This window comes from Colias eurytheme, chromosome 11 (assembly GCF_061535395.1).
Source record: "Colias eurytheme isolate Ceu_HAF_F1 chromosome 11, ilColEury1 Martin Lab GWU primary, whole genome shotgun sequence".
NCBI classification, from domain to species: Eukaryota; Metazoa; Arthropoda; class Insecta; order Lepidoptera; family Pieridae; genus Colias; species Colias eurytheme.
In genome coordinates this window covers 11,724,878-12,013,235 of record NC_142990.1, presented here as the reverse complement: position 1 = coordinate 12,013,235, position 288,358 = coordinate 11,724,878, and the positions used below count along the sequence as shown (strand labels likewise).

The window sequence follows — 288,358 nt, the reverse complement described above, 5'->3', positions numbered from 1 at the left end:
CTTGCTCCTTATCTCAGGCCGCTTGGGTACTTTAATTAAATTAAGTTCATCTATGTACATCAGAATAAACATTATTAAAATATGTTCAGCCCTTTTTGAGTTAAAAGTTGTTTAGGTAGTTAACTAACAGAACTTTATTTTAAATCTTAATATATATCAATCTCGTGTCACAATGTTTGTCCTCAATGGACTCCTGAACCACTTAACCGATTATAATAAAATTCTCACACCATGTGCAGTTCGATCCAACTTGAGAGATAGGATAGTTTAAACATGTAGGTACCACGGGCGAAGCCGGGGCGGACCGCTAGTATTAAATATAAAAAAGGACAACTCACCATGGTTGATAAGAAATTCTTAAATTTAGTTCTGACTGATGGTAAATGTTTGAATACACTTAATACCATTACATTGATTATATAAGACACAGAATTACTCTAATAAATGGATAGAATAGTTTTTACTGATAATGTTTTTTCTTACATATTAGGAATAGTTATATCTCATATACATATTTAAAATAATATTCGGTCGGAAAACGTTTTTCAAAATAACTTAGAACTTAAACTTAATACTAACTATATGCTTTTATTTTAAATATAAATTTAATAACTACACATTAATTAGTGATAATAAGAGTCAAAATAAAATTAAATTGATAAAAAGTTATGCAAAATAAAAGTTTTGGATATCATTGACAAATGACAAGGATTTGTATTTAAAGGCTAACGTCATATAAGTCTGCGTTCATGTTGATAAACATTAAAACAAATAAATGCCTTATATTTTAAATTACAATTTGTATTTTTATATACTATTTATTTATGCTTCATTTCTTTATAGATATAAATTACAAATTACGAATTAGTGAAGAGTAGAGAGTTACATCTATATGGAATAAAATATTGTGCGGTTCTTCACCAACCTCCAAAAACAGTCAAAGCAAGGTCAAAGCGGAGGTTCGTCTTATAAGTACTTAGGTATTTCTTGCTGAAGTAGTAGATACTTTTACTTATATTAATTTGAAAAGTGTATACTCCGGTTGTGGACAAAATCTGATAATGGAATCTCAAGGAAATACGAGGAAAGCCATATTTTGTATTGGAAAAATTAACTGCCTAATAGGTATAATAAAACAGGTCAATTTTATCCACTTCCCAGGGTTTCGGATTGAGCCAAAAAATTTCATTCAACTTATGTTTTATTTTTTAAGAGATGACTTCCAAGAACATGCAATTTAAGATTATTACAATTTGTTGCAATAAAAACTTAAAAGGATAAATTAATAAATACATTTAAAACAACAATAAAACCGACTTCAAACCCATAAATAGGCATCCAATAGGCAACCAATAACGAAAAAAAAAATTTTAGGCGCTGCTATCCAGTAGTTATATTTTAATTTTGGAACCGATTCCAGCCGATTATCGTAGCCAGTTTAAAACACGATGCTAGGACTTTACTGCAATATTTTTATTGGGATGTCATTAATTATTATTTCCCAGCATTATTTATTTATTTATTTATTTATTTATTTATATTTTAGGAGAATCTACAGCTGTATCCTATACATATAGATAGTCACATAATATAATACTTACAATAAGCCATTTACAGATTCTCATGAATGGCAAATGAAATTCAACATCGAGAATTTAACATAAAATGTAAAAAACAATTTTCATTCACTAAGAAAACCTTTGCCTTTTCAATAGTTTAACAAAAAAAACTTAGAATCGAAGGATTGCCGGGTAAGTCAACTTTTTAAAAATAGAGACTAGAAAAAAATCATTAGTCAGTAGGTACCATCAGTACCTATCTAAATCTTATAAATTAGAATCTATGATATATAAAAAAGCTAGATACGTTACCCGCTCTCTATTTTGGCAAGAAAAAACTCAGGTAAGTGCCCGAGTTTCACTTAGTCACGCACCATTCAGCGTCGTGGCTGGACGTTCTTTTTATATTATTTTGTTATTACGAAGTACATGAGTGAGACAAGTATTATGTCTCGTGCGTGAGAGTGAAAGAGAGAACAACTGTATTGGTGATTGGAGTGAATTACGCTGTTTTTTAGTGCAATGATGTTGGCGTATGCCGCGTCTACTAGTATAATAGAGTCATTGATTAGAATGCTGCAGCCTGTAATACGAGCTTAATAAAAATAAGTCGGGTTTTCCTTCCTGACGCTATAACTCCAGAACGCACGAACCGATTTCCACGGTTTTGCATTCGTTGGAAAGGTCTCGGGCTCCGTGAGGTTTATAGCTAAGAAAACGTGTCTCTGGTGGCGAAACGGAGTTCGCCCGGTTTGCTAGTTATTTATAAGAAAGAAAACCTCTAGATCTTTTTATGAGTTCAGACTTCAAAGGAAATCCTAAAAACGTTCTTGCTTCTGAATAATAAATTAAGTAGTTACAAAACCAATAAATATGTAAGTTATTTTATGAAATAGAATTTTGCTATTTATGATTTATACTATATCTAAACGTCGATTACATCGAAAATTTTCAGCGTAAAAGCACAGTTCCAAAGGTTACGAGTGAAGTCGCGCCGCGCGCCGCGCGGAAAAAATTAAGACATTAAAATAAGTTTACTTACATTTTTTTACGGTTTAGCTTTAAATCTCTTTTCATTTAAATATTGAATGAAAATTATAATAAATATAATAAAATAATAGTTAATTCGAAGGATCAACGCCGCTGACCGTACCTCGTATAAACAAAAATTTTGAACCAATGAAAATCCAGGATTTGTTCTACCTGTTTCCTTATCTATCCACCCACTTCAAACATTCAATGTAAATATGGATTAGTTCGATTATCAATTTTATTGTGACTAGAAATTGTTTTTTTAGCGATCACAACGCGATATCTGCACGAAATTGAACATTTGTGCAAATAAATGCGAATATTATTTTTATTTTGTAATTGTTTGTTCTATTTTGTTTGCATATGGTTTTGCACGTGTGATTTTGATATTTTCGTGAATTTATTTTGTTTCGCGCGCAGGGTTTTTCGCGCGCACGCACGCTTTCTGTTCATACGCACTGCGCTTTATAAGTAACTACATGTTGTACTTAATCAGAGAGTAGGATGATTTGTCTGTTAGTATTATTTTAATAGTAAATCCACAAGTAATAATTATTGTAAAAATTGTGTCTTTTGGAAAATTTCCAAAATATGTGAAATGTTCTTTTTCACACTATAGAAGCGAGAGCTTTTAAATTGTAGCAAACAGCAAGGTGAGTAACAAGGTCAACTTATAGTAATTATTTCCCATGTTGTTATACGATTTTTAAAAACATAATTATTATTGAATAACATTTTGGACACGTAAAAGAATTTAATGTAGAAACATGCTCACGTTCACGATTAGCTTTCATTAATAGGCTTTTAGATTGTATCTCATCATAATATGATAGCAAATCACAGTTTTTCGAAGCATATAGGTACCCTCTACCGGCAGTATTAAACACAAAAATACGAATCCCTATCAATTAATTATTATTTGAGCCATTATTTACAAAGCAATTCAATATCGGAATAAATCAGACCTCAAACGATTAATAAAAATCAAAACGACTGATAATCTAATAGATATTGCAAAAATTAATAACGTACTATCACAAGCATGTGTTTCTGTTGATATTTTTCTCACGAAAGCGTAAAATGTACTTAATTGCTTCGATAAATAGTCCACTACTGTAGAGATTGCAGTGCAGTGGCAGTGTGCAATGAATGACATGTTATTGACATGTCATAGATAACGTCAGGTGCATTTTGTTTGAAGACAAGTTATTAAAACGGCTGCACATTTGTTGATAATATCGAAAATATTTGTAATAATGTGATGTGTAGTTGATTTCATGAAGAAAATTTGTTTCTGAATTTAAACCATCATTAAAAAGTCAGATTACAAGGAATTAAATAAAAAACTGTACTCAGTAATTAAAACTATTTTATTATCTTCATGATGAGCCCTCTATTTCGATAGTCAATAAATCAGTGTTCAAGAAACCTATAGTACCTTCGTAAAAATATACGCGCGAAAAACTTAACCCTTCTTCACAGACTGACTGTTATACTAATCGTAGATAAACAAACTTTTTTTTGAGGAAATAAGTTCAGAAAGTTTAATCTGTTACAAGAAAGAAAATAAGCATAATATTATAATCACTTTTCAATAAATTTTCACATTTTTATTCTAGTTTACATTGTTTGCCTAATTTAAACGTAGTTACGCTAATTCTATTACTTCTTAAACCAAATTTTTGAACAGATTTTACTAGCGTGCATCGTTCTTCAAATACTTTTTAGTTTTTATGTTCTTAACACCAGAATAATCCGTCTCCCTAAGAATAATATCAACGGAACACTAAGTCCCAACAATATACGGGTATTTTTCGTCCTAATCGATTCCAGCATTGCTTTTAACCCCTTTCACCGTTTAGTTTTCTATAGCCTTGCATCGTCATTATTTATACCCCTTTGCCCAAGCCCTTAACAACAAAACTTAACATTTTAAAACTACGAACCATAAAGGATGATGTATTGAACTTTTTGAAGTAAAACTTCTTTAGGCGCGACTAGGGAGTAACTCAGATTTTTTTTCTGACGGAAGTAACGCTGTGTAGTTTCCGCCATTTAAAAATAATAATTCTGATTGGTTGTAAGTATATGTCATATACTACACGCTTCTTGACTTATACGCCAGCTAGTGGCAAATATCATAATCAATTAGGATTATTTATTTTCAAATTTTCAAACGGATCAATTGTGAATAGCAAAGTGAATGAAAAATTCAACAGTTTTAAAAACATTATTTTAAATTGCAAAATTTTTTGAAAATCTCTAAATATACTTGTTTATTTATTACTTTTAAAATAAGTAAATTAAAAATAAAAATAAACATGTTGCGGATTATAATCAATCTATTTTAAATATTGCTGAAGACAAAGTAGTATCCATAGCAACAGATATGTATATAGGTTGTCATTCAGTTGAACAAGAAGCATATGTATAAATAAAATGTCAGTTATTGATACAGGAGGATCGCCTTATGAAATCATATTAGTTCTTAACAAATTTTACATTATTACAACCAATATTGATGTATCTGATGGCTTAGCCAACGGTTGTGTTGGAAAGTTAGTGTATATTGAACGTGATGACAGTGATAACATCATACGCTTATGGCTTGAGTTTCCTGGGAAGATAGGAGAGAAAATTAGGAAAAAAGCTGCCCATCATATTCAAACTCTAAACATTAGTAGAACAGCAGTCCCAATTTTACGAAGATCGTCATCTGTACCAATGAATAGAAATAAGACAATATTTGCAAAGAGAAATCACTTTCCATTAGTATCTGCTTGTGCGCTTACAATACATAAGTCTCAAGGTGGTACTTTTGATCAAATCGTTTATGAATACAATAAAAGTCACAGTCAGCAGTTGTTATATGTAGCATTATCACGAGTAACTGATATAAATGGATTGTTCATTGTCTCAAACACCGATGACAACAAATTTTATCATGGAAGAAAGCGTCCAGGGGGAATAGTTGATTTACAGTGTGAATTTGAAAGACTTTCAAATTCTCGCCTAATAACACAACAGGAAGAATTATATAACCTTGTAAATGAGAGTAACATTACACTATTTTCCTTCAACTGCCAAAGTTTACGTGCTCATGTTTCTGATCTGAATGATAAAGTATTAAAAAGGTCCACATTGCTGTTATTTTCCGAAACTTGGATGAAAAATGACGAACAAATTCTTATTGAAAATTTTTATTGCGTTACCCAATACAAACGACCCAACTCAACTGCTGGTGGAGTAGCTGTATATCATTCATCTACAGATACACTGAACAATGTAACACCAATTCAAAATATTTCACCAACTATATTATCACAAATTTCCGATGAGGTTTCACAAATTGGTGACATCGCCTTGGTTCGATGTGTTAATACGAATGACCAACCTGTGATTATCGTTGTTATTTATATTTCTACAAATACTAGCCTGACAAATATCATAAAATTTATTCATCAGCAATTACTTCACTTCACAATTGAAGGTTCTCGACTTTTAACCCTTAGCAGGTATCGTGGGTCAAATTTGACCCAGAAGCGAACATTTTCGGTTATAATTCTTTTAATATTTATGCAACGACTGTGCGCTTCTACGTATTCTCAGTGCTTCACTAGCTGCGGCGGGGGGTGGAAGTGCAGCGCTGGGACTATCTTAGGAGCGGAGGTAAGTAGCTGTCTGGGTCACTTTTGACCCACGACACCAAATAAGTAACTTTTTTCACTGGCTGTAATTACGTACTTTTTTTGTTTTAGTGTTTATTTGTACTACAATGGAGGCTTTTTGAACGATAGACAAATCGAGGAGTTGATATAGACGACTTAAGTGATGATTTGGAATCGGAAAATGAAAGGACACCAAATATAACCCAACTTTGTGACGACGAAATCATCGACGACGATCGAGACAGTCCCTAACCTGTTAGTTGCTCAGAAGACAGTATTTTGGAGTAAGTTCTGACGACAGTGAAAAAGAAAGAGGAGAATACGAGAATAAGAGAAAATACGAGAGATGAGAGCGAAGAAGATGAGGATGATGGTTGATGGTAGAAGTCATTTTGGTTTTGGTTGTCATTTTTTTTATTTTATGCTGATCTCAGAAGTAATATATTTTTTTGTTATTATAAAGATATGAGAAGTGCCATAAATATCTTTTAGTTAAATTTTTTCTTACATTTCTATTTTTTTTTATGTTTTAAGTTCACACTAACCAAAAAGTGCCAAAGAATAAGGTTAGTTACAAATGCGTGTAAAACATGATATTTTTTTATATATTCTAAAATTAAACAAAGTTAGTTTGGAAAAAAATATTTGTTTATTTCATAACTAACCATATTTTATACAAATTATAAAAAATCAATGTTCTACAACAGATTGTTTGGTATGGGTAAAATTTGACCCACGATACCGGTAGTGTTGCCAAAAAAGGCGATACCAGCTAAGGGTTAAATAGTAATTATCATGAATTACCGATGATTCTAACTGGAGATTTTAATGTTAATTTTCGCTCTCAGGAATCTCAGCCGTTAATTGATTTTTTAGAAGAAAAATTTGATTTATCTATGAATACTTCTCGACTTCATTCAACAACGCGTTTCGGTACAACAATAGATGCTGTATTTTCAAGAAAAGTAGCAAATTTAGAGAGTAAAATTTATGTTTCACATTATAGTTACCACAAACCTATAATTTCGTACGTAAGAAATTATGATGACATTCAATTACCTGTTTCGAATGAATAATATTAATATAACATTTAAATAATCTTTGTAAAGCACATGAATAATAAATATAATTAAATTATAATATAATATTTATTTATTTAAGTTAATATTTAATCATTTCAGTGATATATGTCGTCAACGCCAAAGAAGTTTTACTTCAATCGCGCGTAAAGGTTACACGCACACACTTTTTTTTTTTTTGACCTCGGGATTAAATGTGAGTTGGTATAAATGTTTTAATATTTAAAGGATTAGCGTCATGTTAGTTACAAGTATAGGTAAATATTTTTTTACATTACACATATTTGTTTGAATACATTATTATAATTTTAAATGCGATAATTCGTGGTTTAGTTTTATTGTTTTCTATATTTGATGTCATGTTCCTTAAAAACCGATCTTTAATAAATAATTCAGTACCTATTGATACATTAGTTTATTTATATTTCTTTACTTTATCAATCCATATAAGATTAATATTCTTCAGCATTATTTCTAAAAAAGAAAGTTAGCATTTTCAAATAAACTACTTTTAAACTTGCATAAGTAATACCCTTAGAGTGTAGCAAAGATGTTAACAAATCGGCAATTAGCACCTTAACATGTTTCTTACATCGTATATCTTTATAAGATAATCAAACATAAATTGAATTAATTCATTAAAACGAAACAAGCAAATAATGATCCGGTCTTCTAGCTCCTAAGTCCGCAAAATTATGCTCGGTGGCGAGTTGTTTGCGCCATGCTAGGGGCGCGCAGTAAAGGGTTACTAGTGATGTGATAGTATCGATATTTTTAATTTGAAAAATATCTTGCTATGAGTTGATCATTTTTAGTATCCAATGAAATATTTAATTTCAAATGTACTCTTACCGATGTAATATACATATTTAGTAAATTCACAAAAACAATCACAATTTTTTTTACTAGGTATAGTTTCCTAGCATTTTTGATTTTTTTTATAATTATTATTAACATACCTTATTCTAAATGCAAAAATCTATTGCCAACATTAATCAGCAGTAGCGATTGAACCTTCCTCCAAAATGCAGTACAATTTCAGAGCTCTCTTGCAACGGTTGAAAAGCGTGTGGGTATTATCGATATAATATTTGCACCCTTACATCACTATTATATCCAACCCTTCAACACGTATAGAAGCATTATAATGCATTCATGGCCTCTCAAGCGTGGTGACTGCAAAGTAACTAAACTGCCCTACCCTGTTCGCATTTTATTTATTATTTTAAACGGCACAGTTATAATTTTGAGATTTGTGCGAGGGTTACTGCGTCATTACCAAAATGAAACACCTGTTTTGTTAGTTTAGACTGTTCTTTAGTATAAAATGCGTTATAAAATAAGATTAATGAGATTATTTTCTTTTAATGTAAGCAAATTTAAATAATATTTCAACCGACTCCAAATTTTCAACGTCGTTGCAATATACAAAAGCGTCGCTAAACCTTAACTGCAACACAAAATTAAAAAGAGTTGAAAGTCACGCTCTAGAAAGCAGAAAATAGATCTAAAATATTTTTGACGTGACAACGTCTTATAATTCGATAGAGCCGGATGCACACACGAAAAAACATGACTCATGCGGCGTTACCTTGCTCTGAGGCGTTCCGTGCAAGCGAGGGCGCGGAACGAGCGACAAAGAAGCACAATCGGCCGTTGTCACGTTCAACTATCGTCAGTAAACCGACTTTACAGACAACCAATTTTTTGTTATCACAGTATTTTATTTAGTAAACACTAACATAAAATATAATACCTTACTCATCTTATCACTGATACAATCAAGCATATATCCGAAACACTAAAATTATAAGTAGAAAATTCCACTTTGGATAGAAGATTCCGATTATTTCACATGTAACCATTCTATGTCTCTTCTCCTATCTAAGTATTCAGTCTATATTATTTATATTTTCTGTTATTAAAGACATTAGTCTTTTAGCTACTCAGTCATATAACCTGACGTGACTAATTACCAATTGGCACGGCATTTTTAAACGTCCCTGCGTTTACACCCTTTACATTTATTGGCGTGACGCACTTTGTCAATATTTGCAAGAAATCGCCATTCATCCGTATCGGTAGCATTGGTATAAAACGGTACAATGTGTTTGTTAATCAATCAAGTGGAAACTCGAATGTGACGGGTTAAACTGGGAAGCAAGCTGTTCTTTATGTGGTGATTATTCATAACTATGCCTAGCCAAAATTTAAGCCTTACCTTCATCTAGAAAAGAAGGCATATCTTTTCAGAATTTTTATCATTGAGTATAAACTTCCTTCGTTTATATTCTCTTTTTCCATCAACAGAAATTGAATTACTTATCTGATAATTGATAAAATGATAACTTGAAGTCCGAATTATAGCTTGAGATGCTATCAATCCTACCTAATTAATAAAATAAGGACGTAAGTTGTAATTAAGCTTACTAAGTTATGAAATAACTTTTATAATACCGATGTTAGTTATATAGAATCATAGATTTTATTCGAAAATATATTTTTTTTTGTAACACACGATTTTTATATATAACTTTCCATAAAATCTTTTTACAACCCTTCCCTTGGAGCCATTACCTCCAAACGGCGTGTCTGATCAAATATTTATATAATTTATGGCCCGTCGATATCGACAAAGGATTGTCGATAAAAAACGACACTTTCACGCACTATTAACCCATTACACAAATTCGGGCGTTGCAAGGTGCTGTTATTGAATTAGTTACATCTGTTAGTCTGTTGGTTTGTTCTAGTTATTCATAGTAAAATTGAACTGAAGATTTAGGATTATCGAACATCGTACATACTCCATTGAAATGTTACATTTTTTAGGCCTAACCTTGCATTTTTTAGAGGACGCAATTTTATGTTTTTGATGTGTAGGGGGGGTCAGTGAGTAGCTAAAACCAAGTTTGTGGGGTTGCCACCCTTGTCCCACGGCCGCCATCTTGAAAATAGCGGTTGAAATGGTTTTTACGATATATCTCTTAAACTATTTATCTGATAAAAAAAATTGTTAGCATTATTTGTTGCAAATTATATTTTCTACAACTTTTGTCCAGTAACTTTTTGTCGTAGAACTATAAATAAAAAAGTTATAAGCGAAAACGTTCAGAAATTAGAGCTTTTTATATTTTTCAATAAAACTTTTTTTTATCATTTTACGAAGAAATGATATCAGACCATTTTTGTAGATTGTTTTTCGAGGAACAACTTTTATATACAACATTTTTTCATTACGTCAATAGCTAAGGTTTTACAGCGCTCTGAAGTGAGTACTATTTTTCAGTACTCTTAACTATACAGTAGATACCTATATCTACTATATTGATATTAAGTTCTCAAATCCCAATGCAGTTATTTTACTACTTACCGTTCAGAGCTTTGCTGCTGTAGTTGCTGCCTAAATAAGTTAATGTTACTATGGATATTATATTCGTTACCTATAATCGAACTTTAGCAAAATTGGTTCAGTAGTAGACTAAAAACCAACCTACATCTTACCATGACACACATCCATTCTAAGTTTTGGGGTGTAGACAGTAGGTATCACATTCGTTGCGTAGATTTCAATACTACTTCACTTTTCCATAAAGTTTAAAACAATATCTTCAAAGGTCTCAATCCCTAAAGGGGCGTGTCTCCACCCACTATAGTGCGATTGGGTTACAAAATGATAAAATAAGGGTTCGTGCACACAGCCCCGCAGTGCGCGTGTAGACACCGCGCGAGAGTCAGGTTGCTGGACATAGTGCAAATATGTGGTTGTAATTAATGTGCATTTAGTGTTGTGATTTTAGGTTGTGAAGATTTTTTTATACGTAAGTTGGATAGTTTTGTTCTACACATCGAACCTAGTATGGAGTTGTTTTTGAATCAGATCAAACTGCGGCCTACAATTTTAAATTTAGATGTATTTTTAATTGTTGTTTTGATAAAAGTATTCTATACAAAAGCAAGTTGTTTAAAAAAGCTAATATTTTAATAGGTAGTTTTCAAAGGAAAAGGGAAAGTCATAGAAGGTTATAAAAGGAGGTTTATACAATACCTACTGTTATTTTGATTTTAAAAACATTAACGTATGCAGTAACAGGAAACGGAACAATAGAAATCATGTTTAAATTCTGATATATTTTGTTTTTATTCTATCTGGACGGAATGGCTGTTCAATATTCGATTAAATTGAAGGAAAATAATGTTTCAATATAGTAAGTAGGCTATTTCGTGCAGTTGCCATGCTTACGAAGGCACGCGTCGATTTTAATAATTGTAGGTACGTAACTTTATATATTGGGACAATGATAAAAAATATACAGGGTGTCCCGCTTTCGGTATACTAAGCGCGAAGGGACTTGTAGTTTTGCATACACTGATCACATAAAAAATACTTAAATAACAAAATTACGCGAAAAATTTTTTGCTAAATTTTTCCTTAAAATCCATGTATTTGTCTCTAGCTTCGCGCAGCCAGCATATACCGCTCCGCTAATGTGAGTATTTTGTCTATGAAAACATAATCTTAAACAATAGCTCACATGCGGGTGGCAAAGTTGGGCGGTTTGCTTGTTGGGGGTGTACACATGGAATTTTAAGAATTCCTCTATTTTTTTAAAAAATGCGTCTGGAATTTTATAATTATTTTTTACGTACTCAGCGTATGCAAAACTACAAGTCCCTTTGCGCTTAGTATACCGAAAGTGGGACACCCTGTATAGTTACTAGCGGTCCGCCCCGGCTTCGCCCGTGGTACATATGAAAAATAGATGTTGGCCGATTCTCAGACTTACCCGATATGCACAGAAAATTTCATGAGAATCGGTCCACCCGTTTCGGAGGATTATGCAGACTAACATTGTGACACGAGAATTTTATATATAAGATATATTATAGTGTACAACATAATATACAAGTTTTCACCGGAAGTTACTGTGTGGGTTTGGATGAAAATAAAAATCTACTTTACAATAGAATGTGGAATACTTTAATCTTTGTAGCAATGTACAATATATAGATATTATAAGTAATATACATCTACCTACTTTCTAGCTTCCTATAAATTGTAAAACCCACTGCTGTAAATCTGGTCCAACCATTCACGCATAAACTGAATTCAGAAGTTAGGGTACACTAAGAAAACTTATATTCCGTAGCAGCCTCGTTCATCCAGTGAACTACATACCAGTTTAAGTTTCCTTCCCTTAATTTTGCAATTATGATAAAAGTTGTCCTATTCGTTTAACATTTCTCGTGTATTTATAACATTTCACTAAACTACATGATAATTTTAAACTCAACTATAGAAAATCCATATTCTGTATTTACACCGCTTCCGTATAGTAATTCACTGTAGCTTCACCGCTACGCCGTAGCGTCGTCTAGTTCGGTACAGCTTTCTCTACGTCATACTATAAAAAACTCAAACTCAAACTCAAACATTTATTTATTCAATAAGACTTCTTATAGAAGCACTTTTGAAACGTCATTACATATTTTAACATTTACCACCGATTCGGAAAGCAGTATCTACGGAGTAGAACCGGCAAGAAACTGCATAGTTGCTCTTTTAAATCATGTCAGTTTTACAATTTTACAAAATACATATGTAACATCAGTGTAACATCATATATTATAATAACATGCCAAAGAACTGTCCTGTGGTTTTTACGCGACAACCCTCCATGGGTTTTTACCGTCCATATATTCCTGAATACTGTAGTACGCTCTCTGAACTAGTACATTTTTTATATAAGTTTTAAATTTAGAACTACTAAACTCTTTAATATTATGAGGAATTCTAATGTAAAAGCGTGTACCGTATAAACCGTATACCGTATAAACCGTAGACCCATAAATGAATTTTTAACTTTAGCTAATCGGAAAAATGGCATTTCAATTCTATTTCATATTCTATTTCTTAAAAATATGGAGATATCTCGCCTGATGGAAAGCTAAGTTGTGGTCTAAGATGGTACGCGCTTCCCTTGTGGGTATCCGTTCAATCTACGCTTGAAGACCCCCATATTGTACTCGTCGGGGAACACAGATTTAAAAAGCATATTCCAGTCCCTTGCGGTTCGATTGAAGAATGTAAAAACCTCCTTAAATAAATCAACTATTTTAAACACGGTCTTCCGCAAAAAGATCATACATTTACAAATTTCTAGTTACCTCTTTACCGCCTTCACGCAACAAATTTTCCTAAATCGAATAAAATAACAATATTTGTATTGTTTCCCCTAATAGTGTTCGTATGAAGTGATCGCGTGCTGGTCGCGTGCCGGTGAACAGGTGGTCAGAGGGTGGCTGTTACAGTCAATAGGCCTCGGTATTCTAATTATTATTTAGGTACCTATACCTATAGGCTATAGAATATAGTACATAATTATTTAGGTGTAGATATATTTAGACATAGACATGATATGGCGACACACGATGAAAATTCACTCGTGGAAGAAACGAAACTATACTGTAATCTACTATATAAAAATAAGTCGGGTTTTCCTTCCTGACGCTATAACTCCAGAACGCACGAACCGATTTCCATGGTTTTGCATTCGTTGGAAAGGTATTGGGCTCCGTGAGGTTTATAGCAAAGAAAAGGTGTCTCAGGTGGCGAAACGGAGTTCGCCAGGTTTGCTAGTTAATATAAAATATTAGACATGATGCCGTCCATTACAAGGCCACAGATAAAATCAATAATAATTGATCCATTGAATTCGGGTTCGTTGATAATCAATAGATTTAAAACTCTGTCTGTTTAGGTAGTATGTATCCGACACTGCTTGCAATGTCGAAACAAATTAATCTATGATTTTGAATTTATTTAAACATTCATATAGAAGTTAAAAATTAAATTACCTTTAGCGGTTGTATAAAGTGAACAATTAACTTTTAAAGCACCCTTGCCGGAAATCACGCACCGGAAATCGGAAGCGATAAAGTTCAACTGACTTTCCATAACGTATTTGTCAGTTTGTCACGCGATGTAGATTGGAATCAAGGGTCAAAAGTGAGCCACACATACATGCATGCATATTGAACTAAAATACTAGAAGCCAGACTAGAATATTTTAATGTAATCAGAAAATCACTTTAATTGATATTCATGTTAACGAAATTATTTTAATGATAACTAACTAATAAATCACAAGTTAGTAAAACATATTCGGTAGTAACGATTTAGTAAATAGTCCTGTAGAATATACAATTACATGTTTGACCAATTATAAATTCTAAATATTGTTTCTTTTGTTACAGATCTCAGCAACGATGTTCGGCACAAGTTTCGACGAATTCTGTGACTTCAACGACAGCATCTGCAGCAACGACTCCGGCTTCGATAGGTCCTACGCTGACTCCTTTGCTTCTTCAAATAACACACCAAAGAAAAATGATTCAATGGACCTTGGAATATCGCTCACACCAACAAAAGACAGTAGTGTACGACGAAGGCTATTCCCAGAAGAATTTGAATACCCATTTCAACAACCCGCTGAAGTTGAAGATATGAAGGCATTCGAAAATTTCCAACCAATCAATAACACATCAACACCTATAAAGGCTAAAGACAAAAAACCCAAAGATCCTAACAAACCGAAAAGGAAATACGCGAATGGAAAGAACAGAGTATCCAGATCCAAAAGTCCTACACAAATTATGCGGATCAAAAGAAATAGGAGAATCAAAGCGAATGATAGAGAAAGAAATAGGATGCATATGTTAAATGAAGCATTAGATAGACTACGTTGTGTCTTACCAACCTTCCCAGAAGATACAAAATTAACGAAGATAGAGACATTACGGTTTGCTCACAACTATATTTTCGCATTGAGTCAAACACTAGACGCTTTAGATAATATAAACTCTGGCCAAGCACCTGAAGGATACAATACCAACTGCGACATGTTACAAACATACTCTACACCTGGAGATAAAATAAACAAAGACGCTTTTCGAGAAATATTCATGTTACCTAATAAGACTGAAGACAAAGGAGATGGAAGCTACAGAGAATTTCAAGGTTTCAGTAAACCTTTTCCGAATGGATCAAATTTTCTACAAACATCTGAAGGGGTTTTGATAAACGTTGGAAATGTTACCGTATCAGTAAACAATAAAGGTGGTAATTGCATTACGTCCACTACAGGAAGTGGCTTCTTCACAAATCCATCAAGCTATGGAGACGATTTAACACAACAAAACTATTTTAATCAGCGACCACAAACATTTTATAATTGTTATAATAACAACTATGATGGTGCTCAGACAGAAACAAAGGAATACTTTAACGAAAAAAATTATGAGCTCTTCAAAAATGCATTTGAAAGCGCTGCTAAAAATGGGAAGTACGTAAACAATGAAGCTTTTTCAAATAATTATAGTAATTACAATCAAACTTACGGCTACAATCAAAGATACAACTATTGTAACGAAACGAATTTTCCTCAAACGAATTTGTACGACGACCAAAGATATTATAGGGATTTTTATAGGAACCAAAGAGTTGTGAACGCTAAAATTTAAGAATTATTTTGAAATGTATAATATAATTATTGTTTAATTTGCCTAGTCATATAGTACAAACGTATATTTTGTAAATTAATTTTATCCAAAGATTGTACAGTTTATTCTTATGAACGACAATAAAGACTGTAATTAGATTTAAAGAGATCAAAGTATCTAGTCATTTTAAAGTGAAATATACATTCTATTTTTATAAATATTTTTGTATTTTATTTACCACTATCTATCCTATAATATACATATTTTAATTGTAATGTGTTAGTTCGTATTGTAAAATTAAAAAGTTGAATTGATTTTAAAAGAAGAAAGAACTCTCTGATCAATCTCTATAATATAAAAATGAATCACAAAATGTGTTGGTAAGCGCATAACTCGAGAACGGCTGAACCGATTTCGATAATTCTTTTTTTATTATATTCCTTGAAGTACGAGGATGGTTTTTATGTAGAGAAAACGTAAATATGTACCACAGGCGAAGCCGGGGCGGACCGCTAGTTTCAGTATATAAATACAGTAGCTATGAGAGATGTTTAATTGTTCCTTTAGGTATACTTTTAGGACCAGTAAACCTAATTTAATAAGATTGCAGATTCTATAGGTCCATTAATTGGACTATCCGTCACCTATAACTTATGGTAGAGCAGTTGCAGTTAACGATAGATTCAAACTGACATTAATGAAATCAAAAGCGAACTTACACTTGATTTGCTCCATAATACAAGAGCCATGAATATAAATCAAATACGAACAATGGTCGTTAAAGAGCGAAAAGTTGTGAATGCACCCCTGCGCAAACGCATTGTACTCAACCCATTATGAAATTGTGCGAAAATAGCTCTTAAGTCTTGGTAATAGGGGTGAAGGTTCAATTAAACGGTTGGTTAAAATAGGGGCACCCGTTGACTCACGTTACTCTAATGTTTGGTTTGGAAATTCGTTATGGCCTATTTTGTTGGAACTGTATTTGCTTCTGATTTTGGACACGTTTCTCTTTGTGCGTTTGTATTATTATTTCGTATGATGTTAACAATGACTTACAGTCACTGAGTTTGATAAAAGAATGACAGATCTTTAACAATAACAGTAAAACTACATTTAAAATTTCGATCACAATAATTGGACATATAAGATTCTACATGCTACAATTTATGTACTTACAAATAATTGAAAAACCTACACATAAACTTTCTTATCTTCTTGTATAAAATAAAAGAGGAATCGCAAAATATGTTGGTAAGCGCATAACTCGAGAACGGCTGAACCTATTTCTTTAAATCTTTTTTTATAGTATTCCTTGAAGTACGAAGATGGTTATGGTGAGAAAATGTAAATATGTAGGTACAAAGCCGGGGCGGACCGCTAGTAGTTTGTAAAATCTAAACTTCAAAATATTTTTATAAATTAAGGAGTCATGACGTAACCTGAATACAAAATAAAACTATAACCTCGAATTTGAACCTCAATTTTGAAGTCTTTTAAAAAGGGAATGAAATAAAATATTATTTATAGAAATCCCACCTGTCCTTCACGCACAATATGTAATTAAACAAATCTTTTCATTCGATGTGGGTATTATTTTACAACACACGCAGGAAATTCATTTCCGAATCAATTTCAAAACGAAACGGAAATTAGAAACGATCATATTGTAAAAACATTGAAAACTCTTAGATATTCTCTTTATTGTTTGTTTTGTTTTTATATTTTGAAAATCAATAGAACTTTTATTTAAATATCGAATCTCAGACTAAAATTCGAGCTTTATTTCTACCCCGTTTCATTTTTTTTTAATCTCATCTGGTTCGTTTATAGTCCTAGTCCCAATAAGAATGAATGATGTTTCCTCTCTATAACCAATAAAAGAGACAACAAAACAAAATTTATATTCATCCATCAGCTTTAAAGATTAGTTCCCAATAAGTAAACATGGTATTGGAAGCCAATGTTCGATTCGATACGGCTGCCACTATCCCCACGGTTATTGGCAGAATATTTAATGTCATACTTAAATAGGTACTCCCCACAAATACTTCTTGATAAATTTCACCACTAATCCTACACATTTTGGCGAAACCATTTAGTCCCCTTGCTTTCCCCGTGATTATGTCGAATTTTGATCAACGTGGTTCCTAGATTGGATAGTGGAAATATATTTTTTTGAATCGATCTTTGTAGCTATCAATGCTTAACTCTTGCTGGTCATTAACATGGTCTTTATCAAATCCTAGCTGTGAATTATTTTCATCAAATTAAGGAGACAGGTAGATAAGTAAAAATGTTGTCATAAATCATCATCGATAAAAAAATAATTACATAGGTACATTTCCTCTGAATATATAACCAGATAATTACAGATTTGAACATTATTAATGAAGTAAACTATAAATTTTTGAGCCATTCCAGCCTTTCAAGACGTCCACTGCAGGACATATTTATTATTAGCCTTTGTTCGGACTTTACATATGTATGTAGTTATATATGCTCGGTTTGACCCATTTTTGCGTGTCCGTTTGCCAGTTGGCAAAGGCCTCCTCCAATCTCTTCCATTCGGGTCTCACTAAGGCCACTCTACCCCAGGTTGTACCCGCTACCTGTCTGATGTCGTCATCCCATCTTTTTTGGGGTCTCCCTCTCTTTCTCTTTCCTTCTCTTGGGTACCACTGTGTAGTAATTTTGCTCCATTTTTCTTTACCCCTGATCATGTGCCCCGCCCATTTCCACTTTTGCCTTCTTATCTTCAGTGTTATGTCCTGGACCTTAGTCTTGTATCTGATGCTGCTTTGCTTTATTTTGTCTTTTCTTTTGATGCCAGTCATGCTTCTTTCCATGGAATTTTGACAGATGCGGAGTTTATTTGTTATGTTTTTTGGTAGGGCCCACGTTTCACTTCCATACGTCAGCACAGGTAGGATGCATGTGTTGAATAATTTAGTTTTAGTTGAAATGTGTAGGTTATTGTCTTTCATTACTTCTTTAAGAGACCAGTACTTTTTCCAGCTATTTATAACTCTTCGATCGACTTCCTTGCTTTCGTTGTCCTCTGGGGATATTAGTTGGCCGAGGTAGATGTAATCTTCAACATATGACATTTGTTTTTGTTCCACTGTTACCGGGTATTTTTTGCCATTGGTCATAATTTTTGTTTTGTCCGGATTTAGCTTTAATCCTGCCTTCGCACTTTCAGACGCTAGGTCATTTATCATCTTGCTTAAGTCCTCTGGTGTTTTTGCAAATAATACAATATCATCCGCGAATCTAAGGTGCGTCAGCGTGCGGCCATTTATCATTATGCCCATGTCTTTCCATTTCATATTCCTGAAAATCATTTCCAGTACTGCCAGGAAGAGCGTTGGTGATAGGGGGTCGCCCTGTCTCACACCTTTTTGTATTTGAAACCTATTTCCTTCCCTTTCTAGTTGAATGCAAGCAGAACTGTCTTTGTATATGTTTCTGATAATTCTAATATAGTTGTGCTCTATTCCTAGTTCCTTTAATGCTTCCCAGATTTTTGAGTGTATCAGAGAATCGAATGCTTTGCTGTAGTCTATGAAAGCTATGTAGTATGTAAGCTGATATTCTGTATATTTTCCTATGATTTGTCTTACAGTATGGATGTGGTCTAGTACCGAGAAGTCTTTGCGGAAACCTGCCTGTTCTATTGGTTGTTGCTCATCTAGTTTCCTTCCTATTCTTCCTAAAATAACCTTTGCAAAGATCTTATAAATGTTAGACATTAGGCTGATGGGCACGGTAGTTTCTTATGTCGCAATGATTTCCTTTTTTGAATATAAGGATAATGGTGGATTCAGTCCATTGTTTTGGGATCATTTCAGTGTTAATTACATTGTTGAAGATATCGGTTAAAATTGGTGTCATGATTGCTTTGGTCAGCTTAAGTATTTCATTTGTTATGCCATCTGGCCCTGGAGCTTTATCAAGTTTCTGTGTGTCAATAGCTTTTTCAGTCTCTTCCCACATGATGTAAGGTATCGATTCATTATCTGGGAGTTCAATTTCTCTTTCATTTGTTTTATATTTGTATAGTTCTGTGTAATAATCAGTAGCAATCTTAAGGATTTCATTTCTATCAAACTTTCCCGCTCCACTGGTTTCCACCATTTTTACAATCCATTCCTTCTTATTAGTTAATTCTTTGTATGCCTTTTTTATTCCTCCTGTGCGTCTAATATGTCTCTCTATTGTTTCCATTTGACGTTGTCTCCTGTCTTTCCTTATATTCTCTTTTATTTCTTTACTAACTCGGGCAATTTCTTTCCTGTTTTTTTCTGTGCTTTTTGCTTTTATTAGGTCTGCTCTTTGTTCAAGGAGGTTGACAGTTTTGTTGGACATCCACTCAGGGGTATCTTTCTTGTTTCTAAATTCTATGGTACTTGTGGTTATTGCTCTTTCTAGCCAAGTATATTTCTCTTGCATTTCAGCGCCTTTTGTTTCTGTACTGTATTCCTTAAGTTTCGAGTTGAGCGAGTTGGCTACTTCTCCTATATTGTTTTTATTGATTTTTAGAATCCCTGGGCTTGTTTTTGGTCTGAAATTCTTTGGTTGGGATGAATTCAGTTCAGCCCTGACCATACGGTGATTAGTGTTGAAGTTAAGGTTGTTGATGACATTTATGTCAAGGAAAAATTTTTGTTTATTAGTCATTATAAAGTCGATTTGGTTTTTTGATTTGCCATCGGGTGACAGCCAGGTCCACATTCTATTTTTCTTTTTCTTGAAGACAGTATTTAATATGGTAAGGTTATTTTCCATTGCAAAGTCTAAGAGCATTTTTCCGTTTCTGCTTCTATTTTTTGAGTTGTATGTGTAGGGGCCTAAAATCTTGTCCTCTTCTTGCTGGCGTTCACCAATTTGTCCATTGAAATCGCCCATCACAATTATGTTTTTGTGGGCGTGTGTCTGTAAAGTTTTGTTCAAATTGTGATAAAACTGGTTAATTTTTTCAATATCTGCTTGTTCTGTGGGTGAGTATACTTGAATAATTGTCCATGGGTCCCTGTAGTCTGGCAGTTCTAAGTTCAATAATGCTATGCGTTCTGATACACCATAAAAACCTTGTATGTGCTTTGTTAGATGTTTCTTTACTAAAAATCCCACACCATATTGTCCTGGGGTCTCTCCTATATGATATAGCAAGTAATCTGGGTGTGCTACAATGTGTTCTCCCATTCTTCTCACTTCACTCATCCCGAGAATATCCCAGTTTGTGTTTTTTAGTGCTAATGATAGTTCTGATAGGTTTTCTTCTAGTCTTAGTGTCAAAACATTGAGAGTAGCAATGCATATTCTTGTGCGCTTAGTTGTTGGAATCTCCATTTTGTATTTTTGATTGGGTAGAGTGCTTTTGATGTTGTTTGCTTCTTTTTGGTGTTGTTGATTTTGTATTGGAGGGTTTTGGTCTAATTCCCCACGGGGACCAACCGGATTGGGGAATGCAAGTGTTTTTTGTTTCTGTTGATGTTGAATATATGTTTGATTCCGGTTAGTACAGATAGGTATTTTTGTCGGACATAGAGTAGGCTCGCTCGCGCATGCGTTGAAAAGCATCTGTCCGCTGGATTTTCTTGCTAGTGTTGTTGGCTTTTTCCTTGGGGCTTGGTGTCTCCGGCGTTCTTTTCCTTTTTTCATTGTCACGAAAAATATTGGCTTGTGCTTTGCGTTTCTCTATGGTTTCCTTAGAATAGTCGTTTGTAATATAAGTGTTTTCTTTCATTTTTTTCTTGTTTCTTAGGATCTGGATTTTTTTCTGCATAGTCGTTAGTGTTAGCAAGATCGGTCTTATTTTTCCATTTTCCTTTATTTTACCCAGGCGATGCACTTTGTTAATTTCACTGTTTTCGAGAGGCACCTCCAAGTCCGTGATTGTTTTAGTTACCAGAGCGCTTAAATCTTCGTATCTCTCTGTGCTAGGTTCGGCGATTCCATGTAGAATGATGTTATTTTTCCTAGCGGTTAAATCTAATGTTTGTATCCTCTTGTTCAGTGTTTCGACTTCCCGCGAAAGTCTTACATTTTCCGCAATTATGGGCTGTATTTTTTCATCTACCATTTTAAGAACGTTTTCTGTTATTTGAATTGTTTGTTTGGTGAGCTCTTCCTTCATTTTTTCCAGAAGTAACATCATCTCGCCTGACATTTGTGAACTCATAATGGCGGCGGATAAAATTTTATTTCAACTGAACAATGCGAGCCCACGTTTTGAAGACGGCGTTTATGTAGTTGTTACGTTGTTTGCCGTTTTTGTTTTTAACTTCTTGGGTTGGTAGTTTGGTACTTTAATTACGATGAAAAGTTAGTTTGATAAATTTCAAATGACAATCGACTTTTTAGGTTAAGTTCGTGTTCGTGCTATTTTTGATACACTTTTTTATTATAAAACGTGTTTTCCGCACTGAATTTATTTGCACTTGATGAAGTTCGACACTTGAATCAACTGGTTTATTCTCGCAATACACTGAACAACGACTTTTACACAGTTATTTTAATGATTTTCGCGGAGCTCGTTATCTGACTTGCTTACGACGCCATACCTGCAGGACATAGGCCTCCCCCAAAGATTTCCAAAACGACCGATCACCAGCGGCCGGCACCCCGCCACTACACAATTTTTGAGCCACTTCTACAATATTTTCTTGAAGTTCTGAAGAAAAAAAACTATTAACATAATTCTATAAATGATTAACTTTTTAATAATACCTAATTATAATTTGTTCTATCTACAGATGTTACGCTCAAAATAATAATTACAATATTTTGTAGTCATGGCGTTGGAACAAGGCCGAAAATTCGTTTAAAAGGACATTATTAAAATATTATTTTAATGTCCTTATTATTCATCGTCTACATTATTTGCTAATGACCCTTTCAAACAAAATCTAGGCTTAAAAAACTAAACAGAGCCAATATTTGATAACTCCTGTCCGTTAGTGGCTTGAGGCTAATTGGTTCATCCCTCGTAGTTTTAAATTCAGCCCCGGGCAGTGGTATTTACTTAACGAACTGAACAAATATTAACTTGTTTTTATTAGTTTTTTAAATGGATTGAGTTGTAGGGTCCTTTTATTTGATTTTAAAAGGCGTCTTGTTGAACTTATCCCTGATGTGAAATTAGATTCTCACACCAAAATTACATAATGTTGTACGTAAATTCGACAAAAATCTGTTGATAACTTAACCATTAATTAGTATTAAAATATAAAAAGATGAGATAAAAGATGGCATAGACATTAGAATCTTACGTGCACTCAATTTTCTTTAAACATAACACTTGAAAATTACGTACCTAGCTAATTGCAGTTTTCCTAAAATTAAGTTTTTTTGAGATTTTTTTTATCCTGGATACAAGGAATAAAAAAATAAATCGTACTATAAATTTGTATAATTAATGAAACAAAAGTTATTTAATACAAAATATATAAATTTACTCTTTACAATAAATAATTCGCCACTGAATAGAACATTTCTATTCATAAATTCATTGTATTGCATGTGCAAACACTATATTATTATTATTACTTCACTAAGTCCAGCCCGCGGCGTCGACCGCATTTATATTTGCAGGTACTTATTCCCTTGAAAAAGAGGGTGTAAGTTTGTGTAGGTATATCTTTGGCATTGTAGGTCCTAAAATATAGTAATATAATTTTTTTTTGTAGTTCTAGGTTCAGCTGTTTCAGTTCAGATTTACAAGAATAAATAGTTCCGAGTATAATTTATGCTCTACTATGAAATTTTTACCTTCTCTATCCATCTTAAATATGACCTTAAAATGCTAGAAACATTAATACTACGTACTGTAACAAAATATTATAATATTCCTTCATAACAATGCTCTAAACGCAATAAGGGTAAAATTATACCCTAGTCGCTGGCTAAACATTTGGTCCCCACTTGAGATTGATTGAAAACCAACTGTATCTTTGTATGTTTGTTTGTAAAGATAATAAGTGACCTCATTGAAGTTGAGAGCGCATCTGTACGTTGGAACAAGTATGGTTTGTAAAAAAATAATAGTAAAGAATTTTAGATAATAGGTGGGTACTGCAGACTGTTTTGTATTAGGAATTTCAATTTAGTAGTATTTTTTTATTTAATTAATATCCGAAAACAAATCGAATTGTAACAATTTCTCTGTGGTAGTACTTATAACAGTATGCGCTACATACTACTAAATAATAGATCAGTCCTACTATGTTTATAACGCTAACTAGTTAATTTGTAAAAAATCTAATCCCGAGGTTGAGACTAGATCGTTTGTGCTGTCCCTAATATAATAAACTAGAGGTCCGCCCCGGCTTCGCCCGTGGTACATATTTCGCAATAAAAGGTAGCCTATGTCCTTTCTCGGGTATCAAAATAACTCCATACCAAATTTCATGCAAATTGGTTCAGTAGTTTAGGCGTGATTGAGTAACAGACAGACAGACAGAGTTACTTTCGCATTTATAATATTAGTACGGATTTGATTTGTATCATATACTAAGTACAATATGAGATCAACTACAATAATTTCACTGGTTCTTCACTGTAGATATTGCAGCTTTGCCGGTCGCGGTGGTAAACTGTAATCTTCCTGATCTGTTTTTGACGATTAAAAAGTGCATCTTAAAGAGATTTAATTAAATTACTAAATAGCTTAGTTTGAGAGGAAAAGGATTATTATGTCTCATTGATACAGCCATGATATTTAAGTAAGTAATTTTTTAACACTTGGCCAAATGTCTGTCATGCGTCGGTCACGCGACTGCCGCGCGACGGTCACGTGTTGGCGGTTACTAACACCTATCCTTAAAGCTTCCCTAAATATTATTGTTGTACCCTAATTGGGAACACGTGTTAAGATTTCTATCATGTAATTATAAGTAGTAAGCATGCTTTTAGGAAGCTTGTAGCATTAAAGTAATAATGCAAATTATAGAGATTACTTTTCCGACCCAAATATCGACCAATAGAATTGCACCATTCGACGTCACGTGGTACAACCTACATGGTATTATACTGATATTTTTTTGAAAATTTTCTCTGGTCGTTGACGTCAAAGTGACAGGTTCAATTCAATTGTGAAATTATTGGCCGACATTTGGGACGGAAAAATAATCTCCCGAATACCACACGAGCTTCAAAATTATCTGGCATTTCCCTCAAGGTTCCCTGCAAACAAATAAAGTCGTCAAGTTTTTCAGGAAAAATCACTCGCGCTTCGCGCTCGTGATTTTTTAACCTTGACTAAAAACTTGACTCCTTCATTTGTTTGCAACGAACCTATCGGAAAATACCCGATAATTTTGAAGCTCTTGTGGTATTTATTATAAGTGAAAATTTCTTCAGTTCATTTATACTTATAAAGTTTTACTTTAAAATTTAAATTTTAAATCAAAACAGTAAAATTCTACCTAGTTATTTATGTATACTTATTTTATAGCAGAGTTAGAGTGTAGTATTAAAAAAATATTTTAATTACGTGCGCCTTTGAAGAAAGTTTAAATTGCTGTAGGCTATATAGAGCTTTGTTAATTTTCTTCAATTTTTAAATTACTATATTTAAATGTTATAAATGTAGAAAGTAATATAAATTTAACATATTGTATTTAATCCCAATCAATAATTAAACTACATATATTATACTGAAATAGCAAAGCGCATCAGAAAATTATTCAAAAAACCATACTTACTCTTTATTTCTACTGAAACTTTACCTAAGGGCTAATATTATATTCAAATGAATATTATAAATCTCAAAAAATTCCCACGACACAAACTGGTGTCATCAGGATGATAATAGGTCCTTAAACGAAGTGGATATCACTGTGATATTTAGTTATTATCCCACTTGAACTTACGCGTGTCATATTAGACCCATTAATAGAGATATTAAATACTTTTAAGTGTTATGTAAAAAGTATTAAATAAATATTCACACGCAATATAATACTTCAGTGATTTAACAAACTCCTATTGAAAAGTAGAGTTTTTGTAGTTACCAAAACTGTAAAGATAACATTTTATTCCCGTTCTTTTATGTAAAACATTTATACCGATCTTATGATGAATGTATAATGTAAGCAGTTCTTGATTATTTCCCCAGATGAAATTGATGCTTAAATTTTCCTTATTCATAATAATCTTCATTAATTTTACAGAAAAATATGCATTGTCCTACTTCATTCTTAATAACGGTCCTAAAAGAAGGTGTTATTTTTATTAACAACTAGTGGTCCGCCCCGGCTTCGCCCGTGGTACATATTTACGTTTTCTCTACATAAGAACCATCCTCGTAATTCAAGGAATATAATAAAAAAAGAATTATCGAAATCGGTTCAGCCGTTCTCGAGTTATGCGCTTACCAACACATTTTGCGATTCATTTTTATATATCGCTCATTTGCGACAAGAACGTGTTAACGAGCATATGTATCGTTATGGAATAATAATACAGTAGAATCCGGCGCATCGCGCTCTACTTGCTGCTAAAACGCGATATTTCTAGCTCCAAAAATGACCGAGTTATGAGGGAAAAGGTCGGCGACTATCGGTTTAGCGAAATTTCTTTTCGCTCTTGAATTTAATGCAAGAACGGTTGTCGCTACTCCCTTTAGAAGGAAACTGCTGCCCGATTGCGGTAAAAACGTAACAGCTTATTGTATCACGGTTTTGCTGAAAGGTAAGTACAGCTTATTGTTTTTTTACTGATTTATATTTGCAGCTATAACGGGACATTTGTATGTGGGTCATTATTGTAGTAAAAATAGTATTCGCATGCTACGGTTTACATATGATTGTCCCGTTGTTGCTGAAATAAACAATGTTTTTTGTTGGTTAATTTAAGATGTTCCGTTACAGTTGATAATAAAAGTACAAAATGTTTGGTATTTATGTTGGTTATCTCAAGTTAACACATTCTTGATAAAAAATAATACATTTTTACAACGAATACGCTACAATGTTGCATTATAAATGATAAAAATGTTGTCTGATTACTTAATTTATTTTTCAGATGGAATCACGGTCTAGGAAGCTAGTAAATCTTGTACGAGAAAATATTCATTATTTTATTTTACATTCACTTAACCCTCCGTGCACCATGTGGGGTTTAATACACCCCAGCCATACAAAAAATCTTTGTATCTTTTCCAAACATTGTGCGAAAGTCTTGAAACCTCGTGTAGCTGGAGTTGCGACCTTGCCAGACCTCTTAGCGACATTGGTTTAGTAATAGCGTCGCAGACGCGGTAAACGGACGCCGTCAAAGTGCAGCTGGGTGTCAGAAACCCCACGTAGTTCGGGACGTCCACTAAAAGGTGAGCAGTATGGTGTGATAAAATACGACTATTTTTATATAAATGTTTATTTAGTTTTTTTTTTATTATTTAAAATTATCTGAAATTGTTTCTAGGGCTCATTATGGCTCATCACATCAATGAAAATGCAATAATATCCGCACTTATGGAAGAAAATGATAGCGATACGGATGAGCTGTTTCTACCTGGAAGTGAAGATGACTCGGATCACTTGAGCATTCAGTCTGAAAGTGAAAGTGAAGAGGATGTACAGGATATTAATTTTTAAGCTATTGCATAGCTTCTATCGCGGGCTTTGAGCGCGGGGACCGAATCCAGAAATTCCGTAACGAAAAACCTCACGCTCCCCACTCCGACAGGCACGGAGGTGTGGTTTGAAGGCATAGCATGCAATATCTTTATCGCGGCAGTCCCCGAGTGCCACACGTATTTTTTTTTCTTAAAGTCTTACCGAACCGAACATAGTCTTATTTTAGTTGGTAAAAAGTACTATTTCTGTTACATAGCCTAAAGATATAATAAATGTTTATAATATTTGATAAATTTATTTTATTTTTAACCTCTTATAGTCAAGGGATAATAATAATATACACATTACAAATTTACAATAAATACTAGCTATAAAAACGTGGAAAGATTATTGGGTCCAGGAAACCCCACGTAGTGCAGGACGTAACTTTTATCCACGTGGTTCACGGAGGGTTAAGTTAGAAAAACGAAAAGATCATACCGATTCTCAAAATACAAATGAATTAAACAATCAATTTATTTTATAGCATAAATGAGTAAAAAATACCGCTAATGAAAAAAAAATTACAAATCAGTTAAAAAATGCAAGACAGTCCTACGAATCGAAAGCATCACAAAAAAACTGTGCCGCCCCGTCAACTAAAATCCTGCAAGGAAACCTGCATTTTCAAGTGTCAATTTTTGAATAGTGAAATACTGAAAGATTACTGGAATTTAGGAGAGATCAAGAAGCTGTCTCGAGACAAGAACCTGTGATTTGTTTTGCTAATATGTTTATTTGATTTATGGATGACCGCGGGACCCGCAATAAAGATAAGTTTCCTAATACTACTGAGATAAGCAAAATATAAAACAAAGTCGTTTTCCCCGGCCGAATGCTTGGCGTTTTGCAATTTTGATGCAGTTTTTGTTAATTGATAAAGTGATTCAAGAGGAAGGTTTATATGTATATTGTATAATAGCTTCCATAAATAGGTGAATAAATACTGTTATTTTTGACGTTTCTAATGTGATGTCGTAAATAATTACATTATTTTCCGCCTGCATTGCAAACGCATTCTGGAAAAGTCTTCAGAAAAATCGATGGTATCAGGATTGCACCCGTGCGAGTTCGGGGCGGGTCGTAATATTATAATTGCCAACGGTTGTGAGTAAAAGTAAAACAAAAAATATTAATGTCTGGTTATAATTGTATATTTCTTTAATGTAGTATAATATTACTTGTATTTCAGAGAAAGTTACACAATAATTTCGCAAAAATATCTTTCATTTTGTAAAACAAAATACTTACAAAAATAAAAAGTTTCTACTACAGTAACACGTTTTAATTAAAATTTCCAATACATTTAGATTACTGATTATCAATAAAACGTAACAATACGACATAACTTGTAAAGTTTTAGATTTTTAATTAATTTTTTTTTTCAAGAAAAATGGTACATATCTGTTTGTAACGCAATACTGCACACTTTTTACAAGAAAAACGCAACAAGAAGGGCCCTTTCTGAAATAAATAATCATAATAAATTTAATAACCGACTTATTGTTCTGAATACAATTTGATTCAAAAAAACGAGAACGTTTTAATATGTTGTATTGAGCTGAATAGTCTAAGCATAATAATTAAAAAGTTACAGGAATTTTAAACTTTCAAATGCGTTTTCCCAACAATTGAGATTTTGACTTTGTCACGTTATAGAAGCAAATGAGCGATATAAGACTAGCGGTCCGCCCCGGCTTCGCCCGTGGTACATATTTACGTTTTCTCTATATAAAAACCATCCTCGTACTTCAAGGAATATAATAAAAAAAGAATTATCGAAATCGGTTCAGCCGTTCTCGAGTTATGCGCTTACCAACACATTTTGCGATTCATTTTTTATATATAAAGATTTAGAAGCTGTAAATGGCATTAAATGTTAATTAATATGTTATTATTAAAGTGTTAAACCGATATGGTTTGTATTTGCAACGAGCCACGCACAGGAGCCACGCGTCCTGTCGCGTGCCAAGCGCGTGCCGACACCAAATGATCTTGTTTTTATTGGCCACTTGATATAAACCACTTGTACTAATCCATACTAATATTATAAATGTGAAAGTAACTCTGTCTGTCTGTCTGTCTGTTACTCAATCACGCCTTAACTACTGAACCAATTTGCATGAAATTTGGTATAGAGATACTTTGATACTCGAGAAAGGACATAGGATAGGTTTTATCCCGGAAATCCTACGGGAACGGGTTTTTCTTTGAAAACGTGGGCGAAGCCGCGGGCGGAAAGCTAGTATTTTATATGGTATTTAAATATTGGGTAAATATGCAATGTAGTAATGTTTTATTACTAGGTAGTAGGGATGTAACGATACCGATACCGATACCGATATATCGGCCGATATATCGGCAAGCCGATATATCGGTATCGCCGATAATAAATCAACCGATACCGATATTTTTTTATTAAATTATTTCTTTTCTTTTATGTTTTTGCATTGTATTCATTCATATTGTTTTATTTCTGTTTCTGTAATAGTGTTAAGGAAGAGCGGAACCTCCTGACACAAGCATTTTATTTGCTTACTAGAAGTGTTCCAATCACAAATTTGTTTATGTAAAGGAAAGAAAGAAATAATTTTGAATTTTCTTAATTTTTAACGTGATAACGTTTTTAAAATCGTTTTAGTCGGGTGACATGTTCATAAACTTGTGTCACACCAAAACCTCACGAGCGCGATCGCAGGTATAACGAGAGAGAGACGGACCGATCTCCCGTTTCATCTCGAGCGCTGCCACTGCATTAAGTTATCACGTAAACATCTCGATCGTAAATCTACTTTACAAACAACCAATTTTTTTGATATCAAATAATTCAAAAATCCGCGCCCAATGAACGATGCGGGAGGCCGCCCGCGCGTGCGCACTTTGTTTTCTGAAAAAACTCTACCATTATAGTAAACTTTTATTAGGTACTGATTGTATGTGTATTACTTAAAGTTTAACTGACTTGGTAAAATAATAATACTAAAATAAATAGTTTTGTTGTTTTTTGATTTGGCATTTTTATTTAAAAGAATACGATTAACAGTTGTCTCTGTTAAATGTTGGTAACTTTTTATGCATAATTCACTATTTATTTTTCTACCAAGCCATCGATATCGGTATCGGTATCGGTATCGCCGATACATTACTACAAATATCGGTATCGGTATCGTATCGGCAAAATCATGTATCGTTACATCCCTACTAGGTAGGTACCTATTATGTATAGCTGAAATAAGCAATCAGATACAGATGCAAATTGATGACTTTGGGAATTACGAAAAAGTACCTATTAATACAGTTCTTACGAAAAATATACAAGTAGGTAGTGAAAACTTCATTTATCAGCCTTTTTGTCCGTTTTTGCCGAAGGCTTCGACATTACTGCAATCACGCTGATGGTTTAATTAAACCACCTTATAATATTGAAGGATCATTCACAAAAATCTTATTTCATGCACATTATTATATTTGTCAACTAATTATATAAATCGGGTTTTAACAAGCATTCAATTCACATGAACAGCATGGCAACTCCCACGCAGAACGAATTCACCAATACCACCCAATACCACGCTGATTTTACGCTTAGTTATACGTTAATTGGTTTGCTATTTAGAAAAATACCACCTTGGTTTGTTAGTATTTGGATGGTGTTGTAGAAAAAAAAATAAAAAACTTTAAATCGATCATTTGTGTATGTACTTACCTGTGTAGGTACTGTAAGAATCAATTGTAGGTAATTCCGATTCTTTTAAATAATGATATCACTAGAGATGTTTTTATACGTACAAAATGCAATAAGACACACACAAAAATATTTGCTAAACGGAATTGTGCATGAAAAATACAATTAAAAGGATAGCTAAATCATAGTATCATAAAAATACCTACGAATCAAAACAGAGAAAATTCTTAAATTTCTACTTTGCTAATCACTACATAGTATAAAACAAAGTCGCTTTCCCTGTCCCTATGTCCCTATGTCCCTTTGTACGCTTAAATCTTTGAAACTACGCAACGGATTTTGATGCAGTTTTTTTAATAGATAGAGTGATTCAAGAGGAAGGTTTATATGTATAATAACATCTATTAAATAGTGGAGAAGTACTGTTATTTTTGAGGTTTCTAATGTGATGTCGTAAAAAATTACATTTCTTCCGCTTACATTGCAAACGCAGGCTGAACCCTACGAGTTTTATCAAAATAATGTACTAAGTATTATACACATTAAAAAGTTCTACAGAAAAGTCCGCGATGGTATATGTCTATCTCTTATGGATAACCCACAATAACTTTTTTTGTCATTTACTTTTTACGACAAATAATGGCTAATTTTCGATGCGATTTTAACCAATACAGCATTAATCCTTAACCATTTAAATACCTTGAATACATTGTTCATTTAATTTAGATCTATATGGCCATTTACACCGTATGATTTAAGTGAATATTTTCGAAGATATTACAGATTTAAAAGTTGCGGGACGTAGCGTTTGCGGCGGTAACGGCCGGCCCGGCCGGCCCGGCTATCTATTTTATGCCCGTGCGAAGCCGGAGCGGGCCACTATGTTTTTATATACAACGTTCACAGTTTTTCTGTAGTGTATTTAGTATCAGCATTGCACCCGTGCGAAGCCGGGGCGGGTCGCTAGTAAGACTTATAAATTACACCTACTAAAATTATTAAAAGCTACTCCATCATCGATTATTACCAAAAAACTTTAACCCACAAAGTTCCCCACTTACAAGTAACACCCGCTGCAATTAAGCAAAGCATGTTTTTCGGTTGAAAATGCATTTTTTGATAAAAAAAATCTAATGAATAGATTCATTGTTCTCAATAACTGCACAGATGGGGTCGCGATAAGGGTAAACGGTCTGACACCGGGACAATCGGTCAAATATTATATGGTATTACGTGTTTATTAAATATTCTGTAATCAATTTTAGTTATTTTATAAAAGTACATATATATGAAGACCGCAGAATTCTAGAAAAATAAAAAAAATGGTAAGAAGTTAAATACTTAGAGAGAGTAATGCGGGTGAAACCGCGCGGCACAGTTAGTTATCAATAAAACTAAAAAATAATTATCTGTGTGCGAAACTTAGTAAGTTAATTTAAGTACATGTTTTTACCCATGAAGCAAACGAACGATACTATTAAAAACTAATTTATGGTACATGATACCTAAACCTAAACATCAATAATTTCACAAGTTTTGTGTCTATTTTTAAGAGCTTGTGAAATTTCATATTAATTTTTATTTATTTAACTTACAACGCACTTAAAACAGACGACTCATGATTTTAATTTCTTCTAGAAGCTATATCAAAAGCGAGATATCAAACAATCTCAGAACAAGAGAGAAAATGCAGCTGATAATACCTAAGGGACAAGAGGTCCCCTGCACCCTCGACTAAGATTTAATTACTGTACTTTAATTTATAGTGCCACTGCTAACAATATATCCCGCATCATATCGAAATATAGTTTATTGTGGTGAAGATAAAGTAATATTATGTTTAGAGCAATAAATAAATTAATTTAAACACTTGGAAAACTAAAATTTTAATAATTGAATGTCAAGAAAAAGATATAGAGTAAATCTATTCGGGATCGGGTGTGTATCTATATGGTATGTATAGCTTGCAACAAATCTTTCGAGTTTTGCATTTTTACGTGTTTGGATATATAATATGTACATCTATAAATAGAATAAAATATATAAATACTCTACCTACTCAAACACATCCTTAAATCATTTTTGGATACTTAATTTTATTTAAAGGTATGTTTTATTCTGTCGAGTGTTTTAGATTTATCTCTATATATTCATTAATTTATTCAATTGTATTAAAACCCTATCAATTACACACTCTTGTAGTTATTTTTTAATATGTCTTAATAGTTAATACACCATCCGAAACACGAAATAATAAATCCAAAAATTTCCTTTAAGTAACATGATATTGGTATATATTCCCAAAATCCCCGTTGGAGGCATCATGAATATCAAACGGGCATCGCATTAGGGGCCCGGTTATCTGATCCGGATTAAACCGGTAAAAAGCGGTTATTATTCCGCCTCCGTGAACTAAATGGGATTTTTTGTTTGGTCCACACCTCGGAACATTGTGGACGGATTGTCACTGGTTCGTGTGATTCGAATTTCTTTGTGTTTTACTATTAAATCTTATAATATTGTAAAAGTCTCGTATGTTTTCCAGAAAAATCTGAAAATACAAATCTAGATAGAGTATGAGCTCTACTCTTATAGATCTCGCCATATCTACTAATCTACTACTGAAAGAGCCACTTTCACGTAATATGTGTCGTAGCTAACTGGTTAAATCCGCCATTCCATTAATATCTATAATAGTATCCTACTCTTGATTAAACGGCGACATTGGATAAACTACCTGAATTAAATCCAGTACCCATAAGGATGATGTTCATATTATAAGAAAAATTAATTAAACAGAGCTGTTCAATTTATTAACTACTTTATGCCAAGAATATAAAACTTGTAAAATGTAAGCTTAGGTCACGGTATTTAGGTGTATTTAGGTTTCTTCCACCTTCTCAACCTTGTAAATCCATGTATATTCCTTCCAATACAAGAAACACTAACAATAATAAAGCGAGATGATAAACAGCTTTATAAAAGCCGATGCTATCTCCCAGCATTAGTGGTAATTGTGCTGATAAGATCTATCCGAGATCTACCCTCTGACGAATGACAGTTATTTGTCAAACTATACGCTGATCTGACGGGCTTTGTGTTGAAGGTATGAAATAAAAAAATAATAAGTACATAGTACATATTTTAATAAATTTAATACCATTTATTTACCTTTTCCGGTTATTAATAATTTAGAAAATTACCTTTATAAATATGCTTGCTAGAAAAATTGGCAATTATTTACATATACTTCATGAGAAACCTTAATAAATGACAAAAAACATGTGCGATTATAATAATATCATCTTTTCGTATCATATATGAAGTTTATGGTATCGGTAACAGTGGCCTTCCTATCATATCTGTACTAATATTATAAAGCTGAAGATTTTGTTTGTTTGAACGCGCTAATCTCAGGAACTACCGGTCCGATTTGAAAAATTATTTCGGTGTCAGATAGCCCATTTATTGAGTAAGGCTATAGGCTATATATCATCACGCTAAGACCAACAGGAGCGGAGCCACGCGGGTGAAACCGCGGAGTGAAGCTAGTATTTACTAAAAGCAATTGCAATATGGTGTATAAAATTTAGGCACTAAACCTAGAGCATACACAAAAAGCTCTACATACAATTATTCTTATTTAACACTCAAAATAATCAAACAAAACATAGTCTACCAACAAAAAACATACAAATTCGACCACTAATCACTGATACAACAGTTGTATATTATAATAACTATAACGAATCAATTGTCACCATTCTGTTACCAAATTAAATATTCAAAATACTTGAAGGGCTTGGATCCAATGCATGTTTGTATGACAATAATGGTTGAGCATGACCATGTTAATTAATGTTTACACGGACTCAAATTTGTGGGATTGTGTGCAATGTTTTTGGTTAATTTACAGCCGCTTGAATTTATTGATAAAAGTTTGTAATACTTCACCCTTTTTCATATTTTAAACAGAGAAATATAGAAAGCCTTTTATAAGACAATAAAAATAAATAATAAATAAATAAGCCATTTATTCGAAATCTCAATTATTATGTGTCTAATATACAATTTTGTTAGTAAGTAGTTACCTCAGGTAGTTACTTAAAATTAAGGTTACTTATAATAATTAGTGTTAGTATTATTTAAGAGATTCCGACCCCTTTTTGGGTAAAGGCCTCCTCCATCCTTTTCCATAATTCTCTGTCCTTGCCTGTCTTTATCCAATCTTTTCCTGCAACATGTATAATATCATCAGCCCACCATTTTAATAGTCGACCAACATTCCTTTTCCCTTTTGTTTCATTCCATCTTGTTGTATAAGACAATACAAATTAATAAATGAAATGGGGCTGAAATAAATATTATTTTATAAAGAATTTTTTATTTACTTACTTTGTAAGATAACTTGCACATTATTAATTTCTAGGTGCAGCCCGCGGTATCACGGGCATTTTAATAAGATAAAAACAATAAATTAAGTTATCTGATAATAAAATCGTTTCGGCAGTTTTTGCATAAAAGTTAGCTTAAAACTATTGTTGTTTGTGATATTATAATTGGGTTATTCATGTGAATGAATTATGGAGCAGATACTAAGTACATTGTTTCACTTTCAAAATTTGTTTGCTTTTTCTTACAGCTTATTAATATTTAAAAATTCGACTCATCATAATTTTCCTACATATTTACATTGAAAATTATAAGAGAAAAATAAATTCCTAAAATCTACCCCACTGCGAAAAATGCAAATTAACTTACATGTACAGTACCAGCATGTCAAAATTCTGGGGTACCCGATGGGGTGGCCATTGTTCTCTAATAGTTCGGACTTAGGGGTGCACCCTCCCCATAGTGACGTACTTGCCACCCTATACTATACAACACTTTTGAATGCATGTCTATAAAGTTTTAGGTCTATGGCAATAATTTTTTTTAGAAAATTTAATTTTTGTAAGATATATCTAAAATAGATGAAGGTTAATCTACTTTATTTTGTGGTAATTTATTAAATACACACACAAGCAGGGGAACTATGTAGTATAAAAATTCTACTCCCGCCTCTTGATCGAATTTCCTTATTTCATAAAAAAAATTAAACTACTATACAAGTTGAATTTACACACCAAAAATAAACATTTTACTATATATATTATTTCGTGGTTATTTCCATTTTTTTATTTCGCTTGTAATGAAACCTCTTTTGAAATCATTTTATATAAAACCTCTTTACGTATTTAGTTACTGGCCATTGACAAATTTGAATTATTTTTCATAAAAAAAAACGATCAAGGAATGGAACAATTTTGAAGTTTTTTACAATAGATCTGAGCGGCCCACCAGTCGGGCGCTGATTTGCAATTTTTTTTTCAAAATTTCAGTTCCACCAAAATTTTTGTAAAACTGTTTTAGTATACACGTTTTTTTATACTATTTTATACCGGATTTACCAAAATTACTAGTATTTATGATGGTGAGTACTTTTTACCCGACTACGGCAAAGCAAAAGGAGGGTTATGATTTTGACAGGCTATGTATGTATGTATGTATGTATGTATGTATGTATATATGTATGTATGTATGTATGTATGTATGTATGTATGTTCATCTGTTCCCTCGTAACTTCTAAACTACTTATCAGAATTCGACAAATGACATATCATTAGAAGCGTCTTAATTGTCCGCTGGTTATAGGCTATATAGGGTTTCACAAAATCTAATGTGGCGCCCTCTAGCGGACAAAACATACAGAGTAAAAAAATAAAGTTAAGATAAATATGCCGTGTTTGGTATCATTTGAAAGCTTTTTACTTGCACATTTTGAATATACATATATATATTACTAGCATTTGCTTGTGACTTTACCTGTATTCATGGGCTGATTGCATATAATTCACATCTTTTCGTTCATAGCTTCTTTATTAGTTCATCAATTTAACTTTTGTTTTATACTTTTTCAGCGTCGTTTTTTGTCGTAGTTGGGTTTTAGTTGTTTTACTTTTTATCTTGTAAGTTCTTTAAATAGTACACATCTTAGGTTCTCTACATTTTCTTTGTTACATTATAAGAACGAAAAACGATGTAAAATTATGTGTATTTTATTTTTGAAAGTAATTTATGTTTTAAATTTTGCATTTGATCTTCTAAATTATGCATGCAGTGCATCTACAAAGTTAGTTTTCCGGCGTGTTTATTTATAAACTGCATTGAAAATTGAAATGATTTACAATAATAAGTAAATTACATGCGTGCCATGAATTTATTTGGAACGGACATTACTTTAAAAACTATTGATAGTAGCATTATTTCTCAATTATGTCAACAGTTGTCATACTATAAGCAATGTAACAAAGCTCTATCTTGTTCCAATATGTAGCCTTTGGAAGTTACTTACCTACGGTTCATACGTCATGTGAATTAACTTTCGACTCATTATCATTTAGAGCAATAAAACCAAGTCCTAATTTTCCTTGAGCAGAGGGAGTGCATCTCAATCCACGTGGGGCAGGCGGGGGTGCAGATGGGCGTAGCATGCTGGCAGTTATACTGTCTCGAGCACGGCATCCGACCTGATGGCACACTGCCCCTCTGTGAGACTGAACCGAACGCTGCAGATTCCTGCTTTAATACATTCTTTTCTGAGGCGGATAGAGGCAAGATGGTGCCCAGGGTGGTGATGGTGGATCTGGAGGAAACTGTTATTGGTTAGTGCCGGCGATACAAAACAAAAATGACTCATCACTCTTAAATTGTAGAAGCAGTTCGTATATACATACCTACTGATAACTTAGAAGCAACGTGTCATACCTGATTTTATCTATTACGTATCTAAATTATTTTTCATCTACAAAATAAAGCGAATGCGTAATGAATTAATTTTTTTACCTTAAAACCCGAAATATACATCTTACGGTGCATTTACATTAAATGAGCGAATGCTCATTCTAACCCCACTACGTCACATTCTTTTAGTGTAAACAGGCGTAGAGCATAGATTCGTTCTTAGTGCGTAAGAAAAGATTATAGTGGTCTAGCCTCTAAGTTCGTTTGATGTAAATGCACCGTTTATATAATATTTTTAACCCTCCCCTATGCCTGGTACAACTGCGCATTCATAGTCACAACTTTTACATTATTCCTATACGTTTATTATATACTAGCGGTCCGCCCCGGCTTCGCCCGTGGTACATATTTCGCAGTAAAAGGTAGCCTATGTTCTTTCTCAGAGTCTAAAGATTATCTGTGCCAAATTTCATCAAAATCGGTCCAGTAGTTTATGCGTGAAAACCATACATACATACAAAACTTTCCTCTTTATAATATTAGTATAGATTCCACTTTCGCCAGACGAAGTCCGCTCAGGCGAGTACCGCCAACTCTACCACCCGGAACAACTGATCACGGGCAAGGAGGACGCGGCGAACAACTACGCGCGGGGACACTACTCCACCGGCCGGGAGGTGCTCGGGCCCGTCATGGAGCGCGTCAGGAAACTGGCTGACCAGTGCACGGGGCTGCAGGTGAGTTGGAAGATAAATCCTACTACTATTATAAAGGCGAAAGTTTGTAAGTATGGATGTATAGATGTTTGTTACTCTTTCACGTAAAAACTACTGAATGGATTTGAATGCAACTTTACCACAATATAGCTTATACATCAGAATAACACATAGGATAGGTTTTATCCCGGAAATCCCACGGGAACGGGAACTATGCGGGTTTTCCTTTGAAAACGCGGGCGAATCCGCGGGCGGAAATCTAGTGTTGAATATTGATCGTAGTACGTATCGATAACAACTATACGTGGGGACACTTAAACTTGACTGGCCGGGAGATACTAGGATCGGTTATGATGCGGGTCAGGAAGCTAGCTGACCAATACACGGGGCTACAGGTGAGGTTTTGGAAGATGACTGCTGAACATTGATCGTGGATAAAACTTCTCTAAAACTAGCTTTCCGCCCTCGGCTTCGCCCGCTTTGTTAAGAACCTAATAAAGGGCATTGAAACTTTCTGGCATATCAACCCGGCCGCCATTTTGATTTTTTTTCAAAATCGCGGCGCACGATTAAAGTTGTATGCATGGATAGAGGATACATAGACAAACAAAAAATGTCTAATAACATAGTACCCTAAAGCGTCACATTACCGAGATATTTGGAGATAAATATTCACTTATGAGTACAACGACAAACACTAAAAATTGACTTATTACGTGTCTATATGCATAATATTATCTCCAAATAATCACTCCCAGGTAGATTATTATTAATTAACAGTTTATTGGAAGAAAGTAGGTACATTCATTACATAAAAACATACATACATTACATAAAAATGTAAGTAATGTAATGAATACCTAATTTCTTCCTGTAATAATAATAATCTACCTGGGAGTGATTATTTGGAGATAATATTATGCATATAGACACGTAATAAGTCTATTTTTAGTGTTTGTCGTTGTACTCATAAGTGAATATTTACCTCCAAATATCTCGGTAATGTGACGCTTTAGGGTACTATGTTATGAGATATTTTTTGTTCGTCTATGTGTCCTCTATCCATACATACCACTTTAATCGTGCGCCGCGATTTTGAAAAAAAATCAAAATGGCGGCAGGTCGATATGCCAGCGTCCATACAAAAAGTTTCAAACCCCTTATATACATAAATCTTCGAGATTCACTAACTATAAAAAATCCGCATTCAAGTTTTTTGTGTAGTTTTAAAAATTTAAGCATACATGCGGATATCGTGTTATAGTGACAAAGAAAGTAGTGATTATCATTCCGTTTGGTCTATGATTTTTTCAGTATTTTAGGCAATTAACTAGAAAGTATCTATTGCTTCTTGGTAAGATTTAGGTAATTAAAAAAAAATATTGTACTCGTACAGAAGCTAGCATAATTGTTAAGACTGAAGGTATTCTACCTTTGACGCCATTAAGGGGATAAATAATACAACATGAATTTTAGTATAATTGTAATAATACATACCTATTTAATTACTTGTAGGGTTTCTTTGTGTTCCACTCGTTTGGAGGCGGCACGGGTTCAGGGTTCACGTCTCTGCTGATGGAGAAACTTTCTGAAGAGTTTGGCAAGAAGAGCAAGTTGGAGTTCGCTATTTATCCCGCGCCTCAGGTATGGAAATTGTCATAATTATTAGGTATATGAATTCAAAATTTAAAATATGTATTAGCATGAATTATTGTAACAGAAAAAAAACAAAGATAAAGTTTGTTTTCGAATTCGAATTACCAATTGATTGACATGCAAATATTAATTATTACAACACAATAGTTTAAATTCAATTTCAAATTACAATATGTATTTTAAAACATGTTTACATAATATGAAACTTTTGGCCCTAAAATTTTTTTTTATTTGTTTGATACAAGAAATAGTCGTCGGAGCGCTGGCTTTCTGTTTGGCGATTGCACGACACAATTCGGCATCTTAGCGCGGCGCAAAGAGTATAATGTATAATAGGGCGCGGCGTCAGCTTACCGCTCTGACGCGCGTTACATACGTGTTCTACCTGACAAACATTTTTTAGATGTTAAACATATCTAAGCTTGTATTTAGGTGTAGTCTGTGTACCTAAATCTATACTAATATTATAATTTTAAGAGTTTATTTGTTTGAACGCGCTAATCTCAGGAACTACTTGACCGATTTGAAAAATTCTTTCGGTGTTAGATAGCCCATTTATCGAGGAAGGCTATAGGCTATAGATCATCACGCTAAGACCAACAGGAGCGGAGAAATGCGGGTGAAACCGCGGGGCACAGTGTAATACGTCCAAATCTTACAGTAGACTATCTTGTATTCAGGTATCTACAGCGGTTGTAGAGCCATACAACGCGGTGCTCACAACGCACGCGACTATCGGCCACTCGGACTGCGCCTTCATGGTGGACAATGAGGCGATATACGATATTTGTAGGCGGAGACTGTCCATTGAGAGGCCGTCGTATGCCAACCTGAATAGACTTATTTCACAGGTAATTTTCAATAGTTTTTAACATGTAGGGTACGTATGTCTATTTTGATGATACAAAAGGAAATTTGATTTCCTCTTCATATATTTCTATAGTTTAACTTAAAGTTCTTATTAATGCTTGCTTGCTAGTTGCACATTCTACAATCTCCATACTTTGCTTTTGCGATAAATTATGATAATTTTTTAGCATCTTCTATAGATAATAATAGTTTATCAAACAACTGTCTGAAACCACACAGATTGTCTTTCAAAATAGTTTCTGACTAGTTTGGTTTTCAATTTAAATAGTCTTTTTTGGGCTAAGTAAACTAACATTAACCTTGGGATATATATTTTTTTTAAATACAACAACCGACAAAGGAGCGGGCGGTGTACTGATGAAAATAAACACCGCCGCCCATGAACAATTGCAACGTTAGGTAACTTTGCGATTGTATATACCTAATCTTCTATGTATGCACCTTCAGATAAACATATTAATTGAAATATACCACTATCTAGGTGGTATCATCGATAACCGCGTCGCTGCGGTTCGACGGCGCGCTGAACGTGGACCTGACGGAGTTCCAGACGAACCTGGTCCCGTACCCGCGGATACACTTCCCGCTCGCTGCGTACGCGCCCGTGGTCTCTGCTGATAAGGTGATACTGGTATTTGGCATTAAATTTCATTTTAAGAATAGAAAAATATTCTTAAAAGAAAGTTAACTATTGTGACGCCTGTTTGATATTTATTTTTTACTTATAAATATTTTTTATACTAGGCTAGCGGTTGAAAGTTAACTATTGTGAGGCCTGTTTGATAAATTATGTTTATACTGATAGCAATGTAGGGCGATACAATGTTTATAATTAATATGTTACAATATTCCAGAATGTTATTTTTCAAATGATCATTGTTATTTTTTTTACGTAGAATTTTGCATTAGACCGTCCTGATGAGTCTTATCTTTTAATATCGATCGATATCACTTACTAAATCATAATAATAAAGCTCGAACTATCCTACGACGACTAAATTTACTATTTAACAGTAGGCGTCCTACTGTTAATACATTTTTATTTGTTACTATATACTAGCTACTATTTTTAACGGAATTCAAAAATAGATCCTCAATTCGACCGCTACATTTTTTAGACGTGACAACGTCTTATAATTCGATAGAGCCGGCTGCACGCACGAAAAAACATGACTCATGTGGCGTTACCTCGCTCTGAGGCGTTCCATGTTAAGGCTTGAAGTGCAAGCGAGAGCGCGGAACGAGTGACAAAGAGGCACAATCGGTCTTAAGACGTTGTCACGTTCAACTATCGTCAATAAACCGACTTTACAGACACAATTTTCAAGCCCGAACTAATTCTGTGACAACAGGCGTACCACGAGGGCATGTCGGTCTCTGAGATCACCGCAGAACTGTTCGAGCCGCAGAACCAGATGGTGAAGTGCGACCCGCGCGACGGCAAGTACATGGCGTGCTGCCTGCTGTACCGCGGCGACGTCGTGCCCAAGGACGTGAACGCGGCCATCGCCGGCATGAAGGGACGCGCCGGGATCCGCTTTGTGGACTGGTGTCCCACGGGCTTTAAGGTGATGGATATCACACATTAAATAAATAAATAATAATAATAAATACACATTAAAGGACATTATTACACAAATCGACCTAGTCCCACAGTAAGCTCAATTAAGGCTTGTGTTGTGGGTACTAGGCGACGATAAATATAATCTATACATATAATAAAATCGTAGGAAAGTCAAAACTGTACATTGAATATTTTTTTAAAAGAATACATAATCCAAGATCTATAATCGATATAGAAGCCAAAAATATAGTTTTTAGAATTTTTGTCTGTTTGTCTGTTTGTCTGTTTGTCTGTATGTTTGACCGAGCTAATCTCGAAAAGTACTGCATAGATTTACTTCAAATTTTGCATGAATATTCCTTAGAGGTCGGGTGAGGATAGTTTAAACATATTATCATGATATCACCTTCGGGGGAGGACCTGTGAGCCTTTATTTTTCTTACATATTCTGTGTACTACGACAGCGTACAATCTAAAGACTCATGTTTAAATGTTGGTTTCGAGTAAGCCATGCTATTATTATCTAGCTTTACAAAATAAAAACTATGTCATTTACGTAATTTGGGCAGAGAAACAGTTAAATGAATCTTAGCAGTATAAAGACAAATTTGAAACAGCGCCATCTATGAAGTGTTATAAAAATCAAACACACGTTAACTATTGGAAATTAATAATCAAATGACGCATATATAAATGTTGTTTGACAATATCTAGATTGACACTATAAAAATTATGCCATTTAAGTAACTTGGGAAGAGAAACATAGTTTAAAGAATGTAAGTTGTATAATGTTAATTTTGTAACAGCGCCATCTATGAGATTTCGTAAAAATCAAATCAATTTAGATGTTAACACTACTGAATACACAGTTGGAAATTAATAATTTAAATATAATTATGTTATTTATTTAACTCTTTAGCCCATATCTTCCCTTCCCTATAAGGTATATTTCGTGTAAATAATAAATATACTACATTTTTTTAAAGTGAGGGTAGATGTTTATTATTTTAAGTAAAACTAGACACCATTATCTAAAGTTAATCTAATATTGATTGCGTTCATTAGTTACAATTTTAAAAATCTTCGTATTTTATAAATTTACTAGCTTACCGTCCGCGGGTTCGTCTTTGTCTAAAACCTAATAAATTATATTATACTAAAACCTTCCTCTTGAATCAGTCTTCATCTATTAAAAAAACCGCATCAAAATCCGTTGCGAAGTTTTAAAGATTTAAGCATACAAAGGGACATAGGGACAGAGAAAGCGACTTTTTTTATACTATGTAGTGATATTTATAAAGCAATTGAATGCCATAAAACCAAAAATATCAAATGCAATCGTCGTGTTTTGTGAATTTTCACCATCATGCGTTCCCACAAAAAGTAAGTTGTTACTTATAGGTATAATTATTTTTTATAATGATAGCAATTCATGTTTTTTGGTGGTAGGTATTATATTACACTTTTAGAATGAAATAATAAAATGATGAATTCTTTTATTATTTTGAGGTGCATTGGGAACAGTAGTTTTTGATAAAATTTTATTTGTAAGTAGCTTTTTTTATAGATTTACAACTTTTGATTTTGTTATTTACAGATTCAATGCTCATAAAATTATATCGCCTTTGGAAGACGATTTCTGCTGATATTTTTACAACACCACTTGAAAATTGATGATTTGATGGTAAAGATAGTAGCAGCGAGGATTAAGTGGAAATTAGTAATCATCCGCTTCGTCAATTTTTGACTGAAGTTAATGTCCAACGTCCAATGGTTCAATCATTGGAAGTATCTCGGGAAATTTTGGAGGATATTTTTCAGGAAGGAGAGGAGGGGCAGCCAACCACATATCAAACGACTACGTTTTAGTACCGAAAAAAATGTTATTCCAAATGAAACGTAAATTTTGCACTCACAACTGTACAAGTAATGTTTTTATTTTGACTTTGCGGTTATCTGATTAAAATATTTATCGTTATGGCTATCGAGGTACCGACCGTACTGGGATCAGAGTACATGATACAGTTCATCATCCAGGATTGCTAAGAGCATTTTAACACTGAAAAAGATGTTTTCTTTGAATCGTAGTTGCTTCATTTATTTATTTTTAATCATTTTACATAATATGTTTTATATTTTATAAATATAATATCATTTTCATTATTTAAGTAGATAAAATAAATTATGTAACGGTTTTATAAGAAAACACAGTATATATTTTATTAGGCGACGGTGATTTCTTCCAGGCAAAAGATATTCATCAGCTCAATAAAATTGAATAGTATGTTGTTAGTTATTCTTTAGATTCACAATTGTAATGAGCATTTCCGCAAGCAAGTTGTATCGTAGTTTAGATATATCATAGTTTTGACATATTAAAGTTCCAACAAAACCCTCAAATTTTTGAGCAGGTTTGAGCAAGATAATTTGAAAAATGTGCCGTGTTAAGTATTATAGAAAAGGTTAGTTCGTTGGTAATTATTATTTCTTCTTTATTTACATGTTGTTAGTAAAAATAAACTTTGACTAACAGTCAAAGTATATTTAAGGCGTAGTATGTTCTTTTTGTAATGCTTTAAAGTGTAGTAAGGAGTCGGCTTTCATTTGAAGATACAACGGAACGTTTGAAATCACTACTTTTAGAGGAACATACTGTGCAATGTAAACTGTTATTAGACAATATTCGCTCTTATGGTAGCGCGTTTCAAATGATCCTTTGGTGCTCAATAATTATCAGAAGGTCCGTTCATGCTTACTTTTAAGATACAAGGTCAAGTTTACCATTTGATAGGATCCCTTTTGCCTGTAGGCCAACCTAAGTTTGTTTAAATACCTATATTTTGTATTCGACTACAACGAATAGTGGAATACAAGAAATCAATATTTCTCAAATTTAAAACTGAACTCATTTCACAATTTTAGAACAGGTTAATTCGTATGTATGCAGTTTTAAATCGACATTAGAAGCTTTTCCTCAAGATGGTGATATCGGCACTCATGAACTCCCTGGACGTGTTATTTATAACGCCCAGGCCACAGTATTACAAATTTTTCCTAAAATAGAGCAACGAATGTATTTTCGCATAGCAACGGAGGGGAACTCGCGGGGGGTCAAGTGACGCGTCACGCGGGCCACTTACCACAAACATGTTTAGTTTGTGGTACCGAGCGCGAAAGAAAGTCATCGTGTTTTTAGTAAAGTTACTATGTTAACTAACGTAATTTAATACTTAAGTACATATTCTATAATGGTGTGCTCAAACTGTTAATCTAAATTTAATTTAGATTATTATATTTTGATACTAAGTAATGTAGAATTTAAATCACATTCATTCATGTTTTCTTCAGATTTTAAGATTTTCTTATCAGAGTGTTCAATTTTAATGTAAGTAGTAAAATTTTATAAGAGACAATAATTAAGAACTTAAGAACATTCAAAAATAAAGTGTCACGTATTTTTTTTAAACGACGAATGACGAAAAACGACCTAATCGCGGACGAAGTCGCGGGCAACAGCTAGTATTTTATAAATACATATACAGGGTGTCCCAAAAAGTAGTGATGAACGGAAGCTGGGAGGTAGAGGACCTAGAGGGCTATCCGAATCACCCCCATATATGTTATGCGATTTTTCGTATTTTCGGAGTTATGACATTTTTTTCAATTTTTCATCTATCGCTGAGTACGATGAGATTTTTATTTATGGTGACGTGAATTATTGCGCTAGATGCTTGATTTTTTTTCGTGTGCTAAGCTGAAAGATAGGCCAATGCAGTATGGTAACATTTACTATCGTTAGATCTTCGAATGGAATAAAAAAAAGAATTAAATGCCAAGAAAGATAAAATTACCCAGTATGTTCACAACTTCAAGGGCCCATAAAAAATAAAATCACATAAAAAAAGTTTTCCATTTGGCTTTTAAAAACTTGCTCTATCTATCAGGTAGCTACCCTAAAAATTTTATTTTATTATTCGGAAGGCTTCAATCGAAAAATTGAAATCTAAATATGGTAAGTGCAAAAATTTTATTAACATGATGATCATTAAAACCAAATTAAAACAAATAAATAGGTGTTTAATCACTAGAAATTTTTAAAATAACCCCGCTGTTGCTCAATGCAAGTGCGTCATCACCGTAAAAAGTTGTCTTTTAAATGTCTGAATGCCCTTTTATCATTTTTAATGGTTTCTTCTGCTACTATGAATTTCCGGGTTATTTCGTCCAAATTGTGGCATTCTCTCAAGTAGCCGAGGTCTTTTAGTATCCCCATTGAAACAAATCAATGGGGTTTAGGTCGAGGGACCGTGGAGGGCAGGCTTTAAGGCAGGCGTCACCGGCGCATGCGCAGGCTGCAACGACAAATCCATCTATCAGGGTATCTTTGCCCTTTAGCCTGGCCTGCACGGTCCCCGGACATAAACCCTATTGATTTTTTTCCGTGGGGATACCACAAAGACGAGAGACTGCCACAATTTGGACGAAATAACCCGGAAATTCATAGTAGCAAAAGAAACCATTAAAAATGATAAAATGGCATTCAGACATTTAAAAGACAACTTTTTACGGTGATGTCGCACTTGCACTGAGCAACAGTGGGGTCATTTTAAAAATTTCTGGTAATTAAACACCTTGTTATTGGTTTTAATTTGTTTTTATTAATCATCATGTTAATTCAATTTTTGCACTTACCACATTTAGATTTCAATTTTTCAATAGAAGCTTTCTGAATAATAAAATGAAATTTTAAGGGTAGCTACCTCATAGATAGAGCAAGTTTTTAAAAGCCAAACGGAAATCTTTTTTTATGTGATTTTATTTTTTTACGGACCCTTGAAGTGGTGAACATACTGGGTAATTTTATCTTTCTTGGCATTTAATTCTTTTTTTTATTCCATTCAAAGATCTAACGATAGTAAATGTTACCATACTGAATTGGCCTATCTTTCAGCTTAGCAAACAAAAAAAAAATCAAGCATCTAGCGAAATAATTGACGTCACCATGAGTGAAAATATCATCGTACACGGCGATAGGTGAAAAATTGAAAAAAACGTCATAACTCCGAAAATACGAAAAATCGCATAACATACATGGGGGTGATTCGGATCCCTTTAAGTCCTCTACCTCCCAGCTTCCGTTCATCACTACTTTTTGGGACACCCTGTATAGATAACACCCAGACCCAAGAACAAATAATTGAGTTCATCACACAAATATTTGCCCTGACCGGGGATCGAACCCGGGACCGTCGGCTCAGTAGGCAGTTACTTTACCACTGCGCCAACCGCGTCGTCAAACATTGAACATGTAGTAACACCACACACGACATTACACATCCGTCCCATATCACACCACATCGCATCGCATCATCACACGTCACACACGAAATCAAACGTCATAAGCGACATTACACATCACATCTTCGGTTACATTCCCGAACGGAAAATTAGAATATTTTTTGTGCCGTCCCATAAGCTAGCTAGGTTTCTTTATTGATTTCATTTGAAATATACACACACATGATTGTATAACATACTTCTTGCTCTAATTTCGATTACTGGACGAAATTGTATTTTCTATTCTTATTGCCGTGTCTTGTAATTTCCGTAGCGCTATACTATCGTAATTTATTTTATTGCTGATAAATAACTGCTGTTCTTTCCCAAACTCTCGTATAATTTATTTTTAGTGTTGTTCTGATAAGGGCCGATTTTTCAATCCTTGAATAAATCTTATCCGTCCAATAAAGTATAACACAAGATAATACAGATGTCACCTGTAAAATGTTAAAAATCTAGCAAATAACACATTTTTAAAATGGTTGTTTAATACGATATTCCACGAATAAGAATTAACCAAGGATTGAAAAATCAGCCCTTAATAACGTATTCTAATTGCCCGTATTTGACAGTGTGTGACATTTTAATATCGTGTAATACTTTATTGGACGGATAAGTTTTATCCAAGCATTGAAAAATCGGCCCTAAGAAAATAAATAATAAATAAATATTTCGGGACAATTTTCACACACGGCACGATCTGATCCCATACTAAGCTTTCGCTTGTGTTATGGATACCAGATGGTTGATAAACATACATATATAATTTTATATAAATACTAGATTTCCGCCCGCGGCTTCGCCCGCGTTTTCAAAGGAAAACCCGCATAGTTCCCGTTCCCGTGGGATTTCCGGGATAAAATCTATCCTATGTGTTAATCCAAGTTACCCTCTATATGTGTGCTAAATTTCATTGTAATCGGTTCAGTAGTATTTACGTGAAAGAGTAACAAACATCCATACATCCACACATCCCTACATCCATACATCCATACATCCTTACAAACTTTCGCCTTTATAATAGTATATTAAGAAAGATTAAGATTAAGATTAAGATTTATATAGATAATTAACACCCAGACACAGAGCAAACATCTATGTTCATCACACAAATATTTGCCGTTAATTTAATTTTTATCGTTTACAGGTGGGCATCAACTACCAGCCGCCGTCGGTAGTGGCGGGCGGCGACCTCGCGCAGGTGAAGCGCGCCGCGTCGATGCTGAGCAACACGACCGCCATCGCGGAGGCGTGGGGCAAGCTCGACCACAAGTTCGACCTCATGTACTCGAAGCGGGCCTTTGTGCACTGGTGGGTGTCATTTTTTAAACGGGTCGTCTAGAAGATTCCAACGCATATTTATTTAAACCACTTACCACCAGGTGACGCGTCTGCTCTGTTGCCTCCTATTGCATAAAAAAAAGACGGGTTGCACTCCGGGAGTGCCGGGAGAAGTGAAAACTTGATTATTAACGTTGAGCATGTTTGATATCCATCCGTCTTACGGTTTTTCGATCAGGTCACGTGTCCTGACGTGAGTTTAAGATTTTATACCCATTACAGAAAAAGTGCTCAACGCCGCTAAAGAAGTTTTCACTTCAAAAATTGTGCATACTAGATTTTCGCCCGCGTTTTCAACGAAAATGTTTTAAACGGGTCGTCTAGAAGGTTCCAACTCATTGTTATTAAATAATCCATACTAGATTTCCGCCCGCGACTTCGCCCCCGTTTTGAAAGGAAAAACCCGCATAGTTAATGTGGGATTTCCGGGACCAAAAGTAGCCTATGTCTTATTTTGGGTCTTCAGCTACCTAAATACTAAATTTCATTGTTATCGGTTGAGTAGTTTATACGTGAAAGAATAACGAACATCCATACTTACAATCTTTCGCGTTTATAATGTGTGATGGTGTGCGAATTTTATTATAATCGGTTAAGTGGTTTAGGAGTCCATTGAGGACAAACATTGTGACACGAGATTTATATATTATATTAAGAAGATTAGGATTTTTTCAGTGTTTTCATACTTTGAGTTATACTTAATCAGGTACGTCGGCGAGGGTATGGAGGAGGGCGAGTTTACAGAAGCGCGCGAGGACCTCGCGGCGCTGGAGCGGGACTACGACGAGGTGGCCATCGAGACGTGCGACATGCCGCCCGGCTGCGACGACGAGCTGTGACGCGTCTGACGCGCTGACGTCCTCGTCTGACGCACTGATGTCTGACGGGACGTGACGTCACTGCGCGCTCGCTGCTCGCCCGCTGTTACATACTGTCCGCGCTGTTGATTGCTTTGACTGGTAACGCTTTATAGTTCAATAACTTTGTCTAGTTGATGTTTAAAGCCGTATCGTGAATGTTGTACACTGTACAGGCTTATTGTTTTGTATGCATTTAATGCATTTTTAACCGACTTCAAAAAAAGGAGGTTATCAATTCGGCCGGTATATAATATACACAATTGCAATAAATATTGAACTTGAATAAATTGTATTCATAGATGTAAGATAATATTTTATACATTGGCGTTACCAGTCTAGAAAATGGATAATCCAGTAAAAAGCGTGGTGAAAGAGCGTCGACGCCAAAGCGGACGCAAGAAAACCGCGGCCCTATGGTTATAATGTTGATTATAGCAGAAATTGTTAAATTTTAATTAAAGGTATGAAAATGTCCGCAGAGGTCGGACGATGCTCAACTTGCCCAAAAATTATTTTTATATCATTAATCATGTCTGTAATATTTAGTTTTCTTTATGCCACTCCCTCTTTCTTTGTCGAGTAAACTTGCGATTAGTTTATATTTTTGGCTTTTTTTTCTAAATTCTCTAGCAAATACTAGACAGAGAAATTTGGATTTTAAATTTTTGAGTCAATTTTGGAAAATTGCGAGCCGTGGGTGTGCTTAATATTGTAAGCGTAATTGTTTTGTACGTCAGTATCGTTTATTGAAATGTTTAAAAAGTTTTGATAGTGTTGTCTGTTTTAATAAATGTATACTTTTTTCGAAATTTTGTTTTATTTAGTACCAAATTCATTTACAAACTTATTATATTGTTAATAACTAGCTTTTAACCAAGGATAAAAATTAAATACTATTTATCTTAGGGTCAGTTTGTGAACCCAACATTTCATTGACCGAATTTTTAAGGCTAACAATTAACCGAGGTCTTAATTGGATACGCGCCTGTCTTTAACCGCAGTAGGAAGGAACTTCACTATTATTAAATGCATAACTAATTAAGATCTACAATTTTCTTGTTATTCGTGTGAAATATTAATTCATATTGGAATTCAGAACATTTGTTTCCTTGAAAATATTACATACCCTGGATCATTAAAAGCATTTTGTATGAGTACCTACAGCTATTACCTAATAAGTTTTTCTTTTCATTTATAATATGAGGCTTTCATACACGAGATCTCTATGGTAATTATGAGATCTCTGATCATGTTTATTTTTATTTTTGAACTTAGTTCGAGGATTGATTTGATTCAATCGTCTCTACTCGAATAATAATAGGTATAGTGAAGAGCGTTTAAAAGTTTTGACCATGTCGCTGAATTTTCTATAGGAAACTTTTTTTAGCTTTTTTTACCCATATTTCAGTATTTTTATATTACTACATGCACCAGATTGTTAAAGGTGTTTCCCAATTTCAGCTTGGAACAGAAAAACGGTGTAAGGAACAAGTGAATAATATAAACCACAATATATTTTGTATTTCTTTATTACTGATAATAATTTATAATAATATCTTGACTTAATCTTCAAGCTACATTTTTAAATCTATAAATCATAACAATAAATAGGTAACTGTATTACATACATTATATTTTCTTAACTAACTTACAATAATTACAGAATCAAAATAGAAAATAAATGTTATGAATATGCCAAAACATAAGATTTAAGAGAACGGTGGGCTGTTCACATGCCTTTTTAGTTTTTTACGTTACTAGGAAAAGGTATAAAGAAATTAGTGGAAGCTTTTTTCTTTTATACAATGGATTAGGTAGTAAATTCTTCCAAAATAAATTTCTGTACATGAGTTCATTATGCTATTAAAGTAGTCTGTATTCAATTACGTATAAATTTACGGTCAATGACTCACAATTCTCATGAGATGCGATACATTATGCAAATGGGAATTAAAATTGGGTACCTATAATGAAAATTATTTACAGCATATTTAATGTTTAATTTTTCAGAATACATGTTTAATAATAATTTAATTCTTTACGTTTGTATTATTTTGATCATTTAACTAAATAGTTAACTAGCTGCTCCGCGCGGTTACACCCCCGTGGCTCCACCCCTGTTGGTCGTAGCGTGATGATATATAGCCTATAACCTTCCTCGATAAATGGGCTATCTAACACCGAAAGAATTTTTCAAATCGGACCAGTAGTTCCCGAGATTAGCGCGTTCAAACAAACAAACAAACAAACAAACTCCTCAGCTTTATAATATTAGTATAGATAATAATATAATTACTTTTTTAGTAATTATATCGAAAAGCCATCATGTGTATTTGCTCAACAAAGTTGTACAGGGACTTTTAAATTTGCTTTTACTTTTCAAATCGGATTATAAAAGGGAATTAAATAAATAAAAGATCAAATTTACAGTAGTGAGATGAAATAATACTATAAAATTATTCGCTATGCTTATAAGTTTAATTTATATTTGTTGTTTTCAAAAGTTTGACACGACATGAATTCGTTCATAAGGAAAATGAAATATTTTGCATACAAAGAGCACTTTAAAAGGAAAATTAATGCATGATTTTTATAATAAAAAAATGAAACAATGGTAAATAATTACAGAACTAAATTGAAATATCTTATTTTCTAACAAAAAAATGTACAACTAATAAATTTTGCATTTTTTTACGATGCTTCAATGACATCATAATATTGTAATATATTTCATAAAATTTAAATTTATAAATCTAAAAAGCAAACATCGTTCACACAGAGGCCGGTGACGACTATAGCGAAGAGCGAGCAGAATTGAAAGAATTGTACCTGTGATTGTACCTAAGAACTTTTCCTATTAGAGCCTACATTTTAGGCTATTGTTCTGTTTCCAAATAAACAAACAGGTAAAACAATGGAGATTCTGATAACAAATTTTCTCAACTTTCACAAAAATATAAATTTAAACAAACAAAAAAAAACTAACAACTGAAAAATGTCTACATAAAAATCCCCATAGCATATACTCGCACGCCAGCCGCTATACCCGACCCAGGAAACCTCAATCACACCATACACGAAGTAACTATTCTCTAATCTGTGACCATACACTTTACCAAACTCACACTACAGCCATAGTACTAACATACTACATCTTCCTCGGCAGCAGCGTCTCCTCATTCGGTATGACTAACAACCAGCACTGACCTCAATCACACCGTCTTTTAACAACTTTCTCCAATGCCAACTCCGCCACGGTGTGATAGCCAGCACTGACCACAATCACACCGCCTCCCCTACACACAACCCGAGACCTCTCTACAGCTTCCTGGGCGGTGGTGTCTCCGCAGTGTTCGGTGTGAGCGACAACCTGCGGATATTCGGCTTGTCGTATTCTTCCATAGATATAGCGCGAGACATGCGTCGTTCCACACCAGGTGGAGGTAGTGACGTCAGCAAGCCTTGCCCTTGGCAGAACAGCAGAAGGGATTGAGCTACTTTCGCGGGCTGGAAAATATTAAATGGAATTATTAATAAAAATAAATAATTTGTTAGTGTTAAAAAAGTGAACATATATTTTAAATTTTTAACCCAATAGTGAATAGAGAATCGCATAGTATAGGTATTATATAGAAAATATATTATTTGTATAGAAAGGGATTTGACTGGTTTTCTGAGCCTTTGTAAAAACAATAGACCAACACCAAACAATTTAACCAAAATAACACCTGACGGGGGACCGTGATAAGCCTTATAAATAACTAGTGGTCCACCCCGGCTTCGCCCGAGGTACATATTTCGCAATAAAAGGTAGCCTATGTCCTTTCTCGGGTATCAAAATATCTCCATACCAAATTTCATGACAATTGGTTCAGTAGTTTAGGCGTGATTGAGTTGTTAAGTACTCAATCACGCACAGACAGACAGAGTTACTTTCGCATTTATAATATTAGTACCTATGGATATTATGACAATAAAACATATTTTTTTGCATTGGCGATAACATAAAATTCGATTATCTGTTAATGTGTTGATGAATGCACGACTCAACATTAAATAAGTATGAAAAATCAAAAAATATTTATTTCCACCACTAGGGAAATCAAAGTCGAAAGAAGAAAAAAAATGTGTGCGTGTACTAGTGTACAAACGTAAGAAGTGAAACTTATTCTTCAAAAAATAATTAATTATATGCAACTTTACAGAAATACGGCGAATCACGCGTGGTAGGGATAAGAAAAGATGGCGCGTAACGGAAAAATGTTACACTAAATTTTTTTCCAACCCCGATAAAGAAGTTTCACTTCAAAAAAGTTTATGATGAAACTCTTAACAGAAAAATTACTACAAACAAGTGAGTGTATAAAGTATAGTTTAATATCTACAAGGTTTTTTGGATTTTTTTTGTTGTATAATATAACATCTCCTCATTTACGTAATGTGAGGTAATATGCGCTAATTTTTAACGCAAATAAAAAACATGAATTCTAAAAAAAAGTACGATATTCAATATGCTAATAGGATAATAAATAACCTTTGATTATTTGCACGGCTTGTTCAAAACAAATATTGTGCTAGTCGTGTCATAAATAAACAGTTTTATCCAATCACTACTTACTTACAAGCAAATATTTATATTAGGCTCAGTGTATACTGTATAGTTACGCGATAGACTTTAAATATCATTTTTTTATTTACCTAGATTATATCATTATCTACAAACTAACCCGTCAGACATTAGAAGCCTGGATTCGCGCGAATTATGAAAAAAATAATTTTAGCACAATCTTTTTTTTTCCTAAAATAGCGATTCAATTTAACCTTCGTTTCATATCAGTTGCTTATGACTAATCTTATGGTACGGCGTTGCGGAATAATGGATTAAAAGGAGTACAGAAATAGTATTGCACAGATGCCGTACAAAATCAAATGACCAAATTTACCCCGGCAATTGTCAGAAAATAAAAATAAATTCCGATTTTGTGGACCACCATTTTTGTACGGCATCTGTCTCATACTATTTTTAATCCGTTATTCCGCAACGCCGTACAAAAATCATGGAGATAAGGGGAAAAAATCTCTATCTGTACTTTCGAATTCTCATCTGCACTCAGTTGGATAGCTTACAACTACAAGTGACGGCATAGTGCTGAATCTTATTATTTTATGCTCTTATATCGTTCTAGTTCTAACCTGGTGGTTCAAATGACCCAAAATTTGATCAACATGGGCCTGTAGTCTATTAGTTACATATTCGTTTTTTATATAAAAAATTATGTCATTTTCGATAACATTTTTTATTTATGTAAGTATGTCATTTGGCAACAAATATAAAAGCTTTTAATGAAATATAAATGAAAATAATTATGCTGTTCATATTCGGAAAGATAAATAGCATAATCTATTCGTTAGATCACACGATCCATTGTTTCTTTTTAAACAAACCAATTAATAATAAAACACTTAAACTATTACATTGTAAATTTTCTTTAACAATGCAGTCATTATTGGTATTACACAAGGAAAGAATTTTATTTTATATTTTTAATAAATTTCAATTTTTATGATAATATAAAAATACGGTACAATCGTCAATGACCACAAAAGTTCATGATCCATATTATCAATGGATGATTATACATAATTATTTTTAATTTTTGTGTAGGATATTCATAATATTTTGCCTTAACCTACTGCAGAAATGGATAACATTAGCTTTGTAGAGATGAATCTATAGTCTATACGTAAACTGTAAATGTACAGATTTTTCAAATCTCATACAAACAAGAACTTTTTCACTTAGTTTACCAATTAATTTATTGTAGTGATACATAAGAATTAAGATGTACCTAAAATCTTAATATACAGGGTGTCCCACTGTTGGTATACCAAGCTCAAAGGAGGTTATAGTTTTGCATACGCTGAGTACGTAAAAAATACTTATAAAATTCCAGACGGATTTTTTTTTATAATAGATGAATTCTTAAAACTCTATGTGTACATCCATAACAAGCAACCCGCCCAACTTTGCCACCAGCACGTGAGCTATCGTTTAATATTATGTTTTCATAGACAAAATGCTCACATTAGATAAGCGGTATATGCCGGCTGCGCGAAGCTAGAGAAGAAAACATGAATTTTCAGGAAAAATTTTGCAAAAAATTTTTGACGTAATTTTGTTGTTTAAGTATTTTTTACGTGATCAGTGTATGCAAAACTACAAGACCCTTCGCGCTTAGTATACCAATAGTGGGACACCCTGTATATATAAATCTCGTGTCACAATGTTTGTCCTCAATGGACTCCTAAACCACTTAACCGATTACCTATAATAAAATTCGCACACCATGTGCAGTTCGATCCAACTTGAGAGATAGGATAGTTTAAACATGTAGGTACCACGGGCGAAGCCGGGGCGGACCACTAGTATAGGTATATGTATAACATTAATAATATTGATGTCATGTATTCAGGGCATTCCGATATCTAAAAATCATACAAAATCTGACCTAAATTCTTCGATCACAGTTCATCGTTCTTGATCCTTAATAATATTTTAAAGACCAATTACTTATATAAAAATATAGTGACGTAATAAAATATGTCTATGTTTATCACTAGCGAGCTCTGTGTATATTAATATTTATATATATGTATATAAGCACCCTTGGAAAAGTACAAAGGTTTTGTCCCGAAAAGAAAACCTTGGGCGTTAAAGTTCACGAACATAGTCTTGAACCAAAAGTAATTTTAGTACACAAGTAGATTATACATTATTATTTATTATCTATCGAAGTACATAAGTTACGGTTTCAGTAAGTATATATTCGTTATTTTATGTTATTTTTCAATTAAAAAACAACTATTGAATTTTATTAGGAAAATATTAGGAAAATATTAAGAAAATTATTAGGAAAATACTGATCAATCAATCAATACGCAGTGTAATTGCCACAGGTAATTGCAATGTAAATTATAACAGCAATAAGTATATTATTATTTAGTATCTACTATCTACATTCTACAGTATTAAATATTAATTATTATTATATTTTAAAATTATCTACAAATTAAGAAATCCCAATTTAATTTTAAATCATCATTTTTATTATGATCAAAAATAGTACCTGTGTTTTGGTTTTTCGTGGTAAATCTATTAGATTCGTTGGAGTGTAATAATTTTATAATAATAAGAAGGTAAACTATATCACGTTTTATAAATAAATCCCAGACACAATTAATAATACTAACTACATACGTTCAGACGTCACGTATACTTACACAATTAATATATTATGTTAACAAACAGGTTGAAAATCCGAGTCATCGATGTAAAAACAACAAAAAAAGGAGAAAAAAGTGCTACGAATGAGAAACTTCCTTCCTCATAGAATATAATATCTAAATAAATAATAAATATTTCAGGACAATTCTCACACACGGAACGACCTGATCCCATACTAAAGCTTACAGAGCAAACACTTATGTTCATCACACAAATATTTGCCCCGGGTGGGAATCGAACCCACGACCAGTGGCTTGGCAGGCAGGGTCACTATACCAACCAAGCCAACCGTATAGTATAAAATAAAGTCGTTAATTTTTTTTTTATTGAAAGGATAGGCACTAACCTAATTTACAACTCAAATGGAACCTAACCTAATGATTTTTCTCGTTTTAGTAATTTATATATTATGCTAAAACGTAAATATTATTAATGTTCGGTTTTCATGGGCACCACGATTCATTACATAATTATTAATTGGACATGATTCATTGACATTATAATATGAATATATATCATTATTTTGAGGCGTTTAAAAACGTATTATTGTATAATTTTGCATAAAACCAATACATTGTCTACATTCTTTCAAGGAACAGGAACTACTTCCACTATAAACAAAGCAGTCGTATTTATAGTGGAATTCGTGACCATTTTAACATACTTCATACCTAGTGGATTTGGAGCAACACAGGAATTATTAAAATTGATCGTCAATTCTGTATCACTGCACTAAATATTATGTGGGCCTTTCTAGAATTATTGTTATTAAAAAATAAACATTTATGTAAGATAGTCCTACCAATATTATAAATGCGAAAGTTTGTGAGGATGTGTGTGTGTGTTTGTTACTCTTTCACGCAAATACTACAGAACCGAACAATGAAATTTAGCACACATATAGAGGGTAACTTAGATTAACATAGGCTAGGTTTTATCCCGGAAATCCCACGGGAACGGGAGAAATAAGGGTTTTTCTTTAAAAACGCGGGCGAAGCCGCGGACGGAAAGCTAGTATCCTATAATTTGCGGCAGCCCTTATTGATACGTAATGTTCAAAGTATATGTGATTAGAAAAGTAAACAACGGAACAGTAAATTATTTACAGATAATCAACTCAGCAAAATTATGTATTGTGTATAATTTATAAATTTCTTAGCAGTCATTTAATAGTTGGATATTTATTAAATAATACATAATTTGATTTCGCTCACTTGAATCGTTTAATAAAGAGATATCGAATACAAGCATTTTATTATTATATTTACAGTTAGCACCCTTTTACAATAATAAAGTCGATACTCGATACTTAATATTACGCGGTCATGACCTGACTAAATATACCTATTACATAATATATTTTTCCAAACATTGGATTTACATACAATATTTTTTTTTGTTAAATTTCGATTACAAAAAATACTATTGTATGGTAATAATACTTTACATGACAATCATCTCAATCACAAGAAATACCATTAAACAGAAACGCAATCATAATATCACCGACATTAAATAGTTAATCACAGAAGCTTCCAAGGATATACTCAAACATACTTTACAATCAAAGTAAAGATTAACGTAAAACTGCACACCACAAGATCCCTAAATCACATAAAGTTACTGCAACGGCCTGAAACACTGTTCCACTTCATCCTTGCCCAGTCTTACGAGACGAACGGACTCTTCCCAGAGCTGTTCAGCTAACTTATCATTATAAGCCAAGCTCTTCGCACGAGATAGCCTACAATTCTTGAAGAACTCCCCGCTCACCTCTCCTGCTTTCTTATCCAGAGCCACGTGTATCGCGGTCTGCGCCCCCTCCCACGGAGTCTTGAAAAAGTTCTTGAAGAAAACCGTTATTATCGTCCCGAGAAAACTTCCGATACAATTGAATATCGTCGTCCCCACCGCCCCGGGGTCGACGCAGTTGATCACAACATTAGCGTTATCTAATTTCTTTGTTAGCTCTCGAGCGAACAATATTAAACACAACTTGCTGTTCCCGTACAACTGGATACCGTTCCAGTATTTCAGGCTGTTCATATGATCGAAGTTAACGACACCAATATTATGTAAAATAGACGATGTGTTAACTATTCTAGCGGGTTCTCCGCTCTTTCCCGTTTTTAATAATAAAGGCAACAGAAGTAAAGTGAGCAGGAATTGTCCAAAATAGTTCACTTGCATTATAAAGTGCATTCCATCTTTCGTCAAGAAGTCGAAACCGACTCCGATGCCGGCGTTGTTGATTAAAATATCCAAACGTTGTTCATTCTGTAATATGTCAGCGACAAATTTTCGAATCGACGAGAGGGAAGAAAGGTCTAATAATTTGAAGAAAACTTTCTCATTACCGGTGCGCTCGATAATTTGTTTTCGACCTTTAGTTCCTTCGTCGATGAAAGGGCAGGCGACTATAACTCGCGCGCCTCGGCTTGCGAAATCGGTCGCAATCCGCAGGCCCATACCGGACGTGCCTCCGGTGACGATGACCGTTTTCCCTTCGAGGTTCTTCTTGGATTTGCAGAGCGCATTTGTATTTTTCTGCCACAGTCCCACGAGGACCGCAACAATCGCGGTCAATAATAAAATGTAAGCCACAGCCAGCATTGTTACGCGCCGGGCGATCGAAACTTAAGTGCGGTATTCACTGTATAGTTTCATTTATATTCACGTGTCCTCATGAACTTCAAATAAAAACTCAGTGTAGCGTTTAAGCCCACCGGCTTTTCGTTTTCGTTTATCACAAATGGCAATTTTGAATCCACACTCCACGCGGAACTGTCCTTGCAAAATGTCGTTTTCACACTCGCGTCACTGATCGATTAAAAATTATATTCCACAAAATATATGCACTCTGTGTTCGATGTATTGTAAAGTATGTCAGGCGACGCAACGGCGAATAACTGGCAGTGTGAGGGCCTATTGCTTTCGCGTGTGATGCAAGCCACACTCGGCTGCATTATTGCATTATTGCATCGTTCACCCAAGAAGCCAATATGAAACTAACTAAAACTAACATTTTCTAAACTATAAGGACGGCGCGGGCGGACTAAAGCAATTATTGTAATGTACGTAAATTAATGCGAAAATAATACATAGATAGTTCGCATTGGTTTCCACAATTTTTGAAGTGAAACTTCTTTATCGGAGTTGGAAAAAAATTTAGTGTAACATTTTTTCTTTACGCGTGACATTTTTCCGTTACGCGCCATCTTTTTCTTATTATCATCATCTTTTTCTTATTATCATCTTTACAGAAATACGTCGAATCACGCGTGGTAGGGCCACGCGTGATTCGACGTATTTCTGTAAAGTTGCATATAGTAAATTATTTTTTGAAAAATATGGTCTTAAAGAAGTTTCACTTCTTACGTGTGTACACTAGTACACGCACACATTTTTGTTATATTTGCACTACTAATAACGTGTGACCTATGAGATAAGATAATATGACGAGTTCATAATAGGTAATTGGGATATATAATTTTGAAAAAAACGACTTAAAAACTTTCCTACCATAGTGACGTCAATTGTTATAGCAGTTTTTACGGCTGCCACACGCCTGGACAATAATATTGAAAATTTATTGCTTAAAAACGAGTTGTTTGGTTTTGATTAGCTATAAATGTGATAAATGATATAAGGACATAATTTAATCTAGTCAAATCCATAACTTAGAACGTTATTATTACAAATATGTACATCAAATTAAAACTCAATTATTAGGTAAGAAGGTACATAATTTTTTTTAATTAAACACTCGGGGCTTACTACCGGAATTGTCAGCGTGTTTTCGGTACCCACTGGATTCAAAAAATCAATTTTATTTTAAAAATAACTTTTGAATTATTGCGAAAAATTCCATTTTGCTATAAATTTTGTACCTACCTACATATATTATGATCTTTCCAATAACCACAAAAATAATAATTCAAAAACTCAATTGTGTGTGAACCGCATTTCCGCAACCTACTTCTTAACTAGGCAAGTGCCCCGATTCGATTGTATTTTTTGTTTATCTTCATAAATTCTTACTTACGTATTTTTTGTTATTGACGTATTTCTTGTGTAAACTGGAAATAGTACGCTTTATTCCATGAAGAGGAAATAAAGTATTATTTTATTTAAAAATACACAGCAAAAAATAAAAAATATATTCAGTGGTATCTTATTCTTGTTTTCCAAATAGGGAAAATTATTATTACGTAACTAAAATTAAAAAAACCACATCAAAATCCGTTGCGTAGTTTTAAAGATTTAAGCATACATAGGGACAAAGGGACAGAGAAAGCGACTTTGTTTTATACTATGTAGTGATTTAGAGCGGAATGAATAGAGCTCTCTATATTAAAAAATCTATGACCCATTTATATTATAATACCCAGACAAATAAATTTTACTATTAATTCATAATTATTATGTTATTAAAGATGTCTATCAGATAGACAAAAAGCAAAAAAATATGGCTAGGAAAATTGATTTGCGTCATACAATTTTTTGCATACTAGTTAAAATTGCTTTTAATATAAAATATAGAAATGTTTTGTATTCCGCATCTCAGGTTAATACATAGTTAATAATTATTATTATTTTTTATTCATTTCATTATTACTTAATATCTTTCGACATACTTTAAGTGTAAATCGAAAAAAGCATTGTTATTTTTTCAACTGATACTTACTATACTAATTAGAACATAATATTATGTTGGTATTATAATAATGTACGAAAGTAACATAATATCAGAATATGATCTAGACATTTTTAATAAAAAATGACTAACATAATTTTTTTTTTCTATTTGCGGTACTGATGCGAAACGAAAACCGTGCGTCAGAAATTTACTATACAGTGTATAAATATTTGCTTGTATTGTTATGGTGCATTTACATCAAACGAGCGAATGCTCATTCTAACCCTATGTCAAATTCTTTTAGTGTAAACGTAGAGCATTCTTTCGTTGTTCTTAGTGCGTTCGAAAAGATTCTATACAATGTTCTAATACTGAACAACGCTGAATGCGTGTTTTCGTTTGCACTAAAAGATCACGAAAGAATGCTCTTGCTCTAACTCTAGCCTTATGTTCGTTTGGTCCTTAGAGTATATATACAGTGGTCTAAATGCACCGTGACACGAGTTTTATTCAATTGACGTATCATAAGAACTTCATAATAAAATTCATAATTTCATGAATAAATTATGCATAATTATGTACTGATATAAATCTGCAATGTTTAAACAATGCATTAGTTTTTGTTTTTACAGTATGGATTTTATTCTATGATAATAACAATTGCAACGGCAAAACTTGTTTTCTATGCATATAAAAAATTAGCGGTAAATTTATTTTTAGTACAAAAGTTCTACGTTCAGTAAAACATCTTCACACATTATATTATGCAAATAATCATCGGTTAGACAACGTATTGAAAGTCAGTTGAAATTTATATAAAAATAATTTCGGCTGTAACATTTACTCTAACTATCATACTAATAAGACGATCAACAAGATGTAAGTGCAAAAATTGTCAATATAGTGCAATATTTACATTAAATGTGCGTGATATCGTTTAACGATATATTAGTATCCAATATTCCAGGAGACTAACAAGTTATTATGTATTTATCTAAAAGTAGCTATGTACCAAATGATTTAGTTCAAAATAGTGTATTATTGTATATCAAAGCAGTAACGTTTATGTTTAAAAGTGTATCGAGATTATGACAGTAAACATAATATACGAACAGTACGGAAACTACCTACAAAACGTTCGAAACGGATCACTCACGCAAACATTCACGTAATTATTGACTTGCGGTTCTTAGCGGTCGTTTCCTTTTGAGTTTCGTCGATGTGTATGTTTGTGTGAGTGAGCTGTTTCGAACGGTTTGTAGGGAGTTTCGCTACTGCATATTCTGTGTACTATGATTCTTGTGTATTGTGTTGTAGTGTAGTATAACTCACCGCTTCAGCCAGTACATCTCCCGCTCTATCCACTTTCAGTATGGTAACTTTGTCCTTATCCAGTTCCTTGTACATGCGCTCCACTACAGAAAGGTACGGGCTTTGGGTCCCCGTGATGAGGAGTATGTCTGGTCGACAGCCGCGTAGTACTAGGTCCTTGCGACTAGAGATATAATACATATATAACATGTTGATATACAATACTATATGTGCAACACGTCGACATACAACAATTATTCATACAATAAGTCTCATGTCCCCTAGTGGTACATGGGACAGATGCATTATGCATACAACTATGTAGTTCACTGATAGATTTTGTTTAAGGAGAAGTACCTACATGCACAAAATTTATTTCATCCAGAATCTTCTAAAAAGGTATTTTGATTTTATTTCAAGTTTTTTATGTCAATGGGTTATAAATATGTATTTTTGATTACAATTAACACCGTCATTCAAATAACAAATTTGATTAATGATAAACCTTGAATCATATGTAACGAATTATTTATATAATGATGAGGCCCTTCATAGCTTGTTAAAGTTTGTTTTGCTTTGTTAAATATTTAAAACACAAAAATGTTTTATAAATTAGATAACTAATTTACATGCTTATACAACTGTATACGTATTTTGACTTTCACCTTGAACTGTCGAATTAGTAACTGTATACTAAATTAAACAAATTAAAGGGTTAACCAAGTTAATAAACTACTGAATTAATGTCTCACTGACGATTAATGACTAAATAAATTGAAGGGTTCCGTAAACACGATTAAAAGTTATTAATTTTTATATTTTCGAACCGATTGATAATGAGATTAGCATGGATAAAACTTAAATATACATTTGCTTTGTCTGACTTCATTCTTTATTGTTTTTGTGTGTCTGTGTTTTGAAATAATTCTTTCTTACTTTCTTTCATACAAACTATAAAAGAAAGTCATCCGTACATGAGTAGTGATTGTTTGTGTGTGTGTGTGTGTGTGTGTAGTGCGTACTGCGTAGTGTGTTGTGTGACTGGTACCTATTGTTGTTGTACCACAGAATACATAATAGTAGCTAAACGCTACAGGACGGAACCTCTCCGCCTCCCGCCAAAATTAAACACTTACCTCACCCCGCGCGATCGTGATTAAAATGGGCCATATTTTTCTGCAAGGACGTTAAGCAACGAAGATTGACAACATTAATCAAATTGACTTAAAGTAATTTTATTATTTTGGATTTGTGATTATCGTTTTTCGTAGAAAATGGTTAGATATTGTGCTGTTACACACACATTGACATCAAAACGATAATTTTGTATGGAGTGTCCGGGGTGTGGTTGTACTCACTAGTGTATAGTGTGTGAGTGTGTATTGTGTGCGTGTGTAGTGTGAGTGTAGAGCGGTTGGTGTTGTACTCACTTGATGAACGCACGCACGTACTGCTTGATATTATGCGTGTTTAGGTTCCCACGCAGCCGAGAGCGGTACTCCGCGAGTGTGCGCTCGCGTTCCGCCGCTTCGCACGACTCGCTTGGAATTTTCTGTTAAAATATTTCTAATTGGCAGATTTTTTCTTTTTTGACATTATTTTCCTTGTTGAGAGCCGATTTTAACATCTTATAGCTTAACTTAGTATACGGTTAAAATATCTCGATGACGAGGTTATTGTAGTTTCTGTTACATATTATGTGTCAAAACGACAGACAAAGTTATATTATTTTTATACTGTATGTATAAATCGCTTTCAGTTATGGCGAAATCGGCTCTTAATCGCATAAGTAAAACAAATAACTCATAATAACGGCATAGTATTATTCATTTACTTCATGCACTCTATAAAGCTCATTAAAATCAGTAAAAACTTAAAAAAAATGCTCGACTATATTATGGTATCTACCCAATTATAAGAAAAAACATTTCAATGAGCGATTTCTTTTAAATAAGTTTTGTATTTTATATCGAGCAGACAGAAGTCAGAACAAAACAAGATTAGACTCAACAAAAACATATATTAAACACATAATATGAATTATATTAATAAGGAAGCTTTATTATTCAAATAAAATTCGTATTAACAGTTGTTATTATGAATTAAATCTAAGAAATCCATTAAGTTATGAATAAGTAAACCTAATGTCGCCATTTAATTAAAAGGAATGATCATATTTTACACTAATTTAAAATAAGCAAAGTCATTTTTTTGTACATAAAATCTAGATAATAAATTATATTGTGATGACTAACTACGTGTGAGAATTAGTTGTAATGAAAAAAAAAACAAACGCTAACTAGATCTAACTAATGACTAAAAGCAACAGTGTATAAAAGAAAAGAAATAAAAGAGATCGAAAAAAAATTAAGTAAGGAACAGGTTTTTGACATTCAAGAAAAAGATGTAAGAAAATTGTTAATAGGAAAAAAATGCTGCCATTTCAATCCACTACTTGCAATAAAGAATACTAAGAAATCGTAAAAAAACGCATTCCTTACCATGAAAATAAAGAAAAAAAAGCATGATTGGTGTTTGGACTTCCTACACTCATAAGTCCTTAACGGAATCGAAATAGTAAAATTCCCAAAAAACTAACTACAATTTAAAAAAGTTTTTTTCAAATTATGTCAAGTTCTTCTTATTATGCTAAACATAGAAAGAGAGAGAACATTAGGAAGCATAAATAATTAAAAACAAAATAATAACCCGTAAAAATAATAGTTCTATAACCCATGCCACTGACAAAATGACTTGAAAGGTAATTACTTTGCACTATTTTTTGCCCTTCTTGTAGTCAGTGTAGTAATGACAATTGACGACAAAAACTCACGTTTACGTTGATTGATTATTCTGCTTCGAATGACGTAAAATGATTTTTTTTTCGATGGAAAATGCCCATAAAATTAGTTAAGGTCAGAGCAGCGCGGTGGTGTCAACTGTCAAACTATTTTTTTCCTAAATTTGTGTAATATTATGTCATTCTAAAAATGTGAATTTAATTACAGTACAACGAAATGTATGTACCTTATTATGTAAATATTTATAATTATTTTTTCAATGAATGGCATGTCAATTTCATTGATTATTTCAATATAATGAGTCTGCTGTCGCCTACTAAGTATTTATAAATTTTTACATAAAACTTCAATGTCATGGTCTAATTACAATCTCATTATGATTTGCGGACGAATTTTGGGGGATGTACCTAATTATTTCAATCGCGATTAACTTTAACCTACAATTTTGAATCTAGGTCCATTGTGTTGTAATGACTGTTCTATAAAAACGGTTAGGACTTATTATGTGTATTAATTTTTTTGTTGATCACGCGATTGCAGATTACTATTGTATCATTTGGAAAAACATAAGTATTTAAATGTTAAAGCTAGTTTTTATTAGGTTTTGGGTACAGAATACTATGACGTACTTAACTTAAGCCAGATGGACAACAAAATGATACTTTAAGAGTTTTCCTGTGTGATTCGGAACCCCGAAATAATCCAAAAAACAGTTTCAGCTCTTTTTTAAACGCCCCTACTTGAACTATTTTCTCCCTTCTACTAAAAACCCTGTTTTTATCCCAATTAAACACATCATTTTTGCCCTACCTAGCCAAATCCAAACACCAAGCACTTAACAACAAGCCACTATTACCTGGTAGCGATAGTGCACGCAGGGCATGCGCATACAACTCACGTGTCCGAACTTGTGGTAGACGAGGAAGTCCTCCTCCGAGTGCGACATGTCGGCGCCGCGCCAGCGCGAGAAGCGCGAGCGGAACGCGTCCGCTACAGAGGACGCGGACGCCGTGCAGTTCACTAGTATCAGACCTGGCGCGAGACACTAGTGTTGTAGTATGTAGTGTATTAAGGAATATGTGGACGATAAAAACCCATGGAGGGTTGTCGCGTAAAAACCACAGGACAGTTCTTTGGCATATTACTATAATATATGATGTTGCATGTTATTTGTAAAATTGCAAAACTGACATGATTAAAAAGAGCAACTATGGAGTTTCTTGCCGATTTTTCTCCGTAGATACTGCTTTCCGAATCGGTGGTAAATGTTAAAAATAAGTAGGTACCTAATGACGTTTCTAGAAAAATTCTAATTGAATAAATAAATGTTTGACTTTGAGTACGACTAGCTGCACTTCAGGGTTTTACCCGCAGTGCTCCGCTCTTGTTGGCCTTAGCGAGATGATATATAGCCTATAGCCTTCCTCGATGAATGGGCTATCTAACACCGGAATAATTTTTCAAATCAGACTAGTAGTTGTATACGTAGTATATTATTATTAGTCTTTGCTAGTAGTTCTCGAGATTAGCGCATTCGAACATACAAACTCTTCAGAAAAAGATGGCGCGTAACGGAAAAATGTCACACGTGACGAAAAAATGTAACACTAAATTTTTTTACAACCCCGATAAAGAAGTTTCACTTCAACAAAATACAATTTTGGTATAAAATCTATATTTGGTCCTTCCATTTATCACATTTTTTTTCAAAACCCCATTTTCATTGCAAAGATATCGGGTAGGCTAGGCTACTCTTTAATTATTCTTTTGTTTTTGTGAAGAATTTATAGGCATTTGGCGGTTACTTTAACTTTCATAAATGAATTTGAATACTTACTTGTCTTACTGGATATATGGATTATGCACTATCGGACATAAAAAAATCCAACCATAGTAAATCTCGACTCTATCTAACTCTTTCAAATTAATTCTACCAAACTTCTGTTTTATGATATTGGTATAGATTAAAATCCCATTTTACACCGAATATAAAGATGATTATAAGGTTACTATCGCCTAGCAGCCGAATCAGTACAAAAAAGGGATATTATCTTTAATAACAAAAATATAAAATTCTTTACAGTTTGACTATAAATCGTCTTAATCACCGCATGGATTTTTTTTTAAATCATCATAATGAAAAAAAAATTATTTAACTTTATAACAATAAGGAAGTTTGCTCCAGTTAAGACAAAATTAAGAAATATATTATGTATTATGAATTTTAGAATGGATTATTAATTAAAAAAAAAATTTTTTTTGGCCCTAATATGGCCTCCTTTTGACAAAAAATTATTTTATGAACAACTTGTATCGTTTTTTATGTTAAATTAAATACTTAAAATTTTATTTTTACAAAAACCACAGTGTAAGACGATATTATACGATCTTCATTACAATGTTTTTTTTTTTTGCTTACAAGAAAAACATGTTAATGATGCCGTAATAGATTCTATTATCTAATTTTTACTACGTCAAATTTAATGAAATATGTTTCTATTTCTTATTATTTAAATTTATATGTATGTATGTGTGTGTGTGTGTGGGTGTGTGTACATACCGAGCAAGCGGCGCGGGTGCGCATGCCCGCAGCGCGCGAGCACGTTGGCCCCAGCGCCCTCCCCGAGCCCGACCGCGTAGCGCACGTGCAAAAAGTCCAGCACTGTCACCATGTCCTCGCCCAGTGTTTGTAGGGATGGGAATGGGTACCTGCAAGTGTAGTTCTCACGTGATTAAATGTTTGGGATTCAGCATGCGATGCATTATATGACTTGTATTACATACACTTTTGAAATATCAAATTCACTTATAGCTTTACATGATAAAAAACATGTAATTTCTAAAAATCATTAATGTAGGGCAGAAAATAAAATTGTACCATCCTCGATTCTATTTTTATTAAACGTATGCTATATTATTTCCTGTTAATATGTAAGTAATAACTTAAATAATAATATCCGAATATAATTATTTAAGAATGGTGAAATAGAGATAGTACCAAGATTCCACAAAATGTTTGACTGGGTAAGCATTTGGTACTTCTTAGCAATACTCTTAGGAGGAACAATTTCACACTTTAACCGCTATCAAGCACTAAAGTCAAATCAATTTATTTAATCTACACTTACGACTCAGGTAGATCTGGGGAGTTCTCCTCATGTCCTGGCACATCCACATGTATGAAACACGACCGCTCTTTGATTTCCGACATCGCAGGACTGTTCACGAAGTCCACCATTGATGTGTCTGGAGAAATAACTCAATGTAAACCTACATATTATTATATCTACTAACTAAAAAAAATATGTTCGTTTGTCCAACTAAAAAGTCCTAATACCTGGGAATTTTTATTTTAGTAGAAAATATATTATTGTAGATGATTTTGAATAAGGTAAGTCTTATTCATAACGAAAGGACTTTACAGTTATACAGAGTTTTATAGCTGAAAGAATTATAACAACACTGCATCCTTAATTTATGAAAAGTCCTTGAAGCCAATGTTAATTTTTTAATATCAATATCGTCTGAATTTTATACACGTAAAAACTTATTATGCGATTTAAAGATGTTAATAGTGTTCATTCATACAGTTAAAAAAAACTAAATAAAAAACTTAACACTGACGTTTTTTCCATACATAAAAACAGTAAAGTACATGTCGTTTTTGTATATGTATTATAAAATTTAATTTAAGAAATACTGTCGAATTATGTTAATTGTTTAAGATACAAAAACAATATTATGTAAATACATGTAGTAACAAAAGTTTTAGTAAAAAAAACGACCTTATTTTTTCGTTTTTCCGGTAAATAAAAAGTCTTGGTTAGATTTACAATATTATGTTAGATTAAAGTGTTAATGCTGAATTTTGTAATAAGCCAAAAAGGATATTGAATGCACATGCTTTTGCACTTTTGAGAACTTGAATATAACGATTTTATATGCCACAGTTAATAATATAATATCACAGATATAATAGGTACCTACTAAGTAGGTACCTATACGTTATACTTACGATTGGTTCCCAGATCGTGAACGGTGAGAAAAACGCATCTTTTGTCTTGTTGGCTTAAGTCACCCTGAAAGCATACAAATCATAAATTAATTCGCGTGTAAGGCCGCCATTCCATCTGCAAGAAAACTTCCGCAAGAAATGTCCGACAGTGTGTCTGACAGTAGCTTGCAAGTCTAATTCCGCGTTTCCACCTGCATGTAGACTAACTTTTTTAAACCAAGAAAGATAAAAAATCGGATGTATAGGGACAGATTGTCTATGATTAATAAAAATAATAATATACATATTGCCAAATTTTTACTGGCAACCTAGTCGATATATTATATTCTCCTAATTATAAATATACACAAAATTTTGGTTTTAGCAAAATAACGATGAACGCACTAATCCTGCTGTGAGATCTTATACTATAATGTTTCATTCATTTCATTCATTCATTCAATAAAATTAATGTTATTTATAAACTGTTAAATTATTACATCACTCTATCATACCATTGCTTACTAGCAGCTAGCTTATAAACTAGATCAGATTATAGAACTAGATACACTAACTTCAAAATAAAAGTGTTAAAGAAGAAGGAAATTAAATAGATCCTTCATCTTACGAATTCGTACAATTCAATTTGGATCATGTATTACAGATAGAAACAATGGCTGTTCCGACCTTTCTTATTACGTATGTAAATTTGTTCGCAAACGGTTTATCCTATTTCCAATTTATCAGAAAGGTCAAAGGGGTATTTCTTTTATTCGCTTGTGATATGAAAATGATACTGTTATTTGTCTATAAAAGAATGACAGGGGATTTAGAAATATACAATTTATAAATATATCAAAATATTAATAAAAAAAATAGTTACTTACAACATTTTTTTTTTGTAAATATTTTTGTTATCTTTTCCCTCAGGCCATTTCTATAATCTTAGTGTAATTATCGCTACCTGCTACCATCATTATAATTTGTAAAATTTCTGAAGTGTTTTTTTGAAAAGTCTTTTTTCTCAATAAATAAAAGTTAAACGTCTCTGTCTGCTCAATTAATTGGAACGGTTTAAACTTTGGAATAATAAAATTAATTTAGTAGTAGCTATAAATTATTTTAAGAAAATAATATTGTTGATCAAATTATGACGATAACATATTTTTTGTTTCCAGCTAAGGTTAGTTATGTCTTTATTGTAAGTATATCAGATTTGCATGCAAATGCACGTGAATAAATTAAATAAAATAGAGTTTAAATTTAAATATTGAAAGTGAAATAAAAAATAAGTTAGGTAGGTACTGATACAATGTTAAACAACACCTTCGTTATTCATATAAAACTACAATGTTTATGATAAAATTTATTATTATGGTATCTGTATACTTCTATTGTTTGTTGTTTTCTTCTTGTAACGTTATAATTATATTTTCTTGAAAACAAAATATCCATTCCAATGAAAAAATCTTTAATAGTTAATTTGCTGAACCGTGGCCTAAGGTTACAAGGACGGAGTTAAATTATTATAGTACGTGACAACTAGTAAAATTTTAAAAAGTAGTTTTTTTGGGATTATAATGTTTATCTTACTTACTTGTCCATTCTTCGGAATAACTCCCTTTTGTTTGCGTGAAAAATAATATAAAATTTAAAGCGCCTTTTCATTCGTAAAAGCAAAACACTATTTGAAATTGAAAGGAGTCAATAAATGAACAAAACAAAACTTCTACTATCTTAAAAGGCTGTAAAATATTTTATAAAAGGTAATACATATTTTTAATAGTAACACATAAGCAAAGTAGTCTTTTCATTACAGAAATTAATGTCAAGATGACATTTTAACCGTGATAATTTAGATCCGACATTTACGCAAATCTACCATTATTTTGTGTCCCATTTCACTTTTATTGCTCAAGTATTTAGTCTGCGTTTATTTCAGCTCCTTCATACATCAGTTTGCAAGTTAGCATCTCACCACCGAAAGATATTATACGATATCCCCAAGAATCGAACCAAAATAGATTTGTGTACTTATTAGGAAACATTGATATAGCCATATATCTCGATTCTCGATGGATATAGCCTGATTTTTTAAAAATTAATGAAGTATGTAATTTTATAATAATAGTTATGTTATTATGTATGGTTATATAATGTGTAATCTACGGAATGCTAATAATTTAAAATTAATCCAAATAAAAAACCCACCTGTACATGTACGTGAATATCACCACTTCGATCCGTGCTGACAACATATTTCTGCAACAAAAAAAGATTCTCTTCAGATAAATAGGTCAATGAACCTATTGACTTTCTTTCTTAATCACGGTATAAACAAAATCGTATTTTGTATTTTCAGGTAATAAGTAGTTACAACAGATTTATGATGTCGGGAATTGAATTTAAACATTTATTTTCAGAATAACAATGTTTTATAAAAAAGTGAAATTAAATGAGAAGCACAAATATCGTCATTGAATATACCTACATAATAATAGCTGAATAATAAATAAAACAAATTTTCTCCATGCAACAAACAGTTATCACAATACAAATAGCGAGAATAGCCAAGAAATAAATTAAATTTCATCATAAGTAAATTCCTCATGATTATCTTTAAACAGAGTATTTAATTTAGTAAAATTAGTAGCGGAAATTCAGTAGTCATAGTCTGAAAACGGCCGAAATAATATAAATACAATTATAATAACACTAGCAAACCCGGCAAACTCCGTTTCGCCACCAGAGACACCTTTTCTTTGCTATAAACCTCACGGAGCCTGAGACCTTTCCGGCTTTCCAACGAATGCAAAACCGTGGAAATCGGTTCGTGCGTTCTGGAGTTATAGTAGGTATAGCGTCAGGAAGGAAAACCCGACTTATTTTTATTATAATAGTGATTATTATCAGTTACAGCAATTCATCATCGAACTGAATAAAGGCACTTATATTCTATGCTTTTCCGATGTACGAATTCATTTTTCAGACAATATATATTAGATACAAGTTTCTTCGCGTCAATACATTTTCTGTTTTATTATTTTTGTAATCCATGAACACCACATTTTCGCAAAACATCAAAGCAAAGAACGATAATGAAATAAAGCTAGACTAGTTTTCATAAATATTAATAATGTGCACTTATGATAGTCATAAATTGTAAAAATAGCGAGTAATGAAACAAATTGAGTCGTCGTAAGTTAATCGCCACTATAACCCACATTTTTTGAGTTTTACGAGCTTCCATTCATTGCCTGGCAAGTGGCAATACAAACCCTAGTATATTAATTAAGAATGGCTGAATGTGACAGTAGCTTTATAATAATTTATAAAAAAATATAATTAATACAAGTAGCTATAACCGCAGCCCGCATAAAATCCGATTGGATCTCTACATTCGATGGTTAAAATCTGTGCTTCAAATGATATAAATAAGTATATTATAAGAGCTAAGATAAATAAAAGTAGTAATCCGTTCAATCCTATACATCATCATCACTACATAGTAAAAAACAAAGTCGCTTTCTCTGTCCCTATGTCCCTATGTATGCTTAAATCTTTCAAACTACGCAACGGATTTTGATGCGGTTTTTTTTAATAGATAGAGTGATACAAGAGGCAGGTTTAAGTATATAATTTATTATGTATTAGACAAAGCGGGCGAAGCCGCGGGCGGAAAGCTAGTATAGTTATACATATACAATACACATTTAATTAGAAAGAATCTATTGCCACCTTGTCACGGCGTTGTTATCATAACATTGCCGTATTCTGAATGCGTGCCAAATAAACGTAAGTAATGCATTAAAATCTTATCTAATTAGACAGTTGCTATATTTCAGAACTATTAAGAAAACGTTTGACGAGGTAGAAAACCGCGAGGTTGCATATAAAAGCCATGTTCATAGTAAAAATTTCTTTATTACAAAGTTGAATCAACGTGTTGAGGAATTGCTATCAATATGTTGCTGAACGCTGGCTACACTGCGTGTTTCACATTGATAACGCATATTAAAAAGTTAAAAACATACCGGCCGAATTGATAACCTCCTCCTTTTCTTTGAAGTCATTTAAAAATGATCACACCTGAAGAGCGTCAACATTTAAATAAAGTTTCCAGCAGCATTATTATATGATTATTGCTCAACTGTTGATCAACAAATATTTAGTATAAAATAATCGCCTGTCAAATGTCAACACAGTCAGCTAAAAAGTCGCAAAAGCAACAACGCATTCATAACATCTATTTCAGTCCATCAATATACGTTGCATTTCGAGATGTAAACAATGCATTGGAAGGTCACCCCGGTCTGTTTGTTTGCTAACAGCTTGTTGACTTTTTATTAAGGAATAGGCGGCTTTTTCCGTAAGCACGTGGTATCGCGCATGACAGTGTAATCCTTCTTATGCTATAGAGATTTGTATGTTATTCAATCACGCAAACAGTATTTACATAGGAGATTAACATACAAAGTTGCATTATTACCCAGGTCATTTTAAAAGCGCGGAGATGTGAATCTTAGGAGTTCATTTGTCTCTGGTGCTTTAATTCCCCTTATCAACGGTTAATCAAAAAATGTAGAGCTCACATAACGATAAAATATAAAAACGAAAAAATATAATCTGTTTGGATTTAAAACGTAAACATTGTTCAATTTAATGTGCATCGGAATATGCTGAAACAATTTATTGACGTAAGTAATTCATTGCTTGCTTTGACTGAAACCACACATCGCAATTCAATTATTTACTTGTTGTTTTGTAGCGGTCAAAAACCCGAAACAAAGTACGTTTACTAAGCTTTCAGTAGGATAAAGTCCACGTTTAATTGGTTCTACGACTCTTGAATGTTTTTTCAAATATCGAAATTATTAAAATTCCTCCCAATTTAGTATTTAATGTTCACCTTGTAATACAATAAAATTTATAAGAAAGCGGAATAATAGAAAATCGTTCAAAGTTCGTAGAACTAAAACGTTCAACGATATGTTACTCCCACGGCCCACCATGTCTATCGTCGTGGATATTCTTCTAAATTCCTATACTATAGTGAAAACTAAAAATTACAGATCACCTGATGATGACTAAAAACATTTTTACAATAAACATGTTACTGCCATTTTAATATGTGGTTCTACGGCTGCCACACATATTGTACCTCCACGAGAGAGGCTTCGAACGGAAAACTAATGTTGATCTCTATATACTCTATAGTCTATAGTTTACCTATGCATAGGTATAACTTTAGTAATCAGTCCCGAGTGGAGTAGGTTGCGAGCTATCCATGCCAATATAATCAACCTTCAATATATATCTATACGAATGCTCGTTCAATTAAAATGAAGGATCAAGCGAGTGAGTATAGGTACGTCATATTCATTGAAATATGGAAAATGCTGAAAATATAACGTTTTGAAACATTTGGCTTTTGCCTCGAAGAAATGTTATAAAAAGGGTAGTTAACTTATTTTGTTATATTTTCCACAAAAATGCAATTCGCTAAATTATGAATAATTCACAACGGATCAGAAAATGGAAAAAAAGGAAAATTTTCTGTATGCGCACAAATATTTTAAACAAAAAATAACCATGTTCTGAGTGCTGAAAGCTTAGAGGGAACCCTATACGCCCAATGAGACAAATAAATATAAGTACTTAAAAGGTGTTCTAAATTCATTATTTTCCCAGATCTCGAGGAATTTTTCTACGACAGTCGGATAAAAGAGCGACATAGCAAACACTAGGGGTCAATTGAAGTGGCGGGGACTGCAGGAATGTAATTGCAGCGCCATTTTTGTCAAGGTCAGTGCTATTATTAGATATTTTCCTTATTATACATCATGTAATTTGAAAATTTGAGATAAGTAAATTGCGAGTGAGAAAAAAAATGATATTTCTTTGTCGCTTGTTCATTCTTAAAATCTTTTGCAAATCAAATAACATTTTATTTGGGAACATTGAGTCTGTTACAAAAAAACATATTATTTATAATCAAAAATGTCCTTAGGTAGATATACCTTGACAGAACCTTTTTTACTTACCTCCTTAAAATCTACGTTTGTCGTCTCTGTTATTTACATCCGCACTAAAAACGCAGTTATTAAGAATACAAAGTCAAGTTAAATCTGAAAATTAGCTACCATCCAATTGAAAATCACTTATGAAAATAATGATTGCCAATTCAAACATATAGGTATAAAATGAAGGTCATGACCATTATATTGCAAACGTGCTTATAAATGTAAACATTTCAATTAGAATGGTGTTTTTAGTTTATTAGGTTAGGTTTGAGGTTTCCAATACATGAAAAACTTTAATTTTAGCCTTTTCTTGCAGTAGGTAGTCTTATGTATTTTTAGTACTTACTTAATGTAATATTGAGAGTTATTCCGTCAATATTATAATTAAAAAATCGAAATCAAAAAGTTATCTTGGTAAGTAAGTGCAATCAATGTTTGTTTTGCGGACAAACATAAATCATATACGTATCTATTATGAAAGTAGAAAAAACATTAAAATTTAAATTATTCATTATTTTACAACATTCGGTGTAAGGACGCTTCTAAACTGTTTTACGACTAAATACCTAACAACGACTGAACCGTGCCAAAAATAAGAACCGAGTAATTAAAATCGCAAAACTCAAAAATATAACCGTCAAAAATTTTTAAACACAGACCTATAATTATACAATACATATTATACTTAAAATAGAAATAGAAATAGAAAAAATCTAATGAAATAATAAATGTTAAACAGTAACCATTTTCAAATAATAAGGATTTCTAATAAATGCTTCCCCATTTCAGAAAATTCTTATTTATTGGATGTGGTAATATATAAGCACTTTACATAAGTTATTTAAATGAACTTTTCTAAAAAAAATCAGAGTATTAAATTTCAACAAACAATTTACAATTCATAACTACCGACTGCTGTACTAGAAACTGCGTCTCCGGGAAGTTCTTCCGTTTTACAAGACATTATTATAACTATAAAAGCAATATAAAAACATTTACCTGAGTACACTTATCGTCGGTGTCCATTATACACCAATACAAAACACGAGTGACGCGCGGGAACTCCAGAAATGCAATGGGATTGAAACCGATATATATTTTACATAGCGGTGTGTTGGACTATATAGTGCTGGGTTTACATTCTTCCCGAGGCATTTGAAGAAAACGCAAGTATATTGACGTTAGGACACAAATATTCTTACACTTTAACTAAGATATAAATAATGAGAAACAACTCAGCAATCTTTGAATGTCATAAAAAGGTATATTATAAACAAATAAATGTCGTTACTATTAATAAACCACGTTGCTATTGTATCGTTCTTATTCCCTGCTGATTTGGACAACCGCAAGTGAGTCCAAACTATTGGACCGATCGGGCTGAAATTCAACAGAATGAATGAAATCTATTATTGTTTTCTCCTACTTCTGAAGTTTATTCAAAAACGTTGAAATGCTAAAACAATAAATAACATTCAATATTTGCAAAATTCACAATGTATAATGCGTATCGATTAAGTATTGCTATAATTATTTACAATGTTGTTTCTTTGAGAGTGTAAGTGCGTCATAGTGCGAAATATAGTTAGCGAAGGCAGAGAGCTTCATAAATACGTTAGAAGTTAGAACGTATATTGTAGGTCTATAGAATATGGCTATAGTAAAAGAATGTTCTAGGCGGTTTAATTGATAAGAAAGGCTTGTTTGCTTTTACAAAGCACTATGGCAATGAATAAATATTAATAGTCTTGATCTAAATGAAGAATAGATGGGTTAGGAATGAATGTGATCATAGGAACACAAATAGGAGGTTAGTACGAAATAAGCTTAGCGTAAGTCGACGTGAAAATGGGAAAATGCAAATCATAAAAAAAATAAAATTTTACACTTATCGAATTAAAGCTTTTGGAAAAAACTTCAGAAGCGTGAAAGTGAAGTGTGTTTAAATTTATCCAAATTTAAAAAAAAAATTTCATCAACTTTATCCGCCCAATTATGTCTATTGCCTGTAACTTTCCGCCCGCGACATGTATTTTGGTAGCATAAATTTTAACCGTATTGTAAAATGTTTCTAATTTGTTCACTAACAAAACTAGGAATATGAAAGTGAATAGCTAGAAGAATAAAGTAAATTACTGAACAAATGTATTCAGCTCTTGTTCAATTACGTAATAGATAGAATTCTAGGTAGGGCTTTTACTGCGATCGAATTAATTAGTGTCGGTTATTGGCACTTTTACAAGTTTATAACTTAGTATTTAAAACGTTATAAGTACCCATATGATTAATTTGAACAAAAAAATTTATACATATATAGTTACTACTTACTATGCATATCGTTTTTATGTCAAAAGATGTTCGTATGTAATCATACAAAAAATTATGTGTGACTCAAAAAAAAGGATCTTTATAGATAATTGTCTAGTGTGTATTTTGAAAAACAACTGCTTCAATTGAAGCCGTCTAAACAAATTCCTAATTTATAGATAGATCTACGTTTGAATATTTAGACGCTTTTACTACTTTAACTACCTATAGTACATGGTGACAGATGGTAAGTTCAAGTTCAAATAGTTTTCAAAAACAAAGTTCTTCAATTTCTATAATAAATGTTTGTTGACAAGAGTTTTTTTATAGATCCTTACCATTAGAAGATGCTTTACAAAAAAATATACTAATTATAAGAGGCTTTTTTTAACAAGAGCCTCTGAAAGCGTGATGTTTGAGTTCCACCAATGCACGGCACTAGACGCATAGGTATTAGCATTTATATCCGTTCGAATGTTCCGGATATCGGAGCTCGACATCAATTGTCATGTAATTAGACTGACCTTCCTCCACATACGAGTGTCTACGAGCACAATAAACGCTGTGGGCAAACCACTTGAAAATATTCAGTGGTAGAATTAGGAACTATATTGGATAATTTTTATACATCGACAAATTAGGAAAAGCTTTATATTTCTGGAAAAACAAACGATTAAAAGGAAGTTTTATTAACTATATGAATACTGCTCTAGCCACATCTTCGTACTTATTGCATGTATATGAATTTAAAGCGCTATCGTCTGTCTGTATATTCCATGATCTCCTAAACTACGTAGGATCTGATGGAGTCATTTACAAATGCTTAGATTTTAGAAGATAGGTTTCAACATTGTCAGTTTCAATCTCTAAATTCTATCCCCTGTCAAATATAGGTATTAAGGCTGCAGTCTAGCAAAATTGCGTTTTCAACAAGTTATTTGACAATTTTTTCCCGGCTAATGAAATGATAAACTGAATTTTTTTTTCTTGTTTATCAATTAGTGTTATATACGCAATGCGCGTGAATTTTTTCACATTTATAAAGTTACTTTATGTTACCTTAATCAGGCCTTCAAGATAAGTCTCTTTCCCCCAAAGACATTTCGAGCTAAGTTTGTGCACTCACTACGTTGCAACCGATTACAATTTACACAATCTGATCAGCGCATTATTATCCTTATATAGTCGTTATTAAAAACTGCTGAATACAATTGCCGAAAAACTTATGATTTTCTTAATTAGAACGTTATAAATTCATTAAATTTCCCATTTTTTGCCTTACAAAATCTATTGATAAATACTGCTAAAAGTTATTTTTTCCATTAATTTATTCGAGTTGGTTGAAGACCAATGAGTATTAATCCTTTAAAAAATTTTTTTTTGAATTTTGATAATTCTTTAAATATTAAAAAAATATTTAAAATAATTAGGAAAAATCCTAGCGAATTTCTTTAGTCGCGCTCCTTGGGCCGGAGCGTTCTGACGTGTGCTCTACGCTCGATTTTCCTTCATACTGAAGTGAAAGTTGCTCTACTTCATTAAATTTAATATTTTTGTTAATTGATTATTTTTATCTTAGTTTTGTGCAAATATTCGTATTTTTAAACATTTGATTTCGATATGGAAAATAAACGAAAAAAATACGCGTGTAACTACTAGAAAAAAAATTATCTTCGAACATAAAGTTAATGAAACCAAATAGATTGCAAAGGTGATTGGCAACAATTTCTTTATTTTACGGGGTGTCAGTAAAGGGATGTATATTTCTTTAAAACTAAAGTAAGCTCATAAATTTTCTTATAATATAATTTTATTGAAGTTCCAAAAATGTTTATTTTTCGTTTGAGAAATACGAAATATAATATAAACTTGTATTGAGAACTTGAACTTCCCAAGTTCATCCGGGGAAATCCCCATACGGGGAAAATGATTTGTTTACTCCAAAATTGATCCAAGGTGTTTTAATTTTTTCTTCTAGTCATTTTCAACGTAGCGGCATTTTGTTTGATTATTAATTTTGTAACTTAAATACAGGATGTTGGTTTTATATTTTGATCTTACAGACGCGCTGACAAATTTAGTCCGCCATTTCTAGTTTAGTCTACCAACTCTAAGTACCAATATTAAAACGAATGGATTATCATCACATCATCAAAACTCAGATGTAATGGAAGATCACAATAACATAGAAAATTCAGTGGGTGTTGAGAACTGAACAAACAGAAGTAACAGAGACGCGAAGAATAAAAAAAGAGGACGAAAACGATAATTCGTTGATGCTTTCCCTTTTCGACGTATTGTTAGGGTACATCACCAATCTGCAAAAAACAAAACTGATGATTCCCAATTGCTGATTAAAAATGAAAAACAAATAATCGACAACAGTGGTGAAAATTTGCTGATCACAATGAAACATCCTTCAGTGGTAGCAGATTTACTCATTTAAAATGTATCGGTGAACAGCGTAAAGGAGAGGAGGACAGGAAAACATTATGAATGTGGATGGTGGATTGTATACAGGGTGTAATCGATAAGTATGTGCAGGCGATTATGACGTTATTATTGCAGGTATCAAAAAACTTAAAACTGATATCGAAATTACTTTACCTAATGAGCAAAATGACAATAATAACTTTTTAAAAGTATAACGAGAAATATCTAAAAAATTTACTTTATACACTCCCATATCAAAAAGGGAAAATGGGACTAGTAGAAGTTAAATGTATAATTCCGGCAAAAGACATGAATGCGGAAGATGCGGTTAAAAAAAAATTTAATATTTGAAATACAATGCAAAAAATAACACTTTTGTCATAGATAAGAATCATGACTATTTTTTCCAAATTCAGGGACAACTAAACGTTGCAGAAGCAGAAGTCTGCTTATTTACTGTTTGGACTGGAGTGAATCATTCGTTAAAAATAGAATATATAAAAAAGTATGTAACGTTTAGGCAAAATAAAATGATGGACCATTATCAAGATTTTACATAAATTGCCTACTGTCAGAATTGATTGATTCGAGACTTCAGCATTCGATGTCCATCAAGGACCCATCCTATATCATTCAAGCGATTGAAAAAAAAGAATAAATCCAGTGCAACCGATAAAGCATCAGAATGCTAGCAAAAGATTTATTAGGTTTATCAATAAAAATCTATATATTATACATAATATAATAAATCTGTAGAAGACGCGAAGACTGAAATCCGCGCGGACGGAGTCGCGGGCGGAAGCTAGTCAGAAATAAATATCTTTTGTTTTCATTTGCGTATTTTTCTATTTAATAATTTTTTAACACAAACATTACTTTTTTTTATTATATACAAAATTTGTTTATCCGTTTTATTAGTTAAACTGAACAACTTTCACTAAGAAACTTAGGTCGAAAAAAATGTATAGAGTAATGCATTTTGTATGGAAAGCTTATTTTTTTTTATATTTCGTCCAAAATTTCTTTGTAAAAGTTGATCAGTTATATATAAACATGAAGTTGAAGATATCAATAGAAAGTATTCGCAAATTTTGTGTACTGATAAAAAAAAATCACCCGGTGTAATTTTCACGAAAATTGTTTCAAATTGTCATTTTTGGTACTTATTACGAATATTAAATTATGCATACGAATGATTTAATTTTTAAAAATTAAGTGGAGCAACTTTCCCTTAGTACATTTGTATTATTTACATATAGGATGACAGGATGCATTTGTTTGCACTACTAGACCAAGCCCTTAACATCATGATGACCGGGCCGAGTGAGATTTCCACATCGATAGTACAAAAATAACTAAATTGCTCTCATAACACTGTTACAATTACATTAGACCACGGTTGTGTACAAGTACGAGGCGATTTTGTAAACAAATCCATTTTATTGAGACTCATAATGCACTATATAAATGTACTTTAACAGTACATATAACAGAAGGGAAAAGTGTAGATGAGTACAGCGCTGTCACCGTTCCACACATCTAAATTCTAAATGATTTAAAACTGTTTCAGATTGTAGAGCCTGGAGCTGTTTTTCTAATCTTACTATTTACCTACAACCAATCATTATTGACCGGAACAAAACTATAATGTGAAGTTCATCAAACAAAATTATGATTTATATCCAAAAAGAAGAAATTAGTTTTCACAAATAAACTTGAGTAGTTAGTGCTCACAAAGTACAAGAAGCATTGACAAGAGGCATTATTATACCTACTTTATGTCAATTTTTCACAAACATGCCTTTTATTATATACTAGATTTCCGTCCGCGGCTTCGCCCGCGTTTTCAAAGGAAAACCCGCATAGTTCCCGTTCCCGTGAGATTTCCGGGATAAAACCTATCCTATGTGTTATTCTGATGTATAAGCTATATTGTGGTAAAGTTTCATTCAAATCCATTCAGTAGTTTTTACGTGAAAGAGTAACAAACATCCATACAAACTTTCGCCTTTATAATATGTATTATTAGGATATTTCTTAAATAAAGAAAAGAATGCACATCTACGTGCATTTAAATAAATTGATCGGTTTCTAATGCGGTTTACACTTTATAAAAATAACTGTACAATCTAATTAGCACGCTTCGCTTATTGATGTGACGTACGTCTAGGTAAACAAAGCCTTAGTACAATACCTAGGTTTTAAGCTTGAACTACATGTTAATTATGTCGATATTTATTAATTAGGTAGGTATGTGACATGTAGTTTTAATATTTGGTAACAAAAAATTACAATTTACAATTTATTTTGATATAAAGGTCGTAGAAAATCGAAACATTTTCCATCTTTCAATCATTATCGAATACCTACTACTTCACATTTTTTGTGCAATTCTTTAATTCAATTGGGTTTATATTTTGTCTCAAATTCATTTAAAAAAGTATCAATTACATTTACAATATCTATAAATAAAGCATCATACGCATCTAAATTAACAGGATTCTCAAAATGGCGCAGTATTTTCCATTCGAATAAAAACACAATAGCATTGCAAAATAGCATCATGTTAGTCATACTTAAAACGTAAGTATATAAGCTAAAAATAACTACGATTTGTATTAATAGAGTCCTTGTGGGATCTTTAAATAGATGCAAAGTAGGTGTGTCTTTGAGATGAACCAAAATAAAATAATATGATTTATGAATGCAATAAATCAGCAATTTTTTAATACGAAAACCGAGAGTTTTTACTCTACTCTGAATTTCAGAGGCTTGTGATTTGGTGGAAAATTTGATATGCTAATGACATACCTACTATTTAATGCAACCTACGCATTAGCATTTACATGGCATAAACCTCCACCTATAAAATCTTTACCCCATAAAAAGTAATAGACAATAATTCTGAAATACAATAATTCTAATACTCAAAGATTGTTACTTTATGAAAACCTTCATGCTAAACTAACGTTACAATTTGTCACAAAGACAAATTATAATAATGTAGTTCCCGTTTAGACATTTAGTCCAGATCCGATTGAACTTAAGATTTACGGCTCATCCCGGGCATATTTAATTACGTATTTACAAACGTTTATAGAACAATGACCGATAAATATCTTTGTCGCTACTCGCTAGTCTGATGACTCTGAGACTGGTATTTTGGCAGCGAGCGCGGCGCTTTGACCGCGACGCGGACAATCTCCACATCAAACGTTTATTGCTTTATATATTTTTTTAGCCGGTTTTTCTTTTGTTGTTAATGTACAGTGATCTTTTTTATTGGAAAACATACAGCTGTGATTGCTGTTGTTCAATTGTCTTACCCTATATCTTCACCTATAATTTGTAATCCCTATGTCGTCGTAATTCTTTGGTTAAGTGCAAATCCTTATTAAATAAACTTCAAAAATACCACCACTGATGACGTGGATGTTAATTATTAAAATATTCATTCTAAAAATACATAAATTACTTACTTGATGTATAAAGTTCTAAAAACACGCTAACAAAAATGAAGTGAAAAGTTTAGTGAAAATTATCCACGTTTCAATGTTAGGTACGTTCAATGTTTCGGGGCATTGCAGATTTCAGGCTCGATGATTTTTCCAGACTACAGTCCGTAGGTAATAGGTAGATTTACAAAAATGAATAATCTTAGACCCCATATATACTACATAGGTACTTGAAAATCCTCTCTCTAATTGCTTAGTTCGCAGACATTGTCTATGTCTCGTCCAACCAGGCGAGACCGAGATGGGCGGTTTATTTTTCATACATTTTATTTATGCGCCTAGAACATTAAAATAAGTGTCAAATTTACAAAAACATAATAATTTTAAAATCATTCGCATGTCTCTATCAATCTCTAAATCACTTTAGATTTTCATTCGACTGATATGTTTTACATGTCATGCGAGAAAACTATTAAAATTTACCTTGTGTGTGTTTGCGACGAATTTTCTTTATCAAAGTAATCAATTTTTATCTTCGTAATGTCTCCTGCACTAAAACATAGGTTATATCTATTTTTACTGCACTGAAAGCGTTAGTTACAACTGTGAAAACAGTTTAAGAAGATTTATTGCGCCATTGTCTCACGTTTAGCGTATTTTAAGTCTGCTTTGACGATTTGTTTATTTTTGTGGCAAGTCCGTCTTTTATAAAAGTTCGTATACTTCAACCCGGTTTTACATTCAATTCCTTTTGACGGTTTGTTTTAGTTCCAACTGTCGTGATTGCAAAATAGAGATTAGAAAGGAATCCGTTCTTTTCGTTATTATTGTAGAAATTTCCTTTATTTCTTTGCTGCCTTTAAATCATCTATGCAATCCAACTAAAATCCATGTTTTCATAATAATATTTTTTATTGTTTACCCTGTACAAATAGACCATTAAAAATAATAAGATATTCCAGTTTATTTGGCAATATCAACCTCGTGATAAAAATTTTGGTAGAAAAATTAATTATCCTAGGAGTACAATATGTAGTTCGCTCTCTAACCATTGTTGTATTAATAAATTATTTCAGATTGCGGAAATTGCAAATTCTCATATCTGGATTCTGGAAGCAATATGTAAATATTGATAGTAAACTTCTTCCGTAATATTATGTATCACGATAATATACTCAAATATATTTTAAACGATATATACCTGTAGCTTATGTACATGATCGACCTATTATTTTTACTCAAATTCAAACTTATATCAGAAAAAACAAACAAACAGGATGTATCTTTTGTCTGTTACTTTATAATAATTATCATTCTGTAGATTCTCCTTTTCCATTAACGTTTCACTAGAATAATAAATTGTACTCTTGAAATTATGAATCCTAGAGCTATTATAGTATAATGTGAACTAAATACCAGTCGTGGTAGTGGTCACAGTATAACGATTATGCGCAGGTGTCGAACTATTACCGATTGCATTAACTTGGCGATAAAATGTTTAGTCTGGGTATTTGGGTTATACGTCAATGGCCATCCAACAGCCAGTCAATCATTGTTGTGGACAGGCTGAGAGCTTTATAGTTTGTTAGACAATATTGCAATGAATAGAGGTAGGATTAGTGGTCAATTCCTATTTATTCCCGCTTGACTTATTTCTGCGGTAAAATTTATAAATTTACATATTAATGTGCAGATAATTTTTCTTGGCAATTGATTAAGCTACTACTAGTTTATAAAAATGTAAAAAAATAAGAAACTAACTATCACGTATTTAAATGTATAACAGAAATAATAACGACATAAGAATATTTAAAACAAAATGTAGAGTTCGCGTTTATTTGCATACCTATGTTTCTAGGATTCTTCATTGTGACGTTTACAGACTTAAATAACGCATACGCATAGAGCACGTATAATTCAATAAAACCGTATTATGATATAATAATAAAAAGACAAGTATATTTACATTGTATAAATAAACCAAATGAACACTGACCCAGTCAATCAAGCTGATTAATATCACATAATACCCAGAAACCGTACAACCTCCCGTATAGGTACAAGGTCCCGTAGGTATCGGTAAATCCGATCATCCTCCAAATATAGTGAAACCATACAGGCATACAGGCATATTTACTACGAAATGTAGTAATGCTTCCACGGTCAAGTAATTAACCTAAAATATATGTTTTATGGTAAACAATATGAATATTTTCTGGCCAATTATGGCATTGTACTTGCGATGCGATTTGCTTGTGTAAGTAGATATAGGTAAGTATTGCCGTGTGTGGAAGTTAATAAAAACAAAAATTTTGACAATTTTGAATTTTTTTTTGAAAATTTTGATTTTTGAGGTTCATGGCTCGATTTGCTTTAAAAGCCAGATGAGTTAGAAGTTAGAAGCGGTCATCAATACTATATACTATAATATTATAAAGCTGAAGAGTATTTTGTTTGCGCGCTAATCTCAGGAACGACCTAGTCCGATTTGAGAAAATCTTTCGGTGTAGAGCCCATTTACGAGGAAGTACTCGTCAAGGAAGGCTTATAGGCTATATAGATAATATCATCACGAAGGAGCGGAGCAATGCGGGTAAAACCACGGGGCCCAGCTAGTTCTTTGATCCTAAGTATGACATTATTACACTGTTTCTATAATGTCTTAGATTCATGGATTCTTTAATAAATTAACATTCATATTTTAGCTAAAGTAGAAATCGACATCAAAAGCATTAATTAGCTTTGATAAATAATTATGTAATTCGCCACAAACCAAACTTTTATGTTTTTCTATTTAGTCTATATACGGTTTCGCGGAACTTCCATTCTTTCCACTAACGTGATTATTTTATTAAAATTCCCACAGACATGTATCAAGATCTATGTCTGTGAAAATTCCTCATACATAACTACATAGGTAACTAATATTTCTCATGTACTTATAAGAGTACTTATTTTATACAAAATGGATACACTCATTTAAATGAAATGTTTATATGACATAGTTATCATGAACAACGTTTGAAGTCGCTTCTATTTTGATAAAATTTTTTGATTGATGGCTAAAATAAAGTTCGCAATTTATGTAAGAGATGGTCTATTACGTAAAATTTATTGTATCTATACGTTTGTTTCAATGTTATCGTAATATTATTTCATAAAAAGTTCATGAAAATTGACTACCTACCTACAGTTAAAAGGCGACTAGCTCATGGATGCTCATGGTAAGTTTATTTTGCTAATACCTAAATACAATTACGTATATTATTTAATTACAACAGTTATATTAATTATATATTCTTATATAAATATATCATTTTTAAATTAAAAAAACATAACGTTGCCTGCCGTTGCTATGTGATTATCGCACCAAACCGAACACATTAAAAATAGTAAGATATTTTTGATCATAAATAAACACCTCGTTATGTATACACTATACATATAGGTACATACAAATTGTTTACATAGTACACGGAGTACGGACCCACGCGTCATCGCCTCAACACATTTAAAGTTAGGATTTTTGTTAAAATACGACAGAGTATATAGAAAAGTTATGGATATTATGACAACAACGTTTGTCGCAAGTACATATTATAATTATTGTACAGCACAGAAAACGTTAGAGCATATAACCAAAAGAACACTGTAAAGATCCATTTCTCGTTTCAAATTAATAAGTAACGAAAACTTGCCTTGACCAACAGGCCAGCGGTAGAAATGAGATTACGTACAGTTCTTTACAAGCACAGAAGCAGACACAAATCGTTCTCAGTAATTTTGAATGGTACCTGATTACAGCATTTTCTCGGGCAGACTAGCAAATGGTAAATGTGGCTCACCGATGACAGCGGCGTCGGTATGCTGGACGTCCTCAGCATGCTGAGCCGCCTGCGCTGCTCAGCGCTGAGCGACGCCCGCCGGCTCCTGTCGAGGTTGTATTCCCCAGAGTCAGCGGAGTCCACGCTAAGACCGCGGAAGAGGTTCGGACGGAACATTTTGATGACGCTATAGTTTGTTATAAGCTTGAAAATTAATTTCGCTTGCGATTGTGGTTAAGTGATTCGTGATCGTGATTAGATGCTGAAAGTGAAAAGTGAAATTCAGTCGCGCGCCATTGTTTTCCCGCGGAATGGTTTGCACTTTGCACAGATAACAAAAAGTGTTTTTTTTTTAAATATCAATGGCATAAACAATATGATGTCTTTATAAACATTTCGCTTCATTAAAATTTTGTTTTTATTATTATCAAAATAAAAGCTTTATTAAATTTAACTTTAATTTTAATATTTTCAAAAAGAAATAGATAGTACACTATACATCTAGTACTATAAAATAAAACATTATTTATAACGAGTGTGTTGAGTCTAGAGGACTGGTGTTCCATTTTATCGTCTACTAGCTTTCCGCCCGCGGCTTCTCCCGCGTTTTCAAAGAAAAACCTGTTCCCGTAGGATTTCCGGGATAAAACCTATCCTATGTCCTTTCTCGGGTATCAAAATATCTCTATACCAAATTTCATGCAAATTGGTTCAGTAGTTAAGGCGTGATTGAGTAACAGACAGACAGACAGAGTTACTTTCGCATTTATAATATTAGTATGGATTATTTAAAAAAGATTTTAGGTTTACTCTTATTATACAAATATATCTTGTCTCTCAGCATTCGTCGCGTAAGATCTCGCGGTGTGCCAAGTCGTTATCAATGTTTACGAAATATTAACATAATTAGTTTTTGTTTATAAACGGTACTTAAACTTCAATGTGAAAGTTTACCCTACACCTATGACCTAATTATAAGATAAACGATGAATGTTTTTATTGCTTATAAATTATACTAAATTGATATATTTTGAATAAAGTTAATTAGTGAATGCAAGATAGGTAAAAGCATTATACGTCCATGGGTAAAAGTTTATATTTTCAATTTGAATTTAGAATGAATGAATATGAAATAAAGTAGTTAAATGACGAGGAATTGAGAATAATGAAAAATCACTGAAAAATGATAATGAAACAGAATGAGTTTCCAAAATAACATGCCAATTAAAAAAAAATAATAATTTAAACAATACTGTTATAAGTACAAACCAATTACATAAGATTTATTTTAAAATCTTATAGGTAATTTTATCATTTAATTTTTATGTGAAAATGTGCATGACATTATCATAAATCACCTTTTCCTTTCCATTGTTTTTAATTATTAAAAAAAATCACTCAATCACATAAACTTCACAATTTCACGGTTCCTTTGCCAATTAAAACAACAATGCACAAATTAAAAAAAAACCGCGTAGGCACGCCGCGCGTGAGTTTTGGCGCCAATTGTGAAACGTGTTGGTTCCGTCAATAGGCGAGAACTGAATTAGTTTCTTCAAGAGACAGTCGCTAGAACTTTTGATCTGCAGCCAGTAGGTAGTTACGTTGCACAATTATCTATCTGACATTTAAAATTGGATCAGACGCGAAGATTAGCGAGGAGAAAATAGAGATATTATTTTCATAATTGCCTTTGTAACAGCTTACATATTTATAGAACAAGGTACGAGGTGGAATAAGATAATTTAACGATTATATAGTGCTATGAATGTGGTTCGGAAAGTGAGTGATATAATAAATAAGTAAAACTCTTTCAAATTCCAATATGTAATCATAAATTTTATTGATACTTAGATAGTTAGATTGATATATTTAGAAATTAATTGCTCATAAATATTGTTTTTTAATGCTTTTTAGTGGTCAATATTGCATTTATCTTTAAAGGATTGTTACCAATTGTTATAAAAGTACCTATTGCAATTTATTTCACTAACTAAATTACCTACTTTAAATATAGGTATTATCTTGTTTTTCAGTACTTACATAGTAACTAAGTTATTTATATTTTTTTGTATTTAAATGATATGTGTTAGACGTAAAGTTAGACGTAATATTTTATAAAGAAATCGTTCAGTGACGCCGCGGCCGATATCAATTAAAAATATTGCAGTAAATGTATCGATTTTTAAATATGTATAGGTAGGTTTACGAGCCAGAAGTCTCAAACATTTTTTGCATTTATTGTGCTGTATTTTGTTGAAATTTTTCTTTATTTATAGGTGTGAAGACACGTTGTTGCCAATTTTTAAAGGAAAGATGCTTCGAAAGATGAGACTTTTCTTCAAGGTCTCAAAATCGTATCCGTTTGGAAACGCCGCTTGAGGAAGTTGGTTTCAGATATCTATAATACGTGGGATCAAAGTATCTAAATAGGTAAGTGCTTATTCTAGTAATTTATAGATAATTAGCAGTGCTCCGCGGTTTTACCTGCAGTGCTCCGCTCCTGTTGGTCTTAGCATGATGATATGCCTATAGTCTTCCTCAATAAATGAGCTATCTAACACCGAAAGAATTTTTCAAATCGGATCAGTAGTTCAAACTCTTCAGCTTTATAATATTAGTATAGATATGTCATAGTGAATTAGCTTAATTAGCTGTTTCATTAATAGCCTAGGCCCTAGGGTCTTTAATATACGTCGTCGTTTAATTAGCTGCCTGAGTGATATCTAGCCGTTTAAGAACTTAGGCCACCACTTATTATTACGTGCTTGTAAGAACTGCAGTCTGCACAATTTATTTGAATTAATCATAAAAATATCGAATGTTTTAATTATAACAATATCATTTCGTTTTTAATTGTGAAATTATCTCTTATATTATAGGTTCACTGCACTCATAAATAATTAATGACCGTACTCATAAAACTTTTAATAATTCTCTTGATAGCTAATTTCATAATAATCTGGGTTGATCAATATAGAAATAAACGTAAAACTATATTTCCGTAACATTTTCACACAACAAGTGTTAATGTTCCCGAATCTAAAACAAGAGTCACTTATTATATTGAACGACTTGGCGCGCTGATTTAGACGACATTGTGGACAAAAATAAACATTCAAAATATGACGTATGAAGTCGTTATATTTTTTTAAATGTGCCAATTAGTTTCGGTATTGCCGCTATTGGTTTAATGCTCTAAGGCCGATATTGTTAAAGAACTGAATAATAGTAAATAATCAAAATTATCTACTTATATGAGAAAAACTCACATTTTCAATGGTGTATAAAACAATTCGATGTGGATTGCAATGGAAAGGATTTTTATTTTCTCTATATTATGATTTGACGAAAAAACGGTTTTTAAATTAAGAATGTTAAAGATACCTGCGACTATTGAACAAAATATTAAAAAAAAGTGGATTGAAATCGAAAGGGAAATATTTTGTCTATGATTCGACGACGACTATCTACTGAAAAAAAAAAATGAAATTGTTCGATTTAGTATGATCTAACCAGTAGCCACTAGTTTGTAGGATTTTAAGATTTTATTTAAGATTCAGTGATATATAAATTATGAAAAATTTGATCCTAACTACTAACCTAAAACCATAACTAATGGAGTTTAGAGTTTTAAAACTAGCAATAAGAAATGTGAAGGCTAGTCATCAAAAACCATGTAAGTAATTTTTAATGTTGATTTAGGATATGTTAAAGGAACACGATATGATATACCTATTCTATTCATTAATTTCTACAATAATTTACCAATATGAAGAAAAAAAACAAAACATGAAGTTTTACCTAACCTACCTATAATTTTCTATCACCGGAACAAAATACTTTGCAATGCAATGAATTATGTTTATAAATAATACTATAGTTACAATAAACATAATATTATGATGCATTATAATTTATACACTTATTTATTTGCTTATCATAACCTACCTATACTATCTTCAATTAGTGATCCAATGAACAAAACCATACCGTGATTAGCAAAAACCGACTTACCCTTTCAAGACATTCTCTATGGCGTGTAAAGAAATCGGCAATTCCGTTTAAATACATATTTCTCAACACTTCACTACCACACACCAACACTGTTTACATGCACTTAGAATGTCATTAATTGAGATTGTAATTATTCGTACTACAAAAGTGGGTAGGTAATTAACGCGTATACAGGTTGTTCAGATATTCATGTCTTATCATATTTAAAAAGTATTTTTTCTGTGATTTAGGATTATTAGGCTAAGTTCTATAAGAAACAGTAGTTATTATTATGCCTACTTAGTAATAAAATTATTGGAATTTTGCTTTGTCTAGTACACTAGTGTTAGGTAAAAATTAAAATTTGTTTTTATATAACTATCAGTTTATTTATTTATAATAGGTTAATATAACTTAAACTCAGATTAAACGGAAAAAAAAATAAAGAATATAAAATTATATTTTGACGATGATATACCTAGGTCTAGGCTAGGTGCTCATGTATTTTTTTATAAGTAGGTAACTAAGTCCGTTTAATTAGTAAAATAAATTAACAATACATTTATTAGAAAGTATGTCATACATAAACATTAAACACTCATTAATTAGTACAAAAAATGTATGACGTAAAGCGTTTAGATAATACAGTGTCACTAATATTTATCTATCAACACATTCTCAATACTTGGGCGTCTTTCCAAGTCAACTCAGACTCGAATGTATAGACATAATAAACACGGACATTGCAATCTAGTTTAAATGTTTTCAGTCTTCTATTAAGAACATTAATAGGCTAATTTGTTGCGGAAGTTTTTTGTCTTGACAATAATTGAAGTCCTGTGTCAGGGGCAGATGCATTGTGCATACAACTGTTTCACTGATCGATTTTATTTAGGGACAATAAGGCCTCCTGTGTCCTTACAGACCCAAAACCTTTATTTTTTCTTCTGAACTGTCCTGTGTGGAGCTGGAGCGTTATATTATTGTTTGCGTTTATAGACCCCCTTCCAGTGACTATAATATGTTTGAGACAGTCATGGAAGAAATATTAAAGCGTTTAAGTAGGAGTAAAAAAAAAGTTATAGTATGTGGTGATTTTAATATTGATATACTTTTACAAACACAAACGGCAACACGAATTGTTAATTTGTTTCAGTCATTTAATCTGTATAAACTTTTTAATGAACCCACACGAATTACACCTACTTCTGCAACCTGTATTGATAATATATACTGCGACTGCAACTGTTTAGAGAAAAATATTCTCAATACACTCACTTCGGATCACTGTGGCCAGAAAGTAGTTTTTGAATGGGATTGTTTACCTGAATTTAAAAGAATTAATGTTAGGCCTATAACTAAAAAAGGCATTAATAAATTTAGAGATAATATTAATAAAAGCCTGCCCGTACTGAATGATCAATCCTGTCATAATAATCCTTGTGAAATGTTTAAAAATCTTTTTAATTTAGTGCATAATGAATTTGAAAAAATATTTAAAGTTAAATCTTTAAATATTACCAAGGATTTACCATTTAGTAAATGGGCGACACCTAGCATACATAGGTGTAGGATCGTTCTTTATGAGTTATATGGTATGAAGCAATATAATAAAGACCCATCTTTTCTTAGTTATGTTAGAAATTACTCAAAAACTTTTAAAATTGTTTGTTTTACTGCGAAGCGTTTGTATATCAGAGATAAAATACGCGACTCCGATAATAAAGTTAAAACAGTTTGGTCTATTATTAATGGTGAAATGGGTAAAAGCAAATCAAGTAATACCATAAAACTTGTTAATAATGGCATGGTTATTGACAAAAATGCTGATGTTGCGCTTGCATTTGAAGATTTCTTTAGTAGTGTCCCTGCTAGCATTACTAATAATTTAAATTCGTCTTCAGCACTTGCAGAGACCTTTTTGAGGGACCATGTTGCGGGGTGCAGCACATTATTTGAATTGCGACACGTAACTGCTAATGATATTGTTACAGCCTTTAAGACACTAAATTTAAAAAATACTTGTGATCTTTGGGGAATGTCCGTCAATTTAGTTAATAATATAATAGAAAATATTGCGAACAATTTAGCTTTTATATTTAATAAGTGTTGTGACTATGGTACATTTCCTAATTTATTAAAGCTTAGTAAAGTTATACCTCTATTTAAGAAAGGCGATCAAGAAGACTGTAACAACTATAGACCTATCTCGATTTTACCAACATTAAGTAAGGTATTCGAAAAGTTAATATTAAACCAATTGACTAGTCACTTTGCATCTAATAATTTGCTGCACACCAAACAGTTTGGTTTCACAAAGGGGCGCTCAACCACAGATGCTGGAGTTGCACTACTAACACATATATATAAGGCATGGGAAAACTCAAAAAATGCTTTGGGGATATTTTGTGACCTCTCCAAGGCATTTGACTGCGTTGAACATTGTACCTTATTGCGTAAACTTAATCACTATGGGATTAAAGGACAAGCTCAGAACCTCATAGCCTCATACCTGCATGATAGGATACAAACTGTAGTTGTTAATGGAGAACGTTCTAGCGGTGCGTCAATTAACATTGGTGTTCCACAGGGATCTATTTTAGGACCCTTCTTGTTCTTGGTATATATCAATGATCTACCTTATTATTTACAGGATAGGTGTGAAATAGTTCTGTTTGCAGATGATACCTCATTAATATTTAATGTGGATAGGCATGACCCAAATGTTGACGAAGTGAACAGTGCTCTTTTACACATATCCGACTGGTTTACTGCTAATAATTTATTATTAAATGCCAAAAAAACAACTTGTGTTGAATTTTTACTACCAAACGTTAAAAAGTTAAGCAGAAATATTACCTTGAACGGGGAGGTATTACACCCTACAGAATCGACTGTATTTCTTGGGTTAACATTGGACGAGAAACTACAGTGGGGAGCCCATGTCAACACCGCTGCAGGTAAGCTCAGTTCAGCAGCATATGCAGTCCGAAAGGTAAGGCATCTCACCGATGAAGATACAGCTAGATTGGTTTATTTCAGCTACTTTCATAGTATTATGTCCTATGGAATTCTACTATGGGGCAGGGCAGCAGATATAGAAACTATATTTATCTTACAGAAAAGAGCCATTCGTTCTATATATAATTTACGTGCTCGGGACTCACTAAGAGATCTCTTTAAGAATACTGGTATCCTTACTGTACCATCACAGTATATATTTAATAATATTTTGCATGTACACAAAAACGCCGACTTACACACAAGAGTAGGAGATAGACACTGTTATGGCACAAGGAACAGAAATAGAATTGAAATGCCATTTTTCCGATTAGCTAAAGTTAAAAATTCATTTATGGGTCAAGGTATACGCTTTTACAATAGAATTCCTCATAATATTAAAGAGTTTAGTAGTTCTAAATTTAAAACTTATATAAAAAATGTACTAGTTCAGAGAGCGTACTACAGTATTCAGGAATATATGGACGATAAAAACCCATGGAGGGTTGTCGCGTAAAAACCACAGGACAGTTCTTTGGCATGTTATTACAATACTTATATGTTGTTACATATGTATTTTGTAAAATTGTAAAACTGACATGATTTAAAAGAGCAACTATGGAGTTTCTTGCCGGTTCTTCTCCGTAGATACTGCTTTCCGAATCGGTGGTAAATTTTAAAATATGTAATGACGTTTCAAAAGTGCTTCTTTAAGAAGTCTAATTGAATAAATAAATGTTTGAGTTTGAGTTTGAGTTTGAGTTTGAGTTTTCTCCAACGGGAATCGAACCCAGGACCCCTTGGTTCTACCACATCTACGCTCACGCGTTAACCACTGAACCAAAGAGGCGGGTCTTAACTTATAGGAGGGACAAATTTTTACCATACATATAGATTCTAGCGTCTTATAATATTATGTTCTTCTGACTTTGCCAACATACGAGGTTCTAACCTCTAAGAAGAGACGCGATTAAGAAGATAAGAGATGAACGATATCGCCATTTTTTTTTTATAAAATATTAATATTCTCTCTAGTCTAAATAGTAATTAAAGTACTAAGTACTTACTAAGTATTAAAATGATAAGAAAATATACGCACACGTACAATTACGAACATGATATATAGCATTACCACAGTATTACAATATTATTTCCTACAGTAAGTTAACTAACGCCTTTGATGTCGCGCGATGCCGTCGCCAGTTCGATGTAGATTTACATCCATACACAGAACAGTTTGTGCGCGCCATTAGAGAACATGTAAGTATAATAAAATTAATACACAAAAAATACGAATGCGTCGTCCTTTCGCGCTAGGTTCTGCATGATTGCAGTACGCGCTACGCGGCCCGCGTCGCCCGACCAGTTCAGCCAGTTCTCCTCCGTTTCTCTGTGCAAGTACATTCGTCGCCATACTGTAGGAAATATTGTAATACCTACTGTGGCATTACATTAACAAACACCCTATATAAGTAACTAAGTAGTTAAAACCGCTTCAATCCCACAGGAACTGAATGAGTTAATTGTTTCTAATTTTATAGTAAGACCTATAAAGACGTGTCTAAATGCCTTGTGTATAGCGATCTGTTACAGTCATCAATTAAATACGTACGACATACTTGAACGAATGTATTGCAATTTGTAGTAGGTACCTAATCATTAAAGGAACAAACCAATATGGGAAAAAATAAAAAAGACAGTTTCTTCTATAAAATTTAATTATACTCACATTCAACAGTAAAAGAAACGATTAATCGATTATAATCACTGAGCTTAATAAAAATAAATTTTACCTAATGCTATCTTCTTTTGACTTCTTAAAATAGTCAATAATATTATTGTTATTTATTAAAATAATTTAAGATCATACTGTATTAAAACATAAGCTACTTATCAATAATATTATGACCCCAAATAGATCTCGATATACCCTAAAACAAAACAGATGGGTCACAGACCACAGTCTCTTGTGTATGTTGCATAGCAATGTCTTTACTAACCTTTGATAATATTCATACGCTTATTTTCTTTTATTATGCTATAATATCACGTAATTGCTTATTGATAATGACAAAAATATAGTAAATTTCTTTTGGAAAATTTACAGTGGTTTTAAATATAGTATTTACTATTCGTTTTAGATTCGATTTGATTTTTCCCTTCGTAGATTCGTCGTAGGTCAAAGAGTAGCTATTCCATAACTTAGAAATTTCGTAACTAAAATAACTTCTATTTACATATCGAAAAATGTGGATTGCTTTATACACATAAATTAATATCTCTAAATTAGGTATTTTGTACAGATGAACAAGATCGGTTTATTTCCATATTTTTGAAGTGAAACATCTTTAGGTGCATGGAGAGTGATCGCGGAAGAATTCTAACAAATACCCGCGGCCCCATCATTAAAGCGGCTCGACGGAACACAGTGGGGTTTTAGTCAGAATCCAACATAACCCACGGCTCCTTCCCCGGGGGCCGCGGGTATCTTTGGAAGATTTCCCCACTATAAAAAAAAAGGTGCATGGAGAGTAAAATTTCATGGTCGCGTCATGGCAATACCGTCACTAAGGCGTCACTAAGAATAAGGCGACCATTTTGGTATGTTAAATGTTTGAATCTTGCCAAAGAAGTTTCACTTCTGACCACGTGTCGGTTCACACGTTCTTTTTTATGATCCATCGACATTTAAGGCGATGGGCAATACGCTCGAACTGTTCCAGAAAGTTCCTCCCCAGGGTACGCTTTGATCGCTACACTGAAGTACTTATATCCAACACCACCACGAAGAATTATTGGGATACTACCATTTGTTTCTATCGCCATGCGGGAAATCTAAAAAAAATAGTTAGGTTCTGCATTACTAGCAGCATAAGTTATGCATAACCTTTTCTTGTCGCTTGGGTATAAAAGTTTATTATTGACCTCTCTAATTTTTATGGAGCATTAGTCGCTTGTGTAGGTTCCTTGTATAATAATAAGACACACACGTAAGAAGTGAAACTTCTTTATGACCTTATTTTTAAAAAAATAATTTACTATAATTATGCAACTTTACAGAAATAAGTTGAATCACGCGTGGTAGGGATAAGGAAAGAAGCGCGCGATTTTTTTCCAACTCCGATAAAGAAGTTTCACTTCAAAAAATATAGCCTATGTCACCCGGGAATAATATTAAAGTTTTGAAAATGTATCAAAACTCACAAACAATTGGGTATCAAATTCTTGTAATTATTATTGATAGGTACTTACAATACAATCAAATACGCCTTCACAATACAAATGATGACCAATCGGCTTAGCTGCATATTTGAACTTTTTGTTGTACACACGTTTGTCCATATCACCTTTTAACCGCCTGTTAATACCCTGATAAATGTTTTTGTATGGTGATCTAATGTAACCAGACGTTGATGAAGGCAGAGGTTCAGGGTAAGGATAGCCTTTGAACATTCTTCGATAATTTAATCTGTGGAAACATATTTTAATTTTATGCAGGTAGGGTCCCGTGCAGTGCATCATGACAGTACGGAGAATCTTGGAGAATCTATACCTGTACCTACCTGTACCTATACCTACGTAAAACATCTTAAATTCGGAGGAATTGTCTTTACAAGAGAATTATCAAGAAAAATATTATGATAGCAGATACAAAGACTTACAGTACCTATGTCGTGATAATAGATTAGTCCGTAGTCGAAATATTATATACTTACATAATAGGTCTACCTAAGCCATAATTTTGCTTTTGTTCATATCTAAACGTCTGGTCGGAAGCTGCGGTTGCCGCAAATAAAAGGTAAGCGTAAAAAAGTTTCATGTTCTATTTTATACATTACTGTTCACATTTCATAAAATATATCCAAACAAAAAGTTTTCAAGAATATTTTTAACGATCCTGCGGTTACCGAAACTATATTTTTATTACTAAAACACCTACGCTCTAACCACATAAAAATGTAATATTTCACGCAAAGTTCCTAAAAATAATTGCATTGTTATGTAATGGTGTTGAATTTTTTACGATGTAGGTACATAATAATAATCGTAATTTTTTGTACATGAAATACACCTAGCCTGATTATGATTTGCAAAATTTTGTTCTACTGTGGTTCTACATATTTAGATATTCTGAAATATTGTTTGTACCTACCTACCTATAACATTTTTAGGAAGTCTAGAATAGATAAGTTCTACTACTACTACGTGACTACTACAGTCACTAGTAAATTTTAAAAGTTTATTAGATTTAAATAAACGTGAAATAAACAGAGATAGGTATTCAATGTAAATTTGAACTACCTATATGTACAGTTCGATTTTCAATAAAACGGAATGCATTCATTAATCTTTTGACAAGAATTTGACATCTCAATTGTTTTGACATCTGACGTTACAGCCAATTGGACATCGATTTGCTCAGTTTCATTTTCTGTGTAGAGCACAAAATTTAATGTATTCAAAATTAATAAGATGAAATCAGTTGAATATTTGGCAACGAAGAAAAATCCTTAAAAGCATCCAATTGAATTCATTCATTTCTTTACAATTGTAATTTCAGCATAGCAAAATGGACGGTAAAATATAGCATGTTACAGTTCAGCACAACAGTGAATAATTAATGTTATCCTTGTATATTAATATTTAACCATATATTCCAGGCCCGTCAGCAAAGAAATCTACTTCTTTCGAGACTCTTGTTATACAAAACATAAATAATGTGAACGATTTAAAAGCAAAATTAAACGAAATTATTGCTGCCGGTAAAAACTACGAATTCGATGTTTCATCATGTTTGAAATCCTTATTAAAGAGTAATGACGAATCTATCGTATTATTAAGTGTTCAAGCTGTATCAGAGGTTGCGAAATGTGAGAACAAACGTGAAACGTACGCACAAAAAGAAATTATCGAACCAATACTTAGTATTTTAACCAAAGAGTTGTGTATCAATAAGTTCGAACTCACGAAACAATGCCTTCGAGCGCTAGGTAATTTATGCTGTGACTGTGATGTTTCAAGGAAAATCATGCTTGAAAACAATGGAGTACAAATATTGAATAACTTGTTGACCAACACTTTAAAAGTGACTGAATTTGACGAGATCCAAATACTCATTTGTAAGACGCTGTTGAACTATGCAATCGGAGGGCAGGAATTCTCAGATTCGTTGGATAAATGTGGAGTTATAGACAATTGCAAAAATGTATTGATAGCTGAACTAAAGAAAGATGATATGAATGATGATCTGGTTTCTACAGTTCTGTTAATACTGAGTGTGATAAATGATAATGCACCTGAATTCCTGTATAGCGATGAAATAAATGTGGCCGTGTTGAAAGTGCTGAAGGAAACCACAAATGTGGAATTGTCAGAGCTGTGTTTAGAACACTTGCATTCACAAGTTCGGGAACATGGCATGTATTTTTTTATATTTAACATTATTTTCTATCTGTTGCTGTATTGTTATCCTTTGATAAAATTCTTTTTGTTGTAGTATTTTCTAGTGTTTGATTTTACGCGAGTATTATACATTTAGAAATTAAAGACTTTAACGGATTTTAAACGCGATTTATTCATTATATTATTTTCCCGACGTGACCACGCTCGCTGTAAAGTGTTCGAAACGTCGGGAAAATAATATAATGAATAAATCGCGTTCTTTTTGTTGTAATCTGTGCTCTTTATGGATATACGTGCACTGTTTATCATATTTAATTCCGAAATACTAATCTTTATTTATTTATTTATTTATAGCCTTTATTGCCAATACAGGTTACATTTTTACTTATTAACTAAAATTAAATTGCTTTGTGTGTGTTGGCGTGTCCTTGTGACACAAAGGCCTCTTCCAACTTCTTCCACTCGCCACGTTCTTTCGCCTTCCGTAGCCAGAGCGGCCCCGCCACTCTCCTTATCTCATCCGTCCACCTTTTTCTTTGTCTTCCTCTTTTTCTTTTAGCATCCACCCTGGGAGTCCATTCGGTTATCACCCTTGTCCATCGGTTTCCCTTTTCTCTGAGCATATGCCCTACCCACCTCCATTTAAGAATCCTTGTCTTTTTCACAACATCTTCTAGTTTTGTTATTTTTCTTATATCTAAAGCTCTTTTTCTATGTTTTTTTGTATAACCTAGTATACTCCTCTCCTAAATACTAATCTTATTTCACCACAAAGTTATTATGCAGCAATATTTTCATAGTAAAATGTCTTAGTAGGCAGATATGTGCATCCCTTTCATTTCAAGTTGTTGGACAAAATAATCCTCCATATTGGAACGAATTATACGAATTATTATTATATTATTAACGAATTATTATTATTCCTTATCGCGCGTGAAAGGGGACTAGACGGAAAAAATTCTTACGAAAAGTTGTCACAACACTTTGCTAGAGTTGTAAGCCGTGCGGCGTGCGCGCGGCGTCTGTCTCTCTCTAACTTAACACTTCGTTCCATCCGGATGTGCCTTGACATCGCTAAGTTTTTTTTTGAAGTGAAACTTCTTTATCGGGGTTGGACAAAAATTTAGTGTAACATTTTTGCGTTACGCTGTACGCGTGACATTTTTGCGTTACGCCGTACGCGTGACATTTTTGCGTTACGCCATACTCGTGACATTTTTAAGGTCATAAAGAAGTTTCACTTCTTACGTGTGTACTCTAGTACACGCATACATTTTTTTTGTATAAGACAACATTTAAACCATATATTCAGTATCTAATATTCATAAAAAATTACTCCCAGACACAGTAAAAACCTTACTAGCCAAAGAAGGCGGTGTACAACTAGTGTGTGTGCGTCTCAACCAGTTATTACAAAGACATGAGGCAGGAGAGCTGAGCGCTGACGACAAACAGGTGGAAGGGATCGTGAAACAAGCATGCTATTTGATTATACTTATATTGACAGGAGGTGAGATATTATTTTATGTTTTTTTTTTCAGTTTATTCATCAAAGTAAGTATATACATTTTAACATTGCAGTAAATGTTTTGTAAAAGGCATTGCAATTACAGATTGGAACTAAATATTTAATTGCATTCAAAATTGGGCTAGAGATAATTTAGTATTCACTGTATTTTTCACTTTTTACTATTTTTTCACACAAAAAAAACGTATCAATATGTTGTTGATATAATTAAATATTACAAGGAATTGCTGCTATAACTAGATTTAATAAATAATTCCATAATGCAAAAAAATGTTTACATCCACAAATAACACTCTTTATCTTTACTTATATATTCTGCAATATTATGTTCACAGATGAAGCAATGCAAATTCTATACAAAGATGGTGTAGGTGAAGTGTATTTAACAATGGTAAAATGGCTTGATTCACCAAACCATCACCTACTTGGTACTGCATTACTTGCTATTGGTAACTTTGCAAGGCAAGACGATTATTGCATACAGATGATGAACGATAAGATATTTGATAAGCTGTTGGGTAAGTTTTAAATGAATTATCTATACTAATATTATAAAGAGGAAAGGTTTGTATGTATGTATGTATGTATGGTTTTCACGCATAAACTATACTGGACCGATTTGGATGAAATTTGGCACAGACAATCTCTTAGATCTTGAGAAAGAACATAGACTACCTTTTATTGCGAAATATGTACCACGGGCGAAGCCGGAGCAGACCGCTAGTTATTTATAAAGTAGTATATAAGTGAAAGTTATTTTTATAAACTTGGTATTGTATGTATGTTTGTTTTCACATGAAAACCACAAATGTATTTTGATGATACATGGTAGTAATGTATTGTGTAGCTTATGTATTAGAAAATAACATAAAATATTGATTCTGCCAGATTTTGAAATTAAAAAAAAAATTACTCTGATGATGAAAATTTGGTTTCTTATTGCATCGTTTTTCATTTCCAGATATTTTCGAAGTGTACCACAACCTAAGTATAAAACAAAACTCCGGTGAAACAATCCCCCTAGAAAAGTCCACCCTTAACCAGATACAACACGCCTCTCTCTCCGCTATAAGGAACTTGAGCGTCCCGGTAGCTAATAAGAGAGTGTCTGCGGTACAAGGCAGGGCTGCGCCCTTGTTGATAAAATGCTTGCCAAATGTAGATGATCATCATGTTGCGTATAAACTCTTGGCCGCTTTGAGAATGCTGGTCGATGGACAGGGTGAGTCATTAAAAAAGAGTGTTTTGTGCCGATCACATGTGTCAAAAGTGAAACTTCTTTGGTAACATTCAAAGATACCAAAATCCCCGCCTTACTACATGATGTGACGGTAGTCCCATGTTTTAATAAGTTTTGCATTTTATAAAACATCTTTTAGGCATGTTTAATTATGAATTCTGATGATATCTTTTGTCGTCGTCTATACATTGACCTGTAGCGAGTGGTTGACTGGATGCGAGCACTGGCTACAGAAGTGTCTGCAATGTAGAATATTATGAAAAAATGTGTCGAGTGGCTGTTGCCACTATAAGCTGTGGTCGGTGGCCCGTTTGCGACGAACCTAAGTTGCTCTATTTTTTTTTTTATAATTCCAGAGGGCGTAGCGCGCTTGGTGTCCAGTAACAAAGCGGCGCTCGGTGCGATATCGCGTTGGGGCAGCGCGGGCGAGCACGCGGGCGCCGCGGGCGAGGCGCCGCGCCTGCTCGCCTGGACCGTGCGCCACGTGGCCAGCGAGCGGCACGGGGACATGCTGCAGGTGAGGGGGGGTGCAGCGGCACGGGGACATGCTGCAGGTGAGGGGGGGGCCAGCGAGCGGCACGGGGACATGCTGCAGGTGAGGGGGGGAGTGCAGCGGCACGGGGACATGCTGCAGGTGAGGGGGGGTGCAGCGGCACGGGGACATGCTGCAGGTGAGGGGGGGGCCAGCGAGCGGCACGGGGACATGCTGCAGGTGAGGGGGGGCCAGCGAGCGGCACGGGGACATGCTGCAGGTGAGGGGGGGTGCAGCGGCACGGGGACATGCTGCAGGTGAGGGGGGGGCCAGCGAGCGGCACGGGGACATGCTGCAGGTGAGGGGGGGCCAGCGAGCGGCACGGGGACATGCTGCAGGTGAGGGGGGAAGTGCAGCGGCACGGGGACATGCTGCAGGTGAGGGGGGGCGTGCACCAACATTTTTGAAATTTGAAATTGGAACGTTCGAACGCTTTTATGATTCAGCGGGGTTTCGAAAATAGAACGTTTTAGACGCGTAAGTATGAAGAGAACATGTTAGCGGCCGTCCACGCCACGCGTCTGTGCGACGCCGCGTAGGCGTCAACGCCCACCGCACATGTGCCTCTGCCTTCAGTAATCAGTGAGCGTACTAGTGTCGAGCCAAACGAATAATGGCTGCGTGTTCAATAAATGTGTTATGTATTTTTGTACGTCTGCACTCCGCATTGGTCAGCTCAATATTGAAACGTATAACATCTCGGTCAGCTCTAGACCCAGCCTAAATACTAGTAAAAAAGTAAATTAATTAAACTTTATTTTATTTTCAGGTTGAAGGATGCATACTCAATCTAGTGAACATGCTGATAGCCCCGCACTCGGTTATGCAAAATGAAGCTATCCTGGCCCTAACGTTACTCGCTATAGAAATCCTCAACTACAAACATACAGACGAATACGAAAAGAACTTTATCACCCACTTAATAGAGTCGGAAATCGGCAAGCACTTGTCCGTTCTAATCGAGACTAATTGCGCTAAAATGCCGGTAGAGGTCGCTGAGAATTTGCTTGCGTTTTTGGATGTGACGTCAAAATGTGAAACCATCTTACGCGATTATAATAAAACGAAAGTACATAACGGATTACAAAAGTTGGTCGATACTAGAAAAGATTTTAGCGAAGAATTGAGAACGTGTGCTTTTGATATTATTAAAAAGATATCTGAAGGGAGTGAATGATTACAAAAAAATGACATTAACTTGGGTCTATTGGAACCTAAGTACATAAAATTTGTTATGAAGCCCTTTGCTTCTTTGTGACGGTTGTCACTTTTCTTATAAATGTATTGTGTGATACCCAAAATGCACTAAGTTAAATTTTCTCTTAAATATTTTTACAAGCACTATTTCAAGAGTGTTATTTATATAAAATTTTGGCAATCTTTGATCAATGTTAACCCAAATATAGTAAAAATGTATCAACATGTTTCGAAGCAACTTAACTCTTAGATAAAAATTATATACAAAAACTTTTCCTAATCTTTTTTAATCCTGCTATTTCATTGACCGTACTTTTTAACAATTTTAATACATGTTAGAAATACTTACCTTCCTAAATAAAACATCGCACAAAACATGCTTGGTTGTCGAAATAGTCTGTTGATGCCAAAAATATTGATAATATGTCTACTCTTATTGAAGGAATTGACTCGCTGTTCATATTTATTAGAAGTTACTAGAAGATGTTAACTATTTAATATTGTCCTAGAATAATATAGATCTAAAATTTATTTATTTTTCTTAGTTTTTTCTTTATATTTGCAGTATTTTTTATTTTCTCATCATGTTTTTTTCACTCCATATTTTTCGAATTTGTATTTTTTGAAATATTAAAGTGATCATTAAAGTATATATAGTTCTAATTTTGGTGAATTTTATCCAATCATATTTTCGTCACTGCATTTTACGTGGCTTTAGTATTTTGTATTCGATGTATTTTTAAAGACATTTTGTTTATACTTTTTTTTTATTACAATACTAATATAATAAAATTATTCACCTCGAGCAATACTGATGAAATACTCCAAGTACAACATAAGATATACATATTTATATTTTATATAATAGTAATTTTAACATGTACTAACTACTAACACTAGTTTTATATACGTATTTGTTTTTGTGATTTCGTATTTAATTCTAAGCATATAAAGTTCAATTTTGCTTAGTTAATCTTTTAAGATAGTCTAGTTCATAATTGTTATGAATCCCATAGTGCACTTATTAAAGCTTAAATTAAGGATTATAGCACCGTTTCCGTATCTAGCACAAATTAAAGAGTAAGGTGCTTTTGTTACTTAATATAATTATGAAGAACCCAATTTTATTATATGTATTATGTATAAGAATTGTGGTAGTATTAAAAATAAATCGTATCCAGCTTCAATATTTATTAGTACAGTTTATTTGTATTCTCTCAAAACGAGGCTAGTTTAATTGTCAAACATTATAAAACTATACGACCTAACCAAAATTTCAGAACAAAAAAAGGATTTTATAGGGATTTGTTGTGTGTTTACTTTGGCAGTGTTTAAATTAAATTTGTGAAGTCTCGTGTTCATCGTAAACATAAGTTTAGTAACAAAGTTCATTCAACGTGATGCGGAGTTGCTAGCAACACTGTGTGTTGCAGAGTTGATGACGGCATGTTTTGAATATCTCAACCCGAGAAGCAATAATTAAAAAAAAACTTGCAAAATTCCTGCACTTCGTCAAAGATGTTGATCATCTGTTGCTCAACAAAATATTATGTTTACCATGAATTTGGAGCTACCATAAATGAAACCAAATTTAACTTTTCTATAAATTAAAATTGTCTATGAACTAGATTACCGTAGATTATGGACCAAATATTAGAATTTCAATTTAGATTTTCTTAATTAAGGTAAGCGTAATCCCTTTAAGTATTTTTAATATCCAGTAAATTCGTAAAAAAATAACAATAATTCTTCATATTATAAATGCACGTCATAAAAAAAACTAGTACAACACTTCTACGATATTTACATGACCCACTCGGGTTTAATATTTAATAGTTAAAAATCAATATTTTCTGCATATAATGCTTATATGCCTACAAACATAATATATTTTTGATAGCTTTCTTGGCCTAATAGAGATTAGAGCGTACCAGTGTGACTGCCAAAATAGGTCCTTTTTGGATAATCTGAAAATTAGTAATAATTACACCGGGCAAAGAAAGGTGGACTCTTTATAGATAAAATAGGAAGATGATCCACTGTATTCGTAGAATTACACATTTCTATATATTTTATTTGCCATATTTTTAGGCGTTATAATAATTAATTATTATAGCAAATAGTATTACGAGAAAATAATCGGTTCAATTATTGTTCCCAATGAAATTGTTTTAAATTTAAGAATTCTAGTATTTATATATGTTCTACTTTAATCACAACTTAATATTGCATTTATTAAAATTTACGCGTTGTTTTAAATGTGCTAAATTAAATCTTACTGCACTTTCCAGTTCTATTTTTGTTTTATTTCATATCCCTTTCTCCGATCCTCATCCTTCTACGAATAATTGAAGAGGGAGCCTGGTTAGAGCCAGGTCTTCTTTGGCATTCGTTTAAAGAAAAAAAATGCGTGATTGAGATGATTACATATGAAAAAAATTGGCATTTTTGTGGTAGGTCATATTATGGAAATCATTTTAGTATCAAACTCATATAAAATGCGTTTGGTGAAACTTGTAACATTAATAAATAAATGCAGGATTCAGAATAATGTAAAGAATAGGTTATAGAATCTGAAGTTAAATAAAACACATAAGTAAGAAACAAAAATATAGTTTATTATCACTAAGTAGTATCATCAAGATCCAATACAGATCTTTCTTGTATCATAGTAGAGTGCTGTGTGAGTGCCAAACGGAATTTCAGTTCTTCATCACTTATTAAGTGTTGCCTGATTATTGGCTCTCGATTTCCACAACCAGCAACTAAAAAAGAATAAGATAAATATGTTAAATCATATTTTTATATGATTTTTGAAGAGAACACAATAGTTGTTAAGAAAAATCTCCCATTTTTTTGCCAAATTTAAATCTCTTCAAAAAAGTAACAGTTTTTAATATGGCTTACTGTGTGTAAATTCATTATTTATAATATTTTAACTAAAAGAATTTATTTTTTTAGATTCCGAGAAAAACAGCTAAAATAATGATATGTCAAAATTTAAAAAAAAAACAGGAAAATCAGTTAATATGTACCTGGACATTTAAGTTTCTTCTTTTGTATGATTTTCATAATAACTTCCTCTTCATAAATGTGGCCACAGTTTGCATTCCTTACTGGGTTTACTATTGCCTTCTTTGTTATTGGATCAATCTGAAACAGTTGTTAAAATTAGTCATTAATAATGTTAATGTTAAGTTTTGCTACCTATCAAAAAATTTAATCAATAAGTTGGAACCATGAACACTATTGTATATGAATAAAATCAATAATTCTTCAAATGGAAACTTATTCTTTAAAACTTAAATACTTACAAGTCTATCTTGAGTTTCTGTAATTGCTAAGTCCGAGTCATCTAAATTATCTGAAAAAATGTTATCAAACACAAATTACAGTAAATAAATTTAACCAAAAGTAAACACACATTAATATATTATTGAGTCATGTCCATGTTAGAGAACATTAACAACCCATTCCTTTAATATGACATTGTAACTTTTTATTATATGTACCAAAAATCAACTTACTTCTAGCATTTTGTAGTCCCTTTTCAATATGTTTATTTAGTTCCACCATGTATGGATGCCTATTAACATCTAGACGTTTTCCAGCCATACTACTTAGATTTGCTTTAAATTTATTTTCTAATGTGTCTACGTTTGTTGCGTCTATTTCTTTCTGAAGTAGAAAATACACACAATATTATTAATAATTACAAGAACATTACTTCATAATATAAAATTATAATATGTCTGCATGATAGTAGGTACTATAATAGGTACAAAAATACATTTTTGCAACTTCAATATAATTATACCTTCGTTTTTTCCAGGGCTTGGATTGCTACATCTTGCTGAGCTTCCATGAGACAATATTCTTTTACAATCGACTGTAGTTTCTCATATTCATCATTTCTTCCTTCATCCAAATACTTCGAAATATTGTCTGAACACAAATACAAACTGTTCAAGCATTGTTTTCTTAGATCTGATAAGTCGGAATCTGCCATTATTTAAACAAATATTTTACAAGGATTGGAAAATTTTAAGTTGAACTGTTTAGTGTTTACTGTTTACAAATTAAAAACATTAAAAAACGGCCTCTTTAACCTATTATATGACATTGACATGGCCAATTTGTCATTTGACATTATCACTTAGACGTTTGATGTTCACTTTTTTAATCAGGGATATTAAGATGCAAAACCCTAGCTGTTGTGACACGCCAGATGAACCTCGGAGCAAAGTTCCAAAATATTTTTGTAAATGTGAATTGTGAAGTCTTCCAATAACGGTTACGTAGACTGTAGAGGCGCCAGATTATTTGATAAACATAGGATTCGTATGGCAATATTTTGACTTGATGTACGAATGTATAATATTACGAATTACAATTTTTCCGTTTTTGACTGTGGATTTTGATACCTGCCGAGTCTACTGGTTTAAAATTTAATTCTCTTATGTAATGGAATTTCTTTTTAATCCATGATGATTTTTGTATTTTTGCAGAACAAAACACAGTATTGATAATCGTAAGTCGTAACCAAATAGCCCTTCGTGATCGTGATATTCTTGATTAAAATATGATTATAATCTTAATATTATAATATTATTATGAAGTACAATCCGTGTTTTATTTCTCTTTGAGTTTTTGTACCTCCTTGTTAATTATTGTTATGTTGATAGTATACAGGGTGTCCCACTATTGGTATATTAAGCGCGAAAGGACTTGTAGTTTTACATACACTGATCACGTAAAAAATACTTATACAACAAAATTACGTCAAAAATTTTTTGCTAAATTTTTCCTGAAAATCCATGTTTTCTTCTCTGACTTCGCGCAGCCGGCATATACCGCTTCTCTAATATGAGCATTTTGTCTATAAAAACATAATCCACGTGCTGGTGGCAAAGTTGGGCGGGTTGCTTGTTAGGGGTGTACACAGAGTTTTAAGAATTCATATATTTGAAAAAAAAATGCGTCTGGAATTTTATAAGTATTTTTTACGTACTCAGCGTATGCAAAACTATAACCTCCTTTGAGCTTAGTATACCAACAGTGGGACACCCTGTATAATTGCTTTTAAAACCTTAATATTTCAAACTTTCTCTAATAGCACCACAATAGCACTTATATAAAATAGCACTTATATAAGTATTATGTAAAATTATAGTCTTTATGTTGTCGATGACTAATACATAAATAATTAAATCAAAATCTGTACTGTAGTTTTTTAGTAAGAGTTGCTGCAGTTATTTATATAATAACATGAAAGTTTTGTGTGTCGTATATGAAATCTGTTTCAGATAGGTAGGCAGTTGAGTAATAGGTAGATCCTACATAAAATTCTAGTATTGCAGCGTCTTTAACCAGTCATTGAAAATAATTTTACCTATTTTTATTTATCTATTCAAGTAGGTCCAAAATATGGTCGTAAAATATTTTCTAGATATTTGTATTGCAGCTGCTGAGACAGGCCAGTAGAAATCGACACTAAAAAACCCTAAATTCGCAAAGCACGATATAGATTTGAATTTTTGGTATGTTGTTTGGATCAGTTAGGGTGATGTAAATCCCAATTTGCAACTTCGAAAAAGTTGTGCTCGCTGCGTAGGTACCACGTGATAAACTGCGAAAATTTTGGACTTTTTTCACTTTTTGCTCTAAAAGTCATAAACTATGCGTTTCCGACAAGTATGATTCAGTACATAAATTAAGGTTATTAAATTTGCAACAATTTAAGCCTAACCGCAGCTCTCTAAACCTTATAACGACTATACTGTGGCCATTCGAAGATGGTTCATTTTTCCGGAAATATTGAAATTTTTAGTTTTGCTCCCGTTTGAAGCAAAAAATTGGCAAAAACCGCTCGTTCTATGAGAAGTTCGTATAATAAAGTTGTAGGGCATTTAATTTTCTTTCATAAGAGCATAGAACAAAGTCTGTGAGACAAATAGTTCACTCACAATATCTGAAAAACAAAAAGAAGGTAGAAATAGATTTTTAAAGAATTGAAACTGAGGGCATATAAAATCATAAAAAGGATAAGTAATACTTTTTCATTTGCAGGATAGGTAATTAACAAAATTACAAAGATAATTAAATTTGCAACAATTTAAGCCTAACCGCAGCTCTCTAAACCTTATAACAACTAAGCTGTGGCCTTTCAAAGATAGTCAGTTTTTCCCGAAATTTTCAAATTTTTAGTTTTGCTCCCGTTTGAACCAAAATATTGGCAAAACCGCTCGTTCTATGAGAAGGTCATAAAATAAAGTTGTAGAAAATTTAATTTTGTTAATTACCTATCCTGCAAATGAAAAAGTATTATCCTTTTTATGATTTTATATGCCCTCAGTTTCAATTCTTTAAAAATCTATTTCTACCTTCTTTTTGTTTTTCAGATATTGTGAGTGAACTATTTGTCTCACAGACTTTGTTCTATGCTCTAATGAAAGAAAATTAAATGCACTACAACTTTATTATACGACTTTTTCATAGAACGAGCGGTTTTTGCCAATATTTTGGTTCAAACGGGAGCAAAACGAAAAATTTGAAATTTTCGGGAAAAACTGACTATCTTTGAAAGGCCACAGCTTAGTTGTTATAAGGTTTAGAGAGCTGCGGTTTGGTTAAATTGTTGCAAATTTAATTAGCTTTGTAATTTTGTTAATTACCTATACTGCAAATGAAAAAGTATTATCCTTTTTATGATTTTATATGCCCTCAGTTTCAATTCTTTAAAAATCTATTTCTACCTTCTTTTTGTTTTTCAGATATTGTGAGTGAACTATTTGTCTCACAGACTTTGTTCTATGCTCTAATAAAAGAAAATCAAATGCACTACAACTTTATTATACGACCTTCTCATAGAACGAGCGGTTTTTGCCAATATTTTGCTTCAAACGGGAGCAAAACTAAAAATTTCAATATTTCGGGAAAAATGAACCATCTTCGAATGGCCACAGTTTAGTCGCTATAAGATTTAGAGAGCTTTAATTAGGCTTAAATTGTTGCAAATTTAATAACCTTCATTTATGTACTGAATGATACTTGTCGGAAACGCATAGTTTATGACTTTTAGAGCAAAAAGTGAAAAAAGTCCAAAATTTTCGCAGTTTATCACGTGGTGCGCAGCGAGCACAACTTTTTCGAAGTTGCAAATTGGGATTTACATCACCCTAACTGATCCAAACAACATACCAAAAATTCAAATCTACATCGTGCTTTGCGAATTTAATGTTAATTTCCACTGGCCTAACAGAACAATCACGTTTGCCGATTCAAATATTAAGTAGTAGTAGATCGGCTTCAAGGGAATGCATTTTTACAAAAAATAAAACAACAATGTAATTTTTATAATAAATTTATTAAATAAATAACTAATTAATTATTATAGTTAACAATGATATCATAATAATAAAATACAATAAGTCTGATTACAATGGGATCACCTTAATCTTTAACATACTTGATTAAATATCTTACGTTTTTTTTACAAAATAAAACAAAATTTAAGTCCGCAGGTGCAAAAAAAACATTTATTAATTATATTGGAATATCTAATATCCGTTAAATAGAACTAATAGAGATGTTAACAAAACTAGGACTATAAGAGAGTAAGGCCAAAGGTACTTCAACTGTTTTCTATATTTTATAGCCATGCACATGTATGTGGGGTAATAATTATTTACAGGGGAAATACCTTTCACCTTACTTTAGTGGTGGGCAACATTTTGCATGCCTATTAGCCCTCCTAACGCTCGAGTCGTTTCGAACGTTTTGTAGATAGTTGCTCTACTGTTTGCATCTGTTTACTGTGCTATCTTTTCGCGTGACCACATTTTCATAATTTCCCCCCTACCCACCCCCCCCCCTTTGACGTGACAACGTCTTATAATTCGATAGAGCCGGCTGCACGCACGAAAAAACATGACTCATGCGGCGTTACCTCGCTCTGAGGCGTTCCATGTAAGGCTTGAAGTGCGAGCGAGAGCGCGGAACGAGCGACAAAGAAGCACAATCGGACGTTGTCACGTTCAACTATCGTCAGTAAACCGACTTTACAGACAACCTAATTTTTTCCCCCCTTTTTAACATCCTCCTTCCCCCCTACACAGTGACGCCCACGACACGTGATAACTCTGCCATCACCCCCCTCCCCTTTTCAGTCCCCCCCCCCTCCCCCCTACACAGTGACCCCCACATGCCCGAGCGCGGCGGACAGCTGCTTGAGATGCGCGCGCATGTCGGCGGCGGGCAGCGAGCGACGGGCGCCAATCACCTTGAACGCGTTCAAGTACTCTAGCTCGGAGAACTGCGGGCCCTTCTCCCGGACAGACGCTATTATTTCCTGCACAAAAAAATAGAGATAAATGAATAATTTAACATAACACACAACTAAAAAGAAAATGCAGATCGAAAACGAAATATTATTTCCGGAATGGACATGAGAATCATAACAACCAGCAGAAATAATAGCCCTAACTATTCATACGGATAAAAATAAACGCATCTATACATCTAGCGCACGTGTACGTGGCAATTGTGCTAAAAATATAAAAACGTTTCTTGCGTAATGCTACACGTGCTAGTAACATAAAATCGTACCTTTCGTACTGACTCACGATTGAGCAACATAAAATCGTACCTTGCGTACCGCCTCACGTTTTAACAGCATAAAATCGTACCTTGCGTGCCGCCTCACGTGTTAGCAAAATAAAATCGTACCTTGCGTACTGACTCACGATTTAGCAACATAAAATCGTCCCTCGCGTACCGTCTCACGTGTTTGCAACATAAAATCGTACCTTGCGTGCGGCCTGACGTGTTAGCAAAATAAAATCGTACCTTGCGTGCGGCCTTACGTGTAGGCAACATAAAATCGTAGCTTGCGTACTGACTCATGATTTAGCAACATAAAATCGTACCCGCGTACCGTCTCACGTGTTAGCAGCATAAAATCGTACCTTGCGTACTGACTCACGTGTTAGCAACATAAAATCGTACCTTGCGTGCCGCCTCACGTGTAAGTAAAATAAAATCGTACCTTGCGTACTGACTCACGATTTAGCAACATAAAATCGTACCTTGCGTGCCGCCTCACGTGTTTGCAAAATAAAATCGTACCTTGCGTACTGACTCACGATTTAGCAACATAAAATCGTACCTCGCGTACCGTCTCACGTGTTAGCAGCATAAAATCGTACCTTGCGCACTAACTCACGATTTAGCAACATAAAATCGTACCTCGCGTACCGTCTCACGTGTTAGCAGCATAAAATCGTACCTTGCGCACTAACTCACGATTAAGCAACATAAAATCGTACCTTGCGTGCCGCCTCACGTGTTAGCAAAATAAAATCGTACCTTGCGTACCGCCTCACAATTTAGCATCATAAAATCGTACCTTGCGTACCGCCTCACGTTTTAGCAGCATAAAAATCGTCCCTCGCGTACCGTCTCACGTGTTTGCAACATAAAATCGTACCTTGCGTGCGGCCTAACGTGTTTGCAAAATAAAATCGTACCTTGCGTACTGACTCACGATTTAGCAACATGAAATCGTACCTTGCGTGCCGCCTCACGTGTTTGCAAAATAAAATCGTACCTTGCGTACCGCCTCACAATATAGCAGCATAAAATCGTACCTTGCGTACTGACTCACGATTTAGCAACATAAAATCGTACCTCGCGTACCGTCTCACGTGTTAGCAGCATAAAATCGTACCTTGCGTACTGACTCACGATTTAGCAACATAAAATCGTACCTTGCGTGCCCCTCACGTGTTAGCAAAATAAAATCGTACCTTGCGTACTGACTCACGATTTAGCAACATAAAATCGTACCTTGCGTACCGCCTCACAATTTAGCATCATAAAATCGTACCTTGCGTACCGCCTCACGTTTTAGCAGCATAAAAATCGTCCCTCGCGTACCGTCTCACGTGTTTGCAACATAAAATCGTACCTTGCGTGCGGCCTAACGTGTAGGCAACATAAAATCGTACCTTGCGTACTGACTCATGATTAAGCAACATAAAATCGCACCTCGCGTACCGTCTCACGTGTAAGCAGCATAAAATCGTACCTTGCGTACTGACTCACGATTTAGCAACATAAAATCGTACCTCGAATACCGTCTCACGTGTTAGCAGCATAAAATCGTACCTTGCGTACTGACTCACGATTAAGCAACATAAAATCGTACCTTGCGTGCCGCCTCACGTGTAAGCAAAATAAAATCGTACCTTGCGTACTGACTCACGATTTAGCAACATAAAATCGTACCTTGCGTGCCGACTCACGTGTTAGCAAAATAAAATCGTACCTTGCGTACTGACTCACGATTGAGCAACATAAAATCGTACTTTGCGTACTGACTCACGATTTAGCAGCATAAAATCGTACCTTGCGTGCCGCCTCACGTGTTAGCAAAATAAAATCGTACCTTGCGTACTGACTCACGATTTAGCAACATAAAATCGTACCTTGCGTACCGCCTCACAATTTAGCATCATAAAATCGTACCTTGCGTACTGACTCACGATTTAGCAATATAAAATCGTACCTTGCGTGCCGCCTCACGTGTTTGCAAAATAAAATGGTACCTTGCGTGCGGCCTAACGTGTAGGCAACATAAAATCGTACCTTGCGTACTGACTCATGATTAAACAACATAAAATCGCACCTCGCGTACCGTCTCACGTGTAAGCAGCATAAAATCGTACCTTGCGTACTGACTCACGATTTAGCAACATAAAATCGTACCTTGCGTGCCGCCTCACGTGTTAGTAAAATAAAATCGTACCTTGCGTACTGACTCACGATTTAGCAACATAAAATCGTACCTCGAATACCGTCTCACGTGTTAGCAGCATAAAATCGTACCTTGCGTACTGACTCACGATTAAGCAACATAAAATCGTACCTTGCGTGCCGCCTCACGTGTAAGCAAAATAAAATCGTACCTTGCGTACTGACTCACGATTTAGCAACATAAAATCGTACCTTGCGTGCCGACTCACGTGTTAGCAAAATAAAATCGTACCTTGCGTACTGACTCACGATTGAGCAACATAATATCGTACCTCGCGTACCGTCTCACGTGTTAGCAGCATAAAATCGTACCTTGCGCACTGACTCACGATTTAGCAACATAAAATCGTACCTTGCGTGCCGCCTCACGTGTTAGCAAAATAAAATCGTACCTTGCGTACTGACTCACGATTTAGCAACATAAAATCGTACCTTGCGTACTGACTCACGATTTAGCAACATAAAATCGTACCTTGCGTGCCGCCTCACATGTTTGCAAAATAAAATCGTACCTTGCGTGCCGCCTCACGTGTAAGCAAAATAAAATCGTACCTTGCGTACTGAATCACGATTTAGCAACATAAAATCGTACCTTGCGTACTGAATCACGATTTAGCAACATAAAATCGTACCTTGCGTGCCGCCTCACATGTTTGCAAAATAAAATCGTACCTTGCGTACTGACTCACGATTAAGCAACATAAAATCGTACCTCGCGTACCGTCTCACGTGTTAGCAGCATAAAATCGTACCTTGCGCACTGACTCACGATTTAGCAACATAAAATCGTACCTTGCGTGCCGACTCACGTGTTAGCAAAATAAAATCGTACCTTGCGTACTCACTCACGATTTAGCAACATAAAATCGTACCTTGCGTACCGCCTCACGATTAAGCATCATAAAATCGTACCTTGCGTACCGCCTTACGTTTTAGCAGCATAAAATCGTCCCTGGCGTACTGTCTCACGTGTTTGCAACATAAAATCGTACCTTGCGTGCGGCCTAACGTGTAGGCAACATAAAATCGTACCTTGCGTACTGACTCATGATTAAGCAACATAAAATCGCACCTCGCGTACCGTCTCACGTGTAAGCAGCATAAAATCGTACCTTGCGTACTGACTCACGATTAAGCAACATAAAATCGTACCTTGCGTGCCGCCTCACGTGTTAGTAAAATAAAATCGTACCTTGCGTACTGACTCACGATTTAGCAACATAAAATCGTACCTCGAATACCGTCTCACGTGTTAGCAGCATAAAATCGTACCTTGCGTACTGACTCACGATTAAGCAACATAAAATCGTACCTTGCGTGCCGCCTCACGTGTAAGCAAAATAAAATCGTACCTTGCGTACTGACTCACGATTTAGCAACATAAAATCGTACCTTGCGTGCCGACTCACGTGTTAGCAAAATAAAATCGTACCTTCCGTACTGACTCACGATTGAGCAACATAAAATCGTACCTCGCGTACCGTCTCACGTGTAAGCAGCATAAAATCGAACCTTGCGTACTGACTCACGACTTAGCAACATAAAATCGTACCTTGCGTGCCGCCTCACGTGTAAGCAAAATAAAATCGTACCTTGCGTACTGACTCACGATTTAGCAACATAAAATCGTACCTTGCGTGCCGCCTCACGTGTTTGCAAAATAAAATCGTACCTTGCGTACTGACTCACGATTAAGCAACATAAAATCGTACCTCGCGTACCGTCTCACGTGTTAGCAGCATAAAATCGTACCTTGCGCACTGACTCACGATTTAGAAACATAAAATCGTACCTTGCGTGCCGCCTCACGTGTTGGCAAAATAAAATCGTACCTTGCGTACTGACTCACGATTTAGCAACATAAAATCGTACCTTGCGTACTGACTCACGATTTAGCAACATAAAATCGTACCTTGCGTGCCGCCTCACATGTTTGCAAAATAAAATCGTACCTTGCGTACTGACTCACGATTAAGCAACATAAAATCGTACCTCGCGTACCGTCTCACGTGTTAGCAGCATAAAATCGTACCTTGCGCACTGACTCACGATTTAGCAACATAAAATCATACTTTGCGTGCCGCCTCACGTGTTAGCAAAATAAAATCGTACCTTGCGTACTGACTCACGATTAAGCAACATAAAATCGTACCTTGCGTACTGACTCACGATTTAGCAACATAAAATCGTACCTTGCGTGCCGCCTCACATGTTTGCAAAATAAAATCGTACCTTGCGTGCCGCCTCACGTGTAAGCAAAATAAAATCGTACCTTGCGTACTGACTCACGATTTAGCAACATAAAATCGTACCTTGCGTGCCGCCTCACGTGTTTGCAAAATAAAATCGTACCTTGCGTACTGACTCACGATTAAGCAACATAAAATCATACCTCGCGTACCGTCTCACGTGTTAGCAGCATAAAATCGTACCTTGCGCACTGACTCACGATTTAGCAACATAAAATCGTACCTTGCGTGCCGCCTCACGTGTAAGCAAAATAAAATCGTACCTTGCGTACTGACTCACGATTAAGCAACATAAAATCGTACCTTGCGTACTGAATCACGATTTAGCAACATAAAATCGTACCTTGCGTGCCGCCTCACATGTTTGCAAAATAAAATCGTACCTTGCGTACTGACTCACGATTAAGCAACATAAAATCGTACCTCGCGTACCGTCTCACGTGTTAGCAGCATAAAATCGTACCTTGCGCACTGACTCACGATTTAGCAACATAAAATCGTACCTTGCGTGCCGACTCACGTGTTAGCAAAATAAAATCGTACCTTGCGTACTCACTCACGATTTAGCAACATAAAATCGTACCTTGCGTACCGCCTCACGATTAAGCATCATAAAATCGTACCTTGCGTACCGCCTTACGTTTTAGCAGCATAAAATCGTCCCTGGCGTACTGTCTCACGTGTTTGCAACATAAAATCGTACCTTGCGTGCGGCCTAACGTGTAGGCAACATAAAATCGTACCTTGCGTACTGACTCATGATTAAGCAACATAAAATCGCACCTCGCGTACCGTCTCACGTGTAAGCAGCATAAAATCGTACCTTGCGTACTGACTCACGATTAAGCAACATAAAATCGTACCTTGCGTGCCGCCTCACGTGTTAGTAAAATAAAATCGTACCTTGCGTACTGACTCACGATTTAGCAACATAAAATCGTACCTCGAATACCGTCTCACGTGTTAGCAGCATAAAATCGTACCTTGCGTACTGACTCACGATTAAGCAACATAAAATCGTACCTTGCGTGCCGCCTCACGTGTAAGCAAAATAAAATCGTACCTTGCGTACTGACTCACGATTTAGCAACATAAAATCGTACCTTGCGTGCCGACTCACGTGTTAGCAAAATAAAATCGTACCTTGCGTACTGACTCACGATTGAGCAACATAAAATCGTACCTCGCGTACCGTCTCACGTGTTAGCAGCATAAAATCGAACCTTGCGTACTGACTCACGACTTAGCAACATAAAATCGTACCTTGCGTACCGCCTCACGATTTAGCATTATAAAATCATACCTTGCGTACCACCTCACGTTTCAGCAGCATAAAATCGTCCCTCGCGTACCGTCTCACGTGTTTGCAACATAAAATCGTACCTTGCGTGCGGCCTAACGTGTTTGCAAAATAAAATCGTACCTTGCGTACTGACTCACGATTTAGCCACATAAAATCGTACCTTGCGTGCCGCCTCACGTGTTTGAAAATAAAATCGTACCTTGCGTACTGACTCACGATTTAGCAACATAACATCGTACCTCGCGTACCGTCTCACGTGTTAGCAGCATAAAATCGTACCTTGCATACTGACTCACGATTTAGCAACATAAAATCGTACCTTGCGTGCCGCCTCACGTGTTAGCAAAATAAAATCTTACCTTGCGTACTGACTCACGATTTAGCAACATAAAATCGTACCTTGCGTGTCGCCTCACGTGTTAGCAAAATAAAATCGTACCTTGCGTACTGACTGACGATTTAGCAACATAAAATCGTACCTTGCGTACCGCCTCACGATTTAGCATCATAAAATCGTACCTTGCGTACCGCCTCACGTTTTAGCAGCATAAAATCGTCCCTCGCGTACCGTCTCACGTGTTTGCAACATAAAATCGTACCTTGCGTGCCGCCTCACGTGTTAGCAAAATAAAATCGTACCTTGCGTACTGACTCACGATTGAGCAACATAAAATCGTACCTTGCGTACCGCCTCACAATTTAGCATCATAAAATCGTACCTTGCGTACCGCCTCACGTTTTAGCAGCATAAAATCGTCCCTCGCGTACTGTCTCACGTGTTTGAACATAAAAACGTACCTTGCGTGCGGCCTAACGTGTTAGCAGCATAAAATCGTACCTCGCGTACCGTCTCACGTGTTTGCAACATAAAATCGTAACTTGCGTGCCGCCTCACGTGTAAGCAAAATAAAATCGTACCTTGCGTACTGACTCACGATTTAGCAACATAAAATCGTACCTTGCGTGCCGCCTCACGTGTTAGCATAATAAAATCGTACTTTGCATACTGACTCACGGTTAAGCAACATAAAATCCTACCTTGCGTACCGCCTCACGTGTTAGCAACATAAAATCGTACCTCGCGTACCGTCTCACGTGTTAGAAGCATAAAATCGTACCTTGCGCACTGACTCACGATTTAGCAACATAAAATCGTACCTTGCGTGCCGCCTCACGTGTTAGCAAAATAAAATCGTACCTTGCATACTCACTCACGATTTAGCAACATAAAATCGTACCTTGCGTACCGCCTCACGATTAAGCATCATAAAATCGTACCTTGCGTACCGCCTTACGTTTTAGCAGCATAAAATCGTCCCTCGCGTGTTTGCAACATAAAATCGTACCTTGCGTGCGGCCTAACGTGTAGGCAACATAAAATCGTACCTTGCGTACTGACTCATGATAAAGCAACATAAAATCGCACCTCGCGTACCGTCTCACGTGTAAGCAGCATAAAATCGTACCTTGCGTACTGACTCACGATTTAGCAACATAAAATCGTACCTTGCGTGCCGCCTCACGTGTAAGTAAAATAAAATCGTACCTTGCGTACTGACTCACGATTTAGCAACATAAAATCGTACCTCGAATACCGTCTCACGTGTTAGCAGCATAAAATCGTACCTTGCGTACTGACTTACGATTAAGCAACAAAAAATCGTACCTTGCGTGCCGCCTCACGTGTAAGCAAATTAAATCGTACCTTGCGTACTGACTCACGATTTAGCAACATAAAATCGTACCTTGCCTGCCGACTCACGTGTTAGCAACATAAAATCGTACCTTGCGTGCCGCCTCACGTGTTAGCAAAATAAAATCGTACCTTGCGTACTTACTCACGATTTAGCAACATAAAATCGTACCTTGCGTACCGCCTCACAATTTAGCATCATAAAATCGTACCTTGCGTACCGCCTCACGTTTTAGCAGCATAAAAATCGTCCCTCGCGTACCGTCTCACGTGTTTGCAACATAAAATCGTACCTTGCGTGCGGCCTAACGTGTTTGCAAAATAAAATCGTACCTTGCGTACACACTCACGATTTAGCAACATAAAATCGTACCTTGCGTGCCGCCTCACGTGTTTGCAAAATAAAATCGTACCTTGCGTACTGACTCACGATTAAGAAACATAAAATCGTACCTCGCGTACCGTCTCACGTGTAAGCAGCATAAAATCGTACCTTGCGCACTGACTCACGATTTAGCAACATAAAATCGTACCTTGCGTGCCGCCTCACGTGTTAGCAAAATAAAATCGTACCTTGCGTACTGACTCACGTGTAAGCAAAATAAAATCGTACCTTGCGTACTGAATCACGATAAAGCAACATAAAATCGTACCTTGCGTGCCGCCTCACGTGTTTGCAAAATAAAATAGTACCTTGCGTACTGACTCACGATTTAGCAACATAAAATCGTACCTTGCGTGCCGCCTCACGTGTTTGCAAAATAAAATTGTACCTTGAGTACTGACTCACGATTTAGCAACATAAAATCGTACCTTGCGTGCCGCCTCACGTGTAAGCAAAATAAAATCGTACCTTGCGTACTGACTCACGATTTAGCAACATAAAATCGTACCTCGCGTACCGTCTCACGTGTTAGCAACATAAAATCGTACCTTGCGTGCGGCCTTACGTGTAGGCAACATAAAATCGTACCTTGCGTACTGACTCACGATTAAGCAACATAAAATCGTACCTCGCGTACCGTCTCACGTGTTTATTTTTTTTTTTTTTTTTCTTTATTGGAAAACATACAGAGACAAAGACAGAGATATATAAAACAAAACAGATCTTACTAACTAAAGATACATGAAAATGTCTCCTTATGGTGTTTTCACTGTGAACATATATTATTTTTGCCAACACCCAGCAGTAGGAGAGACAGGGAAAACATATCTAGTTGATAATAATTAATATTTAACATGAGTAGTTACATAAAGACGGAGGTAAATACCGTTAACATTCTTATGTGTTCAGTAGCAGTTTTTTTACATTCGTTTTGTAAGACGAAGAGGAACAAGAAAACATATCAAGATCATTCATATAAGTAATATAAAAACTAGACATTCTGTGAAGAGGCACACGAAGACCAATATTGGTTCTGGCGGTCGGTATATGGAATAAATCTTTTGAGCGCGTTGATCTGGATGGGATGCGATAATTTATTAAACTAAGAAGTTCTGAGCAGGCTATTTCTCCTACGCATATTTTTCTTAACGTGAGAGAATCGATTAAGTTTCGGCGCCGACTTAACGAAAGAAGATTGTAACGACGCAAAAGATCCTCGTAATGTTGCCGACCGCCACTTAGGCGGAAATTTAAAATGCGTAGAAATTTCTTTTGAACCATCTCAATTTTATTTATATAAATATCGTAAAACGGATTCCAGATGGGACATGCATACTCTAATTGAGATTGCACAAGAGTTTTGTAGAGACATATAAAAGCTTCTCTATCCTTGAAAGTTTTAGTAACGCGTGTAATAAAGCCCAACATGCGGTAAGACTTAGTGAGTATGTGGTCTATATGTTGATCAAGTATTAAACATTTGTCGAAGTAGACACCGAGATCACGAATACAGGAAACCGAGTCCAGTAGGTGACCTCCCAGATTAAATACTGTTGGAATTTTGTTAATTTTTTTAGAGAAAGTAATATGTTTACATTTATTGTAAGCCAAAAATAATTTATTACGTTTACAATAATCATCCAATCTATTTAGATCGTCCTGAATATGGTGTAAATCCTTAGTATCAACAACATTAGAGTATAACTTTAGGTCGTCTGCATACAGCAAAAATTTACATTTTTCAAAACATTGTGAAATATCATTAATAAATAAGTCAAAAAGCAGGGGCCCGAGGATCGAGCCCTGCGGGACGCCCGAGGAGACAACGACTTGAGTAGAAGTGTAACCGTTAATGACAACTGATTGCATTCGATTGCTTAAATACGCGGCAAACCAGCGTAGTAGATTTCCCTTAATTCCATTAAATGACAATTTTTGTAGTAAAAGTAAGTGATCTACTTTATCGAATGCCTTTTTAAAGTCCGTATATATCGTTTCTATTTGTTGTTTGTGATCCAGTGCATTGAACAAGTAATTGGAAAATACGAGAAGATTCGATACGGTTGACCTACCAGCGACAAATCCATGTTGTTGGTCTAAGATGAGGTGTTTTAAACTCGAATAGATGTGACGGTGTATTAAAGTTTCGAGTACTTTGGGAATGGCCGAAAGTATCGAAATGGGGCGGTAATTCTCTACGTCATTTCTCTCACCGGATTTAAAGATAGGTGTTATGTATGCTTGCTTCCATATATTTGGAAAGGAGCCAGAACTCAAGCATTTATTAAAGATAATCTCCAAAGGGGTACAGAGTGTTTTACTGGTTTGTTTGAGAAAAACTGGGCCTATTTTGTCCGGTCCTGGACCCTTGTTAGGATCGATGTTTTGCAAGACAGTGCGTATATCGGATTTGGTAAGACGAATGCAATTTATATTTATGTGCGTGTTATCATTATGATCGTCTGTGAGAATATTATCCACATTGTATGCCGCAGCAGATGTTGGCTCGAAAACTGACTGAAAATATTTTGAAAACATCTCAGCTATAACATTTGGATCGTCAGATTTAGAATTCGCGAACTTCATGACACGCGGGTACCCTGAATTAGAATTTTTTAGAGAAGACGTGTATTTCCAGAAGTACTTAATATTTTCTTTAAGAGACTTTTCAATATTAGCCGTGTAATTATTGTGACATGTAGTAAGAAGCTGTTTTACTCTAGTTCGTAACAAGGAAAACTCTTGATAATCTCTTAGAGAACCGTAAGTCTTCCACCGCTTCCATAGTTTACGCTTACGCCTTAAGGCTTGAATTAAACATTTAGAAAACCAGACGGGGTATTTTGTGGACTTTACTTTAACCAAAGGAATGTGTGAGTTAATGATGTTATAAATATTAGCGTAGAAAATATCAATTGCTTTATCCGATGGAAGAGGTGTTAGTAAAGAGAGCCAGTCTATATTATTTATTTCATAGTTAATTTGGTCATAATTACCTTTGAAAAAGTTCCTTTTGGCTAATGAATTCACAGGCATCACGTTAGAAGCAGATATCGAGCATACTATGTCTAAGGCCGGGTGATGAGGGACAACATTCAATAAGGGATCAGCAGAAGATTGAACACAATTGGGTATATTAGATAGTACTAAATCAAGCAGTTTCGCATTTTCATTATAAATACTATTTGTTTGCTTTAGGTTCATGAATGACATAGTACACATTAGAGATTTTGATGTTTCAGTGTGCACGGTGCCAAGAAAGGCGTCTGAGTTATCAAAAGACCATTTTATATATGGCAGGTTGAAATCGCCGATGATTAGAAAATTACTAAAACGTGAACTAGAATATAAGTCACAAAGTCTTCGAAAATATGTATCATAAGAGATGTTACCTGAAGCTGGTGGAATATAACATGCGTTTAATAGTAGCCCCGAATTAGACGGAAAATGTAAAAATATTTCTTCAATTTCAGGTGTCTCGAGTTCAGAAGTTCTCACAGCCTTAAATTCTTTTTTGACAAATACTAACACTCCCCCTCCCCCTTTCTTACCTGAAATTGTGAGATTTCTATCGCGGCGAAAAATAACGTAACCATCTGTTAGAAGCTCCGCGTCTAAGATAGATGATGTCAACCAGGTTTCGACCAATATTATTAAATCATAGTTACTCGAAAGAATATTTAATTTTAGTTCAGTAAGTTTAGTTTTTATGCCTCCACAGTTCTGATAAAATATATTCAAAGTTTTAGAATTCATTGTACATAGATATAGGATAGAAATAAAATATAATTATTCCTTTTAACAATATAACGACCGTAGAGTTAATAGTGTTCGTGTTCCTCTCCGCATCAAATACAAAATTAAAATAAGACATTGAATAGTTAATATAATTATAAAATAAGCAATAAACATGTTTAAACGATGACAATTTAGCATGCTTTATAAAAAAGTTTTTTATAATTAGTGTAAGGTTAACAGCAGCTAGTCATATGATTTTATTCAAATCATCAGTACATCGCACATGAATGACCTTGGAATCATCTGTTTTGCGCAACAAAATACAGCTATTTTTCACCCAAGTGTATTTATAATTTTTTTCTTTGGCTAGAATACGAGATTTACTAAAAAGAATTTTATTTTTAAGTGTAAGGTGTTCGTTTATAAAGAAGCGCGTATTTTTTGTTGCATCCGCGGCGTTTGTAGGCGCACCAAAAAGTTGAGCAGTGGTGAGGGAGCGCCGCGCGCGCGCGCCGGCGATCAGGTCGTCGCGTTGCCGGCGAGTTGTGAGTTGCAATATGATATTTTTTGGGCGGTCTGAGGGGATGCCTGGTGCAACACGGTGTACATTCCTGATATCGCTGTCTTTCGCTGTGTTAGCAGCATAAAATCGTCCCTCGCGTATCGTCTCACGTGTTTGCAACATAAAATCGTACCTTGCGTGCGGCCTAACGTGTAGGCAACATAAAATCGTACCTTGCGTACTGACTCATGATTTAGCAAAATAAAATCGTACCTTGCGTACTGACTCACGATTAAGCAACATAAAATCGTACCTTGCGTGCGGCCTAACGTGTAGGCAACATAAAATCGTTCCTTGCGTACTGACTCACGATTTAGCAACATAAAGTCGTACCTCGCGTACCGTCTCACGTGTTAGCAGCATAAAATCGTACCTTGCGTACTGACTCACGATTTAGCAACATAAAATCGTACCTTGCGTGCCGCCTTACGTGTAAGCAAAATAAAATCGTACCTTGCATACTGACTCACGATTAAGCAACATTAAATCGTACCTTGCGTACCGCCTCACGTTTAAGCAGCATAAAATCGTCCCTCGCGTACCGTGTCACGTGTTTGCAACATAAAATCGTACCTTGCGTGCGGCCGAACGTGTAACCAACATAAAATCACACCTTGCGTACTGACTCACGATTAAGCAATATAAAATCGTACCTCGCGTACCGTCTCACGAGTTAGCAGCATAAAATCGTACCTTGCGTACTGACTCACGATTAAGCAACATAAAATCGTACCTCGCGTACCGTCTCACGTGTTAGCAGCATAAAATCGTACCTTGCGCACTGACTCACGATTTAGCAACATAAAATCGTACCTTGCGTGCCGCCTCACGTGTTAGCAAAATAAAATCGTACCTTGCGTACTCACTCACGATTGAGCAACATAAAATCGTACCTTGCGTACCGCCTCACGATTAAGCATCATAAAATCGTACCTTGCGTACCGCCTTACGTTTTAGCAGCATAAAATCGTCCCTCGCGTACTGTCTCACGTGTTTGCAACATAAAATCGTACCTTGCGTGCGGCCTAACGTGTAGGCAACATAAAATAGTACCTTGCGTACTGACTCACGTGTTAGCAAAATAAAATCGTACCTTGCGTACTGAATCACGATAAAGCAACATAAAATCGTACCTTGCGTGCCGCCTCACGTGTTTGCAAAATAAAATAGTACCTTGCGTACTGACTCACGATTTAGCAACATAAAATCGTACCTTGCGTGCCGCCTCACGTGTTTGCAAAATAAAATAGTACCTTGCGTACTGACTCACGATTTAGCAACATAAAATCGTACCTTGCGTGCCACCTCACGTGTAAGCAAAATAAAATCGTACCTTGCGTACTGACTCACGATTTAGCAACATTAAATCGTACCTCGCGTACCGTCTCACGTGTTAGCAACATAAAATCGTACCTTGCGTGCGGCCTAACGTGTAGGCAACATAAAATCGTACCTTGCGTACTGACTCACGATTAAGCAACATAAAATCGTACCTCGCGTACCGTCTCACGTGTTAGCAGCATAAAATCGTCCCTCGCGTATCGTCTCACGTGTTTGCAACATAAAATCGTACCTTGCGTGCGGCCTAACGTGTAGGCAACATAAAATCGTACCTTGCGTACTGACTCATGATTTAGCAAAATAAAATCGTACCTTGCTGACTCACGATTAAGCAACATAAAATCGTACCTTGCGTGCGGCCTAACGTGTAGGCAACATAAAATCGTTCCTTGCGTACTGACTCACGATTTAGCAACATAAAGTCGTACCTCGCGTACCGTCTCACGTGTTAGCAGCATAAAATCGTACCTTGCGTACTGACTCACGATTTAGCAACATAAAATCGTACCTTGCGTGCCGCCTTACGTGTTAGCAAAATAAAATCGTACCTTGCATACTGACTCACGATTAAGCAACATAAAATCGTACCTTGCGTACCGCCTCACGTTTTAGCAGCATAAAATCGTCCCTCGCGTAGTCTCACGTGTTTGCAACATAAAATCGTACCTCGCGTACCGTCTCACGTGTTAGCAGCATAAAATCGTACCTTGCGTACTTACTCACGATTTAGCAATATAAAATCGTACCTCGCGTACCGTCTCACGTGTTAGCAGCATAAAATCGTACCTTGCGTACTGACTCACGATTTAGCAACATAAAATCGTACCTTGCGTACTGACTCACGATTAAGCAACATAAAATCGTACCTTGCGTGCCGCCTCACGTGTAAGCAAAATAAAATCGTACCTTGCGTACTGACTCACGATTTAGCAACAAAAAATCGTACCTTGCGTGCCGACTCACGTGTTAGCAAAATAAAATCGTACCTTGCGTACTGACTCACGATTGAGCAACATAAAATCGTACCTCGCGTACCGTCTCACGTGTTAGCAGCATAAAATCGTACCTTGCGTACTGACTCACGATTTAGCAACATAAAATCGTGCCTTGCGTACCGCCTCACGATTTAGCATTATAAAATCGTACCTTGCGTACCGCCTCACGTTTCAGCAGCATAAAATCGTCCCTCGCGTACCGTCTCACGTGTTTGCAACATAAAATCGTACCTTGCGTGCGGCCTAACGTGTTTGCAAAATAAAATCGTACCTTGCGTACTGACTCACGATTTAGCAACATAAAATCGTACCTTGCGTGCCGCCTCACGTGTTTGCAAAATAAAATCGTACCTTGCGTACTGACTCACGATTTAGCAACATAACATCGTACCTCGCGTACCGTCTCACGTGTTAGCAGCATAAAATCGTACCTTGCATACTGACTCACGATTTAGCAACATAAAATCGTACCTTGCGTGCCGCCTCACGTGTTAGCAAAATAAAATCTTACCTTGCGTACTGACTCACGATTTAGCAACATAAAATCGTACCTTGCGTGCCGCCTCACGTGTTAGCAAAATAAAATCGTACCTTGCGTACTGACTCACGATTAAGCAACATAAAATCGTACCTTGCGTACTGACTCACGATTTAGCAACATAAAATCGTACCTTGCGTGCCGCCTCACATGTTTGCAAAATAAAATCGTACCTTGCGTGCGGCCTGACGTGAAAGCAAAATAAAATCGTACCTTGCGTGCGGCCTTATATGTAGGCAACATAAAATCGTACCTTGCGTACTGACTCACGATTTAGCAACATAAAATCGTACCTCGCGTACCGTCTCACGTGTAAGCAGCATAAAATCGTACCTTGCGTACTGACTCACGATTAAGCAACATAAAATCGTACCTAGCGTACCGTCTCACGTGTTAGCAGCATAAAATCGTACCTTGCGTACTGACTCACGATTTAGCTACATAAAATCGTACCTTGCGTGCCACCTCACGTGTAAACAAAATAAAATCATACCTTGCGTACTGACTCACGATTTAGCAACATAAAATCGTACCTCGAATACCGTCTCACGTGTTAGCAGCATAAAATCGTACCTTGCGTACTGACTCACGATTAAGCAACATAAAATCGTACCTTGCGTGCCGCCTCACGTGTAAGCAAAATAAAATCGTACCTTGCGTACTGACTCACGATTTAGCAACATAAAATCGTACCTCGCGTACCGTCTCACGTGTTAAAAGCATAAAATCGTACCTTGCGTACTGACTCACGATTTAGCTACATAAAATCGTACCTTGCGTGCCGCCTCACGTGTTAACAAAATAAAATCGTACCTTGCGTACTGACTCACGATTTAGCAACATAAAATCGTACCTCGAATACCGTCTCACGTGTTAGCAGCATAAAATCGTACCTTGCGTACTGACTCACGATTAAGCAACATAAAATCGTACCTTGCGTGCCGCCTCACGTGTAAGCAAAATAAAATCGTACCTTGCGTACTGACTCACGATTTAGCAACATAAAATCGTACCTTGCGTGCCGACTCACGTGTTAGCAAAATAAAATCGTACCTTGCGTACTGACTCACGATTGAGCAACATAAAATCGTACCTCGCGTACCGTCTCACGTGTTAGCAGCATAAAATCGTACCTTGCGTACTGACTCACGATTTAGCAACATAAAATCGTACCTTGCGTACCGCCTCACGATTAAGCATCATAAAATCGTACCTTGCGTACCGCCTCACGTTTAAGCAGCATAAAATCGTCCCTCGCGTACCGTCTCACGTGTTTGCAACATTAAATCGTACCTTGCGTGCCGCCTCACGTGTTAGCAAAATAAAATCGTACCTTGCGTTCTGACTCACGATTGAGCAACATAAAATCGTACCTTGCGTGCGGCCTGACGTGTAAGCAAAATAAAATCGTACCTTTCGTGCGGCCTTACGTGAAGGCAACATAAAATCGTACCTTGCGTACTGACTCACGATTTAGCAACATAAAATCGTACCTCGCGTACCGTCTCACGTGTTAGCAGCATAAAATCGTACCTTGCGTACTGACTCACGATTAAGCAACATAAAATCGTACCTTGCGTGCCACCACACGTGTGAGCAAAATAAAATCGTACCTTGCGTACCGCCTCACAATTAAGCATCATAAAATCGTACCTTGCGTACCGCCTCACGTTTTAGCAGCATAAAATCGTCCCTCGCGTACTGTCTCACGTGTTCGCAACATAAAATCGTACCTTGCGTGCGGCCTAACGTGTTAGCAGCATAAAATCGTCCCTCGCGTACCGTCTCACGTGTTTGCAACATAAAATCGTACCTTGCGGGCGGCCTGACGTGTAAGCAAAATAAAATCGTACCTTGCGTACACACTCACGATTTAGCAACATAAAATCGTACCTTGCGTGCCGCCTCACGTGTTTGCAAAATAAAATCGTACCTTGCGTGCGGCCTTACGTGTAGGCAACATAAAATCGTACCTTGCGTACTGACTCACGATTTAGCAACATAAAATCGTACCTCGCGTACCGTCTCACGTGTTAGCAGCATAAAATCGTACCTTGCGTACTGACTCATGATTTAGCAACATAAAATCGTACCTTGCGTGCCGCCTCACGTGTGAGCAAAATAAAATCGTACCTTGCGTACTGACTCACGATTAAGCAACATAAAATCGTACCTTGCGTGCCGCCTCACGTGTGAGCAAAATAAAATCGTACCTTGCGTAATGACTCACGATTTAGCAACATAAAATCGTACCTTGCGTGCCGCCTCACGTGTTAGCAAAATAAAATCGTACCTTGCGTACTGACTCACGATTTAGCAACATAAAATCGTACCTTGCGTACCGCCTCACAATTTAGCATCATAAAATCGTACCTTGCGTACCGCCTCACGTTTTAGCAGCATAAAATCGTCCCTCGCGTACTGTCTCACGTATTTGCAACATAAAATCGTACCTTGCGTGCGGCCTAACGTGTTAGCATCATAAAATCGTACCTTGCGTACCGCCTCACGTTTTAGCAGCATAAAAATCGTCCCTCGCGTAACGTCTCACGTGTTTGTAACTTAAAATCGTACCTTGCGTGCGGCCTAACGTGTTTGCAAAATAAAATCGTACTTTGCGTACTGACTCACGATTTAGCAACATAAAATCGTACCTCGCGTACCGTCTCACGTGTTAGCAGCATAAAATCGTACCTTGCGTACTGACTCACGATTTAGCAACATAAAATCGTACCTTGCGTGCCGCCTCACGTGTTAGCAAAATAAAATCGTACCTTGCGTACTGACTCACGATTTAGCAACATAAAATCATACCTTGCGTGCCGCCTCACGTGTGAGCAAAATAAAATCGTACCTTGCGTACTGACTCACGATTGAGCAACATAAAATCGTACCTTGCGTGCGGCCTAACGTGTTAGCAGCATAAAATCGTCCCTCGCGTACCGTCTCACGTGTTTGCAACATAAAATCGTACCTTGCGTGCGGCCTAACGTGTTTGCAAAATAAAATCGTACTTTGCGTACTGACTCACGATTTAGCAACATAAAATCGTACCTCGCGTACCGTCTCACGTGTTAGCAGCATAAAATCGTACCTTGCGTACTGACTCACGATTTAGCAACATAAAATCGTACCTTGCGTGCCGCCTCACGTGTTAGCAAAATAAAATCGTACCTTGCGTACTGACTCACGATTTAGCAACATAAAATCATACCTTGCGTGCCGCCTCACGTGTGAGCAAAATAAAATCGTACCTTGCGTACTGACTCACGATTGAGCAACATAAAATCGTACCTTGCGTACCGCCTCACAATTTAGCATCATAAAATCGTACCTTGCGTACCGCCTCACGTTTTAGCAGCATAAAATCGTCCCTCGCGTACTGTCTCACGTGTTTGCAACATAAAATCGTACCTTGCGTGCGGCCTAACGTGTTAGCAGCATATAATCGTCCCTCGCGTACCGTCTCACGTGTTTGCAACATAAAATCGTACCTTGCATGCGGCCTGACGTTTAAGCAAAATAAAATCGTACCTTGCGTGCGGCCTTACGTGTTTGCAACATAAAATCGTACCTTGCGTGCGGCCTGACGTGTTAGCAAAATAAAATCGTACCTTGCGTGCGGCCTTACGTGTAGGCAACATAAAATCGTACCTTGCGTACTGACTCATGATTAAGCAACATAAAATCGTACCTCGCGTACCGTCTCACGTGTTAGCAGCATAAAATCGTACCTTGCGTACTGACTCACGATTTAGCAACATAAAATCGTACCTTGCGTGCCGCCTCACGTTTTAGCAAAATAAAATCGTACCTTGAGTACTGACTCACGATTTAGCAACATAAAATCGTACCTTGCGTACTGACTCACGATTTAGCAACATAAAATCGTACTTTGCGTGCCGCCTCACGTGTTTGCAAAATATAATCGTACCTCGCGTACCGTCTCACGTGTTATCAGCATAAAATCGTACCTTGCGCACTGACTCACGATTAAGCAACATAAAATCGTACCTTGCGTGCCGCCTCACGTGTAAGCAAAATAAAATCGTACCTTGCGTACTGACTCACGATTTAGCAACATAAAATCGTCCTTGCGTACCGCCTCACAATAAAGCATCATAAAATCATACCTTGCGTACCGCCTCACGTTTTAGCAGCATAAAAATCGTCCCTCGCGTACCGTCTCACGTGTTTGCAACATAAAATCGTACCTTGCGTGCGGCCTAACGTGTTTGCAAAATAAAATCGTACCTTGCGTACTGACTCACGATTTAGCAACATAAAATCGTACCTAGCGTGCCGCCTCACGTGTTTGCAAAATAAAATCGTACCTTGCGTACCACCTCACAATTTAGCATCATAAAATCGTACCTTGCGTACTGACTCACGATTTAGCAACATAAAATCGTACCTCGCGTACCGTCTCACGTGTTAGCAGCATAAAATCGTACCTTGCGCACTGACTCACGATTAAGCAACATAAAATCGTACCTTGCGTGCCGCCTCACGTGTTAGCAAAATAAAATCGTACCTTGCGTACTGACTCACGATTTAGCAACATAAAATCGTACCTTGCGTACCGCCTCACAATTTAGCATCATAAAATCGTACCTTGCGTACCGCCTCACGTTTTAGCAGCATAAAAATCGTCCCTCGCGTACCGTCTCACGTGTTTGCAACATAAAATCGTACCTTGCGTGCGGCCTAACGTGTTTGCAAAATAAAATCGTACCTTGCGTACTGACTCACGATTTAGCAACATAAAATCGTACCTTGCGTGCCGCCTCACGTGTTTGCAAAATAAAATCGTACCTTGCGTACTGACTCACGATTTAGCAACATAAAATCGTACCTTGCGTGCCGCCTCACGTGTAAGCAAAATAAAATCGTACCTTGCGTACACACTCACGATTTAGCAACATAAAATCGTACCTTGCGTGCCGCCTCACGTGTTTGCAAAATAAAATCGTACCTTGCGTACTGACTCACGATTAAGAAACATAAAATCGTACCTCGCGTACCGTCTCACGTGTAAGCAGCATAAAATCGTACCTTGCGCACTGACTCACGATTTAGCAACATAAAATCGTACCTTGCGTGCCGCCTCACGTGTTAGCAAAATAAAATCGTACCTTGCGTACTCACTCACGATTAAGCAACATAAAATCGTACCTTGCGTACCGCCTCACGATTAAGCATCATAAAATCGTACCTTGCGTACCGCCTTACGTTTTAGCAGCATAAAATCGTCCCTCGCGTACTGTCTCACGTGTTTGCAACATAAAATTGTACCTTGCGTGCGGCCTAACGTGTAGGCAACATAAAATAGTACCTTGCGTACTGACTCACGTGTTAGCAAAATAAAATCGTACCTTGCGTACTGAATCACGATAAAGCAACATAAAATCGTACCTTGCGTGCCGCCTCACGTGTTTGCAAAATAAAATAGTACCTTGCGTACTGACTCACGATTTAGCAACATAAAATCGTACCTCGCGTACCGTCTCACGTGTAAGCAGCATAAAATCGTACCTTGCGTACTGACTCACGATTAAGCAACATAAAATCGTACCTAGCGTACCGTCTCACGTGTTAGCAGCATAAAATCGTACCTTGCGTACTGACTCACGATTTAGCTACATAAAATCGTACCTTGCGTGCCACCTCACGTGTAAACAAAATAAAATCATACCTTGCGTACTGACTCACGATTTAGCAACATAAAATCGTACCTCGAATACCGTCTCACGTGTTAGCAGCATAAAATCGTACCTTGCGTACTGACTCACGATTAAGCAACATAAAATCGTACCTTGCGTGCCGCCTCACGTGTAAGCAAAATAAAATCGTACCTTGCGTACTGACTCACGATTTAGCAACATAAAATCGTACCTCGCGTACCGTCTCACGTGTTAAAAGCATAAAATCGTACCTTGCGTACTGACTCACGATTTAGCTACATAAAATCGTACCTTGCGTGCCGCCTCACGTGTTAACAAAATAAAATCGTACCTTGCGTACTGACTCACGATTTAGCAACATAAAATCGTACCTCGAATACCGTCTCACGTGTTAGCAGCATAAAATCGTACCTTGCGTACTGACTCACGATTAAGCAACATAAAATCGTACCTTGCGTGCCGCCTCACGTGTAAGCAAAATAAAATCGTACCTTGCGTACTGACTCACGATTTAGCAACATAAAATCGTACCTTGCGTGCCGACTCACGTGTTAGCAAAATAAAATCGTACCTTGCGTACTGACTCACGATTGAGCAACATAAAATCGTACCTCGCGTACCGTCTCACGTGTTAGCAGCATAAAATCGTACCTTGCGTACTGACTCACGATTTAGCAACATAAAATCGTACCTTGCGTACCGCCTCACGATTAAGCATCATAAAATCGTACCTTGCGTACCGCCTCACGTTTAAGCAGCATAAAATCGTCCCTCGCGTACCGTCTCACGTGTTTGCAACATTAAATCGTACCTTGCGTGCCGCCTCACGTGTTAGCAAAATAAAATCGTACCTTGCGTTCTGACTCACGATTGAGCAACATAAAATCGTACCTTGCGTGCGGCCTGACGTGTAAGCAAAATAAAATCGTACCTTTCGTGCGGCCTTACGTGAAGGCAACATAAAATCGTACCTTGCGTACTGACTCACGATTTAGCAACATAAAATCGTACCTCGCGTACCGTCTCACGTGTTAGCAGCATAAAATCGTACCTTGCGTACTGACTCACGATTAAGCAACATAAAATCGTACCTTGCGTGCCACCACACGTGTGAGCAAAATAAAATCGTACCTTGCGTACCGCCTCACAATTAAGCATCATAAAATCGTACCTTGCGTACCGCCTCACGTTTTAGCAGCATAAAATCGTCCCTCGCGTACTGTCTCACGTGTTCGCAACATAAAATCGTACCTTGCGTGCGGCCTAACGTGTTAGCAGCATAAAATCGTCCCTCGCGTACCGTCTCACGTGTTTGCAACATAAAATCGTACCTTGCGGGCGGCCTGACGTGTAAGCAAAATAAAATCGTACCTTGCGTACACACTCACGATTTAGCAACATAAAATCGTACCTTGCGTGCCGCCTCACGTGTTTGCAAAATAAAATCGTACCTTGCGTGCGGCCTTACGTGTAGGCAACATAAAATCGTACCTTGCGTACTGACTCACGATTTAGCAACATAAAATCGTACCTCGCGTACCGTCTCACGTGTTAGCAGCATAAAATCGTACCTTGCGTACTGACTCTTGATTTAGCAACATAAAATCGTACCTTGCGTGCCGCCTCACGTGTGAGCAAAATAAAATCGTACCTTGCGTACTGACTCACGATTAAGCAACATAAAATCGTACCTTGCGTGCCGCCTCACGTGTGAGCAAAATAAAATCGTACCTTGCGTAATGACTCACGATTTAGCAACATAAAATCGTACCTTGCGTGCCGCCTCACGTGTTAGCAAAATAAAATCGTACCTTGCGTACTGACTCACGATTTAGCAACATAAAATCGTACCTTGCGTACCGCCTCACAATTTAGCATCATAAAATCGTACCTTGCGTACCGCCTCACGTTTTAGCAGCATAAAATCGTCCCTCGCGTACTGTCTCACGTATTTGCAACATAAAATCGTACCTTGCGTGCGGCCTAACGTGTTAGCATCATAAAATCGTACCTTGCGTACCGCCTCACGTTTTAGCAGCATAAAAATCGTCCCTCGCGTAACGTCTCACGTGTTTGTAACTTAAAATCGTACCTTGCGTGCGGCCTAACGTGTTTGCAAAATAAAATCGTACTTTGCGTACTGACTCACGATTTAGCAACATAAAATCGTACCTCGCGTACCGTCTCACGTGTTAGCAGCATAAAATCGTACCTTGCGTACTGACTCACGATTTAGCAACATAAAATCGTACCTTGCGTGCCGCCTCACGTGTTAGCAAAATAAAATCGTACCTTGCGTACTGACTCACGATTTAGCAACATAAAATCATACCTTGCGTGCCGCCTCACGTGTGAGCAAAATAAAATCGTACCTTGCGTACTGACTCACGATTGAGCAACATAAAATCGTACCTTGCGTGCGGCCTAACGTGTTAGCAGCATAAAATCGTCCCTCGCGTACCGTCTCACGTGTTTGCAACATAAAATCGTACCTTGCGTGCGGCCTAACGTGTTTGCAAAATAAAATCGTACTTTGCGTACTGACTCACGATTTAGCAACATAAAATCGTACCTCGCGTACCGTCTCACGTGTTAGCAGCATAAAATCGTACCTTGCGTACTGACTCACGATTTAGCAACATAAAATCGTACCTTGCGTGCCGCCTCACGTGTTAGCAAAATAAAATCGTACCTTGCGTACTGACTCACGATTTAGCAACATAAAATCATACCTTGCGTGCCGCCTCACGTGTGAGCAAAATAAAATCGTACCTTGCGTACTGACTCACGATTGAGCAACATAAAATCGTACCTTGCGTACCGCCTCACAATTTAGCATCATAAAATCGTACCTTGCGTACCGCCTCACGTTTTAGCAGCATAAAATCGTCCCTCGCGTACTGTCTCACGTGTTTGCAACATAAAATCGTACCTTGCGTGCGGCCTAACGTGTTAGCAGCATATAATCGTCCCTCGCGTACCGTCTCACGTGTTTGCAACATAAAATCGTACCTTGCATGCGGCCTGACGTTTAAGCAAAATAAAATCGTACCTTGCGTGCGGCCTTACGTGTTTGCAACATAAAATCGTACCTTGCGTGCGGCCTGACGTGTTAGCAAAATAAAATCGTACCTTGCGTGCGGCCTTACGTGTAGGCAACATAAAATCGTACCTTGCGTACTGACTCATGATTAAGCAACATAAAATCGTACCTCGCGTACCGTCTCACGTGTTAGCAGCATAAAATCGTACCTTGCGTACTGACTCACGATTTAGCAACATAAAATCGTACCTTGCGTGCCGCCTCACGTTTTAGCAAAATAAAATCGTACCTTGAGTACTGACTCACGATTTAGCAACATAAAATCGTACCTTGCGTACTGACTCACGATTTAGCAACATAAAATCGTACTTTGCGTGCCGCCTCACGTGTTTGCAAAATATAATCGTACCTCGCGTACCGTCTCACGTGTTATCAGCATAAAATCGTACCTTGCGCACTGACTCACGATTAAGCAACATAAAATCGTACCTTGCGTGCCGCCTCACGTGTAAGCAAAATAAAATCGTACCTTGCGTACTGACTCACGATTTAGCAACATAAAATCGTCCTTGCGTACCGCCTCACAATAAAGCATCATAAAATCATACCTTGCGTACCGCCTCACGTTTTAGCAGCATAAAAATCGTCCCTCGCGTACCGTCTCACGTGTTTGCAACATAAAATCGTACCTTGCGTGCGGCCTAACGTGTTTGCAAAATAAAATCGTACCTTGCGTACTGACTCACGATTTAGCAACATAAAATCGTACCTAGCGTGCCGCCTCACGTGTTTGCAAAATAAAATCGTACCTTGCGTACCACCTCACAATTTAGCATCATAAAATCGTACCTTGCGTACTGACTCACGATTTAGCAACATAAAATCGTACCTCGCGTACCGTCTCACGTGTTAGCAGCATAAAATCGTACCTTGCGCACTGACTCACGATTAAGCAACATAAAATCGTACCTTGCGTGCCGCCTCACGTGTTAGCAAAATAAAATCGTACCTTGCGTACTGACTCACGATTTAGCAACATAAAATCGTACCTTGCGTACCGCCTCACAATTTAGCATCATAAAATCGTACCTTGCGTACCGCCTCACGTTTTAGCAGCATAAAAATCGTCCCTCGCGTACCGTCTCACGTGTTTGCAACATAAAATCGTACCTTGCGTGCGGCCTAACGTGTTTGCAAAATAAAATCGTACCTTGCGTACTGACTCACGATTAAGCAACATAAAATCGTACCTTGCGTGCCGCCTCACGTGTTTGCAAAATAAAATCGTACCTTGCGTACTGACTCACGATTTAGCAACATAAAATCGTACCTTGCGTGCCGCCTCACGTGTAAGCAAAATAAAATCGTACCTTGCGTACACACTCACGATTTAGCAACATAAAATCGTACCTTGCGTGCCGCCTCACGTGTTTGCAAAATAAAATCGTACCTTGCGTACTGACTCACGATTAAGAAACATAAAATCGTACCTCGCGTACCGTCTCACGTGTAAGCAGCATAAAATCGTACCTTGCGCACTGACTCACGATTTAGCAACATAAAATCGTACCTTGCGTGCCGCCTCACGTGTTAGCAAAATAAAATCGTACCTTGCGTACTCACTCACGATTAAGCAACATAAAATCGTACCTTGCGTACCGCCTCACGATTAAGCATCATAAAATCGTACCTTGCGTACCGCCTTACGTTTTAGCAGCATAAAATCGTCCCTCGCGTACTGTCTCACGTGTTTGCAACATAAAATTGTACCTTGCGTGCGGCCTAACGTGTAGGCAACATAAAATAGTACCTTGCGTACTGACTCACGTGTTAGCAAAATAAAATCGTACCTTGCGTACTGAATCACGATAAAGCAACATAAAATCGTACCTTGCGTGCCGCCTCACGTGTTTGCAAAATAAAATAGTACCTTGCGTACTGACTCACGATTTAGCAACATAAAATCGTACCTTGCGTGCCGCCTCACGTGTTTGCAAAATAAAATTGTACCTTGAGTACTGACTCACGATTTAGCAACATAAAATCGTACCTTGCGTGCCGCCTCACGTGTAAGCAAAATAAAATCGTACCTTGCGTACTGACTCACGATTTAGCAACATAAAATCGTACCTCGCGTACCGTCTCACGTGTTAGCAACATAAAATCGTACCTTGCGTGCGGCCTTACGTGTAGGCAACATAAAATCGTACCTTGCGTACTGACTCACGATTAAGCAACATAAAATCGTACCTCGCGTACCGTCTCACGTGTTAGCAGCATAAAATCGTCCCTCGCGTATCGTCTCACGTGTTTGCAACATAAAATCGTACCTTGCGTGCGGCCTAACGTGTAGGCAACATAAAATCGTACCTTGCGTACTGACTCATGATTTAGCAAAATAAAATCGTACCTTGCGTACTGACTCACGATTAAGCAACATAAAATCGTACCTTGCGTGCGGCCTAACGTGTAGGCAACATAAAATCGTTCCTTGCGTACTGACTCACGATTTAGCAACATAAAGTCGTACCTCGCGTACCGTCTCACGTGTTAGCAGCATAAAATCGTACCTTGCGTACTGACTCACGATTTAGCAACATAAAATCGTACCTTGCGTGCCGCCTTACGTGTTAGCAAAATAAAATCGTACCTTGCATACTGACTCACGATTAAGCAACATTAAATCGTACCTTGCGTACCGCCTCACGTTTAAGCAGCATAAAATCGTCCCTCGCGTACCGTGTCACGTGTTTGCAACATAAAATCGTACCTTGCGTGCGGCCGAACGTGTAACCAACATAAAATCACACCTTGCGTACTGACTCACGATTAAGCAATATAAAATCGTACCTCGCGTACCGTCTCACGAGTTAGCAGCATAAAATCGTACCTTGCGTACTGACTCACGATTAAGCAACATAAAATCGTACCTCGCGTACCGTCTCACGTGTTAGCAGCATAAAATCGTACCTTGCGCACTGACTCACGATTTAGCAACATAAAATCGTACCTTGCGTGCCGCCTCACGTGTTAGCAAAATAAAATCGTACCTTGCGTACTCACTCACGATTGAGCAACATAAAATCGTACCTTGCGTACCGCCTCACGATTAAGCATCATAAAATCGTACCTTGCGTACCGCCTTACGTTTTAGCAGCATAAAATCGTCCCTCGCGTACTGTCTCACGTGTTTGCAACATAAAATCGTACCTTGCGTGCGGCCTAACGTGTAGGCAACATAAAATAGTACCTTGCGTACTGACTCACGTGTTAGCAAAATAAAATCGTACCTTGCGTACTGAATCACGATAAAGCAACATAAAATCGTACCTTGCGTGCCGCCTCACGTGTTTGCAAAATAAAATAGTACCTTGCGTACTGACTCACGATTTAGCAACATAAAATCGTACCTTGCGTGCCACCTCACGTGTTTGCAAAATAAAATAGTACCTTGCGTACTGACTCACGATTTAGCAACATAAAATCGTACCTTGCGTGCCGCCTCACGTGTAAGCAAAATAAAATCGTACCTTGCGTACTGACTCACGATTTAGCAACATTAAATCGTACCTCGCGTACCGTCTCACGTGTTAGCAACATAAAATCGTACCTTGCGTGCGGCCTAACGTGTAGGCAACATAAAATCGTACCTTGCGTACTGACTCACGATTAAGCAACATAAAATCGTACCTCGCGTACCGTCTCACGTGTTAGCAGCATAAAATCGTCCCTCGCGTATCGTCTCACGTGTTTGCAACATAAAATCGTACCTTGCGTACTGACTCATGATTTAGCAAAATAAAATCGTACCTTGCTGACTCACGATTAAGCAACATAAAATCGTACCTTGCGTGCGGCCTAACGTGTTGGCAACATAAAATCGTTCCTTGCGTACTGACTCACGATTTAGCAACATAAAGTCGTACCTCGCGTACCGCCTCACGTGTTAGCAGCATAAAATCGTACCTTGCGTACTGACTCACGATTTAGCAACATAAAATCGTACCTTGCGTGCCGCCTTACGTGTTAGCAAAATAAAATCGTACCTTGCATACTGACTCACGATTAAGCAACATAAAATTTTATAACGAACTCGCCGTCACGTAGCAGTGCAATAACAAGTATCCAACATTTAAATTAGTTTGAGTGGTATACAGTATATATAAGTGCTTAAAATTGTGTGTACTCGTTACTGGCACATCAGTGAATAAATTCAGTGTATAAACATTCACCGTAAGTCTTTAAAAACATTAAAAAAACATTTTTTCTTTCGAAACTATCAACAATCAGTGAAGTTTACGTAGTGTGTTATTAAAACGCGTAAGCGACGCTCATTGCACGGCGCTTACGACCTTCTTCTCGGACATTTTTACACTGCGATACATCGTGAATTCGTGAACAATATTATATTAATATTACCCGCTTGTGTAATTTTCTATGCACCCAACTATAATCAACTAACAAAGGAATCAGCTGGTGCGTTACTACAAAGTTTTTATTCATAATAGTCAACTTTATTAATGAACATGGATTGCTGCAAATTATGCTCGAAGATTGTTACTGATAAGGAAGGCATTAAATGTACGTCATGTAATTTGGTTCTGCATTTCTATTGCGTGGACATGACCGAATCAGACTTTAAAAAAATTTTGCCTATGAATAGATTGAAATGGAAGTGTCCTACATGCAAAGCTAAGAAGCATACAGCCGCCCCAGTTTCGTCTTCACCTAAAGCGAGTTTGGCGCCAGCATCGATACTGAATGTAGACACCGATGCGCTAACTCGCTATATGGACACAAAACTCGATAGTTTGCGGCAGCAATGGCGCGAAGATTTAAACTCTGCCATCATAGAAGTCTCCAAAAAATTTGATAACGATATTAACAACTTGGCGAAACGTATGAACTGTTGGGAGGAGCGGTTAACGCAATTAGAGAAGGGCTACGGAAATCATTTGCAATCTGTGTCGGACAATACGTTGTTACAAGAAAATAATGCACTCCGCGCGGACCTGCAAACGCTAAGCTCTAAGTTTGAAGACCTCGAACAAGCTTCACGAAGTTGCAACGTCGAAATACAAAATATACCCGAACGCAAGGGGGAAAATTTAATACATCTTAGTTTGGAGATTTGCAAACTGGTGGGCGTCAATTTGAAAGACAGCGATATCAGGAATGTACACCGTGTTGCACCAGGCATCCCCTCAGACCGCCCAAAAAATATCATATTGCAACTCACAACTCGCCGGCAACGCGACGACCTGATCGCCGGCGCGCGCGCGCGGCGCTCCCTCACCACTGCTCAACTTTTTGGTGCGCCTACAAACGCCGCGGATGCAACAAAAAATACGCGCTTCTTTATAAACGAACACCTTACACTTAAAAATAAAATTCTTTTTAGTAAATCTCGTATTCTAGCCAAAGAAAAAAATTATAAATACACTTGGGTGAAAAATAGCTGTATTTTGTTGCGCAAAACAGATGATTCCAAGGTCATTCATGTGCGATGTACTGATGACTTGATTAAAATCATATGACTAGCTGTTAACTTTACACTAATTATGAAAAACTTATTTATAAAGCATGCTAAATTGTTGTCGTTTAAACACGTTTATTCCCTGTTTAATAATTATATTAACTATTCAATGTCTTATTTTAATTTTGTATTTGATGCGGAGAGGAACACGAACACTATTACTAACTCTACAGTCGTTTTATTGTTAAAAGGAATAATTATATCTTATTTCTATCTTATATCTATGTACAATGCATTCTAAAACTTTGAATATATTTTATCAGAACTGTGGAGGCATAAAAACTAAACTCACTGAACTAAAATTAAATATTCTTTCGAGTAATTATGATTTAATAATATTGGTAGAAACCTGGTTGACATCATCTATTTTGGACGCGGAGCTTCTAGCAGATGGTTACGTTATTTTTCGCCGCGATAGAAATCTCACAATTTCAGGTAAGAAAGGGGGAGGGGGAGTGTTAGTATTTGTCAAAAAAGAATTAAACGCTGTGAGAACTTCCGAACTCGAAACACTTGAAATAGAAGAAATATTTTTATACTTTCCGTCTAATTCGGGGCTGTTGCTAAACGTATGTTATATTCCACCGGCTTTAAGTAACATCTCATATGATACATATTTTCGAAAACTCTGTGACGTATATTCTAGTTCACGTTTTAGTAATTTTCTAATCATCGGCGATTTCAACCTGCCATATATAAAATGGTCTTTTGATAACTCAGACGCCTTTCTTGGAACCGTGCACACTGAAACATCAAAATCTCTGATGTATACCATGTCATTTATGAACCTAAAGCAATCAAATAGTATTTATAACGAAAATGCGAAACTGCTTGATTTAGTACTATCTAATATACCCAATCGTGTTCAATCCTCTGCTGATCCCTTATTGAATGTTGTCCCTCATCACCCGGCCTTAGACATAGTATGCTCGATATCTGTTTCTAACGTGATGCCTGTGAACTTATTAGCTAAAAGGAACTTTTTTAAAGGTAATTATGACCAAATTAACTTTGAAATAAATAATATAGACTGGTTCACTCTACTGACACCTCTTCCATCGGACAAAGCAATTGATATTTTCTACGAAAATATTAACAACATTATTAACACACACATTCCTTTGGTTAAAGTAAAGTCCACAAAATACCCAGTCTGGTTTTCTAAATGTTTAATTCAAGCCTTAAGGCGTAAGCGTAAACTTTGGACGCGATGGAAGACTTACGGTTCTCTAAGAGATTATCAAGAGTTTTCCCTGTTACGAACGCGAGTGAAACAGCTTCTTACTACATGCTACAATAATTACACGGCTAACATTGAAAAGTCTCTTAAAGAAAATATTAAGTACTTTTGGAAATACACGTCTTCTCTAAAAAATTCTAAATCGGGGTACCCACGTGTCATGAAGTTGGCGAATTCTAAATCTGACGATCCAAATGTTATAGTTGAAATGTTTTCAAAATATTTTCAGTCAGTGTTCGAGCCAACATCCGCTGCGGCATACAACGTGGATAATATTCTCACAGACAGTCATTATGATAACACGCACATAAATATAAATTGCATTCGTCTTACTAAATCCGATATACGCGCTGCCTTGCAAAACATCGATCAGAACAAGGGTCCAGGACCGGATAAAATAAACCCAGTTTTTCTTAAACAAACCAGTAAAACACTCTGTACCCCTTTGGAGATTATCTTTAATAAATGCTTGAGTTCTGGTTCCTTCCCAAATATATGGAAGCAAGCATACATAACACCTATCTTTAAATCTGGTGAGAGAAATGATGTAGAGAATTACCGCCCCATTTCGATACTTTCGGCCATTCCCAAAGTATTTGAAACTTTAATACACCGACACATCTATTCGAGTTTAAAACATCTCATCTTAGACCAACAGCATGGATTTGTCGCTGGTAGGTCAACCGTATCGAATCTTCTTGTCTTTTCCAATTACTTATTCAATGCACTGGATCATAAACAACAAATAGAAACGATATATACTGACTTTAAAAAGGCATTCGACAAGGTAGATCACTTACTCTTACTAAAAAAATTATCATTTAATGGAATTAAGGGAAATCTGCTACGCTGGTTTGCTGCTTATTTAAGCAATCGAGTACAATCAGTTGTTATTAACGGTTACACTTCCACTCAAGTTACTGCTTCCTCGGGCGTCCCGCAGGGCTCGATCCTCGGGCCCCTGCTTTTTGACTTATTTATTAATGATATTTCACAATGTTTTGAAAAATGTAAATTCTTGTTGTATGCAGACGACCTAAAGTTGTACTCTGATGTTGTTGATACCAAGGATATACTTCATATTCAAGATGACCTAAATAGATTGGATGATTATTGTAAACGCAATAAATTATTTTTGGCTTATAATAAATGTAAACATATTACTTACTCTAAAAAGAACAACAAAATTCCAACAGTATTTAATCTGGGAGGTCACCAACTGGATTCGGTTTCCTGCATTCGTGATCTCGGTGTCTACTTCGATGAATGTTTAATACTCGATCAACATATAGACCACATACTCAGTAAGTCTTACCGCATGCTGGGCTTTATTACACGCGTTACTAAGGCTTTCAAGGACGGAGACGCATTTGTATGTCTCTATAAAACTCTTGTGCAATCTCAATTGGAGTATGCCTGTCCCATCTGGAATCCGTTTTACAACATTTACATAAATAAATTGGAGATGGTTCAAAAGAAATTTCTACGCATCCTAAATTTCCGCCTAAGTGGTGGTCGGCAACATTACGAGGATCTTTTGCGTCGTTACAATTTTCTTTCGTTAAGTCAGCGCCGAAATTTAATCGATTCTCTCACGTTAAGAAAAATCTGCGTAGGAGAAATAGCCTGTTCAGAACTTCTTAGCTTAATAAATTATCGCATCCCATCCAGATCAACACGCTCAAAAGACTTATTTCATATACCGACCGCCAGAACCAATATGGGTCTTCGTGTGCCTCTTCACAGAATGTCCAGTTTTTATAATACCTATATGAATGATCTTGATATGTTTTCTTGTTCCTCTTCGTCTTACAAAATGAATGTAAAAAAATTGCTATTCAACATGTAAGAATGTTAATGTGTAAAGATTTTGCAAATACTTGTTTACCTCCGTTTTTATGTACGCATGATAAATATTACTTATCGATTATTTTTTCTTGTCGCTCTTACTGCTGAGTGTTGGCAAAAATAATAACATATGTTCCCAGTGAAAACACTATAAGGAGGCATTTTCATGTATCTTTAGTTAATAAGATTTTTTGTTTTATATATCTCTGTCTTTGTCTCTGTATGTTTTCCAATAAAGAAAATAAAAATAAAATCGTACCTTGCGTACCGCCTCACGTTTTAGCAGCATAAAATCGTCCCTCGCGTAGTCTCACGTGTTTGCAACATAAAATCGTACCTCGCGTACCGTCTCACGTGTTAGCAGCATAAAATCGTACCTTGCGTACTTACTCACGATTTAGCAATATAAAATCGTACCTCGCGTACCGTCTCACGTGTTAGCAGCATAAAATCGTACCTTGCGTACTGACTCACGATTTAGCAACATAAAATCGTACCTTGCGTTCCGCCTCATAGCAAAATAAAATCGTACCTTGCGTACTCACTCACGATTTAGCAACATAAAATCGTACCTTGCGTACCGCCTCACGATTTAGCATCATAAAATCGTACCTTGCGTACCGCCTCACGTTTTAGCAGCATAAAATCGTCCCTCGCGTACCGTCTCACGTGTTTGCAACATAAAATCGTACCTTGCGTGCGGCCTAACGTGTAGGCAACATAAAATCGTACCTTGCGTACTGACTCATGATTTAGCAACATAAAATCGCACCACGCGTACCGTCTCACGTGTTAGCAGCATAAAATTGTACCTTGCGTACTGACTCACGATTTAGCAACATAAAATCGTACCTTGCGTGCCGCCTCACGTGTTAGCAAAATAAAATCGTACCTTGCGTACTGACTCACGATTTAGCAACATAAAATCGTACCTCGCGTACCGTCTCACGTGTTAGCAGCATAAAATCGTACCTTGCGTACTGACTCACGATTAAGCAACATAAAATCGTACCTTGCGTGCCGCCTCACGTGTTAGCAAAATAAAATCGTACCTTGCGTACTGACTCACGATTTAGCAACATAAAATCGTACCTTGCGTGCCGACTCACGTGTTAGCAAAATAAAATCGTACCTTGCGTACTGACTCACGATTTAGCAACATAAAATCGTACCTCGCGTACCGTCTAACGTGTAAGCAGCATAAAATCGTACCTTGCGTACTGACTCACGATTTAGCAACATAAAATCGTACCTTGCGTACCGCCTCACAATTTAGCATCATAAAATCGTACCTTGCGTACCGCCTCACGTTTTAGCAGCATAAAAATCGTCCCTCGCGTACCGTCTCACGTGTTTGCAACATAAAATCGTACCTTGCGTGCGGCCTAACGTGTTTGCAAAATAAAATCGTACCTTGCGTACTGACTCACGATTTAGCAACATAAAATCGTACCTTGCGTACCGCCTCACAATTTAGCATCATAAAATCGTACCTTGCGTACTGACTCACGATTTAGCAACATAAAATCGTACCTCGCGTACCGTCTCACGTGTTAGCAGCATAAAATCGTACCTTGCGCACTGACTCACGATTTAGCAACATAAAATCGTACCTTGCGTGCCGCCTCACGTGTTAGCAAAATAAAATCGTACCTTGCGTACTGACTCACGATTTAGCAACATAAAATCGTACCTTGCGTACCGCCTCACAATTTAGCATCATAAAATCGTACCTTGCGTACCGCCTCACGTTTTAGCAGCATAAAACTCGTCCCTCGCGTACTGTCTCACGTGTTTGCAACATAAAATCGTACCTTGCGTGCGGCCTAACGTGTTTGCAAAATAAAATCGTGCCTTGCGTACTGACTCACGATTTAGCAACATAAAATCGTACCTTGCGTGCCGCCTCACGTGTTTGCAAAATAAAATCGTACCTTGCGTACTGACTCACGATTTAGCAACATAAAATCGTACCTTGCGTGCCGCCTCACGTGTTAGCAAAATAAAATCGTACCTTGCGTACACACTCACGATTTAGCAACATAAAATCGTACCTTGCGTGCCGCCTCACGTGTTAGCAAAATAAAATCGTACCTTGCGTACTGACTCACGATTAAGAAACATAAAATCGTACCTCGCGTACCGTCTCACGTGTTAGCAGCATAAAATCGTACCTTGCGCACTGACTCACGATTTAGCAACATAAAATCGTACCTTGCGTGCCGCCTCACGTGTTAGCAAAATAAAATCGTACCTTGCGTACTCACTCACGATTAAGTAACATAAAATCGTACCTCGCGTACCGTCTCACGTGTTATCAGCATAAAATCGTACCTTGCGCACTGACTCACGATTTAGCAACATAAAATCGTACCTTGCGTGCCGCCTCACGTGTAAGCAAAATAAAATCGTACCTTGCGTACTGACTCACGATTTAGCAACATAAAATCGTACCTTGCGTACCGCCTCACAATTTAGCATCATAAAATCGTACCTTGCGTACCGCCTCACGTTTTAGCAGCATAAAACTCGTCCCTCGCGTACTGTCTCACGTGTTTGCAACATAAAATCGTACCTTGCGTGCGGCCTAACGTGTTTGCAAAATAAAATCGTACCTTGCGTACTGACTCACGATTTAGCAACATAAAATCGTACCTTGCGTGCCGCCTCACGTGTTTGCAAAATAAAATCGTACCTTGCGTACTGACTCACGATTTAGCAACATAAAATCGTACCTTGCGTGCCGACTCACGTGTTAGCAAAATAAAATCGTACCTTGCGTACTGACTCACGATTTAGCAACATAAAATCGTACCTCGCGTACCGTCTAACGTGTAAGCAGCATAAAATCGTACCTTGCGTACTGACTCACGATTTAGCAACATAAAATCGTACCTTGCGTACCGCCTCACAATTTAGCATCATAAAATCGTACCTTGCGTACCGCCTCACGTTTTAGCAGCATAAAAATCGTCCCTCGCGTACCGTCTCACGTGTTTGCAACATAAAATCGTACCTTGCGTGCGGCCTAACGTGTTTGCAAAATAAAATCGTACCTTGCGTACTGACTCACGATTTAGCAACATAAAATCGTACCTTGCGTACCGCCTCACAATTTAGCATCATAAAATCGTACCTTGCGTACTGACTCACGATTTAGCAACATAAAATCGTACCTCGCGTACCGTCTCACGTGTTAGCAGCATAAAATCGTACCTTGCGCACTGACTCACGATTTAGCAACATAAAATCGTACCTTGCGTGCCGCCTCACGTGTTAGCAAAATAAAATCGTACCTTGCGTACTGACTCACGATTTAGCAACATAAAATCGTACCTTGCGTACCGCCTCACAATTTAGCATCATAAAATCGTACCTTGCGTACCGCCTCACGTTTTAGCAGCATAAAACTCGTCCCTCGCGTACTGTCTCACGTGTTTGCAACATAAAATCGTACCTTGCGTGCGGCCTAACGTGTTTGCAAAATAAAATCGTACCTTGCGTACTGACTCACGATTTAGCAACATAAAATCGTACCTTGCGTGCCGCCTCACGTGTTTGCAAAATAAAATCGTACCTTGCGTACTGACTCACGATTTAGCAACATAAAATCGTACCTTGCGTGCCGCCTCACGTGTTAGCAAAATAAAATCGTACCTTGCGTACACACTCACGATTTAGCAACATAAAATCGTACCTTGCGTGCCGCCTCACGTGTTAGCAAAATAAAATCGTACCTTGCGTACTGACTCACGATTAAGAAACATAAAATCGTACCTCGCGTACCGTCTCACGTGTTAGCAGCATAAAATCGTACCTTGCGCACTGACTCACGATTTAGCAACATAAAATCGTACCTTGCGTGCCGCCTCACGTGTTAGCAAAATAAAATCGTACCTTGCGTACTCACTCACGATTAAGTAACATAAAATCGTACCTCGCGTACCGTCTCACGTGTTATCAGCATAAAATCGTACCTTGCGCACTGACTCACGATTAAGCAACATAAAATCGTACCTTGCGTGCCGCCTCACGTGTAAGCAAAATAAAATCGTACCTTGCGTACTGACTCACGATTTAGCAACATAAAATCGTCCTTGCGTACCGCCTCACAATTAAGCATCATAAAATCATACCTTGCGTACCGCCTCACGTTTTAGCAGCATAAAAATCGTCCCTCGCGTACCGTCTCACGTGTTTGCAACATAAAATCGTACCTTGCGTACTGATTCACGATTTAGCAACATAAAATCGTACCTTGCGCACTGACTCACGATTAAGCAACATAAAATCGTACCTTGCGTGCCGCCTCACGTGTAAGCAAAATAAAATCGTACCTTGCGTACTGACTCACGATTTAGCAACATAAAATCGTACCTTGCGTGCCGCCTCACGTGTTTGCAAAATAAAATCGTACCTTGCGCACTGACTCACGATTAAGCAACATAAAATCGTACCTTGCGTGCCGCCTCACGTGTAAGCAAAATGAAATCGTACCTTGCGTACTGACTCACGATTTAGCAACATAAAATCGTCCTTGCGTACTGACTCACGATTTAGCAGCATAAAATCGTCCCTCGCGTACCGTCTCTTGTGTTTGCAACATAAAATCGTACCTTGCGTGCGGCCTGACGTGTTAGCAAAATAAAATCGTACCTTGCGTGCGGCCTTACGTGTAGGCAACATAAAATCGTACCTTGCGTACTGACTCATGATAAAGCAACATAAAATCGTACCTCGCGTACCGTCTCACGTGTTAGCAGCATAAAATCGTACCTTGCGTACTGACTCACGATTTAGCAACATAAAATCGTACCTTGCGTGCCGCCTCACGTTTTAGCAAAATAAAATCGTACCTTGAGTACTGACTCACGATTTAGCAACATAAAATCGTACCTTGCGTACCGTCTCACGTGTTATCAGCATAAAATCGTACCTTGCGCACTGACTCACGATTAAGCAACATAAAATCGTACCTTGCGTGCCGCCTCACGTGTAAGCAAAATAAAATCGTACCTTGCGTACTGACTCACGATTTAGCAACATAAAATCGTACCTTGCGTACCGCCTCACAATTTAGCATCATAAAATCGTACCTTGCGTACCGCCTCACGTTTTAGCAGCATAAAACTCGTCCCTCGCGTACTGTCTCACGTGTTTGCAACATAAAATCGTACCTTGCGTGCGGCCTAACGTGTTTGCAAAATAAAATCGTACCTTGCGTACTGACTCACGATTTAGCAACATAAAATCGTACCTTGCGTGCCGCCTCACGTGTTTGCAAAATAAAATCGTACCTTGCGTACTGACTCACGATTTAGCAACATAAAATCGTACCTTGCGTGCCGACTCACGTGTTAGCAAAATAAAATCGTACCTTGCGTACTGACTCACGATTTAGCAACATAAAATCGTACCTCGCGTACCGTCTAACGTGTAAGCAGCATAAAATCGTACCTTGCGTACTGACTCACGATTTAGCAACATAAAATCGTACCTTGCGTACCGCCTCACAATTTAGCATCATAAAATCGTACCTTGCGTACCGCCTCACGTTTTAGCAGCATAAAAATCGTCCCTCGCGTACCGTCTCACGTGTTTGCAACATAAAATCGTACCTTGCGTGCGGCCTAACGTGTTTGCAAAATAAAATCGTACCTTGCGTACTGACTCACGATTTAGCAACATAAAATCGTACCTTGCGTACCGCCTCACAATTTAGCATCATAAAATCGTACCTTGCGTACTGACTCACGATTTAGCAACATAAAATCGTACCTCGCGTACCGTCTCACGTGTTAGCAGCATAAAATCGTACCTTGCGCACTGACTCACGATTTAGCAACATAAAATCGTACCTTGCGTGCCGCCTCACGTGTTAGCAAAATAAAATCGTACCTTGCGTACTGACTCACGATTTAGCAACATAAAATCGTACCTTGCGTACCGCCTCACAATTTAGCATCATAAAATCGTACCTTGCGTACCGCCTCACGTTTTAGCAGCATAAAACTCGTCCCTCGCGTACTGTCTCACGTGTTTGCAACATAAAATCGTACCTTGCGTGCGGCCTAACGTGTTTGCAAAATAAAATCGTACCTTGCGTACTGACTCACGATTTAGCAACATAAAATCGTACCTTGCGTGCCGCCTCACGTGTTTGCAAAATAAAATCGTACCTTGCGTACTGACTCACGATTTAGCAACATAAAATCGTACCTTGCGTGCCGCCTCACGTGTTAGCAAAATAAAATCGTACCTTGCGTACACACTCACGATTTAGCAACATAAAATCGTACCTTGCGTGCCGCCTCACGTGTTAGCAAAATAAAATCGTACCTTGCGTACTGACTCACGATTAAGAAACATAAAATCGTACCTCGCGTACCGTCTCACGTGTTAGCAGCATAAAATCGTACCTTGCGCACTGACTCACGATTTAGCAACATAAAATCGTACCTTGCGTGCCGCCTCACGTGTTAGCAAAATAAAATCGTACCTTGCGTACTCACTCACGATTAAGTAACATAAAATCGTACCTCGCGTACCGTCTCACGTGTTATCAGCATAAAATCGTACCTTGCGCACTGACTCACGATTAAGCAACATAAAATCGTACCTTGCGTGCCGCCTCACGTGTAAGCAAAATAAAATCGTACCTTGCGTACTGACTCACGATTTAGCAACATAAAATCGTCCTTGCGTACCGCCTCACAATTAAGCATCATAAAATCATACCTTGCGTACCGCCTCACGTTTTAGCAGCATAAAAATCGTCCCTCGCGTACCGTCTCACGTGTTTGCAACATAAAATCGTACCTTGCGTACTGATTCACGATTTAGCAACATAAAATCGTACCTTGCGCACTGACTCACGATTAAGCAACATAAAATCGTACCTTGCGTGCCGCCTCACGTGTAAGCAAAATAAAATCGTACCTTGCGTACTGACTCACGATTTAGCAACATAAAATCGTACCTTGCGTGCCGCCTCACGTGTTTGCAAAATAAAATCGTACCTTGCGCACTGACTCACGATTAAGCAACATAAAATCGTACCTTGCGTGCCGCCTCACGTGTAAGCAAAATGAAATCGTACCTTGCGTACTGACTCACGATTTAGCAACATAAAATCGTCCTTGCGTACTGACTCACGATTTAGCAGCATAAAATCGTCCCTCGCGTACCGTCTCTTGTGTTTGCAACATAAAATCGTACCTTGCGTGCGGCCTGACGTGTTAGCAAAATAAAATCGTACCTTGCGTGCGGCCTTACGTGTAGGCAACATAAAATCGTACCTTGCGTACTGACTCATGATAAAGCAACATAAAATCGTACCTCGCGTACCGTCTCACGTGTTAGCAGCATAAAATCGTACCTTGCGTACTGACTCACGATTTAGCAACATAAAATCGTACCTTGCGTGCCGCCTCACGTTTTAGCAAAATAAAATCGTACCTTGAGTACTGACTCACGATTTAGCAACATAAAATCGTACCTTGCGTACTGACTCACGATTTAGCAACATAAAATCGTACTTTGCGTGCCGCCTCACGTGTTTGCAAAATATAATCGTACCTTGCGTACTGACTCACGATTTAGCAACATAAAATCGTACCTCGCGTACCGTCTCACGTGTTATCAGCATAAAATCGTACCTTGCGCACTGACTCACGATTAAGCAACATAAAATCGTACCTTGCGTGCCGCCTCACGTGTAAGCAAAATAAAATCGTACCTTGCGTACTGACTCACGATTTAGCAACATAAAATCGTCCTTGCGTACCGCCTCACAATTAAGCATCATAAAATCATACCTTGCGTACCGCCTCACGTTTTAGCAGCATAAAAATCGTCCCTCATTTACCGTCTCACGTGTTAGCAGCATAAAATCGTACCTTGCGTACTTACTCACGATTTAGCAATATAAAATCGTACCTCGCGTACCGTCTCACGTGTTAGCAGCATAAAATCGTACCTTGCGTACTGAATCACGATTTAGCAACATAAAATCGTACCTTGCGTTCCGCCTCATAGCAAAATAAAATCGTACCTTGCGTACTCACTCACGATTTAGCAACATAAAATCGTACCTTGCGTACCGCCTCACGATTTAGCATCATAAAATCGTACCTTGCGTACCGCCTCACGTTTTAGCAGCATAAAATCGTCCCTCGCGTACCGTCTCACGTGTTTGCAACATAAAATCGTACCTTGCGTGCGGCCTAACGTGTAGGCAACATAAAATCGTACCTTGCGTACTGACTCATGATTTAGCAACATAAAATCGCACCACGCGTACCGTCTCACGTGTTAGCAGCATAAAATTGTACCTTGCGTACTGACTCACGATTTAGCAACATAAAATCGTACCTTGCGTGCCGCCTCACGTGTTAGCAAAATAAAATCGTACCTTGCGTACTGACCCACGATTTAGCAACATAAAATCGTACCTCGCGTACCGTCTCACGTGTTAGCAGCATAAAATCGTACCTTGCGTACTGACTCACGATTAAGCAACATAAAATCGTACCTTGCGTGCCGCCTCACGTGTTAGCAAAATAAAATCGTACCTTGCGTACTGACTCACGATTTAGCAACATAAAATCGTACCTTGCGTGCCGACTGCCGACTCACGTGTTAGCAAAATAAAATCGTACCTTGCGTACTGACTCACGATTTAGCAACATAAAATCGTACCTCGCGTACCGTCTAACGTGTAAGCAGCATAAAATCGTACCTTGCGTACTGACTCACGATTTAGCAACATAAAATCGTACCTTGCGTACCGCCTCACAATTTAGCATCATAAAATCGTACCTTGCGTACCGCCTCACGTTTTAGCAGCATAAAAATCGTCCCTCGCGTACCGTCTCACGTGTTTGCAACATAAAATCGTACCTTGCGTGCGGCCTAACGTGTTTGCAAAATAAAATCGTACCTTGCGTACTGTCTCACGATTAAGCAACATAAAATCGTACCTTGCGTACCGCCTCACAATTTAGCATCATAAAATCGTACCTTGCGTACTGACTCACGATTTAGCAACATAAAATCGTACCTTGCGTACCGCCTCACAATTTAGCATCATAAAATCGTACCTTGCGTACTGACTCACGATTTAGCAACATAAAATCGTACCTCGCGTACCGTCTCACGTGTTAGCAGCATAAAATCGTACCTTGCGCACTGACTCACGATTTAGCAACATAAAATCGTACCTTGCGTGCCGCCTCACGTGTTAGCAAAATAAAATCGTACCTTGCGTACTGACTCACGATTTAGCAACATAAAATCGTACCTTGCGTACCGCCTCACAATTTAGCATCATAAAATCGTACCTTGCGTACCGCCTCACGTTTTAGCAGCATAAAACTCGTCCCTCGCGTACTGTCTCACGTGTTTGCAACATAAAATCGTACCTTGCGTGCGGCCTAACGTGTTTGCAAAATAAAATCGTGCCTTGCGTACTGACTCACGATTTAGCAACATAAAATCGTACCTTGCGTGCCGCCTCACGTGTTTGCAAAATAAAATCGTACCTTGCGTACTGACTCACGATTTAGCAACATAAAATCGTACCTTGCGTGCCGCCTCACGTGTTAGCAAAATAAAATCGTACCTTGCGTACACACTCACGATTAAGCAACATAAAATCGTACCTTGCGTGCCGCCTCACGTGTTAGCAAAATAAAATCGTACCTTGCGTACTGACTCACGATTAAGAAACATAAAATCGTACCTCGCGTACCGTCTCACGTGTTAGCAGCATAAAATCGTACCTTGCGCACTGACTCACGATTTAGCAACATAAAATCGTACCTTGCGTGCCGCCTCACGTGTTAGCAAAATAAAATCGTACCTTGCGTACTCACTCACGATTAAGTAACATAAAATCGTACCTCGCGTACCGTCTCACGTGTTATCAGCATAAAATCGTACCTTGCGCACTGACTCACGATTAAGCAACATAAAATCGTACCTTGCGTGCCGCCTCACGTGTAAGCAAAATAAAATCGTACCTTGCGTACTGACTCACGATTTAGCAACATAAAATCGTACCTTGCGTACCGCCTCACAATTTAGCATCATAAAATCGTACCTTGCGTACCGCCTCACGTTTTAGCAGCATAAAACTCGTCCCTCGCGTACTGTCTCACGTGTTTGCAACATAAAATCGTACCTTGCGTGCGGCCTAACGTGTTTGCAAAATAAAATCGTACCTTGCGTACTGACTCACGATTTAGCAACATAAAATCGTACCTTGCGTGCCGCCTCACGTGTTTGCAAAATAAAATCGTACCTTGCGTACTGACTCACGATTTAGCAACATAAAATCGTACCTTGCGTGCCGACTCACGTGTTAGCAAAATAAAATCGTACCTTGCGTACTGACTCACGATTTAGCAACATAAAATCGTACCTCGCGTACCGTCTAACGTGTAAGCAGCATAAAATCGTACCTTGCGTACTGACTCACGATTTAGCAACATAAAATCGTACCTTGCGTACCGCCTCACAATTTAGCATCATAAAATCGTACCTTGCGTACCGCCTCACGTTTTAGCAGCATAAAAATCGTCCCTCGCGTACCGTCTCACGTGTTTGCAACATAAAATCGTACCTTGCGTGCGGCCTAACGTGTTTGCAAAATAAAATCGTACCTTGCGTACTGACTCACGATTTAGCAACATAAAATCGTACCTTGCGTACCGCCTCACAATTTAGCATCATAAAATCGTACCTTGCGTACTGACTCACGATTTAGCAACATAAAATCGTACCTCGCGTACCGTCTCACGTGTAAGCAGCATAAAATCGTACCTTGCGCACTGACTCACGATTTAGCAACATAAAATCGTACCTTGCGTGCCGCCTCACGTGTTAGCAAAATAAAATCGTACCTTGCGTACTGACTCACGATTTAGCAACATAAAATCGTACCTTGCGTACCGCCTCACAATTTAGCATCATAAAATCGTACCTTGCGTACCGCCTCACGTTTTAGCAGCATAAAACTCGTCCCTCGCGTACTGTCTCACGTGTTTGCAACATAAAATCGTACCTTGCGTGCGGCCTAACGTGTTTGCAAAATAAAATCGTACCTTGCGTACTGACTCACGATTTAGCAACATAAAATCGTACCTTGCGTGCCGCCTCACGTGTTTGCAAAATAAAATCGTACCTTGCGTACTGACTCACGATTTAGCAACATAAAATCGTACCTTGCGTGCCGCCTCACGTGTTAGCAAAATAAAATCGTACCTTGCGTACACACTCACGATTTAGCAACATAAAATCGTACCTTGCGTGCCGCCTCACGTGTTAGCAAAATAAAATCGTACCTTGCGTACTGACTCACGATTAAGAAACATAAAATCGTACCTCGCGTACCGTCTCACGTGTTAGCAGCATAAAATCGTACCTTGCGCACTGACTCACGATTTAGCAACATAAAATCGTACCTTGCGTGCCGCCTCACGTGTTAGCAAAATAAAATCGTACCTTGCGTACTCACTCACGATTAAGTAACATAAAATCGTACCTCGCGTACCGTCTCACGTGTTATCAGCATAAAATCGTACCTTGCGCACTGACTCACGATTAAGCAACATAAAATCGTACCTTGCGTGCCGCCTCACGTGTAAGCAAAATAAAATCGTACCTTGCGTACTGACTCACGATTTAGCAACATAAAATCGTCCTTGCGTACCGCCTCACAATTAAGCATCATAAAATCATACCTTGCGTACCGCCTCACGTTTTAGCAGCATAAAAATCGTCCCTCGCGTACCGTCTCACGTGTTTGCAACATAAAATCGTACCTTGCGTACTGACTCACGATTTAGCAACATAAAATCGTACCTTGCGCACTGACTCACGATTAAGCAACATAAAATCGTACCTTGCGTGCCGCCTCACGTGTAAGCAAAATAAAATCGTACCTTGCGCACTGACTCACGATTAAGCAACATAAAATCGTACCTTGCGTGCCGCCTCACGTGTAAGCAAAATAAAATCGTACCTTGCGTACTGACTCACGATTTAGCAACATAAAATCGTCCTTGCGTACCGCCTCACAATTAAGCATCATAAAATCATACCTTGCGTACCGCCTCACGTTTTAGCAGCATAAAAATCGTCCCTCGCGTACCGTCTCACGTGTTAGCAGCATAAAATCGTACCTTGCGTACTTACTCACGATTTAGCAATATAAAATCGTACCTCGCGTACCGTCTCACGTGTTAGCAGCATAAAATCGTACCTTGCGTACTGAATCACGATTTAGCAACATAAAATCGTACCTTGCGTTCCGCCTCATAGCAAAATAAAATCGTACCTTGCGTACTCACTCACGATTTAGCAACATAAAATCGTACCTTGCGTACCGCCTCACGATTAAGCATCATAAAATCGTACCTTGCGTACCGCCTCACGTTTTAGCAGCATAAAATCGTCCCTCGCGTACCGTCTCACGTGTTTGCAACATAAAATCGTACCTTGCGTGCGGCCTAACGTGTAGGCAACATAAAATCGTACCTTGCGTACTGACTCATGATTTAGCAACATAAAATCGCACCACGCGTACCGTCTCACGTGTTAGCAGCATAAAATTGTACCTTGCGTACTGACTCACGATTTAGCAACATAAAATCGTACCTTGCGTGCCGCCTCACGTGTTAGCAAAATAAAATCGTACCTTGCGTACTGACCCACGATTTAGCAACATAAAATCGTACCTCGCGTACCGTCTCACGTGTTAGCAGCATAAAATCGTACCTTGCGTACTGACTCACGATTAAGCAACATAAAATCGTACCTTGCGTGCCGCCTCACGTGTTAGCAAAATAAAATCGTACCTTGCGTACTGACTCACGATTTAGCAACATAAAATCGTACCTTGCGTGCCGACTGCCGACTCACGTGTTAGCAAAATAAAATCGTACCTTGCGTACTGACTCACGATTTAGCAACATAAAATCGTACCTCGCGTACCGTCTAACGTGTTAGCAGCATAAAATTGTACCTTGCGTACTGACTCACGATTTAGCAACATAAAATCGTACCTTGCGTGCCGCCTCACGTGTTAGCAAAATAAAATCGTACCTTGCGTACTGACCCACGATTTAGCAACATAAAATCGTACCTCGCGTACCGTCTCACGTGTTAGCAGCATAAAATCGTACCTTGCGTACTGACTCACGATTAAGCAACATAAAATCGTACCTTGCGTGCCGCCTCACGTGTTAGCAAAATAAAATCGTACCTTGCGTACTGACTCACGATTTAGCAACATAAAATCGTACCTTGCGTGCCGACTGCCGACTCACGTGTTAGCAAAATAAAATCAAACCTTGCGTACTGACTCACGATTTAGCAACATAAAATCGTACCTCGCGTACCGTCTAACGTGTAAGCAGCATAAAATCGTACCTTGCGTACTGACTCACGATTTAGCAACATAAAATCGTACCTTGCGTACCGCCTCACAATTTAGCATCATAAAATCGTACCTTGCGTACCGCCTCACGTTTTAGCAGCATAAAAATCGTCCCTCGCGTACCGTCTCACGTGTTTGCAACATAAAATCGTACCTTGCATGCGGCCTAACGTGTTTGCAAAATAAAATCGTACCTTGCGTACTGTCTCACGATTTAGCAACATAAAATCGTACCTTGCGTACCGCCTCACAATTTAGCATCATAAAATCGTACCTTGCGTACTGACTCACGATTTAGCAACATAAAATCGTACCTCGCGTACCGTCTCACGTGTTAGCAGCATAAAATCGTACCTTGCGCACTGACTCACGATTTAGCAACATAAAATCGTACCTTGCGTGCCGCCTCACGTGTTAGCAAAATAAAATCGTACCTTGCGTACTGACTCACGATTAAGAAACATAAAATCGTACCTCGCGTACCGTCTCACGTGTTAGCAGCATAAAATCGTACCTTGCGCACTGAATCACGATTTAGCAACATAAAATCGTACCTTGCGTGCCGCCTCACGTGTTAGCAAAATAAAATCGTACCTTGCGTACTCACTCACGATTAAGTAACATAAAATCGTACCTCGCGTACCGTCTCACGTGTTATCAGCATAAAATCGTACCTTGCGCACTGACTCACGATTAAGCAACATAAAATCGTACCTTGCGTGCCGCCTCACGTGTAAGCAAAATAAAATCGTACCTTGCGTACTGACTCACAATTTAGCAACATAAAATCGTCCTTGCGTACCGCCTCACAATTAAGCATCATAAAACCGTACCTTGCGTACCGCCTCACAATTTAGCATCATAAAATCGTACCTTGCGTACTGACTCACGATTTAGCAACATAAAATCGTACCTCGCGTACCGTCTCACGAGTTAGCAGCATAAAATCGTACCTTGCGCACTGACTCACGATTAAGCAACATAAAATCGTACCTTGCGTGCCGCCTCACGTGTAAGCAAAATAAAATCGTACCTTGCGTACCGCCTCACGTTTTAGCAGCATAAAAATCGTACCTTGCGTACTTACTCACGATTTAGCAATATAAAATCGTACCTCGCGTACCGTCTCACGTGTTAGCAGCATAAAATCGTACCTTGCGTACTGAATCACGATTAAGCAACATAAAATCGTACCTTGCGTTCCGCCTCATAGCAAAATAAAATCGTACCTTGCGTACTCACTCACGATTTAGCAACATAAAATCGTCCTTGCGTACCGCCTCACAATTAAGCATCATAAAATCATACCTTGCGTACCGCCTCACGTTTTAGCAGCATAAAAATCGTCCCTCGCGTACCGTCTCACGTGTTTGCAACATAAAATCGTACCTTGCGTACTGACTCACGATTTAGCAACATAAAATCGTACCTTGCGCACTGACTCACGATTAAGCAACATAAAATCGTACCTTGCGTGCCGCCTCACGTGTAAGCAAAATAAAATCGTACCTTGCGTACTGACTCACGATTTAGCAACATAAAATCGTACCTTGCGTGCCGCCTCACGTGTTTGCAAAATAAAATCGTACCTTGCGCACTGACTCACGATTAATCCATCAGTCCTCGGAATCACAGACACAATAGAAAATCTATTGTGTCGCGCCCCGATCGGGCCTTACGGTGGTCAATGGATTAAGCAACATAAAATCGTACCTTGCGTGCCGCCTCACGTGTAAGCAAAATAAAATCGTACCTTGCGTACTGACTCACGATTTAGCAACATAAAATCGTCCTTGCGTACTGACTCACGATTTAGCAGCATAAAATCGTCCCTCGCGTACCGTCTCTTGTGTTTGCAACATAAAATCGTACCTTGCGTGCGGCCTGACGTGTTAGCAAAATAAAATCGTACCTTGCGTGCGGCCTTACGTGTAGGCAACATAAAATCGTACCTTGCGTACTGACTCATGATTAAGCAACATAAAATCGTACCTCGCGTACCGTCTCACGTGTTAGCAGCATAAAATCGTACCTTGCGTACTGACTCACGATTTAGCAACATAAAATCGTACCTTGCGTGCCGCCTCACGTGTTAGCAAAATAAAATCGTACCTTGAGTACTGACTCACGATTTAGCAACATAAAATCGTACCTTGCGTACTGACTCACGATTTAGCAACATAAAATCGTACTTTGCGTGCCGCCTCACGTGTTTGCAAAATATAATCGTACCTTGCGTACTGACTCACGATTTAGCAACATAAAATCGTACTTCGCGTACCGTCTCACGTGTTATCAGCATAAAATCGTACCTTGCGCACTGACTCACGATTAAGCAACATAAAATCGTACCTTGCGTGCCGCCTCACGTGTAAGCAAAATAAAATCGTACCTTGCGTACTGACTCACGATTTAGCAACATAAAATCGTCCTTGCGTACCGCCTCACAATTAAGCATCATAAAATCATACCTTGCGTACCGCCTCACGTTTTAGCAGCATAAAAATCGTCCCTCGCGTACCGTCTCACGTGTTTGCAACATAAAATCGTACCTTGCGTGCGGCCTAACGTGTTTGCAAAATAAAATCGTACCTTGCGTACTGACTCACGATTTAGCAACATAAAATCGTACCTAGCGTGCCGCCTCACGTGTTTGCAAAATAAAATCGTACCTTGCGTACCGCCTCACAATTTAGCATCATAAAATCGTACCTTGCGTACTGACTCACGATTTAGCAACATAAAATCGTACCTCGCGTACCGTCTCACGTGTTAGCGGCATAAAATCGTACCTTGCGCACTGACTCACGATTTAGCAACATAAAATCGTACCTTGCGTACCGCCTCACGTGTTAGCAAAATAAAATCGTACCTTGCGTACTGACTCACGATTTAGCAACATAAAATCGTACCTTGCGTACCGCCTCACAATTTAGCATCATAAAATCGTACCTTGCGTACCGCCTCACGTTTTAGCAGCATAAAAATCGTCCCTCGCGTACCGTCTCACGTGTTTGCAACATAAAATCGTACCTTGCGTGCGGCCTAACGTGTTTGCAAAATAAAATCGTACCTTGCGTACTGACTCACGATTTAGCAACATAAAATCGTACCTTGCGTGCCGCCTCACGTGTTTGCAAAATAAAATCGTACCTTGCGTACTGACTCACGATTTAGCAACATAAAATCGTACCTTGCGTGCCGCCTCACGTGTTAGCAAAATAAAATCGTACCTTGCGTACACACTCACGATTTAGCAACATAAAATCGTACCTTGCGTGCCGCCTCACGTGTTTGCAAAATAAAATCGTACCTTGCGTACTGACTCACGATTAAGAAACATAAAGTCGTACCTCGCGTACCGTCTCACGTGTTAGCAGCATAAAATCGTACCTTGCGCACTGACTCACGATTTAGCAACATAAAATCGTACCTTGCGTGCCGCCTCACGTGTTAGCAAAATAAAATCGTACCTTGCGTACTCACTCACGATTAAGTAACATAAAATCGTACCTTGCGTACCGCCTCACGATTAAGCATCATAAAATCGTACCTTGCGTACCGCCTTACGTTTTAGCAGCATAAAATCGTCCCTCGCGTACTGTCTCACGTGTTTGCAACATAAAATTGTACCTTGCGTGCGGCCTAACGTGTAGGCAACATAAAATAGTACCTTGCGTACTGACTCACGTGTTAGCAAAATAAAATCGTACCTTGCGTACTGAATCACGATAAAGCAACATAAAATCGTACCTTGCGTGCCGCCTCACGTGTTTGCAAAATAAAATAGTACCTTGCGTACTGACTCACGATTTAGCAACATAAAATCGTACCTTGCGTGCCGCCTCACGTGTTTGCAAAATAAAATAGTACCTTGCGTACTGACTCACGATTTAGCAACATAAAATCGTACCTTGCGTGCCGCCTCACGTGTAAGCAAAATAAAATCGTACCTTGCGTACTGACTCACGATTTAGCAACATAAAATCGTACCTCGCGTACCGTCTCACGTGTTAGCAACATAAAATCGTACCTTGCGTGCGGCCTTACGTGTAGGCAACATAAAATCGTACCTTGCGTACTGACTCACGATTAAGCAACATAAAATCGTACCTCGCGTACCGTCTCACGTGTTAGCAGCATAAAATCGTCCCTCGCGTATCGTCTCACGTGTTTGCAACATAAAATCGTACCTTGCGTGCGGCCTAACGTGTAGGCAACATAAAATCGTACCTTGCGTACTGACTCATGATTTAGCAAAATAAAATCGTACCTTGCGTACTGACTCACGATTAAGCAACATAAAATCGTACCTTGCGTGCGGCCTAACGTGTAGGCAACATAAAATCGTTCCTTGCGTACTGACTCACGATTTAGCAACATAAAGTCGTACCTCGCGTACCGTCTCACGTGTTAGCAGCATAAAATCGTACCTTGCGTACTGACTCACGATTTAGCAACATAAAATCGTACCTTGCGTGCCGCCTTACGTGTTAGCAAAATAAAATCGTACCTTGCATACTGACTCACGATTAAGCAACATTAAATCGTACCTTGCGTACCGCCTCACAATTAAGCAGCATAAAATCGTCCCTCACGTACCGTGTCACGTGTTTGCAACATAAAATCGTACCTTGCGTGCGGCCGAACGTGTAGGCAACATAAAATCACACCTTGCGTACTGACTCACGATTAAGCAATATAAAATCGTACCTCGCGTACCGTCTCACGAGTTAGCAGCATAAAATCGTACCTTGCGTACTGACTCACGATTAAGCAACATAAAATCGTACCTCGCGTACCGTCTCACGTGTTAGCAGCATAAAATCGTACCTTGCGCACTGACTCACGATTTAGCAACATAAAATCGTACCTTGCGTGCCGCCTCACGTGTTAGCAAAATAAAATCGTACCTTGCGTACTCACTCACGATTTAGCAACATAAAATCGTACCTTGCGTACCGCCTCACGATTAAGCATCATAAAATCGTACCTTGCGTACCGCCTTACGTTTTAGCAGCATAAAATCGTCCCTCGCGTACTGTCTCACGTGTTTGCAACATAAAATCGTACCTTGCGTGCGGCCTAACGTGTAGGCAACATAAAATAGTACCTTGCGTACTGACTCACGTGTTAGCAAAATAAAATCGTACCTTGCGTACTGAATCACGATAAAGCAACATAAAATCGTACCTTGCGTGCCGCCTCACGTGTTTGCAAAATAAAATAGTACCTTGCGTACTGACTCACGATTTAGCAACATAAAATCGTACCTTGCGTGCCGCCTCACGTGTTTGCAAAATAAAATAGTACCTTGCGTACTGACTCACGATTTAGCAACATAAAATCGTACCTTGCGTGCCGCCTCACGTGTAAGCAAAATAAAATCGTACCTTGCGTACTGACTCACGATTTAGCAACATTAAATCGTACCTCGCGTACCGTCTCACGTGTTAGCAACATAAAATCGTACCTTGCGTGCGGCCTAACGTGTAGGCAACATAAAATCGTACCTTGCGTACTGACTCACGATTAAGCAACATAAAATCGTACCTCGCGTACCGTCTCACGTGTTAGCAGCATAAAATCGTCCCTCGCGTATCGTCTCACGTGTTTGCAACATAAAATCGTACCTTGCGTGCGGCCTAACGTGTAGGCAACATAAAATCGTACCTTGCGTACTGACTCATGATTTAGCAAAATAAAATCGTACCTTGCTGACTCACGATTAAGCAACATAAAATCGTACCTTGCGTGCGGCCTAACGTGTAGGCAACATAAAATCGTTCCTTGCGTACTGACTCACGATTTAGCAACATAAAGTCGTACCTCGCGTACCGTCTCACGTGTTAGCAGCATAAAATCGTACCTTGCGTACTGACTCACGATTTAGCAACATAAAATCGTACCTTACGTGCCGCCTTACGTGTTAGCAAAATAAAATCGTACCTTGCATACTGACTCACGATTAAGCAACATAAAATCGTACCTTGCGTACCGCCTCACGTTTTAGCAGCATAAAATCGTCCCTCGCGTAGTCTCACGTGTTTGCAACATAAAATCGTACCTCGCGTACCGTCTCACGTGTTAGCAGCATAAAATCGTACCTTGCGTACTTACTCACGATTTAGCAATATAAAATCGTACCTCGCGTACCGTCTCACGTGTTAGCAGCATAAAATCGTACCTTGCGTACTGACTCACGATTTAGCAACATAAAATCGTACCTTGCGTTCCGCCTCATAGCAAAATAAAATCGTACCTTGCGTACTCACTCACGATTTAGCAACATAAAATCGTACCTTGCGTACCGCCTCACGATTTAGCATCATAAAATCGTACCTTGCGTACCGCCTCACGTTTTAGCAGCATAAAATCGTCCCTCGCGTACCGTCTCACGTGTTTGCAACATAAAATCGTACCTTGCGTGCGGCCTAACGTGTAGGCAACATAAAATCGTACCTTGCGTACTGACTCATGATTTAGCAACATAAAATCGCACCACGCGTACCGTCTCACGTGTTAGCAGCATAAAATCGTACCTTGCGTACTGACTCACGATTTAGCAACATAAAATCGTACCTTGCGTGCCGCCTCACGTGTTAGCAAAATAAAATCGTACCTTGCGTACTGACTCACGATTTAGCAACATAAAATCGTACCTCGCGTACCGTCTCACGTGTTAGCAGCATAAAATCGTACCTTGCGTACTGACTCACGATTAAGCAACATAAAATCGTACCTTGCGTGCCGCCTCACGTGTTAGCAAAATAAAATCGTACCTTGCGTACTGACTCACGATTTAGCAACATAAAGTCGTACCTTGCGTGCCGACTCACGTGTTAGCAAAATAAAATCGTACCTTGCGTACTGACTCACGATTTAGCAACATAAAATCGTACCTCGCGTACCGTCTAACGTGTTAGCAGCATAAAATCGTACCTTGCGTACTGACTCACGATTTAGCAACATAAAATCGTACCTTGCGTGCCGCCTCACGTGTTAGCAGCATAAAAATCGTCCCTCGCGTACCGTCTCACGTGTTTGCAACATAAAATCGTACCTTGCGTGCGGCCTAACGTGTTTGCAAAATAAAATCGTACCTTGCGTACTGACTCACGATTTAGCAACATAAAATCGTACCTTGCGTGCCGCCTCACGTGTTTGCAAAATAAAATCGTACCTTGCGTACTGACTCACGATTTAGCAACATAAAATCGTACCTTGCGTGCCGCCTCACGTGTTAGCAAAATAAAATCGTACCTTGCGTACTGACTCACGATTTAGCAACATAAAGTCGTACCTTGCGTACTGACTCATGATTTAGCAACATAAAATCGCACCACGCGTACCGTCTCACGTGTTAGCAGCATAAAATCGTACCTTGCGTACTGACTCACGATTTAGCAACATAAAATCGTACCTTGCGTGCCGCCTCACGTGTTAGCAAAATAAAATCGTACCTTGCGTACTGACTCACGATTTAGCAACATAAAATCGTACCTCGCGTACCGTCTCACGTGTTAGCAGCATAAAATCGTACCTTGCGTACTGACTCACGATTAAGCAACATAAAATCGTACCTTGCGTGCCGCCTCACGTGTTAGCAAAATAAAATCGTACCTTGCGTACTGACTCACGATTTAGCAACATAAAGTCGTACCTTGCGTGCCGACTCACGTGTTAGCAAAATAAAATCGTACCTTGCGTACTGACTCACGATTTAGCAACATAAAATCGTACCTCGCGTACCGTCTAACGTGTTAGCAGCATAAAATCGTACCTTGCGTACTGACTCACGATTTAGCAACATAAAATCGTACCTTGCGTACCGCCTCACGTTTTAGCAGCATAAAAATCGTCCCTCGCGTACCGTCTCACGTGTTTGCAACATAAAATCGTACCTTGCGTGCGGCCTAACGTGTTTGCAAAATAAAATCGTACCTTGCGTACTGACTCACGATTTAGCAACATAAAATCGTACCTTGCGTGCCGCCTCACGTGTTTGCAAAATAAAATCGTACCTTGCGTACTGACTCACGATTTAGCAACATAAAATCGTACCTTGCGTGCCGCCTCACGTGTTAGCAAAATAAAATCGTACCTTGCGTACACACTCACGATTTAGCAACATAAAATCGTACCTTGCGTGCCGCCTCACGTGTTTGCAAAATAAAATCGTACCTTGCGTACTGACTCACGATTAAGAAACATAAAATCGTACCTCGCGTACCGTCTCACGTGTTAGCAGCATAAAATCGTACCTTGCGCACTGACTCACGATTTAGCAACATAAAATCGTACCTTGCGTGCCACCTCACGTGTTAGCAAAATAAAATCGTACCTTGCGTACTCACTCACGATTAAGTAACATAAAATCGTACCTTGCGTACCGCCTCACGATTAAGCATCATAAAATCGTACCTTGCGTACCGCCTTACGTTTTAGCAGCATAAAATCGTCCCTCGCGTACTGTCTCACGTGTTTGCAACATAAAATTGTACCTTGCGTGCGGCCTAACGTGTAGGCAACATAAAATAGTACCTTGCGTACTGACTCACGTGTTAGCAAAATAAAATCGTACCTTGCGTACTGAATCACGATAAAGCAACATAAAATCGTACCTTGCGTGCCGCCTCACGTGTTTGCAAAATAAAATAGTACCTTGCGTACTGACTCACGATTTAGCAACATAAAATCGTACCTTGCGTGCCGCCTCACGTGTTTGCAAAATAAAATAGTACCTTGCGTACTGACTCACGATTTAGCAACATAAAATCGTACCTTGCGTGCCGCCTCACGTGTAAGCAAAATAAAATCGTACCTTGCGTACTGACTCACGATTTAGCAACATAAAATCGTACCTCGCGTACCGTCTCACGTGTTAGCAACATAAAATCGTACCTTGCGTGCGGCCTTACGTGTAGGCAACATAAAATCGTACCTTGCGTACTGACTCACGATTAAGCAACATAAAATCGTACCTCGCGTACCGTCTCGCGTGTTAGCAGCATAAAATCGTCCCTCGCGTATCGTCTCACGTGTTTGCAACATAAAATCGTACCTTGCGTGCGGCCTAACGTGTAGGCAACATAAAATCGTACCTTGCGTACTGACTCATGATTTAGCAAAATAAAATCGTACCTTGCGTACTGACTCACGATTAAGCAACATAAAATCGTACCTTGCGTGCGGCCTAACGTGTAGGCAACATAAAATCGTTCCTTGCGTACTGACTCACGATTTAGCAACATAAAGTCGTACCTCGCGTACCGTCTCACGTGTTAGCAGCATAAAATCGTACCTTGCGTACTGACTCACGATTTAGCAACATAAAATCGTACCTTGCGTGCCGCCTTACGTGTTAGCAAAATAAAATCGTACCTTGCATACTGACTCACGATTAAGCAACATTAAATCGTACCTTGCGTACCGCCTCACAATTAAGCAGCATAAAATCGTCCCTCACGTACCGTGTCACGTGTTTGCAACATAAAATCGTACCTTGCGTGCGGCCGAACGTGTAGGCAACATAAAATCACACCTTGCGTACTGACTCACGATTAAGCAATATAAAATCGTACCTCGCGTACCGTCTCACGAGTTAGCAGCATAAAATCGTACCTTGCGTACTGACTCACGATTAAGCAACATAAAATCGTACCTCGCGTACCGTCTCACGTGTTAGCAGCATAAAATCGTACCTTGCGCACTGACTCACGATTTAGCAACATAAAATCGTACCTTGCGTGCCGCCTCACGTGTTAGCAAAATAAAATCGTACCTTGCGTACTCACTCACGATTTAGCAACATAAAATCGTACCTTGCGTACCGCCTCACGATTAAGCATCATAAAATCGTACCTTGCGTACCGCCTTACGTTTTAGCAGCATAAAATCGTCCCTCGCGTACTGTCTCACGTGTTTGCAACATAAAATCGTACCTTGCGTGCGGCCTAACGTGTAGGCAACATAAAATAGTACCTTGCGTACTGACTCACGTGTTAGCAAAATAAAATCGTACCTTGCGTACTGAATCACGATAAAGCAACATAAAATCGTACCTTGCGTGCCGCCTCACGTGTTTGCAAAATAAAATAGTACCTTGCGTACTGACTCACGATTTAGCAACATAAAATCGTACCTTGCGTGCCGCCTCACGTGTTTGCAAAATAAAATAGTACCTTGCGTACTGACTCACGATTTAGCAACATAAAATCGTACCTTGCGTGCCGCCTCACGTGTAAGCAAAATAAAATCGTACCTTGCGTACTGACTCACGATTTAGCAACATTAAATCGTACCTCGCGTACCGTCTCACGTGTTAGCAACATAAAATCGTACCTTGCGTGCGGCCTAACGTGTAGGCAACATAAAATCGTACCTTGCGTACTGACTCACGATTAAGCAACATAAAATCGTACCTCGCGTACCGTCTCACGTGTTAGCAGCATAAAATCGTCCCTCGCGTATCGTCTCACGTGTTTGCAACATAAAATCGTACCTTGCGTGCGGCCTAACGTGTAGGCAACATAAAATCGTACCTTGCGTACTGACTCATGATTTAGCAAAATAAAATCGTACCTTGCTGACTCACGATTAAGCAACATAAAATCGTACCTTGCGTGCGGCCTAACGTGTAGGCAACATAAAATCGTTCCTTGCGTACTGACTCACGATTTAGCAACATAAAGTCGTACCTCGCGTACCGTCTCACGTGTTAGCAGCATAAAATCGTACCTTGCGTACTGACTCACGATTTAGCAACATAAAATCGTACCTTGCGTGCCGCCTTACGTGTTAGCAAAATAAAATCGTACCTTGCATACTGACTCACGATTAAGCAACATAAAATCGTACCTTGCGTACCGCCTCACGTTTTAGCAGCATAAAATCGTCCCTCGCGTAGTCTCACGTGTTTGCAACATAAAATCGTACCTCGCGTACCGTCTCACGTGTTAGCAGCATAAAATCGTACCTTGCGTACTTACTCACGATTTAGCAATATAAAATCGTACCTCGCGTACCGTCTCACGTGTTAGCAGCATAAAATCGTACCTTGCGTACTGACTCACGATTTAGCAACATAAAATCGTACCTTGCGTTCCGCCTCATAGCAAAATAAAATCGTACCTTGCGTACTCACTCACGATTTAGCAACATAAAATCGTACCTTGCGTACCGCCTCACGATTTAGCATCATAAAATCGTACCTTGCGTACCGCCTCACGTTTTAGCAGCATAAAATCGTCCCTCGCGTACCGTCTCACGTGTTTGCAACATAAAATCGTACCTTGCGTGCGGCCTAACGTGTAGGCAACATAAAATCGTACCTTGCGTACTGACTCATGATTTAGCAACATAAAATCGCACCACGCGTACCGTCTCACGTGTTAGCAGCATAAAATCGTACCTTGCGTACTGACTCACGATTTAGCAACATAAAATCGTACCTTGCGTGCCGCCTCACGTGTTAGCAAAATAAAATCGTACCTTGCGTACTGACTCACGATTTAGCAACATAAAATCGTACCTCGCGTACCGTCTCACGTGTTAGCAGCATAAAATCGTACCTTGCGTACTGACTCACGATTAAGCAACATAAAATCGTACCTTGCGTGCCGCCTCACGTGTTAGCAAAATAAAATCGTACCTTGCGTACTGACTCACGATTTAGCAACATAAAGTCGTACCTTGCGTGCCGACTCACGTGTTAGCAAAATAAAATCGTACCTTGCGTACTGACTCACGATTTAGCAACATAAAATCGTACCTCGCGTACCGTCTAACGTGTTAGCAGCATAAAATCGTACCTTGCGTACTGACTCACGATTTAGCAACATAAAATCGTACCTTGCGTGCCGCCTCACGTGTTAGCAAAATAAAATCGTACCTTGCGTACTGACTCACGATTTAGCAACATAAAATCGTACCTTGCGTGCCGCCTCACGTGTTAGCAAAATAAAATCGTACCTTGCGTACTGACTCACGATTTAGCAACATAAAATCGTACCTTGCGTACCGCCTCACGTTTTAGCAGCATAAAATCGTCCCTCACGTACCATCTCACGTGTTTGCAACATAAAATCGTACCTTGCGTGCGGCCTAATGTGTAGGCAACATAACATCGTACCTTGCGTGCTGCATAATTCAAGCATATACCCACATAACCACGAGAATATGCAGTTTACACATTTTGTTCACCCATATAGCTCCATAGAGCCTCACCTCGGGGGAACAAGCCAGCAAGTGCAAGTACGCATGCGCAGCGTGCAGCCCGTCGTGCGGCAGTCTCAGCGCTGCGAGACAGTGTCTCAGCGCTGCGAGTCTCTCAGCGGCTCCACCCGCGAGACCAGCGCTGGTTGCTGTAGAACCACGTTCTGATTGCCAGCGCCATACTACAGCGGCTGACATCATCTCGCCGATGCCGTTCATTATGTACTGTAACATGAGTAACAATTTATTAACTCAGGCCCCGGAACCACAGACACAATAGAAAATATGTTGTGTCTTATTTGCACACCCAGATAGTTGGTAGAATGAATATAAAATATATAAATATGAATAAAATTTTATATTTATATATTTTATATTTTTGTAAATAAAGAGTCTAATCAACACGTATGCGGACAATAAACTTGTACCTACGTAAATGACTACACTATTTTTATTATCTATCATTATGACAAATTTCAACCAGATCTGATCAGCCGTTTTTGCGTTAGAGCAACTAACATGGCACTGATTACCGTACGAACCGTACCGTACCGTACGAACCGTGCCGTACCGTACCGTACGAACCGTACCGTACCGTACCGTACCGTACGAACCGTGCCGTACGAACCGTACCATACAGTAAGAACCGTACCGTACGAACCGTGCCTTACCGTACGAACCGTACCGTACTAACCTTACCGTACGAACCGTACAGTACGAACCGTACCGTACGAACCGTACCGTACCAACCATTCCGTACGAACCGTACCGTACGTACCGTACCGTACGAACCGTGCCTTACCGTACGAACCGTACCGTACGAAACGTACTGTACGAACCGTACCGTACGAAACGTACTGTACGAACCGTACCTGTCGAACAATAACGTACGAACCGTACCGTACCGTACGAACAGTACCGTACGAACCGTACCGTACCGTACAACCTGTACTGTACGAACCGTACCGTACGTACTGTACAGTACCGTACGAACCGTACCATACCGTACGAACCGTACCGTACTGTACGAACCGTACCATACCGTACGTACGTAACTAAATTAATTTGGCGTTTAGGACTTTGTAACATTTATATTATTTGTGCAAATACGAAACATTATAATATGATAATTCTTCTTACAACAGCTTTTTTAAGACAGACTGAAAATCAGCGTTCGGGTGTTAGCCCACGTCCCACAGCATGGCTGAGTCTGTTCCGATTGCCTAATATGTGTTTACTTTTTAGGTTAAGATAGTCTAAGTTTTTGTTGGCAATAAAGATTTTTTTCTTTCTTTTTTCTTTCTTTCAATGTTTTAGCACTATAAAATTGTGAAAAACAACACTTATATTTGTAACTGCATTCTTGCAAATAAATGTAATTTGAAATTGAATATAATTGTCAAGAAAACATAGAACGTAATAATTGATTAATACAGTTTGAATAAACCATTCATTAAAATTTCATGTAAATTTTAAATGAAGTAAAAACAATAGTATGTTTTGGCTACAGATTTAGCAAGATAAAAACAAAAATAGTAAATAAGATACTTAGTTACCGACAAAACCATATCCATGTGTGTGAAAAGCGAATGTAAATGTTAATGTATGTGCGAGTGTAAATGCCATTATTATGAGTGAATATAATATATTGTATTCGTCAGTTTTATTTGGGTGCGTGTGTGGGTTGGATTTGTTTATGTGTGTGTGTGTGTGTGTGTATGAAAGTTTGGTTTATGCATGTGTGTATGTGTATATGAGAGTTTGGTGGATCCGGGTAGTAGAAGCACTCTATGCGCTGTGTACGTATGTGTGTGTGTGTAGACTCAAACTTAAACTGTGAGTGGTGTGAATGAAAGTTTAGTGTATGTATGTGTGTAAGTGTAAGTGGATGTGTGTGATCAGCGATATTAATGTTTGGTGTGCGTGTATGGAAATTTGGTGTATGTGTTTGTTGTATGCGTTTGTGTACGTTTGTATATGGAAGTTTGGTGTGTGTGTATGGAAATTTGGTGTATGTGTTTGTTGTATGCGTTTGTATGCGTGTGTATGAAAGTTTGGTATGTCTTTATGTGTGTGTGTGTATTCTCACAGCAAGCCGTTGCGGTGCCAATCTCGCCAGATCGTGGAAAGCCAGGAGACTGGCAGCAAGTCGCGCGGCACCACCGGCTTCACCCGCTTCACCTTCACCGCCTTCTTGACCCAAGTAGTGGAAACATTCGATACGCATCTGTACAAATAAGAATTATATTTTGTCGTTTCAGAAAATAAATATTTTCTGTTTTTGACGTGACAACGTCTTATAATTCAATAGAGCTGGCTGCACGCACGAAAAAACATGACTCATGCGGCGTTACCTCGCTCTGAGGCGTTCCATGTAAGGAAGTGCAAGCGAGAGCGCGGAACGAGCGACAAAGAAGCACAATCGGACGTTGTCACGTTCAACTATCGTCAGTAAACCGACTTTACAGACAACCAATTTTTTTTTCAAGTATCCATAAATTAAATAAATTTGCAGAAAACCTTTCGATGTCCTTATTATAACTCTATTGAAGAGAAACTTCTTTCGGAGCGTTGAGAGTAAAATTTCAAGGTCACGTCATGGCAATACCATCACGACATAGAATAAGGCTCTGCAAACACTTCTTTTTTTATGTAGAAAAATAATTCAAATGTTGATTAAGTTAACAATTACCTTTTATCCATATTCAATTTGTAATTTAAACTTTAATTCGTTAACCTCTAATAATAATTTAATGTTAATTTACAAACCAAACAAATTGTATTGGTGAGTAGAACTTAATAAAAAATCTGACCTCTAGATGCAAAAACAGCAAGCACTTATGCGATATCTCAGTAAAGATGGCCGCCGCAGCGTTCAAATCGTTCACAAACTTATCTGACAGTTGCAAAGCTGGACTCATGGTGCTCGGAAGCGCTAAAATGTTGGCGCTTATCCATTCCTGTAAAATAATTGTGTTAATCTTAATATATATAAATCCTCAACGGACTAAACCACTTAACCGATTATAATAAAATTCGCACACCATGTGCAGTTCGATCCAACTTGAGAGATAGGATAGTTTTTATGAAAAAAAAAACGTAGTACATTTATAAATATTCGTTGATGTTTGATTAAATTGACAACTATTTTATGTTTTTCGTTGTGAAATTTGTGCGTGGTCCTTCGAGCCGGATTTTGATCTGGCTTTATGATATTTGTAGTCATTCAATACGAATTATGTACATTTCTCACCTATATTTGTTTATAACAATACCATTTATTTATTTATTTATGACACTTTATTGTACAATACCAGTAATAAAAACATATATAAATTAAAATCCGGAGAACATGAAAATGGTAAGTGCACAAAAGGCGGCCTTATTGCTTAAAACAATCTCTTCCAGGCAACCATAAAATAAATACTAAGTACTTCTTTTATCAATAAATTTACAAGTACGTACCTTTAGACAGTAAAAATAAGTATGAAAAAGCAAAATATTTTCCACCACCTAAAAAATCAAATCATTCAAATAACTGAATTTTTTTTTAAACCAGAGAGATACGTTAATTATTTTGCCAATTTTTTTTAACTATTCACCTGGGTTTAAAATGCTTCATCTTAATATACAATATAAATCTTGTGTCACATTGTTTGTCCTCAATGGACTCCTAAACCACTTAACCGATTATAATAAAATTCGCACACCAAATGCAGTTCGATCCAACTTGAGAGATAGGATAGTTTAAACATGTAGGTACCACGGGCGAAGCCGGGGCGGACCGCTAGTACATTTATGAATATTCGTTGATGTTTGTTTAAATTGACAACTATTTTATGTTTTTCGTTGTGAAATTTGTGTGTGGTCCTTCGAGCCGGATCAAACTATATGTAGTCCTTCAAGCTGTATCATGTACATTGTTACACCTATATTTTATTTTATTTGCAGTAGTTAACGTATATTATGAATAATTTTATAGGTAACGTACCTTTATACAGTGTAAACAACTAAAAACAAAATATAATTTCCGTTACCTAAAAAAAATCAATCGTTCAAATAGTGAAAATCTTGTACCAAAGGGAAATGTCAAAGCGATTTTTGGTATTTTTTTTATAATAGTTTCACATTAAATGCTTTATAAAATATCATTATTTGACTTACCATAGTTTCAGCAAGCAAAGCGAGCTCTTCAAGCTGATGCATGTCGCTGACGATCTCCTTGATAGTCACTTCACCATCGCCGAGACTCGAACCTAGGATTTCAGCTTCCCGCTCGTAGGCTGCTTTTAATTCCTACACATTTGATAAAAGGTATTCTTTTAAGCATGTTTATACATCATTTTATCTCTACGAGTTCAGCAGTAGAGTTGCAAATAGCATGTATTCAGTGTAGGTCTGAGTATATTTTAAATTGTATTGTAATGTTTTAGAAGTTAATATCATTTATCATTTTATTAAACTCAGAATGTGTTTTAGGCGTTTTGTAATTGAGGTGATCGAAAGTGATTGGAGCTTTCAGTTATTTCGCCACAAAAACAGCAATTACATTCGACTCTGTAGATTTGAACAGACTTGTGATGTTGCGCAGTATAACATTATCTGTTCGCTATCGCGTAGCGTGAGACGCACATGTGCGTAAAACGCGAGCACTAACCTGTTGTCTAGGAGCGTGTGATCGCAGTGTATAATTCTATAATCTCTATAATTTGACAGTGTTATACGTTCACGATTGTGCGGTTTGTGAACTTAACACAGTAACCACTAACCTACTGGGTGTATCATCCTACACATTTTTTAATAGCCTATAAATATGCACAGTCTGTAGAAACTGGACTATATCATCGTCCATCAGTCACTGCGCTGCTCTTGCATGTGTGGCGAGCGAAGCGAGCCCTGTATTACTAACCTGCTGAGTAGGAGGCGGGTCATCTTGCGTATTCTTTAATAGTTTATAGTTCGGTAACGCTTGCAAGAACCGCACTATATCATCATCCGCCAACCATCTCGCAGCTCTAGCCGGCTGCACAGGCGCAAGTCTCATATGCGCTGCTCTAGCATGTATCGTTAAAGACCCCAATGCATTTGGCATAGCTCTTTCACCACTAACCTTTTTTTTTGTGGGGAAATCTTGCATAGATACCCACGGCCTTCGGGGAAAGGGCCGTGGGTTATGTCGGATTCTTACCGACCAAAACCCCACTGTGTTCCGTCAAGCCGCATCAACGACGGGGCCACGGGTATAGGTAGAATTCGTCCGTGACCTTCACCACTAACCTGTTGTGTAGGTGGCGCATCATCCTGTACATTCTTCAACAGCCTATAATTCGGTAGCGCCTGTAGAAACCGAACAATATCATCATCCGCCAACCATCTCGCAGCCCTCGCCGGCTGTGCAGGCGCCAGTCTCGCGTGCGCTGCTCGAGCATGAGCAGCTAGTGTCCCGAGTGCAGCAGCAGCAGCCCGAGCAGCAGCGTTCCCCCCGCACGGCCCGCAGCGCACTGCCGCAGTGCTGCAGCGGAGAACACCGACCCACGCGCGACTTGCGCAAGCGAACACTGTGCGCTGCTCGCCGCTGGGGAGATGATAATAGATTAATAAACAAAATTACTTAGGTCATTAATGTTATAAGAAAGTGCAAATAATGATGTCTTTTGTTGTCGGAGGCCAAGACCCACTTTGGGGTCACTGAGCCAGATAGTAAGTAAGTAAGTAAGTAAGCAAATAATGATCATCATTTGTAATTATACTAATTATTACGTTACATATTAATATTATTCTAGCCGTAAGAATCTGTAAATGGCTTTTTGTGATTATATTATGTGACTTTTTTTAAGAATACAGCTGTAGATTCTCCAAAAAAAAAATATAAACAAATCATGTAAGGTGTTCAGCAGGCACAAATCCATCATAATTAGTCAAACAGGCTAAATTTTGAAAATTATATGTAATGAAATAGGACCGTGTAAAGATCTGACTCAAGATGCACGGCTAAACCGTACTATGTTTTATAGTATCCATATTTTTATGATGAAAAGCATGTTAATAATAAATTTATTACAATACATAGAACATTGTTTTTCGTTTTAATTCTATTTCTTATCAAAGGTTTTAACTTTATAATAACACCCAAACCATGCTGTTTCTAATTCGTTATAGAGACTGAAAACACTCGGAAATCAGACTTCACTTTATCAATTTAAGCTAACGTTTGATTAAAATTAAGCAATTTCTTAAAAAACTAAATAAACGGGTGTTCTGCCACATATGAAATAATGCTTAATCTCTAATACATTACACAAATGTTAAATAAATTTGATGACTCATTCAACACGTTAGGTATTTTTAATTAAACGTCCACCACTGTATTTGAAAAACACTCACTTAGTAGCAGTAACGACAGCCCGTTCCCGCCACGCAGAAGGCGCATTCATGGTCGCATCAATATGCGCGCGCGCAGCATTCGCGAGTCGCTCACTTTCACCCCACCGCACGTAGTCCGTTATGAATGCACGTAGGGAACACTCACCACCCCTAAAATGTAAAAGAATTAGGGTTTGTTCGCAAAGCAGTATTTTTGAGTACGAATTTTTTTTTCATAAAAAATTTCGTCTAAAATGTAAAACAATTAGGATTTGAACGCACAGCAGTATCACTCGCTGCCACTAAAATGTAAAAGAATTAGAGCTTCATCGTGTTGCAGTATTTTACCATACGATTTTTTTTTATTTTTGACGTGACAACGTCTTATAATTCGATAGAGCCGGCTGCACGCACGACTCATGCGGCGTTACCTCGCTCTGAGGCGTTCCATGTAAGGCTTAAAGTGCAAGCGAGAGCGCGGAACGAGCGACAAAGAAGCACAATCGGACGTTGTCACGTTCAACTATCGTCAGTAAACCGACTTTACAGACAGCCAATATTTTTTTTTCGCCGCCGCACACACAGCACACACACTCACCGGTCGAGGTGCGCACAGAGCGCGTGCAGCGCGGGCAGCGCGGCGTGCAGCAGCGCGGGCTGCGGCGCGCACACCAGCGGGTAGCGCTGGCGGCGCTGCAAGGGGCCGCTCGCCGCACACACAGCACACACACTCACCGGTCGAGGTGCGCACAGAGCGCGTGCAGCGCGGGCAGCGCGGCGTGCAGCAGCGCGGGCTGCGGCGCGCACACCAGCGGGTAGCGCTGGCGGCGCTGCAAGGGGCCGCTCGCCGCGGGCGTCGCCGCTGTACAAAACAAATAAATAAAAAAGACGTGCGTCACTCGGGGACTGCCGCGGTAAAGCTATTGCATGCTATGCCTTCAAGCCACACCTTCGCGTCCGTCAGAGTGGGGAGCGTGAGGTTTTGATTCGGTCCCCACGCTCAAGGCCCGCGATAGAAGCTATGCAATAGCTTAGTAAATAAATAAAAATTTCAAAACAATTTTTTTTTATCCTAACACCTACCCTATGTGTTAATCCAAGTAACCTTCTATATGTGTGCTAAATTTCATTGTAATCGGTTCAGTAGTATTTTTCCGGACGTATAGAAATTTTCCTGGCTTATCGAAATTTTCCTGTCTTATTGAAATTTTCCTGGCGTATAGAAATTTTCCTGACGTATAGAAATTTCCCTGCCTTATAGAAATTTTGCTGGCTTATAGAAATTTTCCGGACGCATAGAAATTTCCCTAACGTATATAAATTTTCCTGGCTTATAGAATTTTACCTGACGTATAGAAATTTTCCTGGCTTATAAAAATTTTCCTGAGGTATAAAAATTTTCCGGACTTATGAAAATTTTCCTATCTTATAGAAATTTTCCCAACTTATGGAAATTTTCCTGACTTATAGAAATTTTTCCTGACGTATAGAAATTTTCCTGGCTTATATAAATTTTCCTGACGTATAGAAATTTTCCTGGCTTATATAAATTTTCCTGACGTATAAAAATTTTCCTGGCATATAGAAATATTCCTTTCGTATGGAAATTTTCCGAACTTAGAAAAATTTTCCTGACTTATAGAAATTTTCCTGACTTATAGAAATTTTCCTGGCGTATAGAAATTTTCCGGACTTATGAAAATTTTCCTGTCTTATAGAAATTTTCCGGACTTATGTCGATTCAAAAGTCTTTATTTATTGCGTTCTTCAATTCGAGTGGAACTGAGAGTACAAATACCGTCAAATGAAATAGAAATAGAAATTTTCTATTTCTAAATGTTTGACAGAAAGAAGTGCTCAACTTTTATAAGGGAAAATGGAATTGTCGTCTTACTCTATCTTACTCGCAATTTTTCCTTATTTTATCACCGTTTAGACCTACCCTGGACTACAACAAACATTTTAAAACCAAAATCAGCTCAATCGGCCCAGCCGTTCTCGAGTTTTAGCGAGACTAAGGAACAGCAATTCGTTTAATCTATATATATATACTAGCGGTCCGCGCCGGCTTCGCCCGTGGTACATATGAAAAATAGATGTTGGCCGATTCTCAGACTTACCCGATATGCACAGAAAATTTCATGAGAATCGGTCCACCCGTTTCGGAGGAGTATGCAGACTAACATTGTGACACGAGAATTTTATATATAACTAGCGGTCCGCCCCGGCTTCGCCCGTGGTACATATGAAAAATAGATGTTGGCCGATTCTCAGACTTACCCGATATGCACAGAAAATTTCATGAGAATCGGTCCACCCGTTTCGGAGGAGTATGCAGACTAACATTGTGACACGAGAATTTTATATATAACTAGCGGTCCGCCCCGGCTTCGCCCGTGGTACATATGAAAAATAGATGTTGGCCGATTCTCAGACTTACCCGATATGCACAGAAAATTTCATGAGAATCGGTCCACCCGTTTCGGAGGAGTATGCAGACTAACATTGTGACACGAGAATTTTATATACAGGGTGTCCCAAAAAGTAGTGATATACTGAAGCTGGGAGGTAGAGGACCTAGAGGGCTATCCGAATCACCCCCATGTATGTTATGCGATTTTTCGTATTTTCGGAGTTATGACGTTTTTTTCAATTTTTTACCTATCGCCGAGTACGATGAGATTTTCACTCATGGTGACGTCAATTATTGCGGAAGATGCTTGATTTTTTTTTGTGTGCTAAGCTGAAAGATAGGCCAATTCAGTATGGTAACATTTACTATCGTTAGATCTTTGAATGGAATAAAAAAAAGAATTAAATGCCAAGAAAGATAAAATTACCCAGTATGTTCACCACTTCAAGGGCCCGTAAAAAAATAAAATCACATAAAAAAAGTTTTCCGTTTGGCTTTTAAAAACTTGCTCTATCTATCAGGTAGCTACCCTGAAAATTTCATTTTATTATTCAGAAGGCTTCAATCGAAAAATTGAAATCTAAATTTGGTAAGTGCAAAAATTGAATTAACATGATGATTAATAAAAACAAATTAAGGGGATTACTATGGTCAAAACCGGAAAACACCTTATACATATTGAATTTTGTTGAGGAAACTGTTGGTACGATTGTCTTAAAAAAAATATATTTGATACTCAAGGATATAATTAACAAAGTGTATTGTTTACTTTTCAGTTTAGAACGGCCTAAACATAAAAAAAATACATAGAAATCAACCCCTTTTTGAACATAAAACGCATTTTGTTAGGAAAACGGCTACATATTTATACATGAAATTTATACCAAAAAATATGTTATGATATTTGTAACAATTTGTATTGATTGTTTTTTCAATTTTCATTATTATCGTTAAATTATCAAGAAAAAACTCGAATTTATAATAAAACCCACATAAAACCTCACCTCTATTGCATATTTTCGACGAAATTTGACGGTGTCAGTTCGACTCGGACGGGGGACTGTACGTGCGGTTTTTTTTGCAAAATAACGCTAAAATTCACCGAATTGAATGTTTTGTTAAATTAAACCAGATTGTAATAGGTATTTACATGAGCAGTTCATGAAATGAGAGTTAAAAATAGGTATGTAAAGATATAAAAATCTGTTTGTAAATTATTTTTGTTTTTGAAAGGCGTCATTGAATAATATCCAGTGTTGATAATTTTTGACAGTAAAATATTATCAGAAAACACATACCTATAAAACAGTAACCAGACTTTCCCTGTGCCTTGAATATTTTTTAAAAAAGATTAATTGCTGTTCTATCGTATATTTTAAGGGTCCAAAACAATCCAAAGCCGGGAGATACTGACACAAAATTTTGGGTCATTTGTAACCGGATGGCGGTTCTACAGTGGTCTTAGTACGCAATGACAAAAAGAAAAATCATGGTCAGAACAGTGGTACCGGCATACTAGTCGCGTGGGCGTTAGTCGAACTCGTCGGATAAATTACGGAAGGCAAACGATTTGTAACACAAAAATTTTAAGATTTACCGATAGCCCATAAAAAAGAAGTAGGCGGTAGTGTCATGCCATACTTTTCCGGTGTAATTTACAGCCCACAATACCGACGTGAATGCGTTGATTTAAAAAAAAATTCAACCATTTGTACCAGGCTAATTTTTGCACAGGTAATCATCGTCCAGTAGCCATGTACGAAAATCGCCATGCCATACTTTTCAGACAGTTCCAAATGGTCGCCATACCCCCGAAAATCAGCAATTTTTTTTATATTGTATAAAATCATTTAATTTTATATTATTGTATAAAATCGTAGGAAAGTCAAAACTGACATAAACGTATAGCAACATTTTTAGCCGAGGCCATTATAGCACGAAATTCTCAATTCAACTGAATTTTTTGTTGGTTCCGTTACTTCCACACTTTTAACTGGGTGAACCGATGATTTCTTCTACACTAATATTATAAAGAGGAAAACTTTGTTTGTTTGTTTGTTTGATTGTAATGAATAGGCTCATAAACTACTGGACCGATTTTAAAAATTCCGTTCACCATTCAAAAGCTACATTATCCACGAGTAATATAGGATAGGTTTTATCCCGGAAATTCCACGGGAACGGGAACTATGCGAGTTTTTATAGATACCGACACAACTAACACTGTATTCTTTGTACGGAAGGTATGACCCATATCAGTCATAGTCATAGGCTCTGGTAACTTCAGTCGCAGGAAAATCACTCATTTTGTAATGTGTTCAAAGATAAACAGTAGAAAAAAAACTCAGTTTAAAACACGTTATAATATTTTTGATTTGAAGCTGCTATATAGTCGATAAATAGGCACCAAACTCTTAAAGGGGTTTAATATTTTAATGTTTAAAAATCGAAACACATTTTATTTCTCGTCATCATTTCAAAGACGTAAGGGATTTAAAAAATTAACCCCGAACTAACTACAAAATACATAACAAGTCGAAAAAAACGTGATTTCTTGTCCGTTCCCCTATTTTTTTTCGGTGTGTGTAGGTTGCATGCATATATTCCTACTAGGTATGAAGAGATATACAGAGAACGCTAAATACATTTGCCTGGTCACCATTACCATTCGATACACCATGACATGGTAGAGGCCGTTCTATAGAATTACGTCAAATAATGTACTCCACCTTTTATATCTCTGTAGGTGAGATGTTCTCCACCCTATCCATCATCAGGTCTCCAGAATATAGTAGAGTCCGTGTTGAATAAAATTAATTTCTAAATCGGTGTTTTCTTAACTGTTCCCCACTCTAGAACTTATAATAATTACTTGCTTAGTCATTTTAAGGTCTCCAGAATGGGTCATGTAGTAGAGACTTTGCTTATAACGGTTAATGTTGAAAGATGAGTCTTCCTACATTACATTTACAACATACATAGTACACAATATTTACTATTCATAAATGTAATATGTTACTGCCTCTCAGAGAAAACATAAATTAGGTAGAAACTACTAACACATTACGATAGATACAATATGATACAGTATACAATTCCATAATCTTTGGTCACTTTTACTTCAACAACGATGTATATTTATAGAGGGCGGTTAAAAAAACAAATTCAAATGTAGTGACAGAATCATTAAGGTCGTTGAACCGTGTAATTGCCTTAAAACCAATAACAAGGTGTTTAATTACCAGAAATTTTTAAAATGACCCCGCTGTTGCTCAGTGCAAGTGCGACATCACCGTAAAAAGTTGTCTTTTAAATGTCTGAATGCCCTTTTATCATTTTTAATAGTTTCTTCTGCTACTATGAATTTCCGGCTTATTTCGTCCAAATTGTGGCAGTCTCTCGTCTTTGTAGTATCCCCACGGAAAAAAATCAATAGGGTTTATGTCCGGGGACCGTGGAGGCCAGGCTAAAGGGCAAAGATACCCTGAAAGATGGATTGGTCGTTGCAGCCTGCGCATGCGCCGGTGACGCCTGCCTTAAAGCCTGGCCTCCACAGTCCCTCGACCTAAACCCCATTGATTTGTTTCAATGGGGATACTAAAAAGACCTCGGCTACTTGAGAGAATGCCACAATTTGGACGAAATAACCCGGAAATTCATAGTAGCAGAAGAAACCATTAAAAATGATAAATGGGCATTCAGACATTTAAAAGACAACTTTTTACGGTGATGTCGCACTTGCATTGAGCAACAGCGGGGTTATTTTAAAAAATTTCTCGTCATTAAACACCTATTTATTGGTTTTAATGATCATCATGTTAATAAAATTTTTGCACTTACCACATTTAGATTTCAATTTTTCGATTGAAGCCTTCTGAATAATAAAATGAAATTTTCAGGGTAGCTACCTGATAGATAGAGCAAGTTTTTAAAAGCCAAATGGAATTTTTTTTTTATGTGACTTTATTTTTTTATGGGCCCTTGAAGTTGTGAACATACTGGGTAATTTTATCTTTCTTGGCATTTAATTCTTTTTTTTATTCCATTCGAAGATCTAACGATAGTAAATGTTACCATACTGAATTGGCCTATATATACTAGAGGTCCGCCCCGGCTTCGCCCGTGGTACATATTTCGCAATAAAAGGTAGCCTATGTCCTTTCTCGGGTATCAAAATATCTCCATACCAAATTTCATGCAAATTGGTTCAGTAGTTTAGGCGTGATTGAGTAACAGACAGACAGACAGAGTTACTTTCTCATTTATAATATCCATATTAGTATGGATATATATCGATATATTTTATTCAATTTTTCACCTATCGCCGAGTACGATGATATTTTCACTCATGGTGACGTCAATATATATATATATATTTCGGAGATTCCTCGCGATTAATTTCAACGTCCGCCATGATCGTAAATAATAAAAAGAATCAGTGCGCACAACTGGCGCGGTTGGCTGTCGGGCGGCAAGTGTCGGTCGAACTGACACCCCCCAACCTACCAAACTACTGACTCAAGGAAAATGTCATTGTCACTTGTCATTGTCATAAATTCATTCGTTAAAACTTCAAGTCTTACTGCGTCAATATTAAAAATACTCACAACTTTACCAATAGATGGCGTTAATACCAACTGAATAAATCAATACTCTGACACGGCCATTCTGACAATAAGCGCGTTCTCGCGCGATTTCTAAACCTATTTAGCTCTGGTCACAACTTTTCGTCAAGGTTTGTAACGTAGAACCTACATAAAGCGCGAAGCTTCCCATGTAGAGTCAACACATGAAGCGCGAAGCTTCCAATGTAGATAGAGCAAACACATGAAGCGCGAAGCTTCCAATGTAGTTAGAGCAAACACATGAAGCGCGAAGCTTCCAATGTAGTTAAAGCAAACACATGAAGCGCGAAGCTTCCAATGTAGATAGAGCAAACACATGAAGCGCGAAGCTTCCAATGTAGATAGAGCAAACACATGAAGCGCGAAGCTTCCAATGTAGTTAGAGCAAACACATGAAGCACGGAGCTTCCAATGTAGATAGAGCAAACACATGAAGCGCGAAGCTTCCAATGTAGATAGAGCAAACACATGAAGCGCGAAGCTTCCAATGTAGTTAGAGCAAACACATGAAGCGCGGAGCTTCCAATGTAGTTAGAGCAAACACATGAAGCGCGGAGCTTCCAATGTAGATAGAGCCAACACATGAAGCGCGAAGCTTCCAATGTAGATAGAGCAAACACATGAAGCGCGAAGCTTCCAATGTAGTTAGAGCAAACACATGAAGCGCGGAGCTTCCAATGTAGTTAGAGCAAACACATGAAGCGCGGAGCTTCCAATGTAGATAGAGCCAACACATGAAGCGCGGAGCTTCCAATGTAGATAGAGCCAACACATGAAGCGCGGAGCTTCCAATGTAGGGCCAACACATGAAGCGCGGTGTTTCCGATGTAGGGCCAACACATGAAGCGCAAAGCTTCCAATTTAGTGCCAACACATGAAGCGCGGAGCTTCCAATGTAGGTAGAGCCAACACATGAAGCGCAAAGCTTCCAATGTAGTGCCAACACATGAAGCGCAAAGCTTCCAATGTAGTGCCAACACATGAAGCGCGGAGCTTCCAATGTAGGGCCAACACATGAAGCGCGGAGCTTCCAATGTAGATAGAACCAACACATGAAGCGCGGAGCTTCCAATGTTTAATTTACGCGTGAAGCGCAGGGCTTCCAATGCTAAACTCTCGCATGAAGCGCGGAGCTTCCAATGCTAAATTTACGCCATCAGCTCCTCTTAGGAAAGGAAAAAGAAACAAGCGTCTAGGGATGCGATCCTTTATTAGCATTGATCAACAAAATAAATTGTAAACATTTCTACTAACCAAAACACCAACAACAGAAATAATGGAAAAATCATCATATCGCAACCGTCGACATAATAAATACAATCGTGTATCTCAACAAATGCCGTTTACTTGGCGACTAATCATTTTATTTTAACATAACTCAATATTTAATAATTAATTTTTAAAGCTGATGAGAAAAATAAAACTCACTCTTATTACAAATCATCAAATTGATTAGACATTTCTGGTAAACTCATAGGATATTTACTCAGCTTTTCATGACACACATATTGCGCACGGTATTCGAATACAGCTCACGAAAATCAATACACAACCTGTCAGAGCCATCCTTCTTCTTCACGAGGATCGCCGGGCTTGAAAATGGTGACGTACTCTCGCTGATAATGTTTTTAGACTGGAGGTCAACTATTATGTCAATCATGGCCTTGCGTTCCGCGGGGGCCAGGCGATAAGGTTGACGCTGCACTATTTTGTTCGGATCTTATAATCTAATTTCCATCTCACCTGTTGTTACGACCGTCTGAGAGTTCCCCTTTACGAAGTTCTCATTAAAATTTTCAATAATAGCACGTAAACAAGCGATATCTTGGATGTCTGTAAGGTAGGTATCGATTGCTTCTATATCGGCACTTTGCAAAGCACAAACGTGCGCACGAACATCGCGAGAAACGTGAACGTCTTTATTTTTAATTATTAAGTTTACCCCGAGTCGCGTAAAAACATCCCGCTCAACAATGACGTCATGAGGTAAAGCCTGAGAGCCTACCACCAAAAAAATCGACCTCTAAGTGAACATCATCGATCTCTATAGGCAAAGTAATACGGAAAAAGAATGAGTGGAAGTGGAGCTAATACCAGTTAAACGCGTAAATAAAAAAAAATCTCGTACACCAGTCATAACGTCAGCGATAGGTTTACGAATGAGCGAGCAGATCCACTATCTACGAGGGCTTGTTATTGAAATCTATCAACAATAATTTTAACAAGCGGCGATTCTGACTACACACACACATTAACGGACCTTGTATCATAACTTTTTTTTTTAATTTTTCGTCTCGTTGTTTAGAGAAACACACCTGCTCTGTATGCCCCAATTTGCGACAATAAGTGCACTGAACATTTTTATCGACAGGCGGGGAACATTTTAATTAAAACGTTTCCGAATGTGAAACCTTAGTGTGCGGACGGAATTTACAACTTCGCTTATAGTGCCCCATTTTGCCGCAATTGTGGCACATAACATGGTCATTTGTTTCAATTTAACGCTGCTTAAAGTCACTACAAAAAGAGCTCGAAGTTGAAGGTCGTTTATTATTTTTATTAATTTGAGGGTAGGTAGCAACGTGTCTATCTAATGTTACAAAGTCCGTGGGGGTATTTTTTTTAATAAATCTGTTCGTACCTGATCGTCAGAGATACCTGACATGACGACTTCGATCTCGTTCACCTCGCTCACGCTGTCACCAGTCGATCGATCATCGCCAGCTTGCTGGTGGAGTATTCCACGTAGCCAGTTGGTGGAGTATCTGATTCGGCGGATTGGTTCGCCGATTCTCGGAAATATGTCTCGCTCGTAGTAGCAGGGTATCGGTTAAATACACTGGAGGAATGATGGTCAGATCCCACCGCTGCTTTCGGAGATTCCTCGCGATTAATTTCAACGTCCGCCATGATCGTAAATAATAAAAAGAATCAGTGCGCACAACTGGCGCGGTTGGCTGTCGGGCGGCAAGTGTCGGTCGAACTGACACCCCCCAACCTACCAAACTACTGACTCAAGGAAAATGTCATTGTCACTTGTCATTGTCATAAATTCATTCGTTAAAACTTCAAGTCTTACTGCGTCAATATTAAAAATACTCACAACTTTACCAATAGATGGCGTTAATACCAACTGAATAAATCAATACTCTGACATATATATATATATATATATATATATATATATATATATATATATATATATATATATATATATTGACGATAGGTGAAAAATTGAATAAAACGTCATAACTCCGAAAATATGAAAAATCGCATAACATACATGGGGGTGATTCGGATAGCCCTCTAGGTCCTCTACCTCCCAGATTTCGTCCATCGCTACTTTTTGGGACATAATGTATAATTTACAATAAAATATGGAAATAGAACTATTTCAATGGATTTTATCGCGATAAACGAGACCATAATGTATAATTTTATTCTAATTGTAAAATTGCAATAATTTTATGGATTCAAATAAATTATCTTTCTCTTTCTCTTTTTAAACATTGAAAGTAATAACCCCGCGTCAACGAACTCGGCAAAATTACAAAAAAAGTTTAACAAAATAATTTTACCTAACCTACCTGTAAGTTTAAACAGTTTCTCCCGTCGTCTCTGCGGTTTTTTCTTACTGAAATAATCGGATAGTTTCAAGTCGGGTGGAGCAGCCCTACTAACTCCGCGTCGAGCCTCTGAGAGACTCACACTCTCTATTTGTAAGTACTCTGTTAGGAGGAGCTGCATCTGTAAACAATTTTAAGTTTATCTATTTTTGAAACAAAAAACAGTGGAAAATGTGTTTACTATTTTCTTATTTTGGATATAAAAAATGAGGATAAATATGTTTATAAACAGATACGCAGTTTCGTATAATATTTTTTTCTGACAAAGACATAAAAAAATGCCTTACTTTTGAAAATGTATATTTCACAAATATGCAGTACATGAAAAAATATTAAAGTATTGAGAATTGAGAACCGCCTCCTTTTTATTCAGTCGTTAAATTCGAAGTCGAAAATTTGAAGTAAGTACATAACTAATGTTACAAGTTTGACCGGCCAATTCAAATCGGACCAGTAGTTTCTGAGAATAGCGTGTGCAAACTCTTTAGCTGTATAATATTAGTATAGATTATAACTTTTCTCAACTGATTATTTTTTTTATAAGAACATCGGAATAGAAGACTTTACGACGGATATATAATTATTACTAACTAGCTGTTCCGCGCGGTTTTACCCATGTGGCTCCGCTCCTGTTGGTCGTAACGTGATGATATATAGCCTATAGCCTTCCTCGATAAATGAGCTATCTAAGACCGAAAGAATTTTTCAAATCGGACCAGTAGTTCCCGAGATTAGCGCGTTCAAACAAACAAACTCTTCAGCTGTATCCTTATATATATAATATATACATATAAATCTCATGTCACAATGTTTATCCTCAAGGGACTCCTAAACCACTTAACCGATTATAATAAAATTCGCACACCATGTGCAGTTCGATCCAACTTGAGAGATAGGATAGTTTAAACATGTAGGTACCACGGGCGAAGCCGGGGCGGACCGCTAGTAATATTATAAGTATAGATTTTGAAATAACAAACAAAATCATACCACTTGTTGAACAGCACTCCAGTAATGTTGTTCGGTGTGAAGACACGAGTCCGGTATCTTATGTTTCTGTAACGCAGCCCGCCATACTTGTATCAATCTAGAAAACAAACAAAGTTAATTTTTAATTGTTTTTACATTTATTTTTAATTCACTACCATAAATGTTATATTTATCTACTATAAAAAAATACTATATAAAATTACTACTATATATCTACTATATAAAAATAAGTCGGGTTTTCCTTCCTGACGCTATCCAGAATGCACGAACCGATTTCCACGGGTTTGCATTCGTTGGAAAGGTCTCGGGCTCCGTTAGGTTTATAGCAAAGAAAAGGTGTCTGTGACGGTGGCGAAACGGAGTTCGCCCGGTTTGCTAGTGCTCTTATACAAATGCAAAGTTATTTTATTTGTTTGTCTGCATTTCACGTCAACAAAGCGAAATATTGCCTGGTAGGATGTTTTCGTATGGATAGATTACTTTTTACTAATTGAACATTTCATCACCTCGGGAATTTCCTATAACTAAATATCATGTAGTAACAACACCACTGCCTATAACCACTTTTTTCATATTAATATTTTTGTAATACCTCTTTTTCTTGCCAATAAATTTCAACCACCGAAAATCCCATACCTCTTATGCCGCATGCCGCAAGCCTTAAACTCCTCCCTCAACGTCCCCACGAGGCAAGCTAGCCTCCCCCCTCCCTCAGCGAGCTCCCCCTCCCCCTCGAGCATCTCCCCCCACCCCCCATCCCCATCCCCGTCGCCGTCGTCGTCGTCGTCGCGGTCGTCGAGATCGTCGTCGATTATGCGACGGGAAACGACGTCGATCACTTCGAGTAATTCGTTTTGGATTTGGACTTTGAATTTCTGGAGAAAAAAAGGAAGTAGGCGCTTTAGTTTTGGAATTTTTCTACTCCTTAGTTACTGCTTGCTTAGTATGTATTTGTATGTGAGAGAATCATAACAGAGTAGTTGTTATGTGGCTATACCTTCCTATTATAATGTACTCTACTGTGTATAACATAATGTCGATATTGAATTGATATGAAATGCATGGGTTTACGGGCCATGCTATGGTTTATATTCCTTGGGTCAGTAGCTCGATGATATAGTCTCGGTACTACCATCGACCGCGCAAGGTGTGCGCACTGAGTCATTATTTAATATTATTTCACATATCTACCTTATTATAATTAATTATGGAGAGTTATTTAAATTCTCCGACAGCAGCGGTGGGATCGGCACTTATTACCCCCGATTTGCAAGTGAGTGAAACGAGTGATAGTGTTAGTGAAGTTCAAGAAGAAATAGATAGTGTTAATGAGGTTCGAGAAGCACCAGAGTTTCCACCAATAAATCGTGAGAATGTTAACATAACAACAACATCATGTGTTGTGTGTGGGTTTTTCCAATAAAGCATCATGTCGTGCGCATCCCTGTTAAAAGAAATGGCAGATACACTTCCCGAAACGAAATATTTTGTTTCCGGGTCTAATGCATAAGTAAGGAAGACCCACTACGAGGCCAGCCTTCATCTACCTGTGTGGACATTATTTTTAACGTGAAAAGAAGCTAAGAAGCGAGAGGAAATACCTTTTCGAGATATGGTATGGTAAAAAAAGTGATCGAGTTTCAACATACATCGAGTGCTCCACTACAAAGTTGGCGCTAATCGACCGGCTGAGAACGGGCTGGAACTATGCGAATATAGTAAATTCGTGGTAGAAGGTATTGCAGATGACCAGGTATGATCTGATTTATTATGATACACGCCGATTGATTTTGTGGGTCTTGATAGACATTTTGGCACAAATCATTTAAAGCATCGCATGTTGCAAATTGTTTGCTATAACTGTGTGTTCACATGTCATTACAAACGTGACTGTAAATCTCGCCCATGAAACAAAATCAGTTAGTTTAATCGATAAGAATAACAACGCATTTATTGTCATAAATTTGGTCACATAGAAGAGGTTTGTTTTTCTAAGCAACGGGCGGCACGCTCTTAAAGAAACAATGCCCTTATTAATGTGTGTTTACAGCACGATACCCCGCTTAGGGCGGCTTGCGTAACATTTGGTCTAAATAGAATTTAGTTAAATGCGTTTAACTTGCTAAATATGTTTAGCCTAAATACAATTAAAAATGTCTTGCCCATGTCCGTTTGGATGGTAATTTAACTAATCGTAGTTAGGGAGTCGGTAAAGCAGTTTCTTGCGTTCCTTTTTAAGTTTTCGTGCGTTGTACACTTGACTTAGAGCAAAATGGTTGCATTTCTTAAAAAAAAAATTCGTGAAATGGACCGACGAGCTTTCAACTGTCACATGAAGTCAACCGAACCGAAGAAGTGTCAAGTCACAAAAGTTTGTTGTGATTTGTGAAGTGTTCTCGTGCTATTTCTCGTGGTATTTATTTTTCATTGATATTATTGTTTTAGTTTTGAGTTCAGTGATAATTACCATGGCAAACAAAAGTGTTTCTTCTAGGGCCCGGGGGCCTAATTTTACAAAAGAAGAGCAGATATTGCTGATTGCAGCGATGGAACCATACACCCATATTATTGAGTGCAAAAAGACCGACCAAATCAAACAGGTTGAAAAGCAAAATGCCTGGGTCAAAATCGCTCATGTTTTTAATGCCAACACAAAAGGTGTTTCAAGAAGTGCCGAAAACCTTTTAAGTTGTTATAGAAACATTAAAAGCAAATTGAAAAAAAAGCATTCAGAATCAAAAATGTTGTTGAAAGGTTAGTAACATGATGAATTTATTTTTCTGGACACAGATTACCATACCCTTGTATATGTGTGTCTTTTATTAACCGTAGTACCGCTGGTATTTGCTATTTATAACACAGATGTCTATTTATGTTACAGATCCTGATCAAAAACAGGCTTTTCTAAGTGCCTTAGAGGAAAATGGCAAAGACTGGGAAGCAATCGCCTCCACAATAAATAGGCCTATTGAGGTCTGCCAGGAAAGCTTCGACAGTTTGCAAGTAGAATTGAAAAAAGAAGAAGCCAAGTATAAGAAGGTTGTGATGGGAACAGGTACATATAAAATATCATAGTAGTGTTGTGTTTTTTCATTTATGGGTGTTTTGTAAGCTGCCTATCAATACTGATGAAAATCATAAGTTCATGACATTAATTCTTTCGGAAAGTGAGATTCACATTCTCGTCCAAAAGAGACAATTGTAAACAAGTTAAACTTATTATTTTTAGGTGGAGGCCCTCCTCCTTCAGATGATGACAACCCACTTAATGCAGTGAGAAAGTTAATAGAGCCACAAATGGATGGACTTTATAGTATGTACGATGGAGATGCCACGCTCATGAAGCAATTTCAAGAGAGTCTTCCTGAAGAACAACGAATTGCACCCATTGAAGAAGATTATTTAAAAAGTCTTGAAAACATAACTACATTGGTGGTTGATTGTAATACTGGTAGGTAACTAAATAGTACACAAAAATACTTTTTGATGCTTTTAAAACCAATCATGTAACAAAATGTACATTTATTAAATACCTATATTATTCATATATTTATTTTTAGTTATTACTGAGAATGATGGTGGTTCTACTCCAAGCACACCATTGCAATCTCGAGCTGGAGATAAATTTAGTAAGATGGAGATAATACAAAAGAAAGGAACTGTGCTGACAAACAAGGGTAATTAATTATCACCATAATTTATAATTATATATATTTACAGCAGTTTTTTAATTATATGTTTTGTTTTAGATTTATCTGACAATGACCATGGACCTTATACGAGTGGCATTAATACCACACCATTATCAAAATCTCAAGTCAGAGAAAATTTAAGCAGGATAGACATTTTAAGAAAAAGGAAGGCAACTGCTCTCTTTAACAAAGGTACCTAAATTATTATTTCAAGTCATTCAGTTTCATATCTTTTTGCGAATTCACAATTTGCTTATAGTAATATTATATTAAACTACTTTTCTTTATTCCAGAAAATAATACTACTGAAGAACTAGCAACTAAGAAAAGTAAGACAGCAAATGAGAGCTTCAAAATATTGGCAGAAGAGAAGTTGGAGCTGGTTAGACTACAAAAACTGTCATTGGAAATGGAAATAGAACATAAACAAAAAATATATGAAATAGAGTTAGATAATTTAATGAAAAAAAAAGGAATTTGATGAACAAATGTATAAAAAAGAACTTTTACTTAAGGATTTAGAAATAAAAAAGAAACAATCAGAGCTATAATATTTTTGTTTTTATTTTTTTTACAATGATGCAAAATATCCCTCTATTAATAGTCTTCGTTGCAAATTAAAAAATGCCTAGAAATCGAATTAAAACATAAAGAAAAAATTCAGGAAATAGAACTGTTAGAGTTACTCAAACAGAATAAACACAAGGAAGATGTAAGAGAAAAGGAGCTTTTATTATTAGATCTTAAGATAAAACACTATGAGGCTTCAAATAATAAAATATTACAAATCAATTTAATTTTTTATTGAAACCCATTATAAAATAAGTATTTTAGCATACAATTTGTAGTAATTTATAGTGAAGCAAAATATTGCTCAATTAAAACCCTCCTTTCTAAATTACGGCTGCCTCTCAGCTGACCAGTACCCACAGTATTTCCCACAGATAATTCTTCCATTACTGGGTAATCTGGATCTTCAGGGGGTACTTGATCGTTTTGTGTAATAGCTATGTTATGTAACACAGCTGTAGCTATGATTATTCCTGGTACTTTATGTAAGTGGATATTTATTCCACGGGACAGAATTGGAAACCTCCTTTTCCACAATCCAAAGGCCCTTTCCACTACATTTCTTGTCTTTATTTGTGACTCTTGATAAAGTCTTTCTCCTCTTGAGACAGCACTGCCATCGGCTAATGGTGTCATCATATAGCTAGTTTGCGCAATTTCCCATGTAAAAAACTGCGCTTCAAAGCACAGTTATCCCAGATGTTAGAGTCATGAGCAGAACCATGCCATCTTGCCACAATGTCTAAAAATTTTAAATTTGCTGCTGAAACACATTGGGTGTTTATTGAAAAATAGCCTTTCCTGTTTCTGTATATTTCTGCATTATCACCACCAGGATTCGCACATGAGTGCAGTCTATTGCACCAATGACTCTCGGGAATTTTGCTATTTTGTAAAACCCTATTGCCAATGCATTCAATTCGTCCTCTGAAGTTGGATATGTTATGTACATGTGGCGCAGACTCGCTATAGCGTGAGTCACACGATGCACTATTCTACAAGCAGTAGATTCATGGACCCCAACCATATCACCACAAGTTATCAATTGGCTGCCAGTAGCATAGAAACGCAAGGCACACAGCAACTGATTCATAGGAGTTACAGCCGTCGCTCTGAAATGAAAAGCAACGGTATATTCTAAGGCCCCAAAACAACTGATAGGGTACAAAAATTGATTGATCATATATAAAAGAATTTACATAATTATTTACCTATCAATCCTGTATTTTAAGCTTTGTTCGATTCGCTCTAGTAAAATTATTGTTGTTGCTTTTGTCAAACGAAATCTTCGGACGAATTTCTCATCTGAAAGCGTATTAAATAAATCCGATCTTGGAAAAAGTTGTCTCGCAGTAATAGGTCGAGCTATAAATTCAATTATCTCTTCATCATCATCCGAGAATTCCCATAAATCCATTGTAAACTAAAGTAACGATGCACACACAAAACACCACCACTGACCACCACAGAGAAATTGTATATGGGACACCACGACAAATCAGCTGGCATTAAAAGATGGCGTCCGCTAAACACGTTTAGCAGCGCTAAATAGCCGTTTAGGAGCGTTTAATTTTGACAGTTCACTAAACGTGTTTATTGGGCATTATTTTCGTAATGCAAGACGCTAATCGTGATTAGTGAAGTAAATACGTTTAAGGAGTCCCTAATTTCATTTAAGGATCGTTGTGCAAGCCGCCCTTACAGTCAAAGACGTTGCCGGCGTTAAGTTCAAGTGCCTTATTGACAGCAGGTCCGATTGTTTTTTTTTTCCTTTGTAAAAGGATAGCCGATAGCATGATGCCTCTAGAGTTTGTATAAACTCGCGTAACAGGAATTGGCCCTGTATCAACTTATTCATTCGCCCGTTCAACATTACTGGTTATTGTAATAATGATGTTAATATGAGCTTTGGTTATTGTAGACTCTCGAGTACTTCCTGGGATAGAGTAACAGGTTGAGATGTTTGTACTAGAGCCGGACGTAGTTTGATTATGAATAACACTGGGACTCAAATTATTCGTGAATATAAAATAAACAATATTTGTTTTTGCGGAAAGTAATTTTGAATCTATAGACACGGATTTAAATGATTTTAATGATTTTCATCGTGTCAGATCCATTATTGAAAGTAAAGCACAAATTTTGTGAAATGGGAATAAGACTTGTGAATACAACCCTTTTTTTTTTTTTTTTTTTTTTTTTTTAGTGGGGAAATCTTGCATAGATACCCACGGCCTCTGGGGAAGAGGCCGTGGGTTATGTCGGATTCCTACCGACCAAAACCCCACTGTGTTCCGTCAAGCCGCATCAACGACGGGGCCACGGGTATGTGTAGAATTCATCCGTGATCCCATCAGCGGCAGCCCGTCACCGGGCCCAAACAAGCTAAGAGCCTGCCAGCTCTACCCTCATGGAGCGGCGTGAGCGGAACACGTCTCACGCCGCCTCATCCCACCGGACAATGGACTAAATCCCCACTCCATTGCCCGGCGCCCCTCGTCAAGGAGGCTGGTTGCGGCCGCGTAAATCAGCCGCAACGCGACGACGACGCCCAATAGGACGTCGGCGCCGGATCGGGTCCGCGTGAGGATCCCTCTCGCGAACCCGCTCCGCCTCCTCTTTCCGCGAGATCACGTCCTCGGAGAACGTGATCACCGCGCGCCAGGATCTGTCGCTGCCCACCATTGCGCTAACAATGGAGGGCAGAGAGAGATCCGACCCGACGACCGTGACCAAGCGAGCACGGGGCTCAGCCCACGCGGGGCACACGGCAAGTGTATGATCTGCCGTGTCCTCCGGGCAGGTGCACCAGTGGCAAGCCATGCTGGGCTCCCTCCTCGCGACTTTACACAGATACCGCCCGAAGCAACCGTGCCCAGACAGTACCTGTGTAAGGCGGAAGACACAAAATCAATATAAATTTATCTATAATATTAACTTGAAATTATATAATTTAACAAATCATCATAGTGATGCATTTATATATTTTGACATAAATTCTTGTATTAAATCTTTTTGTTTGACAAAGAATACAGTGTATCTGCCATTTAGATATAAGAGAGAACTTGCTATGTTAATAGCATATAAAATTATTAACCAGTCTGGTACATGTTTAGTATCAGACCCTGGATCTACTATAATTTTATGTAGTAGTAATTATATACATCAACCTAGTTTAAGTGTTGACAGACAATCTAGCCCTAAGCTAGATTTAAACTAGTTTATAAGACAACAGCTAAGCAGTCTTTTTCTATTGTGCATCAAAATATTCAAGGCTTGGCTAGCAAATTATTAGAAATAGAATTATTTTTAAATCATAATAGAATTAAAATATTTTGTGTAACAGAACATTGGCTTAAACAATGTCAGTTGTTAATAAATATTGATAATTATAAATTAAAAAGTATATACTTTAGAACAAACGCTATTCATGGAGGTTCTCTTATTTTTGTACACAATAGTTTAAAATGCAAGGAACGAACTGACATTGTTAGCCTTTCTGTAGAACGGACCATTGAACTGTCCTGTGTGGAGCTGGAGCGTTATATTATTGTTTGCGTTTATAGACCCCCTTCCAGTGACTATAATATGTTTGAGACAGTCATGGAAGAAATATTAAAGCGTTTAAGTAGGAGTAAAAAAAAAGTTATAGTATGTGGTGATTTTAATATTGATATACTTTTACAAACACAAACGGCAACACGAATTGTTAATTTGTTTCAGTCATTTAATCTGTATAAACTTTTTAATGAACCCACACGAATTACACCTACTTCTGCAACCTGTATTGATAATATATACTGCGACTGCAACTGTTTAGAGAAAAATATTCTCAATACACTCACTTCGGATCACTGTGGCCAGAAAGTAGTTTTTGAATGGGATTGTTTACCTGAATTTAAAAGAATTAATGTTAGGCCTATAACTAAAAAAGGCATTAATAAATTTAGAGATAATATTAATAAAAGCCTGCCCGTACTGAATGATCAATCCTGTCATAATAATCCTTGTGAAATGTTTAAAAATCTTTTTAATTTAGTGCATAATGAATTTGAAAAAATATTTAAAGTTAAATCTTTAAATATTACCAAGGATTTACCATTTAGTAAATGGGCGACACCTAGCATACATAGGTGTAGGATCGTTCTTTATGAGTTATATGGTATGAAGCAATATAATAAAGACCCATCTTTTCTTAGTTATGTTAGAAATTACTCAAAAACTTTTAAAATTGTTTGTTTTACTGCGAAGCGTTTGTATATCAGAGATAAAATACGCGACTCCGATAATAAAGTTAAAACAGTTTGGTCTATTATTAATGGTGAAATGGGTAAAAGCAAATCAAGTAATACCATAAAACTTGTTAATAATGGCATGGTTATTGACAAAAATGCTGATGTTGCGCTTGCATTTGAAGATTTCTTTAGTAGTGTCCCTGCTAGCATTACTAATAATTTAAATTCGTCTTCAGCACTTGCAGAGACCTTTTTGAGGGACCATGTTGCGGGGTGCAGCACATTATTTGAATTGCGACACGTAACTGCTAATGATATTGTTACAGCCTTTAAGACACTAAATTTAAAAAATACTTGTGATCTTTGGGGAATGTCCGTAAATTTAGTTAATAATATAATAGAAAATATTGCGAACAATTTAGCTTTTATATTTAATAAGTGTTGTGACTATGGTACATTTCCTAATTTATTAAAGCTTAGTAAAGTTATACCTCTATTTAAGAAAGGCGATCAAGAAGACTGTAACAACTATAGACCTATCTCGATTTTACCAACATTAAGTAAGGTATTCGAAAAGTTAATATTAAACCAATTGACTAGTCACTTTGCATCTAATAATTTGCTGCACACCAAACAGTTTGGTTTCACAAAGGGGCGCTCAACCACAGATGCTGGAGTTGCACTACTAACACATATATATAAGGCATGGGAAAACTCAAAAAATGCTTTGGGGATATTTTGTGACCTCTCCAAGGCATTTGACTGCGTTGAACATTGTACCTTATTGCGTAAACTTAATCACTATGGGATTAAAGGACAAGCTCAGAACCTCATAGCCTCATACCTGCATGATAGGATACAAACTGTAGTTGTTAATGGAGAACGTTCTAGCGGTGCGTCAATTAACATTGGTGTTCCACAGGGATCTATTTTAGGACCCTTCTTGTTCTTGGTATATATCAATGATCTACCTCATTATTTACAGGATAGGTGTGAAATAGTTCTGTTTGCAGATGATACCTCATTAATATTTAATGTGGATAGGCATGACCCAAATGTTGACGAAGTGAACAGTGCTCTTTTACACATATCCGACTGGTTTACTGCTAATAATTTATTATTAAATGCCAAAAAAACAACTTGTGTTGAATTTTTACTACCAAACGTTAAAAAGTTAAGCAGAAATATTACCTTGAACGGGGAGGTATTACACCCTACAGAATCGACTGTATTTCTTGGGTTAACATTGGACGAGAAACTACAGTGGGGAGCCCATGTCAACACCGCTGCAGGTAAGCTCAGTTCAGCAGCATATGCAGTCCGAAAGGTAAGGCATCTCACCGATGAAGATACAGCTAGATTGGTTTATTTCAGCTACTTTCATAGTATTATGTCCTATGGAATTCTACTATGGGGCAGGGCAGCAGATATAGAAACTATATTTATCTTACAGAAAAGAGCCATTCGTTCTATATATAATTTACGTGCTCGGGACTCACTAAGAGATCTCTTTAAGAATACTGGTATCCTTACTGTACCATCACAGTATATATTTAATAATATTTTGCATGTACACAAAAACGCCGACTTACACACAAGAGTAGGAGATAGACACTGTTATGGCACAAGGAACAGAAATAGAATTGAAATGCCATTTTTCCGATTAGCTAAAGTTAAAAATTCATTTATGGGTCAAGGTATACGCTTTTACAATAGAATTCCTCATAATATTAAAGAGTTTAGTAGTTCTAAATTTAAAACTTATATAAAAAATGTACTAGTTCAGAGAGCGTACTACAGTATTCAGGAATATATGGACGATAAAAACCCATGGAGGGTTGTCGCGTAAAAACCACAGGACAGTTCTTTGGCATGTTATTACAATACTTATATGTTGTTACATAATATGTATTTTGTAAAATTGTAAAACTGACATGATTTAAAAGAGCAACTATGGAGTTTCTTGCCGGTTCTTCTCCGTAGATACTGCTTTCCGAATCGGTGGTAAATTTTAAAATATGTAATGACGTTTCAAAAGTGCTTCTTTAAGAAGTCTAATTGAATAAATAAATGTTTGAGTTTGAGTTTGAGTTTGAGTTTGAAGGTTATGGCCCCATGCCGCCTGTCGCACCACTCTCGCAGCACCGGTCGAATTGCTGCGACCGTCCGCTCTCCAGCGCTGGGCTCTTCGAGCCGGCGTTCCCACTCCCGGAACCGCCGTTCGATAGCCTCAGCCCTCCACTGTTCAACCTCTTCATAAGATGGGTTGAACCCAAGCGACTTGGACGCCGAGACGCGGCGATACACGTCCGCGAGCATCTCGGCGTCCAGTTCCCACGGGGGCGTCCCGGCCATCACGCACGCTGCCTCGAATGAGACCGTGCGGTACGCCCTCACTACCCTAAGTGCCATGACCCGCTGCGGTCTCCGCAGGAATGGTCTATTACGGGCGCTTAGGGCGTCTGCCCAGATGGGGGCCCCGTAGAGGGCCATGGAGCGGATTACGCCTGTGTACAGACGGCGACACCCACCCCTGGCACCCCTAAGGTTCGGGAGCAAGCTTCCCAGTGCCCCAGCCACCCCTACAAGTCGGGGGGCGAGGCGACGGAAGTGCTCCACGAACTTCCATCTGCTGTCAAGCACAATGCCTAGGTACCGCATTGTGGATCCAACCTTGATGGGAACCCCGCTGACCCTGATCTCCGATCCGGCGCTGTGTAGCCTTCGACGGCCGGGAAAGAAGATAGCCTCTGACTTTTCCAGCGCCACCTCCAGACCCAGCCGCCGAATGCGACGCACCACGTCCGCCACCCCCGCTGTGAATACAACCCTAGCACAATCTACAGTTCTTTCAACATTGATAAGGTTTTGTAATGCCCTTGTTGTTAACCAAGGACTAGATAAATTACATGACTTCATAGCTACTTTTTATAATCAACGATGTTCTCGAGTTTTCAAAATCATAAGAGGTTACATTCTTTTGTTTAAAAAGAGTATTGAAAGTCTCGCATGCGCAGAGTTTTCATTTAATTGGAATAAATGCAAATTGCTGTTGCAATATTGAATAGGTATTCACCACAAGGTTTCATAACATCGAACGGTAGACTTGTTAGATAAAAAAAAAAAAGGCTCTTGCTGAAGCATTATTGTCAAAAGAACGTTAAAATTCGCGAAATATTTTAGAATGATAAAAAAAAAAGATTTCTGCTTCTTTATTAACGATCTTCGTACAAATCTCGTTGTCGAAGTACACACAGATTCCTGTTCAATAGATTGATAGTGGTTCAGTTTTCCTACAAGAAAGTAATGATCAACTTAAAAGTCGAATATTATCAAAGAATCACTGACACAGAAAGTTGTTATCATAGTTATTAAATAGAGTTAAAATATTTAAGAAGACCTCAAGCATAATCAGTTAAGTGTTAACATTTTAAAATATTAACAGACTGAAATAGTCTCAAAGCATCATGTCATAAGAAAAAGATTTTCTCCTCGTGTTCATAGATGATGGGCTTACATACAAGTTTTTCATTTCGATGTCGGTACCTACGCAAGGCAAATCCAAGAATACCGCATGTAGATTTTATTAGTAGAAACTAGTTGTCTCCACATAATGTTCAATTTGGGCAAAAAAAAAAAGTAAAGATTCGCGACGACTACAAGCCGAACATAAGTTGTTGATCCGAACATAAGTAAAGTAATTGAAGCCGATAAAATGATATTATTGATTTAAATTTAAGGTGTCACATATGATAAAAAAATGCTTGCTGTTGTTGACGCATTTACTGGTAAATATTGTCACCTAGCTCCTGTTAAAAATGTGTCTCCAAAAAAAAAAGAGCATGTTAAGCGCTTTGTTTTTGTTATCTTATTTAAGGCGCTGAAAGGAATAGTAGCCGATCAAGCTACGTCATTCGCAGGTAGCGAACTCATAAACTTGTGTTGACAGTGTCCTTTTGAGTTTTACAAAATTACAAGCGGGATGAGTTGCGCTAACGGGTTATTTTAAAAGGTTTATGTCTGTTCTTAAGTTCATTGTTTCATTATCGCTGAAAATCATGAACGTAGATAATGGTATTCTACAGTTATTGGCGAAATTCAACTTACTTTGAATTGTATTGTATGAAAGAAACGCACAGCACAGGCGACAGCCCAATGCAATTGTCTATAGGCTGCAAGACCACTACGTTATAATGATTTAGTACGAGTGTCAACACTTTAAAAGTTAACCTGTTTGAAATTAGAAATAACGCAAAAGTCAGGATGGACGAGCATTTGAACGTCTATAAGGATCGTATTGAAAAAAAAAAAAAAAAGGCATTCTGTTTAATGTTGATATTGTGTTAGTAAGAAAGAAAAGCCGATTGTAACATCAATATTATTTTACTTGTTTTGGCGGTCATTTATGATTATTGAATTGTCTCAAGGTAGACTATGAAAATGTGATATCGTCGGTAGTGGTAAATGGATGATGGAAGTCGGTGTGACTTTAGAACCTGGTTCAGTCCTCGTAATTTAATTATTAGCTGTTAATCTGCCCCGTAAAGTGTTCTTATTATACCTAGCATACATCAAGGTATAAGTGCAAGGTGGTTTTGTGTATTCCTGTAAATACACTAGATATGTCACTGGACGACGATTTGATGGCGTGTCATACGATGTAAATTACTAAGTTAGGAGAAAAGTTCTCCAGTCCATACAAAATAATCTCAACTTTGCGATAACGAGAGGTATCGAATCGAGCCTCAAACTGGAGGTCATGCTCAGTACATATTTGTGTCAAGAACTTCCAAATTTATCTAAGCATTTGGAAAGTGAGCCAATGAATAAAAATGTATTCCATAAAAGTTACTCCTTACTTCCAGTAATTTTCAAGTTGCCTGGCAGAGATTGCTGTGTAGCAATAAGGCCGCATATTGTGCAAAATATTTTTACTTTATAAGTTTGTACTAGATTTTCTTACATTGTTTTGTAAAATAAAGTATTGTAAAAAAATAAATACTTCGTATAATTTTATTTTTGTTTTATTTTATTATTTTTACCTATTTACTTCCTCGGTTGTTACATAGTTCCGTATAGTTAATCTAAGTAATACACAAAAGTTTCATAACACACATGCACACCACACTTTAATAGCTCAATAATAGCTCTGTGTTTGACAAAGCAAGGCGTGTATGTCATATTGTACATTGGAAGCTCCGCGCTGCATGTAGTTCCAGATGTTATGGGTAGCATTGCGCTCCTTGTGATAACAGTACATGGCAGGCTCCGCGCTGCATGTAGTTCCAGATGTTATGGGTAGCATTGCGCTCCTTGTGATAACAGTACATGGCAGGCTCCGCGCTGCATGTAGTTCCAGATGTTATGGGTAGCATTGCGCTCCTTGTGATAACAGTACATGGCAGGCTCCGCGCTGCATGTAGTTCCAGATGTTATGGGTAGCATTGCGCTCCTTGTGATAACAGTACATGGCAGGCTCCGCGCTGCATGTAGTTCCAGATGTTATGGGTAGCATTGCGCTCCTTGTGATAACAGTACATGGCAGGCTCCGCGCTGCATGTAGTTCCAGATGTTATGGGTAGCATTGCGCTCCTTGTGATAACAGTACATGGCAGGCTCCGCGCTGCATGTAGTTCCAGATGTTATGGGTAGCATTGCGCTCCTTGTGATAACAGTACATGGCAGGCTCCGCGCTGCATGTAGTTCCAGATGTTATGGGTAGCATTGCGCTCCTTGTGATAACAGTACATGGCAGGCTCCGCGCTGCATGTAGTTCCAGATGTTATGGGTAGCATTGCGCTCCTTGTGATAACAGTACATGGCAGGCTCCGCGCTGCATGTAGTTCCAGATGTTATGGGTAGCATTGCGCTCCTTGTGATAACAGTACATGGCAGGCTCCGCGCTGCATGTAGTTCCAGATGTTATGGGTAGCATTGCGCTCCTTGTGATAACAGTACATGGCAGGCTCCGCGCTGCATGTAGTTCCAGATGTTATGGGTAGCATTGCGCTCCTTGTGATAACAGTACATGGCAGGCTCCGCGCTGCATGTAGTTCCAGATGTTATGGGTAGCATTGCGCTCCTTGTGATAACAGTACATGGCAGGCTCCGCGCTGCATGTAGTTCCAGATGTTATGGGTAGCATTGCGCTCCTTGTGATAACAGTACATGGCAGGCTCCGCGCTGCATGTAGTTCCAGATGTTATGGGTAGCATTGCGCTCCTTGTGATAACAGTACATGGCAGGCTCCGCGCTGCATGTAGTTCCAGATGTTATGGGTAGCATTGCGCTCCTTGTGATAACAGTACATGGCAGGCTCCGCGCTGCATGTAGTTCCAGATGTTATGGGTAGCATTGCGCTCCTTGTGATAACAGTACATGGCAGGCTCCGCGCTGCATGTAGTTCCAGATGTTGTGGGTAGCATTGCGCTCCTTGTGATAACAGTACATGGCAGGCTCCGCGCTGCATGTAGTTCCAGATGTTATGGGTAGCATTGCGCTCCTTGTGATAACAGTACATGGCAGGCTCCGCGCTGCATGTAGTTCCAGATGTTATGGGTAGCATTGCGCTCCTTGTGATAACAGTACATGGCAGGCTCCGCGCTGCATGTAGTTCCAGATGTTATGGGTAGCATTGCGCTCCTTGTGATAACAGTACATGGCAGGCTCCGCGCTGCATGTAGTTCCAGATGTTGTGGGTAGCATTGCGCTCCTTGTGATAACAGTACATGGCAGGCTCCGCGCTGCATGTAGTTCCAGATGTTGTGGGTAGCATTGCGCTCCTTGTGATAACAGTACATGGCAGGCTCCGCGCTGCATGTAGTTCCAGATGTTATGGGTAGCATTGCGCTCCTTGTGATAACAGTACATGGCAGGCTCCGCGCTGCATGTAGTTCCAGATGTTATGGGTAGCATTGCGCTCGTTGTGATAACAGTACATGGCAGGCTCCGCGCTGCATGTAGTTCCAGTTGTTGTGGGTAGCTTCAAGCTCCTTGTAGTCACAGTACATATGAGGCTCCGCGCTGTATGTAGTTCCAGATTTTGCGCGAAGCATTGCGCTTGATGTGACTACAGTACATTTCAGGCTCCGCGCTGCATGTAGTTCCAGTATTTGTTCAGAGCTCTACACTTACAATATAATACACACACACACAATACATTCAAAGCTTCGCCTTTAGGCGACAGTAGCAGTTGTTGATATCACCGATGATGACGATGATGAGTAATAATTTGAGAGTCGGTGTGTAAAGTTACAAACCGGGAAGGGAAAAGAGTTTGAATACAACAAATGAAATACGACGCAGAAGTAATCTCGCAAAATTACTTGTCGAATTGTTCGCGCGAGAACGCGCTCGTTGTCAGAATGGCCGTGTGAGAGAATCATAACAGAGTAGTTGTTATGTGGCTATACCTTCCTATTATAATGTACTCTACTGTGTATAACATAATGTCGATATTGAATTGATATGAAATGCATGGAGTTACGGGCCATGCTATGGTTTATATTCCTTGAGTCAGTAGCTCGATGATATAGTCTCGGTACTACCATCAACCGCGCAAGGTGTGCGCACTGAGTCATTATTTAATATTATTTCACATATCTACCTAATTATAATTAATTATGGAGAGTTATTTAAATTCTCCGACATGTATACATATATTTTTAGTACAACTTTCTACAGGGTGTCCAGTAAGGGTAGCGGGTATTTGATAGTTAAATAAAATGATAATTATAATTAATTAAATATATCCTTTATTTTTAATTCAAAAACAGTTTCTTGGAAATTTATTTGGTGACTATAACATTATCTAAAGGTGTACCACCACGCTGCTGGCACTCCTCTAACCTTGAACGTAGGTTGGCGACGACGCGTTGACAAAACGAAGTTGGGATTGCCCTCATCTCAATTGATGGAGAATATCACGATATTCTCCTTCAATTGACTCAGATTCGTTGGTGGTTATCGTGTACATTACCCTTAAGATATCCCCATAAAAAAATAGTCGAGAGAACTAAGATCTGGACTTCTGGAGGGCCAATTAATAGAGCCCCTACGCGAGAAAACTTTGTTTTGAAACAATTCGTTTACAGCCTCTATTGATGCCCCTGCCTTGTGGCATATGGCTCCATATTGCTGAAAATAATGTTCTTGAATTAAACCCTGGGAAATCTTGTAATGCTGGCGCCAAAAAAGGCATTAACATGTCACAATATCGGTCTGTATTCATCGTAACTGCTCGCCCACGTCTGTTTTCTTGGAAAAAGGGGCCTTGTTTCTGCATGTCTAACGCTTTGGGGATCTCTATTTTGAATTTTAACAGTGGACCCGGTATTAACGAACATTTTAATCCACTTTCGTATCACATCATCGCTTGGCGCTGTGCGTATGCGATTATCTTTGCGACATAAACGCAAAGCAGTAACAATGGAATCGTTATTGCGATAAACGCTCGCACACAAAAAGTGCGATACGTTTCGGGATACGGCTCTATGGTAAATAAAATTCCATGAAACGACGCACGCGACGTTGCCCTCCCCGTGCCCCTGATACTTCACTTGACGCTGTGATCCAATAAACAAACTCCCGCTACTCTTACTGGACACCCTGTACTATGATGGTGATATGGATGGACATTATAAATAGCAGCTGATATGAAATTTTAATCACAATAACAAAAAAATAATATTAAAACACATATGATGATAAAAAGCACTAAATCACCACAGTACAATACATTTTAACCACTTTAAATGGTCACTTTTAAGTTCTATAAACGTAACATCTATAATTTGACTTTTTTATAATTTTTTAAAGAAAAGAATCAAAAATAAAAATACGATCACGAGGCGGGATTCGAACCCGCGTCTTCCTTTCCGGTTTGATGCCTGACCTGAATTTGGCCCCGTTTTTGACGCAGTATGATTTTTTTTTGTAATGTAATATCCATATTGCATGCAAGAAATATTACCTCTGTAGCCTCCTTCAACTGTCCCAATACTCCTAAAGCCTCCAACGATATCAACACTGTAGTTTCGAACGTCATATCGTCTTCAGTTAATGACGCCTCATATTCCGGTGTTATGTCTTGTAAATACGCGTCTGTGAGCTCCTCGCTTTTTGTTAACTCTGAAAATATTTGAAATTTCAACAATATGCAGGTAGTCTTTAAACACAAACATAAATTCAAATTGATTTCATCTAGAAGCCCTTAAGAATCGTCAAAATACACAATTTAATACTACACAATGACTCGGAAAGCTATTTCTAAAAAAAAGAGCAGATAAGAAATTCTGTAGTTGCTCTTTTAAAATCAAATCAATTCAGCTTAAAATTCCAATTCAGCTTAAAATTCAGATAAGTTTGGATTACATAAATAGAATATGCTACAAATAGGGACCAAAATGACAAAATTTAATCATGAAAATTATACAGTTTATAAGATACTAGTGGTCCGCCCCGGCTTCGCCCGTGGTACATATTTAGTATCCTATGTCCTTCTTCTGGCTCTAAACTACCTCCCTGCCAATTTTCAGCTAAATCGGTTCAGCCGTTCTAGAGTTATAAGTGGAGTAACTAACACGACTTTCTTTTATATATATAGATGTAGTTAAATTAAGTAATTCCTATTTTTTTATGTCAACATGTTAATAATAAAAAATATCATTCCCATATTCAATTTTTTTGTTTTTAATATAGAATCTTACCAGCAAGCAGCAACGCAGTACGGCGTCTCGCAGACACGCGCCTGTTGAGCGGCGTGCGATCATCTTTGTACACCGCGTCGTTCAAGTTACGCACTATTATGTCCACCAGTTCGATTTTTTTAGCCTGAAATTGTTATTTTGTAAAGATGAATTGAACAAATATTAAATTTTATACAACACTTTTTATCATTTTTTTTTCTTATGTTAACCCTATCAAGGTCAGTTCTCTGCAAACTAGACACTGATTTGTTTCACAGTTAGATGATGTAGTTAGACTCAAACTCAAACATTTATTTATTCAATTAGACTTCTTCTAGAAGCACTTTTGAAACGGCATTACATATTTTTAACATTTACCACCGATTCGGAAAGCAGTCTCTATGGCTCTACCTATAAAACTCTACAAAATAGAGCTGTTACAAAAAGTAGAGCCATGTTAATCAATATGCGAGTAGACGATGTAGAGTCCTATCCTTGGCAATTCTTTACAATAATAATTAAAGTATACAGAACGCATTATATAGAGCTAATAGACAAGATAGAGACGTGCCGCAGTTCCTCCCGCACTATATGGAGCGTCTAGAGTCAACATAGAGCAGGTAGAGCCTATAGTTGGTCGCGGAAGAATTCTAACAAATACCCGCGGCCCCATCATTAAAGCGGCTCGACGGAACACAGTGGGGTTTTAGTCGGTAAGAATCCGACATAACCCACGGCTCCTTCCCCGGGGGCCGTGGGTATCTTTGGAAGATTTCCCCACTATAAAAAAAAAAAAAAAAAAGGTAGAGCCTATAGTTACCTCTAAATGCTTGGTAGTAGCGGAGAGTGTGTGCGGTACTGCAGCACTATATAGACTCATAGAGCATCTAGATTAGAAAAATAGCAGGTAGAGTCTATAGAGTTACCTCTAAATGCTTGGTGGTAGCAGACAACGCAGACACGTGCGGTAGATGTTCCCTTGCGGTATCTAGAGCAGTATGTAGAGCATGCGCCGCGCCAACTACACGCTTACGGGCCGCTAGTTCGCGGGCTTCACGCTCGCTTACTACCACACGTTCACTGTATACAAATATTTGAATACTATAATATGTTTAAACAATTAATTTAAGCATTTCTTTTAAAATTTAATATTTCATTAATTATTCATGCAGTTTTCAGGTACTTGCAAATATGTAATAGCAATTGTATTGTATGTACAGGAAAGATATTTCACTGAATATTATGTACAGCATAATATAGTGCTGAGTGCTACTTCCCTTGTGTTAAAATAAATGTTTTCTTTCTTTATTTTCTGTCTTGCATAAAATTTTAGATCATTCTCTATAACTTGTAGATACATATTATACATACTAAGTATATTATTTATTATTATTTTTATTTCATAACGCAGATTTCTCAAGCGTATCTATCATTTTGATAGATCCAGTACAGGTCATGCAAGACATGTCAGGATAAGATTCATTTTAATATAATTAGAACGCCTTCAGGAAGAATTTTCAAAGTAATTTTTTTTTTAATTTCAATCAATACCATAAATTAATGAAAATTGTATCCTATTTTGTGTAAAATTAAACATGTAATGCTTTGGGGTAAAACCTGTTAATTACTGAAATAAATAAATAAAATACTCACATATCAGTCAACATCCGTAACGCATGATGATGCGTGCGAGCGTCCGCCCACAGACGCCGCAAGTCGTCCCTTCGCACTCGCAACAACGCTCTACACGCTGATAGTCGAGCCTCAGCGGCTGAACAGTGCTGACCCCACGCGCTGAGCGCTGCACCCACTGCGCTGAATTTCTGTGATTTTACAGTATTGTAAATAAATAAATAAATATTTCGGGACAATTTTCACACACGGCACGATCTGATCCCATACTAAGCTTTCGCTTGTGTTATGGAAACCAGATGGCTGATAAATATATAATTTTAAATAAGTACTTATATAGATAATTAACACCCAGACACAGAGCAAACATCTATGTTCATCACACAAATATTTACCACGGGTGGGGATCGAACCCACAACCTCTGGCTTATATATAGATTTCTGTGGTATCTGGGAGACACCTGTTAACTCCAAAAAGTTAAATTTTCAGGAGAAGCAATTTAACATATTATTGGCTGCTAAAAATCGGATATAAGATATAAATGAATTATGTCATATTATAATGAAATATCATATATTAACCCTTTTTTTGCTTGTACAGTTTACAAAATTGACGCAGTAGTTTAGCGAATAATGTGACTTATCCATAGAAATCTAAATAACAAGACACTAGAAGTCGTAAGCGTGCGTGACCTTGTCGCCACTCAGGTGATTTGCACATCACCAGTGCATTCGTCACTGTTCAGTTGCTCTGGAGACGTATGAGTGTATACATGGTGTGTTTCAGCAATTCCCATTGCGGAAATTCTTCCACAAGTTGTAGTTATACTTATAAAGGAATAATATTTCATCGGAAAATATTTTTTTTTAGAAATAATGCCGTTTTTCCTTAAAATTATAGAATATTTACAAGTATTACGAGTGTCACCATAGTAATCGAAATAACAATGAATGACACAGTCGACCATTCTTATTATCACGTTTGTTCGTATTGGAGCAAAAAGTCTCATATACTTAGGGATGTTATTCTAAAATAAACCGTAAATTCGTGCGTTAGGATACATATTCAAAAGCTTAATTTAATAGATAAGTTAGTTTTCACTAAATCAAGCTGTCCAATAAAAGGCATAGTTTACTTGTGTGTACTGTTTAGCTTTCGGTTTGAATGTGTTGATTTTGGCGACAGCGGTTTTCATACGAATTATGACATTATAGCCCTTCTATGTGTCTTGTTATTTAGATTTCTATGGACTTATCAGATTATAACCAAAAAAAAATATTGCAGTGGAATGGACTTATCTCAAAATGAGCAAAATAAAAATAATGATTATTTCATTGCTATTCATTTAATTAAAACAATTTTACGTTATTTTTGTTATATTTCTTTATTTATAAGTTAATTTCACAATGGAATCACTGTTATGGCTAATTTTAATAAAAGTATGGACTTAACAGGAGTGTACATGCAACAAAAAATTTAAATAAAGGCACATATCAAATAAATACCAAAACAAAAGAATCACTCATTTGGATACTAATCATAATCTTCTTCGCTATCTGAGTAGTTTTCCAAAACAGAAGCTGATTGGTTTAAATTAGAATAGAAATCGCGATATATTGAACTCAAACTCAAACTCAAACATTCATTTATTCAATTAGACTACTATTTAGTAGCACTTTCGAATTTGATCAATGAATTGCATAAGATCCATTAAATCTTTAAACTTTTTGGTTAAAGATTTAACCCATTGACCACCGTAAGGCCCGATCGGGGCGCGACACAATAGATTTTCTATTGTGTCTGTGATTCCGAGGACTGATGGATTAATGGATCAATCGCCAATCCTCCGACATATGCCTGTTCAGGGAGTAATGTTTCTAAACAAAATATACTTTGCCTTCCTCTTCTTTTCATTGAAAATGTCCTAAAAGGCTCTGATTTCTCCAATGAATACTTAAAACTTACTTCCGCTGATTTTTTTTCAAATTTTAGCCAGAAAATACTTTTCCAAGCAAAAGATTGTTTTGAAATGTCAATATTTTTTTTGACAAAATTCATAGTAGTTTCGAAAAACCGTAAAATTCGGTTTGTGTCATAAATTTCACCGAGAAATTTTTGCTTGTCATTTTTATAACATTCAACTGCAATATTCGGGTTGTACTCTTTAACAAATCTTTCTATCAACGCATGATCACCGTCACACTCTAATAAAATGAGTGTGACCTGGCACGAGAAACTTGTGGTGGCTTTCGGTAGATTTTTGAGCCAATGCAATACAATACATAACAGGTAATATACAGGGTGGTTCTAAATTACGTTGACAAATTTGAAAATAATAAATTTAAAAAATGGGACATGCTGCGTTGCTTTTGTTTTTTAATTATTATTTTCACATGATTTGGAGCCAACTTATAGTTATTTGTGAAAAGAATAAATTAAAAATTAGTAATTTTTTGCAATAATATCCTTATATGGTAAGCGGCAGTGCAAGATACTGTGACTTTAATACAATGTGCTTGGGCCATCTTGGTGATCGTCCGGGAAGAGGCAGAAAAAGAACTCTGAGGACGCCTAGGCTTCGACATATCGTCAAACAAAGATTGACCCGCAATCCACAAGCCAAGGTAAGAAAAATGGCTCGAGATTTAGGTGTAAGTCATTCAACGTTGCAACGAGTTGTTAAAAATGAGCTCAAGTTAACAGCATACAAGCTGCGAAAAGCGCAGCGGTTGGGTGATAAAGATAAAAAAATACTCCTGAAATAATATGTCGCTTACTGAAAGCGCGCTCCGCTGGTGAAGCGTGGAAAAATATTTTTTTCACAGATGAAGAAATTTTTCCGATTGAACAGTCTCATAACCGCCATAACGATAGAGTTTACTCTCCTAGTCACCCCGGAGCCACATCAATTATCCCCCATCGGCAAAATGGTGGTTATTTTGAAAATAAATAGATATTTACATTAAAATAACACTGTATTTTAATTATTTAGTAGTCACCGTTATATATACCAAATTGTAAATATAAATCCAAATCTGATAAGTTGCAATAATTAACATGTAGGTATCTCATGTTTTTGGTACATACGCGGTAACTGGGACTTAACAAGTTTTAGTCCATAGGCATAAAGCTTGGAATTAACATTTATGTACTTGTTATATTAGTTATCAGGTTTGGCATCAAAAGTTACTATGATATATTAATGATAATTATAACATATCTTGATTGTAGCAAAAAATTTTGGATTTAACAGGAGTGTACATTTTTTTTTCATTTACTTCCCGTGGACGTAGAGATATCACGCCTGGATCAAAAAAATCTGCGCTTTCTGTACTTATCAAACATGTATCTAACAAAATTTTGCCAAAAATGGAGTTAACAGGTGTCTCCCAGATGCCACAGATTTATTTCTTAACTTGTTTAGTATATTCTTCACACTTCATCTTTATGTAAGTCTTCTTTACAGTAGACCATTTTTATTTTGAATTTCACTGTCGAAAAACCTCCACATTTCGAATAAAGAGCGTGTGTGCCGAGCACACGTGTCAGAAGCGAAACTTCTTTGGCATGATTCAAAGATACCAAAATTGTCGCCTCGCTACATAATGTGATGGTATTGCCATGACGCGAATTTGAAATTTAGCTCTCAACGACCCTCAAGAAGTTTCGATTATCTCAATTATTATTTTAACAGTATTGTCTAGAATCCAATATTGTGTCTTAAGGAGTGTTTTTACAGAAAATAAAAATGTCTGGCAATTTGAATTAATATACACAGTCCATGCTTATCAACTAATCTAGACAGTCAATGCATTATATTTAGGAACCATAGATACCAATATTGTAATTATCTAGCAGAACTAAAAGCTACATACCTGCATAACCTCAGTAATTTCATTAGCGTGTGCTGCTACAAGCTCATCAAGCCTTGCATCACTCTTCTTATATTCCTTCTCTAGTTTGGCTCTCTCTTTCTCTCTCTGTTCATTTGTTTCACTCGCTGATAATGTGCGAATAACAGACATCAATAGACCACTCTGGAAATTTTAAATTTATTAATACTTTGACTTAGAAAAATTAAATACAGTTCATAATAGATTAAGATTTTATTCTTATTCATTACATAATAATTATAATCTGTATGATAAAAACTTGAGAATTGCTCTACCAATTTGGGTAATTTAATTTTAATCTTTTCGGTAAGGCACTTAAAGAAGGAAGGTTCTTAAAGACAGAAAAAAAGAAACTGATAAATGTCTACCGGGCGAACACCTAGCAGATAATAAAAATTAATATCTAGAGGAAATTAGGAAAAAAAAATGAAAGTATTTTTTTATTCACATATATTTTCTATAAGTGTATATAATAACTTCCTATAGCTTTACTGTATGAATTCACAGTTATTTATTAAGATAGTATAAACTTTAAAAGGGGGGCGGCAGCTGAGAATTATGTTGATATGTCATATCATTGTTAAGAGCTCACAGAAATATGTTCCCAAAACTATAGCGTACCATAAGTTCGAGGTAATTAGAGCTACTTGGTTTGCAGTACGTATAGAGATTTCATATTAGTTATCGTGCCAAGTTTTGATTGCAAATAAATAGGCAAATAGTATCACCGAAAGTCGAAAATTCACAAAAAACATACCGTTTCTTTGCCCTGTTTTACCCCTCTAGGGGGTTTTGTAGGAGGTGAAGCCGACATGGTTTATAATTTAATCAGAATTATACTTATAAATATCAATTATCATGGATATGAATTAAAAAATTCTGATTTCCAAATTGTAAATGCACTTTTAAAATTTTATTATGTCAACAAATGTCAAATATCTATCATCATTAAAAAATCCAAATGTCATTTGTCAAATCGTATAAAGGTGCGCAGTGCGCGCCCATGAACGTTGTGTAAAAACGTGGTAAAAACCAAATAATTCAAATCGAAGTATCTTTATAAAGATTTTGTTGGTAATTAATTGAATGGTCACTAAATTTAGGAATAGTTTATAACATATAGCAAATCAGATTACAGTTTCTGACTGACTAAATCATTTAGAAGCAATAGAAGCCTATAGCTGGTATAGAAACACATTTAAAAAGATGTAATTACATTTAAGCTTCCTTTACGGGATAATTTTGTCAGCAGGAGTTAGATATTTAAGAAATGAATAATAAAGAATACGAATTTTCTTAATAGACACAGACTACGACAATCCTCTTCTTATAATATTTCCTTGAATAAATTGGACGTATTAGATCCTTCCTCGTTGAATATAATATTATAAGCATTGTGCTTCTTAACGATGCCACGAGATTTATAAAAATGTAAAACGATTTGAATTAATTCATAGATAATTTCTGAACCTCCAGAATCTAATATAGATACTCATAATCTCAATTATCTGATATACAAAGGATTTACATTCTAAATTTTCGATTACTGTCTTAGAGCATTAAACCAACTTAATGCTCGATTGCTGTAATCATCTGCTGGAAGTACAGGCTGGGAGATTTTAATTTCTAAAATATGAACTTCTAAGAAATTAGTGACTACATTTAGGAGTGCATATTATGTTGTTATTTACTCTGTGGCGCCATCTTTTTTAAACGTCAATGAAAGACGTTCATTCAAAAATCAAATTTGAAAATCAACAACCAAGTTGTATCAACAAATAACTTTTCAACATAGAAATAAATTTAAAACTTACATATTTGTTTCATTATTCATCAGTTTTAAGACTAATTATTCAGTCAATATGGATTACTCAACTATAAGCAATAAAACTAATATAACTGAAGCTGAGGATTTAACTGGCGGTGAGTTGAACGAGCGCTATTATTTATTGAAAAAGCAATACGACAATTTGTCCTCTAATTTTGAGGCAATTAAACAAGAATTACATGATACAAGACGAAGTTACCAAACCGCTCTAGATGTTCAGAGTCATTTAAATACAGAGCTAGAAACATATCAGGCGGAGGAGGGCAGACGCAAGAGTGAACTTTTGTCTCGCATATCAACCCTCCAAGAAGAAATATCCGTATTGCGATCTGAACGTTCTCAAATATCGGATCAAAGCGCGTTAGAAATAAAAAAATTAGAGGCTGAAAACCGTCGTTTAAAAGAGGAACAAGCAGTGGTAGCTCGTAAGTCACCAGAGCGTGATAACAAAGAAGTGGATGAGATTCGTTCAAAATTATCATCGGTTACGTCTGAAGCTGCATCAGCAAAAGCAGCGCTGGAACAAGCTAAAGCAGAAATAACATCATGGCGCATGAAAGTTGAGGAATTAGTGTCGGAAATAGGTGAATTGCGAGCAGCTGCTGATATAAGAAGGGAGGAAATAAAATCGGTAGTGGAACGGGAAGCTGCGGCGTTGGCTGATCTGGCTGAAGCGAGGGCAATGCTGCATCAAGTTGATACACCGGACTTGCAACCACATGGTAAGAAATTTATATTTAAGTAAATATAATATCATGCCTTAATGATTTATTTAACTATGAGATTTGCAAACAGCTTTTTATGGGTGTTAAATGTAATACAGTGGAATCCGTTTATAATGACATCGAAGGGAATCGACAAACACGTCATAATAAGCGGACGTCATACAAAGCGTCATGTGAAATGGAAAATCTTTTTTATGTAAATATGTATGTATGTATTTAAGTATTTTAATACAGAAACATAGTATACTTGCATATGTATATAGGTACATATTAAATCAAAATCAAAATTGCACGTAATCAGCAGATTATAATAATAACACATACAAGTGTATTTTTACTGTAAGTACACTGTAATTTTTGTCTGCTTTTGTTTTTTCATTTTATTGTAAAAAACAGTCTCTAATACTATTGTGTATAGAAGACCTATGCTCAAATTATCATTTTCAATATTGCTGTTAACAAATCGTGATAATGAATTCACTTCGGTCATTATAACCAGACATAATTTATTAAAAATGGGTCATAATAAGCGGCATGTCACTCTAAGGGAAGTCAATATATCCGACTTTTTTATAAAGAATTTTATATGAAAACCAAACTTCGTAGTGCAATTACGTCATAATAACCGGTTGGTCAATATAGGCGGAGTCATAGTAAACGGATTCTACTGTACTTGTTGTATTGTTGTAATGAATAAACTTCGCTGAAATAAAATTTTGAGATAAATAAGTGAAGAAACTTAATTGAAGCTATTCAAGAACACAGTAATATACCTCAACTTAATTTGTTATATTCTTTCAGCTGCTAAGGGAAACTCAATATTTGCAGAAGTAGAAGACAAGAGACAGGAAATGGCAAAAAATCTTATTCAAATGAAACAAAGCAATGCAAGAGTAAGAAGTTTTATTTCAATTTTTTTATGTATGTCGGAGAATTTAAATAACTCTCCATAATTAATTATAATTAGGTAGATATGTGAAATAATATTAAATAATGACTCAGTGCGCACACCTTACGCGGTCGATGGTAGTACCAAGACTATATCATCGAGCTACTGACTCAAGAAATATAAACCATAGCATGGCCCGTAACCCCATGCATTTCATATCAATTCAATATTGACATTATGTTGTACATCATAGAGTACATTGTAATAGGAAGGTATAGCCACTTAACAACTACTCTGTTATAATGGGGAATATTCATGTTTTTCTTTTTTGTCTTAAATTAATAGTTTACTATTTTATAACGTAGAAAAAAATATTAATGGGCTTCAAAATACTCTAGATATTTTTAAAAATGAAATTTAAAATTTTAAAAAATTTTAGCAGTTCAAACGCCGCCATTTTGCGCGCGCTTTGCGTGACGTCACATGACACGTCCAGTTGGTGTTTACCTTAGTGTTTACTGTGGAGTAATGGATACAATGTCGTATCAGATGACGTCACATTTCGTTCGACCAGTTGAGGCGCGTTTTGGAAGTTTGAATTTCGCTCCCTTATTTTGCACTTTTTGAATATTATTTTAGGGGTTTAAATGATAAGTAAATAAATAAAAAAATACTTTTCATTATAATATTACGATGATAAGTATTTGAGAAAAAAATATTTTAGGCCATTTTATGCATATTCCCTATTCTCTCATATGTACATTTTTAAATTAGAAATTAATGTAAGCCTGTACAGATAATAGATACACTTGATAAAACCTATATGAAAGAGATCAACCATCACATAAGTTATTAAGTTTATGAACCCATACAATATTATATATTAAAATTGCAGTTACGTCGCGATTTAGCAAACAAGCAAGCAGAAGTTGAGGCTCTACTCCATGAGAAGAATACAATCTGGGAGCAGCAGGTCGGAGCTAGTGCTCATTATGATCGAGAACTTATTGGTAACTATCTTTTAGCACCCGTTTTGTCTAAAACCTAATAAATTATATTCTAAAACCGATACATAAACTACTAAAATCAATATATAAAAAAACTGCATCAAAATAAATGGTGTAGTTTTAAAGATCTAAACATACTTACACACATACAAACGCGGCTTGGCTTTATACTATGTAGGGATTCATTGTTTTTGCTATGATTGTTATTCATAGTTAATACTATAAAAAAAACTTGATAATTTGATAATATTGCCTTTTCTATACACATGGTGTTTAATTGTTATTTTGTACTGATACATATCCTGATTTTTTCTATATTTAACAAGAATACAGAACCCTATGTGAATAGAAATCATTCAATTAAAAAAAAAAACAAAATATATCTCATTTATTAACCCATTGAGCCCCGAACGGCCCGATCGGTCCACGACACAATAGATTTTCTATTGTGTCTGTGATTCCGGAGCCTGAGTTATTACCATTATTGTAATAAATTATTATTATTCCACACATGTATCAAGTTTTGAATGAAGAATTAATAAGCAATCAATTAAATTTCCAGAAAGCTACGAAGACCGCATCACCCAGCTTGAGTCTTTGTGCGAGAAACAACGCCGCGAGCTGTGCCGCTGGTTCGGCAAGCTGTGCGAGCCGGCGGCCAACGGCTGGCTGCCCGGAGTGCTGGACCATTTGAAGTGAGACTTTATACTATATGTAGTTACTCTACAGAGTTACTCAGTAAGTTATGAAGACCGCATCAAACAGCTAGAGTCCCTACGAGTATGTGTGTTATATGTAGTTACTAGCTTGCCGCCCGCGACTTCGCCCGCGTTTTCAAAGAAAATCCCGAATAGTTCCCGTTCCCGTGGGATTTCCGGGATAAAACCTATCCTATGTGTTAATCCAAGTTACCCTCTATATGTGTGCTAAATTTCATTGTAATCGTAGTGTCGTAGTGTTTGCGTAAAAGAGTAACAAATATATGTCGGAGAATTTAAATAACTCTCCATAATTAATTATAATTAGGTAGATATGTGAAATAATATTAAATAATGACTCAGTGCGCACACCTTGCGCGGTCGATGGTAGTACCGAGACTATATCATCGAGCTACTGACTCAAGGAATATAAACCATAGCATGGCCCGTAACTCCATGCATTTCATATCAATTCAATATCGACATTATGTTGTACACCATAGAGTACATTAATAATAGGAAGGTATAGCCACATAACAACTACTCTGTTATGATTCTCTCACATATACATATGTGAATATTACATACATCGGCCATCCTCACAAACTTTCGCATTTATAATATTAGTAGGATTTTATTTACTCTACAGAAGTACTAATATTATAAAGAAGTTTAGTTTGTGAATTTGGCAGTATGAGACTGTGTAGAGGCTCTGGATCTATTGAGCTGATTTTTAAAATTCATTTAACTGTAGAATGCAACATTACCTGTACATTTTTAAGACTATATTTTTCTAACAGATACCAAATAAAACTAAGCCAATGTCTTGGAACATCTATCTTATGAACTACTAGCTTTCCACCCGCAGCTTCGCCCGCGCAGTCATAGAAAAACCCGCATAGTTCGCGTTCCCGTGGCATTTCCGGGATAAAACCTATCCTATTTCCCGGGATAAAAAGTAGCCTATGTCCTTTCTCGGGTATCAAAATATCTCTATACCAAATTTCATGCAAATTGGTTCAGTAGTTAAAGCGTGATTGAGTAACAGACAGACAGACAGAGTTACTTTCGCATTTATAATATTAAGTATGGATTGTATTGAAATATGTTTATAATTCACAATTTCAGGACGGAATGCGAAAAACTCCGAGCTGAAGTACTATCCCAAGGTGCTGCTCAACTAGCTAGTGCGGCTCAAGTTAGAGAACTGCGGAGGAAAATAGCCCTTCTCACAGCGAACAGTCACAAGCAATCACCTGTACATACAGATGACGATAAGGATGAAATTAGCGTGCTCAAGCCTTTCAGACCGATTGATGTGAAAAAAGTGCAAGATGTTAAGAAGAAAGTGTCGTTTAATTGAGTGAATTAAGCGCGTCACACACGGTGAATATGCTATAATATTTTATCTTAAGATACTGTAATATTTTATATTACAGTATCCCCTGTAGACTAAGACCCCTGTAGAACTGCCATCCTGTTACAAATGACCCACAAAATTTCGGGTCATTTGTAACAGGATGGCGGTTCTACAGAGGTCTTAGTACGCAATGACAAAAAGAAAAATGATGGTCAGAACGCTGATACCGGATGCGTTAAGATACTGTAATATAAAATATTACAGTATCTTAAGATAAAATATTATAGTATCTTCACCGTGTGTGACGCGCTTAAGTGGTTAAAAAGTGTTTTTGTAAATGATCGTAACTATGGACAACATTTCATCTACAAGACAATTTACATTGAAGTTTTTAAACTTTTCAAACCAGGTTAAATCATGAAGTCAATATGATTTATACATGTAGTAATTCGTTTATTTGCATGAATGTCTGATCTATTATTAATTATTTTATCAATTTATCAAAAACCAAAATAATAAAAAAAAATATTTAAATATTTTTCTTTCTGCGACCATACAATCAAAGTGAATAATGTAATGTGATATTATGTAAATAGTATAAATTAAAATGATTTAAGTATACCAAGTGTGTTTTATTAGGAAATTAACCTTATTGATGACAAATTAAAAATATATTAATAAAAAAATACAATTATATGTATAATAAAGAAGACAGGTTCATTACACATACAGAAGTCATTTGGGATGTTAGAAATAATAATATATAGAACCGACATAATTTCAAATATTTTTTCATCAAACATAGAATAGTGCAGTATTCTTTAGTAAATTTAGTAAGTACATTTTTTGTTGTGATTAATTATAATATGGTTTATTTAAAATAACAATACTGTTTGACGGCCAGCGAATTCACATAAATAAATAATTAATTTTTACATCTCTTAAGATTGTCTAAATTAATAAATACCAAAACTTTTTCAAACCAACAAAAGGTAGGTAATCAAAAATGTCATCGCAGAGACGCAGAAGTGGAAAAAAAAATACATTTTAGTTTATATTAATTTATCACAGAGTAGGTATATCACATCACAGTATAATTTCGCATTTCCCTCCAAAATCACATGTTCGGCGAGTCTCCATGCGCGCCTGACAGATCCTTGAGCGCGTGTTCCCGCGCATGCGCCACGTGCCGCGAGCGTCGTGCTTGTTCGCGTGCGTCGCGTTCAGACCGCGCCCGGAGACGGTCCGCGCCCGCGTCTTGCACGCATTGTGTGAATGCACCTTTATTTTTTAAATACATAGTTTTATTAGATATACTTGTAATAGGACTTTGAAATAATCATTAGATGCTTCAAGTAAATCGAGCAAGACACAATTATAGATTACTAAACAGTAGTGTGTGTCATGGGTATTAAATTTTGTACTCAATAACTATTTTTTCATAAAAAAAATGTTATTGCAAGGTACAGTGAATCTCCAGTAAAATATTATAAAACATGAGAAAAAGAGATTACAAACCAATAGCATCCCAGCATTTAACAACATCATCTGGTTCCCTCGCGCTATTATAGCAATCTATGACGGTCGCCTTGCAGTCTGCGCACACAGGCTCGACGCTCACCATGTTAGATGTACGCATTTCTATACGACTAGTCAGCGCGTTCACTTCGTCCACTGTTAGCCTGTAACATTCATTATCTATTAAAAAAAATCTATATTCAAACAATTCGAATTCCTTCGCTGAGATGGGATTGGACATAACTGTATCGATTTAAATTCATATTTTCATAGCTTTCTAATAGGCAGGATGGGTACTAGAAGCTTCAATAATAATGTTGAAAATTAGGACTATAACAATTTGTGTCTCTGCCATTTGTATGTAATAAACATAATATAATAATAAACAACATATTACAAATTCTGGAACGACATAAATAGACGACAATATTTGAATCTTAAAAAATGGCCAGTTCGGCACAGTTTAATGAAAAAAAAACTTCATGCGTAGTTTGATCTTTCCTTTTATAATAATTAATGAGGACGGCATATTATGCCGTCTATCTCCAGCACAGACTAATAAAAAAGTATTCTATTGGTCTGTGCCGTCTGTGCTGACCAGTTACAGATATTAAATAGATAAGATTATTCAACCCGGATAAAGCCACGGCTGGTCGCTGGTATAAAATAAATTTAATGTCGTTAATGGCAAGTATAGACATATCGGCACCTGTAATAAATTAACGTTAAAATTATTTCTATTGTATAAAATATAAATAATAATATCTAGCGTACTTTAACATCAACTACCAATTCATAAATCTTTTAAATTTACGCAGTACCTACCTATCTGCTTATTAAAATTCAAACCAAATAATTTTTGTCATAAATTATTTGTGTAAAGGGACACCTTATTTGCAAATGAATAGTCGTTTGCTAATAATTTTATAAGCAAGGTATTAAAATACGATTTGTTGATTTTTAATGATCTCGAACGCTGTTTATGATAATGAGTGTGTTCGCAGCTGGAGACTATCTATAAAAAAAAGTAAAAAAAAATAGTTTGGAAAATCCAAAAGTGCACGCCTCATAATTTTTTTTAATAATTATTTATTAATTATTATTTTTGTTTATTTAATAACAATTAAACCACATCGAATCAGACCCTGAAAAATGAAAGGGTTCTATTCCTGAGCATACTCAAGCGTAAGAGAAAAAAAACCGGCCAAGTGCGAGTCGGGCTCGCGCACAAAGGGTTCCGTAGCAGCAAATATAATAAATTACAGTTAAATCAACCTATCTCAAAAACTATAAGAGATACTTTGATCAAACCAAAAATCGTTGAAAGAGTTAATTAGCATGCATCACCTCTATTTTTTTTAGAATTTTATACCCCGTAGTTATAAAAATAGAGGGGGGGGGACATACTTTTTACGACTTTGAGAGCTGATATCTCAAAAACCGTTCACTTTAAGAAAAATGTTTTTTAGAAAACTTTATATCATTTTAAAAGACCTTTCCATTGATACCCCACACGGGTATGTACATCGAAAAAAAAAATTTCATCCCTCAGTTACATGTATGGGGGGCCCCACCCCCAATTCTTTTTTTTACTATTTAGTGTCATATTTTTGTAGCGGTTCATACAACACATATTCCCATCAAATTTCATCACTGTAGTACTTATAGTTTCCGAGTAAATCGGCTGTGACAGACGGACAGACGGACAGACGGACAGACGGACATGACGAAACTATAAGGGTTCCGTTTTTGCCATTTTGGCTACGGAACCCTAAAAAAAGACTCGATTAGTAAAGTATTTCGGTCGCTATCGTGTTAACAAGAAAAAGGATCCGCACATACAGACACACGGACGTCCAAGACAGAACTTTTTTAAACTGTTTTTTAACTAGTTTAAATAACAAAAATGACATCAAAAATATCATGAACGTTAAAAATAGTGTTTTTTCTTAATATGTGTGTGTATGTATTATCTTACAAGTGCAATGTATGATACATAAAGACATTTTAAGTTTGAAAAATCAGATGTTTTGCGCGAAGTGACAGTAGTACCCACCTCAACGCTTCGCTTATGAGGCGTGCAAAATGTAAGTGACATTGAAAACCGAATAGGTAGGAAAAGTAACTTTGTGTCTAAAACTCCATTTCACAACAAAATACGTGTTTATTGTGTAGTAAAGTCATTATAATAATAGTGAATTTTATTTCAAGACGCTTTATCCGCATGTTGTTGAGACAAGTTTTTACAAACAATGAATATAAAAGGTAATCCAATAATTATTAGGTGTAGGGTCGTTCCCCGCGATCCGGGTTCGTTACCACGATTTACCTTCGCTTGTAATTATTAATTGGCTCTCTCGATGCTTTTATGCCATTTAAACACAGTATAAAAAAGTACCATAGATAGTATATGACGTTGAAGGAGGTTCCTTATATTTTTGGCGCCATGTACCTATCCAAAAAAAAAAACATTGAAAATGGCTATGGTTAATATAGTGCTTTCTACCGAAGCTTTCTATTGATAATGTACTCGTATGAATGAGAAAGGTTATTTTTAAAAGTAGATAAAACGATAATCAGATTTTTATGAATGAAGTGTTTTTGAATAAGTTTTTTATGCTCATGTGTAGATATTACGCCGGCGCGGCGCGCGTCGCGTCGCAGCGATTGAAAAGGAAAATAAACATTACCTGTTGCGAAAACTTCACACTGGAATAACTGGTACATAGACGAGCATATTTTTAAAAAAGATAAACAGGTAAACAGTATTTATAAAAATAAAATATTAATTAATTAGGATAGGTTGGAAATATTGCGCATCATAATATGGGTTGAGCCACGTTTAGGTTCAACAAACAACAACCACTTTTTAATTTTTTTCCATTGTTTTTTTCGCATTTATTTTGTACTGAATATATTTTTGAAAACTGGTGTAACAGGATTTTCAACTTTGATATTTAAATTCTTCTTTCTAAGAACAGACAATATGGATTGGTTTATAGATTTTTTGGAAATAAATTATAGATTTAATTCAGTGTTCTCAGAAAGAGTTTCTAGTACATATATTGAGGTAGTGTAAAACTTTTACAACAATATAAAATTCACTTCCTAGTATGTATAATGTTATTATTTTTATTTAATTCATTTTTAAGTACATGATGATGGTACAAGAATGCGGTAGAACATCGCTTTTTAACGGGATGCTCATAAATAACCCCTTTTTAGCGATAGTGAGGACAAGTTTTGTTTTCACTATTTTATTTATATTATAAACGAGCGGTTTTGATAAAATTGCAGACACAAAAGAATTAATAATTTTATTAACATTACGTTCGACGTAGATATTCATACGAATAGTTAAAAAATTGTTTATTAAATGAACCTAGCCTTTACATACCTTTTTTGGGAGTATTTATTTATTTGATGCACCTAAAATAAATGCAAGTGAAAAAATGTAAATTCATTACTTACTGTATAATTAAAAAATTATTAAAATTACCTAAAATAGACACTACTTAGGTACATTAAACAATAACGTAGGTAATACAAATTATACAGTCATAACAATTCATTTCAAAATGGGACTAAAACACATAAAATGCAATATCAAAACACAAAATTACTAATTAATCAAATGTACTATTTTATTCTTAAAACTAAAAATTTACACCGAAATCTCCTACATCTACACTCTTCAGGTTGATTTAATTATTCTAAGTTATTGTAACTAATCTAAGCACTTACCCAAGGCGTTCCGAATGTGTATCATCCAGGCATCTTAGTTTCTCCATATAAATGGTCTCCTTGAAGTCTCCCAATGATGAAGTGGATCCAGAACTGCTTACCCCGCCCGGAAGTGATGCGTCTTCTACCAGACGTTCCACCTATTACATCTTTTATTATTAACTGTCACGTTTATGAATCCATAGACCCAGGGCCGTCTTAGACACTGCCGGGGCCCTTGGGCACACAAGAAATGGGGGCCCTTTGAAACATAAAGAAATCAAATCGTATACAAATTTTTTCCCACAATTATACATATATGTTTTTGCCCTAAATTGAAACTTAAAGAAGTAATAAGAAACGAAAAAAATTTCCTAGATTTTTTTTATACATTTTACAAAAAAGTTACTTCTGACCAATCTTGTATTATAATTATGGTCTTTTGAGGAAACTTTTTTTCCTTATTTTTATATAATTCATTTGGAACGCTGCTGCTGTAATGACGATCCAAAGTTGACTTATTTATTGAATGATTGATCGATCGATCAATCGATCAATCATTCGATCAATCAATCAATAATAGATCAATCAATAATCGATCAATCGATATATCGATCGATCAATCGATCAATCATTCGATCAATCAATCGATAATAGATCAATCAATAATCGATCAATCGATCAATCAATAATCGATCAATCGATAAATCCATCGATCAATCGAACATTCAATCAATCAATCGATCAATCGATCATTCAATCAATTAATCGATCGATCGATCAATCAATCAATCAATCAATAATCGATCAATCAATATTTGATCAATCGATATATCAATCGATCAATCGATCATTCAATCGATCATTCAATCAATCAATCAATCGATATATCGATCGATCAATCGATCAATCAATCAATAATCGATCAATCAATCAATAATCGATCAATCAATCAATAATCGATCAATTGATCAATCAATCAATAATCGATCAATCAATAATTGATCAATCGATCAATCGATACATCGTTCAATCGATCAATCGATCATTCAATCAATCAATCGATCAACCATTCAATCAATTCTATCAATCAATCAATAATCGATCAATCAATAATCGATAAATCAATCGATCAATCGATGTATCGATCGATCAATCGATACATCGTTCAATCGATCAATCGATCATTCAATCAATCAATCGATCAAACATTCAATCAATTCTATCAATCAATCAATAATCGATCAATCAATAATCGATAAATCAATCGATCAATCGATATATCGATCGATCAATCGATCAATCAATCAATAATCGATCAATCAATCAATAATCGATCAATCAATCAATAATCGATCAATCGATCAATCAATCAATAATCGATCAATCAATAATTGATCAATCGATCGATCAATCGATCAATCAATCAATAATCGATCAATCGATCAATCAATCAATAATCGATCAATCAATCAATAATCGATCAATCGATCAATCAATCAATAATTGATCAATCGATCAATCAATCGATCAATCAATCGATCAATCGATCATTCAATCAATCAATCGATCAATCGATATATCGATCGATCAATCATTCAATAATCGATCAATCAATAATTGATCAATCGATCAATCGATCAATCGATCATTCAATCAATCAATCGATATATCGATCGATCAATCGATCAATCATTCAATAATCGATCAATCAATAATTGATCAATCGATCAATCGATATATCGATCAATCAATCATTCAATCAATCAATCGATCAATCGATCATTCAATCAATCAATCAATCAATCGATCAAACGATCGATCGATCGATCAATCATTCAATCAATTCTATCAATCAATCGATCATTCAATCAATCAATCATTCGATCAATCAATCAATCAATCGATCGATCGATCAATCAATCAATCAATCAATCGATCGATCAATCAATCAATCAATAATCGATCAAACAATAATCGATCAATCGATCAATCAATAATCGATCAATAGATAAATCGATCGATCAATCGATCAATCGATCGATTTTTGCGATTAAGGGCCGATTTTTCAATGCTTGGATAAAACTTATTCGTCGAATAATGTATAAAACTACCATTTTAAAAACGTATTCTTATTGCCCGTATTTGACAGTTTACGTGACATTTTAATATTATCGTGTACTACTTTATTGGACGGATAAGTTTTATCCAAGCATTGAAAAATCGGCCCTAATTGTTTTAAATATATTTATTGAACAACTACTAGATAAGTAGGTAATAGCTTGGAAAACTCTTTTCAATCAGGACATCCTTTATAACAGTTTACAACCTATTCTATGAGCTACGGAATATACCCTTTAAAATTTAAAAAATAAATCGATCCTTATCCGATTATTTCATTATATTATAGAACTTTATAATATTAAAGTAAATATATTGTTTACAATATTAAATAGTGAATGGATATGAATGTGATTGTTGCAATTTCACGCAAAATCTACACAGTCGTTTTGAATAAAATTTGCTATGCAGATTGATTGTAAGTAAATAACCATTGGCCGTAAATAGATAACACGTTCCGTTCTAAATTTCTGATATTATAATGTTTATTTTATAATTATGTAATATTATGTATTATCATCATCTATCTATACTTTCTATAATATAATATTATAAAGCTGATGAGTTTGTTTGAACGCGCTAATCTCAGGAACTACTGGTCCGATTTGAAAAAATAGCCCATTTATCGAGGCTGCTATAGGCTACAGGTGCGCGATGATATTATCATCGCGCTATAAGACTAACAGGAGCGGAGCCACGCGGGTGAAACCGCGGGGCGCAGCTAGTATTATTATAAGATATAACGATAAGACGAACGAGAACTCATCCCATGATGAGTTTATAAATCGTTATATCTTAGAAAATGGTAGGAAGCTACATCTTAGGAAAATAATGTATGGATTCTTTTGTATGGATAATTAATTTATGATCTACAATTTGGGTAAAAGTGGTTATATGATAAAACTTACCCTTTCGGTAAAAATCACGAAAAACCTATAGGTATATTATCTATTGACTTTTTGGAATTTTTTTTCCTAGTAACAGAAGGATAGGAAATTTTAATATACCTATTTTTGAAGTGAAACTTCTTTAGGCGCGTTTAGAGTAAAATTTCAAGGTCGCATCATAACAATACCGTAACGTCATGAAGTAATAATTCAACGATTTTGGTATCTTATAATCTTGCCAAAGAAGTGGGCTATTTAGCACCGAAATAATTTTTCAAATCGCACCAGTAATTCCCGAGATTAGCGCGTTCAAATAAAAAACAAACTCTTCAGCTTTATAATATTAAGTATAGATTGTGTTTTTAATAATTTTACCAAATTTCGGCTGGATGGGAATTTTGGTCGTGGTCGTCGTCGTCTTTGGTAGTGTGACCGAAACATTAGCAAAACGTTATAAGCTTATATCAATTAGTATCAATACGGATTCTATTCTCTAGCGTTTCTGCCACTTGTCTAGAGGCCCAGAGATTAAAGTTTTGTCACAACGCCCTTCAAGTTGTATGCTATTCTGTAAACTTATCCTTGTTATTAATATTCATAATTCCCAAAATAATACAAGTAAAAATATATTATATTACGTAAGTAAATAAATAATTCGAGTAAATGTCTGATAAGTTAATTATAATGGTGTTCGAATAAATCTGAAAATGATCTGACGTTCTGGCAACGAGAAAAGTGTATTGCTTTTTAATAAAATATTTTGAGATTTATGTGAGAAAAATTGTCAGTCCTACATCTCCTCCAGGGGGGCCCCCAGACGATGGGGGGCCCTGGGCACTGGCCCCCTGTGCCCCTATGGTAAAGACGGTAATGCATAGACCAATTACTTGGCAATTTAGGTTGCTCTCTTACATAGAAACAGACATATCATATTAGTTATACTCTCGCAAAAAAATAAACAAATAGAAGATAATAACGATGAATAATATGCAATCTTTATCAATCACTTAGGCTATAGTGTGATGATTCGCTCCATAGCATTTCCTACAATATTGCCCAATACAGAAAACTAATTTTAAAATGAATCAATCCATAAAGGGCACTTAATATGTCTTTTTTCAACAGCTTCTCTTATCTGGTAATGTATAAGATATATTATCCATGTCATCTTAACATCTTCCTGGTTGTAAACACTAAACCCATCCATTCGTCTTAAGTAAGATAACAAAAACATTATCTCAGTTCACGTTACATATTAACTACAATCTTTCAAAAATTATACTTACACGGATATGAGGATAGTTTTGCCTATTACCAAGTTAATATCCCAAGCTAATATGTGTATAATAATATCTAGATTTCTAGTTCTATAAACCGCTTACCATTTTGTTAGAAATACTGATGTGATGTTCTTCAGGTTCGTCTGATCCCAGGTGATCAGCTGCAGTGCTTGTGGGAGGTCGCTGGAAGTGAGTAGCTCGAACTGAAGATTGGTTACTGCCCATATTGATGTCTACAGAAAGGTGTATTTTAGCTCAAATTATACATTTTGAGGGATTCAATCGCTGTATCGACTATCGTACCAAAAAAGTTTATTACACCGTTGAAGTGTACAGGATTGTCAGTTGATTATGCAAATGTGAATAAAAGGTATGAATTTGTGCATTGCTTTGAAAACGAAAAAAATATTATTCCTTATTCTTTGGTAGGTACAGGTAACCTCATCTTTAGTTATGGTTATTGTTAAGGACAATGTTGGTTCAATTCCACTACTTTATAATATCATTTTTTTTAGTGTCAAATCAGTTTTACTGATACATTTTCTTTATGGACTAGTTGGTGATCAACCTGTGTTCTGCCAGACCGAGTTGGTCGGTGTCTATTTACTTATTTTAAAAACATAGCTATGTTTTAGGTACATTTACTATTTTTTACTCCAACACAAGACACGGCTGAATAAATCTAAATCTAAATCAGTTACATCATTCAAAATTAATCCACATTTAGTATGGGCGAAAGCTAAATGCTGTACCAATGAAAAATGACAAGGAAATTAATGAGCAGCTTAGTTAGCCACGCCGTGCTTCGGTCTCGACCTTGAACTTTCGCGGTTTTGCATCTGAATAATCAACCTCGGATCATGGAATAAAATTAGCATATATTTTATTAGCGGAACATGGGAAAAGTCGCGAGTGGTCTATAAAATTGTAGCACTTGAAGTTGAAGCCATAAAATTGTTAGCATTTGTAAAACTATAAAAGTAAAAAAAAAGTTCTATTGAACACGTGCGCAATATATTTAATATCTTCATTCTGTCTCGAAGTAGTTTTTATTATAATTTTAAGCTGTATATAAAGGAAAATTAATATACATGATGTTGAGGGTCGCAGAGACCTTTTCGGATTTGTTTCCTGATATTATGCCCATACTAATATTGTAAACAAGAATATGAGAAGATCCACATTAACGTAAGTAATTTCACGCGGAAAAAATAACTTGCAGTAAGTTATGGTATCGTCTAAAAAATGATTACTTTTAGATAAGCGCTCAGTAATGAGTGAAGTGAAAGAAGAAGAATCCTCAGAAGAATGACTCAAAAAACAAAAAAATCTTATCATCGATAACAATTTTTAACAACTACATAGATACTTGATACCTACTTATACAAAAAAACAGAATTGATTTCATCCTCTGTATGAATGCATTATTAAACAATTTTATTAGTCATACTGCATATGAATGAGTTTAAACGTAATCCCAAATACGCATGCTATATGATAAATAACGTGTTTAAGGATGTTGCGTTATTTGCATGTTTGTTTCTGAATCACACCAAAAAGTAAGACACACAGAATTAAATTATATGGATGAAAATTTAACAATTATCATTTCCATACTCGCGGTAATAAAGGAGAGAAAAAGCTTATGCACTCAGCTATTTATTTCTCTATTTTTTATCTTTTTTACTATATACCTTAATAATAATTAATTTGTCTGAAATCTGAACATGCTATGACATCATAGACAATACAATGAAACTCAATTTTATCCGCTTTTCAGGATAGGTACCACAAAAAGCGTAGGTCAAGCGTAGGTAATATAGGAAAGCTTGGTCGACGATTTGAACTTAAGCTTTTAAACCGCTTTCTCGTTAAAACTAAATTAAGTTTTTCCGATTCATAATATCGGGTTTACGGACGCTATAAATGTAGTTTGAGTTCAATGACAATTGTTTAATATTTTTTCCAATGTTAATAGTATACTTATTATTTGAAGACCGTGAAATTGGATTATAATTTTGCATAATGAATAATAGAGTACGCGTGCTTCTTCATTGCTTTGGTATAAATTAAATGTGATAAATTAGGTACCTATTTTCAAGCACTAGCATACAATTAAAGTTATTTTTATGAATAAATTTTAATTTTCCGTCTACGTCTTTTCACATGTAAACTATGGCGGGACAGCTTCTTACAAATGACTACCTCCTTTTGTTTATGGCATTTATGACCAAACTTATTTTTCCTAACTTTTCTCTTTTTTCTATTTCAGTATATGAGTCATCAGATTTCAAGTTATTTATACCTTACCTAACATACCCTACCAGAAATTAAACCCAAGAACTTTGTTTGCAACTAGGAGGAAGTGGTAGTGTTAAATCTACAAAGCTCCAAAGTCGTTAGTCCTGCGCCGTCAAATGTGTTAAGTGCCTATACCAATGGTATGCCCTTGTTTTTGCCTGAATATATTCGCCACTTGCGTTGGCTAATCTTCATTTAAATCTGCCATATGGATTATTCTTATATAAACATTATACACGATGAATAATATATTAATGCGATCATCCGGATGTATGCATTATTGGTAAAAACATTCTTAGAATAACTTTACAAACATGCGAATATATTACAAGGTTGCAACTTAAGAAAATGATAATATATTATGAAACACCTTCCGTGCCTAAAAACCCTCGAAATGAGTAATATAAGGTCCTTATTATGCTTTTATCTTGTAAGTTTATGATGCAGGTACAATATTTAGTAAACAGGTAGAAAATATAAGTGCTTGTTTTATCAAAATAAATGTTTTCCTACAAATAAATAATCATCAAAATCGGTACACCCAGTCTGAGGCAACAAACCCAAAAAAAGTACAGGCAATTTGAAATCATTTTTATGAAGTCGGTTGACAATACTCTATATCTATCTTCTGGACTGAAATATGTTCTTCAATTAGAGCTCGTGAATTATATTAGGTACCTACCTATTATGTTTAATGAGTGAACCACCAAGAGGAATGTCGATTCTACTGGGAAGAATCGCCAAGAAACTCGATTGTTACTCATTTTAAAAGCCAGTTTTTATGACAAACAGGTGCACAAATTATTTCTGAAATAATTAAACGATTGAAGAATGACATCCAATTAATATGATGGCAATTGAGTCCTGTGAAGAGGAAGAGATTTGTTATATCGAATTTAGATACAACATGTAAAAGCTATTGCGATTTTGGTTGACGATAATTTTTGTAAGTAGTTTTATATTCAACAATAATTAATTAATTTTCACACCAAATACGGAGAAGACCTTTTTTCACAAGTTTATGGAGCTTAATATGTTATAGGATATATTATTATTAATTATAGGACGGGTTTTTACACCTAGGTACTTTTAGTCGCTCTACCTACATGCCCAAGTTTGCGAGAATGGTAAGGAAGGCGAAAGTTTCATACTTGTCAAAATGTTTGATTGTATATTAATTAAACGATAGAGATATATTCATTTGCATTAACATTAGAGAAGAAAATGTCGTCGTAGTTCTTACTTCTTTGTCTTCTTATTATTTGGGACTAATAAATGCTAAGGATGCTCAAAGGTGTACTATAAAGAAACACTAAATACCGCACTGCTTGGTAATTGACTTAAGCTCCCAATAATTTATGTCTGCTACACCTGCGACGCGGCTAAACAAATGCTTTTACATTTTGGATAAAACTGGATTAGAGTATAAATTAATCACGATGATAAAATCTATGTTTATACCGATAGAAGATTTTGAAATATCGCTTTTTATAAATAACGAATAGATAAGATTGCATCATTACTTATTTATATACCAAAACAATGTCCACCGTATAAGGTTCCCTGAATTTATCGAATCCGTTACAGGAAGACAAATTGGCATTGACGGTGCATCGACAATGTTTAACGCAAACTTCCACATTCCTGTTTACGATACATCGCTGGTTTTTGTCTTGAATACATTTTAATTCATACACAGTCGGCAATGAACATCGCATAGGGGTCAAGAGTCGTGAAGATGAGTCGTGAAACAAGTTAGGCGGGTGTCGGTCAACATAGCGGGGTACGGGGGGTGTGTGACGTCATTGGAGGCTGTGTTGTTATATAGGAGATGCGCATGAGACCATCTCACAGTTTTGACAAGTGTGTGTGTTATACGAGTATCGAAAATGCTGAAGTACGGAACGTTTTTCGCGATCGCCGTGAGTATTTCTTTCATACATTTGGTTGTGGTTGTAGAAAGGAGAAAATTAGCTATTTAGTTGTTTGGAATTTTCTATAAAACGTAATACTAGTAAACACCACAGTGAATTTACATTAATTTGACTTGACATTAGTTTGATCGTGTTTATCCTTTTTTATGTGTTCTAAACGTGAGAGGAATTATTATTTTGCTATTTTAGACAATAAAAAGAATATTTAATTCATGAAATTAAATTTGAAGTAAAAAAATGACCTTGTCTATTAAATGTATACTTAATAATTATTTTATTTGCGAACAAAATTATAACGTCATTGTTTTTAATTTATTTTAATATTATAATTGAGACTTAGGTAGGTTAACATGTTTAATATTATGGATTGTTTTTTTATATTTCGGTAGGATATAAAACCATCATAGGATATAGGATGTAAAACCATCTTTATCCTCGAATTTTCCAGAACTTTCCACAAGGATAAAGCCCCACGCGCATAGGGACTAAAAATAACTACTTTTTGTTTATCTTATACGAAGGGCACTGTATTAATCATAAACCAGTTTTTAAATAATATATTCATTTATTATTTTGTTCATAGTTGTAAATTCATAAATATTATAATCTATTTCCAACAAGAGGAATTTAATTGTCTATGCGTCGATTTATTTGCTAGCTTCTAGACTATGCATCGAATTTTGAAATATTTTTTAGATGATAAAAATGTAATTTTCCTTTGATTTTTTTTTAATTCTGTATGTTTGTATGAGGGGTGCGTTGATTGGCGCGCAAAATAATTTTACCTCACCTTTCGTACTTCTTTTTATTAACATTATTCTCTTCTTATGGCAATAACAAATAAACATGCATTAAGATAGTGAATCTCCTCTTCTGAGGTTATACGCGAATATTCGGCAAATTTATAAAAATTACAGTACATAAGTACAATAGAGTCTTATACTCATTAAAAATATTACACCACAAAGGTGGTACAGCCTTCAGTGAGCTTTTAATTTGTTACCAAACCGATTAATCAGTTTTAAACAGCCAAGACAACTAGTAGGTAATTTACGAGTTAGAAACATGATTGATTACAATACTAATAACAAAATATTAAACAAATATAATTTACTAGAGGTCCGCCCCGGCTTCGCCCGTGGTACATGTTTACGTTTTCTCTACATAAGAACCATCCTCGTACTTCAAGGAATGTAATAAAAAAAGAATTATCGAAATCGGTTCAGCCGTTCTCGAGTTATGCGCTTACCAACACATTTTGCGATTCATTTTTATATATAAGAAGATTAAAAAGACAATCAGTATTTATTTTAAACTCATGATGTTATGTGATGCATCAACACGACGTATTTGAACATGGTTAATAAATTATTAAAATAAATAACCGTATTTATTTATAACGTTTACTGTATTACGGTTGTTTGAATGAAAAATATTGCGTAGGTACGTTTTCCGCCCGCCGCTTCACCTGCGTTTTCAAAGAAAATTTATCTTTTTTAAGCGTGATATTTTGCTTTTTAAAACGTATTGTTATAATTTATAAACCTATAAAATATATTTAATGAAAATAAATTTCATACATTTTGTACTCGCCAAAGTTAACTATGTATCTAGTTTGTTTTTACGGTAGGTATTTCATAAAACCTATATATCATAGATATACCTATAACGCGAAACAAATCATAAGTATTTTTAATGACCAGTTTTAGTTGAATTTCAGCGATTTAATGTTTGTTAGAAATATGTAGAGCGAATAATAGGTATCAACCTAAATGTGGACAATTATTAAGAAAACAAGTTCTGAAATCGAACGGCTTTCATAAAATATACTAATAATATCTTCATCTCATTATAATTATTATTTATCACTTTTAAGAACCCTCACATTGTTTTGTAAAAAAACTTTTCATTGGGCTTAAACTTTCGAGTACTTAAATTTAATTTCTCTGACAGTCAAGAAATTAAATTTACTGACATACCTTTTTTACATTGAAAATAAGAGGATTCGTTATTTCTTCGATTGAATGTTCTTAATTTATGAACCCATATTTTTAAATTATTTACGGCCAAATTTTACTTATGAGAGGAAGCACCCTTGCAATAAAATTGTATATTTATGACATAATTTTTTCCTCTTTGCTCTTAAACAGTGATTAAAATATTCGTTTGATACCTTTAAATTATGATAAAAGAAGTATTAAAATTGTAACGACTTCTTAATGGCCGTATATTTTCAGTTGCTTACGAATAAATAAAAGGAAAGTTGATGCACCATCCTTATTTCCTGATGGTGATTAATGAATAAATTCATATAGGTACTGTAACTTTTTGATTAATTTAGAGCGATTCATAGATTCATTTATTTCAAAACTATTAGTACTTACTCGTAGTAGTTTTTTAAATTAGGTATAGCAAATTCTTAAAAAGAAATTTCACTTTATCAAGATGATAAATACCTACGAGATTTAACAAGTAGACGTTTTCATTTTTGTCCTACAAAACCCTTTAATACATAGGCATTTATTTATTTATTTTATTTTTTACATACATAGATTCCTTACAGCTATTTGTATTACAATAATATTTATAATTAACTTTAACAAAACAATACGCCAATAAAAAGGAATACCAATAGTAAGACAATTAATGTGACAGTAGTTTTACATTAATTATAACAATGACAAAGTGGAAAAAATTAGTATATATATTTTTTATATTTAGTAGATATTTTTCTACACTTATGAATAACATGGAATCTTTACTTATCTATACTAATATTATGAAGCTGAAGAGTTTGTTTGAACGCGCTAATCTCAGGAACTACTGGTCCGATTTGAAAAATTCTTTCGGTGTTCGATAGCCCATTTATATATCATGACGCTAAGAGCGTATACGCACTATGCGGGTAGCCGCATTGCGGGTAGCCGTCCGGCTGACCGCAAGCACAATTATGTACGCAACCGCAGACCGCACAGTGCGCATAGAAATGAATATTACGTACATAATTGTGCTTGCGGTCAGCCGGACGGCTACCCGCAATGCGGTTACCCGCATAATGCGTATACGCTCTAAGACCAACAAGAGCGGAGCAATGCGGGTGAAACCGCGCGGAACAGCTAGTTGTAAAATAAGAACCTATGATATAGATATTCTTTAGATAGTATAGTAAAGGACTTTGTAAATTAAAATTCTAAATAAAGTAAAACTTTACATGAGACAACATTGAAAGAAGCCTCCATAATTTATGAGTCGTAAAAGTGTGACGTTTTGTAACCTTGTATTAAAAATATCCTTAATAATATTACTCACATAATATAACTTGTAATAATGTTAAATACACAGTAAATTTGTTTGTCGCAACATTTCTGATAGATCTTCAATGACATAACTGAAATGTGACCAAAATGTTCAAGGAGGTTTTATACTTCTTCTCAAAAAGCATTTTTATAGCGATACTGTGCTAGTAAATATATACTTATGTAGTATGTATCCATACATTATTAATATTATAAATGCGAAAGTAACTCTGTCTGTCTGTCTGTTAATCACGCCATAACTACTGAACCAATTTGCATGAAATTTGGTATAGAGATATTTTGATACCCGAGAAAAGACATAGGCTACTTTTTACGTTTATATAGTTATAGATAGGTTTTATCCCGGAAATCCCACGGGAACGGGAATTATGCGGGTTTTTCTTTGACTGCGCGGGCGAAGCCGCGGGTGGAAAGCTACGTATATCATATATGTAGCTTAATCACGTACATAAAAACGGGTAAAGACCCAACGATTTAAAAACTTAAGATCATCGTGACATGAGTATATAAAAAGATATATAAAGACAGCTTATCTATTTCTCCGCACTTGTATTTTATAAGATCTTTTTTTTGTAATTAATTAATTTAGTAAAACCAATAGTTTACAAACATTTTATCAACTAGACTTCCTTCAGAAGCGCTTTGAATCGTCCAAATACATAATTCAAAATTTACCACCGGTTCGGAAGCCACATATAATTTTACGAACCATCTCAATCTAATATAAAAATAATACTTTCGATTTCAATTTCTAAGAACTGATGATTCCGGTAATCGTGAATAATTTTGTCAACAAGACATTTTGAATAGTATCAAGGTTACAAAGGTTTTTGGGTGCGGTCATACGCAATGAGACTTCACAAATAGATGATATAATTTTCAGTTTTTAATGTGTTTGTATCCGGGTGTAGACGAGATATTTTTTAAATAATTATTAGAGGAACTTGGTTTGTTTTTATACTTTTACTATGAGTTTTCTTTGTGGTTCAATCCTTTAAAAAATACTAGAGAATAGACAAAGGTACCTAATATTTACAAAATAGAGATAAATATTGTAAAATACGGCAGTATCTACTAGAAAAAAAGCTTTTCAGAAGACTATTATTCTAATATTTTTTATAAAAAATAACGAAAAAAACATGCAATCAAATTAAAATCTTTTAAAATTCGGTTGAAAAGTAACATGATACAAATAATATCGTTAGCATATTTTATTTAGAAACATTTTGAAAGGAAAGCATTAATTTATGGAGGTTTTTAACACGCGATTTATGGCTTACAGCTATTGAAATCGAACTGTATAATTTGAGAACAATTAAAAAAAAAATCCGGTCATGTTGCGATTTTAAATGCGTTTTCAGACAATGAACTTGCTTTTAATTTGAGCTCTTATCAACCGACTTTAAAAAAGGAGGTGGATCTCAATTTGATTGTTTTTTTGGGTTTGTTACCTCGGAACTTTAGAGTGAATCGATTGCCTGTTCCTTTTGCCTTCCGATTGTATTAAAATTTTGTCTAGTTCTGACTTTAAATAATTATTATTGTATTGAATGTTTATAGTTGGAGGAATGACTGTTATTTTCCTACACAGTCTTCATTTTACTTCGGTATATAATATTAACAGTAGATTTCAAGGATATTTCAGTTTTTTATTGCTTTTTATAATTGCTTAATTTTGTTAATTTAGTAGATGAAAAAGTTTAATTGAGTAAGGCAATTAACAGTTCAGCAATTTGAGTTACATTTTTAACGCTTAGTTCTCATCATAATTTGGTCATCATAATATTATTATTATAAAATTGGGACTGTAAAGTTTATAATTATTACTGAAGTAACAATTTATTAAAATATGATTGTTACCTGTTAATTAGTGGCCAATTTCATTGCTACAACCAAAACAATATAATTATAATTTTATTTATTTAGCATAAGGTTCGGATATCGCAGATCCATTTGTTAGTAAAAAATGAAAATCTAAGTATCAATGTTAGTAATTACATCTAAAAACTCGACCAAGTCCACCATAGGACACCACGCGTAGACAAGTCGTTGACGCAACATCTGTACACACAAAGTGTCCCATGATGGGCAATATGACCCCAATGAAACAAATATAAAGGAGTCGGTACAAATGTATACTATAGGGATACAAACATACAGGTAAAACTAATAAAAGCACAGATCATGTTATACCTACTATTCATAGTATGTGGTAGATAAAAAAAGTAAAAAATTAGTGCAAATGCAAGCTCAGCAAATTTAAATATCCAAAGGTGAATATAATGTCAAAAGGAACCTCATTATTATTATCAATGAATTAACGTAACCGTCTCGTCTGTTTTTTGCAGCGCGATTTTCCCGAAGGTCACTCAACCGGTTCTATTACTGGTCAAGTTTTGTTTTCATTTCGTAATTATCGCGAAGATGAGAGCTTTGTAAAGTTTGTGGGTTCCGTAGATTACTTTTGGCGTTTTGTTTTACGTATTTTGGTGTTTTTCTATAGTAACATATTAGATTTAAATGTAAAGTGTTGTTCATTTTATGGAATGATCGAGACAGATTTACTTTTGTAAAGGAAGAACAAGAGCTTTACGTTATTAATTTATGTAGACCCATCTGTTCATCCCAGTTTTTTGAGGCAAATCAGATTTATTGAATATAATTTGGTAGGTACCAAAAATTACTTCCGTAAAATGTTTTGCGAAAAACATTCGAAATATTTCATCATGTACACGTGCAGTCTATATTGATTAGGTATAGAGATGAATTTATTATACTTCTATGTAAAATATTATGTAGATATCATCGCTATTCTAAAAATAATAAAAAAAAAACAAGTTTAACACGCGATACATAATTAAAACGTTTAAATAGTTACAAACAAACAACAAATATCAGTAACCTTTCAATCGAAATTTCGACAAAAATCCTATTCAATATGACGCAGTATTTTGTTGATATCAAATCAGGGATTACGTAATTTTTTTGCGCAATAGGTTTTTATAATATGTGCTTATAAGATACTCATATATGTAATTGTACCTTAATTAATACATTGTCAGACATTTGATACGGGTTTTTGTAATAATCTTCGTCTACTATATTTATGAGTTGCTTCAATAGGTATTCGAATAGCTTTGTGATATTAAATTTAATATTTTGTTATTGTGTAGTTTGATTGAGTATGCGATCGTCTTTATTGACAAGATAATTTTGGTGATAGGTGCAATAATAAGGACCTTAATCTTTGAATAAGCTATATATTATAACATCATGAAAAAATTGCCTAAAATTGTATGTTGTCGTTATTCCTATTTTTGCATAAGTTGTTGGGCGGTATTTGCTTATCATTCAAGAATATATTTATGTGTTAATTACCTACATCATATTTTTTTTTATTTTGCTAGTAAATCTCATCGCGGATTGACGGTTAGCAGTGAGACATTCCATTGATTTAAAAAAAAAGAACGAGCGTTTTATATAGGTACATAAAACTAAATTATTCGCACCCAATATGAACAATTCCGAGTAAAATTTTTCTTAATTTTTTTCTTTTACCATCTTTCAACTTTTAGACGATTTATGGATGTAATTTTATTAATACATGGGTCACGACATTCGATCTGTCACCGATATTTTGGTCACGGATATAATTAAATTTACACGATTATGGAGATTAGGCTCTGTAGTCTGTACTGTATGAATAATGTTTCGTTCACAGTTCATGTCAAGGCAAAGGCTTTGGAGTTATGAATATCGTATTTGATACTATGACGATAATGCACTGGTGCCTTGCTAGTGTTTAACTTTTTGGAGTATCAAATGCGAAGGTGTTACTGCGAAGAGTTTTTTGTGTGTATAAAATATACTATGTATTATTCAAGTAAGCCTTTAATACTTCTTAGACCTTAATCCGAAATTACGAATCTTAAACTGACTTAAAAATTAAGGTAGAGTAACTTTTTCTTAAACTTTTTAGTAGAGAGTAGATGAAGTTGTATGAAATGAAGTTTCATTTAATTCCGTGATATAGGATGTTATTTACGAATAAACCCATGTATTTATATTAATTCATGTAAATTATATTCACGCACGCGTGTACGTTCGTTCAGAAATGTATGCCAAGTGTAAGTTTGAGACTAAGAGCCACTGATGAAATTTTCATATAATTTTACATTTAAAAATTTGTATTGTAAAATAACGACTAATCTTCATGGTCGATCTGAGTATTTTGTAAAGGAAGAAAATATATATTTATAGGAAATTAAATTAAAAATTAAAAATTAGGTAATCACTTGCAAACTGATTATACGGTAGAGCATAGAGTCGAGCGTGGTCTTGAGTTGTTTCTTAGTAGTTTTAAGTAATTTTCAAATGAATATTATATTTTAAAGTAAACAAAAAAATTGGTTGTCTGTAAAGTCGGTTTACTGACGATAGTTGAACGTGACAACGTCTGATTGTGCTTCTTTGTCGCTCGTTCCGCGCTCTCGCTTGCACTTCAAGCCTTACATGGAACGCCTCAGAACGAGGTAACGCCGCATGAGTCATGTGGCTTTTCGTGCGTGCAGCCAGCTCTATCGAATTATAAGACGTTGTCACGTCAAAATGTAGCTTCGTTTGTTTGAATCCACCTATTAAAATTAACGTGATTAACATTTCGAATCAATTTAAAAGTAACAGCTCTTAAGCTTTATAGTTTTATTTGTTTTCTGTTATGTACATGGTCATCACATGTATGGCCTTACTATGGATCTTTTTTCTTAACACATTTATCAACTCGAGAAATACTATGTTTTTGCCGTCTATTATATTCTTAATGAAAAATTCAATTTTAAAAAATTTTATTGTTTACTCTCTTTTCGCCCGCGTCTTCGCCCACGTTTTCAAAGGAAAACTCGCATAGTTCCCGTTCCCGTGGGATTTCCGGGATATAACCTATCCTATGTGTTAAAGTTACCCTCTATATGTGTGCTAAATTTCATTATAATCGGTTCAGTAGTTTATGCGTGAAAACCATACATACATACATACAAACCTTTCCTCTTTATAATATTATTATAGATAATATTAGTATAGATAGAGGAATGGATCGAATTAAGTATAATAATTCGGAAATCAATTTATAGCTGTTCTATTTTTGACCATAATTTATTTACAAATGTATACGTCAGATATATAGCACGTATTCGTTAAATTTGGAAACACTTGTTTTGGATGTGGTAATTTTATTCACCTTTGCTCTAAAAATATTACACTACGTACTAATATGATGCTAATATTATATTATCATATTACAGTACCTACCAGATCCATAAATACTACTGCGTAGTTAGTTTGTGTACATATTTACATAAGCTGATTATACACAATTCAATTTTTATTAAAATATAAATATTTTACCGTTCCGTACCGGTATACGTTCCACAATTATTAACAAACAGTGTAATTCTTTAAAAAATACGTATTAAATATTCTTTGTCGAATCGAAGTTTATAACTTAGCGATGAAAACTCCCAAGTTATCATTTTAATAAATTATTATACGAATACTACTTATACTGAATTAATTTTATATACGCATTAAATATTATTGTCGTAGATTAAATCTTGCCAAAGAGAAGATACATTATACCATTTGAGCTACAACGAATATTTTACCGGTGTTTAATCCTAAAATTTAGATTTTACATTTTTTACATTCGTATTTTATTACGAGGTTATTTTATTCGTATTTTTAACTTCAAGAAGAAAAAATATTCGTAATAGTTTCATCATTTATAATATCCCCTAACATTAAAATGTCTCAGGATAATATTATTTCTATAGTAAATAATGATTTGTAAAGAATGAGGCAGCATATAGAAATAGTGATGGTTTGACTATGTTATCCGATACAAACATACGTATTAAATCTATACTTTATTAAATATTATAAAGCTGAAGAGATTTTTGTTTGTTTGGACGCGCTAATCTAAGCAACTACTGATCCGTTTTGAAAAAATATTTCGGTGTTAGATAGTCCATTTATCGAGAAAGGCTACAGCATCACGCTAAGACCGAGCGGGAGCGGAGCAATGCGGGTAAAACCGTGGGGCACAACTTAAATAAATATGTAATGCACATAATATGTCAATAATTCAATCCATACTAATATTATAAATGCGAAAGTAACTCTGTCTGTCTGTCTGTTACTCAATCACGCCTTAACTACTGAACCAATTTGCATGAAATTTGGTATAGAGATATTTTGATACCCGAGAAAGGACATAGGATAGGTTTTATCCCGGAAATCCCACGGGAACGGGAACTATGCGGGTTTTTCTTTGACTGCGCGGGCGATGCCGCGGGTGGAATTAAGCTAGTATTATATAATACTAATGATAATGAATATATTATGTTACGTCATGTTAATGACACTGAAATATCCTTTTTGTATAATAATGCCATTAGATAACTTCTGTTCAAGTGTATAATAAAAAGTGTAAATAGGTGTTACGTAATGCTGTGTTTATTATTTGTTATTGTATGATAAATTATTGAACTGTATTGTAAGATAAATGGCACTGTATTGCACCGAATACAACTAAAACAATCAATTCGCGCACCTTCATTCGCGGTTTCACTATTCGCGGAATAAAAAATATCGACCTAATTCCTATATTCGCGGTCTAAAATTCTTTATTCGCGGATCGAATCGGTACATCGGTACATACATATTTTACCTAAATAAAAATCATTCCTTATCCGCCTTACCCTGAACTTCAACTACCAATGTAGAGTAAAAAAAAATGAAAAACGAGTAAAAAATGCCAAGCCTAAACCTGAAGATAATAAAATTAAATGGTAATTTATGTATGGTAAAAAACTTCAATTAATCTGATTTCTTTATGTATTTGCTTTATTATTTCGTCACCTAGGAACGTATAATCCCTTAAAAATTACCATTTCATATTTATGGTTTCTCTATTCGTGGCACATTTACGGAACCTATTATCCGCGAATAAAGAGCCTTTACTGTTTTCATTTTTACTAACTGAATGATGATCTTTTATTCTTACATTAAAGATAGAATAGATTTACTACCGAGTCCGTCTTTATGCTTTCATGTGCAAATACAATAACTTATTACCCATTATTACCCATAACATAACGACATTTTATAGATAGACCATCCTGGCACGAGGAGAGCCGACCCCAAATAAAGGGATAAGGCAAAGGAGGAACGATAGCGACATTTCATATTAATTGGTAGATATGTCTAAGACGTCTCTACGAATAATCCATAATATACCAGATAACAATAATGCAACAGTTCAATATACATTCCTTAATCTACGATGTTAGACAGAATTATATGAATAACCCCTTGGAAAGTTCTAGAAACATACAATTCTAGAACATTAAAGTACTTTAAGACGTATTCCTTCAACTTAAACGTAAATTAACAGTGTCTTTTATTTTACAGTTGGCGTTCACCACGGCGGTGCCAACAAATGTGTTGGAGCTAGACTTAACCCCTGAAGAAGCCCAGAAGTACCTGAATAGCCCTCCATTCACAGAACCTAAATTGGCTGGACGTACTGCTGTTTTACCTTTGGTTAGTGTTGATTTTTGTATTGAAAATGTCGTACTTCTTGATGGAACTACATTTCATGAAATTAGAGTCACTATTGACACTTAAAGTTACACTTATTTAAATAATGAAAACAATCATTGGATTTTGTGAAACGAGTTAGCTTTATTAAGGGCCGATTTTATAATGCTTGGATAAAACTTATCCTCCCAATAAAGTATTACACGATAATATACGTATGTCACGTAAACTGTAAAATACCTACGGGCAATTAGAATACATTTTAAAATGGTAGTTTTATACATTATTGTAAAGTCTAGAAAATTGACGTCTGAATGAACACGTAACTCAGAAATAATTGAAAATCGTTGAGTTTATTTAAAGTATAAAAAAATATTTATTGATCACAATATGTTTTAATAAGAAATAATACAATTTCAGATTCGCTACAACGACCCAAGGTTTCGTTCAGCGGAAGCCGGTCCCACTCTCGGCCACTACTGGAAGAATGGACACGAAATTGAGAACCCAGATGACTACGTTGAGGAAGTAAGTTAAACCTTAAAAAATAAAAAAAAAATGTATTTTTTCGGAAAAAAAAATCGTTTGACCAAAGTAAAAAACCTTATTATTATTGAACTTTTGATTATATAGCATAAGCATTTTAATAATAATAGGTAGTATCATTATGATGTCTATTATATCGCTTGAGAAAAAATTGTAAGGCGGAAGAAAAACGTTTCTTAAATTTTTTTTTCTGATTTTTTTTGTAATTGTTTTTAATTTTATCAAGCATTTTCGAAATAAACAGCGCGTTTTATTAACGATTTAGAATTATTGCAAGAAGACGTGAAAGGCAGTTAAAAAGTAATCAATGGTAAATCGTTTGTATTAGGTACATTTAGAGTGAGCAAATTCGTACACTTATTTAGCAAATCCCAAAAAAAAAACAAATAATACTAAAAAATTCATTCACATAAAGTATGAATCAAGAAAATGTAAAGAAGGTAGAGAAAATGAATATTATACTGGACTGCTTGCTCTTTCTATCATATACCACGTTATAATATTACATCCGGTATTATTAAAAAACAAAAATTTATGCGTCATACTCAATCAAGACGAATTGAATAATATGTTATTAATTTCCCAGATCAGAGGTCATTTAGTAAACAACATGACTCATCCTAAATTAAATATTTAATGAGATGATTCAAGTAATAATAAGCCCTTATAAAATTTTCGATGTCTATTCATCAAGGTCAGTTGAATGCATGAAATATAATTTTATGCCTATCGTATCAAAATAATAATTAATTATAAGACAAGAATAACCTTAACATTTAAGCTAAATTTTTGCCATGAAATGTAAGGAATTTATTAAAACGGAAGTACTATTTATTACAAATAATTTTAAGATCTATCAAAATATTTTTTCATTCATTTTATTTTATGGCATTTCTGATACTTCGCGTGTAAATACAATTATGTATTGGATTTGGATAAGTCAATATACGTAAAAAGCCGTGTATCTTTTAGGTCTAATTGATAAAAACATTATTCGTAATACATATTTTAATACACTCACAGAATTTAGAAGTGTGAAGTCCCATGTCCCCAAGTGAGGTAAGGGGCAGATGCATTATGCATACATCTGTTTCACTGATCGATTTTCTTTAGAGACAAGTAGGTGATCAGCCTTCTGTGTCCTGCCAGACCGAGACATTTTTTTTCTTCGTCTCCACCGGGAATCGAACCCAGGACCCTCGGTTCTACGCTCACGCGTTCAACCACTGTACCAAGGAGGCGGTCACAGAATTTAGAGGTTTACCATAATATTGTACTCATCTAAAATTACCAATATTTTACACTAGCTTTCCGCCTGCGGCTTCGCCCGCGTTTTCAAAGAAAAACCCGCATAGTTCCCGTTCCCGTGGGATTTCCGGGATAAAACCTAGCCTATGTTACTCGTGGATAATGTAGCTTTCGAATGGTGAAAGAATTTTTAAAATCGGTCCAGTAGTTTATGAGCCTATTCATTACAATCAAACAAACAAACAAACAAACAAAGTTTTCCTCTTTATAATATTAGTGTAGAATTAACCGACTTAAAAAAAAGGCGGAGGTTATCAATTCGGCCGGTATGTTTTTTTGGCTCATAATACTTTACCAACAATTTCCAGGTATACGACGCTTCCCAATACCACGGCCAAGACGGTCTAGGAGCGTATGCTTACGGCTACCAGACCCCTGAATCCGCTAAGGCTGAGAACAGAGTACGTTCTGGTGACGTCACTGGATCATACACTTTTAAGGCTGGGACCAGCAATGACTTGATCAAGGTAAGATTTTTAGGTTATAGATATTGATGGTATTTTTAATGTTGTTCTTTTTATTTCTAAAGAAATGTTTGGGTTTGTGCTATGAATAGTGAAATTCTGAATACAGATCGGAAAAATTTAATATTGATTGATGTTGCATGTGCAATTTAATATTGAATGTGCAGATTCATACAATTATTATTTGCTTCCATTAAGAATTAGGAATAATAATAAGCTTCTATTTCTTCAGTATTTTCATCGAAATTAATTTCTATTACATTTCCTAAGGTTCCCATGTAGAGCAATAAAGATAGCCTATATGTATGACTAGCCGCTCCGCGCGGTTTCACCCCCGTGGCTCCTCTCCTGTTGGTCGTAGCGTGACGGTATATAGCCTATAGCCTTCCTCGATAAATGAGCTATCTAACACTGAAAGAATTTTTCAAATCAGACCAGTAGTTCCCGAGATTAGCGCGTTCAAACAAACAAACTCTTCAGCTTTATAATATTAGTATAGATGAATAAGTTATTTTCCCCGAATTTTTATACACTACCATACGAAAGATTTCGGAATCTTTGCCTCATATCCCCGTCAGTAAAAACATTGATATCGACTTACTTATAATAATAATTATTATCTACTGCCAAAGTTAGAAATAAAATAAAATGTTCACCTAGAATATTTTTCTCATCTTATTAAATATTTCAAAATCTTTGTCCATATTCCTCACTAACAATATTTACAATATATCTGATAGGAAGTCATCTACAGTGCAACCTCTATAATTATCTAATCCTTACAAAATGCTATCAAATCTTTGTCCATATCCCTCGTCACTAAAAACTGATAAATAATATCATCTTCATACTTCAAAAGTTACGAACAAAATAAAAATTTTTCCTTAGAATATTTTTAAACATTTTTTCATCTTATGAAATACTACTAAATTTTTGCCCATATTCCTCATCACTTAATACACTGATAAATACTTACAATATTTATCTATTATCAAAATCCATACTAATATTATAAATGCGAAAGTAACTCTGTCTGTCTGTGTGTTACTCAATCACGCCTACACTACTGAACCAATTTGCATGAAATTTGGTATGGAGATATTTTGATACCCGAGAAAGGACATAGGATAGGTTTTATCCCGGAAATCCTACGGGAACGGGTTTTTCTTTGAAAACGCGGGAAAAGCCGCGGGCGGACCGCTAGTAAATAAATAAAACCAAATTGTCCCCAGGTCCGTTACTGGGCAGACAGCCAAGGCTTCCACCAAGAGGACAACATCCCCAAAGTGGTCCTCAAGCCAGTTGAAGAAGCAGAAGACGTGCGCCAAGCTCGCCTCGCGCACGAGAAGGCGTGGCAGGAGGCAGCTGCGGCCGCGCGCGTGCAGCCCGACCCGCAGTATGTGCACCGGCTGTTACGGTTTGTGTGTAGTTAGAGCGCAGCTTGGCTTGCACTGGGTACTCTTCCATGGTGTTTTGAAGTGAAAACTTCTTTAGCGGCGTTGGGTATAAAATCTTAAACTCGCGTCAGGACACGTGACCTGATCGAAAAAGCGTAAGACGGATGGATATCAAACATGCTCAACGTTAATAATCAAGTTTTCACATCTGCCGGCACTCCCGGAGTGCAACCCGTCTTTTTTTATTGTGTGTGTGTGTGTGTCTAAGATATGTTGCTTGTATTTGGTACTGTTTTATTTTTGTATTGATGGTATTTCAAGGTATTTTTTTTGTGTGTGTAAAATATGAAGGTTTGAGTGTTTTGATTTGATGATATTGTTTGAAGGTGTTATTACTGTGTGTTATTATAAGTAATATTTGATTGAAGATTGAAGGTTCTTGTTTGAAGGTACTACTGGTTCGAATGAAGTATCGTGTCAGGGTTTTTCAATAGAAATTGATCATTCTGCATGTTTTAATAATGTTCAATGTAATTAACTGTCTTTTTGAATATATTTGATGAAAATGATTAAATTAATCTCATTCAGACACGGTCTGTATCGTGTTCGAATGGATAAGAATTTAAGAAGACTTCGCATTAACCGCAGTTCAGTAAAATCTACTTTATGAAAAGATACGGGACTTCATTTTTTTAATTTAAGTTATTTATTTTATATGTGTTAATCAGTATTATGCCCTTAAATATGTGACTTTTCTACATGATAACTATAACGCTTTTAACAACCACGCTCAGCAATGCTTCTCACTTTGTGCTAACGGCTAACCTAACCAAACCTACAAATTTTCAAACTAATTAACTAAAATTTTTAGAGGAGAATACAATCCCCAAAATGACATCTACCAACCAGCTGCTTCTGAGCAGCAAGGTTCATATGTAGCTGCTCCAAGCCAGGCCCGTGAAGGCAAAGCGTATGGAGGTCAGGGGTCTTACCAGACCGGTCAACAGGCGTACCCTACACAAACAGAGAAATTTGAAGAGCCTGAACCTACTGTAAGTATTGATAATAAGCATTAAGCGCGTCACACACGGTGAAGATACTATAATATTTTGAAAATACTATAATAAAATGACCCACAAAATTTCGGGTCAGTAGGTAGCTGTGGTAGGTAGTAACAGGAGGCGGTTCTACAAGGGTCTTAGTACGCAATGACAAAAAAAAAATGATGGTCAGAACGCTGATACCGGATACCTTAAGATACTGTAATCTAAAATATTACAGTATCTTAAGATAAAATATTATAGTATCTTCACCGTGTGTGACGCGCTTAACTCTTAAATTGAATTTTAGACATGGTTTTACTAATTTGTTATGTTCTCGATGAATATAAAATACAGTAGGCCCGCTTGCTAATCCGGCACCGGCAATTTTTCCTCTATGCCGGATTGTCGGAAATGCCGGATTATCGAATTAGTATAGGACTATAAAATATAACTTCTACAAAACTATAAAATAAGACTTCATATTTAAAATGGTACCTAAGTTGAATTTATTATAAAAAAATACATAAATTAATTAAAATATTAATTAAATAAGTATTAAAATTACATATTAGGTTCATCATTTGTGACGTTTTCGTTCAGTAGTCCGGCGTTCAGCTATGTAAAATGCCGGATTATAGAGCGGGCTGTCTGAGTCCCGAAGTGCCGGACTACTGAGCGTGCCGGATTGGCGAGCGCCGGATTATCGCGCGCCAACTGTACTACTTCAGTTCTTTAAGTAGTTTAAAATATGAATGATGAATTTTAGACAAATTTTTAATGTTGTTAGGTATAAAGCATAACAACTTTCGTTTTTTTAATAAGTAGGTTTATAAAAATGTTTGAACAACTGATTAAATACGATAAATAAAAGGTAACAACATACAATTGTTGAATATAATTTGCACTTGTAATTATTTACAACCTAATGCTATGTGGCAACTGGCAATATTATCCTTAAGATCTTAAGAAAAGTGCTTTTAGAAGTGTTCTAATTGAATAAATAAATGTTTGAGTTAAGTTTAATTTTAAATTCATTTTTAAAATTTATTATTTCAGGGTCCCCCACGAGGTTTCTTCTACGCCTTCAACTACCCAACATCCATCCTGGTTGCCAAAAAGGACCTTCAAGGAGGATCAAACTCTGGATATCCCGTGGACCAAGACACTTATTCTATCAACGCTAAACAATATTAATTACCTAAATAGATGTGAATTAAATAAACAGAACCTTGCCAGTTGAAAATTTATTAAAATCCCCCTTCAAAACTGACTTTCATGACAATTAAAATTTAATTGTTTGACAAGTTAATTGTTTATAAACAGTGTTTCTATTTTAGGGATGTATTATTTAGGTGTTAGGGCCCATCTTCAGAATGTAGCACATAGAAAGTTATATTACTGTAATTAATGTACAATGATATTTTATTCTTGATTTCCGGCTCGGTTCGAAAGTGTAACACTAGTGCCATATTTTATGTTAAATATATGAATTCACAGTTTAACTGTTTGGTTTGTTAAACTCTTGAACCAGGTCTTTGTTTTAGTTACCAGTTATTTTAAGTGCCAGTGTATTGATTTAGAATAAATATACGCAATTGTATTTGCTGTTTTATTTATATACCCCGGCTTCATCTACACTAATACTATAAAGAGGAAAACTTTGTTTGTTTGATTGTAATGAATAGGCTCATAAACTACTTTATTTTAAAAATTCTTTCACCATTCAAAAGCTACATTATCCACGAGTAATAAAATTCAAAAATTCTTTATTTGGAACATATAGAAAATAACATATAGATATAAAGGATAGGTTTTATCCCGGAAATTCCAAGGGAATGGGAACTATGCGAGCTTTTCTTTGAAACCGCGGGCGGAGCCGCCGCCGGCGGAAAGCTAGTCTATTATAATATTATTGGACCTTTATAAAAAGTGCTATGTACCTAATACCTATGTTTGTAAATATTAGTGACACATCAATTCTGTTAAAAACTGTTATCTTTTACAATGTTTACCATTGTTTTTAATTTAACCTTTTCCTCCCATGTTATTAGGTACCTACACTTAGGCCTACCCTAAAAATTTACAAAAAATAACGAACTGTATGATTTCTTACAATTTATTAAAATATCAGTTCATATTTTTCTTTCATTACGGATACCGAAAAAAAAATTAACAAATCAATAAGTACTTATTCTGCAAGAGTTTTGTCTTGGCAGTTGGCACAGACTATGCAAAATTTATTAAAATGAATCCAGAGGAACGACAAACATAACGTATTACAAACGTAATTATTACTTTCTAGAAGACACAATCATAAAACAAATGGTCATCGAATCTCAGGTATTATATTTTGTTAGATAGGGTTACTAATTATTGCACACTGTACAACCGGGTTATCGTGGGTAGGTATATTATGATATTTCTATATTGATAGTTAAATCAAAGCATAAGAACCACAGTTACCATTAAAATAACTTTTATGGAAACAAAATATTCGTTTGATTTGTATACAATATGAATAACGGGACATAATCGGCTTTGATATGAAAAAGTTTTCGCCTTCAATAAAATGACAATAGCTCCGTTTACCTTATTTTCTATATACGTGTTTCCATTAACTTTCTACAATAAATAACAAATCGATTGCCGAATTTCTCTTTAGAAATGCAGATTGCGTTCATTTTGCCAATTTTAATGCTTTCAATTCTATGTTAATGCTGTCTCTGTTTTGATAAACGTTACATGTTTTGTAAACAGTTTTTTGTTGATCGTTAACGGGATTAAAACAACGATTTATATTTGGTAGGGTTATATTTTCCAATTGTTTATTGGAAACAGATGTGATCTGGATGCTAATTCAAAATTTAACACATATGTAGAATACGATAGAATCAATATTCAATAAATTAATGGTAAAACATTTATGACACATAAGAATAAACGAAATTAATACATAAAACTTTATAGCAACAAAACATCAACGCGAACAATAAATACCTACTATGTTTATATCTTTGGTGTTAGATTGTATCCCTAGATACTTACTATACTTGTATAGGAAGATTCAGTCTTTGAGTTTCAAAAGGCATAACCATAACAGGCTTGTTCCGTAATCGTAATGTATTCAATACAGATTTTAGACTTCCAGAATCCTGACCAGCTATAGGTCTTTGGTACGGAAATCTCTGTCCAATAATAGAAATGATACCAGATATACCATTAGCTATTCCATTATATGCCCACGAAATAGAATCGGGAACATTGATTTCAATAGGCAAAAACGGTATGGAGGAAATAAAATCACCGAGAGAGAATCTAGCATTAGGTAAAAGTACTAAAGCTCTGTGTGGTTTTTCCTCTGGAGCGTCTATTACAACGGAATCTAAATCTTCGTCGATTTTGCCAAAGTCGCTTTTTGTTTTTGGGTCGGTGTCGTCGAGCTGACTTGTCTTCAAATCATCATTCGGTAGAAGGATGACGAGCGGTTGTTGTTGTTGAATCCTGCAATTTATGAATAATTATTATTTAATACGCATGCACTTCGCATGATCTAATTTTTTGATTAGATTCGAATTTTTCTAAACTTTATGCAAACTTTCATTTGTATAGTCTTCTTTTATATATAAATAAAATAAAATATCATTCAGGTAATTGTGTAGAATTTTAAGATTTGAAATTTAAACAGTAATTGTCTGAAGAAGCGCAACAGGGTATTTAACCTACCATGTTATATTGGTTATCATTTTAGTACAAGGATGGAATATTTAAATCACGCCCTTAACACATTAATCTATTTATGTCACATACTTCCATAATCAATGTATGATAACTTACCCATATTTGTTTTTTTTGAACTTATGATTTTACTATACGATTTATTATCGTTTTTCTTCCATGATAAAATCAGATTTTCCAGTTACATTATAATATTAACAATTAATGCTAGATAATTTGATTAATTATTTTTCATATAACTATGTTACAAAAAGATATACCTACTTATACCTACGTTACTAGCTAAAAAAGAAAATCCATCGCACATCTAATGTACTTGGTACCACAGCTGTTTTTACATCTCTATTTCAAATCTAACAACACCAAATGTTACTAAACAAAATATGTACGCAGGAATATCGACAGTATTTGTACTTACATAGAGAACGGATTCGCCTGCAACCTCTGCAATTCCACCATTTGCTGCAAGTTCGGCATGGGCATCAAAGGATATTGCATATGCCCCATCTGCATATGCAGCGGTGCTGGTTCCACAAAACCGCATAATAGTATTAACAGCATCATCTTGAGTGTCGTAATGTTCATCATTTTGGAGTTTATATTGGTCTTAATTGGTTTTTAATGCATGGAATTGTTTCAATAGTTCGGAGCGTTTGAAGAAAACTTCGTCTTTTAATTATTTTGCTTTTTATGTTAAATCACTGAATGCCCAATTCAATTTATTTAGATTAGCCCTTCTTCTAACGTTTTGTTTCTTAACCAATCTTTTTAATTTTATTTTCGAATATTTTTTTGTCAAAAAAAAAAAAAAACAAATGTCACAATGATACGGTTCACACGGACGACACTATTATACTATATCGTCTATTGGTATAGGCCCGTTACCTGCGAAGGTATAATGTGTACTCAGGAAGCGATGCGTGTGCGCATACGTATTGCTATGCATAGCTGATGTCACCTGTGCCACTGACAGGACCCGACCTTGCCGACTTTCTTCGTTAATTATGACAAATTGTCTTTCTAATCTCTAATTACGCAGAGTATGAAAGGTGGTGTCGGGCGTTTATAAATGCATGTAATTAATTATTGTTTTTAATATACGATTGCCAGTCTCTACTGTAAGCACAATGACTAGCTTCGAGGGCCTTTTTAGTTATATTTATTAAGTTTTATTGTTATCTTCATTATGTATATTAATTATAAGCAATGTTACATTGTACAGCTGTTACTGTGAAACCTACTTTTCATTATGTGCGTCATAATGAATATAATTTTAACCCTAAAACGAGTAAAGTGCTTAATAGTTCAGAACAGTGAATCAATCATGTTATTAACTGTTTAACTCATTGTAAATAGCTCAAGCAAAATTTAGTATTACAGAGCAATGCCGTTGTGTTTCTATTACACACAATTAATTTAGGTCGATTGGATAGTTGTTTTTAATACGAAATTAAGGAAAATGAGTAACACGTTACAACAATCAATTTATAACAACTACCATTTCTAGCATCTAGTATAATTGAAACATAATTCATAATGCGAAAATCGGAAGATGCCGTTATTTTTATTAAATAGAGCTTTCAAAACCGTATTGAAAGCAACGTAACAAAAAAAGACAAAAATGGGTCCAGAATTCCTTACTTATAAAAATTCGAAGATTATTGAAAATGCAGCTACTGTAGCCTAATTGTATAAAATCAAAAGGTCCATGTTTTTAAGGATATCGCCATGAAGTTTTACCCTCTTCAATAATATGGAAATTGTTTTGGGAAAAGTTAGGGTTCCAGTGATATTAATTTGATTTTATTACAAACACAATAATATTAAACGTCAAGAAATAAATAACGTAAGTAGGTGAGACCTTCAAAGAATTAAAGGCCTAATGCAGAAAACTGAATTATGATTAACGGTATTCAGTGCAGTTAGATTCAGGTTAAATTCTCGGCTACAATTTTACAGTGCCGGTTAAACAAGCCCATTCAATTATCTTGCGTATTTAGTTCTTAGGCTGTGAGCTTTGTAGCGATTAGCGAATATTTCTTTGAAGTTAAATTTATCAAAAAAACATGTACAAACGTTAAGAACAATATATTTTTGTTACACGCTGCTGTGAACTGTACTTATAGAAATAATCCCTACTAATATTATAAATGCGAAAGTAACTCTGTCTGTCTGTCTGTTATGCGTTCCCGCTTAAACCTCTCAACCGATTTTGATGAAATTTGGCACAGACAATCTTTAGACCCTGAGAAAGAACATAGACTACCTTTTATCAAAACACCACGCGGGCGAAGCCGCGGCCGGAAGCTAGTATTAATATAAGCACTTATCGATAGTTTTAATTAAAATAGATAAAATCTGTATGACTCTACCAATTGCGAAGAAATTAATCATATTATACAACGGCATGGAATAGCAAAAAAATTAAACTTCACATATTTATTATCTGTCAGTGTGATGATTGTGATAAGAACAATAGAATCTTAGCAAATTTTCACCACAGATTTCTCAGTTTTTGAAGTAAAACTTCTTTAGGCGCGACTAGGGAGTAACTCAGATTTTTTTTCTGACGGAAGTAACGCTGTGTAGTTTCCGCCATTTAAAAATAATAATTCTGATTGGTTGTAAGTATATGTCATATACGGACGCTTCTTGACTTATACGCCAGCTAGAGTGCGTTTCACGAAAGAGTTCCCCTGCCGTTATGTTGGCATACCTGACTGTCAAAAACGAAAATATTTTTTTTAATCAAAAATGACAGAGAAAATATTCTCCTTTCTTCCTAGCCTTATCCCGTATCTTACGGGGTCGACTGCCTAGAAAGGAGAATATTTTCTCTGTCATTTTTGATTAAAAAAAAATATTTTCGTTTTTGACAGTCAGGTAAGCCAACATAACGGCAGGGGAACTCTTTCGTGAAACGCACTCTAGTGGCAAATATCATAATCAATTAGGATTATTTATTTTCAAATTTTCAAACGGATCAATTGTGAATAGCAAAGTGAATGAAAAATTCAACAGTTTTAAAAACATTATTTTAAATTGCAAAATTTTTTGAAAATTTCTAAATATACTTGTTTATTTATTACTTTTAAAATAAGTAAATTAAAAATAAAAATAAACATGTTGCGGATTATAATCAATCTATTTTAAATATTGCTGAAGACAAAATAGTATCCATAGCAACAGATATGTATATAGGTTGTCATTCAGTTGAACAAGAAGCATATGTACGCCAACAATTTCATAAAATGTCAGTTATTGATACAGGAGGATCGCCTTATGAAATCATATTAGTTCTTAACAAATTTTACATTATTACAACCAATATTGATGTATCTGATGGCTTAGCCAACGGTTGTGTTGGAAAGTTAGTGTATATTGAACGTGATGACAGTGATAACATCATACGCTTATGGCTTGAGTTTCCTGGTAAGATAGGAGAGAAAATTAGGAAAAAAGCTGCCCATCATATTCAAACTCTAAACATTAGTAGAACAGCAGTCCCAATTTTACGAAGATCGTCATCTGTACCAATGAATAGAAATAAGACAATATTTGCAAAGAGAAATCACTTTCCATTAGTATCTGCTTGTGCGCTTACAATACATAAGTCTCAAGGTGGTACTTTTGATCAAATCGTTTATGAATACAATAAAAGTCACAGTCAGCAGCTGTTATATGTAGCATTATCACGAGTAACTGATATAAATGGATTGTTCATTGTCTCAAACACCGATGACAACAAATTTTATCATGGAAGAAAGCGTCCAGGGGGAATAGTTGATTTACAGTGTGAATTTGAAAGACTTTCAAATTCTCGCCTAATAACACAACAGGAAGAATTATATAACCTTGTAAATGAGAGTAACATTACACTATTTTCCTTCAACTGCCAAAGTTTACGTGCTCATGTTTCTGATCTGAATGATAAAGTATTAAAAAGGTCCACATTGCTGTTATTTTCCGAAACTTGGATGAAAAATGACGAACAAATTCTTATTGAAAATTTTTATTGCGTTACCCAATACAAACGACCCAACTCAACTGCTGGTGGAGTAGCTGTATATCATTCATCTACAGATACACTGAACAATGTAACACCAATTCAAAATATTTCACCAACTATATTATCACAAATTTCCGATGAGGTTTCACAAATTGGTGACATCGTCTTGGTTCGATGTGTTAATACGAATGACCAACCTGTGATTATCGTTGTTATTTATATTTCTACAAATACTAGCCTGACAAATATCATAAAATTTATTCATCAGCAATTACTTCACTTCACAATTGAAGGTTCTCGACTTTTAAGGTGATTGCAACGATCTGTTCCCAGCCAATATCCCGCTAGATGGCGCTGAATTCTACATTTCTAGTTTATTTGAGTTTTTGCGTAATTGGAATAGTCATCAAACCTAGGAATAGTCATGGCGGTTACTGAATATTATATTTTATTGAAATATGTTATATCATTGCCTTAAAATCCACCCAATTCGGTAAAATTATGCGTTTTAACATCTGTCATTGCATACAGGGTCGTTTACACACACAGACGTATACAAAAATGATAAAGATTTAACTCTAGATGGCGTGAATGTAAAGCGCGTCACACACGGTGAAGATACTACCTATAATATTTTATCTAATCTAGTAATATTTTATATTACAGTATCTTAAGGTATCCGGTATCAGCGTTCTGACCATCATTTTTCTTGTTTCGCTGTAGAACCGCCATCCTGTTACAAATGACCCACAAAGGAGAATGACCACGGGTGGTATCGGTAAAATTTTAGTTGTGCCACGTATTCGTTATATTGTTAATTCCTATTTGTATTTATAATGATCATATGTATCAATATTAAGTCTTAATTAAACCGGATAAATTGAAATAATAGTAAAAGTAAAAGTTTTTCTTTTGAAACATGTATGAACTTTCGCATTAGTAGGAAGTAGGATTGTTATAAAAATAAAAGTTATATTTGTTGGCGTAAACTATTTTATTGTAATTTTGGGAAATAAATAATGTCAAAATTGATTACCTACAATAAAACGCAGTTTTATTTTATTACCTACATTACACTATTGTTTTTTTTTTATCAAAACATGTATTTGAAGTAGCAAATATGATATTATGCTGATCCAAGCATTTTCACTCAAAACTAATATCACTAATGATTTGTAAAAGTAAATTATTTCAAAATACATTTCATAACCAACAAGTAAGAATAATTATTCATACAACAACAAATCAAAAACACTATTTACTATGGAAAAAAAACCAGGAAGGTGAAAAACATATTTACGATTTCGATGCACTCGACTTTTAGTAAAATAATAGGTAAAAATATTATTATGGTTTTGATCACAGACATATCTGTGGTTTTGATATTAGCTACTAGTATCAGAAAGCTGCGTGTTCAATGCACGTCGGGGTCCCACAACTGTGGAGGAAGGAAGGTAGAATACCTCCATCGAATAAGTGAAGTTTCTCGACATACTCGATTTGCCGGCCGGCCTCAATGAAGATTGTCCGAAAGTTGTATATGTGCTCTATAACGAAAAAATTTCGCTAGCGCGATTCAGAGTGAGGTGTCGTACAATATACCTAATGAAGTTTTTCATCTTTTTATTTTACTGCAAATACAAAATAAAAATTAAACAATGGTAATGTAAATTCTAAACAAACTACTACCAAAATACAATTAGAACAAAAATCATTTGACTTGTTTATTTCACCCAGAGGCCAGAGGCGGCTCGTGACAAAATTGTATAGGTGTTCACTTGAAATAAAACAACGAAAATACAATAGCGTTCGGGATGATTTATTACAAAAAAATGAGCACCACATTTTATAAATGTCTATAACACTAAAAATTACAAAGTACAGGCTATTTCAAAACGAATTCAATGACTAGGTATCAATAATTAGTAAATCACCGAATTTGCATTCGCGAGCGTAGGTATCCATAGTGTTTGTCACTGACGGTCACTGACCTCTATAACTTATAGTTATAGAGGTCAGTGGTGTTTGTTGTGTAAACATGTATGTATTTGAGTAGTTAGTAGCATATTATATTCTGAATTTCTGATCCATGCCTATTCACTCAAAACTAATAACACTAATGATTTGTAACAGTAAATTATTTCAATAGGTAGGTATTTGAACATTTCCCAACAAGACGTAAGAATAATTATTCGTAGGTATACAAGATACAATAACAAATCTAATACACTATTTATTATTTTATTATTTACTAGCGGTCCGCCCCGGCTTCGCCCGTGGTACATGTTTACGTTTTCTCTCCATAAGAAGTAATAGCTAGAGAGCTAGCGCAAAGCTACCTGTATGTATTTGACCAGACCTGGATTTTTGTGTGTTGATTCCCCTATACCTACTATACATGAGATGAGGAGTCACTAAGCCCAGAGTGGTGGACGGGGCGCGCGCTTAGGTAAGACAGGTGGAAATTTTTGGCGAACTTTGAAACCATTTGACCACGTCTGCCATTTTGATATTTGAAAATAGATTATTATTACTATCGGAAAATAACAATGGCAGACCATTATCACGCGGATAACATTCTGGCAGACACTTATGAAAGTGCTGAAAAAAATACAATTTTGAAAGTATTTGACCAGATCTGCCATTCATATATTTTATTTATTAGGGTCTTAAAAACTTATTTTCGAAACGGCAGACATTTTCATTGCGTACAGACTTCAGCAGACAACAAAACTTTACAGACTTCAGCAGTCAACAAGACTTAGCTTCTACATGGTCAGATGTATATATGTATTACGTTCCCTGACCTTACATCAATGATTTACTTTATTAATGTTTTTATGGTCATTTACATTTAATTTTGAAAACTATGGAATAAAATTTATAAATTTGATGATACAAAACTAAATATACATTTGTAAAGAATCTCAAATATAAAGTTGTGTTGCAAATAACAAATCATCATTTAAATATTTAGTTTATTTCTTTATTTAAGAAACAATTAACAATAATTACAAAACAACATAAAAAAACACGCATGCATTTATTGAAATGTTCATTCATCATCACTATCGTATGGCGTTGTGTGACTCGTCTTCATAATCCATTGAATCGGATTCTGTAAAAGTAAAACGTAAATTATATAATAAAAGAAATGAGTCATTATAAACTTACCTAGTAAGGCAATGCCTTTGATGTCGCACGATGCCGCGGCCGCGCCGCCAGTGTAGGTACTTCTGCTGCTACATGAAAATATGCTAGGGTTGCAACAAATGGGAAATAAAACAATTGTGATTATTACTATTATGATGTAATCATTTATTCATATTATGTACATTCAAAACAATTGCTATTATTAAATCTGATGTAATTATTTTTTCATAAATATATAATTATTATTAATTACATAATATATTGCACTGTGAAATATTTACGTATCACTTTATTTTTGATGTTCTTAATTGTCTTTTATAAAATGTGACGCATTCGCATTGGGATCAACAATCCGATAAGAAAAGAATGGAGACAACATATACATAGCTTTGATTTCAATTCTACAGATACAAAATATACAATCTATCTAAAATGATACAACGGATGTTTCCTGCGTTTTCTCGTCAAAATACCGAAACAACGTAATTATTGTATAGTAGTTGGGCGTGAAAGTAAAAAAACAAATGAAAAGTGTTTTCCATATGATTATTTATTAAATTTACGCGATTAAGAATAATTTCAACGATACAATTTAGTAACCGAGAATTCAGAGGATTAAAGAAAATACCTGCCTGATCATTTTATCAAACTCTAAAAGAATTATGGTTATTTCGCATCACTCGGTTTATTAGTTTGGTAATAATTATTAAAGGTAGTTACAACCCTAGCCATTGAGTCGAACGGTAGGCAACACAATATCGACTTTGTGCGGGTACATATGGTACATTTCTTCTTGCTGTGAAGCGTAATTATTATTATTAAGATTTTTTAGGCTATTTTGAATCAGCTGTTCTAATTTAATTCTAGAAATTTATTAAAACGTGATTTTTTTAAAAGTATATTATGAGTTTATAAATACCTCAACCAATAGTTATTGTGTCCTATCCTCATTTCTTTATATCTTGGTAGTTAACTAAAGTGTTAAATTTACATAACCTCAACAACAACATTTACACTGCCACTGCACTAAAACTAAACTAACTAGCTCTCTAGCTATAAGAACCATCCTCGTACTTCAAGGGATATAATAAAAAAAGAATTATCGAAATCGGTTCAGCCGTTCTCGAGTTATGCGCTTACCAACACATTTTGCGATTCATTTTTATATATAAGACTAGCGGTCCGCCCCGGCTTCGCCCGTGGTACATGTTTACGTTTTCTCTACATAAGAACCATCCTCATACTTCAAGGAATATAATAAAAAAAGAATTATCGAAATCGGTTCAGCCGTTCTCGAGTTATGCGCTTACCAACACATTTTGCGATTCATTTATATATATATACTAGCGGTCCGCCCCGGCTTCGCCCGTGGTACATAATATTTACGTTTTCTCTACATAAAAACCATCCTCGTACTTCAAGGAATATAATAAAAAAAGAATGATCGAAATCGGTTCAGCCGTTCTCGAGTTATGCGCTTACCAACACATTTTGCGATTCATTTTTATATATAAGAATATTATAATAAGATTATGTGAAAATAACCAGGAAGGTGAAAAACATATTTACGAAAACATAGTAACATAATATGGCTGTCGCTACAATAATTATATTTCAATTTTATCTTTTTATACCTAGTAGAACTGGCCGACGAATAAAAAAAATCGTATTAGAATAAATACAATAAATTACGGAACAAAAAAAGGATTGTAACTGAATTAGGTATGTTTGTTTCTGGGCGCACCGTTTTCGACGACGCGACGCGACGCGCGACGTAAGCGTATAGGTATAGGTACCTACTTTGCTAAAACAAACTAATAAAATTGTGTGTCTGTCTGAAAATTCGGAAAAGCATATTTTGCAAGTTTGTAATTACTTTGATAGTTTACCGATTTATAATAATTGTAATTGTAATTGTATAATATATAATTTGCAATGTGGTGAAATTTCATAAAAATCACGGGCCAATTTTTTGTTTTGAATCCCACCGAAAATATAATTGCGTTATTAGAATAATTAATTACTATACCTACCCACGATCAATTATTACAATATAGTCTCAAATGCATACTAGAGAAATATTGCAATTTGATTCAATTAAAATGCATAGCATACAAAAATAAATTCACAACACAAGAAATTCCGCGCGCAAATCATAGCGCGTGTCAATGAAATCAAGAATGTTTTATATCAAGCCGACGCGGACGACGACGCGACGCCGAACAAAAGTACCTACGACGGACGACCACGCTTCGAGTTGCCAAACAACATGAGTAATAAATTGTTTACAAAAAAAACAAGTTTTCCATTTTTCTGTATGAGTAGACAGAACTTCAAAACGCCACCTGCTACGGTTTATATTATGAAGTTATGAACGATTGTTATAAAAATAAAAGTTATATTTGTTGGTGTAAACTATTTTATTGATCAATAATTTTGGAATTTAAAATTGTCAACATTGATTACAATAAAACGCAGTTTTATTTTATTACACTATTGTTTTTTTTATCAAAACATGTATTTGAAGTACCTGCTGATCCAAGCATTTTCACTCAAAACTTATATCACTAATGATTTGTAAAAGTAAATTATTTCAATATACATTTCATAACCAACATGTAAGAATAATTATTATTATTCCTACCTACAACAACAAACCTAAAACACTATTTACTATGGGAAAATAACCAGGAAGGTGAAAAACATATTATTATTTACGATTTCGACGCACTCGACTTTTAGTAAAATATAGTAGGGAAACATAATATTATGGTTTTGATTTTTGCTACTAGTATAAGAAAACTGCGTGTTCAAACTACTTGTTTGTCTGTCTGAAAATTCGGAAGTACTTTGGTAGTTTACCGATTTATAATAATATTGTATATATCGTTGTTTAAAAAATATTCAAACACAATAAAATATGATATATGTACTGATTTATCACTGGTTTCAGTGATGAACTGATGAGTCAATTATAGCCACTATACTTTCGTCATACGTGTGTATGATTGATGTGATTTGCAACGTGGTGATATTTCAGAAAAATCACGGGTCAAATTGTCCCACCGAAAATATAACTGCGTTATAAGAATAACTATACCTACGATAAATTATACATAATACAATATAGTCTCAAATGCATACTAGTGAAATATTTTATTTGAATCAATAAAATAAAAAAAATAAATAAAAAATAATAATAATACAAAAATAAATTCACAACACAAGAAAATCCGCGCGCAAATCATAGCGCGTGACAATGAAATCAAGAACTTTCGAGCCGACGCGGACGACGAAGGAGCCTAACAAAAGTACCTACAATCATAGGCGGCTCGTGACAAAATTGTATGGCCGTGTTCACTTGAAATAAAACAACGAAAATAGGTACCTACAATAGCGTTAGCAGTACAAAAAAAATGAGCACCACATTATAAATGTCTATTTATACACTAAAAATTATAGAGTATTTCAAAACGAATTCAATTATTATTTAGCAATAATTAGAAAATCCCCGAATTTGCATTCGTGATCGTATTCATAGTGTTTGTCTACACTAATATTATAAAGAGGAAAACTTTGTTTGTTTGTTTGATTGTAATGAATAGGCTCATAAACTACTGGACATTTTACCAATGTTTGCAAGTTTGTGGTTACTTTGATAGTTTACCGATTTATAATAATTGTATACTTATATCATTGTTTAAAAATATTCAAACACAATATGATATAGGTACTGATTTATCACTGGTTTCAGTGATGAACTGATGAGTCAATGTTAGCCACAATACTAATCACTTTCGTCATACATGTGTATGAACTATGATTGATGTGATTTGCAATGTGGTGAAATTTCATAAAAATAACGGGCCAATTTTTTGTTTTGAATCCCACCGAAAATACATATATTACTAATTGCGTTATTAGAATAATTAATTACTATACCCACGATCAATTATTACAATTTACAATATAGTCTCAAATGCATACTAGAGAAACATTGCAATTTGAATCAATTAAAATGCATAGCATACAAAAATAAATTCACAACACAAGAAATTCCGCGCGCAAATCATAGCGCGTGTCAATGAAATCAAGAATGTAATTTTATATCAAGCCGACGAGCGACGACGCCGAACTAAAGTACCTACAGTACCATTTACCTTCAGTGTACAATACAGTTTACAGACCTACGACGGACGAACAATAATGAGTAATAAATAAAAAAAACATAGTTTCTAAGGTCATTAGTTTTATTTTATTTTATTGTTATTTTCTTTGAACGATTGGAAATGAAATTACTCAATTTTTACACAGAACTTTGATTTATTAGAATTATGCTCATTATGCATAAGATAACGAACGCGAATGCACGACATCTAGCGCGTCAATGTCTAAACATCGCCTTTCGTTTAGACATTGACGCGCTAGATCTGTAATAAGTATATAGTCTATGCGCTAGATGTCGTGCTTTATGTCGTGTTTCGCTTGGCAAAAGTCACGCACACTACTGTAGAAGTGTCAAATTTTTCCGGTATTTTACTGTTGTTTTTCTAAGTAAATATTGTAAATTATTGATTAAAAAGGTCGAACGCGCACACATTTCATTATAGAGAAGTGATAAAATGATTAGTTTTAAAGAAATAGTGTCTGTGTTAAGTGTTTAGAGGTAATCAAAAATGTATGGAGGGACGGTCGGAACATCAACCTTAAATAGTAATTATCGATGATTCTAACTGGAGATTTTAATGTTAATTTTCGCTCTCAGGAATCTCAGCCGTTAATTGATTTTTTAGAAGAAAAATTTGATTTATCTATGAATACTTCTCGACTTCATTCAACAACGCGTTTCGGTACAACGATAGATGCTGTATTTTCAAGAAAAGTAGCAAATTTAGAGAGTAAAATTTATGTTTCACATTATAGTTACCACAAACCTATAATTTCGTACGTAAGAAATTATGATGACATTCAATTACCTGTTTCGAATGAATAATATTAATATAACATTTAAATAATCTTTGTAAAGCACATGAATAATAAATATAATTAAATTATAATATAATATTTATTTATTTAAGTTAATATTTAATCATTTCAGTGATATATGGCGTCAACGCCAAAGAAGTTTTACTTCAATCGCGCGTAAAGGTTACACGCACACACTTTTTTTTTTTAATTTGCTAATTATAAACATTTTAAAGTACATCTAGAGCCCCCTATTTATACAATGAAGCAACAGCTGTTTGACAAAGTTGCAAAGTTGTTAACTATTTTATTAACACAGCTTATCTCTTATATATAAAAATGAATCGCAAAATGTGTTGGTAAGCGCATAACTCGAGAACGGCTGAACCGATTTCGATAATTCTTTTTTTATTATATTCCTTGAAGTACGAGGATGGTTTTTATGTAGAGAAAACGTAAATATGTACCACGGGCGAAGCCGGGGCGGACCGCTAGTCCTTAATATTTTTATTCAATTTTGTTGTATTTGATTTTAACACTTATATAGATGTTATAAAACGGGGCTTTAAAGTTTCATAACTCAAATTATAAACCTCTAAGAGAAATGAATAGCAATATAAAATCGCTATCGCTTGCATTGTGCCCACAGTCTAAAATGCATAGGCAGACATTGAGGCATCTGTGTTAATAATGCTCGTTGAGCTAGATATACCTTAATGCGTAATTGTGTAGGCGTTTAGGTTTTGACAGGTCTAGTTATAGTACTGACAGTGTTATCATTACGGTTAATTTAAATCAGAAATAGCGTTTCAGTTACAGAGTCTGGCGAAAGGAATGATGGATGAAAATTAAAGATTTGGCTGGATTGGAAATCTTATGTTTGTAATAATCATGCCTGTTGTCTATTAGGAAACATTCTATAGGAAATATCGTACACAAAAATTAACAATGTATGATATACTAGCTTTCCGCCCGCGGCTTCGCCCGCGTTTTCAAAGAAAAGTTCCCTTATAGTTTCCGTTCCCGTGGGATTTCCGAGATGAAACCTATCCTATGTGTTATCCAAGTTACCCTGTATATATGTGTGCTAAATTTCATTATTATCGGTTCTGTAGTATTTGCGTGAAAGAATAAAAAACTCACAAACTTTCGCATTTATAATATTAGTAGGATAGGATAGTAGGATATATTTGTTTTGGGGTTATACGTCGATGACAATGTTTCTGTGAGATAATTGTATGAAGCTGGTAATTTTGTAAAAAACGTTTCCAAACCGACATAATGAGTAATTACTAACACTTCAAATGTTTTTAGGAAAGCTTAGTTACATTTCTAAAATCCTAGTACGACGAATAGATGTATGGATTTAAAATTAATTGTGAGGATAGGAAACCATTGAAATACTAATATCATAAAAAATAAGTTTTGGATACTAATTACTACATATTACTTAACTGTATTGGAAAAGAAACGAAGCGCTACATTTCTAGATTGCTTGAATTTATATCGAGTTCTTATTAAATTACTATGAAAGCTTTAAACTAAGTCTGTAGATATTTCGGCAGTTCATAAATTATCAGATTAAAAAATGTAATATAAACAGCATTAAATTGCCTTTATATATTTTGTTTTACTAGTATATACGTCGTTTATATTCTTCACTAGCGGTCCGCCCCGGCTTCGCCCGTGGTACATATTTACGTCTTCTCTACATAAAAACCATCCTCGTACTTCAAGGAATATAATAAAAAAAGAATTATCGAAATCGGTTCAGCCGTTCTCGAGTTATGCGCTTACCAACACATTTTGCGATTCATTTTTATATATAAAGATTACAAATGTTATTAATATCGTTGGAGAGCATAAATAAGCCATTTACATACAACAATCCTGTATTCTTATAAAAATTATTTGAAGCATCTTTATAAAAACACCATCTTGGAATTTTGATTAGAACTGCTTACTAATGACTGTATCATTAAAAAGTATCATTATGTTGAGGGATAAAAATGTCCCTCTAAGATTAATAGTACCTAGCTAGGTACTGTAGTAAAAAACTCGTTAAGACTATATTTTATGAAAACAAAAACAGTTTTGCAAACTTGTTATTTTTATTTATTTATTAGTAAATAATAATATATAAATTATTACTAATTAGCGCAGGGTTTTATTACATTATATATATACATTTTTGATGTAAACTTGTTTGTATGTTTATATGGTCGGAAAAATATAATTATGTATCTTTCGCACTTCATTATTGTCTCTCAGTAGTGTCTTGTTTTAATATTTAAACATTTCATTAGTTAATGTAGAGTTAATTAAAAAAAACATTAAATTGAAAGGATTTCATAAATTTTTTCCAAAATATGCAGAAAAATATTAAATACATTCGATTATCCCTTCACATTGGCATCAAGAAAGTCAATACTGTAATCGTAATAATAATGTAAAAGCTTATTGTGTGGAATGAAAATGCGTTATAAGAAGGTTGTTTATTATGATAGGAAATTGTACTATAACAAAACTATAGGTATGTCTATTTCAAAATTTATAGTAAATCAATGAATGCTGTGTAAAAGATAAATAAAAATGTCAACTTAATAAGCAGGTAAAGTATTTTTAGGTGCAATTTTTTCTAGGATTCACCTAAAATACGATTTTATATTTGAATGATTGATTTTCTTTGAATCATGGGCAAAAATTTACATGTTATACCTTAATTTAGTTTTGAGTTAAATATCAATTAAACAGTTGCTAAGAAGTGCCTTTAAAAGTCTTAAGAAAGTTTGATTGCAAAAAGATTTTTAAAATAAAATTAAAAACATTATAAAAAAAATAATTTAATCGTCTTAAATTATGGCAAGAATAAAAATACAATCGTTAGTTAAATGCGGGCTTATCACGTAAATTCACTGTGTATCTTCCATCGTGGGTTTCCCATCGTCGACCACCACGTCAATTTCCACTTCATATGTCCCCGGTTTTGTCCGGGACGGTCTCACAACCACGCCGGGGACTCCCGGCATCCTCGACTCTTGCACATCGACTTCATTATCCGCGTCCACTGGCGCTTCAGAATAATATTCAGCGTCGGGTGGCAACCTTACCGACATCAGGCCTTGAACTCGTTGGACCAAATACTCCAAAATAGGACCGAATCGCGACAGCCCTTCTGTAGCGAGTATAGAACGCTCCGGCTCATCCTGCCGCGGCTTCAGCACGAACATATTGAAGTTCAGAGTCCTCCGCACCGGCCTGGCTGCTGCCCTCGAGAGGCAGACTATAACCAGTAAGGCGATAACGAATCGTGGAGACATGACGTCCACCCGGCGCAATGTGGGCCCTCAGACTGCGACCGCTGCGTTTTTGCCGAGCATCTAAGCTCAGGTAACGGGGCTTCAGCAAAAAGATTATAATTGCCTCAACGAGCGGACGATAATTGGCCGACACCTTTCGTTTGGAAAGCGCTATCTTAATTCGAGTGAGTCAACATAATTGCATCCCAAAACAAATTGGTCTGTCGTGGAGACACGCTAGTTTTGTTTACCTTTGCGGATTATGTTTAGCATTGTTTTGAGGAGGTCACGCTTCGCTGGACAACTCTGATAGGGAGTCGATATAAAGCTGCATTGCGATTTGAGGCTAATTTAATTCCTTATATCTGAACGGATAAGGTTCAATTTGGTGGACGAAAATTGGTGGTTATATAATTATATTTACAGCTATCAATCATGCATGATAAATGCGTATATAATGATGCAGTAACAAGGTCACGGAGCTTGTAAGGATAAATATGGTAATTGGTTTGTTTTATTGTCGGACATGATTGCGGAGATTGGCGTTAAATGGGACACTGTCGGTTTTACAAATTGGCAGAACTGCATTACTTGCATCGGTTTGTGAAAGCAGTCGATAGAAAGATATTATTTCATGCATTTTAAATTTGTTATAATTAATTGCTGGTACTGTATTTGTTATAATGTAGTAATGTTTTGGATTCACTTTCAAGAATGCATTGAATTAATTATTTGACTGGATTAAGTAATAAGAATAATATGTTTTAGTGCAAAAATTATTTTAATTGTGTTTAAGTTGATCAGTTTTTCGAAAATGTTGTTTATAATAGCTTCGACTATAAATAAATAAGGTCTCGATATGGGTTTTAAAAGATTATAGGAATTATTACCTGTTTATTTCTATTATTTGGCTTATACATAGTTGAAAATAGAGGTGATTGCAGGCAGTATTATGATATTGGGGTATTAACAAATTAAAGAGTAATGCTGAAGAATTTCCTCCAAGTGAAGAACTAAGTAAATGCCGAGCAGTGGTAAAGGTTTTAATGAAAAATGTTTAAAAACATAGAGCCTAGCTCTATGTTCTTAAACATTTACAGTTATACAAAATTTCATACAGCTAAGCTTTGTAACCATCGTTGTTGCATTGAATCCAGACCTACAGACCAGAGACCAACAAGGAAGCTTAATATATTCACAATTTATATTTACATAGCAAACAGTTTAATAGTTCCACTTCAATAATCTCATCACCAATTAATCGAATAAGTCTTAACTAGCAATTTCTATTACTGATACCAATGAATTCTCAATCATGAGCATAATTTATGCAACTACCCGCATAAAATGGTCCTTATGTCTATAGGGATACGGTCTATATTATTATTTATCAGTAAGTCAATCATGCAGGAAGATGCCCGTTAGTCACCATTTAAGGCTGTACAGAAGGTTTTATAGTAACGGTTGTCGGTCAACACGGTGTAAATATTTCAAGATAACATTTGATAACGTTTATTGAGGAAATATGGTTAATATCTGATTTATTATGAAAATAGGGTACCTTGATGTAAGGGATAACTTCCTATATCATCTTGATTAACTTTCGTGTGATAAGGACGCAATTATGCGACTCCATCTTCTTTTGAAATCAATCAACGAACATTTATGAAATTTGATCATTCGTTTGTGTACTTATTATATATGTAACTAGCTTACCGCCCGCGGCTTCGCCCGCTTTGTCTAAAACTGAATAAATTATATACTTAAACCTTCCTCTTGAATCACTCTATATATTAAAAAAAACCGCATCAAAATCCGTTGCGTAGTTTTAAAGATTTAAGCATACAAAGGGACATAGGGAAATAAGGACACAGAAAGCGACTTTGTTTTATACTATGTAGTGAGTAGTGATTGTACAAATTATGATGGATTCGAAAATGGGACAGGTTCAAAATAAACAGGTCGAATTTTCTTTTAGTTACAATAAGTAATTTTTGATACTATTCATTTCTAACAAAGTGTGTATAGGAATGACAATATAGATTATAATGCACTGTGAAACCTAATTTGAATAACCTAAAAATACCTATAGTTTTGTTAAACTCCTTTCTTCAACATATTTTACATGCAGCTCAAGCATTTATAAGATAGTTGTACAAATTGTTAGGTGGTATAGACATTGTTATATACGATAAGACCTAAGTGAGATGCAATAAGATAGTAACTGGTAGGGACCGGATCGTTTGCTTTCTATTTTAGGCTTTTTGTTAACGTTGGGTTTTGTAAAAAGTAAATGTTTTTATGGGAGGAAAAGTAAACATTACATACGCATATATTGGAATTTGTTAATTAATTTATTTATATTAAACTAGCGGTCCGCCCCGGCTTCGTCCGTGGTACCTAGATGTTTACGTTTTTTTCATAAGAACCATCCTCGTACTTCAAGGAATAGATTCCACAGTGCACGCGATGACAGAATTTTTATTAAGGAAATAAATACATTATTGCATTTTTGGTAAGGATCTCTAATTTTTTGGAAAATGCAATATAGCACAGACAATAGATCCAATATAGCCTATGTTCAATGTTGCTTAGTGAAGATGCAGCTTTCTAATGGTGAAAGAATTTTTGAAATCGGTCCAGTAGTTTATGCGTGAAAACCTATACATACATACAAACTTTTCCTCTTTATAATAGTATAGATAATAGATGAACATAACATAGGTAGCATTGCATTTATAAATGTTTAAATTGTTAAGAAATTATCGTGTGAATGTGATGCAGATCTTTTCCAAAAAATGCATTTTTTTTTAATTTGTGTAGTCATTAGTTTTTGAACGTATACATATTCTTTACTTATAAAAATCTGACTTAACTCCGATCAATAAAATATAAGAAATTATAATTATAGGTACTCCGCGATTGCAAAACTAATCCAAATAAAATGTTAACGTTTAAAGGGTTGTAAGAGAAAAAACTCTGAAGAAGATTTTAGTATTTTTGACCTAAGAGTCACACAATGAATATGTTAGCTGATATAAACTCATCTTGTACAATCCGCCTAATATATCTGAAGGTTAGTCTAGCAGTTATTTAGATTGTGTCGGGTGCATTGCACTTCGAAGATTAGAAGCCAGGTTTATCATTTTTTATATTTTGAAAGATATATAATATCATGCATGAATGTGTTGGATATTGGTGTGAAAAATATTTGAAAAAAATAATGTCTGGAGTAAAGAAAAGTGAAAAAGTGCATATTTTAATTTGTCACTTTTTCAATAAGTTTATATTTATTATTGGAACGAAGGCTAGACGGAAAAAATTGAGACGAAAAGTTGTAACGACACTTTTTGCTATAGTTGTAAGCCGTGCACTTGTTCCTCTGTCTGTGTCTCTCTAACTTAAAACTTCATTCCATCCGATCCATCCCTTGACACCCCTCAATTTTTTTTATCCATCCAATCCATACTAATATTATAAATGCGAAAGTAACTCTGTCTGTCTGTTACTCAATCACGCCTAAACTACTGAACCAATTTTCATAAAATTTGGTATGGAGATATTTTGATACCCAAGAAAGGATATAGGATAGATTTAATCCCGGAAATCCTATGGGAACGGGTTTTTCTTTGAAAACGCGGGCGAAGCCGCGGGAGGAAAGCTAGTACATAATATATTTCTGCATGAAGTCAGTCACTTGTATGAAAGTAAATTTAATTCTGTATAAAAGCTGTTTAGATTAAATTGCTATAAAAAGATGATAGTTTGATAGCCAATTAATGTAATTTTCAACTTTGTTTCTTACTAGTTTTCTGTTCAAACAACTTTCAGAACTTGTGGTAGAATTTACTGATAAAGAATCTTTAAAGTTAATTAGACAATATAATATAAAACCATATAAGTTCGAATATTTTGTATTTCTTATAAAAAATCACTTAGGTTTAATACCAAGAGGGGAAAGTGTTTCTAATATTTTTAGCTGACTGTATTCACTGCAAATTGGTTTAAATTTTAAGAGAAAATTATTTTTTTTTTACGTATTATTGTAAATCTTTCCAGTAATAAAGGGGGTGAGAAAATAAAACAATTTATAATTATAAAAATACTGTTTATTTAATTAGGTACCCTTGCAGTTCAAAAACAAAATGGATCGAATTTCGCAAAATAAACCAAATGGTCCGGGAGCCAGCAGCAGATTTTATGACCAAGTTCCTCTCAAGCGGTAATTAGTAAAATGCATCAAAGTATAGTATTATGAAGCCTCGTGAACGTCAGCTGGAGCTCGGTTGGGGGGAAGAGCGGTTGTAGCCTCCCGTATCAGCTGACGGTTTTTCCACCAAGATACAGCCAGCTGACATATATATTTATCCACAGTTACATATAAGCTATCATCAGGTAAATTTTTGTTTGAGAGGAAATAACGGAAAATAAATTTTTCTTTAAATTTAACTTTCATGTTCGAGACACCAGCTGACGTATAATACACCATGTTGTAACCAGCTGACTATTTTTTTTCGTTGAGATATTGGGTTAGCTACAATTTGACAAATTTTTAGCTGAGAGGAAATGAATGAATAAATGTATTTTTTTTCCTATGTGCGTGGGAGGCACCCCCCCAACCGAGCGCCAGCTGACGTTCACGAGGCTTTATAATACTATACTCTCATGCGTCTGACGAATTATCTCTTGAGAGGAAATAGTTAACCAAATTTGCACCTGGCTCCCTAACCAAAAATTCTGTTTAGTTCGTGGCAAAGGTTTGAAACTTACAAAAATATTTTTTTGAAGGCTTCAAAATCTTAAATTATGCATTATAAATATTACTACTTCAATTTCTTTGATTTTTCAATGGTCGAACGTTACTAGAGTCGACATTTTCTTTCTGTTCCGCATTCACTTGCTTGGCCGATTTTTGCTCTGAATTTGATTGCTCTGAAAATAAACAGTACCTATATTATAATAATTGATTAATAAATGGTAGATAGCAATTCTATTTTAATGATATCAATATAGAGAAAGTAGAGTTACATTATAAAGAAGTAAAGTTTTTAATTTTGCTAAGAATTATGGGGTCAATATATAACCCCCTCCGCCTAAAAATATAATACGATTAGAGTGCGATATCATTACCGAGGAATATAGGTTTTTTTATCCAGATTTTCTGACGGTATAGTATTAGTCAGAAAATCTGGATAAAAAAAAGCATTGTACCTACTTGTCGCTAATAAAGCAAGAAGTACAATGCGGTTTTAATATTATCTAGGTTACTTTTAAAATAGAAATTAATATCTTACAAAGAACAAACTGACAAGCTAAAATTACACTAGAATATTATTATAGTAACAATTTTATTCCTTTACATTTTATGAGCTGAATACTCGTTACATTCAATCAGATATGCAATTTGCCAAGGGGCTATAATTAAAGACTTTTTCTTATTTGACGTCTCAAAGCTTCTTGCTTGCTATAACATCATCCCGCAGGGTTTCCCTGCAAATAGTTACTGAGATATTTTCCTTATAGATGACACTAATTAAGTGCTATTCTCGTAAATTATATATAGTTGCTTGTAAATGTGTTTAAGTGATTTCTGTGAAACATACTTCATTTAAAATGTTTAATTTGTGCTTCTGTGAGCAAAATGCATGTTACGATAAACCATATATTTTATGGAGAGAGTATTTGGAATTTTGCAGGTAATAATTGTATGTGTATGTTTGAACTGTAAGAATATAAATCTCAGATTTTTTAATTTTTTGCTCTCGTAAAAACGTATCTTAACTTTATTTTTAAGACTGAAACAATTTGCCATACATTTATTTAGTGTTCCTCTAGTTATTGTATTATTAGAAAAAAAATATGCTTTTACCAATTTTTTAATGTAGAGATTTAACATAATATTCAGGACGAATACACATTTATAATACTTTTGAATTATACTTATACTATTGTTCATTATAACGTCTAAAGTAACAGCTTACCTTACCATTAGCTTTTTCTTCAGGCTCTATTTGAGGTTGATGTTGTAGAACTAACTGGTTCAAACTGTACCCCGCATGAATTGGTCTGAAATTATTGTCATTATTATTGTATAAATTGTATAATATTATTTGATATAATCTTCGGAAGTACCGATCGGATCTTCGATTGTTCGTAGCGGTAATCTACTGATCAGAAAATGAATGTTTTTTTTACTACCAGAAAGCTAAATTATTCAGGAAGGGCATACGAAGCAAAGGCAACCGACCACTTTAATAATAATAATCAATGATAAATATCAGTTTATTTAAGGATTAAAACTAGAGGTCTTTATATGTATTAATCTCGTAATGTTAAAACATAGTATAAATTCAACATAAACTTAGGCTATACTCTTAAGTTTTAAAATAAAATAAAAAAGTAACTTACTGGTAAGGATTTTGATACACAAACGGGTAGGGAGCGACTTGGGCACCAAATGCGTTAGGGTTCTGCAGCGGCCGGCCGGAATGATCCACTAGGATTGAGTTTTGGTAACCTGTGGAGTTAATCGAATTTAATTACTGCAATGTCCATAATCAATATTATTTTTATAAACGTTTAATATCATATCATTTACGATTTATCGTAGTTACAATAAATTAATATAATGAACTAGCGGTCCGCCCCGGCTTCGCCCGTGGTACTTATTTACGTTTTCTCTACATAAAAACCATCCTCGTACTTCAACGAATATAATAAAAAAAGAATTATCGAAATCGGTTCAGCCGTTCTCGAGTTATGCGCTTACCAACATATTTTGCGATTCATTTTTATATATGTTATTACGGCTAAAGGTAGGTGAGAACATAAACTTAAGATTAGCCGGCTAAACTTAGGTTTATTTTCGACGAGGTGTTAATGTTAGTTTGTTCTATCTTTAGCCGGCTAAACTTAAGTGTAACCGCAGGCCCGTGGCTAAAAATGTCGGGGTGGGTAGATTTGGTTACTATAATACATGTAAGGAACAGGGCGAGTGTTTTCTGGCACTTCGCCGGCTGCTGCCGCAGCACGCTCGCTGCGCTCGCTCGGCTCGTGCGGGTCTTAAGAGTTCTAACCTAACCTAACCTAGCCACCAGCTTTCTGCCCTGAGTCGGGGTGGGTAGATTTGGTTACTATAATACATGTAAGGAACAGGGCGAGTGTTTTCTGGCACTGTGCGGGCCCCTCAAGCCCTCCACCGGCCCGGCGCTAACCAAATCTACCCACCCCGACATTTTTAGCCACGGGCCTGTGGTTACACTTAAGTTTAGCCGGCTAAAGATAGAACAAACTAACATTAACACCTCGTCGAAAATAAACCTAAGTTTAGCCGGCTAATCTTAAGTTTATGTTCTCACCTACCTTTAGCCGTGACATATATAATACTAGCAGTCCGCCCCGGCTTCGCCCGTGGTACATATTTACGTTTTCTCTACGTAAGAACCATCCTCGTACTTCAAGGAATATAATAAAAAAAGAATTAACGAAATCGGTTCAGCCGTTCTCAAGTTATGCGCTTACCAACACAATTTGGGATTCATTTTTATATATAAGATTTCTGTGTATCGATGTTTTGTTAATAGTTTGTTATTGTGTAGAGAATAAGTAATTTTATGGACACAGACAGTCTAAGATTAAAACTAACTAAGCTTACAACTTTGGAATAACAGACACTGTTCAATGAAAATTTCCCTAATCACAGAATTCACAGTATGATGTAGGTCACGTTGCTTGCTGGGAAAGCTTGTCGGACTGTCGGTGTCATTTAATATCATGACTGAATCATAAATATTTTATATTAATAAAAAGCGAACAGAAAATAAATTAGATTTATGTCATAATTACCAGTATAGCCAGGGTTTTGTACAGGCATTTGTGAAAGGATGTAAAGAGGTCGGTAATTCACACCACCGGGCCTGTAAAATATAAATGAATTTATTGTTAAATTACGGTGCAATTATTTCTGGATTCAAGTTTTGGGAGTTAGTTCAATATGTACAGGGAAATATCCAACAAAATCTTGTTATCTAGAGAGTTTCATTAACTTTACAGAATTGAGAATTAGTTAGGACAATACTATCGAAAGAAAATTATTAAATAAATGTACCTACCCTTGCATCAAGATGTAAACTTTTTGGCCCGGTAACAATCCGGGAATAGTGGGATACACAGGTTGCTGAAAAAATTGAGAACATTTTATAAGTTTACGAAAATGTAATAGCAAAATTGTAGAAGAGAAACAACATAGTAATTTTTCATATAGGCGCTAAAAATTGATGTTCATTAAGATCGTATAAAAATAAGCGATTGCTTTAGTAATTATACATATTACTTGTGCACTATTCAATGCAAAAAAGTGTCTGATGTATTTAAAATGTATCTATTATATTAAAGTATTATAGAAATTGTTGTGTATTGTATAGGGGAAGTACGTACAAAATGACAGGGTGTTACCTACCTACAGCTGTTGTTTGTTGCAATTTTCAAATTATAACGGTTAATATTGTATACCAAAATCTGCAGATCATTTGAACAACACGCTTATCTAGCTTCAAATTTTGAAACTGTAGTTGATAATTTTTATAATTAAGACATACTATCATTAAAACATTAGTTTTTAATTTAAGTTATTTTTATCACTGAGACATTAATAACGTTGTTCTTAGTATTTACCTGCTGTGGTGGTTGCTGAGGTTGTTGTACACCAGGTACTAACTCTACTTCTGTATTTGGATCTAGATTTTCTAGTCTTGATGACGTCTCGCTATTTTCATTCGCTGTAAAAGAAAAAATAACGTGTTATATTACTGTAAGGGCTTGATTGATTATTATTTTTACGCTGTAGAAGTGGGATGCCTAGTTACTTATCTTAAGCATATAGTTAAAAAAAATATAATGTAGTTTTTATATCGATTTGGAAATGAAATAAAATTATAATTACCTTCTTTCTGTTGTTGACTGTAGTAATTAACTGCTCCTGGGTTATTTGCACTTAAATAATATTCCAGTCTGAAAAAAATCACATTTTTACATTCACAAATTCACAAATAAGAGCAAGTATGAACACACTTGTCAGAAGTGAAACTTCTTTGGCAAGATTCAAATTTCAAAGGTTCTAAAATCGTCGCCTTACTCCGTGATCGGTACTCGGTATTGCCCTGACGCGAGCTTAAAATTATAGTCTCAACGCGCCTAAAGAAGTTTCACTTAAAAAAATGTTGGAAATGGAAAAACTGTTTTAAAGTCTTCTCTATTAAAGACAAACAACTTACGGAATAGCTTGTTGCAGTGACGCATGTGTCTGCGCATTATAATACTGCTGCGGCGGTGCGGCGCCGACTGCGCAAATTGCTGCAAATACAAACTGAAAAAAAATTGTATTATTTTTATTATTTTACGATGCATAGCTGATCCATATTGTATTAAATGGTTTTGTGTTTACTATTTAAAGGGTAACTCAAAATCATAGAATTATAAATTTAATTTTACTTATAAGATAACAGCTGTGCCACGCATGTTGTTTTGGTACATATTAGCTACATCACTGCTAAGTACAATCAAAATCAGTTCAGTGTCGTTTGCGTGAAAAAGGCACAAACATATACATAAATTCATCCATCATCACAAACGTTCTCGTTTATAATATCAGTAAATTATAAATAATGTTTATCGTTGACTTATTGATAACCAGTAAATTAAAGGCATATAAATAGACTCTATCTACTCTATCTTATAAATATAATTTAGATTTTTAAGCAATAAGATGTCCTCACTCTATACCACTTTACAAACCGAAAAATAGATCATTAATACACCGATTTATATTCTAAAACCAAGTCTAAAACTCATGTATTTACGTTCTTACTTAATCTGCGGTATTACGTATGCACAAAGGGCTAAAACGTTTGACAGAATTTATGTCTCAGAGACTGTCTAACGTCCCAATAGATTTCGTTGTCTAATTATGATTCAAGATAGTCACCATCCTTCGATATAGAGGCCAGATGGCCGGAAAACTCTTACGACACGAGGTGTTAAGTGTATTGCGAATTTTGATAGACTTTAAATTACAGGAAACATGAAAGATTTCAAATTTTGGGAGAGATTAGACGTAGTTGCTTTTGCGAGTGTAATGTCTTTTTCGATTTGAAATCTTAAGCCGGCTACACCGCGGCAGGTACGTACCTGCCGCGGGGGCGATATTGGAACAATCTCGGTTGCACGGCAGTCGAAGCAATTTCAGCTGTTCTCTAAATTGCCCCTGCTTGACTATACACATCACAATTAAGGAGCCTATTAAGGGTGCAATTTCAATATTGCTCCTGCTGCAGGTAGGTGATTAGCCGGTTTTAAATGTAGTGAATTGTAGTCAAATTTGTGATGAATGGGTCGGCGCAAACGTGCCACCGACCACAGCCACTGGTGGCCAGGTACATATTAATTTGTTTTGTGGTTGTAACTTTGAGGCTTCGATAAGTTGATAGAGCTATCTAATTTGGGAAAAATTGCAGTTAGCTTGCTTTTCTTCAATAAAATGGAGAACTTCGAATGACCGCTCAATATTGATAAAATTATTAACATTCCGACACATTTCGTTATTTCGTTGAATAATTTTGGATTTCTCATGCAACAAGTATCACTGAATTATAATATTTGTGGTGTTTGTTAATAATTGCAATATTAATCCTCTTGGATTATTTTATTTTTATTTGTTAGTAAATTAAGTGTAGTATAAATTGTTTTCTAATTAATTTAAAAATATTTTTAAAGGAAGTCTAGTTTGGTTTGGATTTATATCCTTATATCCAACTTATCTTTCAAGATCTAACCATTGATTTTTTTTATAATATCAGGAGACGTCTATACTGTAATTATATATTTAATTATATTATGTTATATAATATAATTGTGAATATTAATTATTAAAATACTATTTGCATTAGTCATTACACATATCCTAAAAAGATCCGGAAATGCATGCAGACACTGTATTCTTGGCTATAGCACACATACCAACGTCTTTATAAAGCTATTATCAGCCATATCTTATCGATGATACAACAAATTAACATAGCCATTCTTAATTTAGTTGAATACGTAATAGAGAATATATTTGCAATAATTATTCGTTGTTTACCTAATTACTATACCGATGACAAGAACTCATTCAGAATGGAATCAATGTGATTCGATCAATTAAATCAGTAAATACCTGAATTTGTGAGTTGGTATGTTTGTTCATCCGTTTTAACTATATAAGGAACCAAGATACAAAAATGTTTCATTGTTTAGTATTTGTACTTGTTATCTAATAATTATAGTCTTAATAAATGCTTCTAAACGAGTTGTAAAGAAAAATATTATTTTAAATGTACGAAACATTTACACACATAACTTCTTATTCTTATTCTTATCTTTTACATTAACATACAAGCTGATGTAAAGGAAAATCTTATTATTTTTTTAAATGTTAATATCCATTTCACAGATCATATGATTTATTTAAATTTTGTTCAACACATTCGGTAATTTCGGAAGGAAGTTCTACTAAAACACCATTAGTATTAAAACATCGTAGGACCTTAACCTACATTCGTGTCACTGATCGTAAATGAAGACGTGTGACATAATGTTTTATAGTGAAGCATATTATTTAGTTACATTATGATTTGAACTGCTTTTCGAATCGATGAAGAGTTCAAGAAGTGTGCCTGATTTAGTAAAAGCTCATTATCACACTGTTTGTATGCATTTCCTGAGAACATTTACTATGGTAGTGTTTATTTTTTTTTACACCATATGAAAGTAGAGATTTCAATGAATAAAAGGCACCCCAAGTTTTTGAAAAAAGCTGATATTTTGACGGGTGACTTTTCGATTGAAAATTAGGTTGTTTTTTTGGTATTAATTCAAAATAAGGCGAAAAAATAAATATTTTCAATCAAATAAATTACAGTGTATTTGGGACATAATAAAGTAAGTTTCCACCAAATTTCGTAGAAAAAAAATAAATTTTGAAGTAGATAGAAATAAAAGACCAAAAACTTGGTTTTTTGAATTTTTCACCTAAATTTTGAGGTTATGTGAAAAAATTGTGAATGCAAAAGTTGTAGAACTTTTAATTACCTACAACTTTGCCATTGAACTTTTTTCTATAGGACTTGTAGTTTTGTCGGAAATCGAGAGAAACCATTTTTTTCTCTTAAGACGATACACAAAAAAAAATCCACTGCTTGGCGGGCGGAGTCTAAAAGCTCGCTATCGCGAACGCGGGTGTGCGCGAAGTCATTCTTGCAAACTCGCCGCGCTGCCGCTGGCCGACTCGGGACAAACATGTATGGAGTCGTCATACAGTTATAATATTGTTATACATTTATTTAATTGTTGATTTATTGGTTTTATTTTCTCGCTTATAAACAAATAATCTTTTTTTTAACAACTACTTAGACATTATTAATAGGTAATTATTATTATTTCGTAATGTTTACTTTATTACAAAATAATACAGGTTATAAATAATCTTTAAAATAACAAAAAATATTGTTACTCTGAAAAAATGAAATGGTACTCAATACCGCGGACTACTGAATTGATTTAGATAGAATTTGATGCTGACGTAGATATTACATCATGCCCAGAAATGAAAGGTAATATTTCTGAAAGAAGTTATAAACCCTAATTCTTCTCAGTCAAAGTCAAGAGTGGAAGATATCACTAATACAGTAAAACTGATGCGAAACTTTGGATGTTAATTTGTATATTTTTTTGTTAGTTGTTACTTAATCACGTCAAGACTACATTACCAATTTTGATAAAATATAGCTAATTGCCTGGATTTACACATAGGATACTTTTTATCCGAACTGAACACTTCTGTGGGAAAAAAACAGGATTCACGATATAACCTAATTCCACGCGGGCAAAGCCGCGGTTGGAATGATATTTTTTAAATAAAAAAATTGTTTTTAAAAAAACACAAAATATATTGACGCATGTATTTATTTTTTGCACTCTATTATAATTGTAATTATTCATTACAAATAATCAAAATAAAATAGCCAGAACAAAGTTAGGCCCTGGTAGGGTAGGTAGGCAGGTACAGCAATGTGAGACGAACACTGGCTTATTTATACCAATAATAATGTATTATAAACATTAAATTAAGTTTACAACAAAAATACATAATATTAGCTAATGTGAAAACTAATCAACCAATCATCCCACAACAATGAAATGTGCACACAAATATTCATCCAAATCGGTTCATGTGATTAGGAGGAGTGACTGCAGCGCCATCTTCCGGGCCCAATTGTGTTTCCAGATCACCCAGGAACTCAATTTAATATATGTACTTACACAAAATTTTTCGAAATGAAAACTCACATTACTATGTAAATATGAATATAAACCTGTTTTAGTACTAAGCAATTTCCCGCACAGGTGTAGTAAGTATAAATGAAATAAATATCAACATCAAATTCTTTATACAACATACTTATCTACCACCTACTAAGAAATGTAATTCTTGAAATTTTTTCGTATTTTTTTAAATATAATACTACTCCAATGAGCTCCTGTTCCATATTACATCCGCCATACTTCCACTAAGTTCACCATGATTTTTTATTTCTTTGCACTTTGTTGCTTTTTGCTAAAAATGGAATCATGCGATAAAACCAGTAGAGCGTTGATAACATACATTTTTGACTGAATAAAGGTACTTACGAAGGAGTGGGTTCACATTGTGAACAATCAGTGGGTTTATTTTCCTTCTGGATTCCGGATTTCTGAAAAGATTATCTATGCTATAAATGAAAAAAATCTTACACATTCGTTATGTACTTAAAACAGGGGTACATATCAAACATCGTCTATAATACAATTATCATCAAATTTAAAATAAAACCAACTTACTTAATTAATTTGTTCCAATTGTAAGCATTCTTTTTCCTCCAACCTTTATGTTTCTTCTTCTTATTTTCTTTATTGTCCCCATTTGTCTCATTTTGTCTTATTGTGTTGTCACCCTTTTTTACGATGGCGCGAGCGACACAAGTTCCCCGTGTGACGGCCGTAGCGGGAATGACTCGTGCAGCGATCGGGGTAGGAAGATACAGGGCGGCTCTCGCTATATTGGCTGGTCGCGCGCTAATTTCAAGTATTTCTTGTTTATTTCAAAACCATCGCATATTTCAAAATTCTAAATCGGTAGACGTATAGGTTGTATGTTTTATAGTTAATATCCAAAAAGTCGTAACTTTACGTTTGTTATTTTGAAGATGCCAGAGATTAAAAAAAAAATAACAATGAGAACTTTGTATTTTTTTTCTATCGAGAAAATATCATGGAATCATGTTTCTAAAACGGTAGACGTATTGTGTTACTATTGAACTTTCTTGTCAAGAATTTTCATCACGACAACTTTAATAATATAAAAATTACGAAGGTTTAAAAAGGGCCGTAAATGTTAGAAAAATTAATTCATCACCTTAAAAACTCCCCCCTCCCGCTTCCCGAACTCGGATTGACCGTAATTTATTTTTCCTTACATTTTTATCATATTCCCCTCCTTTTCTAATGGGTTTCATCCGACTGCGATTTTTTTTATCTTTTCATTATTTTCAAAGGCTTCTACCCCAGTCTATACAATTAGGAACTCGCAAAAATCCAAAATGAATAGGAAAATAAAATAACTATAATTCTTTAAACTTCGTTAAAAAGAACAAAATATAATTAAAAAATACCTATATCGAATTACAAATCCAGAGAACATATTCAAACACATTTTGGAATTCTTAAGGCTTAATTATTTTAAATTACATTTAAAAATCTAGATCAAAAACAAACAATGCAATATGTAACTTCTTTTCTTGACAACAGGTACCTAATGAGATCGTTGAACCTAGTACATAATATTCATCCTTGCATGCTTAGTTTTAAAAATAGATACGTGGTCATGACCAACGAGATTTTTTGAATGTGTAACATTACAAAAAATGGTTCTTAACGGTAACAATCTATTTAATAGACACAACACGTAACAAATTCCTGTAACTGGAGTTAAAGATTATCAGTATTAACATTTTATTTGCGTTCTTTTTGTTGATATAGTTCGTTATTATATATTAGTTAAATTAATCTTTACAACACCTATACTTATGCGAAATGCGAATATTCTTAGTGAAATATCATCTAAGCTTTTTAATGTCGTTTCACTTTGTAAGAACCTTCCTCATTATTGAAGTCAGTTAAGTACAAATAGCAAAAACATGAATAAATTTTTTGTAGTGTCCCTGTGAGCCCAGGAGGGCTTCTACACTTAACCATGAATGGTTTCTTATGATTCTGTTATCGAAATTTATTGATTACTTTCCGCCCGCGGCTTCGCCCGCTTTGTCTAAAACCTAATAAATTATATATTAAAACCTTCCTCTTGAAGCACTCTATCTATTACAAAAAACGGGACATAGGGACAGAAAAAGCGACTTTGTTTTATACTATGTAGTGAAGATGTTACCTTAGAAACCTTAACGTTAAAACGTAAGATGATCCACAAAAATTTATTAAGTACATAACGTACTGGAAGAGCAACGAACTCAAACTTCAACAAACAGTGTCAGCTTAGTAAAAGCAACAAATTTCTCAACGTTTAAGCAACAAAGGGATGATTTAGGCCACTTGCATTAAGAAGCAACGACGCGAATCATCACATGTCAACTATAATTATAGCGATTCCATAGTTGTCTGATGTAAGAGTTATTCTACGGTTGCTTGGCTACGCGTGAAGGAAATACTGAGGAGTTTACAAAGGCTTTAAATAAATAACATGTTAAGCTATTGCATAGCTTCTATCGCGGGCCTTGAGCGCGGGGACCGAATCCAGAAATTCCGTAACGAAAAAACCTCACGCTCCCCACTCCGACGGGCGCGGAGGTGTGGCTTGAAGGCATAGCATGCAATAGCTTTACCGCGGCAGTCCCCGAGTGCCACACGTCTTTTTTTTAATAAATTAACGACTGGGTCCGTATTAAGAAAAGCTCAAAAGCTCCTCGGGGCCCGAACAGAAGAAGAAAATACTTTTCTAGGACTAGGTTTCTATACTACAATATTTCTTTGGTTTCATCTGTCATGTGATAAGTCAATAATTATTTGTTTATTGCATTAATTAATATTAAAGAAGTATATTATGTATAACAATAAAAATCAAGATAGGTATTAACAAGCTGATAATTAATGTACTTCATATGTATTTTTTATGAATTTGTCATATTTCATAGTAAACTTTGCAATCACTTGCAATGCAAATTTTCTCTGCAAAAGATAGTGACAAATGACTTACTTAATAAATTAATTTCATCGTCACGCGCTGCTCTACATAACATCAAAAATGGGATAATTCCTAACAAAATTTTGATCTAAAAAATCTTGTAATTTTCAAGGGGAGCCATACCAAGAACACTAGTAGTTTTTTATTTCACAATATAGATTAGATCGGACTATTTTGTTCCGTCGTCACATTAAAGTTGTAAACAAAAAGATGGCGTGAGAAGATATAACTTAGGAAGTGTTGATCTGATAAGAATTACTAAACTTGTTGATTTTTATAACAATAAAGAATGTTTTAGAATAATTTGTGTTTCTCGGTGTTAGGTAAGTGTTGTAAACTGAAGGTTGTAAGGTTTTGAGTTCAAAGGCATCGGACGGGAATCACAGAAATAGATTTTACAACTTATTGTTGTTAATCTTCTTATATATAAAAATGAATCGCAAAATGTGTTGGTAAGCGCATAACTCGAGAACGGCTGAACCGATTTCGATAATTCTTTTTTTATTATATTCCTTGAAGTATGAGGATGGTTTTTATGTAGAGAAAACGTAAATATGTACCACGGGCGAAGCCGGGGCGGACCGCTAGTAAATAAATAATTATTGTTTAATGTAGTATTATGTAAGGGACCTAATGATTAAATAAAAATCAGAATCTTTACCAGCACATCCAAACTAATTAAACTTGCATTGATACTAGGTTTGGTCATATTGCACTCGTAAAAAGTGCTGAAAAATTGTAGTAACCGTAAACCTAAGCCGTAAAATTATAAGATAAGGAACCGAGACTAATAAGATCAAAAGATAATTATGACCAATGAAAGCATTAATGAAAGTCATGAATGTCAAAATCTTCTTCAAGCTGAAGACATTAAAAAACACAGAAATGCTTTTAGAAAATATACACAGACACAAAGCTAGACCGAATTGGTAACACTAGATGAACACTAGTAGATGATTATGATGTAATTTTTTTTACGTGATAGTTTAAAAACAACATGACCCTTAAACGGTGCATTTAGATCAAACGAACATAGAGCTAGAGCAAAGATTTCTTTCGTGATCTGTGTAAACGAAAATTCGAAATTCGAATTCAGTATTATTCAGTTTTAGAATTAGAATGCGCATTTAGCATTCGCTCGTTTGATGTTAATGCACCGTTATAGATGCTGTTTTTTATTAATTAAATAATCATAACATAAATAATGACTATAGGTTTACGTATCTACTGTTTCCACATAGGTTTGCTGAAAAAGAACAATATTTTAATGATTCATGCACATAAAACTTTATAATACTTCTTAGCGGTTTTGGAAGCTTGAGTTTTTGGGTTGAATAATTTCAGTTACAGAAATGAGAAAAGACACAATTATTATTAGGTAATGTATCTACATATTTATAAATTATAATTTTTGAAATTAGAAAGAAACTTACGGAAATATTGTTTTATTATTATTTGAATATATTCTACGTATTTAGCATGTATATTTAGGAGTTAAATATTGTTTTGCGAGTAAGGGGCGATTTTTCAATGCTTGGATAAAACTTATCCGTCCAATAAAGTATTACACGATAATATTAAAATGTCACGTAAACTGTCAAATACGGGCAATTAGAATACGTTTTTAAAATGGTAGTTTTATACATTATTCGACGAATAAGTTTTATCCAAGCATTGAAAAATCGGCCCTAAGTAAATTAAATAAAATCAAACTGATAAATTGCGATATTTCAAATTCAAATGTTTTTGAATAAAAGTTGACCAAATAAAAATAGTTTTTTTTTTAAAGAAAAATAATTACTCCAATTTCCAAAACCAATTTCAAACTAAATATAACTTAATAAACACTTAACTTACAAGTAACACAGCCATTATCGCACACACACAGTTGACAGCTATGTGCCGCGAGCGCTGTCGTCCGCCTTATATGCTTACCGGCGCACGCGCACGCTTTTCCTACTCAACACCGTGGGTAAAAGATTTCATATTTTCGTTAATTTTTCTTTGGTTTTCATACGCAGGCGTAGTTGGCAAGGTTTTGTTTGGCGTTTTTCATAAATGTAGAGATAGATAGTTTAAATCTATACTAATATTATAAAGGTGATGAGTTTGTTTGTTTGTTTGAACGCGCTTATCTCGGGAACTACTGGTCCGATTTGAAAAATTCTTTCGATGTTAGATAGCTAATTTATCGAGGAAGGCTATAGGTTATATGTATATCATCTCCCTAAGACCAATAGGAGCTGAGAACTGCGGGTAAAACCGCGGAGCACAGCTAGTATTATTATAAAATTTATAACAATTTACAATGCATGCATTCAGTGTAAAGGCGGCCAAAATAAGTTTAATTTATTCAGACAGATATATTTACTTAGGTTTGAAATATTCAACAGATATAAAACAACAATGAACATTGAACATAATATTATCCAGTTTTGTATTTCACAAATCAGAAGCTTTTCCAGGAATCAATGAAAAATTAAATTTATATTTCTTACTATATAATAAAATTAATCTCGTCAGAACATAGAAATTTTATGAGTGTGTTATATTTAATTTATAGTCAATATAATTAATTAATGAATGTTTATTCTTTACTGCGCTCTGTAGAGCAGATTGTTAGATTTGCATTCATTTTGATTAAAATTGTAAACTTTTGTGTATTCGGAAGTTTCATGCACATGTGCTCTTTTTCAATAATAATATTATATAATTTAAATAATTTGGAAAATCAAAAAGTGCACGCCTCATAATTTTTTTTTAATTAATATTTATTAATTATTATTTTTGTTTATTTAATAACAATTAAACCACATCGAATCAGACCCTGAAAAATGAAAGGGTTCTATTCCTGAGCATACTCAAGCGTAAGAGAAAAAAAATACTCAATTAGTAAAGTATTTCGGTCGCTATCGTGTTAACAAGAAAAAGGATCCGCACATACAGACACACGGATGTCCAAGACAGAACTTTTTTAAACTGTTTTTTAACTAGTTTAAATAACAAAAATGACATCAAAAATATCATGAACGTTAAAAATAGTGTTTTTTCTTAATATGTGTGTGTATGTATTATCTTACAAGTGCAATGTATGATACATAAATACATTTTAAGTTTGAAAAATCAGATGTTTTGCGCGAAGTGACAGTAGTACCCACCTCAACGCTTCGCTTATGAGGCGTGCAAAATAAAAATAGCACTTTTTCCTATTATTTACATACTCGGGATATACCACTTTCCAATTGAATATAGTTGTGTAGATAAAGTAAGAAAGGTAAAGGTAAAGGTAATGAGTAAAGTGTGTCTAAAATTGTGTATTTACAACAAT

The 288,358-nt window shown here is 35.5% G+C and overlaps 15 protein-coding genes, 1 long non-coding RNA gene and 1 pseudogene across 20 annotated transcripts in view; 6 read left to right on the top strand and 11 right to left on the bottom strand.

The window, feature by feature from the left end:
* Positions 1–660, bottom strand: part of LOC149904906 (carboxylic ester hydrolase-like) — a 3,075-nt gene extending 2,415 nt beyond the window's left edge. Inside the window, exon 1 of the mRNA XM_090107195.1 lies at positions 339–660. Coding sequence (XP_089963321.1) covers positions 339–407 — 69 coding nt within the window. The 5' untranslated portion in view covers positions 408–660. The remainder of the gene's footprint in view (positions 1–338) is intronic.
* Positions 661–14,603: 13,943 nt separating this feature from the next.
* On the top strand, positions 14,604–16,002 carry tap (Basic helix-loop-helix neural transcription factor tap). Its single transcript, XM_090107433.1, has one exon. It carries the CDS (start codon positions 14,608–14,610, stop codon positions 15,859–15,861), a length of 1,254 nt encoding a protein of 417 aa, XP_089963559.1. The 5' UTR covers positions 14,604–14,607; the 3' UTR covers positions 15,862–16,002.
* A 20,528-nt stretch (positions 16,003–36,530) lies between these two features.
* On the top strand, positions 36,531–50,268 carry LOC149904904 (tubulin alpha chain-like). The gene is made up of 9 exons (XM_090106934.1): positions 36,531–36,622; positions 37,628–37,853; positions 38,497–38,669; positions 40,164–40,292; positions 40,985–41,155; positions 41,656–41,796; positions 42,527–42,742; positions 49,226–49,389; positions 50,126–50,268. The coding sequence occupies exons 1-9, from the start codon at positions 36,617–36,619 to the stop codon at positions 50,256–50,258; spliced, it is 1,359 nt and encodes a 452-aa protein (XP_089963060.1). The 5' UTR covers positions 36,531–36,616; the 3' UTR covers positions 50,259–50,268.
* A 3,119-nt stretch (positions 50,269–53,387) lies between these two features.
* Positions 53,388–90,062, bottom strand: LOC149904902 (uncharacterized protein ZK1073.1). The gene is made up of 10 exons (XM_090106956.1): positions 89,710–90,062; positions 88,322–88,538; positions 72,521–72,571; positions 70,331–70,394; positions 69,444–69,561; positions 68,876–69,024; positions 67,172–67,347; positions 64,945–65,066; positions 63,536–63,698; positions 53,388–53,786 (listed from the first exon to the last, which is right to left on the bottom strand). The coding sequence occupies exons 1-10, from the start codon at positions 89,721–89,723 to the stop codon at positions 53,598–53,600; spliced, it is 1,263 nt and encodes a 420-aa protein (XP_089963082.1). The 5' UTR covers positions 89,724–90,062; the 3' UTR covers positions 53,388–53,597.
* Positions 58,764–60,281, bottom strand: LOC149904903 (retinol dehydrogenase 12-like). Its single transcript, XM_090106955.1, has one exon. It carries the CDS (start codon positions 60,175–60,177, stop codon positions 59,185–59,187), a length of 993 nt encoding a protein of 330 aa, XP_089963081.1. The 5' UTR covers positions 60,178–60,281; the 3' UTR covers positions 58,764–59,184.
* Positions 90,063–97,999: 7,937 nt separating the features above from the next.
* Positions 98,000–99,209, bottom strand: LOC149904901 (uncharacterized). Its single transcript, XM_090107371.1, has 3 exons — positions 99,064–99,209; positions 98,600–98,816; positions 98,000–98,182 (listed from the first exon to the last, which is right to left on the bottom strand). Exons 1-3 carry the CDS (start codon positions 99,165–99,167, stop codon positions 98,036–98,038), a joined length of 468 nt encoding a protein of 155 aa, XP_089963497.1. The 5' UTR covers positions 99,168–99,209; the 3' UTR covers positions 98,000–98,035.
* A 548-nt stretch (positions 99,210–99,757) lies between these two features.
* Positions 99,758–105,584, top strand: vimar (visceral mesodermal armadillo-repeats). The gene is made up of 7 exons (XM_090107370.1): positions 99,758–99,924; positions 100,009–100,764; positions 102,093–102,260; positions 102,614–102,796; positions 103,240–103,500; positions 103,875–104,035; positions 104,820–105,584. Exons 1-7 carry the CDS (start codon positions 99,918–99,920, stop codon positions 105,225–105,227), a joined length of 1,944 nt encoding a protein of 647 aa, XP_089963496.1. The 5' UTR covers positions 99,758–99,917; the 3' UTR covers positions 105,228–105,584.
* A 2,260-nt stretch (positions 105,585–107,844) lies between these two features.
* On the bottom strand, positions 107,845–109,310 carry LOC149904899 (uncharacterized). Its single transcript, XM_090107146.1, has 5 exons — positions 109,065–109,310; positions 108,775–108,925; positions 108,562–108,611; positions 108,283–108,400; positions 107,845–108,012 (listed from the first exon to the last, which is right to left on the bottom strand). The coding sequence occupies exons 1-5, from the start codon at positions 109,254–109,256 to the stop codon at positions 107,873–107,875; spliced, it is 651 nt and encodes a 216-aa protein (XP_089963272.1). The 5' UTR covers positions 109,257–109,310; the 3' UTR covers positions 107,845–107,872.
* A 4,115-nt stretch (positions 109,311–113,425) lies between these two features.
* On the bottom strand, positions 113,426–214,532 carry Sec8 (exocyst complex component secretory 8). The gene is given in 17 exon segments (XM_090107147.1): positions 113,426–113,597; positions 171,887–172,099; positions 173,964–174,101; positions 174,688–174,834; positions 176,039–176,170; positions 177,152–177,449; positions 178,259–178,408; positions 178,967–179,099; positions 188,863–189,022; positions 189,892–189,988; positions 190,528–190,766; positions 207,360–207,517; positions 208,096–208,219; positions 209,001–209,154; positions 209,728–209,897; positions 213,583–213,744; positions 214,358–214,532. Coding segments are annotated over 17 exon segments (2,697 nt in total). The 5' UTR covers positions 214,415–214,532; the 3' UTR covers positions 113,426–113,432.
* On the top strand, positions 192,401–194,525 carry LOC149904898 (uncharacterized). 2 transcript variants are annotated; one of them, XM_090107526.1, is made up of 6 exons: positions 192,401–192,645; positions 192,773–192,946; positions 193,121–193,342; positions 193,452–193,568; positions 193,641–193,775; positions 193,877–194,525. In XM_090107526.1, exons 1-6 carry the CDS (start codon positions 192,438–192,440, stop codon positions 194,062–194,064), a joined length of 1,044 nt encoding a protein of 347 aa, XP_089963652.1. In that variant the 5' UTR covers positions 192,401–192,437; the 3' UTR covers positions 194,065–194,525. The 2 variants fall into 2 exon arrangements, with proteins under 2 accessions (XP_089963652.1, XP_089963653.1); XM_090107527.1 differs by lacking the exon at positions 193,452–193,568.
* A 792-nt stretch (positions 214,533–215,324) lies between the features above and the next one.
* Positions 215,325–220,161, top strand: LOC149904896 (uncharacterized). Its single transcript, XM_090107298.1, has 5 exons — positions 215,325–216,150; positions 216,955–217,046; positions 217,938–218,052; positions 218,612–218,744; positions 219,876–220,161. The coding sequence occupies exons 1-5, from the start codon at positions 215,463–215,465 to the stop codon at positions 220,108–220,110; spliced, it is 1,263 nt and encodes a 420-aa protein (XP_089963424.1). The 5' UTR covers positions 215,325–215,462; the 3' UTR covers positions 220,111–220,161.
* Positions 220,162–221,224: 1,063 nt separating this feature from the next.
* On the bottom strand, positions 221,225–229,861 carry LOC149904895 (uncharacterized). The gene is made up of 4 exons (XM_090106860.1): positions 229,739–229,861; positions 225,370–225,509; positions 221,626–221,789; positions 221,225–221,388 (listed from the first exon to the last, which is right to left on the bottom strand). The coding sequence occupies exons 1-4, from the start codon at positions 229,859–229,861 to the stop codon at positions 221,225–221,227; spliced, it is 591 nt and encodes a 196-aa protein (XP_089962986.1).
* A 3,888-nt stretch (positions 229,862–233,749) lies between these two features.
* Positions 233,750–251,142, top strand: LOC149904894 (uncharacterized). Of its 2 annotated transcripts, none has more exons than XM_090107424.1 (7): positions 233,750–233,859; positions 244,656–244,787; positions 245,205–245,312; positions 246,947–247,105; positions 248,335–248,498; positions 249,371–249,551; positions 250,599–251,142. In XM_090107424.1, exons 1-7 carry the CDS (start codon positions 233,827–233,829, stop codon positions 250,734–250,736), a joined length of 915 nt encoding a protein of 304 aa, XP_089963550.1. In that variant the 5' UTR covers positions 233,750–233,826; the 3' UTR covers positions 250,737–251,142. The 2 variants fall into 2 exon arrangements, with proteins under 2 accessions (XP_089963550.1, XP_089963549.1); XM_090107423.1 differs by having other exon boundaries at positions 248,335–248,519.
* An 816-nt stretch (positions 251,143–251,958) lies between these two features.
* LOC149904893 (uncharacterized) lies at positions 251,959–254,140 on the bottom strand. Its single transcript, XM_090107354.1, has 2 exons — positions 253,696–254,140; positions 251,959–253,043 (listed from the first exon to the last, which is right to left on the bottom strand). The coding sequence occupies exons 1-2, from the start codon at positions 253,863–253,865 to the stop codon at positions 252,587–252,589; spliced, it is 627 nt and encodes a 208-aa protein (XP_089963480.1). The 5' UTR covers positions 253,866–254,140; the 3' UTR covers positions 251,959–252,586.
* A 14,096-nt stretch (positions 254,141–268,236) lies between these two features.
* LOC149904892 (uncharacterized) lies at positions 268,237–269,623 on the bottom strand (annotated as a pseudogene).
* A 3,205-nt stretch (positions 269,624–272,828) lies between these two features.
* On the bottom strand, positions 272,829–286,946 carry LOC149904890 (uncharacterized). 2 transcript variants are annotated; one of them, XM_090107288.1, is made up of 10 exons: positions 286,888–286,946; positions 277,976–278,067; positions 277,645–277,712; positions 277,377–277,480; positions 276,815–276,879; positions 276,549–276,619; positions 275,112–275,220; positions 274,690–274,769; positions 273,438–273,635; positions 272,829–272,877 (listed from the first exon to the last, which is right to left on the bottom strand). In XM_090107288.1, the coding sequence occupies exons 1-9, from the start codon at positions 286,900–286,902 to the stop codon at positions 273,532–273,534; spliced, it is 708 nt and encodes a 235-aa protein (XP_089963414.1). In that variant the 5' UTR covers positions 286,903–286,946; the 3' UTR covers positions 272,829–272,877; positions 273,438–273,531. The 2 variants fall into 2 exon arrangements, with proteins under 2 accessions (XP_089963414.1, XP_089963415.1); XM_090107289.1 differs by lacking the exon at positions 272,829–272,877 and having other exon boundaries at positions 273,441–273,635; positions 274,685–274,769.
* On the bottom strand, positions 281,689–283,074 carry LOC149904891 (uncharacterized). 2 transcript variants are annotated; one of them, XR_016457265.1, is made up of 3 exons: positions 282,618–283,074; positions 282,429–282,490; positions 281,689–282,354 (listed from the first exon to the last, which is right to left on the bottom strand). It is a non-coding gene; the product is annotated as an uncharacterized LOC149904891 (long non-coding RNA). The 2 variants fall into 2 exon arrangements; XR_016457264.1 differs by having other exon boundaries at positions 281,689–282,490.
* Positions 286,947–288,358: the final 1,412 nt, after the last annotated feature.

Excerpts from the sequence above, each read along its gene's own strand:
- tap (XM_090107433.1), top strand. The coding sequence starts at position 14,608 with ATGTTCGGCACAAGTTTCGACGAATTCTGTGACTTCAACGACAGCATC.
- LOC149904904 (XM_090106934.1), top strand. Across the intron at positions 37,854-38,496 it reads TCTGGAGGAAACTGTTATTG|ACGAAGTCCGCTCAGGCGAG; the intron begins GTTAGTGCCGGC and ends CACTTTCGCCAG. Across the intron at positions 42,743-49,225 it reads GGTGTCCCACGGGCTTTAAG|GTGGGCATCAACTACCAGCC; the intron begins GTGATGGATATC and ends TATCGTTTACAG.
- LOC149904903 (XM_090106955.1), bottom strand. The coding sequence starts at position 60,177 with ATGCTGGCTGTGGCTTACATTTTATTATTGACCGCGATTGTTGCGGTC.
- LOC149904902 (XM_090106956.1), bottom strand. Across the intron at positions 72,572-88,321 it reads CGAGAAAATGCTGTAATCAG|AAATATGTTGTCAGCACGGA; the intron begins GTACCATTCAAA and ends TTTTTGTTGCAG. Across the intron at positions 70,395-72,520 it reads ATATTCACGTACATGTACAG|GGTGACTTAAGCCAACAAGA; the intron begins GTGGGTTTTTTA and ends GTATGCTTTCAG.
- LOC149904901 (XM_090107371.1), bottom strand. The coding sequence starts at position 99,167 with ATGAAACTTTTTTACGCTTACCTTTTATTTGCGGCAACCGCAGCTTCC. Across the intron at positions 98,817-99,063 it reads GGCTTAGGTAGACCTATTAT|ATTAAATTATCGAAGAATGT; the intron begins GTAAGTATATAA and ends ATGTTTCCACAG. Across the intron at positions 98,183-98,599 it reads AAGGCGTATTTGATTGTATT|ATTTCCCGCATGGCGATAGA; the intron begins GTAAGTACCTAT and ends TATTTTTTTTAG.
- vimar (XM_090107370.1), top strand. Across the intron at positions 102,261-102,613 it reads TATACTTATATTGACAGGAG|ATGAAGCAATGCAAATTCTA; the intron begins GTGAGATATTAT and ends TTATGTTCACAG. Across the intron at positions 103,501-103,874 it reads AATGCTGGTCGATGGACAGG|AGGGCGTAGCGCGCTTGGTG; the intron begins GTGAGTCATTAA and ends TTATAATTCCAG.
- LOC149904899 (XM_090107146.1), bottom strand. The coding sequence starts at position 109,256 with ATGGCAGATTCCGACTTATCAGATCTAAGAAAACAATGCTTGAACAGT. Across the intron at positions 108,926-109,064 it reads AAGCCCTGGAAAAAACGAAG|AAAGAAATAGACGCAACAAA; the intron begins GTATAATTATAT and ends TTTCTACTTCAG. Across the intron at positions 108,612-108,774 it reads GGGACTACAAAATGCTAGAA|ATAATTTAGATGACTCGGAC; the intron begins GTAAGTTGATTT and ends ACATTTTTTCAG.
- LOC149904898 (XM_090107526.1), top strand. The coding sequence starts at position 192,438 with ATGGAACCATACACCCATATTATTGAGTGCAAAAAGACCGACCAAATC. Across the intron at positions 192,947-193,120 it reads GAAGGTTGTGATGGGAACAG|GTGGAGGCCCTCCTCCTTCA; the intron begins GTACATATAAAA and ends TATTATTTTTAG. Across the intron at positions 193,776-193,876 it reads AACTGCTCTCTTTAACAAAG|AAAATAATACTACTGAAGAA; the intron begins GTACCTAAATTA and ends TCTTTATTCCAG.
- LOC149904896 (XM_090107298.1), top strand. The coding sequence starts at position 215,463 with ATGGATTACTCAACTATAAGCAATAAAACTAATATAACTGAAGCTGAG. Across the intron at positions 217,047-217,937 it reads TGAAACAAAGCAATGCAAGA|TTACGTCGCGATTTAGCAAA; the intron begins GTAAGAAGTTTT and ends TTAAAATTGCAG. Across the intron at positions 218,745-219,875 it reads GGAGTGCTGGACCATTTGAA|GACGGAATGCGAAAAACTCC; the intron begins GTGAGACTTTAT and ends TCACAATTTCAG.
- LOC149904895 (XM_090106860.1), bottom strand. The coding sequence starts at position 229,861 with ATGGGCAGTAACCAATCTTCAGTTCGAGCTACTCACTTCCAGCGACCT. Across the intron at positions 225,510-229,738 it reads TCAGTATTTCTAACAAAATG|GTGGAACGTCTGGTAGAAGA; the intron begins GTAAGCGGTTTA and ends AAGATGTAATAG. Across the intron at positions 221,389-221,625 it reads TAAATGCTGGGATGCTATTG|GTGCATTCACACAATGCGTG; the intron begins GTTTGTAATCTC and ends TAAAAAATAAAG.
- LOC149904894 (XM_090107423.1), top strand. The coding sequence starts at position 233,827 with ATGCTGAAGTACGGAACGTTTTTCGCGATCGCC. Across the intron at positions 248,520-249,370 it reads TATGTGCACCGGCTGTTACG|AGGAGAATACAATCCCCAAA; the intron begins GTTTGTGTGTAG and ends TAAAATTTTTAG. Across the intron at positions 249,552-250,598 it reads TTGAAGAGCCTGAACCTACT|GGTCCCCCACGAGGTTTCTT; the intron begins GTAAGTATTGAT and ends TTATTATTTCAG.
- LOC149904893 (XM_090107354.1), bottom strand. The coding sequence starts at position 253,865 with ATGATGAACATTACGACACTCAAGATGATGCTGTTAATACTATTATGC. Across the intron at positions 253,044-253,695 it reads CAGGCGAATCCGTTCTCTAT|GATTCAACAACAACAACCGC; the intron begins GTAAGTACAAAT and ends CATAAATTGCAG.
- LOC149904890 (XM_090107288.1), bottom strand. Across the intron at positions 274,770-275,111 it reads GTGTATCAAAATCCTTACCA|ACCAATTCATGCGGGGTACA; the intron begins GTAAGTTACTTT and ends CAATAATTTCAG. Across the intron at positions 273,636-274,689 it reads GCCTGAAGAAAAAGCTAATG|AGCAATCAAATTCAGAGCAA; the intron begins GTAAGGTAAGCT and ends GTTTATTTTCAG.